The sequence below is a fragment of the Sturnus vulgaris genome, chromosome 3, assembly GCF_052056855.1.
Source record: "Sturnus vulgaris isolate bStuVul1 chromosome 3, bStuVul1.hap1, whole genome shotgun sequence".
NCBI lineage: Eukaryota > Metazoa > Chordata > Aves > Passeriformes > Sturnidae > Sturnus > Sturnus vulgaris.
In genome coordinates, this window is record NC_142245.1 from 96,291,645 (window position 1) to 96,532,402 (window position 240,758).

Below are 240,758 nucleotides of genomic sequence, written 5' to 3' on the forward strand. Positions count from 1 at the left end.
AAGGATTCTCAGGTAAGGATGCCCAGGAAAGTGGTTGAGTCTTCATCCCCGGAGATAATTCAAAGACATGTGGATATAGCATTTAGGAAAGTGGTTTAATGGTGGACCTGAAAGTGTTAGGTTTACTGTTGGATTCAATAACATGAAAGGTCTTTTCCAATCTAAATGATTGTATGTTTCTAGTCTATGACCTCACATTCTGCATTGCAGTAGATGAGTTTTCTTTGACGAATGTTGCCAACAGCAGGCAGGACTCCTGCTGAAGTTTTTCCTCAGATCTATGCACCTGCAGAACATATTTCCAGCATAGAGGATACCTTAATATATTAGAAACTTAGGAAAAATGGGCAAAGTAAATCTATTATATATACCCAACGTGTGATTTGTGAACTCACAACTTGGTCAATTTAAAACAAATGTTTATTAGAGCATGCAGATGCACTTTTCCACAGAAAGAGGTCTTCCATGCCAGGTTTCATCACTTGATGCCAGCAGCACTGGGAGTGTTTCTGTTAAAAAATAAATAAATAAATAAAAAGGTAGCAACTGGGTTTTTTTGCTTTGCTTTCTTCTTTTAGTGTGAGAGAAACATATTTCACTCTTTATCACAGTGCTCTAAAAATTGGTTAATTTAGGTTTAAAGATAAACAACAAGCCTGTGGGATGAGATCAGATCTAGAAAACTGTTTGTTAAAGTTTGAAGTTTAGGAAAGGGAAGGGCAAGTGAAATATGTGCTTTGAGGTGTCATTGCAGTTACTGCTTTCTGCAATGAAAAAGAGATTTTCAGCAGACCCTTTTGAAACACACTAAAAATTTTGAAAATGTAAGGAAAGCCACAGATTTCACTTCTTTTATTTAATTTTCAAATCCTCAGAATTTATTTAAATATTTTGATTCTGATTGAATTACAGCATATCCCTGCACTTTAAGGGATCAAAATACAAAGGGGTTGGATGGTTTTGTGCACACTAGGGAATGTGTGCACAGAAGGTCAGATATTACAGATGTTCCTTACTTGAGTCTCTGTGTACCAAAGGGGAAAAGCAAACTCCCTGCAAATCTTCTCACACACACAAATATTTATATTGGAGAGCAGACTGAAAGAAGAGAAAAACAGAAATGATTTTTAGCTAGGTGACCACAAGATTTTAACAATTTTAAATCCATCAAATGAGATAGATTTAAAAAGACAGCAGTCTATAAATATAGAGGCTTGAAATTCTTGTCACTAATGGATACTGTGTTTATCATTAAGTATCTCCACTTGTAATAACACTGAGAAAAATGCTATTATGCTGCCAAAAAGATGAAATACTATCAGCAGCAGCAGAAGCAGAGGTAATATCCCATGTAAAAGGGAAACAAAAAAAGAGAAACTACAAACCCCTTGGTATTTTCTACTTTCTATCTCCCCTAAAAAAAAAAAAAAAAAAAAAAGAGGGTTTTTTTTTTTAACAAGTATTCTGCCACGGCAACAGACTGTGAGGCTTAAGAGATTGCACATACATTCTCTTTTTAGTACCAGTTTTACCTATAGATAAAATTATAGTTATTATTCCACGTGCATATATCAAGGTGCCATGCGTTCACAGAGGATGAAGAGGACAAAGTCCTTGGAGGGGCTGCAATTCTCTTTGTGTACTACCCTGGCCAGGAAATGGGAGCTAGATGGGATAGTATGTCCACAGAAAATACCTGCTTAAATCACAGAAGCAATCTTGCTTGGGGTGATTACTCAACTGTGATAACCAATATGATGACAGCTCATGGTGGTTTTTTTAATATCCAGATTGTTTTAAATCTACATAGATTAGTGGACTATTTTTAAATTTCTGTATCACACATTATTTTAGTTTATTCAGATTAATACACCATGTCAGCAGCAGCAGAATGTGGAAAACGGAATAATGACAACTGATTATTACAGTTTAAATCTAAATTGTAATTCCCACCGAACTGTGATTATGTCAGTAAATGAACACAGAAGACCAAAAATATTTTTCAAAAATAACATTGGAATTTCAAGAGAAGCCAACTGTTCATACTTTTTTAACCATGAAAGGCCTATTTCAAGATAAACAGAAGAGAAATTGTAAGAAATGTTAACATTACATTAATTACCTGTAACATTATACCACACCTTGTTCCCAAACACAGGTCCTGGAAGGTTTTTTTATGACCAATACTATGACCACTTACTCAAGAGAAGGGGACCTGTGTGTCCTGGGGATACAGGCTCAGTGTGAGTGAGTGGTGCTGCTGGGGCACAGAGAGCCAGCAGGCGCTGGGCTGCAACAACAAGGGATCACCACAGAGACACAGAAGTCACTGTGCCACTCAGTGCTTGTCAGGACACACCTGGAACACGGTTTAGGCTCACACTATGCAAAAGGATGTGGACCCAGAGAAGGGCCAAAAAGGTGATCCAAGGACTGCAATTTTGTCAAAGAAGGTGTAAATAGATCATACTCAAGGTCTCTTCCAACCTGGTATTCTATGAGTCTATGAAAAGAGTAATAGCACAAATTAGACACAAGCCTTGCAATTCAAACTATAATCTGCAGATTCAAACAGACATACTATCAATGGTACACACAAAACTGGGCTTGCAAATTAGAAACTTCTTTTGGAAAATAAGGCCCACTTTAAAATGTATTCATAATGTTCTAGCTTGATGAATTTTAGTAGAATGGTCTAATACTATTTGTTTTAATATTGAAGGAAAATACCAGTTCTCTCCAAAACTTTTTGAGAAAAAAAGAGAGTAGCAGCTGATCACTGGCTTCAGATTTTAGTTTTTATTTTTTGTGATCTCAGTGAGGTAGAAGATGGATCCTTTAACAGATGAGAACAGCTTCAAATACAAAGAAGTGCAGGGAAACAAATCTTGACAATTTTAGTTGTAGTTTGCTTTTAAGTTCTTAGATTTAAGTGACCCTGAAACACAAGCAGGGAAAAAAATCATGAACCAGGTTACCACACATTGGAACTATGGTTGAGCTTCCATTCTGTGATACAATGGAGAAATATGCTTGACTATGATAGATATCTTTGCATTAGAGAAAAAGCTGGGGCTGTGGGTTTTGGTTTTGTTCTGTTTTGTTTTAAAAAAAGCATCTGACCTTTCTATAAGAAGACAGTCTTTGTGTCTTGAACTTTATGGATACACTGAGGCTATTGTTAAGCTATAAATAATATACTTTTGAGAACAAGTTTTACTTAGTTTAAAGCTAAAACTTTTTTCTGAGTACATCAAAGCACTTGGCATATGTTGATATCAACTCTTTCAGGTAAAATATTTACCTAATAGATTAATTATGAAAGCACTAATTATTCTATATTTCTGTAAGGCAAACTGTTTCTGTCTGGAATAGCTTTATAATTCTGACCTAGTGAGGCATTTCTGTCAGGAACTAAAAATTAACATACAAATTCACTGAACCATTAGTGAACTTTGATGTTTAAATTCTTTCTGCTATGAAATGGGATCATCTTTTATTTCATGAGTAATCTTTGATGTTGGCAGTTACACAAATAAATTAGGAAAATCCCAGTGACAGGAATAGTGTTGATGAATTATCATATTGTACGAATAATTTCTTAGAAGTGCAGAAAAGACTGACTCACCACAAATAAATTTATGGTTCATGCAAATTCTTGCTAAATTAACCTGGGCATGTACGTTGCCTAAGCAGTACCCTATAGCTACTGCACAGATATATGGGGAAGTAGTTTTACAGACATAGCTTTTTAGGAGGTGACTTACCATTTCTTTGAGATGATGACCTCTGTTTCATTCAGTGTGCTATCATACTTTTAAACTCGAATGCAGGTTGCAGACAATACAGAGCAGAGCAGCAAGCTTGTTCAACATCTTTTTCTGCTGTGCAGTTTAAAGTCAGAGCCCAAAACCTTGACTTTGCCTCAAATATTTTTATTAAATTGTCTAATATTTATAAACCTTAAGTAACAGAATCAATTAATCTCATACTTCCTATGAAACACTGCAAAATTGCACATGGCCTATGGTCAAATGCTATACTGGCAAGAGGATAGAAAACATGCCCCTCTTTTCTGGAATTTTCTTCCTAATAAAGAGGAGGGCACAGTTTTGGCTTTTAGGTCATCATAAATTTCAGAAAAGCTTATAGCTTTAGTAATCAAAAGTCTTTGCACTGAGATGATATTAAGCATGAACTGTTCTCACTCATGTCTTCCCCACGCTGGGTTGTTCTTGTGGATCTTTGTTCCTACCACAGAAGGAAGCAATAAGCAAATTTTAGGATCTTTTCACTTTCTGAAGAGAGCTGGAAGGAAAAAAATTACATCTACATTAGAGTTTTAGTTTGGATTCACTTTTGAAGTGCATCTCCTGACTTACCATGCTTGAGTTGGCACCATGGAGTGAACTCTCAGTGTTTAAACTACCTTTGGGTATTCTTCCAGGATAATGATGATGCGTTGTCTGGAAATAAATTGAAAGTTTGGAGTATTCAGCTCAGGAGGCCAGACAAAAATTACTCTCCTTGAAACATGCATTGTGCAGGCATAAGGTCCTCGCACCTGTTCTCTTTTTCTACATCATATTTTTGAACCATACTAATTACATTATTGCTTGGGTAGTCATAGCTGATAAATTCAAGGAGTGATGAAATATTAGGGGATATATTGGGTTGGTTGGTTGGCTTTTATTTTCAGTATTTCAAGTCTTTTGTTTCCTGGGACATATGCAAATAATTTGTCTCAAGTTTTGATTTATGAGGGATTTACAAGCAATACTAGTTTTGGATATTCTGTTATATCTGCTACTGTAGCAGCTCCTTCCCTTATTTGGTAATTTTTAACATTGATTTGCTCATGTATGTGGTCTACAGCACAGGTCAAGGGGTAGTACACATAGGAGGGATGTGAAAATTTCTTAATCAACTGCCAAAATAAATACATTCCTCCTTCAGTTTTGAATGAATCATATGACTTTATCGGGTGATTCCTCCTATTTAACATTATTTTTTTACTCCTAAATTTTAAACAGCCTAAGATAATGCCTCTTCTCTTTATATAATCTATTATTGATTTTTTCCCATTCTCCCCAAATGTAAAATCACAGGCACTGCCTCAGACCAGATTAATTTCTGTACTAGTAGTGTCTTGACCTAATTCTGCTGATTATGTCCTGAAGTTAGTTTTATTTCTCAGTATTTCTAATTTGTTTGTCCCAAAACACTCCTGTTATAAAATCTAGGCCTAATTATATGAGGGAAAATAGCGGAAATAGAGACAATAAGCTATTTGCCCACTGACACTTAAGAAGTCAATGACACTTTTCTAAGTGAGTTTCCTTTGTTTTTCTTCTTCAGCTCTCCTTGCACTGCAATGTTATTTCCTCAACCCTCTCTTACACATCAGACAAAAATTCCAATTCAAATTTGATTCTGTTTCATTACTCTATATCAATATCTGAATTGTAGCCTCCTTTTTTGTTCTTTGTGAGAGCCCAGATCTGAACTTTACTTTGGCACTTTGAAATGGCACTTTGGCTGGAGTCTCTGGATCTTCCTGAACTATTCAGTAACCTAGATTGTTTCTCGAGTTCTACATGCTATATTAAAGCATAATATTAAAATACTCTGTACTGAAAATAATATTAAAATAGTTCATTTTTAAGTTCAGATTCCTTTTTCTTGATGCTGTTTTTCTCTGGTCGTAATTAACAGAGGTATCTTCAGGGTCAAAAATATATTTGAGTTTTTGAAAAACACTTTCTAATTCCATTACAAAAATAATGCAGGTACACAAATCATTGCATTCCTTTTAAATATTGCAATAGAAAACGAAATCAGTTCCTTAATTTATAGAACCTAAAATAGAATAGTTCACTTTCAAAGGAGAAGAAACAAAAATAAATAGAATGAAGCAAGTAAACCAACAAACAAAAAAGACCCATCAACACTTTTACAGGAATACTTTTTCTGCTTACTATACAAATAGCAACCCATACAATTCTCTTTCATTCTTCAGTTGATAAATTCTAAGTTAAAGAAAAAACCTATTTATATTAATTATCTTTTGCCCAAATGATCCCATTGCATAAAAAATTAAAAATTTACTTTGCAATACAACCTTGGTGAGTGGAGAACTCTTCAGCTGATTTCTCTACAGTGTATAGCCTATCCATATATATATATAATTGGATTTAATTTCAGATCCACCTAAAACCAAAAATGCCAACTGGTATCAAAAATAGAAGGAGGCTAACAATTGGTAAGAAGCCACAAAAGTTAATGATGATTAGAAGAAAAATTAAAATAATTCAAAGTCATGACTGATCAGTTAAAGTATGCATAAAACATGACATAATAGTTATATGCAGATTATTTTAACTAAGTGATTGTCCATGTTTAATAAAAACTAGATCTGAGCATATGGAGAAGACGCTGTTGACCTGATCAGAATATATCTGATACAGATCAGAAAACAGCATTTTTACACGAAGTATGACATTTACAGCTGGACCTGCATCTCCGTGAAGCTCATTGTAAACTCCTCTGGACATAGATGTTAATAAATATTTAGAGCAAACAGTTCACATTTGACAAAAAGAGTAGCAACTGAATCAGTGGCTAGTTTTTCTTTCTTTCAGTACACTAAAACAAAACTGTTAAGAAAATCTGAAGGAAATGAATGGAACAAGTCTCTTATTGAATAGGCCAGCTCATAAAAGAAATCACAGAAATATGTGTGCGTTGGGAAACAGGTATTAGGATTATAGACACGCTTCTATATATTGATTAAATTTAGAACTTCTGCTGTGATATGCACTTGAAATTGTATCTAATCCCTACCCCTGCTACATAAATCCTACCTGGGATTTAGAAAACTCACATAATTTTGCATTCCTCATACAGGGTATCTATAGCATATTAGATACAGGTCTCGCACTTGAACTGGTAAAAGTCTGAGAACATAAGCTCACTTAAAATACTCTAAATTTGAGCAGGCCCTTTCTTCCTGGCAGTATATCAAAATTATTTATGCTTTACATAGTTTTGGTTGAATAACTACCTTCACTGAGGTGCTAAGGTCATTTGAGACATACTGGACCTACATTATTTTTAATGCATCTAAACCAAATGCATTTTGTTTGCATGCATTTTATTTTGGTAGCTCCATACATGCACCCCCAATTACTACTAGTCCAAGATATTTTAGTGTCTTCAATTGGCCTATAGTTTTTTTTGGTCTTTGCTTTAGAGAAAAAGCCTGTTCTACTAATCAGAGCCCCCCATTCCCCCCCCAAACCAGGACCAAACTGGGACATCCAAGTGTGCCTGGGTAAATGTGGATGTGAGCCAGAGTGAATCTCCTAGAAACTTCTTCAGAAATCCTGATCCAGTAGGGTTTTATTTCCTTTTCCCTTCCCCCTTTTTATATTTTATCCCCTCTATAGGGCTACAGAGTTTCATTCCTTATCTCTTTGAGCTTTCATGTCTACCCTATAAATTCATAACCGCTTTAGGAAAGAAGCAGAAGACTGCTCCTTGGCCAAGGACATTTAGAAGGAGTTCTTCAGATTACTCCTTCTCATGAACAGCACAAACTTCCCACAGCTCACTCGGCTGCCTCTCCCTCTCAGATTTTCATCAAGTCCTCTCAGCAATTTTTGCCCACATTGTCTTCATACGCCACCACTTTATTGCATTAACCACAAGCAATTTATTTTGGCTTAACAGAAGACGCATCATATGCAGAGCCATGATTTTATTAGTAGTCTAATTAGTGTTTTGGCAGCATAATACAACAAAGACATATATTAATCCAGTTATAACAATACTAACACATGTATTCCAAATGATACAATTATTGTTAATCCCCATTAATTTGATTCTTTCAGTTGTATGCTGATTTTCTGCAATCTAATCCTGTCTTGTGTTGTGCTTACCCTTCCCATAAAATTGCCACTGTAAGCCTCAGTCCAGAAGAGGAAGGGTTTGCACTGAGTCACGAGTGACCTGAGTTCTTTGCTGGGAAATTTGGTCTTGCTGTTGTCTCTGCTCTTGGTCTTATGGTTATTTTATACAGGTTTGTTTGATTGGCCTGCCCCTTCCTATTCCCCTCAGATTAGTTACACAACAACCATTCTTCCATTGCTACATTTCCTGAGGCCACCCACACAACTGCAGTCAGTGCTAAGCTAATGCAAAACCTATTGCAGTGGGGCAATAGTCTCCCATGGCACTTTGCTGTTACAAACTCACAGTTGCCCAAGACACCAATGAAAATTCCTGAAGTCAGTTGTTAAGTTTATTAGAAAGTCTGTGGTCAAGGGTGTATAAAAAACACGTGTTATTTTTGTTTAGTTTCACTTAACACTTGCATTTCATTCCTCTGTAAAGAGAGGAAATTAGCTTAATCAGCACTTTGTCCAACCTATGACTATGAGCAAACATGTAGAAATAAAATAAGTTTAAAAATAAATTAGTGGCTAAATGTCTTTGAAAAATTGTTTTGGTATGAAGATTTGGTATATTTTTCCTATATCTTATAATACACAAGTATGACTCTAAACCTTAGGACATTAAAAGCTAGAGAAAAACCTGTTTAAAACAATTAATATTTTGTGGTGCCAGTATATAGAGCAAACTTTTGCACTGACTGTTACAGAAAGATGAGAGAAAAGGGATATTACCACTGCAGTGAACATTTTCTTGTATTTCCTGTTCTACTTTGCACGGGGACTATTAAGTATAGACTCTCCGAGCATTTTCCAGGCAATAAAACTAGCAATAAAATTCTTATTTTCTTCTAATTGCCCACTTTACATTTTTTCTTAACAAAGAATGTCTGTCTCAAATGAAACCTTTTGAAAATTAGCTATAAATTGATTCAAAATGGTATGAGGATGGGATGGGATGGGATGGGATGGGATGGGATGGGATGGGATGGGATGGGATGGGATGGGAATGCAATTATTTGAACAATTCAAGAACTATATTGTACCCTTGCTTTCGCTAATGAATTACTCACAAATGAAGCAACAAATCCATAAAAATCACGACCATTCGTAATGAAATTATTGATAGACAAGGCTATGGAGTTTTTGATAGAAGAACATGAATTATGTACTCATACATTCCTATCTGATTTATTTATTTGTGACACAAACCACATACTATTGCCTTGGTTCATTGTTTATAACTTACCAGTGCTTTGAATTACTATCAAGGTTACTTTCTTTGTGAAACACATTTTCTTTCTTAGTTAAATGAGGTCTTGTATATATTTACTTGCATATATTTATTGTATAAGAGACATTTTGATCAAGTAATGTTGAAGCACAAATAAAGAATCTATGCAAACAAACTATGTGATATGATAAATAGCTCACAATGAGGCTTATACATTGGTTACTAAATGTAACGAGCAGAAACCAGTGCGAAATGGAAAGCTGAAAAGAACATCACATCCTATCTCAATGAGACAGGCACTTCCCAAGAAGGAGGGATTTCTATATTTTACTGTCTCTTCCCAGAACTGGCAACTATTTTGGTGCCAAGCAATTTCTGGATAAAACTGAGTAATGACAGTAGGTTTCCAGAACTTAATTCCTCCCCCTCTCACAAGCTGAATACTTGTTTGCATTTCCTTTGGCAATGAAATACCATATTCCCTTTTGCATATTGGCAGAGCTTCCACGGAATGTCTTGGCACACTGCTGTCTGCAAAGAACTAGCATACACAAAATACTCAAGTTTACAGAACATCAGCTCCTCCGCTTGGTAATACAAGGCAGATTTCAAGGACAGGCAAGAATGAATATTTTATCAGCAGCTTCAAGAAGCAGCATTAAAATCCTACTTGGTTCTCCAGTGCCATTTAGCCAATTATTTGTCATTTGCTACGTACTCCTTTTCCTCATCTGGTGATAAGCAGTGGAAGTCTACACTGATGTTTTCAGCGTTATCAAAACTGTCTGATTTTGAACATTACATATTGATCAGTTCAATATTCCTCTATAAACACCCACTGGGAATACATCTTTTAGATGTCCAGTTGCTCAGTTACCCATTTTTTATCATCTTTCATAATAACTTGCTCAGGGCAGCAGTGATGAGTTGCTCCTATGAATAGCCTGGGATGCCAAATTCCTGACTGATGCAGTCAATACTCACTCCTGTGATAGTGACAGCCAAAATAGTACTGGCTTGCCCTAGCCAACCCTTAACTTTGGCAGCAGGCTGCCCTGGTAATGTGCACCTATGCCTCAATAAGGGGTGCAGAAAGACAGTTCAACAAACTTTTACAGTCTCTTCCATATGCTGCTCAAACCACCTGCCCCAAAGGATGAGACGCTTATTTCAATCACCTTTTCTCCATGAACAGTTGTTCGAGGAAAGTTTTTGTTTGTTTCTCTGAAATACAGCAGTCTCTTCCTTTCCTTTAATGTTACAGACAATTTTACCCTTTCAAGTTTGCTACTGTCATATGTACAGTTACAGGTTTTTTGCCCTACTCAATGAACTGAATAAATTTCTGGGACAACTCATGGGGTATTTGATGCACATTACAGTTTTGGGAGAGCAAGAGAATGTTGGTCTTTTGAAGCAAAAGAACACATCTGTGAAATTTTAGTGATTTACTAAATCACTATACTAGGGTATATTTTAAGAAGACTTAAACATTACTGTCCTCTGATAGGCTGTTTGGTTGTTATTTCCTGTAATTTGTCCCTTATTCCTGAGTTTGACACAATAAAAGTGGCCAATGGATTGTAGACTGAGATCGGGATCTAAGGATGATTGTCAGGATACTATTGCCTTCCTTACTCCTCCTAAATTGGAAAATACTAGTGACTAAATGGCAACATCCTCATCAGAATAGGCAGCAATTTCCTTGGGACATCTGGCATTTTTACAATGTCTTACCTAAGATTTCCAAGACAAAAAACTTATTTTTGTAGTTGGTTGACTCTGGCTGAATTCCAGGCACCCACCAAAGCTGCTCTCTCATTCTCCTTTGCAGCTGGACAGGGGAGAGAAAGTATAACAAAGAGTTCATAGGTTGAGATAAGGACCGGGAGAGATCACTCACCAAATACTGTCACAGGCAAAGCAGATGACAACTAGAGATGTTCAATTTATTACTAAAAAAATCAGAGCAGGACAATGCTAAGTAAGACCTTAAAAACACCTTCCTCTGACCCCTCCCTTCTTCCCAGCTCCTCCCTAGCAGTGCAGGGATATGGGAATGGGGATTACAGTCCGGAGAGGTTGTTTCTCCTCTCCATGGGTTTGCAGGTCCCTGCCAGGACCCTGCTCCAGCACAAGTCTCCCACAGGGTCACAGCCTCCTCTTAGGCATTCTCCTGCTCCAGTATGGCCTCCTCCATGGGCTGCAGGTGGATCTCTGCATCCCTGTGGTTCTCCATGGGCTGCAGGGGCACAGCTGCCTCACCATGGTCTCACCATGGGCTGCAGGGGAATCTCAGCTCTGGTGCCTGGAGCACCTCCTGCCCCTCCTGCACTGACCTTGGTGTCTGCAGAGCTGTTCCTCTCATGTTCTTATCCCGTCCTGCTCTGGCCACAATTACACCTGCACAATCAGTTTTCTTTTTCTTCTTCTTAACTCTGTGATCTCATAGTTGTTACCACCATTTCTAATTGGCCCAGCCTTGACCAGGGGCACGTCCATCCTGGAGCTGTCTGGCATTGCTGGACATGGAGGAAGCTTCTGGCAGCTGCTCCCAGAAGCCAACCCATAGCCCTCCACTACCAAAGCTTGGCCATGAAACCCAATACACTTTAAGTATTCTTTGTTTCCCCATACCTTTGATCTCTTCCCACAACACAAAATTAAATGGTGGGGCATTTATTTTGGTAGTAAAATATTAGGTATAATGAAGTTCACAAAGCAATTGCATATTTTTACAAAAGGCCTTCCTGATTAATACAGGAAATATTAACATCTAAAAACTAAAATGGCATCTTCAAATTTTGGAGTTTGTGTTAAGACAACAAATTGACTTCAGTAGCTTTGTGAAGGTTTTTGTATAGACAGAACTACATTTTAATGTCTGCATACCTACATTTCCTGGAAAACCAAATTATACTGTTTCATCTGCTTCTCTGGAAAAAGTCTTTATCCTTGACATCTTAGTAAAAGAAACTATTTATTTGTTGTTTTAGTGTTAATAGTCTTCTGTTTCCATTTTCTAAGCCAGGTATCATCTGCAGGCGTGTGTTCTTGTATGTACAAAGGTAAAGCATGCAATATGAAAACAGAAGGAAATAAAGACAGGTCTGTAATATGATACTTTCCAGATTCAGGAGTTTGCATCTCTTTTCATGCATGCTGATTGTATTCAAGTATTTTGCACAATTTTCTATTTTCCTGTTGTCAGATCTGAATGAAACTTCTTGGCAATTATCTAACATAACACCTCAAATTAATGAGTTTGGCTTAAAGTCATCTTATTGAAAACATTCCACACTGTCGTGAACTGCTGTCTCTTTGCATGATTATTTTCATGATATTTTGTAGATTTTTATTAAATTTTCAAATAATTGCCTTATTTCAAATTATAGGATTTAATGTAAGCCAGAAAAACAAAAAACTGTCATCACTAAAATAGCAATGTGACAGCTAGCTTCTATTTGCTTTATTTCAGAAATGGCAAAAGCAAAAGAATTTGCAGGATCAGAGATGCAGTAAAACTGAAAAAAAAAAAAAAGGGAAAAATGCATGTATGCTTTCAGCTAATAACAACTGGAGAAGACATCAACTCCTAAAGAAGCTCATGGGTTTCTTAAGTTATTAAACCTGATCACCCATTGAAATAAAACATTAAATGAGGCTATCACAAATTGGCTTAGCTCAACTTAAGTAAAAAAATATTTATTTTTTCCTAATCCTTCCCCAAATTATATGTATTCATGTTCGGTACAGCAATACCACAGGAAAACATAATTCAGTGAAGGGCATTTGTTAATTCCAAAAATAAATTAACACTAATAGTTCCTTGGCTGTCTGATTCTATCCAGTTTCTGACAAATTCCAGGAATTACTTATGTAATTGTCAGTGTTAATATACACCACTAAGGAAGGCATATATTGTGTACAAGGCTTAATTATATCAACTGACAAAGATTTTTAAGTTTAAAAAGCACAGCTTGAAGGAAAAGATGAATATTTGAAAAAGTAAATTATTTCTATTTTACTTATCTCTGTTAGCAATTTCCCATATATATTTCCTGTACATTATCATACAGCTATGCCATTTATTTTATATTTACACTAACTTGCATCCCCACTTTTTAATCCCCACTTAAGTGCCATATTTATGAAGAATCACCATGAGAAGCAATGCTGGATGAGGTAGCAAGTTTGTAGCCACAACTATTATCCATGCTAACAAACACCTGCCAGGACTGCTGCTGTTATTTGCTGGTTCCTGGCAATTCCCATGGAGTCTGGAGCAGTCCACCTCCAAAGCGAGTGCAGCTCACCTGGCTGGCTTTGCTTTCTTTGATTGTCTTTAGCCTGAAGCAGACTCGTACCTCTCACAGTGTCTACATGAAGCTCCGTTTGGATGGTCGTGTAAGCCCAGTCTCATCTCCTCCAACATTTCACACTCTGGTCTACAGGCACAGAGTGAGATAAATGCCTTTTTACACACAGGATGGATTGGGGCAGATTGGCTTGAGTACAAACTCCAGCTCTTTAGCAGAATGGCATCGACTCTTTGCTGCATGTTGAACCCCACACTTCTGTGCATGGTAAAGAAAACAACTCAGGCACAAGTGGAGGGCCCCGAGCAGCACTGGAGAACAAATGAAATCCCATAATCCCACAGAGCAAACTGCCTTCTTGTCCATCCCTCCATATCTCCAGAGCTCTGGTACTTATGAAGATCAAACAGTAGACAGGGATAATGCCAGGTATTTTTTGACCAGAGAAACCTAGGAAAAGAGGAATTAATTCTAGGGTAAAATATGGCAGTGACAACCAATATTTCGTATGGATTTACCTCCACAAAAAAGACGATGCATGTTTCTTTCCTGCTTTACTTACAAACTTTAGCAGGGGAAAAAAACCCCAAAACTTTAAAAGTAACTTTATAAAAAGTCTAGCCAACCTCAGTCATACTTTATTATCTATTTGTGCATGACAAAGGTAGAGGCATCAAAAGGGAGCAGAGATGCCTGTTCAAATTATTTAGGTATGAAGACAGAAAGGTATGTGCATGAAGCACATATTTTTAAATCAACTGATAAGAAAAATTAAAAGCTTTTCCTTCTCTCCTTGAGAGCAGAAATAAATGTCTACTAATAAAATAGTATGTTAAGGACCAGAATGAACTTCTTTGCCTTAGGATCAGCTTCACCACTGGACTTTAAGGAGCTCTCCCAAAACTGATTGTCATGGTCAGGAATCGGATGGAAACTAAAGATACACGGAAGAGCAAAATCTCATGACAGTGTTTAGCGACTGGGGACTTTTCTTGGCCAGGGGCTACACAATGCCAAGTGTGCCAAGAATACTCAAGGCATGTCAAACTACTGTTGGTTTTGACTCGGAGATCAGCGAGCGAGCGCCACGTGCGGCTGTCGCTTACTGTGACCCAACACGAGGCGCAACTGCCCGCTACGGGCGGGGACAAGGCGAGGGGGGCTGCGCTCGGAGTGGCAGCACCCTCACCCCCACAGCCCCGACACATCGGCCACCTTCCCCAGCAGCAGCAGCCCCCCTGCCCCGCCGGAGCGGCGCGGGAGGCCGGAGCCCCCGCCCGCCTTTGCCCCGCGGGGCGGCGCGGGCGGGCCGAGCGGGGCCGTGCGGTGCCGGGGAGGAGCGCGGCAGCGCTCGCAGGAGCACCCAGAGCTCGGCTGTCGGGATGCGCCGCGGAGGGGAGGGGAGCGGGAGCGGCGGCACCTTCCCCCGGCGAAGAGCCAAGTTAAATAGCCAGCGCCACGCCACCGCTTTCCTCTCCCCTCCCGGCTCCGAGCCCTCGGCGAACGCCCCCCGTCCCACCCCGCCCCGCCCGGGCCGCGGGCGGCGGAGGGCTGCGCGGAGCCAGCCTGCCCCGCGGAGCCGGGACGCCGGCGCTGCCGGGAGGGGCAGGCGCTTGGGAGTCGGTGCCGGAGGCGCCGCGTCCCGCCGAACCGCCCGACTGCCAGGACTACGCCAGCTGCATGGGAGGAGATGAGCGTGGCGGGGAAGCAGCCTGCTCCAGCAGCGCTCGAGCGGCCCGGCAGCCTCCTCGTCCCTACCTGGGCAAGTACCGCTCCCCCTCAGCCCGTGCCGGTGCCAGCTCCCGCGGCGGGGCGGGGGTGGGGAGGGTCCCGCCGGCGGCGCTGCCCGGAGGGCGGGAGGGAGGCGCCTGCGGGAGGGACCGAGCGGGGCGGCGCGGCTCGGGCTGCCCGCGGGGCTCGCACGGAGCAGGCGGCAGCTGCCGCCGCTCCCGGCCCCGTCCCGCCTCCCTCCCGCCGCCGGGCGGGATGTCCCGGCTGGTCCTGGGCGCGACTGCCACCGCGCCGTGACAGCCTGCAGCACGAGGGTCGAGTTTCCCGGGGATCGCGTTGAATCGCTCAGTTTGAAACCCAGCTGCAAGCCTGCAATGAGAAATTAAAACAAACAAAAACCAAGTCAGCTACTTGGATGTATTTAGCACCTCATGCACTTTTAGGAGAAGCCCGTGAGGGAGTTAGAAAATAACTTGCTACTTCACGGCAGCGTATTTGGCAGATCACTCATGAATGATGCCCTCTGACGGCGGTTCTCCGCTGTCCTGGTTTATATAGAATGCAGTAGGTCTGCCCTGCGGACCTTTTAAAATCATTACAGACTCTGTGGTTTAACATGCTGCTCTTTCTGGCATATAAAGATGTTTTGTTGAAGCGTCATCGTAATCGTTTTCGATCACCAGCTAAAAAATTATTAATTGTATTTATATAAAGTATATACTAGTGCTAAAATAAACAACAACAAAAAAAATTTCCCTGTCCTTCGAGCTGTTTTGGTGACCACAGCCTTGCAATTTTTAAAAGAAAAATTGTTTTTATCTGCCTGACGTTTTATCCAGAGTGTTGTTTAGAAGGTGCCTCAGCTGCATGAAAGCTGACTTAGAGACACGTTCTCCCTCACGGTGAATTTGTAACTACTTCAAGCTTCTGTAATCATAAAAATGAAAGTAAAATTTGGAAATTCAAGTGTAGAAAAAAAGGGTAGAGGATACCTGACATCATAAGCATGTATGACAGTTGCAGATAAATCTGTGGAAACAAGCTGTTGTCTAGTCTGAGAAGCTTTCACAGCCTGTATTTGCATCTATCTTTTGACTCTGTGTGAGGAGATGCATAAATTTAACCTTTGGGCTTTTAGAATTCCTATAATTCAAAAAGAAAAAGTGGAATTAAGCCTACTGTGGAATCCTCTGTGTTTTAAAATTGTTTCACAGTTCTTAATTTGTAAGACCTGTTCAGGAACTGCAAAAATAATCTGTGCAGCAATTATCTAAAATGTTAACAGCTGAGTAGGTTGTATGGCAGTTCAGGATGTTTCAGCATAAAAGGTGAGGGATAATCGCTATCATTAGGAGAAATTTATGACTGTTATTCTTGTAGTTGTGTCAAATATGTATGTTTAAGACCAATAGGACATGCCATTTTTTGCTGTTACTCGTGGGAGTTCTGCCTGGGACCAAACTAGACGCTTCATGAATGGTGAACTGACCTTTGGGATAAGAGCTGTAGGAACTAAAGAAATATGAATACACAATTTACCTTGAGCCTAAATGAGAAATAGTGCTATGAATCTAAGGCTTTGGCAAGCTGTCTGTTTCCAACAGACAAATTTAGCCTCAGTTTCCTGGCTATTTCAAATAGAGGTATGTGATTGAAAGAAGGAATGAATATATAATCTTAGTAACAAAACCATTTAGACTCAAAGTCAACAGGGACATCTTATGGCAGATATTTATTTAGGTGAATTCATAATTGCTTGGGTCCCCAGATATGACACATATTAAACTTCTGAAGAATACCATGCTCAAAAGGTATTGAAAAATAAGAACCTGATTTATAATTCACAGTGTGACAATTGCTTGACTTGCATCTTCTTGAGTTATTTAACAGTATTGGAATCTAGATCTGTTTACCTTGTTAAAAGAAAAATGTGTATTTTAGTACCTGTGTATTGACTGCATGCACATTTTTCTCAGAAATAAGATATAATAACAGTAGTTAGTGTTTACTGAATATTGCTTGCTGAGTTAAATTAATTGCTTGGGATTCTGGTAGCTAGACAATACTAAAAGATTGATGGGTTGTCTTTGTGGGTTTTTTTCTCTTCAGAAGAATAACAGTTAAATACTACTCCCTGGAACATAACTCAGCACTTTTAAATTAAGGACAATGCTACATTTGAAATACAATACTAATTTGCTTTTCATGCATGTATTCTTAACATTAATTCTCTTTTAAGAATGTTTCTCACAGTGTATCTATAAACTTGTTGAAGTGCAGTTGTTTATGTTCAGTTCTATAGAACTGAAGTTTCAGTCAGACCTTGTTTCTAGTGCTTTGCCAATCTCAGTGTAATTCCTGACACCTGTTTCTTTCAGTATCAGACATGGATTCTTATACAACTGATTTCAAAAATGCTTCAAATATGTTTCCTCTATCTGTAGTGAACTTTTTGTTCTAATTTCTCATATAATCTTTTCCCCTCTTTGCCCTTGGAAATACTCAAGGGGCAATATCTCTTAGTAATTTTTACTATGTTAGAGTGCTTGTGCCATGTTCTTACATGGATTTTATGGTCTCATTGATCTAGTATGCATTAGTTACTGTGGTTTTCATTGTGCTGCTAGAAGTTTGGAAGGGAAGGATAATGTAACAGGCACTTGTACTGTTGATACACCACGATTTTAAATGAAGAAATAAATGTACAGTTCATTGCTATGTATAAATAAACCTTTTTTATGTTTTTTTTTTAATACAGACTCTTAAACTTGTACATATTATATGTAGTAGACCAGTTTTCTATTAAATTCCATACACAACCAGAAAAAGAGCAATAGGTGGATGGTTTCTTTTTGCAGCAGAAACCCAAATAAAAAAACCAAGCAACATGAAACTTGTTTGGATAGCAGTCTTTTCTGCAGTTACCCAAATTGTGTACTCGATAGGAAGGGCAAGTGCAGCACAAGCAGATTTTCTGTTCCTTTCCTCCTCTCGGTTTTCACTGTGTCTGTGATTTAGGCACTTGCTTAGAAATGCTAGTATAAATATCTACCTTTTTTTTTTTTTTTTTTTGAAAGAGGTCCTGGGACATTGATGTTTCTTCAGCATTTGGCACCCACCAATACTGAAGCTTCCTGAAAGTGAACACTAGGTGTCATGTTACCACAAGCATCAGTGTCTCGTCTTCTCCCTGTCTTTTCAGGGTCAACAGTTATACGTTGACGTTTTTATAAAACAGATGACCACCATTATATTCCACACCAGTAAGTTTGGAATCCATTCAGTCATACTGTGTGACTGTCAGAAGCTTCAATTTTCCTGTGATTTTTATGAGAAGTTATCAGTACTGAGATGGTATGGATTTCAAGATTATTTCCAAGTTCTGTCTATGCCACAATACAAATCAACAGGGTATACTTATTAATTGAAGCTTTTTCTCCCAGCTACTCATTTTCTAATAAAATTCCTTGCTTATCAGAGGCTGATTGAGGAAACTTTTGCTGGAAAGTGAACAGAATTTGCTTTCTGATTTGGGGATGGCAAACACAAGAAAACAGATGGTGGAGCTTCTATGAGGGTGAAGGTGTCCACATACTCTGTTGTGTGAAGGCTAATAATTACTTTCTAGTGTAAATTTTGTTGTCATCCCACTTATTTGGGAAGATGTTTTTCCCCCTAAAAAAAATCTGTGAAATTGAAGTTTCAAGGTCCTATTAAAGAACTTTACCAAATAGTTACTAAATATCAGAGATCAAATATTACTTTTTTCTTCACTTGTCTTCCTTGCTTTCACAAACCAAATCTGAATATGGCTTTTATCTGCACATATCTCCATGAAAACATGTATCAAAATGATAAAAAACCAAAACAAAAACCAACCCCAAACATATTCAAGCTTATGGCTTTAACCTCTGAATGGAAATAACACTTGTGCCCACCTGCCGCTCAGAAAAAGAAGAGCATTGGTATTCCTTTTATACCTCAGATCTACGTTTCATATTGTAAGCAGGGTTTTTTTTCTGATGTTTTAAACATTTTATGAGATGAATATAAATAGAATCACTTTCACCTGAGAGTTCAGAGACTGCTTAGAATAGAAATGGTAGTAGAGCTCAGCAGAAAGGAACAGAGCATGACTGACCACGTTCCTACAAAAGTGGCACCTAAAATTGCTTGTCAGTGGCATCACAATAATGGAAACAGCAAACACAAGTCAGATTCATTCAGGTTGAAAGGGGTCTTGGGAGGTCCACAAGTGTAACCTTCCCTTGAAAGCAGTGACAGTTTGGAATTCAGATTGAGTTGCTCAGGTCTTTCCTAGTGCATCTTCAAAAACCTCTAAGGATGGAGACTGCTCAGCCTCTCTGTGCAAGCTGCTGTCTGCTGGGTTGTTTTCCTGGTGAGTTAGATGTGCTGTTAGCTGCTCCCCTACTTTCTTAGGTTCAGGCAGGCCCCGCTTACACAGCCACTTCTCACAAGGGAAGTGCTCCAGCCCCTGGCCCATTTCAGTGGGTTTGATGGGACTTGCTCTCATTTGTCAGAGTGTTTCTTGTGTTGCAATGCCCAAACCTGGGTGCATGTAATGTGTGCCAAGTAAAGGGAGATGATTACATGGATTGCTCTCTGTTGTGGCTAATGCTGTCAGCCTTTGTGGCTGGCATTATGCACTGGTGACTCCTGCCCATCAAGACAGAAGGACCCCTGGTTCTTTTCAGTACATATTCTTCCTCACACCTCGCACATATCCACCTGACCCCCCTCTCCCTGCCATATCTCAGGGAGAAATTTGAAGTTTTTAAAAAGCAGATGGCCAGTTTAAGTGTCTCTTCTTGTCCTCCTTTAGTTGAGAGTGAATGCAAGACTCCAGGAGAATTTAGCAGATTATTGCACTTGCTTTTTGGTATGCTCCTTGACATTTTTTGGATTTTTTTCACCACCAAAAGCAAGAAGAGGCTCATGCTGACTTTCAGCTGAAATTAAGATTAATTTACTATAAGAACTACATATTAAATTAGTTGGAACAATTTAGTGGACTTACTCATTCTTCACATTACAGATGAAGCTGACAGTTCCAGCCAACTGAGGCCCACTATTGTGTTTCACTACAGATACTCTGTCAGTAATACTCTCACAGAGTTATGATCTAAATTTTATTGGTCTGTTTTCTTTGAAAAAGGGGGGCTGATTCTACTATTCTGAGCTCTTCTGTACCTGCTTGTCTGAACTTTCTGTCTGAAGAACAGCATGACTCCAGTGAGAGCTATCATGCTGGAACCCTTCTGCCACTCTTTATTTATGTATATCAACAGGCAGATTTCTGTAATGAGATTTACAAATGCTCTAAAGGATATAACCTTGAAGAGCTGGAACCCTTCAGCACAATCTAATCAATATTATCTCATTTATCATCTCCTTGTGAAGTTCAAATTGTTATAGGGACAAAATGCATTTCTAGTATTTAGGGAAGTTGTAGGCAGAAAAATCAATGCAAAGTATCAGGGTTTTTTGTACTGTGTTTAAAGAGGCATTGTACATGCTTGTGCCGTATGATACTCTAAAATCATTACCATTATAATGCTTCCCTCTACCATACCAAACTTGCATAACTGTTCCATGCCTGTTGTTTGTGATTTTCACCTTTGCAGATCTTATCTTAGAATTTTAAGTCACCAGGTAAGTAAAAGCTGAGGAGAAACCTTTTCCCTAAACAGGCAAGTTCTGTGTATAATGCCATCTGCTGTGCAAAGTGCATCTGGAGTAGCTTTTTTTCATAGGTGCTTGACATCTGCACTGTAAACACAGTGACTTCCCAGAGTCTGAGTGGCTGAATCCTATAGCACTTCCTTGAGTGAAATCAGTAGTTACAGCGAGGTGCAGCAGACAGGCTTAATTGGTTTATTGAAGACCATAGAAGTAGTCTTCCAGGGCTGGAATCAAAATTTTTTGGTGTCAAGTCTGTGTCATCAGTTCTTGATGATCTTTCCTTGCCACAAAACAGCAGGTTGTTGGTTTTACCTTTTGGTGGGAATTCTCATTTATGCCCAGGTTTGGCAGGAGGCCTGACTACAATGGAATGAGTTGAAATGGGGCTCAGAGTAGCTCAGCCTCTGTTTTGTGATGGTCTGTTCTCACACAGACAGTAAAAAAAACAGTGCAAAAAAAAAAAATTCCCCAAAAAAACAAAAACAAAAGAAACAACAAAAAAAAACCCAAAAAAAACCCCAAACCAAACCAAACCAAACCAAACCAATAAAACCCCAAAAAACAACCAAAAAACCTCCCAAAACAACAAACAAAAAAACAAAAAACAAAACAAAACAAAACAAAACAAAACCCACAGTTGGCTGCACTATGTGTGCTGGCAGACAGCGTTTCCACAGTGATAGAGCACTGTTTCTTACTAACTGATGTTAATATCTATCTGTACACCTGAGAAAATGTATATAGTAACATGGTAAGTTTCAGAGCACACTGTGAAGTGGGTGAGCATTATTGTTCCTACTTTTACCAGTGGAAAAACTGAAGGAAAGGGATTTCAGTTAAGTTTGTGTTGGTTTGGGGGTTTTCTTTGTAAATTTGGATTGAGGAAATTGTCTTTCAGTACTTTATATTTTGTGAATACCTAATAAAACTTCCCCATATATTATGTAGAAAATGTTTTTCAAAGTTTTCTTTTGCATCTCAATTTTTTCCCCCTCACTATATCATGCACTATACTATGCTGTCCCATCCAGTAATGGATGTAGACTTTGGAGAAATCTCATTCATTTAACTTACTGGCTGCTGCTACTTGTCTAACTAAGGGCTAGTGTGTTTAGGATTACCATGAACATGGATATATTATGTAGCTTATATAATGCTAATATGTAACATGAAAAATAGAGAAGAAAAAAAATACACACTCAAAACAGTGCTAAACAAAATGGGAGATAGTAAGGAATGTTATTTTGTTTCCTCTATAGAAGCTGTGTTTTTCCACTAGGTATATGTGCAAATAATAAGTTTATTGGAGGAAAGTGTCAAAATAATTGATCTCATATGGGATAGCATGAGAACACATGCATATTTGAAAGCTGTTTGTCACAAGTCTGCTGCTGTCTTCCTCTCTAGAAAGCCTGTTAAATCAACAGGCAAAGAGATAGATTTTTCATTTGTTTCACTGGCTGCAGCTAAGACATAGACACTGCAAAGAAATTCATGGGCACATCTTTCCATACAAATCCTATCTTAACAGTATTAAGTCACATTTTTAGAAAGGCTTTAGGAATTACTCATAGATGTTGTTGTGTTAATAAAATGCTAGTGTCTTCTATACCAGTAAAATACTCACTTCAAGCAGGCATTACAATCTTATTTTATGTCATGTGTCTTGCCCTCTTTCTCAACCTATCCTGCTGTCTTAGGCATTGTAAATGCAGCATTTAGACATTCTTCTGCCACCCTTCACGAGCCCTGATGGAGCTGCAATATAAGGATATGCAGTAATCTGTGCTGTATTCTCATTTCCAGAATACAGTTGAAGCATAATTAAGCATATGTTGGCAGTTCAGTCTGACAGTATTGTTTTGTGATATAGCTATTGCTCTTTATTAAATCTCCTCTTTTTCTAGTTTTGAAAGGGTAGTTATCAGTTGCATTGTCGCACAGTTTTATGCAACTATTTATTGTACTTTTCATTAAGAGATGAATTATTTACTAAGGCATCTGGTGCATCATATGGTGCATATGCTGGGTGTGCTAAACAGAATGCTCTTTTTTGAATAATAAGGGAAAAAATACACTACATAAAAGGATTAGACTTCTTAGTGTGCTTTGAAGAGTAACTTTACTGTTCTAAAATCTCCAAGCCTGTTTTACAGGATTTTGTGATCATTAATCTTTGATTCTAGTAGAACATGTGTGCATAACTGTATGTCTGTATTCATAATATCTAAAAAGTAGAGGGGTAAAAAAGACATTATTCTCTGGCAAAAACTGTATTATACATGGGCTGGCTGTATCATACTTCTTCCACTTCTGTGACTGATAATCATAGAATAAATTATGGTAGTACCATTTACAATTTGTAAGGCAAGAAATTTTTATTCTTACAGTCTATATAAATTATATGTTCTCCAAAATTATCAAACATTAAACAAATATCTTTTCAGTCTTCGGATAACCTGTAGGCAATAGATATAATTCGGCCCTTGTATCTAACTCTGCACAAACCTGCAATTTCTTTCTTATATTTAAGACAAACTTCATACTCATTTTACATTAGAAAATTACTGAAATGTGCTGTAGATTAAATCATTGACATTAGTTTAAGGCTGATTTACCACTTCATTCCATAGTGTCAAGGGAAGGATGGCAGCAATTTTATATTGGCTAATTTATTCACTGTTTAGTTACACATCTTTGTTCCCAATCAAATAAAATTTGGTACAAAACTTTCTACTTATAAAGTTTCAGAAGGTGAGACTTAAATCTATTCAGTGTACCTTCCATTTAGAAAAAATTAGTTTCTTCATTGAAATTAGACATTCAGGAGTTTTAACAGCTGTAGTTTTTGTTAAATGGGACATTAACAAAAGCATGGCAGTGTCACAACTCTGTTTAAAGAATAAAAGTTGGAGATACAGCAGGATATGTTTTTCTCAAAGGACTCTGGAAAACAACATTTTCTTTTCAGAAAACATGCTTAATCCAATAAGAAAGCTGTCTGCTTTAAGCATATTTGGCTTTGAAATACGTGGCCACTCCTAAAGGCAGATGGTTTAGGAAGATGGCCCAGGAAGAAAGTATGAAGTCTGAGTTGTAAAAATCACAAAATCACAGAATTAACTAGGGTGGAAAAAACCTTTGAGGTCATGGAGGCCACCTACCACCACCTTGTCAACTATACCATGGCACTGAGTGCCATATCCAGTCTTTTCTTCAATATCTTCAGGGATGGTGACTCCATCACCTTCCTGGGCAGCCCATTCCAATGCCCAATCACTCCTTCTGTGAACAATTTCTTCCTAATCTCCAACCTAAAGCTCCCCTGGTGCAGATTAAGACTGTGTCCTCTTATCCTTAAAATGCTAGCACAACAACCTAGCGGTTCAACTTACACTGAATTACTTTAGATCTGATTTGCATGCATAATCCCAAGGAGCTCTCTGTTATTTATGCCACAGTCAGATAATATAAATTGTAGCTTGAAGGAATGGTTTGTTCTTCTTACTTTTACTACCTGTAATTGAACCTTTTGAATAAGAAAACAAAAATTAGATTTGTAATTCCTACTGAGGGCACTTTTGTAGCAGTTGGAACCATCTGTGACTAAATCCTCAAGAATATTCGTTTCAAATGTCAGGAAAGAGGAAAAAATGTGTAATATTTTACTGTCAGTAGGAAAAAACCCAAACCAACCACAGCTGACAGGCTGACTTGATGTAGGGATTTTTTATCATCTCTTCAATTTTTAGTTTATTGTGACTAATTGTCTATGTGCTATTGTGCTTATTTACCCCTCTTATTCTGTACTTCATTAGTTTGTGCACTTTCTTCATAATCTTTGCTGTAGATGTAATAAAAATAATTCATATTTTCTCATTAGCTGAACATGTATTCTTGTAGGTCCTCCATTTCAGTTAACAAAAAAATGAAGAGAGGATTTTTTTTTTCCTACAACCAGAAACATTATAGGGTACTTACAAAAAGAGACTGGATGTGAAAGGGGTGAGTAGGCAGACACGTGTTGCCATGACCTCAGGGAGTACTGGGTTGTTTTTAATGGATTGTTTGTATTTTCATGTAATAGAGAAAGTCCATACTTACATCTCTGCTATCTCTGTTTCTTCTTTCCATCTTCTAGCAGTTTGACAGACTTTTACAATTGTCGCTGAGTTTAACTCAGGGTCAGTTGGCTGTAGTTTTCATAGCAAAAAATACCTATACGTAGTAAACCTGCTTCAGTTGACTCTCTAATTCTCATAATACCAGTGTCATTTTAATCTGACCAGGGTCAACCTAATTCTGTTTTGTAAAAAACCTCTTGCTTCATAAATTCTTAGCATAAAACAAGACTTCATCTTTTAAAATATATAAAATTTGCCCTCTATTAGTCCAATATGTGATTCACTGCCAAGTGCCAGAAAGAAGTACAGAGTGTACTTCATGTATAATTTTAAGCAATTAGTGTTAAGGTTGTCTGCTCTGGGAGAACTATAAAAATGATTTTTTGTAAGGCAGACTATTCTGCCTTAAAAAAATTATGTCTTAGCCCAGCATATTTAGCAGAACTAAGAAATAAAACTAAAACAAATCTGCCAACTTGTTGCCACAGTTTATGGCACTGAGGTGTGAGATTAACATAATGGCATTCTATAAATTCCCTTTAGATGGAACTTATAACTGGTAAAAAGTAGATTATTTTGCAGAGCACCATTATTTTTCAAGTATTTCTGTGAAACTTTGGTAAATAGAGGCCAGAGAAGAGAGTATTATCAATATAAACTGAAAAACTCTTGTCCTTTGGAGAAGGGATCTTTTCCATTTAAATTAAGTAATTGAAACATTCTCTAAAATGAAAAATGAGTAAACGTTATTTAGGTCTAAGAATACTATTTCTCTGTAACTGGCTAGTCTGACTATAATCTCGGGTTTTATCTGTGGTATTGATGTTTCATTAGGAGGGCTTCTGCTGACTGAGAACTAATTCTCTGTCTTACATTTAATTGGATGTGACTTGAAAGAACAATCAAAGCAGTATTCTATGTTTTATATATATAATCTGCAAGAAATACTGAAAAGTATGTTCTTGCTTAAATATAATGGAAACTTGTCATCTTGAACGTTATTGCACAGAAGAAAAGATTAGATACACTAGTTATAAATTGCAGTCTAAACAGTCTTTCATCAGTTTGCTTGTGGAACTATTTCATGTTCGTATGTGTAATTAAGGTGCTTTCACTAATGAGTTCTCCAGATACTTTTTATGACTGTTTAAGTTAATTGGAACATAACACCTTGCCTTAGTTTTTCAAGACCTAATAGTTTTCAACTTTTCCACTGGTGGGTGGTACAGGGTAACCTATGACTTAAAGGTACAGCCTGCTTTGGGATCTGGGAGTTTTGTTGGATATTGAGTAATTGCTGTATAAGCAGAATAATGTTCTATTTAAATTATACCCTTCTGTGGGTGGGAATTAATACTGCCTACACTACAGAGATGCAGTCAGTAGGTGTACAGAAAGGTAGCCATGGCAGAGTTCCAAGCACTAAAATGCATTTGATAATAACTGTTAAAATGTTAGCATTTTCCTTTGCATAGTTTTGTCCTATCCTCGTTAGCAGTCTTCTAGATCATATCCAAAATGTGACTTGGTACCAACCATTCCTATGAGAAATGTGATTGTGGTCCATGTCTTCAGGGAGGGCAAAAGCATTTAGATTCACTCATACAAGTTTTGCCATCTGACCTTCAGGCCCTCAGCTGCTTGCTGTAGCTGCCTGTTTGTTCTTGTACTAACCTGATGTGCTCCGAAGTCTTTGAGATTTGTTGACCATTTTACTCAGGGAAATTTACCATCAGTGATTTGAGTAAAGGACTTTTTTCCCAAACTAGTGTTTAGATCATATGTGATTTGCAGAATGAGGCAGAAAGTGATGGAAAAGAATCCATTCCAAAACGTCTGTTTTATCCTAGGACATGTGCACTAATATTTTACCTTGGATAGGGTCATGGCTTTGGTGAACATCAAAATTATATCCTGTGTTGGCAAGTAGCACATCTGAATACAGGTAGATTTGTGGAATAAGGCAGAGGGACTGAACATTCCCAATTCAGTTTGATTTCAGATTAGCTCTGTCTTGATCTTGTGAACTGTTAGTGGTTGGTCTGTCTCTAGGTTTGCCCCTGGAACACCTCCAGCTCATGTGCTCTGGGACTATGCTATGATGGAGACAGTGGTATGAGAAGTAGGAATAACTGGAGGAGACTTGCTTCAAAAATCTGCTTCTAGTGTGAACTAAAATGCTGACAGGGAAGTATCCAGGCTTTCAGATGGAGCTAAACTGAAAGGTGCTTCATAGATGCATCTGCTTAGTTGCAGACTCCAGTGAGGGTTCAGTCTGTATGACCATGCCATAACAAATCCAAATTAAAATCTCTCCAAAACGCCCATGGTAGGAGTGTAGCATCCCTGACAAAAGCAGTTTTACTCTCTGCAGGTCGACTTCTTTTGTACTGTAGTACTAGTCTTTGCAGATACAGGCTCAGTACATTTGATTCTGTTTTTATATTCACAATATGATTAAAAGATGCAGTCCCTTTACTATCCACTCTCTTTCTCTTTCCCTCCCACCCCCGACAAATGTACAAACGAGGAAAGTACCTGTGTCTTCCTTGCCTACCCTGCTAAATCCCCACTTTCATTAGATATTGGTGTATAGCACAGGAGGTCAGGCTAAAACCATAAATACTGACATCTCTTTCTCTTCCTCCTCCTAACTATTCCTTCCTAATTTTTCTTTTTATTTGATAGAGTCGGATTTTGAGAATTATTATCAGGTGTGCTATGAGAAGTAAGATGGAAAATATTCCCTCAATTTGCAAATTTCCTTAATTATACAAATTGAGGAACTCTAGAGAAAAGAACTTCTGCTGTATGTTTTGTTCCTCTTCTTCATGGACTGCAGAATACTCATCATTACTTGATTCTTTTAAGAAATGAGGTACAGCAGATTAGTGAAGAATACTTCAAATAGTAGACGTGAGTAATCTTTTAGGCATGCAAAACACCCTCTTGTTTTGCTAGAGGAAATTGTTCTTCCAATTAATTAATCAGGAAAAATTGGGAAATATACTAAAGATTGCAGGGAAGATTAGAATTTTTTTAAAATCTTTCAGAAAGAGTATTTTAGGTGCTTTAATCCTAGTTCAAAGTATCCTTGAATATGAGATTACACCCATGTCCTGAGAGTAACACTGCCTTTGAAAAGCAGTACATAAATGTGACTGTAGTGCCCACTACCCTAATACTTAATTCCTAGTTTTTCTCAATTCCTGTTGCATATTGCAAACTACTGCTAATATCTTGACTCTTAGTCTGTCAACAATTTCATTAGTGAAAAAAATAAATATATGACACAAAGTCTTCTCATTATGGATCAACTGAATAGCAGAAGAATGTTTCTAATCTGATCATGGGTAAAAAAAGTATACATGTCTGTTCATGCATTAACTGTGCCTGTTTGTAAACTCTCCTCACTATTTCTAATGTTTGATATTGTACTTTGGCTGTCACTTTGTTCTGCTTTTCTGGGACCATGCTTCTGGTAGGTCTAGACACTGTCCCTGTCTGCCTCTCAGCCACCCAGAACTCCTTGCTTGCCTTCCCTGGTGGAAAAGCCGCTTCCTGGCTCCTGGAGTCCCAAGTTGATTTTGCAGGAGGATATTTGCTCTTTGCAGCAGCTCTTTCAGTTGGCTCACATCTGTTTGTAAAAATTGTTTGAAGGAATCCAGCTGCGGTCTGGTCAGTATCTGATACTCTAGATGTCTCTCATGAAGTACTCATAAATACATATCTTGGAGCATGAACTAGATGACTGATTTGTGTTCAGCTTGTAATTTTCCCTATTTTTTTACAGAAAAAAAAAGGTTCATATGTTTTTGTAGCGGTTTATTTCTGTAAAAATATTTTTTATGCCTGACTGGTTTATTTTTAGCTTGCAGATTTCCAGCCATTTTGATAGAAGACTCCCTTCATATGATTGCAAAGTGAACACTGCTGTGGGGATAATCACCATATTCTGGACATTAGCAGGTTCACAACTGAATTGATCACGACAAAATTTAAACTTTTAAAATTCTTTTTATAGCAGCGTGTTGAGGATTAGGTTTCTTTCCTTTTGCTCCTTTTACTTAGGGAATTTTTTCCCCTGTAAGTTGCTAGGAAACACTAATAACTAGGTACTTGAGAAAAACAGAAGAAGTGACCAAGCTCAGAGGAGGAGGGCATCTGGCTGCACTTCTCTTATCTAGGAGTTTCTCTCCGAGGGTCAGAGATAGGCAAGAACTGGGCAGGTAAAGGACAGGGCTGGGGCAGCTGCTGGCATCTCGCTGTCTCTCTCTCTCTGCTTTGGAGGAGGTCAGTCAGAGCTGCTGCTTGGGGAAGGGAATTCGCTGCTGCGACTCGGCCAGAGCCGAGTCCAGAGCTGTTTCTTCTGCTGTGGGGTGAACCTCTGCTTGTGAGAGCAGCCACTGAACTGGGACCTTATTATCACCTACCTCACTAGAGGGACCCATCACCATCTGCTGGGCTGTTGGGGATCCTGGGCTCGCCTCTCCCTGCCCTGCTGGGAGCCGGGCTGCCTCTACCCCACCCCACTGCTTCTTCAGCACTGCTCCGAGCTTTCTCTGCACGGTAGCCCCGCAACCCCTGCCTGCCGATACATCCTGCCATCCCAGCTTGCTGCTTCCGAGAGTCCTGCAGGGACACCGGGACCGACACTGCCCCAGGGTTTGTGAACCAAAGCGTCTCCTCTATCCCTTCCCATCTGGGCACTGGGATCAGCTGCCCCAGGGTTTATAAACCAAAGCGTCTCTGCCATCCCTTCCTGTCTGGGCACTGAGACCGACACTGCCCCAGGGTTTATAAACCAAGGCCTCCCTCCCATCCCTTCCTGCCTGGGCACTGGGATCAGCTGCCCCAGGGTTTATGAACCAAAGCCTCTCTCCCATCCCTTCCCGTCTGGGCCCGGCCGCCATCACCGCGTGCTGCCCGAGCCCTGCCCACAACGCCCCCTGCAGGCGCGGGGGATTCACCGCCCCCGCCCTGCTGGGCTGGGAGCCAGCAGCGCTCCCTGCTGGCCGTGCCCGGAACTGCACCAAGTGTCTTGAAACTGCATCTGTGTCTTGAAAGTAAGATGTCTAAAATATCTGGGTGATATGTCAGATATCATGATTCCCAGATCCAAGGTTCAAATTTAGATTTTGTGGGATCACCATCCTTAAAGATGAACAAAGTTATTTCAGCCATCTATTCCTTTGCAGTTTCATGGTGAAGGTGCTCTTCATGCATTCCAATTTTAATTCTAAAAATTATTTCTAAAAATAAGAAAATGAAGAAGCATAAGCAGATGAAGGCCGTCTTTCTAAAGTATGTCTTTTACCACTTACTATCTATTATTTTAAGGAGAAAAATCAATCGAGGACTACAATTTTGAGGATTATTAAATGTTCTTCATTGTCTGTATTCTTATCCAAAGTATTTTGACTATCAGAGTCCTTTTATGACAGAGAATAAAGGAAGGCTCAATTACAGACATTGTTTTAGTATGTTTTAGTATGTTAAGATTTGGCCATAGCATTTATCTTCTTGATCAAGGAAACTTCTGGATCTAAAGGATATAAGATTTTAGTACAACTTCATACTAACAAACATCGATAATTACAGTCTGTCTTGCTGTGATTTGACTTATCTGTGTGAGATTACTTTTGTCATGGTGACATTTGTAGGTAATTAGCGTCAACCATCTCTCCAGCCAGAGTGGAGCAACAGACTAGAAATCTCATAAAGAGACCTCCTCCATGAGCAAGAATGTCTGTCACAATAATCAGGATGTCAGATAGAATTGTCAGGATAGGAGCTTTGATAAACTCATGGCTATAATTTGATGCAAAAATGGAGCAAAGATGGACTACAAAGGAGGAATTTAGAAATATTGCATGGTTATGTGCGGATGGCATCAAGTCAATCAAAGCTCAGATGGAGTTAAGACTTGCAAGGGACACTGAGGGCAACAAGAAGAGCTTCCACCACTATATTAGTAGTAAAAGGCTGGATAAGTGAAATGTGAAACTGTTGCTAAATGAGACAGGTGAAAGCAGACACAAAGCTGAGATACTTTGGAATGAGAAAAATAAGCCTCAAGTTGGTATGAGAGGAAATGGCCTCAGGTTCTACATGGGGAAGTTTGCATTGGATATTAGGAAAATGCTCTTCACTGAAAGGTCTGTCAAGCACTGAAATAGACTGACAAGAGAAGTGGTTGAGTCACAATCTCTGAAGTTATTTAAATGACACGTTCATGTGGCACTTATGGACATGGTTTAGTGGTGGACTTGGCAATGTTAGGTTTACAGTTGGTCTTGACCTTAAAGGCCTTTTCCAGCCAAAATGATTCTATGGTTCTGCTTAGTACTTTCTTTTTCTCAGTCTTCAGCTATCAGGTGTCCCAAGCCTCTGATTTTTAGGGCAGTCTGAAAAGAACTGCCATCAGTGGGTGAGGATCAGAACACAATTTCCTTGCAAGAACTCCATGGAACCTGATATAGTTGCATCCAGGAGAGCTGCATCTGAGAGCACGGGGTGACGTCCTTGCAAGGCCACTTTCTATCATCTTTTAGAGATCACAGGCTTTAGGGGAGATTCTGGATAAACAGAGAAAGGCATACCTTGCACCAGTCTTCATAACAGACCTATAGCTAGATATGGGGAAATACAGGCTGGCACCCTCAGCTTGGACCCTCACAATATTGTAGAGTTGGATCCTTTTAGAATGTGACAGAGATTTCATGAGTGCATGAAGGAGAAGGTGATTATGAACAGTCAGTGTGGACTTCACAAGGGTAGATCATGCCTGACCAACCTGGTTGCCTTTTATAATAAAATGATGGGATTTGTGTACAAGGAGAGAGTAGAAGATTTTGTTTACCTGTACTTTAGTATAGCTTTTGAAACTGTCTTCTATAGTATTCTTATAGTAAGGATGCAGGTACTTTATGATCTGGATAGGTGACATGAGTTAAACGTCTGGACTCTGGAGGGAGTGGCTGTGGGTCTATTTGTCACAGCAGATCTTGCTTCAAGCAGAAGCCTGCACTAGACATCTCCGGGGGTGGATCATGTCATACTGATGTGTTTCTGTGGTACTACAAGAAGTGAAATATAAGTAAGGTAACCTGGGTGGAATTAAGGAATCAGTATTTCTTTTCAGATAATGTACTAATTAGTAAAATAAAGTTTGAATTTTGTCAGGGAAAAAAAAAAAAGGTTACATTAAAGCTCTTGTTCCTTTGAAGATGCTAAATATAAAATTAATTAAGGCAGAAGGAGATCTATTACCTGGTCAAAATATAGGAAAGCCACATGGTAAAATGGCCATGGCACACTGTGTTACTAAACAACAACTAGGAATAATCCGTTTTCTAACAGGAAGATTTAGCTTAATGGATATATAGCAGTGTGACGGAGAATGCATTTTTAGGAGACATTTGAAAGCTAATGTTATACTTTTATTTCTTCTTTCTATAATGTGACATGTATAATGCCTTTGTGCAACAATTGATTTATTAAAAGCTTAAAAATTCCAGCATTCAGTAATGGATTTTATTTTCATGTCATAGAATGGTTTGGAAGCCTTGCCTTGAACACTTCCAGGAAAAGGACATCCACAATCTCTCTGAGCAAATTCTCACCACCCTCATAATGATGAATTTTTTCCTAATCTGATCTAAATCTACCCTCTTTCACTTGAAGTCCATTCCCCCTTGTCCTCTCATGCTGTCTTGGTTTGAGAGACAGGTGTCTGCCAAGGAAGGCAAGAACCTCCCTTGGAATGCAGAGTATGACTGCCTTTCCTATGAATTATTATAACTTTGAAATTAAACGGCTTTCAGCCAAAGATATGGGAAAAGGAATAACAGTTCTTTACCAGTATGTATAACAAGGTAAAAAAATGACAGCAACAGCAGGAGCACCAAACAGAACCACAGACCCAGCCTTCTCTCAGCGGTGGGTGCGTCCCTTGGTGCAGTTCCGGGCACGGCCAGCAGGGGCGCTGCTGGCTCCCAGCCGGGCAGGGCGGGGGCGGTGATTCCCCCGCGCCTGCAGGGGGCGCTGTGGCGCGGGTTGTGGCCGTCTCTCCACACGGTAATGGCGGGTGCAGCCAGCAGGAAGAAGGAGAAAGGATTTCCTTTAGAGCTGATCCTGGTGCCCCTCTGGATAGCAAAAGGAGCTGTAGCAGGAACCTGAGAAGCAGCAAGCTGGAGCAGCAGGGGCCAGAGTGGTAGACGAGATGTATCAGAGCCTCCAAAGCTGCAGCAGGAGCTGGTCCAAGCAGGCAGGGGTGCATGGCTACAGTGTAGCAAAAAAACATCCAGATCAGTAGCAGAAGCATGGCGGGGCAGAGCAGCAGCAGTGCAGCTCCCGAACACAACAAGGCACTGAAAGGCTCTCTTGAAGGGGAAAGGGCTTGGGGTCCCAGGGTTTCCCCTGAGGCACCCCAGCAGATGGCAAAAGTCCCTTTTTTAGTGAGGTAGAGGGTTAATAAGGTTCCAGTTCACTGGCTGCTCTCATGAGCAAAGCAGAAGTGGCTGCTCTCACACCCATGGCAGAAGAAGCAGGACAGGGTTGGGCTCCGGTGGCAACAGCAAATTCCCACCCAGAAGCAGCAACTCAACCATCTTCCTCCAAAGCTGATAGCAAAAAGAGGGATGAGAGCTGTGCCCAGCCCCTTCCCCCAGCCCAAATCTCTCGCTATCCCTGCTCTTCCCAGCAGAATGTCCCTCGGCTAGGATGGTAAAGCCAGCTGCAGTCCTCCCCCTTCTCTGTGGTTACTTCTTTTGTCTCTCTTAAGTACCAGTAATACTGTTTCTTAGCAACAAAAAGGGAGAAAATTCCCTAAGAGAAAGAAACAAATGGAAAAATCCTAAACCCCAACATATGCTAACCCTCATCAAAAGTCTGACTTTCTTGTAGGACCCTTTTAGGGAGTGGGTTTGGGGTGAGATGCTCAAAGTTTCCCCATTGTCTTCTGTGGGGAGCCCAATGCTCACATTCATGATTCTCTCCTGGACTCATTCCAGCAGATCCACGACCTTCTTTGTTGGACACCCAAGAGCTGGATGCAGGACTCCAGGTGGGGTTTCACCAGCAGAATAGAGGGGCAGAATCCCCTCTCTTGAGCTGCTGGCCGTGCCCCTTTGGATGCAGTCCAGGATTGTTTGGATTTCTGGGCTGCAAGTACACATGGATGGATGACATCGAGCTTCTCTTCAACACCCCAAGTCTTCTCCTTAGGGCTTCTCTTCACATTTTTCACCCAGCCTTTATTTTTGCTTGGGATTGCCCCAGTCTAGGTGCAGGACCTTGCACTTGGCCTTGTTGAACTTCATGAGGCCTGCATGGGCCCACCTCTCAAGTCTGTGTGGATGACATTGCTTCTCTCCAGCATGCTGACTGCGCTACACAGCTTGGTGTTGTTGGCAAATGATGGCAAATTACCAATTTAAAGTAGGCAAAATATTGGAGTTGTATTACTGGGTCAGATGCAACTACATTTCAAATTCAAACTTAGCTTTACTGTTACAGTTTTTAATTACTTAATATCAGATCTTTTTAAAAAGTAGCTGAAACTAAATGAATAGTAACTGATAAAAATGTGTCGTGCTGTTCAGGATTTTCATTAAAATAGAGGTGCTCAGATCATGACCCAGCTGAATAGAAATTGGAATCTCAACCAGGACAGAGAATCAACAAATCTGGTTTGTAACCATGGAGAAAAATTATGTATATATATTTAAAAAGATGAAATAAAACATCTGCCTAAAACATGGAGAGGTGTAAAAAGAAAGACGTGTACCAAACAAAATATAAGGGGATATATCAGAAAAAAAAAAAAAAAAAGTGAAACATACTATTTATTTTCAGTAATTTTTTTTTTCTTCCACAGCTGTGGTTGTCACCATTTTCTAGATGTAACTGAAATATTTTACTTGTCTCAAACACTAAACCAGATCTCTTTTCTATATGAAATTCCATGTAGAAATACAAATAAATGACATCTGCAGTTATTTCAGAACTTATATTAATGCTGTAGCTTAATTTTTTTTTTTCATTTTCGTTCCACATGAGTCGTTACACTTTTATGACAATAACTTTAGATCCACTGGATCTCATTAGTACAAGTACAATTTCTGTGGGATGGGTTGAGTGAGGGTGCACAATTTATAAATCAGTATGAACTTTTGTAATTAATCTGTCAGAGTTGGGTTTGAGTCTTATTTTACCTTGTGCATGAGGGTGTCTGTTAATTTTTTTTTTCTTGCCTGCATTATTTCTTGGTAGTTCTGGAGATTTACAGAGCCAGACTCTGCTTTAAACTTAGGAAGAATTTCAGAGAATATGCTTTCATGTTCCATGAAAGAGATTTCATTTGAGATGGAAATTTCGTTTGTGATACATATGAAAGCTAAATACCTTAAAGAAATGTATGGAAACAGATTTTTTTCTGGGCTATTTAGTCCAGAGCAATAGAAGAACACACCAACAGTTTCTGAAAAGCTACTTTTTGAAAAGCTTCAGATTTTTGCCTGATTTTTTAAATAAAAATTTCAAAAACGAAAACAATTGTTTTTCTGTTGCAAGTGATAATTAATGCTTAGTTTGTTTGGAGGTTTTCTTTCATTGGATATGGATTTTACAAAACTTGTTAGTTACATATAGTGAAATATGTAGAGAAAAATTATTTGTGTGATCATTACATTCCAATTATCTGCAAAATTACCCCCCCCATGCTTTCTGTTTCAAAGGACTGTTTTAAATGTTTTGTAATGTGTTTCTCTTCTGTAAATACAAGCAAAGATAGAAATTGGGAATGGTCTTAACTTTTTTTAGGATAATTCTAATATGTTTTTCTGTAGCATGATGAAAGATAGTGCTGTGTAGCTCTGGGTGGGGGCACTGGCTTGTACTGATTCTAGTTGTAGATGTGAGCCATCAGGCCATAGAACCCAGCTGGCTGTGAACATCAGTGACAGTATGTTTCCATCAGGCTTGGTGACCTGCTCATTCAAATGTTGCATCCTCATAAACTGGAGTGTAAAACAGGATAAATACAAATGTTGTTTCTTACTGTTCAACGTTTCTCTAACTTTGCGTAACAGCTCATGCTTTTTTTTAAACTTGCTGTTTTGTGAGGTGGGCTTATATTCCAAAGCAGCATTTTCACTATCTAGTTTAGTGGAGATTAAATTTACATTTACAGTTTTAATTGGAAATGTTTGGAAAATGAAACAATTTTGATACACTCCCCATTTACCCTTTCAGTCAAACCTTTTGCAACCTTGAACTCTTCAGATTGTATCATCTTTTCTCCCTTAACATGTGTGGTTTTGGCTGTGATGCCTGAGCTGACACTGAAATGCCAGATTTTTATCAGGCATTTTGGCAAGACTCTAGCCAAAATAAAGTATTTCTTGTGTTTATAAACATAAGATAAATATTTATATATGTTTAAAAGCTCTAAACTGAAAACAGATTTTTAAACCACTGGAAATTGACCATGAATGCCACTATTTATTAAATATCCCTTCTTCTGAGAACTTTTTCCTTCCATGCAAATCTTGAATCTCAGTGGCTCCATACTTTTGAATATGAGATGAAACCCTTTTGTGTCAGGCACCAGAAGATGAAACTTTACATGGATGAGTATGTTTTTCCTATATTTTAGGGTGATTGTTTGATCAGCATCCAAGAGTGCCTGTTTACTGATATCAAACAGCACCTTCCAAACTGCATTGAAAGCAAACGTTAATATTACATTCTAGATTAAATATACATTTTGACTATTGCATTTGAAAATGTATATATGTTCATTTCTGTTCTGTTTTGAGTGTTCTGTTCTGCTGGAAGACTTTCAGACGTAGTATTGTGGGAAGTCTGTTTTCTTCGGTCTGTTTTACGTAATAAGTTTATTTTGGTCAATTAATGTTGTGCAGACAATGTCACAACTCTTTTCCATTTTGGCTATTGCATAGACCTACTTCTGCAATGTAATTTATAGTAATTGGATTATTGAATGACTATAATAGTTACCAAGAATTGAAGTTATAGATATAGGCAGAGCTATTTCATGCTTTTCAGATGAGATTATATTACATTTAGGATAAGCCACAAATGACTTGATGACTTCACCAATTTTAATTAACTTTAATATCTAAGAAGAAAAAAAGAACCTTGCTAAATTGTCAATCATTTTAACTTTGGTTGCTATTTCACAGCTACCATTTTTCTATGCTCAAGATTCTGTTTAATTTTTTTTTGACGTATTTGCTTTGCATGGTCTTTCCAAAATGTTATTCTGGGCTGTCCTTGAAAGTGAAGTGCATGACTTTCTGGACCAAGATCAATTCTTCGTCTGCCTGACAATGACTTTTTGTTTGGAAGAGGACTTGTGTTTAAGCTTCGGTGCATGTGTTTTGATGTTTTATCTGTGAAAGCCATTTAATGTGTAGCTTGAGATGTCTGTAAGAAAATTTATGAGTGTTTGGGTTAAACCCCATATTCCCTCTCCTAAGCTGTGGAAACTTGTTCAAAGACAGTGCTTGCAACTCAGGCAGTGTGGTGTTTGTCACTGCTGTAGTGCTTTTTACTGCCCTTGCTAATTTCATTCCCTCTTAGTTAATGTATGCATGCTACCGAGCTTAATGTTTTCACAGTTCTCACGTTTAGACTTCTGTGTCATTTACTGAAGTCACTAAAGCTGGGAGGAAGCCTCCTCCCTGCGTGGCAGATGTCTGCAGATATGCTCATTTTAAGCATGGCCTGTCTCTGTACAGTAATAGCTGCATCATGCTGACAGAGGTTACCCTGCCTGGACTGAAATGGTTTAATTTTCACAATTAGCTGGCCATTGTAAATAAAACTTCCTTTAAAGCTGAAAAACAAACCAGAATGTAAAATCTAAATTACAGCATAGTATTTTTACAAAGCCCTTGTGCTTTGTAAAACCAGAACCAATGCATTTTGATGGTGGAGGTCGATTGTCTGAACCCTGAGAGCACCACTGGGCTGCAGCCTCCCTGCTCAATGGGATGCCCCATTTCAGCCCAGCCTGACACCTTTTCCCCACATTGACCCACACTGGCACCGGCTTTCCTCAAAACTTGTTTGGACTTCCTAGCTTGGGCTTGTCTGGCCCCTTTGCCTGGTGCTCAGAGTCTGGTGCCCAAACCACCTTTGCTGCTGGCTCACTGTCCCTTCTGGAGCACCCCTTGCTCCTGCTGCTCCTGGACACCAAGTGCCCTCTGTGCAGAGCTGACTGTGACAGCCAGGCCCCTGCCACTGCCACAGTGGTTGCCTGAGGTTGTGTTTAGTCTCATACCTCATGTGTTTAGTCTCCTCACATAAGATATAGAGTGACAAGCAGGTGGCATTGTTTTTATGTGTACAGAAAATACATGCAAACGTATTTTCTGAAGGGATTTTATTTTCTGCCCAAAACTGCATTATGCAAAGTTATGAATTTTGAAAGAGTAGGAAAAGAAGTGAAGGTTTATAACAAAAAGCTTCATTAAATACACTGCCAGTCAAGTAATATTTCAAGAGGCTGTTTGCTGTAGCACTTCTCATGTTCTTTCTTACTGACTAAACAAAATGATGCACACTATAATAACAAGTAATTTTTGTAATGTAATCAAGCCATTTTAGTTTTAGAATGTGTTTCATCTGGAATTTATGAACAGCCCATTACCATTTTGGCAAGGCAAATTTATTATTTCTGGCTTCTCTGATAGGTGTCATGTTTCAAATGATAACGAGTCTGTAACTTCACTTGGCAGTTTGTTTAATGATCTAGGGAGTGTAATTTTTTCCTCTCGTGGGGCGGCTAATGTACCCTACTGCAGCTTGAAGAGTTGCCTCTTGTTCTGTCATTAAGAACAAATGAAATTAATTGATTCTGATTTTCTTTCAAATCTGTAATGGTACATTACAAAATAGTTATCATCTCTACCACCAGAATTTTCTTTCTAATGTGTCTGTGGTGTCCAGTAAAGGGTCTGGTAAAATGACAACAGTAGTTGGAGATAAAGAGTCAAATAAGGAGCATTTAATCTGTGTGTTTCCATGAAGATGTGATTTTTTTTATTGCAAATTTTCTGTGTTCTGGAGGAAGCTTGACCAAAATCCAAGAGAAAGCAACACATATGGGGGTTTTAAATAGTGGAAACTGGTATTCACTGAAATTTGAAAATAATACAGCATATCTCTTTCAGTAATTTCAAATTGTTTCCATACGTAGTAACAATGAAAATTCACAGGTACATCACGAAATAGGTTGTGAGGTGGAAAATGCAGATGAGAAAGGTTAGGGCAAATATAGGGCAGTATTTGTTTCTCATGGGAGCCCAAAGTTAGCTGAAGACAACACTAGAATGTGTAATCTCACTATTTTTAGCAGAAAATTCATTCTGAAACCTAGTAATGTCTGTGACAATATTGTCTTACCAACTCCTCTCCCACCAAGAAGATCAGTGATTACAGTACATGCTTCCTCGTTATTTTGAAACTTCTTTTTTAAGACTGTCTGTGATCCAGAGAACATCTGTGTTTGCAGTGGTCTGACAGATGTTCCTTACCACTGTGGCATGTAGCACAGAAATCTTGAATCTGAGGCCACAGCTACTCCATGGGATTGCAGTGCTTGGCTGTCTGCTAGAAGTCTAGAGATCCTAAAAATGTCTCACAGGTTAGCAAATGAATTAGTTATTATATTCTGTGTGGAGAAGCTATATAGTTCTCACTTCTAAGTTTGTTAATATGTTGAAATCTGTTACGTGTATGTATGAATAATGTTTCATGGACTTGATAATACAACTTTATTTTATGCTGTGCATGCAAGTTTTTTCATAACCTCCTGTTGTCAATGGAACTTGGTTGAATAATCAATTGGAGCATTTATTTTATGTCCCTCTATCAAACTCATAAGCCTTTAATATTAAAATAAAGAGCAAAAAGTAGAAAACTAGCTATAATAGATGAAAACTTGAAGCAACTCCTTAGGGCTTTTGCAATAAATGACAAATTAAGGGATTATATCTAATTTTGAAGGCTACACTTTCTATTAGCATGGTTCTGCAGTCATGGTATGATTAAAAGCTGAAGACTACAGCTGGTGCTGAGCATGTAAGGCATTTGTAGCACACGTAAGTGTCAGCTGCTGGCTCTGTGCTGACACTAAGTTGAGGATTTCAGGATTACTGTCCCATGTTGCATGTAAGAACAAGCAGCATTTGCTCACAGCGAGGAATATGATTTAGTAGGTGCAGGTTTATTACATGCATCTGATAGAAGTCCTGTGACGTTTCTCCAAGTGAAGATGAAAGACTCAAAAGCATTCAGAGATGGATGTTTTCACAGACCCCCTACTCTCCCTTCTTCCAAACTATTTACTTTTTGTTTTAGCATCACAGGATCTTAGTATAAACATTCATTAAGATGAATGTTTTTGTAATTTTCCTGTTGTTCAGTATGGGGCAATAAACATGATCTTCTCATATGGTGGAGTAGAGAGACTTTGCTTAAGTTCTGGGCTCTGGGAGAGAGCCAGAACATCTGCAGTTTTAGCTGGGTGGCTGGGTGGGTGTGGGGGCTTCGTTTGCAGCTACCTGGCAAAGTCTAACATATTTGTCTCCTTCTTATACTGATTAGAGACTGGGGTCCCCAACCTTCAAGATTTGAGTCATAGCAGGACACTTTTAGGCTCCCCTTTCTTGGACTAAGATTTTTTTTCAGACTTAACCACAGTCTCTTTGTAAACCCAAATATTTCTGTGTCCTTTTTTGAGACTACCAAGCACAATTTTAACTAGACTAGGACAGCTGTTCTAAGTGTGTTGTCTTTTTAAAGCAAGAGTGTTATGTGATGTTACTAAAACATCAGGAATTACTGTACTAGTGTTCTTTTCATCTTTCTTCAAACCTACATTTTGCTGATGTAATAATTTTAAAAAGGTGTGTGTCTGTATGATTGTGCTGGGAGTGCAGCTGGGATGTAATTATGGAAGTGAAAGGGGAATGATGTGAACAAATGCCTTTCCTTTTGGAAAGAATGTGGAGAAAATCAAACCACCATTATACAAAGAAAAAAAAAACACCTAGTATTACATTTCACTCTGGTTATTGTAGAATTTTCTACATTGGTGTGAAATGCAGTGAAGTAATTTTGAAATACTACCTTCTTTTAGCTGTGCTCTGAGAGCAAACTGAAATTGTTAAATCTTTCTATCATGTGAATAGTTGAGTACAGTGTCTATTGACTTCAAGAAGAATGGAAATTTTTTCTCTATGCATGTATTACACATTGAGTGAGGTCTTCATATCAGAATGTTACCAATAAAAATTACAGGGTAAATGTTTCTTAGGATTTATTTCTCTATAAGAATGACATATTTCAGGCACTAATCAGTTAGCCACTGTCATCTTAAGATGTCTGATTAATTTGAAATGTGAATCAGTCCCTCATTTTGAGTCTTAATTCAGATTAACCGCAAGTTTGAGGATATACGCTTGAGTCTCTCACTTAAGCTTTTAAAGATCAAAGAGTTGCTGTCTAGCTTCAAAGTGTGTTACTAAAACTCTACATAAACAATTAAAGCTGACTCAGTGTCCTTGGAGAGAGACTTCTTAACATATGTACTACATAGTAGCTAACACAGAATCAGAAATATAAGGGATGGTTTTTTGTTTATATTTTGTAGTTATTTGGAGAATTCTTGCAAGTAATACTAACAAAGGCAACAACTACGTAAAGAGACAAAGGCTGATAAGTGAAAATAATTTCTCAGGAAAAAATAATTTCTTAAGCAACTGAACCAAGAATGTTTCAAACCTTTTCTATTTGTTTTCTGTCCCCAGTGAGTTATTGGGTAATTGCATATTCTGAAGGCTATTGAAAGAAGCAGAGTATGTTTTTAAGCTGTGTTTCTTGGGAGCCATTTTATTTCCATAAGACACATCTTAGGAGAATTCAGCTAGTTTTAACTGAATAAATGTATATCCATAGATTAACTTTATTATTCAGGCACTGAAATAAGAATGGTTGATATTCACATAATCATTTGGGTACTGTACTTTTGTGAGGAGCAGGGGAAGTAAGACAATTAGAGTAATTTTGATGAAAATTATAACATCTGATAAAGTGACATTTATACAAGCCCTGAATACAATTTCTATTTAAATGTCTTGAGGCACAATTAGGGCACTTCATTATTTTCTGTCTTAGTCATATAATCCCAATTTCAATACAATTATAGCTGATTTAAGATGATTTGCAATGAGCTTCTTCTCTTTCACCATCAGTTATTTCTCTTTTAATAGTGCATGTTTAAAATATCCCTGGTCAACTACATCCTCATATCTTTGCAGGACTCCTCACATGCCAAAAATTTTCTCACCAATACCTCCCATCTTGGCCATGTACAGCTGCAGATTTTTCATCTGTCGTTTTCAAGAAATGATCTGTAGGCTGTGGTGGCATTGTGTCTGAGGGTGTTTCTGTGAGATACAGAAGTTCATTGCCAGGGAGGTCCTATTGATGGCTGTATGAACTGCCTGCATTCTCACTGTCTTCTATGCTTCTTCTGTGCATAGACATTCATAGGCAATTAAATTCCTAGATACTGTTAGCATCCTTTAGAATTTGTCTCTCAGCAGTGCTATTAACATTAAAGACTTTGAAAGAATTTTTGTTTTGAAGAAAATTAAATATAGAATAAGCCTTAAATGTCATATCTTTTACTTAAGAAATCTCTACTGGTATAATTGGATTTAATGCCCTCTGGAACTTGTGATCAAAATTAATGTGGAAAATAAATTTTCAGCTGCCACTGCAAACATCAGATAAAATTATATGGTTAACCATTGTTGCCTTCCTCTCAAGATTTTTTGTATGTCTTACCAGAACATGTAACTGAGATACAGTAGCCGTGAACATCTGATTGGCAGAGATGAACAGTGGGAAAAATGTTTGCACGATCTTAATTTAAGTGCAATTGAGTGTACTGATTTTGTGAAAGGAGCATCAAAACATGCAAATCTTTGTCTCTTGCACAACTGAAAATTCCAGTATTCCTTGCATATGATTTCTGTCAAATCATTTGGAGTTTTTCATACTGAACAGTTATATCAGTCTTGCCAGTTGTATGTGTCTGAAAATCATTGACAAGAACTTTAGAAATCAAATCTGGTAATAGTTGTGCAGGGGTCTTGAGTCTTTCTACTTAAAAGGAAGTGAGAATGTTGCTCCCTTGGTGAAGGTATAGCCTGGGTACTTCGTAGACTCCAATTTAAACCTACTGTCTTTCATCCTAAGCCATTCCCCCTTGTCCTATCACTTCATACCCACCTAGAACTCCCTCTCCAGCTTTTCTTGGATGCAGTTAGGTCTTCCTGGAGCCTTTGTTTCTGCAGACTGAACAATCGTAGCTCACTCAGTGTATCTTCAGAGAAACTGTGAGTTAACTGCTTTATTTATCACAGTTTTGTTTTGGTTTTTTGTTTGTTTGGGTTTTTTTGTAGGCATAGAGTTTGTGGTGATTGGGAATGGGGCTGTGGCCAAGCTTTATCCCTAATGGGCTACAACTGTGTAGGACAGGTGAACAGTATTGAAATCTATGGGACATGGAGTGCCAGGTATACTGACCAGTCACAAAAGGTGATAGAGGGCACACAGGTGTAAAGTGTGTAAAATGAATGGCATAAAAGGTTGTACTGAAGGACAATAAGGTGCTGATGCTTGAAGCTTTTTTTGGTGTCAGTTATACCTCCTCTTGTTTTATTCCTTTACAAAAAATTTTATGTGGGGCTATGTTAGTTCTTGCACTAAAATCATCGTTATTTTAAATTTTGGGAATGGCTCCGAAGTTAATAATATCTCTATCGTCTTCTGCTTGGAACTTGCTTGTTACAGAGCGAGGCAGAGGAAGCTCCTGTCTGACTGCTTGGCAGCCTGCAGTCATGCCCTTCCTTATCTGGTATCTACAGAGTCAGCAAACAGTGCTCTGCCTCATGAGCCTGTTGTGAGTAATGCTTTCAAGACTATAAAACAACTAGATGTTGTGTGAAAGAGGATTATAAAGGGCTTTACATGAGAGATTGCTGACATGTACTGTGTTTGGACTTTTTTCACATACTTAGGAAGTATCTTCCTTACTGACTTCTCTATCTTCTTCATCCTTTTAATTAGATTTGGTTTTGATTAGTGAACTGTCCTTTTGATATTGCATAGACAGAAAAATAACTGACTGCTCCACGTATGAGTCTTAATCAGCTTAAAATAGAATAATTTGAATTAATTTTTAATGGGTCAGTCTTACTTTTCCAAGAAGATGAAAAATGTGAATGTTTCAATTTCTTTAATGCTGTACTATTTTGGCTGTCACTCAGGCTTTTCCTGCAAATCCAATGAAAGACTTCATTTGTTATGATTATATACAATACTTCTGGCAATCCTTTAAGGCCATATTGTGACCAAAAGTAAATTAGTTATGAAAGTATTCTTATTTTGTATTAATAGCAATTTTTTTTCATTTAGAAACAAATAACAAATCTCTGTAGTGAATAATGCTTTAAAGATACTTCCTTTTATATTTAAATTACTTTTTGAAAGAGAACATCATAGTACTTTTTGGGAGAACAGAGGAATAAAGTCTTGGCAAAACTTGTTAGTATGCATCTCAAGGCTTACAAGTTATACTCTAGATGCTTGTAATAAACAGCACTTTTGTAATGTTCAGTAGTGATAAAGTAGTAGGATGTACATGTTATACAAGAAAATACATATTCATACTATTAATATTTTTCATAAAGAAATACTTTGGAAAATTTTAATAACAGCTTGCTTTTCACAAAACAGTCCAATAAAAAGATGCATAGCATAATTCATTACTTTTCTAGTCTTCCATCTAGTCTGCAGTTCTTGCAGAGATGGAAGAAAGGCACAGTGTATGAAATCATTCTCTGTTCCTTATTGGCAGAGATCCTGGGTTGGTGTTTAAGAGCACAAAACAGAAAAAAATATGCAGAGATTAACATGTTACAAAGAAAAGCCAGAGGTGGCTTCTGTGAGAAGCTTCCAGAAGCTTCCACCATGTCTGGCAGAGCCAATCCCTGATGGCTCTGAAGATGGATATGCTGCTGGCCAAGGATGGGTCAATTAGAGATGGCAGAAGCCCCTCTATTGATAGCATATTTAGGAAGAAATAAAAAAAAATCTTGTAGATGCAGCTTTAATTCCAGCCAGAGAAAAGCACAGTAAGAACATGTGAGAACAGCTCTGCAGACACCAAGGTCAGTGCAGAAGGAGGAGGAGGAGCTGCTCCAGGCTCCAAAGCTGAGATTCCCCTGCAGCCCATAGAACAGCCCACGGTGGGGCAGCTGTGCCCCTGCAGCCCATGGGGATCCACCTGCAGTCCATGGAGGAGCCCCACACCAGAGCAGCTGATGTCTGACCCTGTGGCCTGTGGAGAGAGGAGCCCTGCTCCCAGGCTGGAGCAGCCTGTCCTTGAAGGATTGCACTCTGTGGAAGAGTGACCCATGCCACAGCAGTTTGAGGAAAGCTGTTGCCCATGGAATGGATTCACACTGCAGCAGTTCAGAGAGGTGTTGGTCATGGGATGGACTCACACTGGAGAAGTTAATGGAAAACTGGTTTTGCTCAAGGTTGGACTCTAGGCTTTTGGGGGCCTTTTACAACCTTACTGTTTCTATAATTCTATGATTAATACACACCAAAATACTGCCTTACAGCATATTCTGTCAGGAATAACTTCTCTTGGTATTTTTGGTGTAGAAACCAGTGCTTTCACATTTATTTCACAAATACTCTGTTTCTAAACCTATGTTAGTTCATGCCAGCAAAAAGATTTTAAAGTTTTTTCAAGCTTTTAAAAACTAAGCTTTTTCTCAAAAATACACTTTTTTTTTTTTCTTTCTTTCTATTGCGGTGAATAACACATGAAACAACGGCATTCTGTCACTTCTTGTCAGTTTTGTTTCTTTTTCTTCCTGGAAAGGCAAGCCTTTGTCAGTTTGGGAAGGGTGGTTGTCAATTTTTCTTTCTTTAATGGTGAATTAAAATAAGCCAAGATAACTCCTCTGTTATGTTGATGAAAATATTAAACTATGAGCTAAAAAGAGAAGGCATGGAGGGTTTTTTGTTTGTTCTATATGACTAGTCTATAACTTTGACAACTCAATGTCTGTAATGAAAAGAAATTTCAGGAGTATGGGTTTTTTTTCACACTTTTCTTTCAGCTTGGACAACTCCAAAAGCACTTACATTAAATGGTATCTAAAGAGTAGAGTTTAGTTTTATTTATGTAGCTTCTACTAAACTTTCATTTTTTAGAAGAAAGGGAAAACATGTTTAGCAATATTCTGCAACTTAAATACTTCCATTTTTTAAGTCTACAGCTTTATGTGAAAACCAGTTTTTTGTTACTATGCTTGCAGACACCACTGAATTTGATTTCAGAATGGAAGTCTGGATGTTCTGAGTTGTAGTTAAAATAATTTAAATATGTAAAATGATATTGTTGGATGAACATGGGACAAATATTTTATTATTCAGTCACTTTTAAAAGAAGATGCTTCTTTTAAATTAAAGTCAGTTAAGACATAGCATTGGTCCACATTCTACTCTGGTGTTTGTATATTTAGATTAAGTGTTTCAGAAATTTTATGTTTCTACCTGGCAACTTAAAAGAATGACTATTACAAAAATTAGCATTTTTAAAATAGAATTTATTTTATTTTTTCACTTGCAATATATGCTTATTTTGTCTGCTTCCTCTTGACCAGTAGTTCTCTTACTACAACATAAATACAAAGGCAAAAACAAGATGGAACTCTAAATGTTCCAGTATTCACAAGTAATTATGTTTAATGTTAAGATTAGATATCTGAAACTGCTGATGCTTAATACACTTAACGTTGCAGATTTTGTTTAAAGCCAGTTGAATATCAGTATAAATCTTAGCGTTGGCTCAAATAACTGTTGATTTTCAGAAAGCAGAGGTGTATACAGATGTTTTCAAAATGGTTTTTGGCTTTGTGAAAAGGGAGGAACATTGGCCATCTTGCTAGACAAGGAAGCTTCAGATATGAAAATTTTAATTATTATCTGGAAGTATAAAAGGGTAACAGACAACTGCTATTTGGTGGGATGCTGCATAATTGGAAAATAAAATGGAACAATGTAAATTTTGCTCCAGTGAAATGTGAAGTTCAACATGCAGGTGCCGCAAACACTGATAATACCTGGAGATGGCAGAGACTTGGGGATTATGGAACCCTGGGAACTGAGGGGATTGCTGCTCACAGGGAGAGGCACAATGAGAAACTATGGAGCATTAAACCATTCAATGTATTTTTGTGTAATAATTGTCAGGAAGAATTAATTAATGCTTACTGCTATGAAATCTCTGGAGGCCTCTGTAAACCACTAATGTATCATTACATGTTATATGTAAATGCCCTTGTGACGTTATCAAAATCTCTAAAAATAATTGTTTGGGATTTTTGTCAAGATTATATGGAACTAATATGCAGTCAAGCAACTGATAGGCTAAATTTTATTTACTTTAAAGTTTACAATGCTAGTTTAGCATCTATAAAATTCACCTAGACGTAAAATGCAACCAGGAAAACAGTCTCTCTTGAATGTTGAGGAAAAGAGGATGTGGGCTCTGTTTAGTTTGCTAAATAATAAAGTACATGTATATGGAAGAAAGTTGCTAGTTTACATTTTTCATGTGACCACTCTATTAATAAACACAAAATTCACATTTTCATTCTTCCTAAGAAAATATTTCACAATAGTACTTTGCTTTTAGGTCTTCTGTTATTGACTTTTCAGGACTTTTAAGATAGATCATCACCTATATGTGACTGCAGAATGTAATCATAAGTAATTAGAGCTAAGAAAAATGTTCTCACATTGCTCTGCAACTTTTTGCAAACTTCTAAATCAATCTGCAACTATTTTAGATTACTTTGTGAAGTTTAAATATAAGGCACTGAAATGTATGCACAGTACACAAATTGTTCTAAAAATGAAAGTAGGTCAGATTTCTGGAAACTCCATGCTTGAGTTAGAGTGACTTCTGATTAAAAGACTTTCTGCATCCAGATACGTAATGAATGTTTATTCCTAGCTGTTTATTTGCTTGTATTACTTGAGTTATACAAGCAGCATCTTCATGTTGCTTATTTAGCACTAGTTTTGTTTACATTTTGTGTTATTACTTTTTAAATTTTTACATGTTGTTTCTTTAAATGCAAACTCCATCAAAATCTGATCTTCACTACCAAGTGATACATTCACAGATGAAAATTTAAGTTGTAGTATACATACGAAAATTGCTCATTATATGGTCTTGGGAGTAATTTTTTAATCTTAGTGGCCTGTAAACAAAACTTTTTAAGAAGACAAAGGACAAAAGGAGAGTGTAAAGATTCAGGATTTAGAAGTGTTGTAGAAAGAAAAGGTGTCTAAGGAGCTCATTGTAGACATTTGAATTAAAGACCATTGGAGGCCATTGAAGAGACATTCCAGTGAATGTTTTCAAGCAGCTGTGTCAGTTCTTGGAGTCACAGAACCACTGGGCTGGAAAGGCACTTCTAGAGTTTGTCCAGTCCAACCCCCTGTTAAGAATGGACTCACCAGGACGAGGTTGCTCAGGGGGATGTCCAGTCAGGTCTTGAATATCTGTAAGGCTGAACACCCCACAGTTTCTTAACTTCTTCTAGTGCTTGACTCACCCTCATGGTAAATCTCTCAATGGTACAGCTCAGTATGACCCAGAGTAGAGCCAGAGCAATTTATGACTCTACTTTCTACTCCTCTTGATAAAGGATAAGCCTTCCCCTTACTATATTCAGTTGAAGTTTAGGTAGTGTCTAAGGTGTGGCTTGTCACACTGCTCCATATGTTTTGTCCTTTTCTCCTAAACAAAATAACAGCTTCTCTTCCGTGTTCCGGTTGAATTCACTTGGTCTGAGTGCAGTGTTTTGTAAATCCTCATGGGGATTACACGTTGTTTTTTAGATTAGCTCAAGATCTCATGCTTAATTTATGTCCACAAAGTGGATTCAGTAATGTGAAACTAGTCAAATATTCTTGGTCATCGATAGGGAATAACAGTTTTGCTCAGAAAGGCCTTGTTGTGAATCAGATAGGAAAATATGTGATACTACTTTGTGTTCATGGATGCAAACAATGTCTTGTTGCTACTGCTCTGTCAGAGCAGACCAGGGAGAGGCTGCACAGAAGTCTGAGTGGCTGATTGTGAAGGTAAAAAAGTAGGACTGTAAAGAATAAGAACAAAATGTTTATTCTTTTCTGAGGACAAAGGAATTTGGAAATCTTTAATGTTACTTGGAAGTCATAATGAAAGGAAACCAAAAACCTTTAAAGACAATGTTTCCAACATGCTTGAGGGTGCCAAGAACCTCAAAAAGAAAGAGAGCTGCAATAACCAAACTATATAATTGCGATGGTGTCTACGAAAGAGGAAAAGATAGAAACTTGCATGCTATCTTTTTATATTTTCAATTATTCTTCATATTTGTGAGGCCTCCTATAAAATCTTACACTTCTCTTCAAGAGGAAGGATAATGCAAACCTCTGTCAGGATAGTGTTTCTTTATATTTTTTTTCAGAAAAAATATTTTATATTTTTTATTATTTATTTATATTTATTATTATTTATATTTTTTCACACTCCTAGAAGCCTTCCAAAAATATCAGTGTTTGAAGCTCTGTTATTTTTAAAGAGCAGCTAATCACAAAGGCAAATTGTGTCAGAAAAAGCATACCTGTTATGTACCTACTTGTAAACCTGCAGCCTCAACAATCAGGAGGCTGAAATACAGCTTAGAGTGAAGCTCAGCTGGCCTTGTTCATGCAGCTATTTTGCCTATGTTCAGAGTCTGAAGTATACAGAGATTTTTTTTTAAAACCAGAATAAGCAAACCACTTTTACTTTTTTCTCCACCTTTCAGTATGGGAAAATCTTTGTGTTAAAAGGATTGCAGTGGTGTTGCCTTTTAATTGCCATTGTCATGTGGGACAGTTGTGAGTGAATGAAGTATTGAAGTGTCTGAGAGAGCAGCCTCGAAGTGACACTGAGCATGACAAAAGACAAATACATTCTTGATCTGTTCTTGAGATTTGACTATGAATCCCCAAGTATTGTCTGTCAGTGTTAAAAATGTAATTTCAGCATGACTTTAAAAGAATGAGATCACCGAAATTTAGAAATATTTGTGTTGGTTGTTGAATGATATTGCTGAAAATAATTACAGTGTAATGTAAAATATGTTCCTACCAAGAAAATCTGTTTGCTGTTTTTTTCCCATGACTTTTATCCCAGGTGAAAATTGCATTGAATATGCCTAAGGTCTGGGTTCTTGATTCTGTGCCCAGTCTTTTCAAGAAATGAAGAATGTCTTATTCAATGTATGAATTTTATTTTTATCTTCATGTTTCTTCTGAAAACAGTCAAACCTCCAGAGGGAAAAGAAAATTAGTCTATTAATTGCCTAGGACTTCTAAATGTAATAATGAGGTACAGCAGTGTGCCATTCCTTCAGCTGTTCTTGGCTGCAAAAATGTTCTGCTTAATAAGATATGTTTAACTATGTATTATATTACCTAAAAGAAAACAAGGGCTAATAGAAGAGAGAGTATACAGAGAGCAATATTACCAATAAATACATAGAATAAATAATATGTTAGAAAAAAATTAAGCTGTTACACTGTACCTTTCATTTCTAAACAAAGAATTTTTTTCTCTTGCATTGCACAGAACTCCTTCAAAGATTGAAGATACATAAGAAGAGTAATACACATTATAAAATAAATTCTAAATGAGAAATTAAATATGTGAAAATATCAAATTATATACCACACTAAATCAATAGAATAGTTATTATTGTTGATTCACTAGGATTGTCAGAAATTAACTTAATCATACAGATAACTGAAAACAAAGAGGATGGCTGTGCCAGATGAATGATTTTGTAATGAGTGAATAAAGTTCTTATTCAGTATTGCAGTTTTAAACAACAACCAAATATGTATGGTTTTCCATGACGTGGTTGGGAGTAGATAAAAATAAAGAAATTGGTGACCTCGGGACATGTTTCTTTCCATCTGGAATATATTATGATAGATTAATCCTAATTAAATATTTTATTTGGGTACACCAGATTTCAGCCAAGTGTTCTAAGTGAAAAACTTTTCTCTAGTTTGAATTGGTTTGTTTGAGCAAATGATTAAAAATCAGTGTACTGCCAAGTGATTACTAACACACAACTTTACACACAGAAGGCGAGGAAATTCTTGTCAGTGAATGAAAAGATAGTAATTCAGTGAATAAGATTGTTATCACTGATTTTGAGAAGTTATTTGAATTTTCATCTGGATTACTGATAAAAATATAAGATAAGCAGGGTGGAAATAAAGAAAAACAACAGGGAAAAGTGATAAGAGAAGTGACTGGGATGAGATAAAACTATCAGTTGTTAAGTAAAAAGGTGTACAAAAATTTTTTAAATCTAAATAATTTTTAGTTTGAGTCTGTGTGAGCATATTTTACACATCCATGTATTTAAGGTTCAGATTCTTATTTCCAACAAATTTAGAACTGTGTGTTCAATGAACTAGAAGACCAAAGCCTTCTGTTTCTTTGGGAACAAAATAATCAGTGTAATTGAAGGTAGAGAAGAAATTTTGAAGGTTAAAAATTATCCAGCTTTAGAGACAGCATTTATTTGCAAATGTTGACATACCAACAGTCTCTAGCATCTTGGTATAGCTGAGAAAAGCTGGTCTGGACTCTACTTCTGAAGAATTTTTTAAGGAAGGGAAGACAATTTGCTGAAGAGCTCCTTGGCCTAGATGAATCTGGTATTTTAACCCCCCAAAGCAATACAGATACATTAGTGTCCTTTAACCAATTACCTACTGAGAAATGAAGTAGGCTCCAGCCATTTTGGAGCCACTCTAATATTATGGTGCTTCTCAGAGCCAACCTGCCTCAAGTAGCTCTCTCCTGTTTCACTGAGAGCACAAGTATTGGCTTTTACTCATTCCAAGGCAGCATTTTTGGCTAGAATGCTAGAATACCAAATACATGTTTTGAAGGGGCTTATATTCAAAATCATGCTTTGAGTGCTGAAAATACATATTTTGGAAATCTTTTCTCAGTTAAGCACTTACATTACTCTCCATAATTATGAAATTAAAATGATTCCCTAGGATATATTTCAACAGAACAGATCCTGCTGGACTGGCATGTACAGTTTTGACTGTTTTCTGATCTTTATGAAGATGCTCAGCAGCTTGCCTTTTGAGCCAGTTTGCAATAATACCTCATTCTGCAGAGCTTTAAGTGGGTTTTGCTGTCACTGCACCTCAGTGATTTCTGTATATAGCAGGATTAGATACAAAGTGTTTTTCTGAATTCATTTCAAAACCGAAAAAATAAGAAATAAAAAATGTCAAGAAAACACATTTATTGGATTATTTAGTTTGTCACCTGCTCCTTACATTCCAATACTAGTGTGAATTGTTTTGTTGTTTTTGTGTAGACTTCCAAATGCCTTCTCTTGTGTCAGACGGACACATTTTTTGTGGAGTTCAAACTTTGGTGGGATTTACTGATGGTTTTAAAAGGGATGAAGAATGCATATCTGCTTGGGTGTTGATGAAGGTATGGCCATATTTGTTTTCATGGTATGTTTTAATTGGTAGAATGTGTCACTATGTAAGACTGTCAAGGGGTGCATATTGTCTTTTATGCTAGAGATTGAATTTTTTAAAATGACTAGTCATTATGATATTAGTCTAAAAAACATTCTGCAATAATGGACACAATTTTTAAATTATTTATAGCTAAAATATGAACAAATTATTCTATTTGTTAATTTGGATTTTTTTCCCCAATTTTGCTTATTCCAAAGCAATGGACATAATTCAGGATCATTACACCATTTCTGTGCCTGCATTTGTGACATTGTCCCTGCCTGGAGTGCCCCTGGAATCAGAACCAGCCTGGTGAAGTGTCTTGGGAATGGTCCCATGAATGTGTTCACCCACCTGCTCTGGGGCTGGCCATTCTCAAGGCTGATTCTGTTGTTTATTAGATCTTGGTTGTAAACACCCATACCAAGTTAACCTGGAAAAATGGGACAGTATTCACCTGAATGGTAGATGACAGTAAGCACAGCTAAAACAAGTCCAGATCCTTAGAAGTGCAGAGACTAAACACAATCAGTTAGTGTAGACCCTCTCTGTGACCTTTTAAAGGAAAGGCAAAAGCCCATTTCCTGGACTGTCTCAGAAAACTGGAGCATTTTGAAATTTTCCTAGATCCAGGAGACTGAAGAGTGGTTAATGGGTCTCAGACAGTGAGTGTCTCATTTTGTCTTTTTACAACTCTCAGTGTAGAAGGTTTGGGCCAGAGAACAAAGTTGTTCAGCTAGTGATGCCACTATACCTGGATGCAGACTATCCTCCTTTTCAAAGCCCTGTGACTTTCAAGCCTTATATGGCCTTGAAAAGTGCTGCCTTTTTGCATATTTACTTTTATTTTTAACACTGGCTCAGTAATAAAAGTGTTATAAAAAAAGAGCCAAACAGAATGGCAGTGAAGGTGAAAACTGTAAGCCAGCAACATTTTCAGGCAAGGTCCATTTAGTTTTTTGCTTTGTTTAGTATAATAGTGAGTGCGGAGGCAGTGTCTTGATATCTTGCCAAGTCATACACACCTTACTCCTTGCGTGGGTACAAGGTACAGCATTGTGCTGCAGTGATAACTATTCAAGGACATTGCACCTTGGTGGTCCACCCTGAGATATTGTCACCATGAAGCCCAGGATTGCTGATCCAAAAGAACTACAACTGACTCAAAGCCTCCTCAGGCAGAATCACAGGTTAGCAAGAACCAGAGGAATTGAGTGAGGCCTCTTTGACTGGGATGGAGAGGGAAAGGTTAACAGTCATGACATGGGCTCTCAGGAGGTCTCCAGGCCAGAAAACAGTTTTGGCACATTAAATTCATGAGTCTAGACATAGTTTTTGGACTCAAGCCATACTCAAGCAGCAGCCAGCAAAGTAGATATGTTATGCACAGACTTCTGCAGTGTCACTCCAGCTTTGGCTGAGAGCTGACTGCACTCTTGACCTTGCAAAGTACTTGGCTGGCGAACTGGAGCCAGTGAGCTTCTACTTGCCAAACAGAATCTGCTCACTGGGCAGTGGTGTGCTGCAGTCAGAAAGCTGGGAAGCCAATCATCTTTTCTGGCACAGCTAATTTCTCTGTAACATGTCCTGAGGGTTTGCTCATCACTGATTAAACTTCCTTGCTTCCTCCCATGAGGGGGTAAAGGTGCACAGGCACCCACCTGCCCACCTCACCTCTGTTTGATGGCATCCCTCTGAAGAAGCAAGGATACTGAGAGTGTGAGCTGGTAATTTAATGTCAGCTGTTGGTTGTTCCTGCTAAAGCTGGAAAAGCATTGGGCAAGATAGATATATATGGTTTGAATATGGAAAGGCTTAGTTTTTAATCTATAGTTTGCAGATTACTTTTTTGCAGGTTGGGGGTTCAGGCCTTACAAGAAAATAGTTGCTGATGAGGTAGTGGAGTGAGGAAGGATGATGGAGCAAAACTTAAGCAGGGACCAGGATGGACTGAGAGGAGAAGCTGGAAAAAATGGCTCCAAGGTGATCAGTTCTGACTGTGCTGGATTGTTCTTCAGGTCACTTGGCCCAGCCACCATGACAGGTGTCATGTGTTAACAGGGAGTACTCTGTCTTGAGATATGCATGTTTCTCTTTGTTTTAGTTTGAAGGCAAACCAACAGGAGGAATTAACTCCACACAAATATATTGCAAGATATTCCAAGTCAGAATTACAATTTAATAGGAAAATAAAAATAAAGGCAATAGCACAGAAACACTGGCTTAAACTGACAGAGTCAGAATATAACTTGACAACCTGTTGGTCAGGGTGGTGGTAGCAGTCCATTCAAAGGGTGGCTACAGTCGCATTGGGGTGATGGATGTGGTTTTGTCAGGTGATCCTGTAGCAAGGCCTGGTCGTTCTCTGGAGGTCCAGTGGTTATTACTGAGCTCTTGTCCTCTGGGAATCCAGTGGTACTGCTGTGCTTGTGTTCCCAGTCTCAGATTACATACAGGTAGGAATGCTTGGTTCCTTCCCCAAAGGCAGAGCATCTCACAGTGGGATGATGTGATTGTGTGAGTCACCTTGATGGCCCATTAGCAGAGATGGTCTCCTCAGGGGAGCTGCTGCTTCCCCAGAGGGCGTTATCAGGACTGAGTCATGGAGAAGATAGAGAACACTGCCACAGCTATTTTAACAGCTTATGCACATGGTAATAGAATACATACTTTTGTTTATAACTTCCATTTTAACCTAAGACACTCTTGTACTTACTCAGCCACTCGTGATAAAACTACACTGTGCCTGGCTTGTTTCTTCACTAATTGGTTCTTTGGGTAACACACTCTTTTCTTTAAGATCATGTAGACTAAAGGTATTTGTAGGATACTTTGAGCAGTCCTTATGAATGTGCGTGCAAACTATTTCCTGAGCCTTGTACTAGCAATAAAAAAACCATATTTCTGGGTTTCATAATCCCTTCAGCAATATATTAAGGCTTTTTCTATCTTCTAGACTTACAGTGTAGGTTTAAGATATTCAAAGGGCTTTTTGAAGTGCCATTCTGTTCACAGAGCTGATAATTAAAGCAGGTGTTAATAGGAAAGGGAGGAGTCCTATAGAATTAGATAACAGGCTATAGTTAGGTAGTGTAACATAGTGATGAGAGAATCATGTTAGAACAGCATCTGTAATATATGGAAACATGTGGTGCTAATTAGGAGTGGCATTATATTAAATGTAAAAGATTAAATATATATTGTTGTAATGAATGCTTCATTATACTAGAATTAAACTTGAAATGGTAATGCCTGTGCCATATGTTGTGTTGTGTTGCTAGTATAGAGACAAGAAAGACTTGTATATTGTGCTTCGGAATGCAAGTTCCACATTGGTTTGGGTTTTTTTGTTTGTAGTGGGTTTTTTGTTTTGGTGGTGGAGGGGTTTTTGGTTTTTTTGGGGTTTTTTTATTATTATTATTTGAAGAGATGGGTTTGGAAGCATAAGACTGATAGGGGAATTTGTATCTGGGCACAGGAGTGGAATTTTTAATTTCTTTGAGCTAATAACTCTGAAAGAAGTATTTGGCCTAATTAAGATATATTAATAAATATTTTGTAAGGACTGCCTGAAAATGTCTGCAAGCAGACTAAAGGATGAGAGGTATTTTGACTTTAATTAGCAAAGGGACACTGCAGATGAACTTTTGCACAGCTATTTGGTAAACTGAATTCCCTTCCTGTCAAAATATGTACATCTCACTTTATTTGAGAACTAAAAAGTGATTCTTGCTTACAAACTCCTCTTAAAATGAAGTAGAACATAGGGGTTGGCATTTTCCTCAATAAAACATTAATTGCAAATGAAGCCAATGCATTCTCCTAGCCCAATTCTTAGTTGCAGTTTTGAGGAATGCATTTGCTAAATGAATATGTAAACTGTGTAGCAGTCCAGATCTGTAGTGATTTTGGAACATTTGGCATACATTAATTGAGACTGGAGTTTTGAAGAAAACTCTGTGAGATGTTAAAAATGTAAGTGGATTCTGTTTTGACTAGCATTCTATGTTTGTTGTGATAAGTTTTTTTTTAGCTTTGGGTCTTGCTAGATTTCGTCAGTGTGAATTGTCATGCTGATACTTGAAAATTGTTTGGTTCATTTTTATAATCATTAAGCATGATATACTTTCTTAATATGTTGCAATTAGATCTTATATTCTCTGATGTAATTGTTTTTTAACAAGGGCTTTTTATACACAGGGAGCATAATGTTTGTTAACACTTAATCTAAATGATAACATGCAAACATTCATTGAGCTATATACCGTATTAGAGATTATATTTTCAGTTTATTACCTTTACTGTTTCACAGAAGGGCAATGTAAATGTCTGATAGGTACTGTGAACTCTCTCATTTTGGTAGCACAAATGCAATTCTCAAGTCTTTTCTGTCACAAATTGTTTTGAAACTGAAGAAAGAATTTATGCCTCATGGGAGAGAATAATCTTTCCTTCACTTTACATACTTGTTTGCCCCTTAATAACCAGTTATTTCACTGACCACTAATACAAGTTCCTTTAATTACATGACAACTACTTCTGTTTTAGGGGGAAAAGTCCTGGAGTCCTGAATTGTGTTAGGTTAGGAAGTGAGGTTCTGCTGTTACTGTGACCAATTAAAATGAAAAAAACATTAAAGATCTTCTTTCAGACTAGTAATGTTCTGTGTTCCACATGGTATTTTTAAAGTAATTTGAATTAAGTTTCTTCACTTATGATTTGGTTTACTCTTTGTTAAGATAATGGTATTATCGTAGCCTTTTCCTTTCTGACATTTTTGGTGCCTCTTGAAGAAATCTGCATTTCTATAGGCATCTTTTCTTGAACAGAAAAAGGAACAGGTAGAAGGGTACTGTCTTCTATGTCTATGCCTCATATGACCTGAAAAGTGAAAAGTAGTTTAAATATTTTTTTACTTTTCCTTACCACTTTTTGTTTAAATATCGAGACTACTTACACGCATTAGAAGCACAATTAACACAGATCATTTAGTAGGATGAAAGAGCATGTGGTAGGTGATCTACGACACATTAGATGATATTCTATGGCACTATGTCATGCAGTTCAATGTTGATGTGTGGCTCTTTTACCCTGTAATATCTCTTAGGTGAGCATATCAAAACAAACAAAATGTGAGACGTGAAAAACTAAATTTCTGTAGAAATCCTTGCTGAACATTTTTCTATTTGATGTTTCTTGAGTAAAATTATGAAGACAATGCCCGTGGGCTTCACTTCCCCTTTGAGGTCTTATAGTCAATAGATTGAGGAGCATGGATGAAAATAAAGTCAAGCCATGGTTTTTTTCTATCAGAGAATGGATTCAAAAAGATTCAGTGGTGTTTTATTGGTCATATCTCAGGTAATGAACGTGATTTAATAGATGTTAATACATGGAAGTAACTAGTGTGAAACACTAGTAGAGTTGTACTTGGTCAGCTAAGAGAATTTATCTAAAATGATTCTATGATTTCTTGTGCACGGCAAGAGTAGATCCACATTAATTTTATGTTGCTAGTGGAAAAGATTATAACTTACTACAGTCTTAGAACTCAGGATCTTTTTGGCATATTCTTTTCAGTTCATATCATTGCTTGTAATTGTGCCCAGATAATTCTTTCCACTCTTGCCCCTAAGCAGACCAGTTAGGCCCCTCTTTCTTGTATTTTAAAAGATAATGGGAATACATAGACTTAGTTAACAATAAATTCTTTTAAAGGCAATTAAATTCTATCCAGTAATCTTCACTGCAGCATTTTTAGGAGGAAGTGGTCTGTATGTATTAACTAATTGTAAATTTTCTTGCATCTTCTTCTAGAGTATTTGGTTAACTTTTAGAGTATGGATGCTAATGTAGGGTGTCTTGTAAATCATGTTCTTGCACTTAGATACACAGTGTGTTAGCATTATTTCTGGTTGTTTTTAGAGATGACAAAGTTTTGTATGAACATTTACATTTTCTGAGCTGTTTTTGTGCTGCTAAAATGACTAAAAACAGACAGTGACATTTCTCAAATGAAACCTGACTTTAGCTGAATGGCAACATCTTTTTGAGTCAGTTTCTCAGAGAAAGATAATATTCTTTTACATCAGTTAAATCCTACTTTGTTCTTACAAAGGTTAGCTTATACTACTGGTGATGCTCAGATAAAGCATCAGGAATTAAATAAGATATTCCTACATTACAAAATCTGATATCAGGAAGATGTCTTATCTAGTACTGCTGATACTACATTTTGATACTTGGCATCATCTAATTTGTGTCTTTATAACAGTGAGGAGCTTGAGGCAGCCACTGAACTCATTCCAAAGTGAGTTCAGTGTATATAAGCATCTTCATAAAATCTTCTCTTGCTTCAAACATCCTTTTGAAACATAGGCATCAATGAATTAGATCTAAGATCTGCTTCAGAAAACCCTTGATAATTTTCAAGGAGAGACATAGAACTTCTCTGAAAGATCGGATTTCAGTGTTTATATCAAATGTTTTAGCATTCAAATTTACTTATGAAAGTAAGAAAACAATTTAAAGTATCCTGGGAATACAGATGAAGTTCTTGTACCACCTGGCATATTTTCTAAACAGCTTTCCTCCAAACAGATTAAAACAATGGACAATTTCCACCCAAAAGGTAATAGATGGGATTCATCCAAGAATATTCAAAGTTCTGGCTGATGTTCTTGTGAGGCCTCTCTTAATAATTTTTGAATGGTCTTGTGAATCCGGAGAGGCTCCAACTGGAAGCTGGCCAGCCTTGTCCCAATTTTTAAGAAAGGCAAGAAATACGACCCTGGAAACTACAGGCCTATCAGTCTCACTTCAGGGGCTGGTAACATTATGAAGAGGATTATTCTGGGAGATACTGAAATATGTTTCGAGACAATGTAGCCAGTGGTCACAGCTAGCAGGGCTTCATGAGTGGAGTGTTGCTTCTCAAACCTATTGTCCTTATATGAAAGGTAACCCATGTAGTAGATCAAGAGAAGCCACTTGATATCATCATATGGATTTAAAATTCCCTTCCTCAGGAGTTACATGTGGGTTATATAACATGGTAGAAAAGAAATGGATTAACAAATACAAAGAAGCTATTGCTATGGTAAAGGAAAAATGTATAAATTATGCATGTTGTTTGTAACAACTGCGAAACAAAGTGCTTGAATATCATATGATTTCTGCCAGTGTGTCACCTCTGTACACTATTGACAACATCTGCTACAGGAAGGTGAGATGGCCCAGGAGATACTTCTGGTTAGATAGATCAGCCCTCTCCTCTCAAGGGTTTCTTGGGCTTGGTTTTGGTGTGGACTATGCAGCTTTCTCCATCTGTCATCCTGTAGAATTTCACTGGGACAGAGGCCATCTCCAATACACAGGTGTATTTGCCTCCTCTTCTGAGCAGTAAAATGGATCATTGGGCTGGACCTGAGCTGGTCCTGCCACTGGCCTCAGTGAGGAGGATGATCATGGCTCCATGAATTCTTTTGAGTTTTATCCCATCGTGCCTGTTAGCTTGTTGTGAGAATAGTGGGAAGGTCCCTGAGAGCTTTTGCTCTGTATGCTCTCATGAAATGTCAGTACTGTAGTATTTATATTTAACCTGATATAGAATTTGTATGATACCACTAATGAGTATAACAAATCTTATTAGTATGGCAGAAATAGAATTTTCCCATCATTACATAGTTTGTGCTCCTGAACAGAAGAGGTGTGTTATATTGAAGGGTATGTGAAAGTAATACAAATGCACATTATTGACTTCTGACAGCCTTTGTATTCAACTAAAAAATTTAATTACACTGTTAAAATAATATTTATTTTCCCATTAGGTTCTGAATTGATCTTTAGTAATATTGTTTATTGAAAATATTTGCAGAATGTTGAAGGCCTATTTCTGTGCTAAGCAGATTTTGTTGATACACAAGGGTGATGTTTTTCTGATCATATTAAAATTCTCAATTTAATAGCCAGAAGCCTAGGAAGTGGATTTGCAGTGCTGATGCATTTGTTTTCAGAAGAAAACAATTAGGAAAAATATATCCCACCCTGAGAGGGCTGCTGGCTATTTGACACTAGCCTTTTTCTCCAGGGTAGTTTAGTTGTCCAAAATGTTTAGATTGGTTTATTGACTGGTAGAGGACTATTGGGTTCAAATAGAAAATATCTGGATGCTTACATTTTCTCCAATCTTAATCTTTACCATGGCATCCCACAGCCCAGCAGCAGGGGAAAGGTGTGCCTCTTTTGCCTTTAGAGGCATGCACCTGGTGTGTGCAGGGGATTCTGTATTCATGCTAGAATCCCTGGTCCTGGGGCTGCCTCATATTTCTGGAGAAGCAGTAACATCTCTTGGATTTGAGTTATTTCTCTTTCTCCACAAGACATACAGTGGAATAGAAACCACAGGAGAATTATGCTATTCAGGAAATAATAGTATTGGAATCTCAAATATCCTTAACTCAATATAAACATTTTATATTCTGAATTCCATAAATGACTGAATGAATGCATTTAAGAATCTAAAAAAGCTAAATTCAAGTACCTAGAACATGTTTTTTATGTGTTTTTTGTGATCTTAAGGAAAAGTGATATCCAAGAGGTTTTGATTGAATAACTGCATCAGTTAATTACTCTGATTAATGCAGTAATTGCTGTTGTTGATATTTGCAAGCTTTATGTAAAACTTTGTAGTAAACTATACAATGCTAAAAAAACCCCTCGAAATAGTTCTTTTAGAGGGGAAGGGTAGCACCTCTTATCTACAACAATTGTTTTGCCTATCCAGTGTCCCTTAATGATGCTCTAAAAATCTCATCACATGAATATTGTTCTTTTTTGGCAACAAGAGTCAGGCAGTGAATTAAAATGAGTAATATGTTTGAGGATTTATCCAATTTATGTTTTCTGATAAATGTAATTTCATGTCTCTCTACTTTTCTTCATTGATATCATATTTTATGATGTTAGTGACCCAAAATTTTATTTCTGCATTGTAATGAAGCCGGTAAAAATACAGTAATACAAAAGAATAAAAAATATTTTTACTATATTTCTAATTGTAAACTAAAAGTAATGCATTGTGATTATGTAAGTCTTAATCTATTTTGTTCTTTACAAATTAATGGGACTAGTTTCAGTAGAATATCTGAATCTTACTTCTTATGAATTTCAGCTAAGTTAAGTTGCTATAATTTAAAAATGTCTGGTCAGCAAGAAGGATGTGAAATAATACTAATTTAATAAATCTCCTCTAATTCTGTGTAGGGAAATTGACTGGTGGGGATGTAAAAGATAAGAACAAGTAGAGCTAATTGCCAACTAACCTTTATTCCCTACTCCTTCAGAAAATTTCTTAACATGGAATAGATGACTGAGGGATCACCTCCCTCCTACTAGGAGTGGCAAAATGTCCTAGAATAACAAATACCAGAGTCTGTGCTGTAAAGATTCCAATTTTATCGATGTAGAAACAGATCTAGCTACAAACCATTCTTTGCCATGCAAACAACCTTCACAGGAAAAAGAGAACATCAAATAATACTTAAGGAAAATACTTTTCTCAAACTTGTTAGTACATGCTACATAGTTAATCCTATATTAATTTTAATTATATAAAGTCAGCTGAGATATGGAATTTTTAATCTCTCATTAAATAGTGTTTTCAACAGAAATTATCATTTGGTCCTGAATTTATAGGTTGTTAATTATGTTACAGTAATTAATTTTACCTCGCTTTGTGACAAAGACCCTGAATTATGTGCCAGCATGGCAACACATGTGCTGAGTCTTTTGTTTATGCCTTGGCAGAAGTGTCCTCTCCCTCCCAAAAAGATAAATTATAGCTGTGCTTTAGATACATCTGCTACAGCTACCAGTTAAACTGTGTGCTTTTATACCCTTTCGTAAGCTTTTCTGCAAAGTTTATAGTTAGAATTTTTTAATAGAAAGTCTGTTTATTTCAAACAATTTTTTAAATATGTTTATTTGCTCATTTTTACTTCAGAAACTCTACCAATGACTGCAGGAGAAAAGATTTCCTGAAGGCTTTGCAGTTTGTTAGGTACAACCTTACTCCAGCTGCAGTGCAGAGCTGCATCTCTGCAGGGCATCTCAGGGGGAGACTTTGCAAGGTATCAGGAATCAGCAAAAGCTTCTGCAGGGTGGAGAAGGGTGATCACCACGGCCACACAGCCTGTGTGGCTGGAGAAAATTGTTGTGGTAATTTGTTCAACTGTCCAGTAATTAAAACCATCTGCTGTCAGTTACTCTGCCGTTTGCTCTGATGCTTTTACATGGCTCTGGTGTGAATCTCTTCCAAGACTGTGCAGCCTTTACTGTGAGAGATACATACCTTCCCGTTTTTGGGTTTTTTCGGTAACTTTGGGTACTAGACTTGGTGTAGAAATTTCCAAACTCTTTTAAATAACTTACAAGTTCCTAGGTTCTGTAGCAGGCAGGTTTTGAAGGGTCTAAATTCATGTTCCTGAAAAACGTCAGTTGTGTTGCTGTTGTATGTCTAAACATTGGTGAAGATGAAGCAAAAAGGTGATCTAGTAGCTGCCTCCAGGTATTTGAGGGAAAATTGCAAAGTTGGTGGAGACAAAATCACCTTCATACTAGGTATAACAAGCGTGCAAGCTTGGGTTTTTTGGCTTAGGAGTAGGGAAGAAAATTCCCTTTTGGAGGATGGGGTACTGCAGCATGAGAGCAGGTTTTCTGAAGGCTATAAAACCCCTCTCCTGAGATGATTTTCAAGACTTAGCAAGACAGAGCAACATCTGAATTGGTGACTTGATGCTGGATACTCTCCCACTTAAAGCTCAACATCATACAGGGCACCTCCAGAGGTTTTTATTGACACATTCCTGTGTCTAAACTCTGGAGTGGGTCAGGCAGACTCCAGCCATGTGGTCACTCTGCTCAGCCTATTGCTCAAGGGCTTCCCATGGGAAGGCGTGGGCCAGCATGGTCATTCTCCTTCTAAGCCATGTACTCCCAGATGCTCCTTTATCAGACCTGACTTACAGAGGCTTACAATGCTTCCAGTAGAAAACAACTGCATTTTACTATTTTTTTCAATTTGCTAGTGGCCTGGTCTGACCTTCCCTTAGTTGCCACTGCCTGAGCAGTAACAGGAATTTATGGGTAATGCACTACTGGGCTTATAGTTTCAGAAAGGCCATCTGTGGAAACGTGATGCAATTACTTGTGGGGAGGGGTGAATAAATATCATTCTTAAATATAATTTGCTTGGTCTCTTGGTTGCTGACAATTTATATTTTGAGCAAAATATCCTTTACTTGCTTAGCAAACTGCAAATACTGAAGAATCCATTTACCAAACCAATAATATGTAGACTAAAGAGCAGACAGGTAAAGAGAAGGCATCAGGAAGAGAGTCATGTTTATTTTATGGTTGAGTGTGTATGGGCCAGGCAGTCAAGCTATGGCTTGTGTTTGCATCAGCAAAATCCCTGAACTAGAATAGAAAAAAATTAAAAAGTAAACATAATTGGGTGGGAAAAAAAAGTCTTTTAATAGGAAATAGGTTTTGCAGTTCTAAATGTTAGTTTAAAGTTCTGAATAATCTTGAAATCTCAAAGAACTATCTGTATGTGCTTTTATCTACTGGTGTTGCAGTACTTTTTTCTAATGTTTGGCATGGGAACTGAGAGCAGGAAGGTCTCCTGTGCTATTGCAGAGGGTTATGATGTCATTTGATCACCTGGAGGATTACATTTCCAATAGTGAAAACTTTTGCTTCTCAGAAGAATGTAACTTTTTTCATCCATTCTGCTATTTCTTATCCAAATTAATGGACTTTGCACCCTCTCAGAGCCCACTTTTTGACTTACATATGCAATAGTGTATACCACTGACTACTGAGCAATAACTCCTCTGAATAACAGATAAATATAGAAAGGCTTCAGGCATTCAGTAAAATACATTTCATTTTATGCTGAAGGAGAAAACTTAATCCTTGGCAACTTGCATGGTTCTAACAGATAAAATTACTGAAACATGAAAACCTGTGTATTAAGAGTAGCCTTTAAAAATTATTTTCTTGAACAGTATTTTCATGTGGAAAATGATTCATTTAGCACCGGCTTATGCATGTGATTTCTGATCTAGTAATTGATTGCTTGAACTATAAGTTTATAAACAGATATCTGGTTTTGTTTCACAAATATATTAGCTGGCTCTCTGAAGTATTAAAAAATTATTCATGTATATGGTACTAGATATTTTTGTTACTTTGCCTTTCTTAGAAGACAAAATGTAACTACTTTAAAAGTGAAGTGTACATATTTAAATGATTGAGAACAATACTCTCTCTAGAAAATATTATTTTTCTTTAATTGCAGACATACCTCTCAGTGAATTAATGAGATTTTGTCAGATTTTCTCTGTGTAGAACTAAGTTTCTGATGAATCCCTACTTCCTGGTTCAAATGAGTACTCTATTTATTTATTTTTTATTTTAAATAAGGGGTTACATTGCTCCTTTAATTAAATAATTAAAAAATCATGAGGGCCAAAATCCATGCAGAAAATACTGTATATATTCAGCAGAAACAGTGCAGAGAAATTAAGTTCTGGATAATTTTGGATTTAGAGGAATATGCAGGTGTCCATCTTCACTTGAAATTTGCCATTCTACTTGTCAACTTCTGGTTACAAAATATGTATTTGATAATTTTTCCCATATAAGTGGTTAAAAGCAAAGAAATATATTCTTATATTACTTTATTTCAAAGGAATAGCAGAGATGTTAATCTCCCATTACTGATTTCTTTATTCCAGGAGTCTTGACTGTTGTCAGACCTTTTCAATAGGATTTTGGAATGAATTAGTGTTATTAGTGAGGAAATGTGATGTCCTGTCTCTTTGTCAAGAAGTACTTTTTCATATTTTATGTGGCTGATTCACTCACAATAGATACCTGGCTAAAAGGTGAATTAGCTCAGAAGACACAGATGGTAAAGAAGCTGTAGGAAGAGAACCTTGATTATGGTAGTATTCCCACTCTAAGCAATACAAACCAAAAGTGGACCTGATGTGTAAATCTGGTTGTTAGTGGAGATTCAAGCTGGAAGTAGTTGCTGGAAGTGCTCTGGTGTTTGTGTTGCAGGCAGAATAGCTGCTGAGCCTTGAACATTGCCTGAAAAAAATAATCAGATCTGCACCCAGTGGCCAGGGGTTGAATGGATCCAGCTAAGTACAGCTATGGGACATCTTATAGAGCTCCAGTGTTAAAAGTGGGTAGGATAGATTTTGGCCCAGTAGGATTGTTGAGTCTCTGGTGTCATTTTCTGTGTTTCTGGCGGCATTTACAGCTATTTGCAGTCCCACAGCTGCTGGTTCCAAACTAGGAGCCCTATTGAGGTAGCAGACTCATACCTATATCACAAGAAATATTTTCATTGTCTATCACTGACTACAGACTTGTCTTACCTTATTTAGCTTCCTGACAAGGCTTTTCAGGCATACTTTACACTTTTCTTAGGCTTACCTGTGACTCTGTTACAGCTTCTTCAGCTGTAATAGCAATTGCCAGTGACCAAGAAATTGTTCCCTTATCTGTTTTGGTTGTAGTTTAGTATTGTAGGATTGCATACTGAAAAACCATTCTTTTCCCCACAGACTCTCATGCACTTCCATGACTAATAGTGTAATAAGTTTGAAACTCCATGTAAGATGAGCTATGACCACAGGAGAAAGGTATAGCTCAGAGAACCAGGGGCGTAGAGTGACAGCAAAGCAATTAAGTTGCAAGCACAGAAGATGACACACACATATCCCAGAGCTATAAACAGCTCAGAAATGTTCAGTTACCGATCAAAGAGGGATTGAATTCTTTGGGATGAAGTAAAATTGGCTTTAGGAATTCAAAATAGAAAAACATCCAAGATATAAAATATAATAAAGCATACCATTATTATAAAGTTGAATAGTATGTGGAATTGCAGACCAAGGAAGTAAAAAGAATTTTTTTTCCTCATCTCTAAGTACTTCATGATCTCAATTTTCTTCTGTTTGGGTTGGTTGTAGTTAATTTCTTGCTCTATGGAAAAAGACAGCAGGAAAATTGGCTGTGCAATGAGATGTTTGAAAAAATTCCAAGGCAGCAGCTCAGACTTTGGCTTAACTTTGGCACAGCTATGGAGGAATGTACGTAGATGTAAAAATTAAGGATAATCTGAGCATGACAGTGTAGTTTCTCATTGTTTTATTTGGAACAAAGATGAAATTAAGTTTTGCTGACCACTTCCTTTAATGAAGCTAATTTACAGCCCAGCTCCATAGTTTCATTGAAATAACTGAAGAGGTTGTAAATTGGGGGATCACAGAGTCGGTTTGGATTTTTACACTGCCTTTGCTGAAAACCAAGTTTTAATTAAATCTTGAAGTCTTGTTTACCCAAGTGTCCCGTTGCAGTGCTTGGAAAGAGTGCTTTTGAAATGCATTAGTATTCATGTTACTGCTTCACCATCCTGCATTTGCATAGGACTCAACACTACCGTACTCTTTCCAAGTGTTTTTTGTTAATAATCTATAAGTTTTGATTTTTTTCTGCCTTGTGTGCTAACATTAAAATACTTAATTAATTATGAATGGTATGCTCATAATTTCAGGATATATTTGTAAATTGTAACTTATTTATCTATTGGTAAAACCTTATGGAAAGACTTGTTATAAAAAAAGTTCTCGCAATATTCCATCTAGTGTCTCTTTTTTTTCTTCAGATTCCTTTAGGCACTTCTATTAAAAACTGAGAAACAAAATATTTTTAGCAAATGAGAAGGCATTTATGATGAAAGAAACATGATGGGAAAATGTTCAGCTTAAGGGTAATTTATGGGCCAAGTCCTTGTAAAAGTCAGTGTGTTAGGGAAGCCCAAATAATTTGTGCAGCAGTTATGCATAGTTAACTTTAATAATTGCATTGCAATCATTTTTAAATTTGCATCATGTGCTTTCTGCCATAGAGCAACTGACTTAAAAGTAGTGTAGGTTTAGTGTGCTATGACATGTCTAAACAGATTTGAAGTTGGATATAGTCATAGTATATTTTTTCTCAAAAATCAAGGGTTGGAGTACTAGAAAAAAATCTGATAATTCTAATAATAAAATTCTGAACTTGATATTGTGCAGTCAAATTTGTGTTCTCTAAAGTCACTAAAATATTGATATGTATTTATATATGGCCATGGGTTTATGCAAATCTGGATGACTGGCAGGGCTAGCCATCATGGGCTTAATTTACGAGCATCTTCTCTATTGCTACCTACAGTTATTAAGAATAGAGCAAGCGTTTGTGATAATTCCTCTGTAAGGCAGGTGGATGTGGACACAGATAGAAGGACTATACAGAGATAATATGTTGCAAATAGTCAGTCATGAAAAAGCTGTGCTGTGGAGATAGTGCAGGGTATGGGGGAGAAATGGAAAATACAGTGAGGAGGGAGAGTATTTGAGAAAAAGAGACAAAATGGTTATAATATATTTTAAAAACTAGGAGTTTACCTAAAGGAGCTTGTTTAGACCAGAGGTTATATGTACAGACTTGTATGCCTTAGTAGCATCCTAGATAATTGCTTTGCATGCAATGTGGGCTGAGTATTGGGAAAAAAAATAACAAAACAAACAACTTGTGTGAGATTATTTAAGTTTTGTTTTGTAGCATTCTCTATTAGAAGGATAGCAGATATGTGCTCACACCTGTGTTCCATGTATCTCCTAACAGCTACATGGTGCATTGTTGTGATGTTATTTACTGTAGGATGTTTTATACCATGAATGACATGTAGGATTTTTTAAACTTGTTTGTAGTTTTGATCATATCTGAGTATTTTTGGCTGATGTTGTGCATGGTAAAGACTGGAAAAGAGGTACAATCACATAAGTTTCAAGTGAAGATGGATCAAGTGGAAATAGTTTGCTTACTAATTGCTTACTTGCAAGAGGGATGGAAATCCTTGCAGGCAATTTCTACATGGTATAATTAGTATATGATGTCAAATGTTCCAGAAAATGTTTGTTATGCAGTATGATACAAGGATCTTCCTTATAGGCATGCTGGTATCATCTGGTGTATTCATTATGAAATTATATTATTAAGCCCGAGTAGGTATCTGCAGAAACATCTCTGGAATATTGTTGAGTTTTGCATTAAGAACTATGGGGATCTTGGCAATCCGTTTTCTGCTCAACGTTTTTGCTTCATCTTGATGTTTAATCTCTGTTTCATGCCTAGCGGCCTTTATTTTAGCTGTTAGTTCAATAAGGGAATATAGTATCTCTTCTTGGTAATACAGATTGAATGCTAGTGTGAGTAAAACTTATTGTAGCATAAGTATTTTATAGCTACATTTATTATACATGTTGCACATAGTGTGCTTTGCAGTAATCAAAAAAGAGTAATGGATTTGGTATGTTACTCAGAGTTAATGATATCATAAATACACTTTTAGGAGGATAATATACATAATATGGGGGGCACACAGAATGCAACATGTCAATGCAAATTTTGGGGAGAATAAAATGATCGTGTAAAATGTTTATTGTTTCAGTGGAACAAGTGAAAATGTGAACAGTATCCTGCAGGGCTGGAATATTTGCTGTGGAAGGAAATGTAATCTGTGCTCTGAATATTCTCAGAATTCTGAGAAAACGAAAAGATAATCGATCTTCCCAGTTACTGAATTGCTACAAACTGGATTTACTGTGGAGACTTTTGTACTACAAATAGGAACAAAAATTATGTAATCATCTTACCTCTGGCTGAAAAACATTACACTGTATGCCATAAACACAGACTAAAAAAAAAAATTAGAGGGATAGACTATTGAAAGGTAGTGAATTCATATTCATTGGCTCTGTCACGCAGCAAAAATTATCTTTAATAAAAATCTTTGTTATTGACTCTGTTCTGCTGTCATGCAGCAGTTCAGAACCCTTTCACATATAAAGTCTTCTTCGATCTGCAGAAATATTTCTTCCACAAAGGGACTATTATAGAAAATTGAATATCTCACAAATTTTCTATAACATATTGATAATGGCTTGAAAAATTATGTTCTTCACTGTGGAGGACACTTTTGAATGTTTCTATTTCTCTTGCATTACTGGTTAGAGTGGGACTTTTGTTTGGTTGGTTTTTTTGGGTTTTTTTGGTTGTTGTTTTTGGGGTTTTTTTGGATGAGTTTTTTTGTCCTCTTCAAAGGCATCTTTGAAACTTTTTCAGTTTAGTTAGCTTTCATGGAGTTGTATTTGGCATTTTCAGAATAATAATCAATATGAAATCATATGTTTTTAATTGAACCATTTCCCATACTAAATAGTTGGGAGTACAGGGAATAATTTATATAATTTCTTCCAAATATTTTACTTTCTTGCTTTATCTTTGTTGTGTCAATCCAATCAGCATTTAATTCTGTCTATCCTGCAGCAATGAAACTGTCACTTTTTGCTCCTTCCCACTGTCAGAAGGCTCTTAGATGTCATAAACTTGCATTTTTCTGGGAGGAATTAGGATTATAGTGGCTACATGAGCTTTCTCAAGCCTTTGTCTTTGCAAAGTTTTCAATGAGAAGCAGGCTTCCTGTCTTCTTTTGCAGTAATGCCCTCACATAAAACCCCAGATGGAATACTTTCCTGAGACTAAAAAGTAATCTGATAAAGCAGCCTGGAGAACAGATTGAGGATCAAGATTTGATACATAGGTCTCTGTGTGAGGTAACATAAGCAGTAGATGATACGAATGTGTGTACAAGCAGATCTGTTTTGTACAGATTTTAACCTCTGCTATGCAATCCTGTGAAAATTGTTTGTAGGAGTTGACATAACAACTCTGACAATTGAAGTTAGCTGTGCCTAAATTCAAGTTAGAAAATGATTTGTCTGGATGTCACAAAGAGCATTTCTGCAGTACTGTGGTGATGTTTTAAGGCTCAGCAAAGGTTGATGCAGATAAGCTGCCAGTTTCTCTGTTTTGAGTTGCATTATAGAATAAAGCCTTTCATATAGTGCTGCTCACTTCTTAAACATTGTAATAAAATTAATCTTATTAGGCTTTTCTAGCAGTCTTCCTGCAAAGAAGTCAAGGATCGAAAACTGATCTTTGTGGGGTCAGGATCTGCAGTACCTCTAAGTACACTTCAAATGCAAGATAAGAAAATAGAAGTTAAGAATTCAAACAGAAGCAGGTTGTTCTTACTGAGGTCAGAGCTGCAGTCTGACCCCACCAGTCTGCTTCTGATAGTGACAACACAAGATGCTAAACCATACATATTCTAACTTTGGAAATTGTTTTCCTTTATTGTATCTAATTTCTCTTTTCAATAGTACAGTAATACAGATAATGCTGTCAGCCTGGAGAACCTTTGTGATGACAGATTTCCAAAGTTCACTACCTGCTGTCTAAATGAGATATTTCTTTTGGTTTCTGAGTTGATGCTGTGTTCTGGTGTTGCACAGAGCTTGGTGAAAAGCTCTTCGGTATTCACTTTAACCCACTGTTACAATCTTATAAAACTTGCTCATATTCTCTACAGACTTTTACTTCTGAGAGTTCCAAATTGCTTTATTTATGGGCAGGGCAGCTGCTCCACTCCTTGTCTGCACACTTCTAATTCTGCCGTGTCTTCCCTGAGATATAGAGACTAGAACTACATGCAGAAATTGTGCTATGTTAAATGGATGCTCTGAATTTTATCATTGGAAGTTGGATAGAGATTCCAGAGTAAGACTGGTGCAGTTTGTTGTGTGGTGTTTGTTGTGGATGATCTTAAGTTTGATATTTGGAACTGTTGTTTCTTCAATTGAGTAATACACTTCACCTTCAGGAGCAGAGACTGTTCTCACATGTATTTATTTCATAACAAGCCCAGAACAGGAGAAAATGGTGCAACATTTCATTACCAGCTCAACAGCCATGACATGAAAGAGTGATTTTAGAACCTAATACATTTTTTTTGTAAAACTTCATTAATTTCTGTTCTGAATTGATTCAGGAACTTCTTTTAAGTCAGTCATGCAAGTCTGGGAGTCACCGTATTTGTTACTTTCAATGTTTTTTGCAGAGAAAATCAATGTAAAGATAAATACACTTTTCATTGTTATGGGGTGAAATTGTTACAGTACTAAGTAAAAGTTATTTCAGTGACAGTTTATGTGTTAAAGGTTTTGAGGCAGTATGCATGTAAGGTTTACTTAAATTATTTTGGAGTCACATATAATTGAAAACATTTCTTCAGAAAAATTGATATATTCAAGAAAGATTAAATGCTAAATATATAAGTAAGCATATGGGTTGTCTAATTTTATCCAAATACATTTATCAGACTAAATGTGGTTTGAAACTGTCAGGCAGACTATTTCTCTTTTCTATTTCAATTGCAGCCTAAAATGTATTGATCTTTACCATAGAACTTTTTGGGTTGGAAGGGACCTTAAAGATCATTTAGTTCCAAACCCCTCTACCATGGGCAGGGACACCTTCCAGTACACCAGGCTGTTCATCCGACCTGGCCTTGAACACCTCCAGGGATGGGGCAGCCACAGCTTTCCTGGGTAACCTGCTCCAGGGCCTCATCACCCTCTCAGTAAAATATTTCTTCCTGATACCTAATCTGAACTTGACTCCTTTCAGTTTAAAGCCATTCCCTCCTCTCCAATCACTTCATGCCTTTGTAAAATGTCCCTTTCCTGCTCTCTTTTATGTCCCATTTGGGTAATGGAAGGCTTCTGTAAGGTCTGCCTGGAGCCTTCTCTTCTCCAGGCTGAACAGCTCCAGCTTTGTCAGCTTGTCTTCATAGGAGAGGTCCTCCAGCCTACTGACCTTATTTCGAATTTATTGGGGTTTTTTTTGTTTGTTTATTTGCTTTGGTTTGGTTTTTGGGGAGTTTTTGGGGAGTTTTTGGGGTTTTTTTGTGGTTTTTTTTTTTGTTTGTTTGTTTGTTTTTTTGTTTGTTTGTTTGTTTTTTTGTTTGTTTGTTTGGTTGGTTGGTTTTGGGGGTTTTTTGTCTTTTTAGGGGCTTTAATATCGTACAGGAAATTAATTACATGAAGCTACGTTTGGGTTTTGGGGAATTTCCCCTTTCATCTCCAAAATATCCTAGCAAGAAAAACTTACTATGTGTGTTGGGGAATTTCCCCTTTTCTCTCAAAAATGTCCTAGTAATGGAAACTTGTAATGGTTGTTTTCATATGCATTTATTCACTTGAAAAGCTGAGGCTTTGTCTTGTACAGAGAAGTGATGTAGGCTCAGTAGACAGCAGTCCCAATGAAAGCACAGAAATTTCAATGTATTTATACCTCTGCATACTGTCTTCTTTCGTATCTTTGAGCAGCTATTTCATTTACACATCTCTGTCAACATCCCTGTAATTTCATTATGCATATTCATATGCCATAAGCAGATGTGCTGTGAATATTTAAAATATGTGTATATCTGTATGTATGAGTGCCTACAGATATTTCTGCTTATGACTGAGAAGAGGAGGAAAATATATACTAAATTGTTTCTTTTAAGTATCTGTTGCAATCATTTAAGTAACCAGATTTTTTATAATTAGCCTTTAAAGTACTTAGAAATTTATTTAATATTATCTTGTTAAAAAATTGTCTGAATTTATTTCTTGCCTTCCAAGTTAGCAAAGATTTTTGCACTTAGTGTCTTGTAGTATTGTATTCTATGAAGACAGAAATATTCAGAGATTTTATGTTCAAGTTGCACAGCATGTCACACACCACAGAATCACAGCATGGTTGGAAGGGACCATGGTGAGGTCATCTGGCAATCTGTTCCACTGCTCAGTCACCCACAAAGTAAAGAAGTTCTTCCTTATGTCCAGGTGGAACTTCCTGTGCATCAGTTTCTGACCATTTCCTCTTGTCCTATTGCTTGGCACCATCAAGATCAAGCCTGGAAACATCCTCTGACACCCTCCCTTCATTGGGAGGCTTTGAGGAGGTCCCCTCTCAGTCGTGTTTTCTCAGGGCTTCACAAGCCCAACTCTCTCAGCCTTTCCTTGTAAAAGAAGTCCTTTTAATTCAGAGTTTTTGTGTCGTCTTTTCTTAGTGAAAATGGTTTAATCTGTAAACAAACATTTGTCAGTAATAAGGGTCAGTGAATGAGTTTTAATTTTCCCAGAAAAATGGGAGTTGAAATTGAGTTTTAATTACTATGATACAAAACTTCCAAAGAGAAGTTATAATGAGTAAACTCCTTTGTTGTTGAACAAAATGAAACTTTGACAGAATAGGAAAATTTGCTATTGCAAAATGGTCTTTATGGTTTTTATTACCTTTGACTTCTCTGGGCAATTCTTTGACACAAAGAAAAGTCTTTTACCATTGTTTATATCTCCACTTGATAAGCCACTTTCTGTCACTTCTTCTTGTTCCACCCAAGGGGGTTCTGGAATCAGTGTCTAGTTTAAATCTGGATGAGATCTTAAAGATTGGTAAGGGAGGGAGAATAAAGTTGATCATCTCTTGCTGTGAATGCAAGAAGACTTTAAGACATTTGTCATGCAGCTTGAGAGAAGCTGGCAGAGTAATTATGTATTTTTTTCAGACTATCTCTTCTCTTGAGTAGAACGATAGATGTTGAAATGAAGTTGAGAAGTGGTAAGGTAAAGAAGAATAATCTGAGTTTATGGGAAGAAAATAAAGTGAGGTATTGAAGAAGGATCTGGTCTGCTTTCATGAAGATCAAATCCTTTTTTGTGTTTAGTGACCTGTTTGTTATGTCATGAACTGATTCATCCCATGGGATGCTGTTCCTGGAGGAAAGAAGGATCCAGGACAGCTGGGTTTTCAGAGATCACCAATAGCATGTATAGAATTAGCAAATGGTGTTTCAGGTATTGTATCCACAAATGAGAAGAGTTCTTGTTATCATCATGTCAAAAGTGTGTGTGATGTTACACAGGATCTCTACAAAAACTGCATCCCGATTCTGGAAAATCATTGAAGAAGTGCTTGAGAACCAGTGTGGACAGAGCAGTGCAATCAGAGGCTTTTGTCAACAAGTGACTGACAAATGTGCTACAGATGAGTGAATATCATCCCTTATGTTTGCCTGCCACTCAACATTGCAACCAAAAGAGAAGATTGAGTGTTATAGTGAGGTAAGTTATTAAGTGAAAGAAAAGATGAAACTTTATGTTTAGAAACTACAATGACAATTATATAGTCACTATATTACTTGGCAAGTTTTTGGTTTGCTCTGTGTAGATTTAGAGTGTAATTTCTAGTTTCTCTTCTTAAAAGAAATAATAAAAATGTTGAGGGCTGAAACTAAATGATCTTTGAAATCCCTTCCAAGTAAAACTATTCTATTATATTTTATTAACTAAATTTAAGTATTCGTGATTAGGAAATACTTGAAAAATCCTGGAGTAAAGCTTGGAGTTTCTCTTTTACTTTGCCAATCTAGCATCCATGAGTATTTATTTAAATTTTATCTGTATTTTTTTTAAGCTCAAAATAAAGGCTAATGAATTATACTTGGTTTCTAACCCATGGGAAATATTTTCCAGCTATTCTGTGTATCTGTGTAATGTTTTGTTCTTTTTAGGTAATGGTATATTCAGCGTTGACTACTGTTACATCTGTTCAGTGTCCTCACATACTAGTTCATTAAGATGTCACTATCAAATATTTTGTATCCAAAAATGAAACCTCTATTTATTAGATGTTGCTTCTTCGAGTTAAATAACAACTTTTTCAAAATATATGACTGTGATTGTATTTAGGTCATAGAAGATGGTGAAAGTAAAAATATGTATTTGTTCACTTGAAATTGGTTCTTGTTCTTTGTTAAAAAGAGCTCTGAGTACAATTTTTCTTAGAATAAAAGCCTCAAGAAATCCCTTGAAGTCCTCAGTGGCACACATTGCTCTGCCCAGCTCACAGACATTTACTGGAATTAGTGAGAGGTTTCTGTTGTACTAGAGACAGTTATGTTCCTGCCAGGGATTATGAACACTGCAAGGAAGCTGACAGTCACAGCGATGTTTGTATTTGAATAAGTAGGAACTTTGATCAGAAAAAAACTTTCTAGTCAGTGGGTCTTTTCTGTTGCTGCTACTTACACATTAAACAGTTTTGATATGTTTATTTAGATATAGGCTTAATTCTGGCTGCTTAATTTTGCTTTTTTTTGTGTCACTTTTTCTGACGAATATGCTGCCTTCAGATTGACTAGATCTTGCCTCTCACATGTTCCCTCAACCTGAGCCATGTTTGAGCAACTGTTTTCTTTTCCTTTCCTCTCTTGCTTTGCAAAGCCAACTATTTCCTTGTAATGTTCTTATCTTTAATTCAGTCCCTCTTGAAGAGAACTCATTAGAATTAAGCACAATTTTAAATATCATGCTCTGGTTTGCAATCACCTTGTGACATTTGTTTGTGCTGTGAGTGTACTACATAAATAGTTCAGACTAATACTGCAGCATTTCTTCTCTTCCAGCCATGGAGATGCTAATATTTCTAGTCATGACATTTGTAGTCTCTTAACATGGTACCAAATCTTAACAATTTTATTGAACAAGTGCAATTCTTGCCCTGCATATTTTAAACTTCCTTTTTTTTTCTTTTTTTTTGTGATGCTGTCTCCTATCCTTCTGCCATTACCAATTTTCTTTGAAAGAAACCTTATAATAAATTATAAATGCAGCCTTGGGAGCATTTGGACAGAAGAGTATCCTTTGAGGAATTCCCCAAGCATACTCCCTGTTTTATACCTTTCCCCTGGAGTAAACTGTGCCATGTTTTCTAAAACTTGTCTCTTGCTTCCTATTTTCTTGTTTTACTGACATCTCTGATAGGTTAGCTCTATCTAACTTCTCATCTATAAGGACAGGGTCGATACCAAATTAAGTTCCACAAGGCAATTGTTGTTATAATGATAATGTGTTTTATCGTGTTTTGTATTTACACTGTCCCTTAATTACTGCTTTTGTAAATTGTACTGTCTCTTTGCATGATCAGTAAAGTCAGAGTAGATCATCCTTGCCAATTACCTTCCTCTGGAAAGTAATACAAGTACTTTACATACACAGTAGACCCTCCAAACCTTTATACAGGAAATAAATAATTGCTTGCAATAAGCAGAGTGGCGTATAAAAGATTATATGTAGGGTAGCATAATTTGTCTTGATTGTAATGATTTCATTACTTTAGTTTTTATAACTTAAATATCCCATAGCAATGCAAGCTTGCATGTCAAAAGAGCTTTTAATTATCAATTATATAGCCTTGCAAAAGTGCAAGTGGATTACAGTTGGTTTAACAGACTTGAATACTCATTGCAAATTTCTTAACATGGTACTTATCACAGTAAACTGACTGAGTAAATATACTAGAAAAATCTTGGGCCTTCTGCTTTATTTATGGCATATATATGTGTGTGTGTGTGTGTGTGTGTGTGTGTGTGTATAGGCACACAAACATGTATTTGTGTGGATGTGTAAATACTGGTATATACATGTACAGAAACATGAGTACAATAATGGGAATGCAATTGCCTTATTTTGGTTTTTTAATTTACCTTACCCCCTCATAAGATTATTATGAAAAAAAATAGGTCTTATACTGATCTGGAGAAAAATACTCTCCAGAATCATGTTTTTAGTATATTAAAGAGATTTGTAAAGACCTACTGCAAGACTCTGAAAGCCACATTCTGTTACACTAACTAGAAACAGAAACCTTGTTTGTCAGCATTTCCCAACTTCTTGATCCACTGCCAGTTCATCACCCTTAAGGGTAAGACTCTCACTGCAGTATGGAACACATGGAAAATGAAGCACATGTAGGTGGAACATTGAATAAACTTGATAAGAAACAAGTTTTTATCTATGAGTACAAGGCAGGAAGCATTAGCAAAAAGAAGTCAGATTTGTGTCCAAAGGGGTTTATCTCTTCATCTTACTGTTTGTGCCTTGATGATGAGTAGGTACTGTGAAATTTGAAGTACTGGGACAAAAAAAATTAATGCCTTTTTTAATCAACGCTTTGTGTGGCTACTTCAGCAGGCTACAGTATTGAACTAAGCTATGAGTTTTGTTTACTGTCTGCTCAATATCTGATTCTTCTTCCTCGTTCAGAACATTGGTATCAAAGATGGAGCTGGGAAGGAGTTTGCATATTAGGATCAGTTAGAGTGCAGGAAGAATACAAAAAAGAAATTGAAAACTGACAGAAGTTAAAATCAAGATGTCCAAATTACTTTGTGAAGGCAAGCCAATGATTTTTTGAAGTTCTATTTAGCAAATGGGAATAAATACCTGTTGCTATTATCTTTAGTCTGTGCCAGCAAGACAGTCTAACTTCATTGGACAAGTAGTATAACTTTGTTAGCTATCTGGGTTGAGGGTGGTCCCTGACAACCCTTTTCAGGGTTCTCAGATATTCAGGGTATAAATGGCAAAATAAAAGAAGAGCTGTGTGACAACCACGGCTTAGTAACATAAAACACTTTAATAACAGTGAAAGTAAAAGTGGGATGAGGCCCAAAAATCCGAATACAACAACCAAGGGAATGAGGTTTCTTTAGGAGCCGGTGGTCGAAGATGAGGGTGAAGGGAGGAGGATTGTTTAAGTTAGCACAGAAAACTTGCACAGTTACATTAATTTGTTGTTTAGAGCAGTAACAACAGTTTGGTAGCTGAAGGGAGGTCCAGGGTTTAAATATGGGGTAGGAGGGGAGGTGGAGTTGAGGTAGGGTCCAATGGGTATAGGGGAAAGTGGTGCAGAGGTGGGACAAGGGGAAGCAGGATCCAATGGGGTAGGTGGGGTGGAACATTGCACCAACTGAAAGCCAATGGGAACACAAGGAAGGGAGAACATTCTGGATATGGGAGTGGTGATAATTGACTAGTAAATTAGATATAACATGGGTAATCCCATAACTCTTTGGGAACTTTTCTCTGGGGTCACCATAAATTAAACAAATGCTTCCCACGGTCTAGGCTTGGGATACAATCCTTCTTCAGTGATGGTTGCCTGATCTGGGATCCTGGTCAGGCTGACTCCCACAGTTAGCAAAGAACAGTTTCCGGTGTGATGAAAGATTTTGAGTACAGCACTTTAGCAAGGGCAGCCAAATGCCCCTTTCAGTAAAGGTGGGTTACTGTCTGGCAGTCTTGGCAAACAAGCAGAAAAATAACCCTCTGTGCATGTAGATCTTAATTGTCTTGAGCACAATTGCAGAGAATAAGTTTAGAAGAATAAAGGCTTCATCAGTTATGAGGAGGTTCTTGTAATGAAGACCATTTCTTTTATCGTTTCTATAGCAATAAGATAGTAATTTGCATTGATTCAGGAGCACAGGTAATGAGTCCTTAATATGAAATACTAGATTCCTCTAAGAGAAGTTTGATTTTCGTTCACTGGCAGGACATAGCCAAGACTGCTGGACTGCCAGCCACTATAATTCCTGTGCCAAGTAATTTAAAGGTATATCATGGATTGATCTACTGAGTGACTCTTGCCTAAGGACATGATATGGCTGATATATAATCAGGATTATCAGTGATCAGTCAATAGTAGGTGGACATCCTTACAATAATATTTAAGAACTACATTGTAAATTATTACATGTGACAATGTGAGTGAAAGCTGAATGTGATACTTCATGTAAGGAAATCTGTAAGATGTAGTAGGAGTACTAAGAGAAAAATAACAGATAAGAGTACTTTAAAACAACATGATGTTTATATGAAGTGAACTGTAAATCAAATTAAAGATCAAAGCAGATTGAAGATGTAAGTTGATTGTGGAGATCTGGTTCAGTTTTATTGGTAATCTGTACCTGAACTGAAGTACTGAGCAGAATCTGAATGTTGAAGTATCTGAGGCCTTTTAGGTGAGGGAATAAGTGATATTTCTCTTCAGGTCTAACTACATGTGGTGTTTTAAGAGTGTAGGGCTAATTCTGTACTGAATTAGGAATTGTGGAAAGGTTCAAAGCTTTCATGGTCAGAGGTACTTTTCTTGACATTTTAAGGTGTTATCTTGCAGGTGTTTTTATAGAACACTAATGTGTATGTTTATTTACAGGACAGGTAGATGTCAAATCACTCTATATACTCTGATGTTTCATTCATTCATTCATTCATTCATAGGATCTCTGTGTAAGTATACTTAAGGAGAAGGCTGCTTAGGACAAAGTGTATTTTAAATTAGGTTATGTATAGTAAGTAATTCCTGCCAAAAGTGAGCATTTAATAAAGAAGTGTTGTGGGTCTGACAGTAACCAATAATGAGAATTGCTGGTGATACTTCATTACATTTGAGAATTATTTACACAAGTTTCATGTTCTGGGCAATTATATCTATTTATTTACTTAGGTAGCAGAACTTGTAGATAAATGTTACTGAACCTGAAAATTTTTATTTTAAAAACCAGGGAAAGACCATTTTTATATTTTGGTCAGTACTCTGATGGAACAGAATTACACAATCACAGCATCAACTAAGTTGGAAAAGACCTTGGAGATCTTCAAGTCCAGCCTATGACCTAACACTACCTTATCAACTAAACCATGGCACTGAGTGCCACATCCAGTCTTTTTTCAAATACCTTCAGGGACAGTGACTCCACCACCTTTCTGGGTGAATCATGGTTTTAAAAAGTTAAGATTTTTGCTAAGGGTAGAAGTAGTTTCCATGATCAAGATGCAAGTTAGGTAGGTAAATGGTAGGTTAATAATTACTAGAGGCTTAGGCTGGAGCTAATTTGTATAATTATCTGCTATTATAAATTTACGTACAGAAGAACGTAAAATAAGTAAACTGTTAACCATGAAGCACGGGGCCTTGGATCGTGCCAGAGGGTCACAGAGACCTGATGAAGACTCTCCTGACTTCATCCTTCGAGACCACTGACCCATTTCGAGACCACTGGCCCAAATTCAAAAGAAGAACTGCACACGTGTGAAGGACTATGGGCCCATTTTAATATGGGGTGGGGATGGGAGGTGTTGGGGTTATGCATATGTATTGTATGTAAGATCTTGGGCAATAAATAGAGGGCAAAGAACCTTGTTCACACCTTTCGGAGGTGACTCCCGTGCCACGCACCAGGGAATAAACATACCACTTTCTAACTTTAATTAGTTAGAGGGTCTTTGTCCATGATTATACCGTTTTTTTTAACGATTCATGGGCACCCCATTCCAATGCCCAACCACTCTTTCTGTAAAATTTTTTATTCTTGTGTATAGCCTAAACTTCTGGCACAGCTTAAGACTGTGTCCTCTCATCCTGTCCCTGGTTGTCTGGGAAAAGAGACAGACTCCCACCCAGCTACAACCTCCTTTCAAGGAGTTGTAAAGAGTGAAGAAACCATGGGAGGAAAGTCCTGCTTATCAAACCTAATTTCCTTTTATGACAAGGTAAGCCACTTATTTGATCAAGGGAAGCCAACTGATGTAATCTTTTGAGATTTCAGTAAAACTCACAATACTATCTCTCACAGTATCCTCTGGACTAAATGTCCAGCACACAGCTGGATAAACATCCACAACATGTAGTGGGTGAGCAACTGCCTCATGGGTCAGACATAAAGGGTTATTGTGAATGGGTTGACATTAAACTGGGGACATGTCACTAGTGGGGTTCTACAGGGCTCCATCCTCAGCCCTGTGCTCTTCAACGTCTTCATAAACAACTTGGATGTGAGACTGGAAGGGATACTGGGCAAGTTTGCAGATTATACAAAACTGGGGGAGCTGTTGACTCCCTTGAGGACAGGGAGGCCCTGAAGAGAGACCTCAACAGCTTGGAAGACTGGGAAATCACCAGCTATAGGAAATTCAACAAGGGAAAGTGACAGATTCTGCACTGGCAGAATGCAAGCCTGGTTGTACACACAGACTGGAGAATGAGATTATATAGAAAGGAGTGCCATGGAAAGGGACAAGTTGAACATGAGCCAGCAGTGCCCTGGCAGCCAGGAGGGCCAACCCTGTTCTGGGGGGCATCAGGCACAGCATTGTCAGCCAGGCAAGGCTGAGAACATCATATCTTAGGCAATGAAACTATTTTCAGGGATCACTACTGCAGTCAAGTTGTAAAACATTTTGGTGGTCCAGTCCAAAGCATTCCTCTTGCTGAAAATTAGATGTAGAAAAGCTTTTGAGTGATCTTCCATCAGTCTGATGTGAAATAAGAGGTGGAAGGTGGAAGTGAAAAAAGAAAGATACCTCTTGTTTTAGATACATTTAAGCTGTTGTAGAGATGCAATTGGCTATTTTGTCATGTAACTTCTAAATAAAGCAGTCAAAAGCCTAATATTAAAGAAGTTCTTTGTTTCTAGAACATTGAGGAACTAGAAGAGGCCAGCTAAATACAGTTAGTTCAAATTGAGAGGAAGAATTCTTCTTCTGTAGCAAGTGACCAGGGTGGACGAGAAGGGCATCTTGAACTGCTGCCTTCTGCTGCTGGGGAGAAACTCTGGTTTCTTACCTAAGTGTTGACTGGGGTGTCCTAAGCTGTGCTGTATGGTGTTAATTGGTTAAGAACCTAATTTATAAAACATGTTTAGTATGACTCATGGTTAAGGCTTTCATACCTTGTCTGCCACCTCTTCATTGCACTGTGGTTGTTGTGTCTCCCTAAGAAGCCTTTGAAAACTTTGAGACTTCAGCATTAGTGGAAGTTAGCCAAAAACATACTTTGTATGAAAGAGTTCTTTATTCATCATATATTTAAAAGCAAAACAATAAACTGCATGTCATTTGAATATTTATAGTTCATGCTCTTGCCTCTTTTGCCATAGTCGAGCAGTTGCCATGGTTCCCATAATATTATCTGCTTTAGAGGCAAACTTCATAGCCGTGCTAAATGGAGCTGAGTTTCTGAAGTATACTACACTTGTAGTGCCCTCAGCTGCATCTTGAATTGATCTGTGTTTTCCACTGTCTCCCCTTAATAGCACAGAACCAGAGATTGGGGCTCACAAGAAATACAAATATTAATACACAAAATTAATTTTCTTCATCTGTCTCACCAATAAATAACAAAAAATTAAGTGTATTAAGTGTATAAAGAAGAAATTAATTTTTTAAAAAATAAGATTCTGTTAAATGTGGTGACACCATAATCTGTAGGCTTCTTTGACTGGCATAAACTTTGCTTTGTGCAGGGTTTCTGAAAGGATGTAAATGGGGATAGAGAGTTAATATAATTATGTTTTGTAAGGATGAAAAGACTGGGGCGATTTGTCAGATACCAACTTCAAGGAGAGATGTTGAAAACTTGATTTTGATACTTTTGACATCACAGCTTCCCGAAGATTTAGCTTGCTAAACCTGCCTTTTCCAAGGGTTTCCATTTCATTTCTCTGGTGTATCTTTATTTGGGTTCAACATGTTCTGAACCTCAAAAGGAAAAGAGGTCTCCCACACCTAAGCATTTAGAAAGACCACATTCTGGTCTAAATTTTTCTCTAAGATGCTTTGATTTCTATAGGAAAGATACTCTATTAGGAATATGCATTTATTTAATTACATGAATATATGTAATTAAATTATATATATATATATATATAATCACTAGATGATCTTGTAAAAATTCAAGTACTTGCTGGTTCATTCAAATATGCCTTAACAGACATATGCTATGTCAGATGGCTCCATCTAGAATCAGGTTTTTTTTTTTCAATAGAGTATAGCCTGTGACTTTACAAGCCTTTGCATATTCACCTTTGCAGTATCTTCAATATTGATTTTTATCTGATAGGGATTTGCAATTTACTAAAATTTAGAGCCTAACTGGGAAAGGGAGGGAGAGCAGATGACACACACAGCTCAATAGGTACTTTTTAGGTGTCTCCTGTAAAATAAGCATCAAAACAAACTGATCCATTTATAGCAAATAAACCTAAAATCAAAGCGCTTTCCCCACTCCCAATCCCTCATTCGCAAAATACTAAGTCCAGCATAAATTCATACTCAAAGCAAGATTGTGACTCAATAAGTATATTGTTGTTGACAGTAGTGGTACCAATATTACACAGCAAAAGTGAAATAAAAATTCAAAAGATTCGATATTTCGATAAATTTAAACAGATAAACTGCTTGCCACATGCAGGATCCTTAGCCCTCAATGTACACTCAACAAAATTTTACGTGTTGTATCTTTTAAGGATTATTAAGACATATTGATTGGCTGGTGAAATACAAGGCATTTTAAGATTGTTCTTTGAAGTTAAACTTCATGTTTGTATTACAGGGTTTTTCCTTAATGCGGCTCTGCAATAATCAGTTACCAGAAATGAAATTAAAACTGCTTCTTAGTTTATTTGGACATGCAAAGGCAGAGTTATTCAGAAGAACCTCTGCATGTTTTATGCTGTTATTGCAAAACCAAAAATAATTTTTAAAGTTTTACATTTAGACATGCTTTTTATAAATTACTTGTGCGGAACCTCTTTACAACTTCATTGTGTGTAGGAGATGTTCCCATACAGGCTTGAGCTGCTCTCTTGACCTTGAAATGTGCTCATTTCCCCCATCCATCAGGCTGCTCTGCTTCTGCTTTTATTCTCTTCTGTCAATCAGCTTCTCACTGATGCTAATTAGTGTGTTAGAGCCTCACATTATTAGGTCTAAATTAGATAACTTGTTGGTGAATCCAGCAAATTCTGAATAATGCATTTCTGTCTAGGTTACGTAGGTTCCTGAAGGCTCTATGAACATGTATGTTCATGTTGCTGGAGAGGTGCTTCATGGGGTGTACCTGTCTGCATTCACACCTATGTCAAAAATAGGACTGTTAATTATGGTTCGTGGAGATGCCAAATATATAAAAAGAGCGGTTTTGTAAATAAATTATTTTAAAATAGTGCCCAGTATAGCATTGTGTCTTTCACAAAGGGTAGTTAGATCTAGAATGATAAAAGAATGAAATAATATTTGAGAACAGCAGCATTGTTTGTTTCTGCTGTGCTGTGTAAAGGTCTGAATACTGCTTTCCCTATTATTTCCTCGTGAAAGTATTAACTCTTATTATGCAACCAGCTGTTTACCACTGAATGCACTTCTTTTTTTTATCTCAAAGTGCAAAGAGTATGTGCATTTAAAATGGATCATTTATTCCCAAGTAACTGTCTCATCATCAGTCTGCAGTGTGATGAATGTCTGTTGGCTTATCTCTTTTCATAATATAACTCTGTTTACTTGAGGAAAACAGTAGACCACAGGAAGCAAACTGCTGTGGAGGAGCTGTTAAACTGCACACTCCTATCTAGACTTATGTTTTCACATGCTGGGAATAGCAGCACTCAGGCTGTGACTGGGTAGGGGCAATTTTAAAGTAATTTTTTACTATTTAAATAAAATCGGTGGAGATGAAGGGGGTATTTAATGTAGAAGTACAGTGTGAGACTTTACAAGGAGTTTTAAGGTTTAGTCCTTTGTTCCTGTGGAATAAGACATTTAAAGACTATGGCTGAACTTTCTCTGTTGCTTTCCAGACTCTCTATTGCCATTTTGACCCAATATTGTTTTGGTAGGAGTACAGTATGCTTAAGTCATGCTTTCTGATTCAGGAAGCTTTAATTTGGTAAATCAATGAATAAATTAAAGGCTTTCCCTGTCCTCATTCGAGTAATGACGAAGTTGATGTGGGAGAGGTAGTATAATTTAGATGTTCTTGTTAATTTATTCATTATTTGTTGATATTTTTCTTCCTTGCAGCTTTCATGGTGTTGCAGGAGTATGTTTTCCAGAATAGAAACTGTTATATTTGCATTTCTGTGAACTGTGATACAGTATAATACGGAAATTTCTTCAGGCATTACTGTAAAACATAAACAGAGAATGATATTGCTTTTTGGCAGGGCATACAGTGAGTACACTATACTGTTTTTTTCTGTATGTGCAGCAGTATATTACTGTGTTTATGTACTATTAGTGCTGGTGCTAGATTTTTAACTTTAGATAGTACAACATTAGAAATGCAAAGTTTGTGATACAGTCCCACATAATAATTATTTCTTGCCTTAATTGGAAGAATGCAGCATTAATTATACATTAGATCATTGAAAATGTGAAACTCAGTTTGTCTATTGTATTGTGACATAGCACATAATTGTATGCAGATTTAACTTTTTTTCATATTTTTTGAATACTGTCTCTTAGATCCTTAGCGATGGGTTTTTGTAGAAGAGTGATTTGGTTGGATTTAGTACACTTTACAAAGAAGTACACTATACTCTTTTCAGTCTATACATAACTTTTTCTTACCATTTCTTTCTATATTGCCAACAAAAAAAAACTCCTATGAAAATACCTTAGTTTTTGAATGTTTATTTACTTGTGGAGGCACTCAGGCTCAGTGTATTTGACTAATTTAGTGAGCTCTTCCATATGTATGACAAAATAATTCCTTTTCAGTATAGAATGTAATTTTAAATGATGTAGATAATGCCATCTTGTTGGGCTATCACTGGAGTGTAATTTGTGCAGAATTTGGTGTAATTTTGTAATTTGGTGTCCTGTTGTAGAGTGGCGCTGAAAGGAGAGCTCTGACTGTGGTGCTTGCAGTAGTAGTTTCCAGACTTTGATCTCTGGTCAGATGGGGGATGATGAAAGGATGTTGCCCTTTAAAGTGCTTTCAACTGAATGTTGGATTATACAAATACCATGAGGCTAATTAATGTTGATCCAAGAAAAATCTTAATGGGTAAGAGATTCCTTTGGTGTCAGTTGGTTCTGTTCCTGGGAACGTTCCTGGATTCCCAACTGAGGATTTACAATAGGAAAAGGCAATAAAAGAAGCACAGGAGGTTGATATGACAATGTCATGTGTCCAAATGATATGACAACTAGCTAATAATAATATTTTATTGAATAAGTCAATTGCAAATTTCTAATAGAGCTTTTTGAACAAAAGCAAATGGTAGTGTAAATACAGGCAGCCAGGCACAAGGCCTTTACAGAGCTGTCACCATGCATGGATCTAAGATAGGGGAATCCAAGTGTTTTGTTCAAGAAGGAGGAATATTAATGAAGGGAAAAGTGAGAGTGCTGATAATGATAGTGCAGCAAGTGGCAGTGAAATACTGACAGTTCTCTTTTTCCCTGCTCTAATGTCTTCATTATATTTTGTGGATGACTTTTTGATTCAGTTGGATCTTTTACAAATTGATCAAGTGACAGAAATATGAAATCCAGTTATGTTCAACTGCATTATATTCCAAGAGTTCTTTCTGGACTATGTTATTATTCTTGAATTATTCTCATACTCAGATATTGTACTATGCTATTACTGTCTTTTTGTGTGTAAAGGTAAAGCATAACTGAAAACTGCCACAATGTTCATTGGATTTGTGTCTTCTTTTTTAAATGGCTCATTATAAATGTGGGAAACTACTTCTTGAAAATGCAGTTTTAAATCAAGCAAATAATGCAAATTCTTCCAGACTAAATTCATTCTATGCAATAAACTCACTATTTTTTTTTTGTAACAGCTGCATTTATCTAATCTACCTCTTCTGAATGTGTTTATTATACTTACTTTGCTAACCCAGTAAATATCATGTAAATTTAAAAACCAAAACCAAAACGTGAATGTAGAAAGACAAATTATACAAATGCAGTCCAAAGACTTTTCTCTGTTTTTTCTTTTTTTTTTTCTTTTTTTTCCTACATCTTACTGGCCAGTAACAGGTTTCAGATTATGCTTGACTATGATGTTTGTTGATGAAAAAGACTTTATCACTAAAGGGCTGAAGGTCTGTGAAGGTAATGAGTGTTATCTGGGAACATATGCACGTGAACCCGGGTTGCCATGCCTTCTCTCCTTATGCAGACTCTAAAAAATGGAGTGGTGATACATTTCCTTGGCTTGCCTGCTGTTGTTCCTTCCACAATTCGAGGATCCCTGTGTCCCTGAGAGAACCCAGGTGTTTTGAAGGCGAACGACTGTGGCAGCAGCCAGCAGCCAGCTGAAGCACAGACAAGTTACAGCTTCCCTCAGTATTGCAGACAAGTGGGAGTTTCACACGGGTTTTCAGGGAATTTGAGGGGTGAGAAAGGAGCTCTTTCCTTGTTTTTTGTTCTTTCACAGGGAATTGCTTATTTTGGCCTCAGGTAATGGACTCTTGCCAACTCCCCTCTTTATATCCATTATCAAAAATCACACTATTAAATTACAACTCCCCAATGAAGGTTTTTTCTTCATTAATCATTCAATTAAGTTTTGTTTCTTACAAGCCATTTTGGTAGTCTTTATTTTTAACCTAAATATTAGCCATGTATGCCAATTTTGAATCTATTTTCTAATTGTCCTTTAGTCCACTTACTCTTTTCTTTGTTTTCCCTTGGTGACTGTTTAATTGTTACTATCAAAAAAGTGAAGCCTGTGTAAAAATTTAACTTGTTAGAGAAATCTGAGCTAGTTTCTTCAGTAGGGGCAGTAGAGTGCCTTTGCAAGACTTATGGCTGTGGTGTGGTGTGGCTGTTAGCACTTTCCCTCATGGATGCCCTGGTGCATCTACCTGTGTCCAGCTGCTTGCCCAGCATGTGGAACCCAAGGAATGCTGGGAGACATTTAGAAAAGGGAACGTGGTGAAATGGGGACATAAAAAAAAGGCATTTTATGAGGATATGGGACGGAAATTTGTAAAACCAAGAAAGATCATTTAGCTGCTCATGGAACCGCTTGATTCACCAGGTCACAGCAGATTTTTCAAATTTATCAATATGTATAGAATAAATAAATTCCATTATGTACTCACTTTTCCAAACTGACTTGTGAATTTCTCCAAGAAATACAGGCCATTTCAAGAAGCTGGTTTTCCTTTAACTTTGGTGACTTTGTTTCCAATGTGTTAATATCAGAGCATGATGATTATTTTACTTGTATATAATAGCTGCTAATCTGTTTGTAGTTACCTAGGATGTCCTATTTTCTTATCGAAGGGCAACACTGTGTTTTTAAATTCATTTGGAATTTTCCTGCTACTCCATGATTTGTTAATTAACATCAGTGGCTTGAAGTGTTGTGAATTGCACTCTACTGCTCTCTGATGACAACTGTCATAATTTTAAAAGCCAATCTTCATTCTGGTTTTATTTTACTTTTTCAGATTTTTGCAATTTATGAAGTCTGATTTTTGCTGATTTCTAATGATTTTCCTATCTTTCAGGATTTTTATTTTTTTCTATCTTGAATGGCTACTTTGCCAAGATATGCTTTAATCTTACTTTATCACTTATTCTGTTATTTTTTAGTTCGTTTGTTCTCTTGACCTTTCACATCTGTGCTTGTTAGGCTGGTAATCTGCCATTTATTTGCATTTTTCATTGATGTTCTTTTCCCCTTTTCTATTCATTTATTCTCTCTGTTAGACCTTAGCTTTGTGAATAGTCCATCAAGTGGAGTGCAAAATTACAGAACAGGGGCTCTGAACACTCTGAAGTATTTTACAGCCAATTAATTCACTCATGTATTTTTAGAGGGTATATTCTCTAGCATGAAGCTTGTTCTTCCATAAGTACAGTTTGGTTCTGAGATTTGCTTATTTTTGTCTGTCCTTATCCTTTCAATGCTGCTATGACTGACAAATGTCTAAACAATCCCTGTTGACACACACCACATTTCCATCCCTGGCTGGAGGTGTGGTTGTTCCCACTCTGCATGTGCCCCTGCCACTTCCCACAGTCTGCTGGGGCTTGTCATGGTCCAAAAGCCCACCTGAGATCCTGCAGGTGGAGCGAGGTGGGGTCCCCATGTGTGGCACACCTGGCTAGGCACTGTGGCCTGTGCTAAACTGTTGATTTCAGGAGTAGAACTGGATTTCAGTGGTGCTCTTGTTAAATCCTGGGTATGTACTAAAGTGGTTTGCTGAGTTCAATCTTGAGCAAATTTTGAATCACTGACAGGTCACCTATTTTGTTAGATCACCTATTTTTTACAGAGAGCCCTATTTTCCCATTTGATGTAAATACATTCAATTTGTTGTATTTTTTTAGGACAGTGACAGCTCTTCATTCTAGCCATTATGTGTATCCACATAAGAACTAAAATAATTGTAGTGATTTTACAAATTTGCTTATGTGTGAGTATGGAAAGATTTCTACTTGACTGTAAAACCTGACTTTACTATGGTTAGTGTTATTTAAAATTTATGATGCTCACTTTGTTTTTAACTTAATCCCCTAAAACGCTTTAAAATACATTTGTTGACACACACTCAGTCTGACCTCCTGTCTGACCCACCCCAGGAAGCTACTGTTATGTTATAATTAAGCTACTGAAATAAATCCATGAGACTGCTTTGCAAAATTCAGATATTCATGCAGCATTTATGCCATGTCTTTATATTATTTTTGTGAGATGATGACCAAGGACTTGGGCAAGGGCTAAGGCTTTCTGTCTGCACCATACACTGCATTTTACATCATCTTTATGTATGGAAATGTGCACAGTTGATGTTAAGAAAGACTGACTTGGCTGAAGGATGAGGTCCTGTGGAGACAGGATGCACCTGAGAGAGGATGAAAAGCTGGACAGGAACTGACAGTGTGCACTTGCAGCCCAGAAAGCCAACCACAACCTGGGCTGCATCCAAAGCAGTGTGGCCAGGAGGGCAAGGGAGGGGATTCTGCCCCTTAGCATGAATGTAGAGAGAAATCACTCAAAACTTACTTCTTTATTCTCCAGTAAATAACTAGGACACACTATCATATTTTGGAATAGGATAGTGATGTTTTAAGTCCTGAGGAATGTGCAGTGCCTTTTAGTAATGAAATAATTTCTTTAAAAGTTTTAGAATAATTTAAAATACTTACAGTAATTTCTCTGTTGGTGACTGAGAGCAATTTATAATGGAAAGCAATGTTTTCCTAGAAAATAACAAAAATATAGAGGGGCAAGTCCTATTGCTGGTCTTCCCTCTAATTTGAGAACAGGTTGCAGAGCACTGAATTTTTTCAGTAGTCTAAATCTGTATTCTTTCCAGTCTCTGGTGTAAGAATTGTTTTGACTATTGAAATTCACAATGGAAATCATGTAGTGTAGGAGAACACTATTTGTGTCTATATATATGTTGCTTACTGCAATCTCATTTTTCCCAGTCACATAAGCTTCTTTAAAATAATCAGCTTAAACTCACTAATTCCACTAAAGATCTAGATATGATCTTTACTTCCCTTTGGCTGTGTTGCTAGGGTGGATTTGCCATCTTAAGGAAGGTTACCCCCATTGAAGTGTTATCAATATCTTCCAAAATAATTCTGTCAGTTTCTTCTCCGTGAAAAAGTGACAATCCCTGGCTGTAGGCTATGTTATTGTTTCAGTAGGGATGATGTTCTTTTCTTTGTCTCATTTTGCTCAGTTTTTTCTCTCCATACTACTCCTATCTCAAGATGTATGAAAACAATAGGAGGATATCAAATAAACACACAAAAACATTGTTTTCTCTGGGAGAAACCTGTAGGAAAATATCAATCTTGAGGCTGTCTAAGTACTGCAGAGTAAAAAGTTCAGCATTATAGTGGGGAAAAAATAATTAGGAGTATGCCTGCTTGTATTGTGAATTGGCTGCCCTGTTTTGGAATTCTGTGCCAATGATATGAATAACGCAGACTATAAAAGGAAAACTTATTTCTGTATTCATGTGGGACAAATTTAAATATTCAGAAGAATGCTCACACTTTTATTTCTGCCTACTTAATAATTTGGGATGCTTTTCACATGTAAACCTAACGTGATTCCCCAGAATAATGTTCCAATTAAAAAAAAAAAAAAGCTTTTTGTACATGAAATATTAATTATCCCTAATTTAACTTGGAGAGGACTGAGTCAGAAATGTTGAAAGACCTTTCCTGGGAGTATGCCCAAAGGAAAATCTACTTTATGCAAAAAAAGGCAGTGACATTTTGTGGTAACTATAAAGGAGAAAAAACCAAACAAGCAAGCAAACAAGACCAGAGGCAACTTATGTTGGAGTAGGTGTAGGTGACTATGCAGACATCTGCAGAAATGCTTTGGTAGAGAGAAGTTAGGAAAAGCAGGAGAGAAGATATTAGGAGAGAGAGTCAAGGTGGAAACTTGCTGCATTAAACAGACTTTTTAATTTAAGGGATAATTTATCTTTCAGGGAATGGTCATTTTTACTTAGGACATCTGACTCCATCATTTTTGCGTCTTTGGATATATTAAGTTGGGAAGTTAAACAAGTAAATTCAGGATCAAAATTAGAATTATGTAGTTATATAATTGTATAATGCTATGATATGCATTTCTTGAAAAACTCTGGGAACAGACCCTTTAAATGTCAGCAAGCCTTTATAGCTAAAAATATCAGCCACACTTATGGTAGCCACTGGTTATTTGTATTTATGGGTAACAGTTGCATACACATTAGGTATGCCTATTTGCTAATTTTGATAGTTTTAAAAATTAGACTTTTGTGTGCACTAGGATTGTATGTTTATGATGCTGGTGATGGCATGACACAGCTGGGACAGTACTGAGACTTCAAGTTTTTACTTGTATTTCATTGCCTCCAGCTAAAGTTTTTCAGGGATATATTTCTGAATTATGATAAGGTTATCACTGAATACATACGCTTGGAGAAAATGCACTGCTGGAACCAGCAGTGGTTCTGGTTGTTTAACTGGGGTTGATAACTGGGTTCACAGCTCGTCTTTTGCCCTGGGAAGATGTCCCTATAAAGTATATATGACTTGAACATGTGTGAAGAAAGTGAAAACTATTTGTTGTCCTCTTTACCTGATCTTCACAATTAGGAATGTTCAGCTGTGACAAACCTAAGTTAGATGGATACCATGTGCAGAGAACATAAAGTAGTTGAGCTAGGGACGCCTGTGACTTATGAACAGTCTGTGAGACATCATTGTTTTCTTCTTCATTTTTCCATTCATTGCTCTTTCTGCCCTTTTTCACCTTTTCAAACAAAGGCTAGTTTTGTCTATGTTTTGTGCGTCTTTCTGTCTTATTCATTTCCTCTTGTTTGGTGGTGAGGCTGGCCTTTGTTTATCATCTGATCATAATGCCAACTTCTGATTTCGTCATAACTTGTTTTATTTCAAATTATGTTTTCGTAAGTTTTGTCTCTGAATGGATTAATTTTTTTAAAAAAGCTTCCCTATAGTTCAGCTCTAATATATGGGAAGTGTTTACCCAAAATTGATATTTCATGATTTCTCTTTCGTGATACTGCTTTAGGACATATCTTGCATGAGAGGCACCTTCAAAGGGAGGTTAATCTCTGAGTTCTTTGGGGATCATTATTTTTGTTCACTGAAACCTCAGGGAGGTTAGTATAAATATGTTCTTATCTTAGGGATTTCATTAAAGTACCTAGAATTTGGTGTGATTAATCTGGGCTATGTTATCTCTGTACCTCTGAACTGACAGAACAAGGGATTTTTGGCCCATAATTAAGGTTCTAGTTATTGTGTACAATGTGCAATCAGTAAATCCACTTAGCAGGAGGATTAGTAATCCCTTTTCTATCTCCATAACTTTTAAACGATTTGTTCATATTGCTTTTGACTGTAAAAGGCACTGAAACTGTTCAAAATCAATTAACTGTTCCAGTTCTATGTTGAACACATATAATAGAAAATGAAAAATCAATTTCTTAACTGCAATTCAATAATTTCTTATTTAACTAAAAATTGCATTTTATAAGATATATGCTAGCAAAAAGTATTCCTATTGTTTTTATTGATGTTTTGAAATATTTTAAAATTTTTTTTTACTTTTATGATTGTTTTTCCAACCCTTTATTAACTGCCCAATTATGCTGAAAACTTTTTTTTAAAAATATGTAAATAAACGTCTGTCAGAAAGGCAAGTAGTTCATCAGGTAGATGCCACTGACATGGATGCCCTGGAACCTGAAATTTTATCCCTCATCTGTTTTAACATTACTGCCTAATACTAAATAAGCTGTTCTAAGTTCTCCCTCAAGCCAGAGTTTCCAAAACCAAGTTTTTAAAGTGTGAGAGAATATGCTTACAACACCAGGCTTGTTTCCATATGTTCTATGCTCATATTTTATGTAGAGACACCTGGCTGAAAAAATGAGAATACACTTGCCTTTTTGTGCTATGTTAAAGCAACTAGGCAATCTGCGTCTCCTTGCAGGTTTATTTCAGAATTTTACTGTAAGTTAACTTGAACAGGTTTCTGTTATCTGACTCCCAAATTTCCTCATTTATTCACTGCTGATGAAGTAGAGAAATGGTCAGTAGGAGTTGTTGGGCCCCAGGTACGTCTAATTGAGAAATATCTTGTTCTTGACTGCTGTATCCTTCATTTTACATTACAGTCTTAAATATCTTTGAGAAGGGCAATAAACGTGGATCCTTGGAGAGGTAATAGAGCAAATTTACCTGGAATCCACTCCCAAACATGTGATAAGCAAGAAGGTGTTTGGAAGTACTCTGCATTGATCTATAATGGGGAAATGTCACCTGACCAACATCACAGTCATCCATAATGAAGTAATTGGATTGGTAGATGGGAGTCTAAGAGTGGAGTTTATCTTGCATATAACAATTTTTTTTGATACTGGCTCCCATCATACCCTCATAGACAAATGATGGAGTATATACTTGATGAATGGGGAGGTGCAATTTAAAACTGGCCATAGTCAAAAGAGTTGTGATCTGTGGCATGAAGTCCAAGTTGAGGGTGGTCACTAGGGCATTGGTGAAGAAATCAATAATGGATCCAGTGCTGTTTACTATTTCATGACTGTGAAGTCATCACCCATCGGATGTTGGGATGGAGAAAGCCCTCAGAAAGTTTGCAGGTGGTACAAAACTCAGAGGACTGGCTGATAATATCAGATGGCTGTGCTACCTTTCAGGGCGACTGCCACTGGCTGGAGAATAGGCTGACATGAAGTTCAAGAAAGGCTAGTGCAGCATCCTGCACCTGTGATGGAATAACTCCAGACACCAGTAGAGGCTGGAGGCTGACAGGGTGGAAAGCAACTTTACAGAAAAGGACCAGATCCTAGTGGTCACCAAATAGAACTGAGCCAGCAATGCAGCCTTGTGGCTAAAGACAGCAGCTCTCTCAGCTGTATTAGCCAGAGCATTGCCAGCAGGTGGAGGGAGGTGATCCTGCCCCTCTGCTCAGCATTGCCCTGTGAGGCAGCATCTGGAGTCCTGTGTCCAGTTCTGTGCTCCCCATTGCAGGAAAGATATGGACATGCTGGAGCAAGTCCAGCAAAGACCCAAACAGATTAAGGAGATGGAGCATCTGGCATATGAGAAGAGGTTGAGAGAGCTGTGACTGTAGAGCTGAAGGAGAGATGGTTTGGAGCAGTCTTACCAATGTGGAAAAATTCCCAACTTCCAGGTGGCAGTGAAGACTGAGCCAGAGGGTTCTCAGAAGTGCCCACTGAAAGATGCAATGAACACAAATTGGAACACAGGAAATTCTGTAGAATGAGGATGGTCAGACACTGGAAAAGGTCCCACATTGGTTTATCCAAGATTTCCATCATTGGCAGTACTCAAAACCTGATTGCACATGATCCTGAGCAGAGCAGCCTGGTCTAGTGGAGGTGTTCCTGCCCATGGAGGGAGGAGTTGGGATTAGAAGACCTTTAAGGTCCATTCCAACCCCTTAACATTCTATGATTCTATGATTTGGACAGGGCTTTGAATTAGATGATCTCCAGAAGCCCCTTCCATCTTTAGCCCTAAAATGTTTCTGTCCTAATGTTTTCCTGTAAGTTTGAGAATTTTTTTTAAGTGTACAGTCTCAAACAAACAAAAAACTCCTCAATTTGTGAGAGCAGAAAAATGAATATGATTAACATTTCCATGCTTATAATAACAATCAGATTTTAGAAAAAGAGGTCCAAATTTCTTTTTGTTTTAATAATTGATCATTCTTAAATAAATAAAGCAAATCCCAGCACAATCAGGAAAACAAGCAATAAAGAGGGCTACTAATATGGATTTTTTTTGCATATCTTAAAGTAGATTATTCAGTATAATTGTGATCGGGTTTTTGTTGTTTTCTTTTTTTCCTTTTTTCTCTTTCATAATTTTTTGAAACATCTCCATAGAAATATATTTTGTTGTTTAATGATAATTTTTTGAAAGGTTCCTCTACTATCTGATTATGTTTTCATTTTTATATTCAGTTTTCACTGTTTTTTTTAAAAACACAATTACTAAGGCTTCATTTGTGTGTTTCTTCATTCTTTATTAACAAATATTTTCATCCTATTAACTTGAAGCGTTTAGTAGATAATTTGGTCCTTGTTATTCTGAAATTGCCTTGGAAATAGTCAAATTTAAAATGATACTACTTATATATATTTTTAAGTGTAATTTTCATTTCTAAATGACGACACTGCATATGTTTATAATTTGTTAATGTACCCTTTGCTTGTTCAGAAACTTGAAGGAATTTTTAATACGTATGAAAATCAGCACAGTTTGGAGAGTCTTGATAGCAGTTGAAAAAATGGTTCAGATGGATTTTATGTAAGAAAACTGAAGAATCCTGAAATATGTCCTTCTACATCAATTTTTATAGTTATGGTAATAACCATGCTATGAATGTTACAACTTGAAAAGCTGTCAACATTTGTGACAAAATTTAAACTAATTATTTTTACAATGAAAGCCTGACTTGACTGAGAATTTTCAATTGACTTCAGCTTCATAGGGACTAAAATTAAATCCCTAGGATTTTTTTGAGCATTTGTGCTAGAATGCTGTTCCTCTTTCATAAAAAGAAAGTAATAGCTCAGTTTCAGGTACAAGCAATGGAGGGACATTATCTAAGATTACTCCCAGGATTTTTAATGGCCCATGAACACCAGTGAGAATCACCTGAATACAAAAAATGTATCCCTGTAGTGCAGAAATCAAAGGAGGATAACAAAGGCTAAAGTAAGCCTTTGACATTCATATAACCAAGAGACTCTAAGAGTAGAGGAGGTGCCCAGTATTTCCCCTTCCAATCAAAAAATATTTACCTGCAAAACAGAAAATCCTGACATGTGTTGCTTTATGTGTGCTATGGCGTTGCAAAAAAAAAAAAAAAAAAAAAAAACAAAAAAGAAAGCGCAGTAAAATTTCAGCTGTAGGAATAATTAAGTCTGAAACCAGTATGTTGCAGAAAGACCGAAACAGTAATATTCTCACTATTTATCCCTGTAACACTTCCATAGAAAAACAGTTTTCTTGTTTTCCACTGTGCAGAAAAGGGCTAATAGAAAGTATGGCAGTATGTAAAAGGGATACAAAACACACATAAGTATAGGTGTGGCAGTGAAAATGGGATTAGGTAAACAATGATCAGTGACCATTAAGTTGGCTCATCCATTTTTGGGCTGGCACAAGATGAGAAGGAAGTAATAGAATTCCAAAGCACAGTTTCCATTAATGGTCATCCCTGAGCGCTGTGGGAGAAGCACTGGTAAACTTCAGGCAGGATCCTGTTTATCACCACTATGTTTTATGGCTTCTTGTTTAGCTGCACTTTCAAATGTTGGATACCACAGTTGCTGTACACAGATTTTGTAAATTTTATTTACATTTTTAACACATATTTTTAGTACTCTGAGTAGAGCTAATATGTCAGATTCTGCTATGATTAGTAACCTCTGGAAATCATTCCTGCAAAAGATAGATATGTTTGTCAGCGGGCAGCTACTCTTAAGCGTACAATTTATAGAAATTTCTTTTAATATCAATTTTCTTTAAATTTTATCTTTCCCCTTTATTACTGTTAATTCCTCTTACTGTTTTCTCTTCTTATTTTAAATTTCCTCTTCTTTTTCCCTAACTAAGCTTTGTTATACCAAGAACTATTCTCCTATCTTTTCACATCCATACCTCTATTCCTGCTTTTCGTCACAAATTGCAATCATGTTTCTTACCCTGCAAATTTGACCTGTATATTTGCATAAAACTGTGAAACTGTTAATAGTGTATTTAAGGTCACGTACCTTTTCTGAACACAGGTCTTTCATAAGTATGCTTCAAATATAGGTAACAAAGGAATTTGTATTCTCAGTGTCTCATCACCAAGATGCACTCACTTGTGCACTCATGGACATTACTTCCTTCGGCCTTTCCACTGTGGAATACCACTAGGATAACCTGACAGTAGTTTTGCCATGGTACTGGTATGACTTCATGATGCTGTTGTTGTTGTCTGGAACGGAACAATTAAAATTTCTACTTTCTCTTCCTTTAACTGTCAGGGGTTTTGTCTGTTTCTGAGTCTGTTTTAGTTCTTTGGTTCCATGTTGTGAACTTAAAGATCCCCTCAGTCCCATCCTTTTCTCCTGCCATTGCTCAGTGATAGGAGTTTGCTTGTATTGTTCTGGTGAATACCTTTCTGGCACAGGAGGGTTATCATAAGATTTCCCGAACCCTTGGGTTAAAAATTCTGGTGTCACTTTGCCAGCTGACCTATGTTTGATGCTCTGCCTTGCTGAGCACTGGTTGCTGCTTATTTTATGCAGGAGCTCTCTTTTCCTAACTCTCTGCTGTTGCAACATGTGCTGAGAGAAGCTGGTGCTGCTGTGCCTCGCTTGCCTGCTGCCCCACGCTGGCAGAGGCAGCCGAGGCAGAGCCCAGAGCTTCCCTGTGCCCTGCTGACCCGTGAGTGCAGTCAGAGCTCATTCCCTGACCTTTGCCATGGTCTGCAGCCCATGACACAGATCAGCTTCACCCCCAGTCTGTGGGAATGACACTTTCCATGTGGCGCCAGTCAAATTCTGTGCCAGTCTAGTGCTCTGTGACTAGCAGCATCGAGATGACACTGGGCAGATGGCTGTGGATCAAATTAAATTCTGCTGCACATTTATCACTCTGAAATACAGATTTTTTGGCAACATTTTATCAAAACCCTTAAAATGTCCAGCTCTTTTTTCAAGCATCTTACTTTTGTATCCTTTTTACTCAGAAATGTTTGATTGTTTCCTACCTATTTTCCTCTCCTAGTTTTTTTTTTTCATTCTGTGATACATACATCCAAATGTGTAAATGCACCTCCATAGGCGTAAGTCAAATAGTTACAGGGCCTGTGTATCAGTCAGTTGCATCTACTGGTTGTCAATCAGAAAATTATTGAGCTTGAGAAAGAGATGAAACAAGTTTTATATGCAGCTGCCAAAATCAGAGTTAGCTCCAGTTCCAGCTTTGTTTTCTTAGCACTGATCTTGTTTGTCTTGATGCTAATCAGACTAGACTGTATATGCTTTAAAAACAGGAGCTTCTTTGAATTCTTTGAATTCTTTTCTTTGCAAAAATATTTCATCCCAGACCATGTATTTTTAAAAAAAATTAGAGTTGAATCTGTATTTCCCCTTGCTAGTTCTGATTACAAGTTTTCTCACTTTCAAAATGTGGTTTAGAATACACATTATCCATTTTAAGAAATCTTTGTCTGAAGTCTGAATTCAAATAAATAATTGAATTTTCAATACTTATATTACCTGCAGTTTTTCTTCAGATACTGGGTATTGCAAAAGTTCTTCATTTGTTCCTAGGTTTCCTGTTTTTCTGTGCTATTTTCTTTATATACTTCTGATTTGTGAAGGATAACTGCTGAAGATCTTGAAACTGGTTATTTATTATTATTTTTTGTTATTGTTTGTTTGCTTTGCTTTTGTTTTCTGAAGAAAGCTTTAGTACTTTTCTTCCTAGTTGGACCTGTTTTATTTTCCACCTTATTCAGGAATTAAACACTTAGATATAGCTTTCTTCTTGGTTTTGTCAGAGTAACACGAGAGTTTAACAGGACAAAAACCAAACAAACAACAATGTTAAGCAAAAGCTTGAAAAAAAATGAACGTGGTGGACCTGTATCAGTCAAAAGGGGAAGGATAGCAAGAGCAGGATGAATCAAAATCTGGTATTCCAAAAAAAAAAAAAAAGTGATGCCTTTATATTGTTCTTACTTGGCTATTGTAGGTTAAGAAAATGCGTGAGGTTTTTTTTTTATTATGCTCTTCGTTTTTTGTTTGCATTTTGATATAACAACAAGAATATTTATTAATCAGCTGAAGCCCCACCAGGGTAAGATACATGGTCTCAGCAATAGAAATAATCACATTAATTTTCTGATAATCTGTTTCTTAAATAATCTCCAAAGGGAATGTTGTAGGGTTTTTCCAGCTATTGCTAAGTGGTTTAGTTTGAAGTGTGAAATTTTTGCTTTCTTGTTTGACTGGTAGGAAATTGCTGTAAGCATAAGAGCATCTTTATATTCTGAAGTTTTATTCTTAAGCCATTTACTTAAAGGTACTATCTAAATCAAAATAAAACTAGGCATTTTTTCTAATAATTTGAGCCTTGGAAATTTTCTGGGCTAGAATTTATATTAGAACATATTTAACCATGTGTCCCTATTAGCATTTGTTAGAGTTTTTAAGAAGGCAGTTTTTATTCTGACATGACATTCAGGAAGTTCATTTTTCAAATGTGCAATACAGAATTCAAATATTTGTGTCTGATGTTTTGAGAGGTGTATGAGAATGACAACAATCAATCATATCTAATTAGCTCATGATGTATTGATCTTGCATTAATTAAACAAAATATTAGTGCTTACTGATTAGGATCACAGATATTGTGAGCCAGCTGTTAATCACTTCTCTTGCAAGGCTAATGTCATTAGCAGATATGTATCCCTAAGGCTATTTTTGACCATTGAAGAGATTATGATGTAAGCAACAAGATATGCTTTTATATTTTATATATTGAGAACATCTTTTCAAACTTCTGTTACCTTGACTATCGCCCTTGAAAATGTAGGAAAAACTGCTCTGAGTTATTAGAAAGTGATATTGTCATGCTGCAGTTAAAATCTTCTAAAAACTTGTAATGCTAATACACCTTTTTCAACTGTGTATATTAAAATGTCAATCCATAACATTGTTATTAAAAAATGCAGATGTAAAAAAAAACAAAGAAAAAGAAAAATCTTTGTCAAAATAGTACTATTGAAGGTGCATATTTCAGATGCAATCAATGCTTTTGGGAAAAATTCACTCAAAGGTTTTCTAAATATCTAATTTCGACCATCTTTATTTCTAGTGCTGATTCTTATCAAGGTGTGTATTTAAAATTTACAGTGCATTTTAATTCAGTATCTTTAGTCTTAATGGACTTACACAAGAATCAATGGTGTCCATCCAATAATATTCCACTGGCCTTGATGTGAATATGGATCACCTTTTTGAAAGGAGATATCAGAAATTTGTGATTTTCTTCACTGAAAACGATTGTGAACATTACGAAACTATGAAATTGGTTACAGCTCTAATAAAAATGCATGATCTGATATCAGTCTTGAAAAACAGTATGATAAAAATAAGTACTCTTACTAGTTTCTTACTGAGGCTATAAAGCAGTTGTGTTTTTTTTCCTGTAATTTCCTGTGCTTTTGGCTTATGGGTATGCTTATTTTGAATAGGAGCTGAAAGAAGCTGTGTATATTCCAAGTACATCATAAAAGTTGGGTAGCTATTAGGTCAGTTTGATTGTATATTATTCTAGTTTAAGAGGTGGGGGTTTCATTGATTTTGTGATACTAAAAATAATTAAGTATTAAAAATTAACATTGACATTCTTTCCAGCTGGAGTGAAATTCATACTTAACTTGGTTTTACCTTAATTTGAAATATTTCCCTTCAAGCTACTTTGAAATATTTCCCTTTGGACACGAGCAGTAGTGTAGGAGCTGGACCACTGGGCAGGCACAAGTTTCATCACCTGCAGAAGTGCTGCTGTTGGTGCTGTTTCCCAGCTGCAGGGCTTCTCCTTAGGGAAGGGAGGCAGGAGCAGCTGCTGGTGGACTACGAGTGGGGCTTCATGGGGAGGGGAAAGGGGAGTTGTGAGATGAGATGGAGTGGGCAGGACTGCTGGGCCTAATGGATGTAAGGGCATTGCTGCATCCTTCTGTATTGGATGTATTGGAATTGGATGGTTGTGATACTGCTGAGAGTGGGAAGTAGTACTTTAGAGAAGAAAGATACCTGATACTGCTCTCATCCAGATATTTTCTATATCATCTTCTGATATTTTTACCTGCAGTGGTAATAAGCATGATAATTTTATAATGAATTTTTAAAATTAACATCATTTTTCTGCATTTATGTCTTAAAACAAAGAATCAGTCTGTTATTTACATTGTTATTTGTATTGGCAGTATTTTTGTGTAAAGAAATAAATGTTTGTTTGCTATTTTGTTGCCATAGCCTCCATCTAGATGGGTAGATAGACAACTGTTTTGATGCTCAGACTGGGGGTAGTGGTTAATGGGGTATCCTCTCTCTGGATTCCTGTGGCAAGTGGTATTCTTCAGATGTCTATCCTGTGACCCATCTTCTTTAACATTTTAGAAGAGGGCCAGAGGGCTTAGTTTTCAGGTTTGCTGATGACACCAAACTGGAGGGTGCCTAGGCAGGCTAACAGACAGCTAAGAAATTAAATAAATTAACAAACTAAACTCATAAAATTCAACAAGTGCCACATCCTATACCTGGGAAGGAAGAGCCCCTGACAATGATACAGACTGGGGCCTGCCTGTCTGGGGAGCAGCTCATATGAAGATTCTTGGGGCTCCTGATGAGTAGTGAGTTATACCTAGGCCAGCAGCAGAGAAGTGAACATTATCCTGAGCTGTATTAGGAAGATTAGGAGACCAAGGGGAGGCATTTTCCCTCTCTCCCCAGTGCTCATTAGAATGTATGTAGAATACTGTATGCAGTTTAGATTCCCCCAGTACACAAAAGGCATCGATAATACAGAGAAAGTTTATTGTGGAGCCACCAAGCTTTTGGGGGCTGGAAGCACTTTCCCTGTGAGGGATCTGGGCTTGTTCAGCCAGGAGATGGTTTCATCAGAATCTAAACACAGCCTTTCCATGTCAACAAGGAGATCAAGAAGATGGAGCCAGGCCCTTTGTAATAGTGTCTGAGTGGTCAAGAGACAAACAGAACTTGAAATGAGACACTTGAAATGAAAAGCCTTTCCTCATGAGGATGGACAGGCAGTAGAGTTGCTTGGCCAGCAGTGGGGAACAGCCTCCATCCTTAGAGGCTTTCAGCTGGGCTGGTCACAGAATTGCCTTGCTTTGAGGCTGGGCTTCACACCTTTCCAGATCCCTTCCTACATGTGATGGTAAAATGATGTTTTCTCTCCTAATACAGGAGTCTTGAACTACTTTTCTGAGATATGGGACAAATCCATACCATTTATTCTCCACAACATTTTTCAAGATAGTTCTTCTGATTTGTTCACAGAACCCTTCACCCTCATAGTATCAGAGAATCATAACCTATCTTTCAAATAGTCTAATGTTTACAGTTTAATGGCTTCATTGTCATTAAAATCAGAATTTCTTAAAGGAAGGAGTACTGAGGTTAAGTATTTTTGTCTCTGCATTTGTGAAACAGTTTCATTAGATGTAAAAGTTGTAATATGTTAAAGTTGAGAATAAGGACAACTCCATATGTAATTACAGGAAAAAAACATCCTCTGTGAGGGAGCTCTGTATGACTGATTTCAGCAAGTTATAATTGATTTCTGTCTGCTTTTCGTTTTACTGAATGGTTCTTTGTGTGTTTATGGTGCTAATGGAATCACTGATTGATTCTCTGTGTTCCACAGTTGTGGCACCTCTCTCACTGTCTACTGCCTTATCCATTTGTTGGTTCATTGAAAAGTGTTTATTTGTGTTCTTACTCAAGGCACCTTAAGACTGGAGTTATCTTTTCATCATGAAAGACATGGGCACATTTTTTATTAAGATACAGTCATCTTTCAGACTAAGTGCTGTGAAAATCATTATTATTTTCGAAGTTTGTTGTAAATGTCACTCATCCATTAGCAAGGCCCCTAAGTGATAAACTGCTTCAGACCTTAATAGTTATTTTTCACCCATCCTATAGCAGTTGCAAGTTGATCAGTCCAGGTGTCCTTGTAAAGCCAAACAGGTTTTCTCCTGGATTCAGAAGTCCATTCATATGCAAGAAGTCACATAATTTTGAATATTAGTGTGAAATAGATCTAAATGAGATTTTCTTTTCTGGGATTTTGCCCTGAGAGAGGATTACCAGTACCATTTGGGCAGATGTTTGTTCAGTTTTCTCTCAGAATCCCTTAGCAGTGGATGTCCATAATTTATCCAAGCAATTTGTTCAAGGACTTCCATTTCCTCGTAACCGGAATATATTCAAAGGAGGAGATTTCTGAATTATTTTTTTCCTGATTGCTGTATTTGTAATAAATTTTGAAGTATGTAAAACTGTCACTATGTTCTCATATATGCTGTCTTGAAATTAAATAAATAACCTGAATTTATCTTGAATCACTTACACATCCTATTTTACATATCTCTGACCACTTCTAATTTTTTTTGTTTCTCTCATGACCCTTTTCAGCTCATTACCTCTTTGATGTAGTGTAACCATGAAACAACACTGACATAATACTATATAAAAGGAAACAATATGCTAAGATGTATTAAATGCAACACTGGTGATGGATTACTTCATGGCCATGAAATTTTGTTCCCTCACCTTCAGCACATTTAAGGAACCTTCTCTACTACCCAACTAAAGAACTGTACTTTTATTTTTACTTTTAGGTACTGTCTTGTAAGACTGAGAAAAAATCACTGGGAAAGAATATGAAGAAAGAGTGTGTTTTCCTTTATTGCAACAACAAAATATTGATGCTCATATTTTTCTGCCAATCTTCAGTGTTACATACCTGTTTCCATTCTTTGAGACATGGTGAAGAAGAGCTTTTTTCTTCCATACAGATGACTGTTCTTCCTATAGTGTAACACCTTGTGCTTATTTTTCCCTTTATATTTCATCCCATTTTAAATCTCTTTATGTTAGTAAAAGATATTTTAAATTTGAATTTCTCAAATAAATAAATAAATTTGAAGTAGATGTGAGCCAACTGTAATTTAGTGCTCAGGGCACTATGTAAGACTACCTGAAGCTCTCTTTCTTCCTAATCTTAAATGATGTTGGATAAAAATCAGTGACTCTAGTTCTTCAGCAAGTGTCTTCAGCAAGTATCCCAACTATAAGTATAATACAGATATGTAGTTTCAACAGAGTTAATTTCATTTTAAAAAGTGAAATTGGATCAGAAAATTTTATCACTAGACCTGTGAGGTAAAAATGTTGCTGATAAAATAATATTCTGGAAATATAATGTGGTGTTGTTTCAATGGGAAAAGTTCAAATATCATGCTAAAAGAATTTTATTTACAAATAAGAAAAGGTTATTTATGAGTTAATTTTAGCAGATAAAATTGAACTTCAGTGCCCTGAAAGACAGGCATGTATTTATTAAGGACTAAGATCAGCAAATGGTGTTTTCTGCTGGAGAACAAATGTATCTCAATGCAGAGGAATTTTTTTGCAAGCTATTTTAAAATAAAACAATGGTGAAGAGAAGTATTTTATGCCAGTAGGACTGAAGTTTATTGTAGGGATACCTACCTTGAAACACAATTTGCAGCTGTGAGCTTTAGACTGCAGATGCAGCACATTGAAAGAGTCATGTTACTTTGAGTAGGGTCCCAAAACACTATACTGAATAGGGAGTGCTTTAAAGCAAGAACATTGGCTAGGGACCTTCTTAAGTAGTCAGCAATAAAACTGATAAAAGGATTCATCTGTCGTTCTAGCTCCCTCTAGAGAGGAATGTTTTCTGTGGTATTGACAGTTTTGAGATGGTTTGAGAAAGTAGGTTTCAGTCTTTTTTCTTTTTTTCAAAAAGAGAGCAGTGTTTATGCTTTCTTAAAAGTCACAGCTACTGTGATGCTTGTATTACTGATCTTTGCTTCCAACCACATAGTAAACATGCACATGAACACCCACACACTCCTTTTCCTGAAGCCAGTGTCTAGAAAACTGTCAGAGATATAAAAATCAACATTTAATTTCTTCTTCTGCCCAAGTGAATTTAAATTTGTATTCCTCTAGCTCTCAATGTATGCACTGAAATCCTATTGAGATGCAACTCCCTATGAACTTCCTGCATGCTTTTTATTACAAAACATATGATGTCTATATAATTTTGGAGAGTTATTTTGACTTTTCAGTCCTCAGTATTTGATATCAATTACTTAGAATGACTACTATATAGACAGTTTTTAAATGAGAAATCAAGATGAACATAGCTAGTTAAAATGTGAGATATACATATACATGCAAAGACTAAGTTCTCATTTAAAGGTCCTTGTTTGAAGAAACCTTTTGTCTGGAGTGGATTTGCCCACTGGAGTTATGTATCCCATCTCTTTAACACAAAGAGAGAACAAGGGAATGTGCTGAACTTTGATTCAAAGCCATTTATAATGGTCTAAAAAAAGCTGACTTGAAAGGCTGAGAGAAATCCAAATGAATCTTATTGATTCTGAAAGAAAATAAGGTATTGCTGCATGTCATCTTGGATCACATCAGGAGTTAGATGAAGTGTAATGCAGGTGTTGGATTTTAACAGTAATAGATGAGCTTCAGTCGGACTTCAGTTGAAATAGCATGATGGAAAATGCTAAACTATTTAATAGGTCACTCTGCATATTTCACTTTTTACCTGATCATCTGTTACAAATGATAGTTCAGAGTTTTTTTCATTGTGTTTCTTCTAAACATATGTAATAATTTATAGCCAGAGAATTGTTCTGGGTGTAAGATGTATGCAGAGTGCTCCAGAGCTCTGTTCTTCCAGTGTTTCTGTAAAGCATGCTCTGGTACACAGCAAAAGTAACAGTGGTCACCAGTCCAGGTGGGACAGTGATGCACAACATCTGAACAGCAGCAAAATTCGGGAACAGTGGTTTTTCAAGGCTGTAGTTCTACTGTTTGGAAATACTTCCTGCTGGCAGCATGGTTTTTAGGCAGATGGTACTGGCATAGTTTTCGTATGTTGTCATTCACAAAAACGTATTGAGAAGGCATTCACACATGCTGAAAAGGTGGAAAGACTCAAAATCTTGGAAAAATAAAGAAATGTTGGATTCCAAACAAGTGAGAATGATTAAGGCTTTATACCATGACTGAACTTTCTTTCTCTTAGACTTACCCAGCAAATACTGAATAGATTTTTCTGCCCACAATTAGACACTTATATTTGAGTTGTTATTTATATTTACCTTGTAACTCAAAGTAGAGAGTTATGATTCACTTGTTCCCTTCTAGATAGATGGATAAAAGAGATCAGAAAAGCTCTGAATTTATGTTTCAGAGGTGTCTGTTGCTCATCGCTGCCTGGACAGATTCTAAACAGCTGTCTTAGATGAGGGAATAGAGTTTTTCAGTCTGAGAAAGAGAAGGCTTCAGAAAGACCTCAGAGCAGCCTGCCATTATCTGAAGGGCAGAGATGCAAAAAAGCCAGAGATGGGCTTTGTACAAGGGTATGCAGTAATGGGACAAGGCAGGATAGCTTTAAATGGAAAAAGCGTAGGTTTAAGTTACATATGAGAAAGAAATTCTTCACTGTGAGGATAGTGAGACACTTGAACAGATTCCTCAGAGAAGATGTGGGTGTCCCATTCCTGGAAGTATTCAAGGCCAAGTTGGAAAGGACTTTGAGCAACCTGTTTAGTGGAAGGTGTTTAGTCCAAGGTGTTGAAAGTAGATTATTTTAAGGACCTTCCCAGCCCAAACTGTTCTGTGATTTCTGCACTGTAAATTTTTGTGACATCCATTACAGGCTGAAGATACCTACATCTGGATGTCTGCTGACATGACTAATGTTTGTATCTCATTATGAACATGGAAATCTGATCTTGCCTCCAGCTAGAAAAAGACCTGGATATTCTAAAAAGCCTGTGTCAGCTTTGCATGTTCAGAGGTCTTAGGATAGCTCAGTGTCTTAAATGGCAGAAGTGACCTACATGGGGACAATTGCTTTGAGTCCAGGGAAAGCCCAACTACATGAAAAATTCACCTGAGCAACTGCTGTGTATATAATTCAGAATAAATTTAATTGTTTTCTAGGCTGCATTTTCTATTTCTCCTATAAGGGAGGTTTTGACACTCAGTTGCAGCATAGAGCTATCCCAAATTTAACTGTCTTAAGCTTAAGCAGATCCTGTTTTTAAAGACTGAAAAGTTTTATTGACAATCACCACAGAACTTTTAATTTCATAGAAATGGAAATATTATGAAGCTAATTTTTCATGTTTAATTTTAAAATCCCTCAAGTACACGACATGTTTCTTTAATTCCATTACTGTTTTTTATACAGTCTACCATTTAAGAAAACATGGATTAACAATTTTATTTTAAATCTTTTAAAAACAAATATTGCAGCTAAAACTTAAATCATTCTTGATTTTTCTTCACTTGCATAAAGTGCAATGCTGTGATGATTCTGTAATATGCATTACAAATTAATAAACAAATAGTACTTCTAAATATGATCACTAATTTCAGAACAGGTGTTTTTGTCTTCTGTGCAGTGAATGAAAAGATCTGAAATTTCATTTGTCTGCATACTTTAACAAATAGCTGTAAGAAGTCCTAATACCACAGTTTTTGTTTAAGAAAATATCTGACTGAATGTTAGTGGGAGATTTAAGTGAATAAACCAGAAATTAAAATAAAGTTTCTTTTCTACTACTCATGGAGAAAACATTGTTTATACCCAATAGTTGACCATCCTATAGAGTTTGCTAGTTATTAGTCCAGTCATGATGTAACTTACGAAATGTATGTTCATTTATCCTAAACAAAATAAATTCTGTAACAACTGGGTTTAATTCTGTGTTTTACAATGTGAAAACATAGTTTTCTACTGTAACAGAACTCTGTATCTTAATGGCAACTTTTATGTAGGGTACAGTTCTTTTTCTGACAGAGTGGAACGAACATCTTTAAGACAGAAACAATATTTCACTTCCCCACACCTTGCTAAAAATGGAAAATGTGTTCACATACATTTATACTTACCTATCTGTTTATAGAACATTTTCATAAGTCTTTGTATAAATAAAGTCAAATAACACATCATTAATTGGCAGCATTTCTTTGTGGAACAGTACAGTGGAGAAATATTTTAATGGGTTATTTTTTACACTTTGCATATTAATGTCTATTTCAAAGTCCACTTAGCCTGTATTTTCCAGTACAAAAGAGGCTTTTTAGGTCTAATCCATTTTAAGACTGAAAAGTAAACCAGTTTTCTGCTTTCTGTAAATAATGCTCGTTTGTACGCTTTTTGTTTATTGAACGGGATAGAGCTTGTTATTCAAAATTATGAAATGTCCATATTCGTAATTTTTTTGTGTGTGCCTCTTTTTTTGCAGACTAAAACTGGTATTGCATTGTTATATGATGAAGTATCTGAAAATGCTTATGACATCCGGCTGAAGCTTACAAAAGAGGTATTAACAATTCAAAAACAAGATGTCGTCTGTGTTAGTGGAAGTGATCACAGTGCAAATGTAAGTGCTTCTATATCTCTGTGCTTTTGACTGTGCACTTTAATGTCTTTTGCAGAGGTCACCTTATTGTATTGGAGTGGAAGAGATTTTATTGGGTAATGGAAATACGAGTAATTATAATAATACAAGTTGTTGGGTCTTCTGTGCTTTCTTACATTCATAAGTTTAAAAACTGCATTTTTGACCAGTGCCATACATATTTTATTATGATATTTATAATCTTAATAGAAGCAAAAACGTCTATAAATACCAAAATTAAAGCATTCTTCCATCAAATATTGCTGGGCCATTAAACTAATAGAGAAATGGGAAAAGTATTTCCTAGTGGAAGCATTTGAAGAGTAAACAGATACGCCAAAGTTTTCTTCATTTGTGTATCAGACAGGATGTCTGTTCAAGGGCATTGAGCTGACTGAGAGAACACTTGACAGGCACTTATTTCACTGTAATTCTCTTTCAGGCACAGATGGAGCTTAATCAGTGCCAGCACGTATGTGGTACTTTTTTTAACCAAAATTCAGTTATGCTGCATTTCAAAGCCTGGGGTGACTCTAAGCTATAGAGGAATCTTCTGTGTGACCATTTGGTAATGTCACTAGGTAAATAGGTGGCATTTTGCATGAGCAAAAGGGTGTCTAGGTTTTCAACATCCCTAAGTAATGTATTTCATTTCCTCGTATAGATAGTGTTCTTCTTGAATTTGGAATACATATACTTTAACTGAGTAAAATCAATTTCATTAACCTTTGTGGTGTTTCTTAGAGTGCACAATTCATGGCAGGCCCTCAGAGGGGGCCAAGGGAGAGTGTTTCTGTCTGCTTGCTATATTGTATGTGTCATGCAAACTTAAAATCTGGCACTATTAGGTGTGTTTATGATACTCTGCTAAGAATTAGAAGCAAAAAAGCATATATTGGGTGTCTGTGTGTGCATATATGAGTATGTTAGACAGTTTGTCTCTATAATATGTAAATATTTCATTCCTGCTGCAGTAAGTATTTACATAAATTTTAAATATCACACATAAAATAATTTGAAATCACTTTTAGCAATTCGAAACATTCTGTACTTGTCCATGGAATTCTGTGGAACATGACCTGCTCTTTAAAATGTTCAGAAAGGTTGATTAGTGACAGGCATGTCCACTTCTGGTTGGTTTGCTGAGATAAGTATAAGCCTCGTTCATCAGCTTTGCATATACTTTCTGCTTCACTGAGAAGCATGAGAAAACACAGCTTGCTATTTTTTTTTTTTTTTTTTCACCAGGCATTGCTGGTAATGCTGATAAGTTTTATGCAAAGTAGTTGCAGGAGTCATAGTAAAATACAATGAGACTTCAGTATATAGTGTCTATGCATATAATTATACATGATTGCTATGGACTCAACGGTGTTTAAATGCCTTGTGTATGAATCTCATACACAAAACCCCAAAATTCTATCCTACATAGTCCTAGGTTACTTCTTGATTGAATCAACACAAGCTCGTTGCATCTGACAAAACACTCTATCAAATCAGTGTATGTATTGATCAACACCAAAAATACAGCAGTACACCTCCCACCCAACATTCTCAAACTCCAACCAAAAGCAATACAAAATGTCACCCCAACAACCCAAGTCTGCCTCATAGTAGCAAGATTTGGGTTGATTTTCATGCCTTTTCCTCCTACATTTTATGGGTACCCTAAATAGTATTTCCTGATGGAAAACAGGGCAGGGAGATAAGCTATGAAAATATTTAAGGAATTGAATTTTGAAATAAATTCTGGAAAGTAACAGACATTGCAGAGGAGGCATAGCTGGGATGTGCAGCCACTGCATACAAAATGATCACAGTAATGGGTAGAGCCTAGAAAGAAGTGATTACCAACACTGTGGCAAAGAGAGACAGTTTTTTCTGGTTGTAGATGTAGTGTTAATGTGTGAAAGCAAGTGAATTTCAAGTACAATTCAGATGGTAATTTAGGTTGCAAAGTATTTAGGTTGCAAAGTTGCAAATTATTACGTGGCTCTAGGTATGACACTTCTGCCTCATAATATTCAGAAATAAGAATGGGCAGTCCTGCCAAGCTGGCCTTTCCTGGAAAACATTGTTAACATTATCCTTATTTTCCCTAAGTTTTCTTACTGAAGACTATGAAAACTAAATTTTTAAGGTCTGATCTGGTTTTGTGTCCCTTAAAAAAACCTCCCGAAGGTCCCTTTCTGAAAGTGTTATCTGCAGTCCTCACAGGATTCTGTTGTCAAACTCTAATGAGAAAAATGGATTAGACTGTCTTCATGGCCATAATTCACTTTTTCTGCATTATACTTTGAACCAAATAAAAGCTTCTGGACAACTAGCATTTCATATGAACTCAAATTGAGTGTAACATGATACAGTGTTACACTTAATTGGTGTAACTGTTGTTAACATTGTTAAAAACACTGTTAACATTGTTGTTTTTTACTGTGTGTAAATTTCTAGTGCATAGGAGGTCAAAAGCAGAATTTGAAATCAGGCTGAAATAGCTGGTAGTTCTCTTGCACTGAGTTTGGTAAGTTTTACAATTACAGTTGCATGACAGAAATTCCAGAGATAAATGCTTTATATTTCAAGTGGTTAAAGAGAATAATTTTTATCCCTGATCTATATGATTCAAAATATTAATAGAAAATTGTAACCTGAAAGTCAATGCTATAGAAGTCGTAAAAGATCACATTGTCTTACTGATTTATTCTCCTTTCTCTGTACTTTTTCATTCTCAGATACTCATAGTTAATCTTTATTTTACACATGGCCATTCATCAAAGTAGATCATTTGCAACAAAAATAGAAATAGCTTTTGCCTTCTTTTTGTACTCACCTCAAACACATGGGAGGAGAAAAAAAAACTGTGTGTAGAATGACTTTTCCTCTTAGGTGGGATGTTTGAATGGAAAATTATTGTAAAGGAAAGTTCTGTTTCTGCGTGAGTTAATACTTTTTTCTCCAGCCACTTACATGGGACAGCATTTGTGGGATGTATTTGCTACCAGCCTCCCTTTTTCTGACAGATTCATTAATCCTGAGGAACACTGAGGATGGGATTTGCAGCTGTGCATATTTAGCTACACTGAGGAATGGCAAAGACATCAGTGATCACTAGAGCTACTGTGACGAGTTGGACTGTCAGCAATAGAGATTATTCCCAAGGATAAAAGACTCTTACTTAAAAAATACCTTTTACTACCATCATCTAGGTCTATTCCTGTTTCATGTTTTGTCATCTGCCATTCATTTAAGTGCTACTTTTAAGCACTGAGAAAGCTTCACCTTCGATGAGAAATTTTATACCTGGCTTACTGCAATTTAATGGCAGTTCAGCCCATTTCACTTCTTCATGCAATCTTAGACTTGATGAGAGAGTAATGAGAGGAAAACATGATTTTTTAAATTCAAGGTGTATATAGAAAAATAGTGTAAAATCAGCTGGTTTTTTGGTATTCAATTTTTTCACAGTAGACAAGTTACTTTTAAGTATCTCTAGAAATCCTTCTGGATTTGGAGCTAATTAGGGAAGTAATATTTTCCAGTGCTTTTAAATATAATGTTACATTTATAAAAATAATTTTCTATATAACTGTTTATAAATATTTATATAATTTATATTTATGTGCTAAACATGCAATAATTCCATCATGGCACATTTCAGATCTTCAGACTTGGCAAATTCTTGTGTTCTAAGCAAGTCTTCATTGACTTCGTGTTACGTTTGGGGTGTTCAGATTTTAAGGATAGAGGAGAATGTATGAGTGCATCAGAATCACAGTGGTAGAGTTGCCCTCTATGTGAGGCAACATTTGGAATGTATCAGGCTCAGTCTTGGAGTGGATGATGAGATATTGAGTGTTTATGAGTTGGGATAAAAGGGCAGAGGAGGATAAAAGGGCAGAGTGGCAAGGGTGGCACTGCTGTGGGTGTTTGCTGCAGGCTCCTGGTCAGGAGGAGGGAGGGCTCAGACCTTGCACAGGCAGCTCAGAGCAGCCTCACAGTCACAGGCTCTGGTTCTTGTGGGGCATTTCAACCAGCCTGACACTGCTGGAGAGGCAGCACAGCCAACAGCCCAGGAGCATCCTGGAAAGCCTTGGTGGCAGCTCCCTGACACAGGTAGTGGGGGTTCCCACAAGGAATGGTGTTCTCCTCAACCCTTCACTAAAACACAGGGAGAGCCTTGTTGGAGCTGTGAAGGCTGGGGGCAGCTTTGGCTGCAGAGACCATGAGATTGTGAAGTTCAGTACAGAGCAAGAAGAAGCAGGGCAGCAAGTAAATTGTAACCTTCCACCTCTAAATGCTGGAAGGCAGACTTTCTCTTGGTCAAGGAGGATTGTTTTAGAGAACACCTAGGCAATCCTGACATCCACAAGTCCAGGGGCCCAGACAGGATGCATTCACAAGTGCTGAGAGGGATGCTAAAATTAATTACTTCCATACAGTACCTCATCCTTAATATTCTTTGATTTTCATCCATGTATATTGCTTCATCCTTCTGTTGACAGTCCACAGTTTTATGTCTCTCATCTTTTCATAAGCATTTTCTTTCCTTTATTTTGTATTTTATTTTTATAAGAAGAAGAACAGAAATCCATCTGGTTTTTCATCAAAATTGGTCCTTCTCACAGGCCTGATTTGTCTCTGAATTGGTCAAGGGTCAGGCAAAGAGGTTTTGAAGGCAGGTGTATGACATCTTGATTGGAAGAGGACTCCTCAGAGGCTTATTTAAGTCTAATAGAATTAGTATAACAAAAGTCTTTGCATGCTGGGTACTCAGTGTTCCAGCTTTGCAAGCTGTGTCTTAGAATGAAGCAAAGTAGTTGAATAAAGAAGAAAAGCAGCAAGATGGGTTTTGTTGATTAAAAAAAATAGTGTCTGAAAATACTGTTTAAATCCCTGATGAGATTTCTATGGCTTTTCCTTTATAACTCAGATGCTAATAAGGACACAGAAGAATGTTATTTTAGAAAACCTCTAAAGAACAGATCTGTTAAAAATCTAAAAGGTTTTTTTTTTTTCTGTTTTTTTTTTTTTTAACCCAAGGAAATTTCTTTCTAAAGAGCTGCTAATATTACAGTTTTCCCAGTGACTGTTCTACCATTGCTGGTGTGGTATTTTAGTTCAAAATGTTGTTTTTGGGTTTTTTTAAAAAAAAAAGCTAATAATGAGCAATCTCTGGTTTTTTTCTATCTTTTTTGAAGCATCAAGTGAATGATTAAGAGTCTTCCTTTTGAAACTAAGATCACTTGTACGGAGAAAATGCATTATTTAACTGTTTGTTGTTTGTTTTCCATTCTCTGGAAAGCTGACCTAGATACTTAGAAGATAGCTATCAAGTAATTCCTTAGGAACTTTATTATGATAGATCATATGCTTGTCTTGCTGCCAACCTGAGAACAGTTACAAGTTTGCATCACAAAATAAATATGAGTATTTCTCAGCACGATAGAAAAAAATTTATTATTAACGATAGGAAGAATAAGTAGCTTAAAAAAAAATGTTGATAATTATAACAGAACAGAAGAATGCAAAAGACACTTTAAATATCCCTGAAAAAAAATCTCTCCCAGAAATGTGGAAAGAGTCCAGCTAAGTGTGAGTACTCATACCAAGATAAAAGAAAGGCATCACATATAAGCCACACATATACATAAATATGTGTCCTTTAATATTGTACATACTGTGTAATTTTTTTTAAATGTCGCTTTATATCAATGATTTTGAAGTGCTTCAAGCAGAATCTCCTGAAATCCTCATAGTACATTATTCAGAAAGATAGATAGACAGATATATATAATATTTTTTTTCTAATGAGAGATTCCTTACCACAAGTACCAGTCCTGGATGTTAAGGATGTGTTAATAGTGACATATTAGGTAGGCATTGGCAGGTAGATACAAATTCTTCCTAAAACACAGCAACAGAAATAAACACTGCCATTGCCTTCTCATGTTGCCCATTAAGCTTTAGTCATATCACTTCATATGATGAAATACCAAGACATAAAAGACCTTCCCAGAGATAAACTATTCTACTAAGTCATTGTTTTTCAACAGAATCTAGTAAGACTTATGTGTAGAGCTATCTCATACCTAAAAGATGGGTATTTGACCATTTAGTTCTCTCCATTACTTTTGAAAGTGTCATTCAGTTCACAACTAATGAAAGTATAGAATTTTTTTCAGCTACATTATTCATTTTAGCTATTTAGCTATAAGTACCTGCTACCAAGTATCTCTTCTCTATACAGTTGTTGACATAGTGCTCTTTTAAATGGTGTCTTTGTCTTATATGGGTTTTATAAAATTTTCTGTTGTATCTGTTTTTCAATATATTCCTTGTCTGACATCATTCTCGGAGTTCCTGAAATTTTCTGCCCGTTGACAGCTTGCAACAATAAAAGGTCTCAAAAAGATAGGAGTATTTCATATTGGTATCCTGCCAACTACCGTTTTATTACTTACATTCTGTCTGTTCAAATACACTGTGAGATTTTATGTGGAGTACTACTTTGTCTTCCAATCTCCTGGAAATAGGAAACAAAACAGGCTGTTGTGCCATGGGGGGTCCATAATTGTTTCTGTATGGTAGCACACCTGTACTGAGTGATTGTTATAGAGTACACATCAAGTGCTTTGGAGCCCATGAGAATAAAGCGTTTCAAGAAACTGTAGGTACTACTGAACAAAACAAAACAAAGTTCTAGTTAAAAAGCAAAAAAGATTAATTTTTAAAAAATTAATTTCAACTTTGTATTCAGATTGATACTTAGTAAGACTGACTGAAGAGTTTTTCTTGGCTGTAATTAAATAAAATTGCACAGTCAACTATAGCATTGTGTTTTGGTTTTTTTAAACACTGATACAAATATCTGTCTCACTTTACTCTAAAACCCTAAATAAATTCGTCTGGAAAGAAAAAATTATATCTAGCCTGCAGGCAACCAAAAAGTGAAATAAGTTGTTTGTGTGTTTGACTGAGCCATACACATTGGGTTTTCAGCTCCATAAGTGCATGATATTAATGTCACAAAAATATAGGTTTCTTTATTTCTCCACAAATATTGCTGTTCAGTCTTGGCAAGATGTTTTGGAGTAGAATTTTCTTCCACAATTACTTGCAAAGCTTCTGTCCAAGTTTCAGAGTCATGGAAATTTTGTGCTTACATAACAAATTCAGGACTGATTCAGACCTAAAGTCTACTGAGCCAACTGTCCTTTTTCTGGCAACAGCTGTTAATGTTTCCTTGGGAAAGCCCAACAGGGCACGAAAGTTACACTTTTCTAGTAATAGCAAATCATATATGATCATAGAATTGAAATAAATTTGTGTAAATGATCTTGATCACGATACTTAATCATGCTGAACTTTTAGCATTTTCCTTTGCAATTTGAACAACTTGAAAAGAAGAAAGTTTTTGCATTTTTAAACATAGCATTTATAAGCTGTTATGTAGGAATCATTTAGGTATGAGTTTAATACCTTCTTTTAATAGGAATATTTTAATCTCTGCAATAAGCAATACTGTACCCTATTAAAATAAAAATATCAAGATTATACCAATGTTATGCAATTAGATTGCTTCATAGGGCTATCTATCAATGATATAAAAATGCATGTTCACTCTATTTGAAAGTATAAGATGCCAATAAGTAGTACCCTTCTTGTCTTTTTAATAAAATAGCTGAAGCTATCCACGTAGCAGCTTTCTATTTGTTTCTATTCTATATTTGTATTTCTATTTCTATTTGTACGTATGCTAAAGCAACCTAAATGTGGAAATATTTATTCCATTGTCTCCTCATGACGAGATATATTAGGATAATATGTTTTCAAGGTGTAAGTATAGGTGGAGTAAAACAAGAATTAAGTAAGCAGACAGCCATTAGTTCCTGTAAAGCATCTCTTGGGAACGAGTCACTGAATTCAAAGTTAGGGATTTGTTCTGATTCAGATCGGATCTGAACTTTGTCAGCAAGTGTGATCATTTTGATTAAAAGTTTTGATACAGTTCCAAATGAAGAAAAAACCTATGAAAAAATTTACATTAACACGGATTTCAAGGAAACTGAATTATATCAGCTGAAATTGAATCATATAAACCTTTTGATATTTAAGGCACTATGTTTATAATGCAGCAGTTTTCCATTTTTAGCACAGACTAGTGTAGTACAGTATACATGGGAGCAGAAGCAATTTTGAAAATGTATTAAATTATTCTTATTTTTTTTTACCATATGGATAATTTTTCTTCACCTAAAATGAAACTGAAATTCCAGATTTATTTTGTTATGCTTTCCCCTGAGTCAATATGAACATATGTCTAGCATGATGAGTGTGACCAAAAAAAAAAAAAAAAAAGCTATATATATATTAAAATAACTAGTTATTATAAGATTATGGTCTTGGCTACTGAAATAAAAAAATATATTTATCTGGATCAGTGAAACTGTAAAACACCCAGACAGAAAGTATGCAGATAAGAGTAATCTTATATACAAATTCTAATGTACAGAAAAAGAAAAAAAATATATTATCTTATATGTTTAGGAATTACTTTAAAGATGGCATTTTATCCACTAGTGTTCAGCATGTTCCAAAAAAAGTTCCCATCAACTGTATAATTATTTTCAACAGATGAAGTGCTATTATTATGTTGTCAGACACCATGAGCTACACATTATTGAAACGTCAAATTCAGCATACTGTTAAACATATGATAGATTTCTCTAGAAAAATATTGACAAAGGTTTATCTTCCTTATGCACTTAGATCTGAAATGAAAAAAATTAAACATTTGGAACAGACAATCACTAGAAGTTTTTCAGCATATGCTGCTAAAAAAATAAAAAGCCCAACAAAAAAATCCTATAGAGATCTGAAGATGTGGACTAGAAAACATTGGGTTTTTTGGTTGAAAAATTAGAACTAATATGCATGCATGATAGCTATGAAAATGCACATATCTGAGCTCTTCATATAGTTTTCCCTTGTCAAAGTATGTACAAATTTCTGTTCAGGAAGAATATCACTTCAGAGATGGAAAAGCATACTAAAATCTGAATACACAACTCACTAGTTCTGCTCTTTGTGATGAGGAATTAATTAAGGGCCTATAAATCAGTGTTGAAAGATACTTCAGAACTGATTCGTCAGATTCTAGACTACTTTTAAAAATTATTTTTTTAAGTAAATGAGAGCCTAGGAACATCTTTTATGCTGATTCAGATATTGTATTTTCACCTAAATTTATTTTTTCTACAATTTTCTAAAGCACAGAACTGTTACACTTCGTAGACAACCAGTTGGTGGCTTGGGCTTAAGCATAAAGGTATGGGTAATGTCTCTTTTCTTCTTTTAAATTTCAGTATGACCAGTTCAGTGTTGAGATCTCATGGTCAATATGTTTCTCTTACAGGGTGGTGCTGAGCACAAAGTGCCTGTCGTCATATCAAAAATATTTAAAGACCAAGCAGGTAATTTATGCTATTTACTTATATAGTACTGTAGTTATTCATAGTTTCAGGAATCAGTTTTTACTTAAGTAAGCCAGTTATGTTATAAACAAAATATTTAAAGTTACTTGCAAAAACGTAAGTATGACAGAGGGAATCTATTGATGTACTTAACTTTTATGATGCAGAGGATAGAAAAGCAATTTTTTTCCCCCACATCATAATTCACTGCTGTATGGTCTGACTGACAGTGCCTAGGTGCTTGCAGAGAGTGATTTGTAATGTTTGTTATGGTGAAGGTAACGAAGTACTAAACCTACTTATACTGCAAATCTTTTTTTTTAAGATATATGATCTCACCAATCTGGGAGCAGTGCTGTTACTCAGTACAAAAGGAAGATAATAGCAAAGCCTATTTGCAGTATTGCTCTTCTAGTATCAATATAACTGGAAATTAAGTAAGAGAACATGTCTAAATTTATCTCACAGGAGACATGTAGGCAACATTTCTTGGCTTAGATTCTAGCGTTTAATGCAAGAGAAAACATCTGGTAATATTATTTAAGGGAAAATAAGAAGTGTTCTACAAATATGTGCATTCTTTCTCCATTTATATAATATATATATTGATACACAGACATGCATACCAAAATACAGATGTGTTTACATATAATAGAATATCTGTAAAAGGTTTAATATAATGTGTGGAAATGTTATACATGACGGAGAGATGAGACTGATGCAAGTTTATCTAAAACTAAGTTTTGTACTAAAAATCTGTGTATTCATAATGTAGATAAATCATCAGTGGACTTTCATTATACAAGGTACTAATAACAGTGAAACTGATTGGCTGGCTTTAAGAGTGGCTTTTAGTTAAGCAGTGAGATTTGTTGCTGCTTCAAACAAATATACTGAATTTTAAAAAATAAAAAAAGCTTTATTATCCAGTAATGTTAGGAAATAAATAATTTACCTGATAAAAAAGCAATTTCTTATCAGACTTTTTACTGTTTTCTGTACATGAATAAAATGCCTGAACGTACATGAGTAAAATTCTCCTTAGTAACTAAAGAGCTGATTTCCTAAAATGGTTGATAATTTGTGATACTTTTAATGAAATTTAATGCCTTTTATATAACAACACTATAAAGTCATGTTTACAACCTTACTCTGTTTAAATATAGTACTATATTTTAGTTCCAAAGCTAGAAGCATAATAGAATAAAACAGTTGCTTCTTTTTTAGATCTCTATAACATTAGTGCTGTCTAAATAAAATAATTAGTTGTCCATTTTCGTACTATTTTTTTCAAAAATTGGATAAGTGATTTTATTGGTACTTACCTAAGCATCAACTGACAACATTTTGTGCTACAGTTTTTGAAAAAGGATGAACATTTCAATAGGATTTCATTTCATTATTCCACAAAAGCACATCCATAGTAGCAGTGCTTATAAATACAATTCTTATAGTTTTCACCTCTCAGCTGGGATCATTGTGTTTATAAATTTCAAATTAAGTTATTCTAGATCACCCTTCTTTCCTGAACAAGTTCACTGAAACATACACAGAAACTCAGTTCAAGAGCATAACTTTACATTTCTGGAGTACAAGATTAAATGGTCACTCAGGGCTGGACACTGATGTCCAATGCATTGCAAATCACAGTAAAAAATATCCTGAGTTTTTCCTGAGCACGTCCTCCTCAACAGCAAGTTTTGCTAATTCCAATGACTCATCACCAAGTTTGGCCTTTTACATTTTTTCTATTGGTTGTGTCTTCCATTCTAGCAAAGGTTACTTTTTTTCCTTCTCCAAAGCTTTTGATGAAGTTAATTGCAGAGGAAAAAAAGTTCTGTGCCAGACAGAATGAGAAAAAGTAAACGCAAACTTTAAAAAACAATGTAGAGTTATGAATTCAAGAGTAAAGTGATATAATTAGCCACAGAGTAATTTTTATCTCATAGGAAATAATTTCACTTCCAAAACCAGGATTTTTTTCCTACCCATACATCAAATCATCAGTTGATTCAGAGTATTAGCAACATTGCTGATAATCTCCTAGACTATGAAAAGAATTATTGATGTTGAAACTTCTCAGTAATGTTATATAAGCCTGACTCAGGCTGGTTTGGTTGTTTTTTTTTTAACGTAATTCAATATAGTATTGTTTTTCTTGTGTTTTCCGTTTGAAACTGAATTAAGATGTAGTACCTTGTACACGTTGCACATTGACTGATGATTTGCTATTAGTTTCTAGGTGTGTAATATTTTTATATATGTGCTATAATCATATTGACAATTTATTTAGGGCAAATAGTGCTGTGGACTTACAGTCAAAAAAATGTAGAGTTTTATCCTTAGAGCTATGTAACTTAATGTCCTGAACTTGGAAACGAATCATATCAGTCAGGTTTATTTGTTTTACAGTGAATCCATCAGATCGGTTAAAAATACTTCAGATGCTTTATGTGGATAAAGTATGCAAGCTTTCATGCATTGACATCTTTCTCTGTGTATTCCCATTTTTGATTACTAAAGATTCTTTATGAGTTTGTGGAATCTAGATGGTGGAGGTTGTAAAAATGAATGGATTTTGAAATCTAATCTCATCCTATGTACAAGTGATTTACTGCATATAGTATTGGAAATTCTGGTTGTTTAACCATCAAACAATAAAGTACTGGTTTGTGTTGCAGAATTATCCAGTTAGGAATCACATTTTCATGTGATGCAACTTTTCATTTTTTGAGACCTTTTGCAATAATCTGACTACTGCTGCAAGTTCTGCTCATAAGTCATGTAATGTGTGGAGTCAGACAAGCAGCAATGATAAAACAGAGCAGTGGATTCAGCTCATGAGACATGATGAAAATAGATAAATAAAATTAAATAAAGCCCAGTGGAATAGAGTTAGTTTGCATCGTGCTAGTTTAAAAAAAACCACCTGCATTAAGAGCCAAAATTAATTAAAATCTTATTTTGAATGCATTTTCCCACCTTCTGTGACAAAAGTTGACTCATAACTCACATTCTGCTGTGTTGAAAAATCTTCTGTTTTATGTTAAGTCTGACTGATGCTGTATACCCTGGCAGGACTGGAATGAGCTCCAGACATTCAGCAACTGAAACATTCTTGCCTTAAAACTATGTGCTCTGCAAACACAGACTGTGTCCAAATATCACATCCTGGCTTCCTGCATCCAGGACCATCTGGAGGACATGGCATCAGTTTGATGAGGGCTTTTCACAGTTTCACTTACATGCCAAAGATGGTTTGTTGTGAAATTGTATGTGGTACCTCCTCCATGGGTATATTTCTGGGTTTTGGTGTTGACTCCAGTTACCAAAAGGGTCCAAGCACAGTAACCCAGCCTAGTCTGGGCAAGCTGGTGGGCACGATGTGAGATTGCACCAAGCTGCACAGCATGGTTCTATCCACAGCTGATGTTTTTCGTCCCTACAGCTGTATTCTGTATTCACCTTCGTTTCATCAGCCTTGGAGATTCATTCCACTGAGCTAGTCAGCTCAATATTAAGAATGAGTTAAGCGCAAACAGAGGTATTTGGGTTTATAAGGAAGCCAGAACGGATAAAAAATTTGTTACACCTTGTGCTAATGAAGATGAAGAGTGAATACAAGGCCGTCTTTGAACATATTGCCTCATTAGAACATAAGGCCTCATTAGAATATAAGACAATTGAAGATGAGTCGTGTTTAATTTTTGGACATTATTTCCTAATATCACTTAAAAATTTCTTCAGGATTTTTAGCATTAATCTTATTTTCTATCAATCTTTTATTATCTTTGACACTGTTATTTTTCTATATTATTAGAAAGCTATTCTTTCTCATGGATCTATGCCTCCATATCTAAACTTATTTTCAGAAGGCATGGAAGAACATTCTTAACATTTTGGATTTCTTTTAAACTGTTGCCTTCTCAAGACTAGACAGACCATGAAAAGCAGTACCTCTTAATAGAAGGAACATCTTAATCAACTGTTGAAGATCACTCAACAAGTAAAAGCAAGGTATTTTGAGCTCTGATTCAGGAATTTTTTTATATTCATACTAATAAGAATGTATTTAAGATCCAATGTCAGTCAATAATTGAATTAATATAGTTGTGTTTTAAATCACAGATTAAAGGTCTTGCTTGCTCTATCTTTGCAGTCATGAGTGTAGTTATGTCCAATTCACGGAAGAGAGGGGAAAAATATATCTGGATATGTTGAAGTTGTCTTTCTCATCCTTAATACTAATTTTTCCAGTCTTTTAATTTCATCCAGTTTCTTAACTATTCCTTTAGATTTTCTTCATACAGTTAAATACTTATGCATATATTTAATGTTAATCTTGTGAATTGAGAGGTTCATGAAGTCAGTGCAGCTACCTGTGTGCTTTAAGCAGCACTTTTTGTCATAAGACAAAAACATACCTTGTATGTTTCTCATGTTATTCAGGAATTCAACAAAATTTGAGTGAAAATATGTACTGTGACCAATCTTGAAAAATACAAAGACATCCGATTATCTACAGGCTTAAATCTGCATAGAGATGTACATCAATTAGCTAGTTGTAAGTAAATATTTCCAGAGACTCTGTTCAGTAAATTTACCATTTCATTAGCTTGGAAGTTTTGTAAAATTTGATACAGCCCTTCTTCAACCCTAGTGGATAGGAAAAGTAAGCAAACCTAGATTAACTGGTTCTTTTCCCTTCTAACTGAGTGCAAAAGAATTTTTAGTAGTTCATGTCTCTGTCTGAGGTTATTTTTTTTTTTCAAAGATTAGAATGATGGATCATTTACATTTGGGAAAGTTTTCCAAATCTAATATTCTCAAAAGTAAGGTTTTAGGATTTTTTAATGATTATTTGCATACCATTACTTCAGCATAAGCCCTTTTAGGTTTCTCTCCTGCTTTCTTTAGTTCAGTAGTGTTTTTGAATTTAATCAACGTACAGCATTTAATCAGCATCAAACCTCTTTAACGATAATTAAGATGAAGAGTAAAGGCGATGTAGCACTATTTATTGTAACACATGCCTCATTTTCTGTTACAGCCTGGTATGTCTCTGCTTATCAGTACTTTGTGCTTATTTTCTTTTTAGTCTTTTTTTCTGGGCATGTTCAATATACTTCTACTAAAATATTATTTCAAGTAAATCTTCAAGAGGCAAACTAGATTCTGAAAAAGTTGTGCTTATTGTTTCGGTGAAAAAGGTTATATGCTCTGTGGAGATCTTTTTGAAGTATTTTGGTTTTAGTATTACTTCATTTTACACATAGTGACTGATAATTTTAGAGCAGCCCTTCATAAGCACCTTTATATATGAGGATGTTGCCAGTGGGAAAAAGTTCCACAGTGTGGAAGATTTTACTTAATATGTAGAGAGAATGTGATTTCATGAAAACATCAATAGACGTATTGTCTTCAGGTTTAAAATATGCCTTAGAGAAACAGGACTGACTTTTTGGCTCCAAATAGTTTTTCCAGTCACTTTGTTTCTAATATATTTCTAAACTATATTGTAAATTCTGAATTGTAGTGACACATCCTCTACAATTTGATTTATGGAAAATGTATTTTTTAGTAATCGTCATTGATTTTAAATTATAGATCATTGGCTAAATCCAAAGTCTTTCATCACAGACATGCAAGCATAGCCAAGATGGCAACAGCAGGCGTCCAGCTTATTGACTTAGTGTGCAGCATAATGCAGTTCTAGAGAAAATTCTCTGGTTGTCCCAAATGCTATGCTTGTTTCAGTTCATAGAGGGTTTACACATAATGCTCCTTCTCTCATTTACTTATGTGGACAGCCTTGATTGTTTTTTGAGACTCTGCAAGCAGGATATAATTGCTTTGTTCTCTTAAACTATAAAATTTGTTGGCTAACACGGATGAGGTGGCTGGGGATATTGCAGTATATTCATCCCCCCTGTGGAATGTGCAATGGGTCTTTGCTGACCTGGCAGTCAGCAGTCCTGGGGGAAAGGTTCAGCCTCCACTGTTCCCTGGAAGGGAATTATATTCTGTGTTGCCAAGATACAACTCTCCATTTACCCAGCTTTCTTCCATGAGGTTTTATACCTTTTCATATCACTGCTTTTCGTTTTTAAGCCCTGAGCTGTTAAAAAGTGCTATTTCAATAATTTTAGCTTTGTCTAGAATTTAGATTTTTTTGCATGAATACTAGTCTATGTATTCTCAGAAGGCTTAGACAACTACTGTGCTGTTGTGTCATTATGCAGTGGATCTCAGATAGATGATCATCCAGGACGATGGTAATACCTACCTACCTGCCCACAGATCTTCATCATGCACTCTTTCATTAGGATGTCAGCTCTCACACAAACATTTGCTGGTTCAGTATGATTTGATTTCTTGCCCTACATTTTTCTGTTTTCACCTCTTACAGAAATTCTTTCCAAATTCATCTCTCACATTTCCACATCTCTTTCTTTACTGTGCTTTTTCCTATATTGCTGTTTCCAACCAATCTTCCCAAAAGCAGCAGCTGCTTTGACCACCCAACAGTTCCAGCAACAGGGCCTCAGGAGAGCATCACTGCTGCTGCCCACATGTGCTCTCCTTATCACATCTGTGGCCCACACATCAGCTACTGGTACTTGTTGAAGAGCAAACAAACACATCTGCCTTGCTGCTGTGGAACATGAATCCTACTGTGACCCCCACACAGACAGAGTAATATCTGAGGATTGGCTTACTACAGTTTGTCTCCTGGAGGAGGCTGAGGACACACTCTCCCTGTGTTTCACCTTGTTTGGTTGTTGTCCAGGTTCTACACTGATTCCAGTTTCAGGCACTATTGCAGTACTTGTAAGCAAGGTCTGTTTCTGCCTACTGGGGCTTCTAGCAGTTGTTACTGGCAGCAGGAGTTCATCATGGTGTGGCACTGGTGTCCCCTAGGATAGACTGCTTAGGGGTCCACAAAACAGAAAATTTTTTGTACTAATTTTCCTTGTGCAGCTTCTCTTCACTTGAGAGTATTTAGACTGGAGGACCAGCCTGATCTCATTTAAAATCCCTGACATTTACAGTATGGATATAAGGAGCCTCAGCATCAACTGCTTTGATTCATGATCTCCTTCTGTTCTGCCTCTTCACACGTGCCTTTTGCATCCTGGTTTTCAGGCGGGATAAGATTAATTTTTCTTCTTAGTAGATGGTACAGTGCTATGTTTTCAATTGAGTATGGGAATGATGTTGATAACACACTCTTAAATTTAGTTGTAACTAAACAGTGCTTTCCCTACATGAAGGACTTTTCACTGTCCCATGCTCATCCTGCAAACAGGGGCAAAAGAAGCTGGGAGCAAGCATGGCCAGGAGAGGTGACCCAAACTGGCCAAAAATATATTCCACGGCAAAGAAATATTCCATACCATAGAGCATCATCCTTGGAATATGGACTGTGGGGAATTGTTTGGGAGCTGCCAGTTGCTGCTTAGGGATGGGCTGGGCATCAGTCAGCTGGGGATAAGGAATTGTACTGTGCAACAGTTGTTTCTCTTGGGTTTTATCACACACTGACTTCTTTCCATTCCTATTATTATATTATAGTTCAATTATTCAGCTGTTCTTATCTCAACTCATGAGGTTTTTTTGGTTTTTTGTTTTGTATTTTTTTCTTTTCCAAGTCTTCTCCCCATCCCTGCCGGCTGGTGTGGGGTCAAAGAATGGGGTTGGAAAGGAGGGTTTAGCAAGTGACTGCATGGGAAATAGTTGCCAGCTGAGGTTAAACCATAGCAAGTTGCTGATACAAATATGCTTAAAATTTCTCCACACACTTCTGAGTCAATCAGACACAGTGGACAAGACATGCATCCTTTGAATTCATCCTTTTCTGCTTTGCCACAACTGGAATTTCAAACTCACCCTCTTCCTTCTATGTCCAATTCAAGGATGCTTGCACATTTTTAAAACAGCCCAATGGCCCTAACAAAAGCACTGAATTTAAAATTGTTCACATTTTTCATTATTGGTGTATGTATTACTAACATCTCAAATAAAAGTTCAGTATTGAGATGCCCAAGCTAGTGTTCAGCACTTCTACCAGTGTATGTACCCAGAATAGACGACTTCAGTTTGCTTTGTTATGGCTTTGAACTGCTTTAATTCCATTAAATTTCTCCATGTAAATGTCTTTTCTATACCAGCTATTACAAATTATATCCATATTTTTAAATACAAAGTAGGATGAGAAGTGAGGTAAACACCTACAATGCGACTTGTATCATGATTTTTAAAATAAAGAGTGAAATATTTCCTAAGTACTGACTAATGAACTATCATCTTTTAACTGCCAAAAGAGTGATGAACAATTTCTTTTTTAAAAAAGTACTATTTTGTAACAAAGGTACATTTGCTATAGCAACAGCTAAATTGAAGAAATCAGCAATACTCTATGCAGTCTTTTCTTTCTTTTTTCACTTCTATTTTCATTTCTCATAATACTATCTTCATTAACATTGATGACATTCTTCTAAGCCTCAAGCTGTGACCTTAAAGGTCATGTATAAGACTGATAGACCTTCTTTAACACTATCAGTCTTTTCAGGATAAGAGCCTTACTTTTAATTAATTAATGCATTTCATGAGATAAACCTCCTCAAATTCCAATTAAAAAAAATAAAATTTAAAAGTTAGAGAATATACTTCAAAAATGTCATTGTTTTTATCTGTGGAGAATTGTTTGAATTTTCATGACATTATTCCCATTAACTCTGTAAGGCAGGAAACATGCAAATTGTAGATTGAAATAATGTTGTTCCTAGGGAAAAAACTAACTCAAACTTCATGTTATAAATGGTATTATATTCTAGTCACAACCTCTTTAATTACAGCAGTCCCTGTAAATTTGTTCAGGAGGAAAGGAATTGCTAAGTAGTTTCAGAAACTCCTGTTTCCCTTTTGTGGAAGAATAATGAAAAGTGTGAATCATATTTTCCACATAATTTAATGAAATCCTTCATTAGTGGGAATTGACATTTGTATTCCATACTAAACAAGTTCTTTATGCTTGGAAAGTAGCTCTCTTAATTTGTTTAAAATTGCTAGTTATCTATTACCTCTTTTGGATGAATACTGATTTCTGTGCCATTGGTATTTTCACAACCAAATCAGTTTCAAATAGGATTACAAAGAGTGCATTAAACTAATTGCTGGAAGAGAATATAGCATTTTTTTCAGTACTACTGTCAATTAAAATCTACTCCTTCTGTAATCCCACAGCTGAACAGACAGGAATGTTATTTATAGGAGATGCAATAATACAGGTCAGTAAACATTCGTTTTCTTCCACAGACATTTGTTTCATACTTGATTTTATTTCAGTAACTAACTTTGCATTACAAATCATTTTCTCCCTATCGTATCTGTTTTTAGGTTAATGGTATAAATGTAGAAAGTGCTACCCATGAAGAAGTGGTAAGTCATTCCACTTTGATTTTTTTATTGGTCTACAGAATATCTTATGTCTAAACTGTTCTGTCTCTGGCTTTGTTTCAAATGAATTTGCTCCTTTTTGCTATAAAGACAGTGCTATCATCAGGTTTGTCATGTGTTTGATTATTAAGACTTTTCCAGTTATTTAATTCTGCTTTGAAATACAATTTACCACAATGTTTGGTCTAACCTGAAACAACAATTTATGGAATAGTGGTCAGGTTTTACTGATTTGCTTCAGTTATCAGATGGACTATATGAGGACAAAGCCAGTTCACATTGACTTGATGCAGTGCTTTTCTGGTCTGCAGTGCACGGCCATAGAGATAAAAATTGTTACCCCCTGTTGCCAGTTTATTGGCAGTTATCAGCTGATTCACTGAAAACAGCATCTCAGAATAACATCTGTAGCAACCATAAATGACATGGGCTTTGACAGTCTTATCAGCAAGGCAGAAATTATGTGGGGAAAGGAACTAAACTTGCTTTTATTACTTGAAGGAGATCTCTCTAGGTCAAGATGAAGTGCAGCTGCCTGATCTTGCAGTCCTTTTCTTGGTGTTGATTAATACTATCAAGCTGACTCTCTTACAGACAGTCTCAATAAAGCATAGTTAAATCTATTGTGTATTGGGGAACTGCCCTCCTGCTGCTTCTATTGTTATTGCACAGAAAAAAATTTAAACTTCCAGAAAGTTACTCCTCACACAATGGTAAGTTACTTCCCTTAAGGATTGTTTGTGAAAACCAAGAAGTGCTCCAGAACTGTCAGTGTAACACAGCAGAGATGAGGAATGAAAGAGAAAGGCATAGTGCTGCTCCTTGCCCTGTACATAGGAATTCAGTAGAAGCTTTAAGCAAAATTGCTACTACCACAGCCTGTTAATATGATCAGAATGGGGTTAAAATAATGTGTCAGGCAGTAGAGGAAAGAACTGGTTCTATGAGATAAGGTGGGCTGTTGCCAAAGTTCCTGAGAGAATGGAAGATTTATTATTTCTTCTTTTATCTAAATTATGTCTCTGCATTTTTATGAAATAATGGTTGAGATAAAGTCCTCTTTATTTGAATATGGTGTGTTTGCAATTTGAAGGAAATTATTTGAAAAAGAAGGTCTGGGAACCAGAAACACCACTGAAGAAGGTATATAACATATTAAGTATGTTACAATATATTAAGCTAGTAATATAGTAATATAGTGGTTGTGAGTAGTTGTCCTGAAAGCAGGACATTAAGGATGGAGAACTCATCTAACTTTTAGAAAATCATGACTGCATCTTCTGTGTCTGTAAAGGATGCCCTTTTTTATAAATGTCAGTCAGGGTAAATGAGAGGTGCTCCAGCATTTCCATTCAAAAGATACTCATCAATGAGGCTTGGGTATTCTTAATGCACTCTGGGTTCAAGTTTACACAACCTTGTTAACATAATGCAATGTACTTAATGGAAGTCTGACAAAGGTTATTGAGTAATTCTTTTGGCATCTGGAGCCATGGTCTTTTATATATTCAGTCATCTGCTTCAAAGTGGGACCCCTGAAACACCATCCTGCAGTACAGTTTGAAGGCATTTCTTGCTGCTTGCATTCTGGATGCAGAAGTTCTCTTTTGCAAACAGCTAACTCAAGGTTATGAATTGTACTGTGTGATCCAAGGGACTGTGTACTAGGTCTAGACTGAGACTACATTGGTTTTCTTTGTAGCAGTCAGTATGGTGGTGTATTCTTGTTCATGACTAAAACAACTTTAGTAACACCCTGGTGTGTCTGTTATTGCTGAGCACTGCTTGTAGGCCACCAACACTTCTCTTTTCCTCAGTTTTTCCCCTCTCAATGAGTAGGCTGAGAGTGGCCCAAAAGCTGGAAGGGAATACAGCCAGGAAAGCCTATCTGAACTGAGCAAAGAGATATTCCATACCATATAACATCATGTTCAGCAGTAAAAATTGTGGGAAGTGTTTTTGGGAGGAAGCAGCCATTGCTCGGAGACTGGATGGGCATCAGGAGGTTGTGACTGATTTCCTTTGCATCATTTGTTCTTTTTTTTACCTTTGTCTCTATTTAAGTTACCAAATTGTCTTTATCGGGAAACTGTCATTATCATGAAGATTTTCTTCCTTTGTTGTTCCTGTTCTCCCATCGTGTGAGTGGGGGGAAATAGGAGTCAACCCACCACAGACTGCTAAAAGTGATGCTGCTGGCAAAGGTGGACATTCTGAATTACTCCTCTACTCTAACCATAGTGATAAACCATTATGGAGCAGAAGCAAATATGCTTTTTACTTTCTTTTGGTGTTGAACTGATGGGTTTTTTCTGTTTGTTTGTGGCTTGATTATTTTTTAAATTCTAACTCTAAGAAATGTTTTCAAAAATCTTCTTTCATTTTTTTATTTTGTTTGTTTCATAATGTCATTCCTTGCTGTTCAGACTTTTCCTCCTGTTTGCTCTTACTTTCTGCCATTTTATAATGTCTGTTGATTCACCCTTGCAGGATGTAAGGAAGAGCACTTAGTAGGCACAAACTCAGAAAACCTTTATTTCACAAAACTGAAGCTTAAGTGTAATTGTAGGTCCGTATGGCTCACGGGTGTTAAAGACTTAAAACCCATTGGGGTTAATACATGGAAGAGAAGGCTACAAAATCTGAGAACTTTAGGAAAGGAGGCCATTTTGTTCTGTCTGCCACCTACCATCTTCCCTCCTGGGATGTTTATGTAGTTAGCTGCTCCTGATTGTACCAAATAGGCAGTGACCCTTTAACTTCAGCGGTAATAAAAGGTGATTACTTCTAGGCAAGCCAAACAATTAGATACTCTGTCAGCAACAATTTAACAACAAGCTGGCTCACCTGTTTTTAACTTCTGATACTAAATTTCTTTTTCTCCACAATTATTCAAGCTGCAACTATCGCACATTAGTTCTGGCTAAGGGTATGGATAGAATAAATAATTCAAAATCAGAATGCCAAGAAAAATTCTGTTTTGTAGTAGGTAATACAATAGTGTGGAAAATTGAAAATAATTTCTTTTCCTTGAAACTTAAGCTTATTTTTAGAAATATTCTGCTGGTGTGGAGAGACTGTGAATGCAGAAAATGTTAATTCAGAGATGAATATAGTTTTGATATTGTGTATCAGAGACACAATTTAATTTTCTTTCCCTGATGGCTAATCAGATTGTCACTGTGCAGAACACGAAAGGAGCAATCAGATCTCCTGAGCAGAGAGAAAGAGGGAAGCAAAGATAAAGAGGAAATTCACAAAGGTGTACTACTTGGTGTTCTTCTGACTTTCCATTTTCAAGATATTCACAATAAACTGTGAAGAGGAATGAAACCCGAGGTGGCAATTTTCTGATTCAACAGAGTTTGTTAGATTCATAGAATCACAGAATCATAAAATGCCATGTTTGGAAGGAACCGTGAAGATATCTACTTCCAACACCCCTGCCATGGGCAGGGACACTGTCCCTGTAGACCAGGTCGCTCAGCCTGGCCTTGAACACTTCAGGGATGAGACAGCCTCAGTTTCTCTGGCAACCTGCTCCAGTGCCTCACCACTTTCACATTAAAAATTTGTTCCTAAAATCTAATCCAAACCTCCCCTTCTTGTGTTTAAAACTGTTCTCCCTTGTCCTATCACTATCATTATCCTGTCATTATCTTGTAAAAAGTCCCTCTTCAACTCTCTTGTAGCCCCTTTAGGGTCTGGAAGGTCTCCCCCGAGTTTTCTCTCCTCCAGGCTGAGCACCCCCAGCTCCCACAGCCTGTCAGCACAGGAGAGGTGCTCCAGCCCTCTGAGCATCTTCAGCCCCTGGTAATCACAGGGCTGAACACACTTCTTGGCATTTTGGGTACTTTTCTCTCCCTGTTCGTAGTGAAAGAGGAAAATAAGATTCAGGAAGATTTTTGTGAGTCCCCAAGGTACGCTGCCCTCTGCTGAAATGCACTAGAAGTACCTGCTTGTTTCCACCATAAGCAAATTGTGGATGTGATGAAAAACCATCACTGTTGCCTTTCAAAGGGGAATTGGACAGGGTTCTCTCATGTAGACTTCTCATGTTTTATATGAATCCATGATTAGTTCAAATGTAAGTTTGTATGAAATTGATCCTATTTCAAGGATTAATAAACAGATTATTTCCATTAACTAGAAAATGCAGGAGAGGAAGTTTAGTTATACAAAAATGGAAAATTAGGTTTTGCATGCTATTTTTTTCTTACTGTATCTTATTCATGTATTTTATAGTAAATTAATATGTTTCATACATTTTTAGTATTCCACACAAATGTTAATCTCTTTGGAATTTTGTTCAATGATCCAGGAAAGTACTTGGAAACATTTATTTATTTTTATTTACAAATATTCTCACAGAAGGACATTGCTAAATAAACAGTATCCATAAAAACAGAAAATCCATTCAGTGGGAATAATTTTAGATTTTCAGAATTTGAGCAGTTTATAGTCAATAGTAATTTTTAAATTATTATTTAGTACTTCAGATGTTTACTGTAACACTAGTTAATGTGTCATTGGTATGTCTGGCTGGCAGTGATGAGCTTGTTCTTCATTAGGCTGATTGAGGTACAAGGATTGAACCTGAAAAATGTTTATCTTCATTGAGATACTGAGATTTTATTTTCATTTGTCCTTTAATCCATCATCTATTGTGCATTAGCTATTTTGGAATTGAAGTTCTCTGCGTGGTCTTCTGGAATTCAGTTCCAAATGGTGGAACATAGATTATGAATTTTATCCGTATAGTATCAGAAAAAACTGAGATCAAATAGAAAAAAATATCAGAGAATATATAGCTAGAATAGGCACATAATGCTAAACTACTCAACAAATATATCAAAACTAATAACATAATTAAAAACATAGGGCTAGAGTGATGAATTAATAAAATAAAGTCATAAAAAAATATAAAATATCATGTCAAATAGATACTTTACAAGTAGGAAAAATATTTTTTTATTTACAAATTTTAGTGTAGTAATCTCTTATAGTCATATTAATGAGTAGATTTTTTTTAATTTATGCTGCTATTAAAATCATTAATCTTCAAACAAATTAAGATATATATTTACAATGTGAAAATTGCAGTTTTATGTTCTGTTGGTTAAACCACATGTTAATATTTGAATATACAATTCATTAATATTTGAGGCAATAACATTATGATATTTAGAGTAATTTAAAATAAAGTTTTTATTTGATATACACAGAAGGTTTAAAAACTTAAGATTACTGCTAGAAATAGTCAACAATAGAGACCAAAGTTAAAGGAAATTTTGTTTAGCTAGATTTCCCAGGTAGTTGCTACACTAACATGTATAGATACCCTTACAGACCTACATGTATTTCTGACCCAAGACTGTCTATTAATTTCAAATTACTCCTTGATTTTCTGCAGTTTTTCCTGTGGGAAGCTTTTTGGTATGAACGTACTTTTTCACACAACAAAAATGATGTTAAGAAGCAAAAATGAATAGTGTAATTCAAGTACTACAAGTAAAAATGAGAGTTTGATCACTTAAATGAAGGGAAAAGTGAATATTTTTCTATGCAGACAAACTGTATGCTTCATTTCTTGGAGGTCTACCTTAATGGTGCCAAGATGAAGCTTTACAGTACTTTTAGCAATGCTCTGCATGATTTACTTGAATAATTCATCCTTTGGACTGCAAATCTTTTTTTTTTCTCAACACAGAAGAAATATTCTCTTTATACTGGAAGGGCAATTATACCATAGCCAGAAGAACCAGTAACTAAGCTTTTCTCATATCCTGTGAAGATTGTGTCTCTGCATGTCATGAAACCATTTGATTTCTTTCTTCAACAGCATGGCTCTCCCATTTTCTCAGTAATTTCCAGAGTTTGCCTTTAGATTGTTTAGATTGCTTTTGTTTGTTTAAATTGTTTAGATTATAGTAAACTATTTCTGTTTAGAGTTTAAGCCAAAACTTTTAGCATCTTTTAGTTTTCTTACTTTAGCTAATTTCCAACACTGACCTACATTGTCATTAGATATTCAAAAAGAAATGTAGAGGGTTTTACATATCAATTTTTCTATTACTAATTTCTGTGTAAGAAACTTTCACTAGTTTTTGATTACACATATTGTCTTCCCAATATGGTGCCATTATGATTTTCTTTAAATGGACAATTTGGGCAGTGGAGTAAGGGTATCTTGAGTGACATAAGGTTTTGATGTGCTCTAGACTGAGTGTCTCCACTTACAGAAAGATGTGTGAACAGAAACAGCATAGGTAGAATCCATCACCCAGAAATATTACTGAAAGGGAGCTTGCTGAAGTGATCTCAGACTGACCCCTTGCTTTTTTTATTATTCGGAGATTTATATTTGGGCTCAGCCAAAGTGAACATATAGATTTGGAATCATTTGTAGGTTACTTTCAAGTACAATGCATTTTTGACACACAGCTGTTCAAGAAACTGCATAATTTCTGTAAATTGGTTTTCATTGAAAATCTCTACACATGAAAAATTAATTAAGTTTCTGTTTAGTTAATGTGTTGTAATATATTTATAGAACTACAGATACACCAAAGAAAATATATGAATCTTTTGAAGATTTTACTTTCTTAACTTTATCTTGGTAGTAGTTCTCAGTGTTCCCATGTCATTGCCTCAGTCAGTTCTAAAATAATGTTTTAGTCATCTATTATGTGGACAGTAAATACCTTTTAATGCTGAATGTATATCTGCAGGACAGCTGCATGCATCAGACCTGAGGCAGGAACTGGGAGAAGGGAACAAACTCTTTTATTGAACAGCATTTTTTAATGAGTTTAGTGTACTGTCATTAAGACTTACTGTGTACTTCAGAAAATTTGCTGCTGCTATGTTGGTAGGCAGAAATAAACATCAATAGCAAGAATGTTAATATGTGACATTTGCTGCACATAGTTTTTTTTTGTTACCCTACAGAATTTTCCTGAACTACGTTAATGGAGATTTAGTTACAGCAGAACAGAACTTAACATGACAGTGAGATAAATTATTAAAAAATGTTTTTCACCTAGTTTGAATGAAAACTATCTAATTTCATTTCTCCAGGTGCTAATTTGCCATAAGTATTCTGTATCCCAGCAGTGCATAAAAATAAAGCTACATAAAATCATCAAATTATAATATAACTTTAAAACTTTGTGGAATGTACAATTCATCCTTATTGTTTCCAGATGCTCTCAGAACTGTGATTATTTCCTCACTGAATGCATCTGGCAACATTTCTCAGGAAGAAACAAGTTGTAGGATACTTTTGGTCTCCAAAGTCTTTCACATGCAAATGATAAAACTCGCATGCTTTAAAACATGATTTTGACATTTGAATTTGCATCCATTTGCACCTTTACTGTGCTTTTGTAGGAGATAGCAAAATTTCAGAGAAAGATTTTTAAAAAAATGCAGTAACATCAATATCTGTATAAAATGTACACCTCAAAATATTACAGAACTTTTGTAATGTAATTGTGGAAATCAACTTTATTTCAAGCTCCAAATATGTTAAGAAAGTATTCACAATTAAGTAGCTCATATTTCAGCACTACTGTTTACCTCAATCATTTTACAGGAACTTCATTCTCTGCATTAGAGAAGCAGAAAGTACCGTGGCATTATGAGCATTTCCAATGTACATAATCTTTGAGCACAAAAGCAGAATTACTATAATTAAAATGGATGGAAGAATTCAGGTACCTCGCAGTAAGGAGCTCTGGGAAGAATCAAAATCTCTTTTGAGCTATGGACACAAAATGTTGCACTTAGGTAAAGTACAGCAGAGTGTGGCTGGGCAGCTGCAATTTTATGAAGTAATTACTAAGGGGACAAGGACTTAAAATATTTAATTTTTTTTAAAAAAAGGTGTTTCTTTTAACCCTTTTAATTTCAATTTATTTCATTAATAAATGTTGATTTATGAGAAATTATACCAAACACTAGTCATAAATAGAGGGGCACTTTCTTCCATCTCCTTCTCCACCTCCCTCCTGTACAAAACAGTACTGTAGAGGTAGGTTAAGTACGTGAGCAGAAAAGGGAGTAAGAACAAAATGATGTAATCTATCTGTGGATAAATCAGTGGGAAGGGTGTGGGGGATGAGGGGAGTTGTCTTTGACAGGGCTGGTTGGAAAAGAAAAAGCTACTTTATAGCTTCAGGAACAATATTGTATTATGTCCCTTGTTATTCTTGATGATCAGTATGAAGACCTATCCACACCTGGTTCCTTTGATCCTTATATGCTGTGCCCAAAGTAGTCTGTCTCTTCATTTTTAGTCACAGGAAATTTTTAGTATTGAATAAAATAATATGCTTTATGGTGATCTGTGCTGAATAAATATTAGCCTGTACAGTAGCAAAATTAAAAGGAATCATGGATTATGGTCCTGAGACAGTATGCAGAAGTTTCAGGTATGGATTTTGCCTAAAAAAGATTTCTCTCTGATGTGTGCAAAATACTGCAGATGATGTGATGGCTTATGATGATATTAGCACATTTATGTCTGCAGAATTGGGGAAACAAAAGCATTAAGGACTAACACAGAGGGGTATTACTACTATGAAATAGTGCTGAACTTTATCCATAGGTGTTCCTATTATGCTTTTATGTTCATCTACATGCTGTAAGGAGTTTAGTAAAGGAGAAATGTTTCTGTATTCTAGGTGCCCCAGTTCTGAAAGGATGAACATATGAGTGATTATAAATAAATTCTATGGCTGATTTAAACTTCATTGAACTGATCACTCCATGGGTCTTCTAGCTTGTACTTCAGCAGTTAATGTGTAGGCAACAAGAATCCTTCTTGGTGCTTCCTATCTTTAATCCTAGATTAGGCTAGAAGGCATAGATCAAAGAGATCATTGTGGTAAAGTTGGTTGTGAGAAAAGGAAGAAATGTCCAAATTGTTAACAATTTCTAAATCAGAGAACGCAGCATATAACCTGATGGGTTTAAAAACTTCAAAACCTTCTGGTTTTGTTTTTACATTTGGTAGCATAAGACAGCCTTCATTAAATATTGCCCATCCTTCAGCTGAAGTTACTTCATCATCATTTTATACCATTGCCATTAAATGATGGCAGGGGTTTTTGGCTGATCTCTCTCCTCAGAAACTTCAGGTCAGATAAAATCTGTTTCTAAGAGCTGTGGAGGTATATTACAGATACAAGCAAACAACAAAGAAAATTGGAATGTATTGGCTACATGAAAACCTGCATTTAGTCTCTTTAGCTCAATCTGTGCTCATTCGAGTTTGTATAAACTCAACCACTTAACTATCATCTAGAAAGATTTACAGGTATAGTTGAAGATTATGAACATGCAGGGTTAGGCTGCTCCAATTTCTTTGCTTGAAAAGGACTGCATTTGCTACAGAAATGTTTGCAATTCTATGGATACTGATTCCACTTTACCATATGGGTTTCCAATCACATGTAGTCAGATGTGTGTATCTGTCTGTTGTGAGATTTTGATACTGAGACAATTCTTTCTTTTTCCGAGTAATGCATGCAGTAGCTTAACAATAAAACATACTATTTGTTCTTTAATTTTGGGTTCTGGGTTTGAACCCTTTTTATTTATAGCATACTTATCACAATTGAGACTGACCTGCATTTCCAGAAAGAAGTCCCCATAATGCTCCTGTACTCTTGGGATTTTTTGAAAATGGCAAAGTTACTTTCTCAGGAATGGGTCTTCATGCTTCAGTAATAGTTATCCTTAAGCAAACTTATTTAAACTTTAATTGCTTCAGGGAACAACTGAGTTGACTCAAAATTTCTTTTCCAACGCACAGTATGTAACAGCATCTTTCATATTCCAGACAGTTGTGCAAGCATTGTTTACACAATGATAATTACACACTGGAGTGTGTAATTAAATAGAAAACATAATCGACACAATAATGAAAAAAATTAAATAATTTCTTTTTTTGTTAATAATGCCTGGTATTTAGATCATACAGAAGCAGCATTATTTGTTTAAATTGATACTGAAGTTATCTGTAAAAATGTCTCTTACTGTAATTATAGGCAGAAATTAGAGAAAAGTGAGAATTGAGTAAACTAAGAAAAGTTGCAGTTTAGTTTAAATCTGTGAAAGTTTTCAAAGGCTGCATTGAGTGTCACTTTCCCTAGCATTGTATAAATTGTTCAGACACAAAGGACTGTCTTGTATTAGCCAGCTAAGCATTTAGAAAGATATTATTGCTCATTGAATAGTGCAATGCTAAGGAGGAGAAGACTCAAAAGTATTTATTTGAAACCGCTCCATATTTTACAATTGAAAAGAGAAAAGTATCAAGAAATCATTGTTTCTTGAACTAACTTAATTCTGCTTCATGGTCTTCCAATATGAATTGCAAGATATTAGCAAATACTTTAGAGTTGAATCTTTTAAATGGCCACGGTGAAATGATTTGACTTCTGCACTCAGAATAGATATTGGCTAAAGGGGCATATGGGTGAATTAATTCATCAAAACCATTCTCCTTTTCGATTTTAATTGCTGTTCTTAATAAGACAGAACCTTTTTCAAACAGCCAAAACCTTGTCTAAATCTCTGAACAATGTGAATATTATTTTTCAGGTATGTTTGAAGATTTAGAACAATCACAGTAAACACAAGGAAACAGAATTTTAAAAGAATGCACGGCAGCTAAGCATTGTGCCATTTGCTTGTCTGCATAGAGGTATTTAGCATGTCCCTAAACTGGGTGTTGATAGTAAAAATGAGATGACAAAGGTCATTAGTTTTCTTAAAATATGAGTCATATTTTTCTCTGCAAACTCTACTGTAGCTAGTTTAGATATAGAATCTCCTACTTATATTTTTAACATTGTCTCTGTTTTGTTCTTAAGAAATGCATGTGAGAAAGAGAAGTGTAATAAACCCTGGCTTGATAAATGTCCTTAGAGATACTCAAAACCTGGAAACTGGAGCCAGCATGAAAAGCAAGCATTTCAGCTGAAGCCTTTTTTCCTTTATACATATGAACACAAGTGCATAAACACATACACACACACAGAGTTAGCTGCACTAAATGCATTTAATCAACCTTTGAAAAACAACAAAACCCACTCACTTCTGCAATTCTCATTTTATATTATTACAACAACAGCCTAACAGTGAATGTTGCCCCAAAGATACTTGATTTGTCTTTTTTGGACTTAGTGGACTTCAGCATCCCAGAGCAGTGCATTATTTAGTGACCTCTGACTGTTAAGATCTTCTTGTGATCACCGAAATTGATTTAGTTTTGTTAGTATGTGTTCAACACTTTGACCTCTTCAGGCACTACCTGAAGGATCTAAGCAGCTTCAGAAGAATATGATACAGTGTGAATATCTTTCAAGGTACTACCGATGCTTGGAAATTTTAAACCAAATCATTAATATTAGAGTTATTTCCTTTTCAAAACATAACTTGAAATAAAAAATGAAGTGAATAGTCTGTAACAGTGTCTAGTCTACTGTTTTGTTTTGTTCCAACAATTTTTGGATTTATCTTTGTAAAATTTGATAGATGTCTTCCAAAAGTACATTAGACAATATATGTCATGCTGTCTCCTCTCATTGCTTGAATAAATGTTTGTGTGCAAACATTCTTTGCGTAATTAAGAGAAAACATAATTGTTCTTCTTTGTTTGCAGAAGATTAATTTCTATTAAAAATTAAAATTATTTCTTGTTATTCCGAAGTTAAAATTAAAGTACTTGACTTTTTTTTCTAATTTGAAAAGGCAGTTGTGAATAAGAATGTGAGTTCTCAGTATTAATTTTATTTGGTTTATATTTCTTCCCATTAGATACATCAGGACAATATTATGACTACATTGTAAATTTGTTGGTTTTGAAATTTTTTATTAATTTTGCAAAACACTATTTTTTCTATACTGATTATAAACTAAAGTTGGCATTTTTAATAGATTTACCATGCAATGATAAGTAAAATGGTACTACAAGTACTGCAGCACTTGGTAACAGGATCTTGTATTTTTTTCTGGCTGTGACTTCTCCCTGCCCTGATACTTTCTGACATTTTAATTTGGAAGGGAATATATAGGGTATCCTGTCTTTGTAACAGTAGAGTGAGACTAGCAAAGCTACCAGTCATCCTCAGTGTTTATTGAGTAATAAATAATGTCTAAACTAGGAAATAGGAGATTTCCTTCAGGAAATAAGGGGCAGAGGATTTCAGGAGACAGTTTTCTTGCACCTTAAAATTTAAGACACAATGGTCTGCTTTGCAGCCCAGACATGCTTTTGTATAACCTTAAAGAAGCCTGCAAAGTTTGCTACACTGTCATTCTTGATTACTCCTGTTGTGACCACCTTCAAATATTTTAGTCAGAAATCAGTGATCATATCATTTTTCTCCATGGTGTTTTCTCTCACAATGAGACCTCAGGTTCTGTTATAGTCAGCTGTTAATAAACACACAAGACTCAGATTTCTGGGGTTGAATAGGTAGCACTGGCTGTTGTATTTTCATAGTAAATAATTTAAAAGCAGGTTGAACTGCGGGGGAGATGGGATGGAAGAAAAAATGAAAGAAAGTTCTTAGTTTCTATCAGACATAAGCTTGATGGTTTCATATAAGCGAATACATCAATCTCTAGTGTAAGCATTATTTTAGATACACAAGTGGAAAACAAAATGTTTGAGGTAATCCTGTGTCTCATGATGTTGGCCAGTGTGGCATGTGCTAAAACAGTGGTTTGGAACAGCACAACCACCAACTTCCTTCCAGTATATTAAAGCATCAAATGCATCTGTATAAGTCAGTTTGCTGCAGTTGGTTACTTTTCTGCTTGATGGATGAATTATCTGGTTGTGTGCAGATTAGAGGCCACAAGCTGTAGCATCCATTTCTGACAAACTGGATCAGGAATGTGCAGACCCTGTGTGTACAGGCCATATGCAAACCAAATACAATACCTGTTTCCTGAGTCATAGGTATGAAACTGGGGAATACCTCTGTGCTGTAGTAGGAACTGAGTTCCATCAGAGATATTATTTGTAGTTCTGCGTGTAAAAAAACTTTATGTGGTAATATGCTATTCCTCAAAGTGAGTTCTGATGGTTTAAAACATTTCTATACATGTGTGTGTGTATGTTCCCTTTTGGTTAACAAATGCATATAGACAATAAAGACACAGAAATCGAGACTATATTTGAAACACAAAAGTGTGCTTAATTTGTTACCAGAATCAATCAAACCAGATAGTTAAGATCAAGATGTATGTGATGTATTAATATATTTCCATGTGTCATTCTGTTTGTATACAGACAAAATTAATGCATTTCATCTACATAAGCACATATTTCCCTTCTACCCTAAGTCAGTTTTTTAAAATCAGTTAGTGGAAGTTGTGTTCAGCTAGTATGTAACGTCAGGTTGCCCAGCAAATTATTTATTCAGGTTGTTCCACTGGTCTTGCCTGCTCTTTTCTGTTGTTGGTGTGGCTTGATCCTCAAGCTATTCTACATTCTAAGCCAGAAATGCTTACACTGAGTTTATTATAGATCAACAGGAATGTTATTTTCATTGTCAGTAATGTGCTTTCCATGAGTGATGGTTCTTTGGTTTAAAGTAGTTGTTATTTGTCACACTGACAGGTACACCTACTGCGAAATGCTGGCGATGAAGTTACCATCACAGTTCAATACCTCAGGGAAGCTCCATCATTTTTAAAGCTCCCATTAGGTAAGAGGAAATTACTGAAAAGGAGTAATTTGTTTTCCTCTTTGCAGTATTCTTGTAATAAGCTGACAGAAGTAGAAATTCAATCCTTAAGTGCTTTACAGGAAGAAATAGAAAATTGTCTGTCTACTGTTTAACATATAAGAATTAAACGCATACTGCCTTGCTGCTTATGTATAATTTATTCAAAATAAAACTGAAAAGAATCATTAAAATGCAGTCATGGGTGATAGCTGAAAGTTTTTCAATAGAAGCTTTGCCTGAATACAATAAAATAGTGTTTGCAAACATTTGAATCATGCATTTACACTGAAAGGTACTTTGAGGACACTTACCAAACAAATTGATAACATTAATTATGTATATTTCATAAATTATTTTGCTATTTTGATTGGTTTTGTCAGCAGAATTATGTTGAGATAATAACTGAGTAGTTTAGCAGTAGCAATACTAAAAAGTGTATGAACAATACAGATCAGGGAATTTGAGGCTCTTTGAGTTAGCAGATATATTCAAGTTGCACAGTTGTGATCAGTGTTGCAAGTAGAAAAGTGTTCATAAGAAATAATTTTATTTAATCAGATTAAATAATTTTGCACCAGTTTATTTTAACAGATTATTTTCTTTCCAAAACAAACAAAAAGTTTTGAAAAGTGTCTCCTGATTGATTGATTTAGATTTTATTTATTTAAGTTGGGCTCAACTATGTACTTGTTTTTTCTTAATTTCAACAGATTCATACGTGCCATAGTTTAGATGCATTAATTAAAGAAGTGTCAATCATTTAATCTAGATCTTTATACCTGTCATAAATCAACTTGACAGGCCTCTACTAAGCTGAACTCTACATTTCATGCTAAAACCTTTCTTTCAGTGCTTACTGCCTATCATTTTCACTGGAAAATACATGGTCGGTGTTTCTTATAATGAATCTTCAGGTTTGGTCTTCCTACTTTTCCTACTAGATCATCAGACAACTCTAAAAATTATGTTGACAGTGCCTTGGATAACTGTGTCCAAATCCAACATGATTTTGGCAAGCTGGCAGCAGTACACCAGTAGTGTCTGTGTTGTTGCAGATATTCATTTGTGATTATGACAGTCCTATTAGAACTTGTATCCCATCTTGTAGACTGGTATCACATACTTGAACTGCATTGCCTGTCATTGGTTAACTTTAGCTAAGAGCCAAACTACCACTCAGGCACTCTCTCACTCCTGTTCTCAAATAGAACATGGTGGGAAAATAGAACAAAAAAGCTCTGAGGTCAAAAGAGATCAGCTATTAATTACCGTCATGATGAAAGCAGAGGCAACATGGGGAAACTTAGAAAAATGCATTGCCTATTAAAATAGATTCAGGCAAGGAGAAACAAAGACAAATATGTTGTCCATCACCTTCTTCACTGACATTGAGGTTCATTTGATTTTTGTGTCACACTTTGCCTTACTATTGTCTCTGTTCCTCTGCATTTTACCCTTTGTTAAATAGCTTCCCAGAAGTGCTACCAGCTCAGCTGCACGGCTCAGTAATGTGGGATCTGGCTGGAACTGTCTGTGTCTAGCACAGGGCAGCCCCAAACATTTCCCACTTCTGGAGATATCCCACCCTGCAAATGCTTGCCACTAACCTAGTGCACCCTCTACACGAGCTGGCTGACACATTCACCAATAGTTCTCATAGGTGCAGGAATGCTAGAACCCTCTCTGTACATCATAGGGGACATGGCTTTCTCACCAGGAGATACTGCAGCATTCCCATCTGGGGGGCTGAGATCATGGCACTGCTTCCATAAAGTGCTGTTTTGGAAAGAGAAAGCAGTGATCATCAGGGAGGCCATCTCCCCTCTCAATGTGACCAGCTAGCAGTATTTGGGGTCTGCCCCTGATTACTGTTGTTGAAAGAAAACGTTTTCTGGAAAAGGGAAGACAGTGCATTTTAGACAAGCTACCAGGCTATCAAGCAGTGCTTCTGAAATGAGACATCTTGTGTACAAACTGCTTATTTTGAGCAGCCTATAAGACTTGCTTCCTTTATGAAGATCATGAGGAAATTTTTGGCAAGCATTATACTACCCTGCCCAGTCCCATGCATGATCCCAGCCTTATACCACATGGTCAAAAAAAAGAACTTGCTAGGTATGATCAAACATGCAAGGAAGTTAAGAAATGACCCTTCTCCTGAACTGAAACTGGACCTCCACAAGAGCCTCTCTAGAATGTTCTCTGTAGCCATTCAATAGAGGCTGAAACCAAGGTCTGTGAGTCGAGCAATCTTTAGTAAATGGCTTGCTATAAACATTCATTCTTGTGGTGAGAAAATAAGGCGGATAAAATTATGGAAAATAGTTCTGGTTGAAGACAATAAATAAACTGGAGTTACAGAGAGCAGCTCCCTGTTTCAAGAAGAGCTTTTTGCAAGTCCATGTGCAAAAGGGAATTCCAGTCATGAAGCATCAATGGCACATTTAAAAAGCTAAGTAGCAATTCCATTATGCAATAATGAAATTTCCGAATCACACTGCAGGCAGGGTTTAAGTGCATACATGCATAATTCTGAAGTGTTTTGGCCTCTCCTGGCATCCCAGAAGACTCAGGCACTTGGTCCCCTACCTTCCAGCATTTGGTCAGACCAGCTGCTGTGCTGGCAGTTTTAGTGCTGTGGTATGTTCACTTTAACTGCAATCATACTGTCTCTTCCCATTAACCCATAGCATCACTGTGAGCACATCCTCAGGAGTAGCACCTGCCTCCACTTCTTCCTTCTCATACATCTCTCTTCCCTGCACTGTCTCATGTCATGGCAAAAGCACAGGATGTCATAACTTGGAAATATCTACCTACAGTTCTCACGACATTTTTCTATCTGTTTCACTCCTTCATTATTGCCAACAACAAAAAAAATACAGAATTTGGCATGGGTTTATTCATGGATACTGACTAACTATCACTTAAGGATGGGACAAGGACTGCTTGTTTTTGTGTTTGGAGGTGGCCCCGACCAAGGGCGATCCTTGTCAGTATTGATCCTTGTCTCTTTCACAGCTGTCCACTTACTAGACTACTAAAAGATTGTCCATACTAGTACATTAAATAATTCCAACAAATATTCTCTGCCACAATTATTTCTTTGATCAGCAATTTTATAAAATATTGCAGAATGCTTGGAAGAATTTTGCATAGGGCAAATAGTTATTTCTCAAAAAACTTATAGGCCTGGATCAGAATTGTTATGGGCCAATAAGCTGCTTCATTGGGTCATGTAGCTCCATGGCAAGGATAATTCCTCACCCCATGGCTGTGGCTTTCTCTAAGGTCTCTGTCAGCTAGAGAGAAGATAGGTTTGTCTTTCTTGATACTAAGAGGAGGAATTTTGGATTTTTGAGCTGGGTCAGAAAGTTGAAATTTACTATGAGGGTATTTTTTAGACTGTTACAGAATAATTATGACATCCACTCTTGGGTATTGTCCATAAGGATTCTCTGGATCTAAGTTCATTCCCCATTCTAGAGTTAAGCCGGGCTTGCAGGACCCATTTAAGTAAGATTCACTGCTGCCAGGAAAACTCAGGACATTTTCTGGGAAAACAGACTCTTTTCAAAATTTTGCTATTTGATAGTTATACCAGATTATCAGAATATTCTGAATTTGCAAAGCTTGCTCCATAATTAAAAATCATCAAGAGTGTTTTCTTTGATTTTAATTTTGTGGCTGTCATGGAAAGGACTTTTTTGTCTTTTAGAGGTTACCTATGCCATAATCAGCAAGGTCAACACACAACTTTTCATTTGTGTGCAAGAGGTCTCCAGTATCATTCAGCAATGTCAGTAATAAGACTGACAACATTAACAACATAAATTGTTGTTAATAATAAAGTCTTGCTGACTGTTTGCTGTACAATGCTCTGCTGTTATGCTTTTTGAGGGTTGTTGGTTATTTAAAGATTTAGTGTAATTCACTGACTGAAATAAACAATGTTTATTTCCATTAAGTCACTATAGTTGTCTATGACTATGAACATAATTTTTTGTAGCTGCTGTACATATACAGGAGTTACAAAGCATTGTAGTTAACAGAGTCAGTGCTTGGTTTAGACCCATAGGAACAAAGCATGAATCCTTCTGCTGACATGACCTAGCACTGTACAGAAAGGACTCCAAACAAAAACATGCTGAAACTCCAGAATCCAGGCTATAATTCTGAGACCTCAGCATTGAACTGACAGGTCTGTAATGGAGAAAATGGCTTCTCTTGAATTAAATTCCATTCTTCTAAGTCCTCCAGATTTATGCAGAAAAGATATACAAAAATATATGACTAAGAATGGCTTTTTGACTTCTGTGATATTAGACTTGACAGACCTATTAATGTGAGATGATTTACAGGCAATTTCAGGTGAATTCTTCAGATGGATAAATGAATTTTCAGTGATGATTAATATAATGATGTACAATTAATTTGATGTGCATTATTGATAAGACCAAGTGCTGACAGTAATTGTATATTATTGGTGCTATTTGTTAACGTCTTTCATTTAAGCAGAAATTCCACAATGATGTGATTTTGTGCTGTTTCCTTTATTATATGTTGCAAAAGTATTAAACTTTCCTGGAGTCTCTTTTAACTACTAAAGTAGGATCATGGTGCATAATTGCTAAAAGGAGAGATATTTGAAGACTACAACTGTGTAGTCTTAGCATATTGACATAGTATCCATAGTTCAAGGTGATTACTTGTTTTCAGTTTCTGAATTTGAGAAGGAACATCTTTCTTAAAAATAATTGGCATTCTAAGGAAAAGATATATCCAATAATAAAGTGTATGATGTGTCCAGTTAGTACTTGCCTGAGATTTTCCTATTGTCTTTGTTTATAAAAACAATCCATGGTTGTACTCTAAGGAGAGACGTCCAAAACATGACAGAAAATTTGTCCTTAAATTATTAAATGCATTTTGTGTAACTGAGCTTGTTACTTGGTTTTGAATATCTCATTCTTGGTGAAGAAAGGCTTAATCTTGCAAACACTATCCATACAAATAGATCCCATGAACACAGCCCCTCTCAGGTGAATCTAGGTACCTTTTTTCTTTCTGGACATTAAGTATAGCATATGGATATTTAATTGTCTGTCTTTCTAAAATACAAGTAGTATGTTTCTGTCTTGGTTTGGTGAATTATATTAAAATTTCTTCCTATGTTTCACAGCTGCAATAGATATTTTCTGATATATACATATATTTTTTAACATCAGCAGTTATTTTACTTGGCCTGATTTCCAGGTTCCCCTGGACCACCCAGTGATCACAGCAGTGGAACTTCATCACCTCTCTTTGACAGTGGCTTACATTTAAATGGAAACTCAACCAACACGGTATGCAAATGAATAATAAAAGCATGGTGGGTGTAATCTCTGTAAGTTCTTTTCCCATTTAGAGCTTCAAACTGCTGGAATAAGACTACACTAGTTTTGTTTTTTGCTGCGATTGATTTTAAGTGCTTATACTATAAAATTCTGTACTTACAAAGTCCTCAACACATGGCCCTGAACTGCTAAGTTTTTACTCTGACACAACTGAGAAATTTGAAAGAATGAACACAGTAAGATTTAATCATAATTTAGATGTGAATTCATGTGAACTTTTGCCATACTTTGTTGAACTGTAGCATTATAATGTTGAATTTAATCCAGCGGGAGATGCTGAAATGCAGGTGGAATTAAGAAAATAATGTAAAGTTGAATTCTTGGAGCAAACTTTTTTAATAGGAAAGATAGGGAGAAAAAGAGAAAGAAATAAACAAGGAACAAAAGTCTCCTTCTTTAACCCAGAGGATATTCAGGTTTTTTTTCTGCAGTGAACAAATGTGATTAAATTAATTGCAGCATTGTGTGGAAAGAAGTTCCTTTCTCCAGGAAAAATGGTAGTCGCCAAAGAAGATAGGATGTCTTAGTAAGCAACAGTGCTGTCCTTTTAGTAATGAAGATTGAAGACGTAAATACTAGCTGTGCAAGGATGTGGACCTTTATGCTCAAAACCTGCTTGACACCTAACAAATCTCAGCTCTAGTCTTTCAGTTGGATATTAAATTATACAGAAAGAATACCCACTGAATGGACAGAAGGCTTCTCCTCTGTTTTTACTTTTCTTCTCAGGCACTGATATAATTGTCTGATTCTTACTGTACTTGTCTCAAACCTTGCACTTCTTTGAGCACTGTCTCTCTATGCTACTTCTTAAAGCTTAACACCTTAAAGTTTTCATCTTTGAAAAATATATTTATATATGATAATATAAAGGCATTATGTACAATTAATTAATTAATTAATTAATTTCTGTGATGTGATGATACCTGTACCTTAGTATTTGGCATGGATACAAAAGGTTTCATGTTTATTTGTTTACAGTTATCCAGATGATTATTACCTTTAACTGCCCTGTACTGTTGTCTTACTAAAGAATCCAAACATGAGGGTCCAGAATTCTGCAATGTCTGTCGACTAGGTTCTCTGCAGGCAAAGAAAGTCTTTTCTGCAAAGAGTTTAGATTATAAGAAAAGGGCTATAGCCAGTGATAGCATTAGACATTTTAGCAAATTAGTGCCTACTTAATGCTAGAATAAGTGTGTTGTGACAGTTTTTAATAATCATTATGACTACTGTGGGAATTGCACACTTTGAACTTCTCATATTATAAAAATATAAATAAGTGGCTGGAGTTTTATAGAGTTGTAATAGAGTAATTTAGAGTTAGTTGCCAAGATAGCACACAAAAGACTGGGTATTGGCTTGAAATATAAGCAGAAAAACAGAAATTAAAAAAGGTGCAATAGTAAGGTACTAGGTTGATTTTATATAACACTTAATTTTTCTGAAGCCTGACATAAATTCACATGGAGAGCTATGCATACAATGGACACCATGACCTAGAAGTGGAATAAACAGAACAATCTACATCATAGATGGTAGCAGTCATGATCTCCCTTCACAGAAAACAAAATTAAAAATTGCTAGAATCTTACTGTGAAATTCAAAAGCAAGGCTCTAAGTATTTTGAGCAGGACTGACTGGATTTTGAGATGATGCACTGTATGCTCAAACTCTTCTTGAATTAAACTGAGAGTATAACTGAGCTGTTATCTTGAAAAGTGGTTACAAATGTGTTTCAACTACCATCTAGTGAGCACTTCTATTTTATTCAATTAAATATTTTCAGTTTCCTGCAAAGTAAAAGAATTGACATTTCCTGTAATGCTATTGCCTAATAAGGCTAATGAGATTGGAATCCTGTTTTTACATCACCCTGGTAGGGGAGATCTGACTCACTTTGAACACTGCATCTTGCAAGTGTGTGTTGCAGTTTTATGTCCCTTCCTAACCATACTCAGGCCCATGCCATAATAGACAATGTGTCTATAAGTGAAAATTCTACTCCAAAAAGCATACCATGCAAAGGAAAAGACCGGAATGAGAGCTAAGGAATTACTCTTACACCAGTTTTACCAAGCTGTCATTTTGGATGTCTTCTCAAACACAATACCGAGGCACTACAGCTGGCTTGTATCAGAGGCAGTAGTTTAGCCATCTTAGCAGCAAGCTCTTTCTGCCTAATATGATTATACCATTTTCAGTTCTGGTGCTGTCTTGCCTCGGTTTGATCCATCTCTGTCACCTCTGCTGTGAAGCATCTGTTGTATGTGATGTGATGCCATCTTCAGGATTTATATACATCTTTTATAATATCAGAGCAGTTTGCAGTACAGCACTTTAACACAATTCTCCAAAACCCAGAGAAATGAGCTGAAGTGCTCTCTTCACACCTAATTATTGGGCACTGTGATAAATGTTACAAGGATTGACAGTGGCAGTTGCATTCATCTTTATCTTATAAGTGGTTTATTGAGCACAATGTAAATTTCCAGAGGGGAACATTAAACGTAGAAAGGAGGTGGTTTCAAGGCTAGTGAGTACAAGTTGTTTACCTGGAGAGTTCTAACTCTAAAACAACGAATAAAGTGCTGTAGAGTTATCCTACTAGATGTCCAAATATCCTAGACATCCAGACCAGCTCCCTGGAGAAATTAGTGGTGGAAAAAAATATTGTAAATAAAAAAAATTACTGTTTAAGATACCATGGGATAATATGATGATTTCAATGCAAAGGCAGAATATACTAAGTTTTCATTTTTTGAGAATCCAGCTTCCTGGAATTGTCAAAAAGTGATATTCTAACAAGTGAAGTGAGACCCGAGTAAATTGTTATTTTCTGTGTGTTCGTGTAATTTAAGAACTTAGTTTAATTTTGATAGTATATGCTAAGTTTAGCTGGTTAGGTGAAGCTAAACAGGCACTTACATTTTTCTAAATGGCTTTAAAATATTTTTTTCCTTGATGTCTTTTTTTCATCTGCTAAATTAAACAGTTTTGCTTTAAAAAAAGACAAAAAGAAAAAAATACAAATGCTCAGCTCTTGATAGGACCAGTAGAAAACTACATCTTTAATGTCTATGGTAGTTCCAGTTCAAGAGTGAGAGAATGATACAACTTAATCCCAACATTATTCAGCAAAAACAGGAATAGGATTCAAGACAGGGAGGTGGACACCCTTGTTCTGAGAGTAAAATCCATTCTGATGGATACTTTAGGGGAATATATGACCAGATCATTGAATTGAGATTGAATGGATGCCCTACATATGAAAGCTTCAATACTTTTGCTTTTTTTAAATATTCCTGTAGTGTCTTCCATTTTAGGATAAACACTCTACTGACCATTCTTAAAGTTTATTTTATTCGTTAGTTTTTGTTGTAGCTCGCTTTAAGAAGTGAAACTTCAGTATTTCAGTTCAATATCATTTCTATTAGAATGATTTCACATGTGATACCGATTGCCTCTGCCAACTCTTGATCTGAAAATCCATTATTTTCTCATGGAATATAAAAACAAGGTAACTTTGGATTGACTATCAGTTCACAGTGTGGCATTTGACAATGCAAATTCGTAAAATTGTTAACATAATAAATACAAAAAGTATCTCACTTAGATGTACACAGTGGTTACTCTCATGAAAGTAATCATCACCATGTCTTCCATTTTTTGCTAAAGAGAAAGGTAAAAGAGATTAACATAGCCAGCTGCACTTAAATAGTTTGGGCTGCTGCTATGCTGAAGACCATTATGAATGAGATAAACACAATGCAAAAAAGTTTTCCTCAATTAATAAAATATGAAGTGACTATATTCCTTTTCCACCTCAGTGAAAAATAATCCAGATTTCTGTTTCTGACTATACCTCTCAGAAATCATAGCAATAGAAGCTGGAAGAAAACTTATATAACACCTTCCTACTTCACTACAACAGAATTGTAAGGAAAATATTTTGGATTGAAATGTTTGTTTAAATTTAGCTGTACAGAACTGCTGTGTTTTTCTAATTGTGATTAGAGTTGATTGGTATATTTGGTTTAAGTTCTTAATTATACATATTTTCCCCATACACAACCCTTGCATGTAAATACAATGTTTTTTACAGTTTTTCTGAATTTGCTCATTTTGAATTTGCAACAGCAGCAGCAAAAAGAAAAATGTTTCTAAATTTGATGATAGCATAGATGAACCCTGGTAGTTCAGGTACAGGTATATGTGGCTTATAGAGAAAACTGATAGTAAAATTGAGGTAACAAGGTAAGTTGCATCCAGTGTCTTTCCGCAACTCTGGCAACAAATTGTCACTGATCTCAGAGGGAGACACAAGAGTCAAGGCTCAGATTTATCCTGAAGGGTGTGCAGATTCTATGAAGTTCAAAGAGTTTCCCTAACCTTGAGCTAATTTTTCTAAGCAAGGACAGCATGCACCATTTGGGGATATAAAAGGCTGCCAAAAGCTGTGTCTAACAGCTGAAGTTTGGGTACCCTTGCATTTATAGTGTAAAACTATAATGATCTCAACATTGTATCTTTACTTTTCCTTATATATATTTAGTATTGGGTTTTGATTTCTGACTACTGTTGTAGTTTTTGAGGTGTCATAATTACTTTCTACTTTTTGTGCTGAGATTTAGTATAAACTGCTCTGGCCACTGTCCCCTTCCCTCAAAGGAAGAATATATTTGGAAAGGTGTTCCAGGCAAGGTTGTTGATGTTACTCAGAAACCAATTACATAATAGCTCAAGGGAAACAAATTAAAGAAAAAGGTGAAAGATTCTGACAAATAGTCCATATGTATTCTCTAAAAATATCTTGCTCAGTCTTGTACCCCATTGGTTCATTAAAAAAATACTGTATTAGCACCTACCAGCACAGATGTAATGAAATATTCATTAATATTTCCATTGTAAATCACCTCTAGAGAAATTTATATAACTGAAAGGATTTTAATTTGTTCCTCACTGGTGCAATAGTAATCCAATTGATTTTAATGCATAACTATTGCAGTGAGTAAGGCAGTGTAAGTCCCTAACATGTGCTGCTCTACAGGCTCTATGTAAACATCATATACAGTGCTCAGTGTCTGTAAACTCATATATTACTCAAAAAGAATTAAATGTCTTACAGAGCAATCATTATATTTGAAAAACATGTAGTAATGCTGCAAAAGATGCAGCATTAGAATTAAAAGTGCTTCTTTTCTGTTATAGGAAAGAAGGAGTTGTTCACATGCTTTTTCACCTTCCTCCCATTTAATTATACGTCTGTCATTTAAAATATTGTAGATAGAGCTGTGTAACTAAAAGGTGCTGCTTTCAGAGAATTTTGAAGACATCATATTACATCTCCAAGTTGTTACTTCACCTGAAAAAGCGTGTTTCCTCTATAGAAGCCTTTATCTATTAAATGATTCGGTGATGCATACTTTACCAGATAATTACTGTATTTTTAAAACTGTCACCGAATTTTGTATCTGCATCTAAGAATTCCATTAAAAATAAATAAATACAGACCCTCTCCTGAATTCGTGCTGCATCAAAGGAATGCACAGGTATTTTGATATCATAATTAAATCCCTCTGAATTCTGAGACAAGTTGAAAGCTCTGACTCCTATTTACAGTAGATAGCATCATAATTTGTTTTGTTGGCTGGGCATCACAAGAGTTTCATTCATGTCTCTATTCCTGGCTAAATATTTTGTATATGTGTTGTTCAACAATTAAAGTAAGCTAATGTGAAGCACTTTCACTGCTAAATGGAGCAGTCATGTTTTCTTCTCCAATCAACATAAAGCCCCTGCTTTCTGTTTTTCCCTCTAATAATATTAGCAAATGCTCAGCCATACACAGGGCAGATTGGTTTATTGATATACTGAAAATCAACCTACCTATGTATGTATATACACATACATTTTAATCACAGACCAGACAAAAAAACTGTTGAGAGAGCACATCCAATTCACTCTGAGTTAAATGTTACCAGGTGTTGTTGCAAGAAATCATTCAACTCTAATCCTCTTTTTTCAGAATAAGTGTAAGACAAACCTGCCTGTTTGAAAAGTGTATTATATTGAAGGGTTGGTTTTTTTTTTGAGTATGCTGAAACATTTTTAGTAATGGAGCTTTGACAAAAGACATTCCAGTTGGCATCAAAAAGATGCATAAAAGCTAGTATTTTCTAATCTAAGAGATTGTAATGAAATCCACTGAAACCTAATGGCCAATGTTTTCAGTTTTGGCTTAAGGCAATGAAGCTATGCCAAGCTATTTTACCATTTCAGAGTTTAAGGCATTTCTGGAAGATACTCTTAGTCATATGATTTAGTTTTAGGTAGTCCTGTGAACAGCAGGGATTTGGCCTCAGTGATCATGATGGATCCCTTTCAACTTGAGATACTCTATGGTTTTATGTTTCTATACTTTTAACCATAGAGTTGTTTTTACAAGGAAAATATATCAATATATAAATATAAAATATATTAATGTTGCTGCAATTTCAATATACATATTTTACAGAGATATTTTATATTCTTTTCAGAAATTCTCAGCAATGCTAGCTAAAATGGAAACAGCAAAAATTACTTTGAGAAATAATAACAGCATCATCATTACCATCTCTTTTTGAGCCAATGTCAACAAAGACAGTAATCAAGATTAGTCATACCTCTTATATGAGCTTTGTAGAAATATATGTTTACAGAAGAGGATCAAGGCTTTAATGATGCACTTTGAAATATTAAATCCTCTAAAGCAGAAAATGGATAAATTCCAAATTATCAGTGAAAGGTTGTATTTTTTCCTAATGGATATCACACTTGACTCTTATTTCATAAAATGGTACAATCATAGAGACATTAGGTTAGAAAAGATCACTAAGATCATCAAATCCAACCTGAGCTTTACCAAGAATAGCCAAGTCCAGCACCAAACCACCTCTCTAGGTGTTCTGTTTACATATCTATAAATATCTCCAAGGACAGTGACTCAACCATTTACCTAGGAAGTTTCAATGCTTATCAACCCTTTCTGTAAAAAGTTTTCCCTAATATCCAACCTAAACTTCTCCTGGTGCAACTGAGGCCATTTCCCCTTGTTCTGTCACTTGTTATTTCTGAGAGGAGACCAACCCCTACTTGGCTACAACCTCCTTTCAGGTAGTTGTCGAGAACAATAAGGAGCCCCAGAGCTGCCTTTTCTCCAGTTATTGGCCTTCTTAGCCACCTGGGCACACTCTGGCTCATGTACAGCTGTCAACCAGCACACCCTGCTCCTCTTCCACCTTTGCAGTTACTCTACCCCAGCCTGTGGCACTGCAGGGGATCATCATGACCCACGTGGAGGTCCTGGCACTCGGCATTGTTGAACCTCATACAATGGATGGAGTCTGTCCAGATCCCTCTGCAGAGCCTTCTACCCTTCAATAGATCAACAGATCTATTAGATCTGCTAGAGTCCTTGGTGTCCTCTGCAAACTTGCAGAGGTGCATTTGGTCCCCTCCTTCAGATCACCGATAAAGGTGCTAAACAGGGCTGGCCCAAATACTGAGCCATTTGGATCACAACTTGTGATGGATGTAGCTCCATTCACCAGCACTCTCTGGGCCCAGCCATCAAGACAGATTTTACCCAGTGATGGGTGCACTCGTCCAAGCCATGAGCTGCCAGCTTTTCCAAGAGAATGCTGTGGGAGGCAGTAACAAACCTTTATTGAATTCCAGGTAGATAACATGCACAGCCTTTCCCTCATCCACGAAGTCTTGTAATAAAAGATCAGGCTGGTCAAGCAGGACCTGCTGTTCCTAATCTCATCTTGGCTGTACCTCATCAGCTGGCTGTCCTGCATGTGCCACATGGTGCCACTCAGGATGATTGCTGGTCAAAGCCCCATCCAGCCTGGCCTTGAATACTTCCAAAGATGGGGTATCATTTACCTTTCTGCAAAGCAGACACTGTAATATTAGATTAAAAATACATTTAGAACCAAGCTTAATCATTCTGAGTAATGTGACCTTGATTATTTCTGATTCCAAGTGAATTAAACCAGTTTCAGCTTTCCTAAAGCCTTCCTATTTAATGAAAAAGCTGTATCAGCCTAAAATAACACTGTGGCTGCTTTCAAGGTAGGGCCCTAGCAGCAATTAAATTACTAGAGAGGGTTCAGAAAGACTTTATTCTGATGACATGATATTTTTCTTGCAGAGATTTAAAATCAATGACAGTTTAAAAGAAAGTAAGGTTAAACAACCAAATTTCCCAAACCCTGCAAATTATATGTCACAAAAAAGAAAAAAAAATTGACAGTCCCAGCCAGCTGGGATCTTTTCCTTCTTATGTTCTTAATGGAAACTTAATTATAGAGACATGTCTGATTATATCTCCCAGTTAGTGGAGGACTTCCTGGACTTATTCTACTTCTTGGAAGACTTTTTGGTTGCACCATAATGGGTTGTTATATAGTTTAAGAAAGCACAAAGCACTTGCCTACAGTGTCATTCTTAGGTCAGTGATTGCTAATGGGATACAGAGTCAGACCCTCCTCCAGGTCAGCAGTACACAGCTGTCTGAGGTAGCTAGTGATTATGTGTCATTAAAGCTTGATTTTTGTTCACTACTCTGTCAAAAATGAGATTTTTGTGTTTAATCCATTTCTTATTGGGCAGGTGTTCCAAGCAAATTGACATTAATTGGCAACATTGTTGGTGACCTCAGCAGAAAACTGAAGGTATAAAATGATCGAGAGCATAAGAGCTGCAATTACAGAGATGATCTCAATTTTAGTGCTTTGGAGGAATGATGTGAAGGGTTTTCAAGTTGAGCAGCAGCATCTGTTTAGTGGAGAAATGCCTTGAAGGTCATCCAGGTCACATCACTGGGTCAGAACAAAGAACCATCCAAGCCAAAAAGCTTGTTCCCCAGCAGATGGCCTCAAGAGAATGCAAGAACACATGAAATATGTGCATTATTTCTAGGGAATATTTCTTGTGCCTCTGGTGACTTCTGACATAGGTGCTTCCTGAACCAGTTTGTTATATAGACTAACACATTCATTCTCTGTTTTTATCATACAGTCTTTTATTTCTAATCAATACCCCTGCTTCTTATGTGGAAATGGCAAGTGAACCACTGTTTCTTTCTCTGTTATTTATATTTTTACATACCTCAGTCGTGCAATTCCCTCTGCAATTTCTTTTCCAGACCAATGAATCTTTTTTAACCTAATTATTCAAAAACAATTATGTTCAACATCTAAATTTCAAGATCCAAATTTTGAGTGGTAATCACATATTCATATCCCATTACAGTATGGAGAAAGTTAATATTGTCTTTCTTCATGTGCACTGCTATACATTTTTTTGCTGTATTTTAGTAGTTCTTTTCTCTCCCATTCAGTATAATGAGCTTTTTCTAAAGCTATTTTTTAAATTTTTTTTTTAATTGTTCTTTACTGCTTGTTATTCATAGGAAACTTGGTCAGTTTGATGTTCACCATCTTGTCCAAATCATTAATCAGTATTCTGAACAACCCATGTAACTGTGAGAATCCACTGATAATGGATACCCCTCTGCTATGTTTTCCTTACTACAATTTAGATTATTATTATTTTGATGGTTTCATCATATTTCACAGCAAATTCATTAAGAATCTTTTGTGAGGGATAGATGGTTTTCTGAAACCCAAGTATGCCTTAACAATAACTTCTCTCCTATTAACTAGCAGTTTGGACAACTCTAAAAGGAACGTGTGAGGCACATCTTCTGTTGCAAAAGTCGGACTTACTTCCTCCTCAGTTTCTTATTTTTATCCATGTGTTTTGAAGAGGATACATCAAGGAATCTCATTATGAATTGTTAATAGATTATAGGTTAAATAGAACAAAATGAGCTGCTAGTCTTATGATTGTATTTTGTTTCTATGCAACAGTCTTACACATCTATGTATGCCCTGTTTTGTTCTTAAGATGAAGAGGGGTAATTCCAACTTTATGCTCTATCATAAACTGGTTAGTCGAATATGACTTCGTAAAAAATACATAATTGAAATTTAGACTAGTTTCACTAGTATCAAACTATGTCCTTTTGCTGTTCTTGGAGGATTTCTGCAGGTATAAGTAGTTTGGAACTGTGGGAAAAAAATTACTCCTTATAGTGTATTTTTCAAATATCAAATCTTTGATATTGTCTGGGGAAGACCCATTTGCTTTAGGAGTTTACAGCAGGTTTAACACTTTAGCATTTTGACATGAATATTTCTATGCTGCAGTTTCATAGCTTTGGGGTTAATAAATTTTTGACCAAGTGATCTTGGCCATTTCTTCCCCTTCAATTAATTAACCTAATGAATAGCTGTGATGTACATTTTTTAAAATTCTAACTTTTACTTACATTGAGATACTTTTTCTTTATGCTGATACACTGCTTAAGTATTTGATTGAAGTGTAAGGGACACAAATGGAAACATTAAACTACATATGTGAGCTGTTCATTATTTTCTTTTGCTGCCAAATGCTCTTAAATTACATTGAATATTACAGACTATTTATCAGGTAGTTCAATAACCTGATAAAAGAAATACAACTAATAGTTCAAAAGAAAAAGATAGATTTTTATGTTTAAATTGTCTAGATGTTTTCTGCATCTTGAGTGTTTAGAGGGTTGGAACAATAGATGATGTTGTTTCAGGAATTTTTATGTTCCTTTATTTTCTCATTCTTGGGTTGAAATTCAGTGATCATAATCAAGTACTTGTATTTGACTGCAATAAGCTTCCTTCTGTTTTATTCCCAGACATTTTAATTTCCAGATAGACAATGTTAGATTATGTTGATCCTTTTCAACTTCAGTTTGCATGGGGTTCTGTCAATTTTTTTAGTTTGTGCAGAATTCTGTAATAAGTATCAGATTCTTCATTGTTATACTAATAAATTTATTCTAGATTTTAAAGACAACTTAGCCTTTTGTGTCTAATTTTAGATTAGTTAGTTAATAAGCCAAAATTAGTCTGTGGACCTGATTATAAAATACTCTTATTGCAAGAACACCAGGAGATCTCAGTCAAATGAAAGCTGTATGGTTTTAGGGATAGCTCTAAATTAAAATCCTGTCCCCAAAAAGATTGCTGTCTAAAACATTCTTTAGTGCTACCAACTCCAGCAATTTAATTACAAATTTTTCGTTTACTAGGAGACTATACTTCAGTCATTATGTCTCAGTCATCCTATTAGAATATGAAACTCACATTTTGATTTATTCAAAGAAGTAAATAGAAAGATCAGCCCTTGTTGACTGAAAGAAGGAGTTTTAGGGGGAAAAAATAGTCCTAAGCCCTTATGAGCAAGAAAAAGAAATAGAAAATTCCCAAAATGCTTTTTATTTTGAATAAGTTTTATGGCTTTTGAACACCTGGGAAGAACAGAACTGAATTTGGGTCATTCTGTGATTTCTTTGCTTTCATAAATACTACGCAGTGCTTATTTACAGCTCATATAAAAATAACTAACTTTCAACTCTATTCTCTACTGGAAAGTTCTCTGTGCAGTGTAAGATAAAAATTTTTGGCTCAGAAACAGCACAAATGCCTAACTTTGATCTAAATATGTATGTCTCTGAATCTTTCTTGGCCACCTTTGTGTAAATTTTACTGCTATCTTCATAAAAGACTGAAATGCTCAACTCTTGCCTTTCTAGTAGAGGCATTTGAAGAAAGATTTCAAAGATAAAATTTCAAAAGTCATCCATCTATTGTATGATAACACAGGAATCAAAATTTTAAATCCACTGTTAAATGATATAATAGCCAAAAGTCACAATGCAGAAATGAATTTTCTAGTGTAATATTTAATTAGAATATTATGTCCTTTTCTCTGACAATGGAAAAATGTAGAAGAGTTGTACAGAACAAATTAATTTCCAGTGAAAATGTATGTGATGTTGCATTTAGAAAAAAAATCATGGCATTTTTGACAGAAAACTTTCTTTTCTAATATCAGTTATTAATATTAACAAAAATTAAATATTCTTAGTGTTAAAGTGATACAGAAATTGCATCAAGAGCAAAATATCAAGATGGATATCATATGGGTTTTCATTTCTCTACCCCATCCTGAGTTTCTTGAATACTTTTATTGCGATGATTATTCAGTTCTGAGACAAACAGAGCCAGAGATGCATATTCATGGGTTTTTCACTATATTGTCTTATAAGCTCTCCTACTGTTTCTCATTTATTCTGCACAGGCTCCATCATCACCTTCTTCACCCATAGCTAATGAACCAAAATACGAGAAGCGCTGGCTAGACACCCTGTCAGTTCCTCTGTCGATGGCTCGAATCTCGAGGTACAAAACCGGAACAGATAAATTAAGGTTTGTAATCTGAAAGGGGAGGCACTGGGTTAGTTAGCTGTACATAGTGTTTGGCTGTGGATTGCTGGCTTTATAAAAATTGAGTGGAGATATTACTTTCTTCTTATTAAAAACTGTGCAGTTCATCTTTTCCTAAGATTAATGGTATGCATGATGATTACCAAAGATAAGGTAAAGCTCCTACAAATATGTTTCTATAATCTGTTGTATTTTAGGAATTCAGTTAGCATCAGCAGTTAGTAGAAAGGTTAATCCTGGTGTTACATGAATTAATTTTGAAGCTACTACATTTCCTTCTATATCTCGTCTAGATTCCCCAATACTAATATTGTCAATTAACTTTCCTTTTTCGTTATAAATGATAACATGCCTGTGCTACCATGTCATATAGATATACTTGTATCACTGTCATATTGAAACTCACATTGACGAGATTTTGGCAGAGTACATGGTACAAAATATTCTATTTTTGATCATAGAATTATTTTTGCATCTCAGAGACATAACTAATGGTTCATAAAGTAACTGTGGAATAGGATGTCAGAGGCTATTTTACTGGGCTTCAGGAAATATGAAAGCAAAAGTGAAGTTTAACAAAGCTCCCATAAATAATATGCTTGAGAAAGTTTAACACATTGCAGCATACAATGCAAACCATTCTGTGATACAAATGCCTCAAATCTACCAGTAGTTGTAGGCCAAGCAGTCCACAGTTCTCCATATGTATCAGAACAGGAGTTCATTCACTGTCATTTTCCGTAGTCTTGCCCTATATTTTTTGCCTTTAATACATATTAATGAGATATTTTGAATCTCTATTGAAGAATCAATACATAGATCACCTGCTATGGGGAGGTACCAGAAATTCATGTGATTAACTTTATTGATGTATGCCAATTTTTTTTCCTGTTTCTTAAAAATTACCTGAAAAGCATTATTTTTCTAGTAGGACACTTTAACTTACAGCAATTCATCTTCTAAGGCAGTTGGCAGGTCCTCTCCCAGACTTTGTGTTAAAGCATCACAGGTGAATAATAATAAATTGTCTAAAAAGGTTTTAGCTTCTTTCACAGACTTTGTCTGAACTCTTAATTCTCTTTTGCTTATTGTCTCATCACTTTCTCCACCACTTTTTTCCTCCCTACTTCAACTGACAAGTTCACGCTTTCCAGCCTTGTCCAATATATCACAGACCTCCAAACATTCAAGGCTTAGACATTCAGTGAATTAGGAAAACAAATCTCAGTGCTCGCATTTAGGCATCAAGTTATCATCAGTATTCTGATGAGAACACTGAGAATCTAAAAGATAAATGGAAGAGGATATAACATTTAAACCTCTGACTTCAGAGGTTCAAACTTATCACCCTGATAGTTTGAAGCACTTTCACTCCTATGCTGTGCACCTTACACATTAGATGGAGAAATCCCAAGGGATTCTAGTTCCCAAGAGAGTAGCATGTCCATTTTGAGAATTGTTTGAAGTAAAATGCCTTCAGATATTGTACTGGGTCTGGCTGAGATGAAGGTTATCTTCTTTATAGTAGTCCAAATGGTGCTGTGTTTTGGTTTGTAACTAAAGCAATATTAATAGCACACCAGTATTTTTGTTCTTGCTGACCAGGGCTTATACAACATCAAGGCTTTCTCTTTTTCTTGGTCTGCTCCTAAACAATAAACAGGCCCAGGGTAGATAAGAATTTAAGAAAACGTGCAAGCAGGACAAGTGACCCAAAGAGACCAAAGGGATATTCCATGCTGTGTAACATCTTTGCTCAGCAATAAAAACTGAGCAGAGAGGGCTTGGGGAGAGCAAGCCATTTCTTGGGGACTGACAAGACATCACTCTGCTTGTGAGAGATAGTGAGTGGTTGCCTTTGTACCACTTATTTTGTTGTAATTTCTTTAGTTGCATTTTTTCCTTCTTCCATTTTCTTATTAAACTGCCTTTATTTCAGTTCATGAAGTTTTTTATTCTTTGTACTCTCTCTGCTGTGCCTCTGGAGAGGGCTGGGGGAGTGAATGGCAGCGTGGATGCTTGGGTGCTGGCCCAAGATCAACCCATCACAGATATATTTTTCTTGTAAGATTTGAGGAACTTAGTGCTCTCTGTTTTAGTCTTGGAGAGACATATTCTCTCGTGATGTATCTCACTCCCATATATATTTAGTATGTATTCCACTCCTTAGTTACTAGTGGGTTTTTTATTATTCCTGTATACACTGAAGAAAGATGAAATAATTCCATAAAGCCGACCACCATGCTACAATACTTTAGTTCTAAAGTAAGTTCTCCTTGCTTGTTTTGGGGAACCAACAAAAACAGCTATATGAGCATTAAAGGGATACAGCCTTGAGGTCAACTGTTGATGAGGCATTTCTCATATTCTTACTAAAGGTCTTTATTTTTGACCTGAGGGACACCAGACTGCTCTTACCATATACTGTGAAATGTGTGTGTGTATTTTTAGTATTATCCAACTTGCATTCTTTTTTTTCAGTTCATATATGCATAGTGTCCAAGATTTGTCTTCTGTAATTGCTCTGTAGTATCTGCCTTGCCTGAAATAAAACCTCTGATCAGTCTAGATAAAAATCCCACATTCAACTATACCTACACTTCTCTGTTCCCTTTTACACTGCAGCTATCAGTCTAAAGCCATTGGAATGAGCCCAAATTAATTCTCCTGAATGGATCACAGATCCTTATGACCAATTTCCTAATTTTACCATACCCTGAATATTTACTTGGAGCTTATTTGCATAGATAGGTTGACAGGATGCCTGTTTTTCCTGTACTGCATGAGTCCATGAGTGTGTCTACTTGTAATTTTTGGTCTCCTGCATGTTCTTTTTCATAACTATGTTTTGTTGCAACACTTCATTATGTTTTATCCAGTAAGTTACTTCCGTTGGTCTTGCAAAGGTGCTCTGGCATCAGAACAGACAGATAGCTTTTAAAGTCAGTTTTGAAGTATTGGAACTATCATCTATAGTGTCACATACACAGCTTTGTGCCTTCTCCTCAGCTAGATGGGCTGTATGAAAGTTTGTTCCCCCTACTTCCCGGCTGAATTAAATTCAGAGAGGTCTATACAATTCTTTCTATCAAAAAGTACCTATAGTCCATTGGCTTTTGACATAACTTTTTAACTATGCAAAGCATTATGGCTTTTGAAAGGTTATTAAAGATTGTCCATCTACTCACAAGAAATGCACACTCTGCTTTCTTCAATCCTTCATCTTCCTGATGTAAAAACATCTTTTTCACCTGTGGAATTCTTGCAGCTGGCTATGGCAGAATGTATCATACTTTTGTTAGTACACTCTGATTTTTAAAAATATATAGTGTTGTTTAGCCTATGTATAGTACCTGTAAACTACTACAGCAAGAGTAACTACGCTTGCTGTTCTGATGAACAGGGGTAAAATGTCATCTGCCAGTGCAGATAATTCCTGTGACCTCATTCACTTCTCCCTGATATTCAAGATTACTTCATATTTTCAGCATTCTTTTTCTGGTAATGTAAATAACATTCATATAATCTTGTCTTTCATAAGGTTGGGCAGAGTCAGATATTTTACTAAAGGCCTATTTTTGTTGCCTTTATTTAAAAAAAAAAAATTACAAAAAATTACAAAGTATGGCATGTCAGCATTTTGCTCAAAATAATTTTTTATTTAGAAATGCCTTACATAGATAGAGTTTTCTGTTAGACTGTAGTATACTTTTACAATGCCTTAAATCAAATCTGGTCTAATCTAATCAGATTAGGCTGTATTATTTCCTTTGTGGTTAAACTGTGCAGTTTAAATTCTTCTGTACTTCAGCTGAGTTTTCTGGTGGCTTTGCCAAAAAAAAGGGCATGCTTCCAGCATACTCCTGTGTGATGAGATAGCCAAGATCACATATATCTGTTTGATTCTTATTCATTGTTCATGTGAAGAGAAAGGACTTGCCTTTGGCTTTTCATTTCACTTGACTTTTTATTGTATTTTTAACAGGAAGTCTTTAGACTATGACTTAATGACACAAGAATATTGTTTTTCATATATTTTAAATTCTGTTAACACTATAGGTATTAACAGAAAAAAGAGAGGATGGAATAGATATTTTTCTTCCATATAATGGAATGGAATGGATAAAAATACTGCACACTGACATGCGAAATGTGTTTATCAATACCACAAAACAAAAGCAAAAAAATTTCCTCAGAACGTTTTAAAGGAAAGATAAGAAACATAGTGTCATTCCTGTTCTCAGTGAAAGATCAAACATTGTATTAACTACTGAAATCACCTTAAATTAGTGTATTTCATATTGTTGATAGGATTGGAATCTATCTGAATATATTTATATATGCAGCATGCTAATTAGTCTTTTTGATTACTTAGCAATTCAATAACTGTTTTATTCAATTGCCTTTTTTATAGCACTACTATTTCTATTATTTTAGACATCTCACCAAATCTTTAATGTAATTTTTTATCTGTAAGAAGGTAATATAAATGTAGTAAGAATTCTATTGCTGTGAATACACTTAATTGTTAGTTGGCAATGAAAACTTTTTTTGACTGTTGAGGATTGAATTGGTCAATAAATGTGATGTAAGTTTAACAGAGAAATATCATTATTTTTCTCACCCAAAGGCATTTGTGGTTCATATTATAGTTTGGGGTGGGCTTTTATTTAAGATAGAAAAGTAAAGATTGGTAGTCTTTTAGAAGGTGGAGAACATAGTTCACGCTCTGTAGTCTCTCATTTCTGTTATGGAATTGTTATTTGGGATAATGCAAATAACTATTTTTAGCCCTTACAGCTGATACTGGTAGTAATGTATAATAATTTTTATACAGTGTATTGACTGGAGCTTTGAGTAAATGTACAATAGCTATAACATCTTGAACATGATGAGTTTAGAGACTGAAGAAAAAATGCTTATTTAGAATATGGAAGACTGAAATAGTGAGTGGAATGAAAGTAATTCAGGCCCAGTAGCTTTGAGCCCATGTTATCTATGATGCCAATTACAAAACAAGCTAATTAGATTTAGGTGCTATGTTCTATTTCTTGGTATTCTGGCCATTGCAATTACTCCAAAATATTGTGTATTTTTTTTTAATGCCTCCACTGGTTTCTTAACAGATTCTTTCTGAAGAATGATATTTTCCATTTGTCATTTCAGTAAGTTAACAAAATGCCTTTAATTAGCTAAATAAATCGAAAATAAGAAATTGAATAAGCCATTTTTGAAAAACATCTAGGAATTTAGCACAATCTCACTGAGTTACAAAACCTGAATGAGCTTGCTCATAGGTTTCTGACATACCAGTTAAAAAATATCTGTAGAAGCATAAATGTCTGTGTTACTTCAGTTATCCTTTTTGGTTGATGTAAGTTTAACAAAAATAAAAGTTACAATACTTGAAGCAAAATTCTCCCAAAAAATACAAACATAAAATGCAATCCAATCCAAGTTTATGTTTAATGCTTTGATATCTTCTGAGCTATGTAGTATCTGTTAATAGTCCAGTTATATGTGCACATTTAAACGTTCTGTAAGATACAAGGTTCTGTGACATTTACAATACAAAATCTCATGACATTTCAAAGACGTTAAGTAATTCAGATCCTTCTTTTCGAGAATTTCCACTCAGATCTAACTATAGTCCTTAAAACTTCAGTTTAAGTAAACATTCTAGTAAGAGGACCGTGTAGTATTATAAGCAAGCCACAAAAAAAAAGTTGTAAGAAAATCAATAAAAACTAACTTAAACATCAAAAAATCATACAAACAGGAGGGAATACTTATTCAGGATGTGGTAAGATGCAAAGCTGATCAAATCTGTCTGTCTGTATCAGCATGGTAGTAAAGATAAAGGAGATGCTGTCAAACCTACATCTAGATATTTGTAGAAATATCTATATAAGTCTAAGACGGATGGTTTCACATGCCACAGATACTTAAAAATATAAAAATATGCTTTGCTGGACTTCTTAGCCTCCAGTACAGTAAAAATTCAGCTTTTTCCTTTTAAGCTGGCACTGAAAATACTTTTTATCTTAGGAAACTCTTTGGATTTAATACCTCTATAGTGGCAAACTGCTTGTATGGAAAAATTTCTTTATTAATATTAATTAATAGTATTTGTTTAAAGGTGTAAATTTCAAGATGAGAACCTAAAGTCTACCAGTGCTCATCTGTTATTCTGACTGGCATACTCACAAAGATAGTGTTTATTTTATTACAAGACATTAATGCCATTAACAAACTCCAGAAGAGACCAGGAATGCAGATCTATTCATCATTTCACCATGAAAGTGAGATAGAAAGACATGGAGTATGGAAAATGGTACCTCATGCTCCTTAGCAGAAATGCTTGAAGGAAGCAAAGTTACAGATAAGGAGACAAATCTCAAAGTAAGAAATGTGATTGCAGTGCAACACAAATTTTGAGAATTTAGGAAATGCAAATATTAATTTCTTGTTCTAGTTGCAGTAATCAGTAGCATAAGTGCCGTAATAGATGTAGCAATTTACTCTGTGTTTTAAAATGATCCTAGGGCCTCAGGAAAAAAGAAAACCAAACCAACAGAGAAAATAAAAATCCTAAAGCAACTTTGTAGCATCTTGAAACCTTTCAAACTTACTATTTGAAATTAAACGTAAAGCTCCTCCTTGACAGCTAACAGGATAGGGGCTTTGTTGTGTCCCTTTTTTTCTTTTCTCTGTTTTGAGGAAATGGCAGAGAGAAATGCATGTCATTTAAGCCTGTAGGATTTATTTTCTTGTGAATCCATTGCCATCTTGGTGTTTGCTTTGATTGTTTCACTTAAAACAAAAGCCTCAGGATTTATTTTGTTAAGCTTTTCTTTTTAGTTTGGATATAATTTTTAACTTGTAGCCTTCTGTACACTATGCTTTTCAGAACACAGCGTGGTACACGGAATAATATCAATATATTATGGGACCTTCAAAGAGAAACTTTGTAACTGAAAGTAAGAAATAGTCATAGTAAAGCTGATTAAGATTCAGGAAAAAACACTGTGTTACTACCATAGACTTCATGACTGGCATATGTAAACTTAGGAAAGCACTGGAAGTTTCTAACCTGTGTCATTTACACTGAACTGCTTTGTGGTAAAACCCCCTTCCTGCCAAGTCAGCACAGTGGGGACAGCAGTGCCCCAAAGGTCTCAGTCTCCTGTGCCAGGTAATGTGACACCACTGGCACAGGAGAAGCCTTGAACCAGCCTGAGCTCTGGGAAAGGATGTGCAGGTGTCAGGGTGCTGGAGCAAGGGAACAAGCTCTGCAGGAAGGGCTTGGGGATCTTGGCAGATTCCCCACTGAGCAGGAGCCAGCTGAGCACAGGTTCAGTGATGAAGTCCCCTATACGGGGCTGTGTTAGCATTAACATAGCAAGAGAAGGGAAATGGTTGTTCTCATATATTCTCATCTTCTCATCTGCTTGCATTCCTGTGGCCACGCTTGAGATAGCTCCCTCTGTGTCTAGTTTTAGTCTTCCTGTGGAAAAGATTTGTATTTTAAGAAAGTTAGTGAGGAGGCTGGACTAGAGGACTTGCAGGATCCCTCACACCTTATTTGATTCTGTGCAAAGATCCTGTTAGTGAAGTGTTAGATCTTTAGATGAATATTGAATATTATTAACTGTCTGAAATTGATAAAATAATCATAATTTAAAAATATAAAGAACAACAGGAGTTTTAGTGTAATCCACTCTATCACCAGCACCATGTTTCAAATGATAAAATATTTGGTAATTTTTATAATAAAAGTAGTTTTCTAAATTTTGATTGTTTGTTTTGGTTGCATCAATTGTTAACTGAGGAGTTCCCTTCTGATCTTTCATCAGCCACTTATGTAACTTCATTCCACTGTGATAAGGCATGCAGGTCTTTGTCTGCTGAAGCTGAGCTGGTATCTAGACACCCTGTGGTTCCATGGAGAGCACATACTATGGCTTGGCTCTCTTAAATGCTCTGGACAGTCCACTTGCTGTGTAGGGATCCTAGCATCTTAGCTTTGATATTTGAATGAGATATCTAAGCTGGGTATTGTGAATAGCTTCTCCTCACAGCATTAAGTCTGTTTCCAGGTTCCAATGTGTATCAATGCATAAGGGCTGACAGATTCTCAATCTCTCAGTGGGATGCTGGAGAGTTCATACCATAAGTCATTTCATTACAGCACTGTTGGGATCTTTGTCAGAACCTTAGATAAAAAGAACAATATGCTTGGGAGGTGATTATTTCACTCAGTTTACTTGAAGGCAATAAAGGGATTTTTTAAAACTCTTTTCTTTCTTTCTGAAGACGTGAAAGAGATTACTGAAATGAAAATGACACAGAATTGTGCCCTTGCCATCAAGTTTTAGTAGTTACTGGATTATTCAATGATGACAGAAAAACAGGCAATCAGCTGATACATATCTAAGTCTTCAGGCCAAGCATGTAATTTCTGCAAACAGAAGATATAATGCTTTACAACTCCTTTAAAAGCAAAGGATTGCATATATATCTATTTAGATACTTTGTCTTATTTATATTGTGTATTATGTGTAGTTTATATTACCTTTTCTGGCAAGTATATAGGTTTCAGTATTCATGTTCACCATCAAACTCCCAACAAATGGCAAAGGTTAGGTTAATAACTTTTTCAGTAAGTCAGGAATTAATAACTGCCCATTAACCTCTATAGGTCATTTTGAATGTTGACATATATCATCAATTAAGCAGCAAAGGACTTCACCTTAGATCAGAAAACCCCAGGAAGACTCAGCAACTTCATAGAGCAGTATTCTGACTCAGTGGTTAGCTTTCTTCTAGGTTGGTCTCAGAAATTGAGCAATATAGCATATAAGTATAAATATCTAATTTATAAATGTAGAAGATAGTGGTGATATTCTCTGTATTATACACAAAACAAACATATGCACAATCATTGAGATAATTATAATTGTCTTTCACAATAGCATATAACTAAAATCTAATTCTCCTGGGAATCATAGGCATTTAAATAATCTGATAATCTTTCTGAAGTTTAGTTACTGCAACTATTGTGTGTGACTTTTTAAAAATTTGGACCAGTGTACTGTGCCACTACTTAATGAGCTTCTGTTGTTCCTACTGGAAAATCTTAAGAGTTAAAAAAGCATATTCACATGCAGAGGATTTCAGAGGTAGATACAAACTGCCTAACTTACTGCAGATAGTAAGGAAAAGAAAATATTGGCATTTGCAGAATAAAGTTGCTATAAGCACATAAAAGTTGCATTAAAAGTTAATAAACTGCAATTGCCCATTAGCCTGTGCCAATGCTGTTTTGAGAAGACTATTTAGGAAAAATTTTTGAAGGGACTTCCAAAAACATTTTTCAAATTCTTATGACATAAAAGTGCTTGAAGTAAGCATTGGTTTGAGTGTTACATAGAAAAGGTTAGGAATCAAAGGAATTAAAACTGGGGAAGACAGTGCTTTGAATGTTCATTCATTCCTAGTACATGAAGCCAAAATGCAATAAATAAGTAAAATTGGCATTTTGGTTTAAAAAAACGCAAATTTTTTTCCCAAAAAGACCCAATGCGTATTTCCTGAATACACTACCTTAAGTTCAATAATTATTAATATAATATGTATACCGGGGAAATAAATTATCATCAGCACATGTATATATTGGTACAGAGAAAGTACTTATTGTATCTCTTGCTCTTGGTACTGCCCTAATATCCTTGGTTTTGTTGCCTTTCTATTGATTGGTAAATTGAACACTCAAAAACTTGTCAAAAGGCATAAAAATAACTTGAACACGCATAAATATTGGGCAGTTTCAGAAAACTGACATATCTTCCTTTACGGATATATTTCTTCTTACTGCAGATCTAATGCATTTGAAGTGCTGGCACTCGATGGAGTTAGTACTGGGATACTTCAGTTTTATACAGCCCAGGAGAGTGCTGACTGGCTGAGAGCAATGTCAACTAACATCAGTGATTTGACACTTCAAAATGTATGTTACTTTCTGCATATTTTCTTGTTTATGCTATTGTAAAATTATTTCTAGTTTTCAAAGGGTAAAAAACAATTCACCTTTAAGTAAAATATATAAAATGCTTGTGTATGGGGAGGAAAAGGACAAAGGAAAAAGCAGGGAGAGGTTGCCTGATCAAAAGTGTCAAGAAGTTTTCAAGGCTTGCAGTGCTAGCATAGAACAGAAACCAGCAGAAAATTAGATTATGTTTATAATTTTAAAGATTTTAAGGGAAAATATTTATCCATACTGGTCATTTCACAGAGGTTTAGATGTAACAAAATATTTCATTTTTACATTTTTGTAATTAAACTGTGCTTGAAATTAGCATTTGTTGATTTTAAAACAAGCATGTGAAAATTCTGTAGCTAGTGAAGTATGATTTACTGAGGCTTACTGAAGATAGTAATTTTACATCTCTAAGTTGTCTAAGAGTTGATTTATTTAAGATCACATTATTTCATCACATTTCCTTGAAGTTTAAAGTTGCTTATGCTATTTTAAGTTACTCCTGTAAATTAATAAGTAACAATTGCCTTTGCAAGCAGAAGTATTAAATAATCCCCAGAGAAAGAAAAAAATTACTATTTGGACAACAGATTTATTATTCCAACAAAGAGCAGCTAAAACTACTGATAATTATGGAATTAACCATAAAGTTAAATATGGAACTCAATCATGTACAATTTTGAAAATATATTTGTCTTTAAGAAATTATAAAATTCAGTGATGAAATTATAATAGCACAGCTGTCCCTGAAAGAGTTGCCTGCACAAGTTCTAATCTTTTTTTTCCTCTACATGTGTAGTCTGTAACTTCTTTCATAAATCATGATATAGTAGCCTGACTTTTATTTGTGATTTGTACCCTAAACAAACTTTTCCTTAGGTCTACAGATTATATTATGGAGAATTTGTATTCGATTTCAACATAAATCTTTAAGTCTGTTGGTTAAAACAGACTTAAAATTTAATTGGTTTTCCTAGTCATCAAAAGCTACATGAATCACATTTGATCATAATAGTTCATTTAATCTATTAATTATTTTAAAGTATTCAATGGCTTAAGCAATCTCTTTGTCAAAATCAGACATTTTTGCTTATGACGCATTCTTTTAAAATACTTTAGTGACTCATATAATATAAAGGATTATGAATTACAGGAATAATAATAGTATATTATTCTTTGATAATTCTAAGAAAGTGCAAGGTAATATTTCTAGATCAATTCCAATTCATAGTGAAATAAGCCTTTTTTTTTTGCCTTTCTAGAGAAATTCACTGAGTAAAAGCCACTCCAAGAATAAAAGTGAATAAGAATAGAAATAAATGCAGGCAGCTTTTGTTCGTCATATGATGCTAGTCTGTTTTTTTCAAAGGATTGTGTGAAGTAGCTATGTGCCCTGACACAGTATCTTCACTATGCTGCAACCTGTCTACAGCAATATTTTATTACAAACTGAGTACTTTCATAGTCTATTCCACTATCTATTAATAGTGAATTCTGTCAACAAAGTAGTCCATCTGGTTTTCATATAACTGGGCTGTTCCCAGGAAGAAACAACAGTCATGATGAATGTCCATGTTTTGTGTTCTTTGTGAGTTACAAAGAAAACTCTATGCAGCTCACATAAGAACCATGTAAACTTTCTTGCTTAGACAGGTTTACAGGGTTTGTCAGGCATGCAGCCTGTGATACAACTGGAAAGGTCTGGCCAGAGCATTTATTTAATTTTTGATCATCAGAAGGGGAAATGCAGTAGTCAGTGAGAATCCCTTTTGTTGCAAACTTCTTTTAAGACGAGGATTGAGAGGCTGGAGTACAGTAGAAGGCTGGACAATTATCCGCCTCTGGGCAGCCAGGAAACACAAATCACCATCCACAGTGCTTAGGACAGAGCCTTTGAATTAGGCTTCTTGGGAGTCCTTTTTATTACCTTAGTCTTATAATTTCAAAATATGATTATTTTCTTATCATACCTCTGATACTGACATTAGGGAGTGAATCTGTAATTCTTTCCGAGCTTCTTTCTGTTTCTGCACTTCTCCACTTCTGTAGAGTGCCTCCCCATTCCCCAGGACCAAAGATAATCACTACTCATTCAGAAATTGTTTTAGAGACTTCCTTATCTGGTTATGGGTTATTTTCATGACCTCTGGCTGACTCGAAGTTCAGTTGCTTTTACAAATAATTGAACTATTGATTTCCTATTCTGTCCCACGCCATCATCTCAGTATGGAAATTAATTACTAGATATATGGTCATGATGGACTTTTCTGCTAATAATGTTGGCATATTGTCAGCATCCTTACCTGAGCTATTACTAGGTTTTTAAGCAATACTTACTATTATTCATGTTTTACTTCCACACATTTTGCATTTTGTTTTGATGGTTTCATGACTTTAGCAACTTTTCTCATACCTTAGTCATTCTTAAACTGCACCTATTTGTGTTACTCTTATATACATTTTTTTGTCTTAAATATTTGCATGACATTTTGAATAATTTCTTTCAGCATTTTAGTTCTTAAAGAGCTCCCAGTCGGGATTAATTATTTTCGGACAGGATACCGAGTCTTTCCTGTATCACTTTACCCTAATATAATTCATTTTTTTATTTTACCCTAATGCAGTCATGTTCAGCAGCTCTTTGTCAGATCTCCTGCTGATGCCAGGAGACAGTCCTAGTATAGGCAGTGCAAAAATAGCTCTGCCACAATGTGACACTTCTGCTAATGTCAGACTACTCTTTTGAAGTACTGAAACATCTAACTTCTATACAAAGACAAGCTCTCTGGGGATCAAGTGTATAGGAGGAGTCATACTTCAACAGTGGAGATGTGAGAAGTTGTTACTGCATAGGAGTGCTGCCCCTGTACATTAGCATATTTAGAGAGTGTTACTTGGTAGGTGAAAAATAATGACTCTGGTACCAGCCTAGACTCAGTTCTTAAATGACAGAGGAGTACAGGGAATGCTGCAACACGGACAAAAATGTAGGGGTGTCTTTTCAGCCCTCATGCTTTGTATGCTTAGCTCAGAAAATCTCCTAGTCACAGTAAGCTTTACAAGCAACATTCATTTACTTTTATTTCTGAGGACCCTTGCCCCAAATTATTCATATCTCTGTTCGTATTCAGTTTTTTCACATACTTTTCTACCAGCATGAATCTACCCTGTCATCTTCCTTTGTGATTCAATCCTCATTTTCGATGTTCTCAAAGCTTTTTACATTTACCTTTGGCAGAAATAAGTACAAATGAATCAGCACTTCAGATTCATTTCTTCATGCATCTCTTTTCTTGCAGAAGGAGGTGAAGTTAAAGAAACTGAGGGAAGAGGGGTAACAGAAACTGGCAGTGAATCTTCCATGATGAAACAAGAAGCAAAGGATATGAGTTAATCTCTATGTGCTTCTCACTGTTCCTGTTCTTAATTTCTTCAGCTGGAGTGTTCTTTGTAGGCTGAAGTGACAATGGCTATTATTTTTTATGAGAAAGGTCTTTGGGATAATTGATATTTCTTTCTCTGTTTTTCACCATTTGAATTGACAGCTATTAGATGTATGCAGATTTTCTCATGGATCTTAATTATTTTCTTTGAAATACAGTACTGAACATAACTTTAGTCATAATCAGTAGAAGCACCTAAAGGTAATGCTTTCAGTTCTTCAGTTCATTTGCAATATAGAGATTAGTTTCTTGTATTTAAAACTTTCTCAATGTTTTGTGTTTTTCCCAGTATAATGGTGTTATGTTAAAAAAAAAATCGTAAATAAACAAGTAGGTCATAAGCAGGTCAGAGAACAAGTTATGATGCTCTTGTTCCACTTTAAAAGTTATTTATAATTTTTTTAAATCATGCCAGCAGTTTCCTTGGAGGATGGTAGAAGCTTAAAATTTGCTATTAAAGTAGGTTTGTTAATTCAGATCACATTTATGCTCATGACAGCTTTTTTAATTGCATATGTCACAGTCGTAAACCTTCTCTTTTATTTCTTCTTGTAAACATGTATCTGGGTGATATTCTGTATTGCAGTTGTGTGAAATTTCTGATGTAATAAGGAAAGACTTATGAGCTTTGAACATACATTTAAAAAAGAAAAGAACAAAGATTGAGAAGATCTTGCTTTCTTTACACAGCAGAATGTGGGGTACATGTAGATGGAAACAAAATCGTTCTGTATAGAAAGCCGTATACAAATTCGACTGCTTCAATGATTACACAAACAATTCTATTCCCAGGGTGAGAATGCATATTTCTTCACTGCTGCTTTTTGTTGTTTTAAATGCAAAATTTCCTGTTGAAAATACCATAGTCAAACTGTAGAGGTTGTAAAGGGAAGTCAGTAAGGGTAGGACTCACATCCCCTAAACATTAGCCAAGCAGTCAGAAGTCACTTAGGATACTAATACAGCTAGGAAAAAAATAGATGCCTGTCAAGATCCTTTATTCTCACTGTTTTCTTGGAAGAGAATAAAAGTATGTTATATGTTCGATAAATCCCAGCCTGGGAGATATTTAGATTTAGGTAAATGGTTCTGAATCATTTCAGTTCCTGTCCCGTATGTATCCATTTAGAATAGAGGATAGGAATTACAATTTGCTTAATAGTTCCTTTTCCAAGTTGCCTGCAGTCTTTGCAGACCTGAGATTTTTTATTTTAGCTCCCCTGCTGTGTCCAGCTCACATTTCTATACTGCAGTGCTGAGAGCTCCTGCACTGCCAGCAAGGTAAATATATCCCATTTGTATTCCTGTCTGTCTGCACCAGCTGTGGAGACTTGTGAAGGGCACATGTGGTGTTTGTACTTCTCAGCCCCATGACACTGGTTTGTAAAATGATATAGAAGCAGTTCTTTTCCTCTCCCACAGCTACATCAGGGCTGCAGCCATCCTGCTTTGAATGGAGAATGAGTTGTCTGTGCATTGAAGAGATGTGGAGTCCAAAGCATTCTTCCCTATTATCCTTACCAATGGGAATCTGAGCTGATTATGAGGATGCTCCTCACAATATTCTAGGCACTTGTGCAGAAAACCTGCATTGCCAGTCTGACACACTTTTTTCCAGGCACATCTGAGCCCATTTACTTGCACTGGTTTGTGCTATAGTAATAATCTTATTATTGAGTACGGTTTTGGACACTTGAAAGGAAATTATATTTTCTATGTGTATAACATGGCTTTTGTATAGTTATTTTGTGTATGTATTTGTTGTGTGTGAGGCACAGGAGAAAGATTGGACCTGATTATGGGCAGGGTGTATCATCATTTCCACTGACATTGAAGTATTCCAGGTGTCATTTCATTATGTCCTGTACAACTGCTCTTAGCAGGATTAAGCCCACCACTGGTGGCTTAAATCAGGCTGGTGACTGCTTCATTCTGCAACACTGGGCATGTCACCAATTTGTTTGAACCAAGTTACAGAATGAGGTTCTTGAGTTCTGGCTGGATTGTCACTGATGGGGCCCCATGGTCACCAAGAAGCTCAGGCACTTCTTCTCCCAGCCAGCACTCCAGGCCAGCTCCAGCACAGTGCAGCCCTGCAGCCGTGCCAGGCTGAGGAAGGCACACCTGTGTGCATGAGCTGCCAGGAGCCTTGCTGGGCCCCTCTGTCCACCCAGCAGCTGAATTTCACTTCTATTCTCATCGTTGCTCCCTGCCTGTGCTAAGCTGTGGGTGCCAGCACCTGCAGCCTGTGACCTGCTGCTGTTGTGGTAGTCCCTGCTCCTCCCCTAGGGTGGCAGGGAGCTGGTAGAGCCACTCCAAGAGCCTGACCGGATCTCCCAACACAGAGCCCAAGGTGACAGCCAGGCCTGGCAGACGCCCCAGGCTCCCAGTAGCTTGGCCACCTCTACCTCACACCCTCAGTCACTCTCAGCTGTCTGACCCACCAGCACACCTGCACTGTTCAACTGCACAATTCAATCCCAAAGGGCTGCAGAAGTGAGGGTGTGAGGGAGAAGAAACCCTGATGGCCCATGATGTGTTAGCATTGACTAGAGAGCTCCTATAGGCCTGAACATCTCTATCACCCTGTGTCAATACAGAAAAGATTCCTGTTGTCATCCTATTCCTCCACACTGCCTTTTGTCCTAAGGTCATTTTGGTTTTGATCATAGATACCTCACTTTGTGGAGGACAATGACTTGTTATTGTCATCTGTTAAGTGCAGGTGTGTATGTATGCATAAATCCTGACACTTTTTGTGGCCTGTGTCATTACCATAACACAGGCCCATACAGGTGTACTGAGTCTGGCTGGCATGGGGGTAGCTTTCTTCTTAGCAGCAGGTGCTGCGTTTTGTATTTGTGGCTAGTACAGTGTTAATAACACACCAGTGTTTTGTTTGAACGGTTATTGCACAGGATGAAGGCTTCGACTTTTTCTCACTCTGACACACCCCACCCACCTCAGCAAAGGATGGAACAAGGAATTAAGAAAGGACAAGGATGAGACAGCTGACCAAAAGTGGGCAAAGAGATGTTCCACACCATTGTGCTCAGCAATTGAAATGACATAGTGGAAAAGGAGGTGTGGGTTTGTCTTCCAGGATGGATGTTACTTGGAGCCTGCTTGTGGGAGGCAGAGAGTGATTGCATTTATATCACTTGAAGTTTTCGTGTTTCCTTCACTTAAGCTCTATTCATCTTGACTCAGAACTCTTCTTGCTTCTGCTTCTCCTATTCTCTCACCCTTCCTGCTGGTAGGGAGAAGGGAGTGAGCAGCTTTGCAAGTGCTTAACTACTGGCCAGAGTCAACTCACCATAGCAGTCAATGGCATCACCATATTAACTGAGTTACATCCACAGATTTTATCTTACAAATCTGCTATGTCCAGGATGCAAGCAATAGCCCTGGATTTCTTCTGCAATAGCCCTGGATTTCTTCTGCTCATTTCCTATCGCAGTTGTAGATTTCCTTGTTTGTAGGTGACCTGGTTTTGGTCTTCCATCACAAGCCTTTCATTTCTAATAAAACAGGCTTTTTTGACAGCAAGGTCCTTTGGAAGTACTCATCAACTCTAGGACAGTTTTCAGCTTACTCCTAGCATGTAGGGAAGTCTGGTTTCCCACTCTAATATATTTCTTTCTAGATTCTTATATACACTTAATAAAATTGCACTTAAAAAAATGTTACACTTTAAAGCAGGGAATATATGTCAGTATTTGTTCACCAATTATCTGTACAAACTATGACTTAAAGAGAAAAGTCAAAATTATCAAAACTCTTCATTATCTAAACAAAGAGGAAAAACCTTTGTCTTGAAGAGTAAACGAAGGAAAAAGCCTATACAATTTTCATTTCATCTTTAAATACATCTTATACTCTGTGGTCATCATTTCATAAGGACTTAATTATAGATGTCATATAAGAATCTGCTTAAGCAATTGTTTAACTGAGACCTAAGTAAGATGTCTACAGTACAGTATATTCTTTTCACTCTGACACTGTTAAAGTCATAAATGCAAATCTTTATGAGGTATTTAAGGAAAACTCTGATAAAAGGCTTTTGTTTTTCAAGTCCTTGGTTTTGCAAATTTACTATAATAGTAAAAATCTAGTATTTCAACGCTGAATGATAAAATTTCTTACAAATATAATTTGGGAGTATTAATATCGTATTCAATAGCTAAGTTAATCAATGCTAATTGCATCACAATAACTCTTCAATATATTAAGAATTCTGTGTGTTCTTCCATCTCTCTTTCATAGATGAAAATGGCAAATAAATGCTGTTCTTCCTCTGACCAGGTAAGATTTCCATTATATTATCCAACTTTTTAAATTTGTGTGAAGACATTGTTGGAGAATTTAAGCTTGTATATACACATCTAGTCAGTTTTAAAACTGACTAGTGGATGGACTGCAGGATCAGTGATGGGAGAGCAAAGTATCTCCCACTGTAAGTAAACACCAGATTTGTGACCACTTCAGGAACCTGAACATGCTTAAGTCTATGGGTCCTGATGAGATGCATCTCAGAGTCCTAAGAGGATTTGCTGATGTAGTTGCCAAGTCACTCTCCATGCTATTTGGAAAGTCATAGAAGTCAGGTAAAGCCCCTGGTGAGAATTAGAAAGGAAACATTGAACCTATTTTTAAAATAAATAGAAAGGAAGAACCCAGAAACTACCAACCTCTCAGCCTCATCCATGTTCCTGGGAAGATGTCTGAACAGATCCTCCTAGAAGTTGTGACAAGAAACTTGAAGGGCAGAAGGAACTTGGGGAACAGAAAGCCAACTGTGTACTGGGCTGCATCAAAACTACTTTTGATGGTGAGCAGGTCAGAACAGGTGATTCTGCCCCTCTACTCTGCTCTTGTGAGACCACTCTACCTCTGCATCCAGCCCTGGGGCTCCCAAAATAAGAACATGGACCAGCTCTAACAGATCCAGAGAGGGGCCACAAGGATAGTCAGATGGGTGGAACACCACTCCTATGAGCAGAGACTGGGGGAGCTGGGGCTGTTCAGCCTGGAGAAGGGAAGTCTCCAGGGTGACCTTATTGCAGCCTTTCATTATCTAAAGGGGGCCTATGAGAATGACTGGAACAAACTTTTAGCAGAACATATCGTGATAGAACAAGAGGTACTAGTTTTAAACTGAAAGAGTGTTGATTTAGTTTAGCCATAAAGAAGATTTTCCTTACATTAAGGGTGGTAAAGCACTGGCAAAGGTTGCTCAGAGATGTGATGCATGCCCCATCCCTGGAAACATTCAAGGTCAAGTTAGTGGAGTTCTGAGCAATCTGATCTACTTGAAGATGTGCCTGCTTTTTTGCAGTGGGGTTCACCTCCATTACATTAAAAGCTCCCTTCCAACCCAACCTTTTCTATAATTCTGTGATTTAATTACTACCTTTGCCATGGCTTTTAATTGTTAATTAAACCAATATGAAAATCAGGCAATTATCAATACCAGGGGAAAAGATATTTGATTTGGTGATCTTTTGTTGGATGAACTGTCTACTGCAAGTACTTTAGTAACTATTCAAAGTTTTTTCCTTTTCGGTTTGGGCACACATAATGAGTTCAGTTGAAAAAAGGAAGACGTACCTTCCCTCAATTTTAAAAAAATTTTGGAGACAGTCATGCAACTATATACATATCACTAGATACATAATTTGATTTCCTAAATAAACATGCTAGTCTCCATAAACTGCCTAAATAATCAGTGCAGAAACTTATTCTGTTCCAGAGAGCTGTTCAAATGTGAAACTTGGTATCAGTGCTCTAAATCATCCCTTAGAGGAGCCACTTCTTCTATATTGACTTGCCTCAGCCTACCATCTAAAGTAGGTGCCTAAAGCTGTGTAGTACAAATCTATCCCACTGTTTCCATTCCAAGTATGAAAAAAGGACAATTAAGACCATAATTTCAGAAGTTGAAAATTTGAGGTACAACTGACAGCAACAAACATTGGATTGTTTTCTGCCAAAAAGTGAGGGGGGAAAAAAGTTTATCATGAATTTGGGCATATCAAGTAAACAAAACTAAAAAATATAAAAATATTAAAGGAGCAGTTGTGAACAATTCAGACTTTATATGTTCTGTGAAAATTTGCTTTAAAAGCAATCAAAATATGAATTCTCGGGTATATATATATATATCACAAAGGCAACATATGAAACTTGGTAATGATAACTGAAAGCAGAAGAGGGCTTGTTCTGGCCTAGATTAATGGAGCCTATTAATGTCAGTTACATAATGTTTATACAGACCTGAATAGCTCTTATTAAGGCAATTGATTTAAAATTTAGAGAAAGGATAACCTTAACAGATTGAAGGTTACTTGAAGAACTGCCTTGAAGTAAAATTGGTGATAGCTGCAAATTTATCTTTCCCTTTGAGCATGGACATTTCTGAAGAATTAAACGGGTCCTTAGAGTTTCATTACTGTGTTGCCTGCGGTGAGTTTTCTTCATTGCTTTTAGAGTCCAACTTAATCTTTCATAAAGGGAGAAGGTTGGATGTGGCTAGGTTTCATTCAGATTCTGTTTTTCACAGGCCATTAAAAAACTAGGATTCTGGGTCATCAAGAATGTAAAAAATTACTTTGTTAAACCTTTCTTTCTTCTTTGTCTTTTATATTGCTGCTGACTGGTTTTACTGCAAGCTGAATCTCCAGAACATAATGAATTCTGTACACATTTAAATAAAGAAATGGAAAAGGACTAAGATATTGGTTCTTGGGCCTAAACCAGCTTTATTTATGAGTCTCTTTGCCAAAAGATGGTGTGATTCTTGAGGTGTGCAGGGCCATAATTTAGACTTTGATGATCCTTGTGGATCCCTTCCAACTCAGAATATTCTATGATTCTCTGATTCTATGACCATACTCTGTGTCTATGACCCAAAGTTAGAGGTATTAGGCAAGGTAGTAGAAGTTGTAGTTATTCTTGTTATGTTTATACTGTTAAAATAGAAAGTAACAGGTCATGAAGTTAATTGGTGCAGCTACTTCCACACTTTTAAATTCCTTTTTCCCACCAAAGCAATGTGTTTGCATTTAAACTGCCCATTGGAAATCACTTCATCAAAGCTAAAATCCCAGACTGTCTGTGGAAATTGTTTGGCGAGTTCTGCTTATACCAGGACATGTCGTAATGGTTACTCTAAGTCAAAGACTTCAAGATTTTAAGAAATATTCAGAGGTTACACAAATTTGAAAGATATTAAATAAGTAGCACAGCTGAAGCTCTGGTTCTAAGTATCTATGTAACCTGTGTCAGTCATGAAACAGACAGCATCTAAGCATCATAACTTTTGATTTTGCTTCATATAATTTATTGTAATAGTCTAGAGATTTGAAAGCACTTGATTCTTTGTTAGATTTGGGACTCAATTTTCAAAAAATACATAGTGCTGGATTGAATTTTATTTTTTATGAAAGTAAATTAGCCAATTCTCTCTCTGTACATATAAAAATACTTGAAATGTTTTTTGGTCCATTTTCTGGATAGTTTTTTATGTTTTTAAGGCTTTAATTTTTATAATGGTTATTTCAGGGGATTTGTGTCTGCCAAGTGACATATCAAAACGTTAGGAAAGGGCAAACATTATGGATGCTGAATAAAGAAGGAGAAATTGGACAAAGACTAGTCAATTTGACTTCAACCTATGTGAAGAAATTTGAAATAAACAAAATACCTGTGTGGAGCAGAAAGAAGAAAAATAAGTGTCCTGAAGGATTTGTCAATAACAAATAGTGACAACCAATCTAATTTTCTCTTGTGAATGTGAAACATATGTGTGACAGGAGGTTGCTGCAACATATCTTGATTCCAGCATGGTTTTTGACAACTTCTGACATTAAAATATTTTAAACAAGTATTATACAGATTTTGTTGTATGGATTTTGTTGGATAATCCAATATTAGGTATAAGTGATTCACTTTCAAAACTGACATATTGACTAGAAGTGGTGAAGAGGTCTGACTTGGATCTAGTTCCTTTGAATACTGCCTTTATGGTGTATTAGCAAATTAAGCCCACTAATTTTGCAAACATTAAGATTTGAAATACCGTGTTAAACTTATGAATGATCTTGCCATATTGAAGAATGAGTCTGAAAACCAGAGTTGAAGCCAATTAGGATAAAGCATATATACAAGAATAATTAAGTAGATGTAAAAGACGGGAAAAACTGAAGAGGTTGTTACTGGAAAATGCTTGATGGTTATCTGGGGGGGTAAATTCTTATAGAAATGTTTGGTTCATCCACCATTGTCTTGCTAGAACTCCATATCTACAGAAGCCAGTCAGATAGAGATAATATGAAAAACAACAGGTTCATTTTTAGGAATTATTATTGTGATTTAATATTACGATTTATTATTACATTAGCATGTTGTAATCAGGTACAGGATTGACCAACAGAGACCCCAAAACTTGCATTCCTTTGGTTTACTGGCATTCCTTTTTTTGCCCTTTTCTGCCTCCCAAATAAGAAATTCATCCACACTTTACTGCTTCTTCATTGGCCCTTATTTTTTTCTGAATTTTACATGCTCTTTTGGTTATTTCAGCCGTAATCTGTAATACCACCACAACAGTCTGCAGGTCAGTCCCCTTCTACATTATTTTTTTACATTCTTCACCCATTCATTTTCTTTTAGTGTATTTCACCTTCTGGTTTACCCCCTTATAGGTGTTTGCCCCCTTGCTGGCCTCAGCTACCAGCCAGCTTCTCCCTTCACATCGTGAGCCATGTCCAGCAGTTTCTCACACTGTTACCTTGTCAGTTTAACACCAGGTCAGGCTGACTCTTACGTGCATGCCAGAGCAACCATGTCTGCTCGGTGGCTTTGGAGAAAGGCAGTATTTTGGGCTGTGCCTAAGCCAGCTACTGCAAGACATCCCGTGTTCCTGTAAGGCCTTGGCAGGAATACTGCCTCTGGTTTTGTGCAGTGTTTCTGAAAAGGTATTGACCAGAGGTTTCCTGTGGCCTCTGTGGACAGTTGAAATAAATACAGATGTTTGAAAGAAATATTCAATAATAACTTTGTTCTCAGAGAATAACACGTGTAAAGCAGCAAAAAGTGATGCCACACAACCTACATATCCTTGTTCATGGATTTTTTTGCTCCATTTGTGAACTGAGTAAGCTTTTTTAGTTCTTCCACTCTGAGGTGAAAATCATTTGAGTCTTTAGTGGCAAAAAAAAAGTCTGTAATCGTGGTTACAGCAAGACTGATTCATGCTTGACATGAGAAATTAAGTGCTAGAATAGATTATTGAGAGAAAATAAGAAGCCTCAACTAGCAGAGGTCCTGAGAACATTAAGGGAGTATTTTTTAGAAATAAAATAGGTATCATGGAGAGGGTAGGTTACTAAGTTTTTCAGAAGACCCTTTTCTACTCTCTGTTTGATAATTATAAGATCATAATTCTAAATAAAATACTTTTCAAATACAAAGGGTTTTCTCATTGTTCCTCATAGCAGAACTGCTGCTGCAGGCATGCCATGAGCATGTTTGCCTGGCTTCATCCTGCAGCATGCAAGAAACCCTGCACCTATTCTTGAAAGACCATTTTTTCTTCCTTTCTCTTTATCTTTTTTCTTTTTTTTGTTCCCTCAAAACAGAAAAAAATGTTTTTTAAAATATAACATATAGCAATAAAATTACTTTGTCCTGATGGTTAGTCTGGAAAAGTTAGGTTCTTGAAGACTATAATTTTACAACTTATACCTGTAGAAAGGGAGCAGGTCTTAATTCCTCTGAGCATAAAGAGACCACATGGAGATAGAATTGAGATCATCTTTGGTTTTTTGACTTTATTTATGTGGGAGGACAGTTTTTCATTTCCTAGTGAAATTGCCATGATTTGCTTCAGAGACTTTTTCTGGAACCTCAGATCCTCAACTGAAAAACTTACTCTAACAAAAGAAATACCACTTTAAAACACTAAACCTTTTAACCTCTAGTCACTTAATATGCAGTGCTGTAAGTATGCTCTGTGAGATAAAGAGCTTTAGTTTGAAATGGTTTCTTCTTTATTTTTCCACTTATTATTGTTGTAATATTGCTAAAATACAAAGTAGACATATAAGAAAAACAAAGTTGTGAAGGATATGAGTTTTCCATTTTTCTTTAGTTTGGTTAGTTCCTGTTGCATAAATAGTGCTACTGGTCTACTATACTATAAGAATGAACAACTAGTAAGGCAAGGGTGTCTGTAGATGTCTTCAAGAGAGTTTTGTGCTTTGGATCCTAACTTGAACAAGAAGGCTGTAACAAGTAAAAGTGAGAGACATCAGGTCCAATTTATCAGCCTCCTTATTAAAACAAGGAAGCAAAGAGTAGAAGCTGTTATTGCTACCTAAAAGGACTTGTAATCTAAATTTTGCCCAGGCAGACAATGCCTGGGAAGATGCATGAATTCAGATACATACCTATCTTTGTAGTTCCCTTCAGCATAGTGTGGATATGTTGCAATTTGTGGTTTTCAAACTGTGCCTAGCTTGGAGTTACAAATTTCACTCTTGAACTAAAGCACATGAAACACTTGAGTGTCATAATTTCTAAGTTTCTCTATACTTTGCTCTATAGAACCTTTCCTTTTGAATAGTAGCCATTCAGACATAACCGAATGCAACTGAGGTACAATAGAAACCATTAATGTAATATATAAAAATTTACAGCATTCCAATCCTATTTTTTATTTTTATTTTATTTGTAGTTAAACTTTTTGTATATGTAAGGAATGCTTGCCCTGCTCCCAGTCCTGCCCCATTAGCTGTTTTCTTCAAAATATGACATCTACCACTTGTTTTGGAAAAGACCTCCCCAAAATTATTTAAGGTGCCTCAAGATGTAGTTCTCATTGCTTTCTTAATTTGTTATAGTTCCATTGTGCCTCATAGTATGACACTAACTTGCAGGTTGGTCTGGCATCTCTTGTAGATTCTTATCCCACTTTATTTACAAAAGTGTATCTGTCTGTTCTGACATGTCATACATAGAGATCTACTTCATTTTCTCTCTTCAATTCCCTCCTGAGTGTTTTACATCATTTACTATTCATAAGTATTTAACTAAAAGTACTATATATAAAATATACTGACTGTTTTATTACATTTAACACATTAAATTTCAAGTCATTGCAGCATCTAGATGCTTTATTGCTGTAGGAAAACAATAAGTGCAAATAAGAACTTTCATTTATCTACTACGTTTGGATTACATTTTGTTAGTGACTTGTTTTATCTCCTTGTAATGAGTGCTATTGCTCATTTCCTTCTTACAGGAACTTTTGGAAAATGTATTAGAGCATGTTAGAAACTTAATAATATATCAATGATGTATGGGTAATTTTCAAATAGTAGTGAAAGCAGTGCTGAGAAGCGACAGTTTCTAGTATAATGCCTTATGAGCACTCCTGAAAACTTCAAATGGCAGTTTTCAATAAAAAAAATGGAATATTTTTTATCCCAGACTAACATTCCTACCTACCCACGTACTAAGATCCAATTAAAATCTCAGTAACCCAGTAAATCACAGACAACTTCTTATTGAGTACCAACACTTGTTTGCTTTTGTTCCATACAGGCTTTTTTTTAACTGAATAATTATTCTTTCTCCATTTCTGAGGTCTAAAAGACCATTAAATAAACCAGTCAATAGGAAAGATATATAGAAAGAAAGTAAAAACCCCCTAAAATTATATTAGATATAATTCTTTTTGTCTGTTATTTGATATTAAGACCCTGATAAATTGAATATATAATAGCATTGTAGTAGAGTATAGCGGTGTCTAAATATGCTGTTTATACATTTTTGCTGGCTACTATAGAATCAATGTTTTGGTGAGAGTTATTCAATTTACAGAATAGCAGATCAAGAACTGGAAGGGCTACTGTATTTGTTTTGCTGTTTCTTAGATGTCCTTAAAATGTTAGTGCTGGAGCTCAGTATGGAGAAGGATTGTCTGGCTCAACATACTGATTTATTGATAAACTGATTGACAAAAGACATAACTGATACATTAAATACCAACATTAGGAAACAATTTGTGAGGTTTTCATAATATAAATATGAACATTCATCCATACTATTAGCTAGTGCTTTGGCATTTCTAGCCCATGTAACTCATTACTGTCTGTAAGTGTAGCTTTAGTTGAAAATGAGCAAGCTGCTCAGCAATACTTGTACATTCAGATTGGTGATTCAATCTAGACTTAAGTACCTGTTTCAAGAGCAATATATTCCTCTTAATGTATGCAAAATGAAGCCTGGAATAATTTTTTTTTGCTTTGTTATTTTTCAGTAAAGACATTCATGATATTCTGCTACCACACTATGACATTATGTTTAAAGCATTCCTTTATAAATTTGTATTTACCTCAAAAATGAAGCATGCAATTTTACATCTTCATTTCATTTTTTCTTAGCATTAATATATCTGGAAAATAAAGGCATGCACTGTAACACTGCTAACATTTTGTAACCACTGAATTTGATATCTAATTCTTCAAAAACATAAATGTGATAAAGTGTATATGAAAAAAATGTATACATTTTGAAAGACAAGTATGACAAAGACTTTGTTAACAGTTGCAAACATGAGCCTGGTGAAAGCTTTTTGATTTCAGATAAATCTAATGATTTGATTAGAGGTATGTGTAATAGAAATGTCAGTATTTCCAAGTTTTGACACTGCTATAGATAAGGTATTATGTTTTTTATAAAATGCTGAACTACTTTGGTTCATGTAGGTTTTCTGCTGGCTCAAATTAGAGTCTGCTTTGACCTGCATAGGTGGCTTTTAAAACAGAATTATTTCAGATAAGATTCAGACTACCTGTACTATAAATTTAAATCTCTTAAAGGACTTCTGACACACTGGCATGAAACTGTATGCTTCAAGGGTATGGAAATGGTTGGAAGGCATTCTACTGAAACAACTCTTATGATTCACTGAGAAGAAGAACTTTAATTTTCAATAATTTTCTTTTACAGGTCATACATATGGGATGGGTAAATGAGAGACTTGAAGGAACTGATTCATCTCAGCTCTACAAATTCAAGTTTCTAGCCCTGAAGGGTTCATCCTTCTACATTTTCAGCACTCCACCGGTAAAAAAATTGATATTTTCGTGTCAGTTTCTTTGTAAATGGAAACTTATTTGTTACACCTGGGTTTGTTTTCCTTTATCAAGTGAAGTATTTAGCTGATATTTCAATGTAAGTTAAAGCCACAGATGCCACTGAATTTCAATAAACTGCAGATATTTACCCTCTTTCAAGGTCCTCTGAAAAGCTTGCTGTGTCTGGATAGTGTAAAGAATTCCTTATGGGACATTTTGTTTTTTTGAAATTGTCAGGGTCAGGTTTTATTTTGGTTGATTAGGCCTAATATTTCTTCCCTTATTTATTCTAGGGTGTTATTTAGATGTAATGAGATAGTAGTTACTCTGCTTTCTGAAAGACAAGATGCATCATGAAATAAACCATCCATACTATTGGATGATACTTGTGAATTTTTCACACAAGCAAGGGATCGAGGTGCTGAGTGTACAGTTTGACCAAGTGTTGCTTTGATAATTTATATACCTCATAACAAGAATTCTGTTTCACAACAGATGTCTTATCTAATATTTTTCTAAAGATTAATTCAGAAAGGTGAAATGGAAATGAGCTGTAGAATTCTAAACTGTTTTAAAAAATTACATATACTTACTGCATGGCAATATTTAATGCTTTTATTTTTCTCCAGAAAACCTTTGCCTTAAACAAATCATAGAAGAATAAAATGTGGACTTAGAATGAAATTTCAGTTATACAACTTGCTTACAGTTTTGCTCAGAAGGTGTTCAGTCTCCCAATTTTATCTGCTGATCCAAAGAAAATCTGATCCTTTATATGTGTACTCCCTGGAGTACCTTTGTGAAGCACTGGGGTGGAGGTCACTACAGCCCTTGTGGCACTGGTTTCTTACTGGGGCCAAAGCAGAGCTAACACAGCTGTGTTTGGGCTGATGCTGGGCAGGGCTGGTGCAGCTTTTCCATTCTCACTGCTCACCCAGCAAAGAGCCTGGGGCTGGGACAGGCTGTGGGGACACAGCTGATTTAAATGGGCCAAAAGGGATTTCACGTATCATGAAACATCATGCTCAGCAATAAAAAATGGGGATTTGTTCTTCAAAAGTAACCATTGCTTGGAGTCTGGCTGGACATTGGTCTGCTTGGGGTGAGCAGTGTGCAATCACCTTTGCATTAATTGATTTCTTCCCCTTTCCTTCACTTATTAAATTGTCCTCTTCTTGTCCCATGCATTTTCTCAATTTTGCTCTTCCTATTGTCTCTCCCATCCCTTGGCAGGGGGATGGGTAGTTGGTGAGGGGCTCTTGGGTGTTTGGCTGTGTGACAAGGTCAGTCCACTGCAGGGCCATGAGCTGGGACCCTGCCCTGCCACACCCGCAGAGCTCCCGTGGCCCTGGCTCTGTGTCATTTGTCCCAGCCCTGTAGCTGGAAACACAAGTCCCCACACAAAACTGTGTAAAGAGCTCTTCCACTGTTTCTGGAGATACTTGATGCCACTGCTCTTACCATTGCTCCTACGGAGGTTTGGCTTTTTTACTGTCTTAAGAAAAAAAAAAATATTGTCCAATCACAAAAATACATATCTTTCAACTTGCTAGTTAGAAGATACATTTAACATGTTTTATTTCAGAGATGTTGCTATTGCTGTTTGTATTCTGAATCAACATTGCATGTCAGTGTATCAATATAGTGTGCACAGAGCAGATGACCTGTAAGTTCTACACTTATCTTTATCCATAAGTTTGCATCTACATGTAAAAGGGTGTAGTGCAATTTCAACTTTTTCTATTTCATTATGTGGAAAAGATGATGTGAATGTAAATACAGCTGCTAATTTTCATAAGAATGGAAAAACGTAGTTATCTATGAGCAAAAATTAAGAAAATTATGGAAAAATGTGGATATTATATTTTGAAATCACTATGAGAAGTAATATTCTATTTATACACCATTTCTGAGATATACACAATATCTCAGATGGTGATTCCAGAAATGTAGAGGCTTCACCATAGAAGTAAATATCAAGAATGGTGTGTGATCTTTTTGCATCCCTGAAGTGGCTTATCTAATTGTATTTAAGAAATTTATAGATTTCATTTACAGACTGCTATATTAGAAGATGACACATTTCTGAAAACTGCATATCTGAAAAAGACCATTGAACCAATAGAAATTATTCTTGTGTCAATTTTAATATGCAAGCAGTACTTTATTATGTTCTTAAAACCTCTAAAAAATCCCTACCAATTTTCAGATATTGGAAAAGTTCTAAATTAATATCCCAGAAGAAATTGAGGGAAAAGTATTCTAAATTGTTATTCAAAATCAAACTTTGAAATTTTTCAGATATATTTATTGTTTTTATGGAATATAGGCTAGATGTAGGGGACATTTCTACTGTTTCATTTTTTATGTTTTCCTCATAGTTCATTATAGTTTTACATTAAAGTCTTCAAGTAGCCATATCCTTACATCTACTGTGTTACCCTAACATAACTAGTTAATAATTAATAATTAATTGCAAAACTATATTTTTCAATGTGATTAAATAAATAACAATGAAGTGATTTAACATGAAGGCAGCTAGACCATCCCTGCATGTGCTTTTTATAATTTTAATAAAAGAATCAATAGAAGAGTATTGTGAAAGTAACAGAAATAGTTCCACGTTTGACAATATAGGGAAACTTGCACAATGTAATTAAGACAAACGGTGTTTTTAATGCTGCCATGTGTGTTCTAAATACTTCTGCTGGTAATTTGCATCACACAAGATGTCAATGTAACATATTAGGAGAGAGGTGGAAATAAGTTGGAGAACTTGACCATGAACAGTTTTGGTGAACTTTCTAACTCTACACAGAAGTCTGTAAATTTGTCATTACAGGATTTGCTGGGATCTAACTGTTTTAGTGTGTTTTGTACCACCCAATTTGAGTTGTTTGGGGCATTTTTAGACTTCTTAAGATGCCATATCATAGTTCATCTCAGGAACAGGCCTTGATTTCTTGTTTTCCTTTTTAATACCTTACAATAATTTTTAAAAAATTATTCTTGGTTTATTTTTTTTCAGTTAAGTAGTGACGAGACCAGTGAAATTACCTAGAAGTATTTAATCTTCTCCTTAGAACTTTTTAGTTCTTCTAGGCAGATTGGATGCTTCTGCTTAATTCTCAGATAATGCAGCATTTGCTGTATTCCAGTAATAAATACTATAGATGCTTTGATTTTTTTCCCTTACATTTTACTCTTCAAATTTATTCAAATGTTTTTAATATCTTAGGGGGCTCTGAAGACTTCTAGAATCTGATTCTGTGTTCAGAGAAAGTCCAAGAGTATGTTATGTTAGTTTGTTTTTAGTGAGTTTTGAAGTATGATTCCCTTTTACATCCACCCTATATTTCTTTATTTAGTGGTGATCTCTGAGCAGGCATAAAAGTCTTCTATGTCTGTTTTATAAATTGAGTTCTCTTCTAGGGAGTAACTTTGTGAGCTAATTGCTTAAAGCATGTATGTGTCAAAATGAGTTTAACGTTATTGTTTTCTCTCTATTTTAAATCATAACTTTTTAAAGAAAAGCCAATGATTAGCACACATATTCAAAGGCAAGTATATTTGGAATATGAGTTTGAACTGATGCTGAGCTTACCGGGTCTATGTAAAGCTAGATTTTACCAGTTTACTTACTTTCAGAACTCCAATGTAATGGACTTTTTAAACCATGTTTTTAAACCATGAGGAAATTGCAGAAACTCATCCTCAATTAAAAAGGACTTGGGACTTTTGTAACTCTTTGTACCTATTTCACTCTTTCATTATAGACTTAGAACTGGAATTCCAGGTTCCTATTTTTGTAACTCTGTTTGGTTTATTATCTTTCTGATCAGCTCAGTGTTAGCTGTGAGTTTACAAATGTCTTAGTTTTGCAATATTCCTGGAAGGATTAATGTAGCTAAATGTCTACAGAACCAAGTATTCAATACACACTGCACTGCATTAGCTGAGGAGTTGGTTTGCCAATAATATAAATAACATCATTCAGCTCTTCTTGGTCATAAATTCACATAGTAGACAAACACGAATTAAAGTTGAAGCTTATTGAATGCAAATTGCAACTCTCATGTATTTTGAGACTATTTCTGAAACTGCCTGAACTAAATTCACATGAATGCAAGCATGTTTCAGTAAGTCATCTATTCTGAATATAGCTGTTTGAAATGTTTTGTCAAATGCTTCATAAAAAATAATAATACTGCCATGCCAAGAAATTGCAATGTATAGAATACCTGCAGGATCTATTCCAAGGGGAAACAATGAGAAAAACTATTTCATTGCCTGAGATATATACTTGAGTATCTCATTTATCTCAGTTACTTATTACCCAGTTATTACATGTGTGGTGATGGATAACCTGCAATAAATTGGAATATTCTTTAAATCAAATGAAGGATATTGCAATTTTCATGAACTTTCCTGATTATTTCCAACTTTTCTCCTTGACTGAGAGTATATGGTTATTTGTGGGTTTTTAAAAAGTAAAGCAGTCTATAACAGTAACATTTTAAACTTCAACATACTGTGATACTTCTGATAAAACTATAAATAATGTCACCTGTCTGTTTAGATTCTAGTAGTCCTTTGTAATATGTTTATTTTGCCTCCTTAAAATTCCTCTCAACATGTCATTTGTGTTCTGAGCACCTTGCAAACAGTGGTATTCAGACTGTTTCACTCTGTAAGTATAGTAGCCTTTCTCTGACATACACAGGTAAAGAAAACTTTGGCTTATATAGGTGCCAGCAGTTGTCACTGTCACTGCTTGCCTCTGCTGAAAAAGGCATATTAGGTCACACAGCATCAAAAGATGAAAGAGATGCATGAATTAATGGGAAGAAGTCTGAAGTATTCAGAGTTAGTTTAATGGCACAGCAGTGTCACCTTTGTCCATCATTAATAGTGCAAAGAACCCCAACAGTTAAAATTAATCTTCAGGACTCAAAACAAATGATATGAGCAAATGAAAGTCCATTCATATCTCAACAGCTTTCAGGTCAGCCCATGTCACCAAAGTGAGTTTCATAAACAGCAAATGAATCAGCTTATGCTTCTATGCCTATCCACTTACAGCAATAAAGTGTTCTCCTGCTGTTAACTGAGATGGAAAAGATCCTTTCCCTTCGAGAAATTCAAGACCAAACAAAGAACTAGCCCCCATTCTACTCTAAACCTTCTTTTGCAAGAAGCATGAATATCCCTTAGGAGGATCAACAGTAATGGGGCAAAACATGTATTATTTAATTATTTTCTTTTCAAAATAGCCATCAAAGTACAAAATATCTCTCTGGAAATAAGATTAAGCAAAGACCTGCAGTATTCACTCTATTGTGAGCCTTTTTTAAATGTATATTTCTTTATGAATTAGCTTTATAATTCCTCTGTTTCAGTTCTTTCAAAACTTTTGTTATTTCTTATTTGTACAATAATTAAATTGCAAAAACTCAAATAAAATATTGAATGGACTTACAAGATGAAAGATAGAAATGTAAACCTAAAAGATAGAAAAGTATGTCTTTAAAAATTGCTGCCATTTATAAAGTGATGGGAGGACAAGTTAATACCTAAAATTTCTTTAAATTTCTTTTCTAAACCAGCTGGCATTAGATTTAAATTTGAAAAAATTTAATTAATACTATGTGTTTTTATCACGTCAGTTTAAAATTAACTGTCTGTAACTGAGCTTTGATTTTTGAGACATTGCTCATAGTAAAACAAAGTGTGTAACCTGTTTTACATATTCTAGTGGATGTATTGTATTCAAGTGATGTTTTCCATTTGATTGTTAAGATATAGAAACTGTGAAATGGAGAATCCTAGTATGTGAGTCCCTCTATATCCTGAAAAGATGTGGTGCTAGAACTTCTTTTAGTCCCATTTCTGTAGGTGATTCATAATATCTAAGTTCAATCATATCAAAAACCTAATCTAAACCTAAGAGAAACTGGGAGAAGACTAGATTGTTAAGAATTAATTCAGATTGTTAAGATTAGAAAGAAACTAACACCAAGTTTACATTACTCCTCCAAAGGACTCTGAAGTAACATTTCATAACCAACAGAAGTCCTCTCAGAGGCCTGTAAGTGTTGTTGTGGTTTGGGTTCTCATCAAGTTATTACAATTCTGTTTAATAGCTTGGAAGTTAAAGAGACTTGAAAATTAAACATTAAAATAAAATTTAAAAGAACCAGAACATGTTGATATCTCCATGAAAATCATCAAGAGAAATACTAAAGTTTTTAAAAGGCTAGTTATGTGCTACTGTGAACACAGAGAAAAAAGAATCTATTACTGAATTTCAAAGTTTTTCTAGTTAATTTTCATCCACATAAACCAGTTGTTTGACAAACAAGTTTTTCTTTATGTTAATAGTTTTAACTTATTTTTTCTGCTTTCTTCCTTTTGGGTGGGATGTGGGAATAGGACAAAGCTGTATCAGCCCTAGAATTTTAAATTATCCAAGTTACTATTAAAGTTACGAAAATCTTTATTTCTATATACCAAAAGCCACAGAGTTACAACCTAGTCAAATCCTTCATCTATGTATGCAGCCATTCTTGTGCATTCCCCAAGAGCTAGGATTTTGCTCTAAAACATATAAACAAAAATAATGCATATTCCCATTGAATTTTTCCTGTAAATTTTTTTTTTTTTTTCTTGAGCTATATAGGATAGGTATTGTTTTTAAAAGAAAATGAGTTATCACATCATATCATTAAGTAGAATTTTGGTAAAAACTTCAAACATCATTCTTGCTGTTTAGATTTTAACAGCCTGTCATGTCAACAGGATTAACTAATGAAATCAAAAGAAAAGAAAAAATAGGTGTTTTCATATTATTGAGCACACAGTTGATATTATTCTTGATTTTAAATATTGCAGTCACATAGTCCTTTTCCATTTTTAGACTAAATATTGAGTTATTGCCTCCCTAGTGCATGTAAACTCAAAACTGAATTTAGGAATATATTTTGGTCTATTGATTGTAATATTTTTTTTAATATTGAGACGTGAAGCCGAATAACTCTGTGTTTGAGACTGAGTTCTCTACGTTAGCATCTTGAGAAATAAAAATGCTTATGTAGCTAACCACAGAGATTACAAAGAGTTTTCCATCATACTGGGTAAAGAAAAAATGAAATTATTTAACACTTTTTAATTCCTGTTTCTGTAAAATTTTAATAGTATTTGACAGTCTTTTCTAAATGTTGGACATTAAATGTAGTGATGTGCCTGTATTTAAATGATCCAGTAGAATAATTATCGGTGAAACCTTTTCAGTTTTTCTCATGTGACCATGATTTTCAAATAAAGAATGTGTTGATTTTTTTTTTTTTATATTATAGGTAAGCACACTAGACTGGGTACGAGCTGAAAAAATCTATAACCTCTGTGAGGTTCTATTTAAAATTCACAAGGTAGGTTTACCAACAGTTCCAATGATTTTATTTAGCAAAGAAATTTTACCTTTTCCTGTTGATGACAAACTCAAGTTAATCTTAACTAGGAACAACTGCATTCAAACAGTTCATCTGTTGTTTAAAAAATACTATTTGCAATTGCTAATGCATTAGCTGTGAAAGTATAAGAGAAAATGGAAAATTAGTTAAGCTCCAAGTGAGCAAGTTACTAAAATGTTTTCTTATTGAAGAAAGTTTTCAGTATCAGAGCTGCATGAAGTATCCATGAGGCACACTGCTAACCCTAATGATATTGGGCTTTTCTTAGTGGGTCAGATTTTCAAGCAAACCTAACGAAGAATGTTCTTGCTGTAATTCTTGATCCATATAAAGATATTTTCATTTTAGTAATTAAAAACATAAAATTATGTCCTTGTTGTACCATATGTATTGATTGCTGTATCAAGTATTGTAGTATGTTTTTCTTTACAAAGGACAACACGTTGGGTTTGTGTCCCCTAGAATTAATTTTCTTCCTCCGACTAAACAAGTCTTATTATCTGTCTAACTTGTCCCAGTCAAAGATTTGGGGCAAAATCTTAGCACTTTGTGTGAATAATTGACTTATAGAATATATTTTCTAATAAATTGCATCAGATAGATTAATTTTGTTCTCCAACAAAAACAAAACCTTTGCAGGTGAGATAAGGCTAATATGAGAGCCTATTTGTCTAGGAGAGTAAAGATTTTTCAGAAAAAAAAAAATCATCTTTTCAGATAAAATACTGTTTCAGTGAAAAATTAAAGCTCCTCTTTAGTTCTCACTAGCTGCTGCCCTTCGCTGCTGCTTCTCCTTTGACCATGCACTGATGCTTTGGAAAAGGCAGGTCATTGCTGTTACCTGTAAGAGATCCTGCACTGATGCAGAAGTGCTTAAGGTTTTTGGTTTGGCATTGGTGGAGTTTTTTTGTTTGTTTGTTTGGGTTTTTTGTTTTGTTTTTTTTTGTTTGGTTGGTTTTTTTTTGTTTGGTGGGGGTTTTTTGTTTGTTTTTTGTTGTTGTTGTTGTTGTTGTTGTTGTTTTTTGAGTGTTTCTCTTTTTTTTTGTTGTTTGGTTTGGTTTGGTTTGGTTTGGTTTGGTTTGGTTTGGTTTGGTTTGGTTTGGTTTGGTTTGGGGAGAGTGGGTTTTTGGGTTTTTTTTGTTGAGTTTTTTCCTGATACAACAGTTATTCAGGACATGGGAGGGAAGTGTTTTGGCACTGCCATGCCAGGAAAACAGCAGTCCTGGAGTTCAGGACTAGAGCTCAGCTCCAGAGGCATAGGAGGAGAGCTATGTTCTTGTAGGCATGGCATAATTTTTGTGTCACCATGTGTCCATCTGGAAAGATATGGGCAAATTCAGGTCCTGCCCATCACTAAGATACCGAGAAAAAGTAGATGTTATGTCACAGATAATTTATTTAGTCTCCTTCATATTTTATATAATTTTACTTTTAGCTCATAAATAAGTCAGGCACTAATGAAATATATACACATTAAGCCTTTTGAGAAGATTTTGCTATGGCTTGGTTTTGGTTTTTCTCTTGTGTTACTGTTAAAACTCAGTTCTTCCAGGAATATTATGGTAATTTCAGGAACAACTTCTGCAGTATTTTTCATTAAGAAAAAGAAGTAGAGGAAATAAACTACCCAAGATTCAACTCTCTAATGTTCTTGACATTTTAATAAATGAATGCTTAATTACCAGTCTTCATGAATACATAAGCTAAAGTGCAAAAGCTCAAATTGAACTCCTTAACATCTTTTCTGTTGATTCTTTAGTATGACAATGAGGCAAGCAGAACAAATCCAAAAAATTATAAGAGATTAAGGTTCCTGCATGACATATAATAGTTATGTTGTAAAAGCTGCCATTTGAGGAGGGTGTTCTTAAGGACTTTCAGAAGCTGGTTAGAACTAGTCAAAACTATGAGAAAGTGCGTTATTATATCTTGTCATGAAAGATGGATTTTAAGGAGAGGTCCTGTTGCACGTCTCATCTCATAAGCTTCTCATCTGTGTTTATTATGATGCAGGAGTTAAATATGGAAAATAGGAATCCAATGAGGAAATTAAATTTTAAAACAGAATGTTTGATATATTTTAAATTTGGGTATATGTATACATACATATAAATACACAAATATGTATATATATAATATGCCCTTCATATTTCTGGTCATCTGGTGGTAACAACCAGATGATTTGAAATGTAATGTCTTACATTGCAGGTGTTTATTCTTATAGCTTGCCTCATAATTCAAACTCTTACTGTAATTTTTAAAATTCATTTTTAAAAGTCATTGTCTTAAAAATATTTTATTTTCTTTTATTGCCTGATATTTGCACATGCAAATATTAAAAAGTGCTAATATAGTAGTCTACAAGCCAGAATATGCAGCACTGAGTCTTGAAGCAGATGTAATACCTGTCACTGCACAGCTGCTGAACACCAGAATATATGCATGAATTTTGTTCAACTTCCTTTTCAACCGTGCAAAGGAGTGTTGTAAAATAACTGAGCTTCATCAAGTCTCCTCAGGTAGCTTCAGGGTCAATTTTAACAATACAGTGCTGTGTACCCTGATGGGAATATGTGCTGCTCCCAAGATGCCCCATGAGTCATTGATAATTATTTTGGGGTTTCAGTCTTTTCTGCCCCATGATATCACAGAGAAATGGGGATAGGGAAAGCTTCTATCTTACAAATATAAAAATTAAAATATGGGTAATTTGGAAATTCTGGCTGTGAAAATACTTAGATGTATAAGTAGTAGCTTTTTTATTTAGTTTTCCTCTGTATTTATGTTAATGAACAAAGTCTTGAAATATTAGGGATGTTTCTTGTATTAATTTGTTGACATTTACAAAACATTCTATTGTTGGTATATTTTTATTATGAAAGTGTAATGCAAAGTTTCTCTTCTTTATCCTGAAGATAATAGCAGGATCTTGTTTCAGTCTCCTTGTAGTTAGAGAACAGCATTGACAGCTATCAGAGGGCATGCTCATGTTGTCATTTCCAGAACTAACCCTAGGAGTGCTTGATAAATAACTGCATTCCTTGGGGTTTAGCACATCGGAACCCAAGTAGAATGGAGTCATTATAGGCTCCTGCAGAGCTGGAACACAGCTCTCAAAATGTATTGAAACATTCAGGGATTTCCTTCTTTTTTCACTGTAAACAATTTAGCAGTACAAACTCGTTTTAAATATGTATTGCTTAGGTAATTTTGACAGTATTTTGAGACTGCAGTAGTAGCTTGGATTAAAAGATAGGGGATAAAGCAAATAAGAAGAAAAGAAAGCTCTCTTTGACAGAATTATTTAACTCCTAGACCATTTCTTCAACATAATTGTTGACATAATGCCATAGTACCCATCACTTAATGAAGACAGTGTTGCTTCAGTTGTTTGGTTTTGCCAGATGATGATCACATACTGAAACGTGTCTTTCAGCTCTGGCTTGCTGATGATTGCTGGCTACAAGCAAACTTGTATTTAGGTATTCACCAGGACTTTGATCTTGAAGACCAGAGGCCGTATTGTTTCAGTGTTATGGTTGGACATGGCAAGAGCCATTATTTCAACGTAGAGCTGGGCAGTGAATTGGCAATGTGGGAGAAATCATTTCAAAGAGCAATTTTCTTGGAAGTTCAAAGAACAGGGGTAAGTAGTGAACAATTTAAATCATTTAATCTGTAAAATAAGTATAACAAGAGTTCAAGTTCTTTATATGTTTAATAATTGCAATCAATTGATGTCCTTCATGACTAAAGATCTGAGTACATTGAATACACTGAAGACTTCTGAAAGCTTCATCATTGCATCAATATTTTTCTGGCAATGACTCTGTAATAACAGTCATTGAGCATGTTATGACAGATTGAAAATTGAAAATGGTAATTTGTAAGTTCACTTTGATTATTAAAAACTGAAAATTAATACATTTTACCACTGGAAAACTCTCAGGAGTTTATTTAGTCCAACTTGAACATTTTCTTCCAGAAAGCTAATTTTCCTCTTACATAAGGTAAATATGTTATGTTTTACATAAAGATTCTGTATTCAAAGAAGAAATATTTTGCTCTTATATTGTTAATTGTGAAATGAGCTTGTTAACATTGAAAGAGTTTGAAGATAGTATAAAAGTGAAAAGAAGTTTTTAATAGTCTTGAATTCTCAAAATTACACAGCAGATTATCACTTTCTGCTGGCTAGTAGATCTAGATCCATACTCTCAAATGAACTGGATGAAAGTTACGGAAGCATATACATTGATACTATAGGTCTTCTCCAATTAAAAATATATTTACACAGTTTAATACAAATGCAAACTTAATTTTGTATGCTCAGGTTTGCAGTACCCTGTGGACTTCCTAAAGACATTTGAAATACTGAGAACACTGGATCACAGCTTTGTAATAACACAATTTGCAAGGAGCAGGAGTCCTATCACAGGTGGTTAATCAGCTCATCTAAATTGTCAAATCTCAGGGATTCTAAACTGGTTTCTGGGTTCTAACAGGGTACTTATTTAGAACACTTCTATTTGTCTCTTTAGCCTGATGAAGGAACAGAAAAAGATTTTGTAACAGTTCCTAATCCTGAACATCTGAGAAGGAATGCAGTTCTTCAGGAAAAAAGTTATTTTTTCTGAATACTTCTTAGTCATCAGGGAGGGATTAATAATGCATATTGAACATGGATAAAGAATTTTCTCACATGAACTCTTCAAGAAATTATGATAGAACTGTTTGACCAGCCATTCAATCCTCATGTTTATTATTAATATAAAAAACAGATAACATATAATTAAGTCTAGCATACATGGAGATTAGCTGGCTCTTTATCTGATTAAATTTCTGAATATTTATTGTTAAATCTAAAATTTACTTTTCCTTTACATCCTTAAAATTAAGGAATAATTCTCTGCTTGTGGAATGATTTTTTTGTAATTTGAATCAAAGAGTCATCTAGACTCATTTCACACAAAAGACATTAAATTTCCTGCAGCTGTGGTTTAACCCATCTGAAACCTTCAGGAAAGGCATTCAAATAAAATCCTGATTACAGTGCTCGTCTCTATATGAGTTTTCGTATGTCTTAATTTTCTCTCACATACTTGGATACATCCAAATTTACTGTAGACCCCTATGTCAGTAGAGTTCAGAGTACTGTGGTCATTCTCCAGCAGTGAAAAGCCTTTTGACTGCACTATTTTCTTTCTTCCTTCAAAACATAAATGCGGTTGTGAGTGCCCTTCTTATCAGAATGATGTCAAGAGTGGCATGAATGAGGTGCAATTTAATATTACATAGAATATTTCAAGTCATAGAAAAAGAACTGGCATTCCAGTGTCCAGAAAATTCAAGCTTGTCACTGGTATGTCAGTCGGTAAAAGTTTTTTCTTCTGGGGAATTTTGGAAATTATTTTTTATTCATAAATGATTGAGCAAGATTCATGGCAGCTGTTGGATTTCATTTTGCCATTTCAGCCATTCTTATTTAAATGAGGCTTGGTCTTGTTTGCTATCAAGTGTAGTTAGAATCTTGCCTATGAGTTTGTTAACCTTATCCTGTACATACCCTTTGTATTTGGTGTTTCTATAATAAGAGATGTGTTTCTGAGAAGATTCTGTCTTTATACAGTTTATGAAAAGAAATGCTAAGGTGCAGTGGTCCTTTTGAGTTTAATCTGCCTGTGTTGTATGATGTTTCTATATTTCTTTTGAAAATGGTAGCAGCAGTAGATGACAAAAAGAATGCAATAAAGCAGGAAGAAACACCCCTGACAATACTGTTCCCCTTTCATCTATTTTAAAGCCATATTTCAAGCTGTAATTGTTTATAAAAAAGTTTACCAAGAAACTCTGAAATTCAGTGACCCTGGTGAAATTAATCTATTTGCAGACAATGATTACAAACAGATGTTCAATCCATGTACTAGAAATACACGTATTTTTTTCCTAGAAAAACACGTATTTTTTTCCTAGAAAAACTATTGTAGTTGCTGATGGCATAACTTGGATAGATGAGGGCAATAAAAATGCAGTAGAAGTAAGGCAGAAAGGCAATTGAAAAAGAGAGAATGTGCTGTTAAAAAGTATTTCTGTGAGGTTAGTAATAAAAGTCAGTATTGCAATGGTGGAAGATAGGCAATGAAATCCCCTCAGTCATATCTTGAAGTTAAATCATCACCCACAAATCCCATCAAGAATGTTTGTCTCACCTGAAACATCCTAAACAGTGCAAGATGAATAATTTATGCTCAGATTAAGTAATTTTTCTTCTGGGTTTTTTTTTCAAGATTTTTATGGTGCAGAAAATCTTACAAAATAAGAGACTAGCACATTTTCCAGAGCTCTTTCTAATTCTTTGACCCTTCAGGTTGGTATTGTCATTAGCATAGCATAGAGTATTATTCGACATTTTTTCAATGTTGTCTTTTAAAAATTTCTCAATCAGTATTCTTCCCTTGCCCCAGACTATTTTTTGCAAAGGAAATTATATTGACTCATCTGAGTCTTGGATATGATTATTAAATTAATGCAGAAACATCTCAAAGGATGATTTGGATCAGTTCTTCAGTGGGAAGATGGAGGAGAATATCAGAATAGTATTTGGTAGTGGACAGAGGAAAGACTGACAGTAAAATATTTCACTGTCAGCTGTAGAAAAATTGGACCAACAGTTTTGTCTTCTTGAAACCTTGTACACGTAAGTTTTGTTTGATGGCTGGAAGACGACAGAGAAGAATCTGCTTTACAAATGAAAGAATTCTCAGGAGACTGGAAAAAAACCATGCAGTGGGAAAATCATCTATCACAGTGTCTCCTGAGTACCTGCAGTTGGTATATAGTGACAAGGCATGGTTACACACTCTCCTCACTAGCAATTGTAACACAAAGGAAAGTTTTCCCTTTGTACTTCCATCTGTGATGAAGATGCTGCAAGTTATTTCCAATCCTCGTACAGCTGAATAACCTACTGTATTGAAACCATTTGCATTGCTTGGACAAAAAAAAAATGTTTAATATGAGTTACTCCAAGGATTAAAATAGGCTGGATTCTGTTCAATTTTAACAGAATAATCAGGAAGTTTTGCTGCCTCATTATTTTCCATGCTTAAAGGTAAGCACTTCTAGTTAATTTCTTTCAATTTTGTTCCATGATACACTTACTGACATGGACAGAGAAATAAATTCTTGAAATAAAATTATAATTATTTTTTCTTTCAAGTGGGGATATGAACGTATAGAGAAACATTAGGAGTAAAATTCATGTTCCTGGAATGATACAGTGTCCTCATGTGAAGAATATATATTACAAATAAAATCAAAGTAAACAAAGCAAGCAAACAAAGTAAACAAATGAAGATTAATGAATGTTGCAAATTATTTCACTTAACACTACTGGGATTCCAAAATCATTTTTTAATGAACATAAATGTGTGATACAATTATCCTGTGTTTTCCATCTTTCAAAATCAGTTAGCATAAATCCCGTATTCTGTGGATATTTTATGTTTTTGTATGCATTTTTAACATGTCTTTATTTTCCTAGGAATTAACACCAGACTGTTCCCTATAGTAAGATTCTTGATGCTACATATATGGCTCAGAATCATTCTGACTCAGACAGATTATGTCTGCTCCTGGATAAAGCAAAAATAATTATTGGGAATAATTGTGAATGCAGACCTGGACCTTCAACTCTGTAGGAGTCCTACATTAAACTTTTAATCTTCTTTCAAAAAATATTGTGCTGCTAAAATACCATGATGAAAATTCTTTAAAAATTAAATAATAGTTAAGTGCAATTGATAATTTTGGGTTTTTTTGTAAGCAACAATTGCTTCTTCACATTAGTTATTCCAGCTAGGCACTGTTTTCCTCTGCTAAGCTGAGTCTTCCATGCTTAAAAAAGATGACAGACATGAGAGTGACATACCTTACACGATGCTTAGTTCACCATCTTCCTCTTCCATTTTAACATTTCCCCCTATGCACTGTGTGTTCTTCAGGCTGATTCTGTTTGAAATACACAAGGAATCTGCAATCATGTTACTAATGATTAGAACCAACCAATCAACCAAAAAATCACATAACTATTTTGAAGACGTGGCTAATTCAATAACCTTTTTTTCAACTTTTCATGTCTTTGCCTTTTTGTTTGATGGACTATTTTTCATTAAGTGTCTTGTCCTGGCTACTTTTTGGTATCCTCTCTTCTATCCACCTTTTCAATATCTTTGTAATACCTTGTCATAGTTTTTACTAGTTCCTCAGTTTGAATTAATTTCTAGTGTATTCATAATATTTTCATCTGAGAAAATTAATTTTCTTTCCATGAAACATATATTATTCATCGTACAAATCCTTTCAGAATACTAGTGGTAGGTTTTGATTTTCACCTCTTGGTTTTCTACTAAAGATTTATGGGTTTAAAGTTTTCTTTATAAAACTTGTCCATGTACTGCTTCCCTCTCATCCTTACTTTGCAGCTCAGGAAATAATCTGTGCAACCTCCTCATTACAATTGCTTGTTGTTTCTTCTACACTTTTACTTAATTTTATTTGCATATCTTTATTAAAAATCATCTGAAAGGATTCACTGCAGCTAATTTAAGATATATAGAAGTGAATAAATTCTTTCCAACTGACCTCAATAATCTTTCAAGGAAGCCAGTATTTTTTCCCCATGATTTCCCTTTAAAAGCATTCAGTTGACTATATTGTATAAAATTGTATAAAAATAAAACACAATAATAGTGACTGTATCCATACATGCTACTTACTAACCAGTCACCAGCAATAATTGGTCCATAACATGAAAAGCAGTGTTTAAATTTATATCACCTACTTGTTTCTATGCAATGTAAAACCACATAGTGATGAAAGATCAAGAAGAAAGAGCTGCACAATATTGTGCTGACATTTTAAGACTTCAAGTTTTCACCAAATCAATGGATAAATAGGTCCCATATCCTGAGCAGCTCAAGAAAGAGCCAAAATTAATTTAGTTAGGCATTTATTCTTTGTCTATTGGAGATAACTATAAATTCCTCATGATTTCAAACTTAGGAGCCAGAAGGAGAAAATCTCTTGCATAGAAGTTCAAATGGCTTCTAATTTTTTTTTTTTTTGAATACTGAACTTCAGAGCATATTTTAACAACATGCCTTTATATTTGCTTAAAGTTGAGCATTCAACAAGTCACTAAGAATATAAATACTGATGTATGCTGGTCAGGGTTATGGAGTCCTTGCATTCCCAGTGTGTGGGATGGGAGCTAAGCTGCATGGAAGTGTGGATTTAGCCCCATCGGAAACTACTTTTTTAGCATGAAAGGTACAAGTTCAATTGAAGAGTTTAGATTTAGATAAAATAGAAAGGTTTGTTGTCTCTAGTGGGGTTTTTGGGGTCCCTTTGGGATCCTTAAGACTGCTTCAGCAGTCCTCAGCAATGGAGCAAGTTCCCAAGCCTTGCCCAGATACAATTTTGGCTCACGGCGAGCTCTCAGACCACCGAGGTGAAGAGACTGGAATTTGTAGAAAGGCACAAATCCATAATTTATTCTGTGAAGGCATCCAGTCTAGCACATACAACGGTTAGGGTTTTACAGGGGTTTTTATATCTTTTGAGGGTTTTGCAGTTTGCACCAATTACCAAGGGAACTCTACATTCTAAGCAATCCCCGAGGGATTTTACATTCAAAGCTAGCCTATTTAACAAGCCATTTCTTTTCTTTAAGCTATGTTTTTCCAAGGGGCCTGTTCTGAGGATGCAGAGGGACTTTCTTCTTTATGAATGTTTTCTGCTCCCTCCACAGTTTGTGATATTCATATCCAGACAGCCTACAAGAAGTTCAATTCCTATGTCTCCTTCCTGCAACATTATACAAAATGTGTTTTCTAGTCATTCTTTAGTGGCATTTTGAATTGATCTTTGAATTGAACTACAACTCAAGTAAGATGCTATCAGAATAAATTTTAGAGACTGTCCCCATCGGAACTTGCTCAGAGATTAGTTATCTTTTCACTTATCTATCACAGCTTACTTAACTCTTCCAACTACCTGACTCCTGAGATGCTCACAACTTTGGCTGTCTCAAAGCCATCTCTGCCATCAAAATAAACACACTCATTGTTTCTGGGCATCTTTGGGAATTAAGTCGTGCTGCAGAACTTGTAGTCTAAACCACCCTCAGAGACTGAGCCAAAGGAAGTCCACTTAAATAAACAAAATCTAGCAGAAATTAGACAATCTTAATAGGAAGTAATTGTCATTTCTATTATCCATTACTGGACATTTATGATTTTATTAATTCTTCATGGTGACCTGAGAGGTTGAATAAAACATGATTGGTTGATCACAGCATAAGTCTTGTAAGCTGCAAATAATGTATTGAATTGCAAAAAATATTAAATACAGTGGGCAATGCTTTTTTTTTCTGTGATGACTGCAAATCTTATATGAAACAGAGTTATATGTAGGAGTTCCTTTAAGAATGGAAATGCCACCATATGCTAATTTCAGAACTAATTTTTGAGACAAGCATTTAAGCAAAGGAAATATTCTTCTTAGTGAGATATTAAATAGAATTTAGATTAGGTTAGATTTATAGTGTCATTAAAAGATACTCACCAGTTTGTTACAAGAAGTACTCAGTTTAATTACACAATTAAGTTTTAGATTGTTTTCATTATGCACAGAAAGCTTATTACAATTACTATTCCAATTTAACAGGTCACGTTTAGAAATGGTGTTAGATTCTAACTCATTTTCACACTGATGAAAAAAACCCACCATTCTCTAACACAAAGAAAGGTTCTGAGAAGCATACAGAGAAATAATAAATACGTTTTCAATAATTATTAATAATTCAATAATTCATATACCAGATGAAAATCAAGCAATAGATTTATTAAAATTTTTAAAACAGAGAGAGAATGTACCAATCTACATGCCTATTGAACTCAAACTTGTTTTTATATTCTGTATTTTAAACCTGATTAATATAAAATGTTGATCATTATTTCTGAAAATAGAAGATATTCTTAAAATTACATTTATTTATATTGAAAGAATAAATCTAAATAATTTTACATTATATATATTGCATATATTTATTTATAAATCCAAATATTTAGATAAAAATTGTGTCATGGGAATCTGGTGTTATTATTTTCCTGAGGATCTTATAGACTTGAATAAGGAAGAAATAATGAGAGAGCTGGTGAGGGACTTTCAAGAGTATATAGTGATAGAACAAATGGGAATGACTTTAAATGAAAAGAGTGTGGGTTTAGATTACATGTTACATTCTGTTTGGGAATGTGGTGAGGCACTGAACAGGTTGCCCAGAGATGCTGTGGATGCCCCCTCCCTGAAGGAATTCAAGGCCAGGTTGGACTGGGCTCTGAGGAGCCTGGTCTAGTGGAAAGTGTCCCTGCCTATGGTGGGTGGGCCCATTTTGGAACCCTTCCAAACTAAACCATTCTGTGATCTCTCAAGAATTTACTGCCATGGAATTTCAAATTTGTACAGTAATATTACCTTAGAATTTTGATGTTGGATTTTATGGTTTTAATTTTTGTGTTCCCTATTATTCTCCACTCACGATTTACAAGAATCAGGCAGAAGAACAAAATCCCAGTCAAAGCATCATTGATTCACAACTGAATAGCATACTCAGGAATGTCTCGTCATGATATTTCTGATTAAATTCCCTTTTCAACTGAAATTCCAGAATTTATAGACCACTAGAGAAGAAATGCATCAGAATGAAGTAATTGTCTCCTGAAGTTTGCCACTAGTGGTCTACTAGTTCTACTAAAACAAGCGGTGTCAGCTGGAATGCTGTGGTTGCTACTGAAAATCTTCTTCACGTTTATGAAAATATGCTTGGGACAATCTACATGTAGGAAACTCTTAACATTGAAGTCACTGTTAATTCTTGCTTTTCTTTGTGGAAAAATAAGTTGCTGCATAACAATGAAGCCGTTGCTCAGACACAGAGATGAGAAAGCACAATCTCTTTCTGTTGTAAGCAAAGGCTAAAGAACACAATTTGAATTTTCCCTGCTAGAAGATAACCATTTCTAAGCTGCTGCCCTAAGAATTTTTCCTCCTGCATAAATTTTTCTCGCTGCCTTTTCCTAGAACCAATTTAAGTCACTGTCTGCCTGTTCAGCAAAGAGGGTAGCAAGTTTTTCTTCTGTCAGGTTTACTTTAGCCATAGGTTCGTATTACAGAGAGAACACCATGGCCAAGACTAGGCATCCACCACTGCATTATCTGTCTTGCCAAGGAATAGCTGAACCTTCAAGTTCACCTCAGTCTTCCTACAGGAATACAATTCCCTGTGGAGTAAAATTCACTTCATCCCACATGTAGATGTAATCCTAATATCTGAATGGTGGTTTAATGCCTAATCTCAGTGATGCTGAAAGTTTCTGAAAGGACAGTCTAGCCAATCAGTGCTCTACTAAGCAAACAATTTTTGCAGTTAGCTGCTATAATGTCATGAGTATTACAAATTAAGAATTACAAAAAAATCAGATAGTTGTTTCAATAGGTGACTTAAAGGGAAAAGTTTCAAGTCAAGCAGTATCCTGAGAAAGCCAACATTTAAAACATGGATGTATTAAACCTAGGTATTATTTTCTAAAGCACTGAGCTAGTCCCACTTCTACTGAAATAAATAGAAACTTTAATTGAAATTCAGTAAAAATATAATGAGCCATCATTTGAGTCCTTTGAAAAATCTTGCTTTTACTGCCAGAGTGTTTCTTGCATACATAAATGCTGAACCACAAATGTGCATAAATGTTTAAAAAAAACCAACTATAATGTCTTCTTGAAATCATCAGATTACAGTACCATATTTTATAAGAGAATGCACTTTTCATACTAATACCAGCAAGGTATGCAGAAAAAGAGTCATTTTAGGATATTAAGATGTAATTCCTTTGGCTGCAGCAACAGCAGATCTTGAAGGAATGTACAAGATTTTTAATCAGATCTGGTTTGTTTCAATGCAGTGGTTTCATTTGTATCAATCCATGGTTATCAAAGTTCTGTAAACTTTTAATTGTGACATGACGAATTCCTTAAAGGTATGGGCAAATGAGTGGATCTGCCACAGTTTTTAAGTGAAGATGATCTTCATTTGGTCACTCTCACTGAAATTATTTCACTGATCCTTTTTTAGTGATATCTGGAACAGGAATACACCTGAGCTTTGGGAGTCTGTTCCAGATGAAATTTCTGAAAACTCTCATTCTTTTGATGAATGACAGATTTCATTCTTGCTTCATTTCCTCATATATGATTATGAATTCAGAATGACAATGCTTTTGGTGTACTTTATAAGCATGTCCTGAAAGTTCTGCTTTTTTAAAAAAAAGATTGTATATAAAATATTTTGCATTAACATAACATTTATTTTAAATATAAGAAAGCTAAAGCATCTGCATTTTTAATTCAACAATTCTGCTGTTTCAAAGAGTTTCAAAAGCCTTTCTCTTTCACACTAGTAATTCTATGCAAAAAGACTTGAACATTTTGCAGCCTGTGTTCAGAATTAAGGGGTTTAATTTTGTCTTCTAGTACTCTCCCTGTGTGTGAGCTGATATATATTTCTCAGTAAAACCACAACTCTGGTTGCTCTTATCTTCATTTTCACATCCTGCTTAGATTTTTTTAATGCTAAAAGTGGAATTTTCATAATGACTTTTTTTCACATAACTGGTCCCATATTGAGGCTTTTACCAAACTCTATGTTTTTGTGAATACATTGGATGCATTAAGACATCTTGCTCCTCTCACTCCTGTATGATTTAGAAGCTTGTAAAAAGCTGCTGTATAAAGTCTTAATGTAAGAATCTGTGTTCCAAACCATCTGCTTGCTGTTGGTGTAATTTTTTCCCTCCCTGTCACTGTATCTTAAATGCTGGTGCGCACTACTTTATTTCTAATGCAGAATAAAATAACACATCATTTAGGTCCTTCTCTCTTTCAGGGATTTAAGTTCCTCTGACAAGTCCTACAAAATTCCTCCGTTTTTACTGACATTGACTGAAAAATGAAGAAAAAATATTAAATGTAAAATGGAGAGGGATTTGGTCTCAGAAATGAAAAGAAACAAGTAGAAGTGATATTTGGAGGATGCTAACATTTTATCAGTTCAAATTGATAATGCTGGAGTCTTCTACTCCAAAAATATATTCTTTGGATTCATAGCACAGTTTAATTTTCATGTAAATGCTTTTTCTAAGAAAAAGCAAATTTTCAGAAATATTTTAGCATTTTTTACAGTGATGTAAAAATGATATTATTTCCAAACAGAGGCATAGCACGTATTTTAACTTAAGGTGAGTACGTGAATACAGTATGCAATATGTGCACTGCATGGATACGGCCATTGCCTAAATGCTACGCTGTCTGGTTATAATTTACTTTTAGAAAGTGTGTGTTAAATCCTGTATCATGAGTATAGTGAGAAATAATGTCTATGTTCTCATTTACATGTAATAAACCTTTAAAGCTCATCTTAGACCAAATGTGTATCTATATCTAGAAAGTAGTTAGCAGCATAGCAGGGAAAATATATAGTTCAAGCAGGAAAGTGTAATGGTATTGCCAACTTTCCAATTGCTTTTTGGAAAATAAACAAGCAAAATCATGTGCATGCCCAATTTGTATTCACTTAGACTAGAAGGTGGGTATTATTTCTGTATTTTGGCTGATTAAAAAACACTAAAATTCCTGTTCAATAGAACATGACTGCCTCCAAAATTAATGAATATATTGCATATTGGTACTGTAGTTAAGGCAAAATGAGGGTGTCCATCATGCAAGACGGTGATTAACTGCAAAGTAGCCAATCATCAGCTGAATTTTTGAAAGTGTAAATCTGATGAGACATAAGGACCAACAGCATTAAAGTTGTAAAAGTAATATCCTATAAAATGAATATACACTATGTCATTTTTCTGTGTTACACTTAGATGAGCAACATCATTGAGTCTCACTTATTCCTTAGAAAACTTACTTGCCATGAATTTAGGAAAAGGAGTACTGACTGAAAAGGCTAGTGCCTGATTCTTGAAAAAATTATGTAAAACGGTATTTTTTACTAAGAATCTTTGTTGATAATCTCAGAATGTGCTATCTCAACTGACAGTTATTAATCTTTATTTTAAAGAATTTTACTGATAAAACAAAAGCAAGTTGAACCCCTATTTCTTGGACAGAATACAACCCCACATCAGAGTAATATTAAAGACTCTATGTCTTCAAAAAGAATCCAGAGATACTGCACTGGATGCCTGTGGCAGAACTTGGGCAAATTTAAGCCCTCCATCTAAAGCATTGCAATAAATTCATATTCCAGCAATAACAAAAGTCTATTGCAAAAAATCTATTGCATGTCATGATTTATTTGGAAGCATTTGGACTGTCCAGTCCCAGAAAAAACCAAATGTCCTTACAGTTTTAGCCTACATGAGAGACCCATGTGTGTGGAGAAATCAGAAATCCTTTCTCAAATCCGGAGAGCCTGCACTCTTCCTTCTGCCATCGTACTACAGCTTAATGTGGACAAGGACACTGACACACAGAAGGAAACTGAAGAAGAGGAGGGTTCTTCTTTATCCTTGCCTTTCCTTCCCCAGACATGTGTGTTTGGGCTGCAGTGATGCTTGCTACCCACCCAGTCTGTGCTTCAGCCCCATCAGAGCCTTGTGACTCCCCATGAACTGGTCCCTCTTTCTCAGGCTTTGTCTCTCACACATATCTGAGCTATATTTGTGCTCTCCTCTCTGAGTGGAAATACGTCCCTCTTGTCTTTTCCCATGCATTCATTTTCCAGTTTGTTTACTCACGTCTTGTCTTGGGTACCTAACACCTGTGAACCGAGTTCAAAGCCCTTCTTTTTGTGTTAACTGATTTGTTTACAAACACATTGTCTCCCGTGAGGGAGTCACAGTAACTCGTAACCATAATTAATTCCAAAAAGCTAGTTTTGGAATGAATTGGCTCATCATTGTTTATATTTTTAATGTCTCTTTCTGTTAGACAGAACCCTACATCAGTCTCTTTTAGAGTACTGAAGCAAACTGTGCCTTGTCCTTGCCCTTTTGTAAAAATTGATGAAAAAGACCTGTGACATCATCAAGTTCAACCAGACTGATCACCACCTTGTTAACTAGAGCATGGTACTAAGTGCTACACCCAATTGTTTCTTGACCACCTAACAGTTCAAAGCTGAATTATTTCTGGGAAACCTGTGTCTACAGGAAAGAGAGTGAATGTATATGTGCAGTCATTGTAACTATTAAGCCCTCTCAGGGTCTTGGAGGACAAGTGCCAAAGCCAGAGATAGACAAGAATCATGCTTCTAATCACCAACAGGAGATCTGTCTGAGGAATTCTGTCATAAATGAGTCAGATACACTGACCTTTTGCTATTTGAACAGTGATATTATCAACTTAATGATCTTTTAATGAGTTAAAATAATATGCATTGAGATACTGAGGCCTGAACCTAACAGGTTTTACCTTACAGGTAAAAGTTTTGTAATTGTCTTTTATTACAAATATAATATTCTGTGGATCGTTACATTGGTCAGAAAACATTAGATGATTGATCTAGGTTGTATAGTACAATTTTCTTAGCTATTGCACTATGAGGCCTGTTCTTTTCTCTGTTGTCTAAACTGTGACTTAGCAAGCTGGCTAATATGCAGCACTTTTTTTTTTTTTTTTTGCAAAATTCACTTAGAGACAGCTGAACCTAGGCCTCTGATGTTAAGTTTCCATGTAAACCATTGTTAAGATATAAAGCTCAGTCCTTAAGAGTCAAGACATGGGTCCTAACCATAGGACTTTCTGATAACCCGTTCAAAGTCACTTAGGAGATGCCATGAGCAGACTTTTAAATTTTTATGGCAAAATGCAAACTAATTCTGTTACAAGGAAAATTCTGTGAATCTGTTTTGTAAGAACAAAACACATATCTATTTTTAATAACAGTGAAAATTAAGCATATTATTTTGGTCTCTAGTATTTGTGAATAATTTCCAAACAGTTTCCATTATTTCCTAATATTGAATATTTTTAAAGAACTCCAAGCTCATTATTTGTGCGTGGTTCATTTTAGTATTCACCATTTGTGGCTGAGCAATTAGATGCTTACCCATTACGGGAATGTAAATTTATTCTAGTTTTAAAAATTGCTTTGCTCAGTCAGAGCTCAGTTAGTATGACCTTTTTAATTGGAAAATAATGGAGAATAAGTTATGACTGGTGCTTAATATCACCTTTTAATTACTGAATGAAATGTAAGGATATATAAATGTCATTCTAATTGAAAATCAATCACTGAAATCTTTTTAAATGCCAAATAATATGATCTTCAACACCAATGAGCAAATTAATTTATTCAGAAATATTATACATGTCCATTATTGTGGAGATGATTATAATACTAATCTGCACTTATGAACTTATATTACTCCTAGCCCTTTCAAAATCATTTTTAAAATGTCATAACTGTAACTCAAAAATGCTTATCTTAGTATAGCTATTTTTATTAATACTGGAGTGAGGAAACCTTTACAATCATCCAGAAGTTTTTGACTAACTAATTTTTTTTTAAAAAACAATTCAACTTTCAGTTTGCATTTTAAGCAAGTTTTATTAATGCTTTCAGTCTCCCCTAGGGCATTCTTGTATGTAAAAGGGTTTTATTTTTAATTAAAAGAAACTATCCAGGTACAAAACTTTTGTGTAAACAAATGTCTAAGCATGAGGCAACATTGAGATTTATGATATATCAATGATGGTGAAGTAATGCTTCCTTGGAACTAACAAATTTCATAGGGCACAAGTGTATAATCTTAAAAACGGCTGGTAAGGTGTGGCAAGGAAAGCCTAGAGACAGGATCTGATCTCTACTGGTGGTGAAGGCAATGGGCTTTTTGCTATTTACTGTCTGTCAATGGTGAATATCATTGGGCTGCTCCATATCACAGCAAATCTTGTTCATATAATTTCTGAATCTGTCATATACCTAAGTTAGTGAGCCTTAAAAATGCCTGGAAAGAGTTAACTGACTTTTTACTGTAAGGCTTATTCATAAGTTTAACCAGAACTTCTGAATTTTGTTAATAAAACAGACTTTTCCCCTTTCTAATCTGAAAGGTTATAATGGAATTGGTGTATAGATCGCAGTGTCTACCAAGTGTCAGTATTAGTGCTAACTAAGACGTGATAATTACTAGGTCTTACTATTAAATTATATTAACTAACATTAACGTAGCGCTGCTCTGGCATGTCACCAGACCCAAATTAAAAAGTGTTGTAAAACAGAAAGATTCTCTACAAAGTTTAAATCCGATGGAGAGGTGAAGCAGACAGAATGCTTTTCTACAATTAGATTGCAATGACTAAACATTTAGGCATTGCCTGCACGTTTGCTGGAAGTGATACCAGAAGTCATTAGTAGCTCAGGCCCAAACAATCTTCCAAAAGTTTAGAGTAGTCAGATTTGATTTTGTTTGTTCTGTGCTGTGTTTTGCAAGGGTTGGTTTTCAAGAATATAATAATTTTGTAAAAGAGTGACTTGAAATATGAAAGCCCTCCAGTTATGTCTAGCTGACAGATGTGACACTGATTTACAGTCAGAAGTTTTGACCATTTTCAAACAAAGTAATATAAAGCAATGCTGCCAGCTGAGTGTCTTCCCAGTCAAAAATACCTGCATAAAATATTATTTTAATATGATAATTTACAGTGATGGTTGTCCTCTCAAAAACCATACCTTTTTTTTTCAGTCTAAAACATATATGTGCAGTTGGCAAGGGGATACCTTGTGTTTCACAGTCGACTTTGCTCTAGGATTTACCTGTTTTGACAGTAAAACAAAGGTAAGAGTAAAAGAAAAGGAAAACATAACTGTATTGTTTTATAGTTATTGAAGTTATCATCTATTGCATTTTCCCTATGTTTGTGTCCAGTATTTATTCCTCCAATGTACTGTACTATTTATTTGTTTAGCCCTACTGAAATGTATTGAGTATAGGACTTGAAAGGGGCAATTATAGTTGTACAGCATGTATAGACACATTTTGGAGAAAGATATTAAAAAAGTAACTTCCTTTCAAATAATAAAAGCAAAGGAAGTTTATATTTAGCAGATAACTTGGTTTGTTATCATGAAGAAACGTCAAGATTTATAAAAGATTACAAGTCATGGAAAAAATGAGATGTCACCTGATTCTCTTTGTTTTGAAGCTACTGATATAAAATAAGATTAATTATTCTTCCATCATAAGAAATTCAGGTCATGTCTAAAATAAACAGAATAAAGGCAAATGCTTTTCAAAGTCAGAATCTAAAAGATACATGCACTTATCTTGCAAACCATGGCTATATAGAAAGTGCCTACAGACAATTTATGGTTATAGTTAATGGTTAACAATACAAGCCAGCTTCCAAGCCCTGCCTATAATGCTACTATTTTCTGTATAATTTAGTGATACTTTAATGTATATTATTCTAAGTGGATTTTAAGATTTTTTTGACAGTAGAAGTAAACATATATAGAAAAAAAAGTTTATGCATTAATAGAACTGTGCAGTAGAAGGTATGTCTTCTCAAACTTTTTAGACTAATTAAGTTGTGTGCATCCCACGAAGCAGGATAAAATTTCAGAAAATACTTTTGTATACCCTTCTGTCCCTCAGATGATTCAGCATTCTGGAATCCTGTTTCTTGCACAATTATACACACTTGCATGTAACCACAAATTAACTGTAAGAAGTAATCTCTCTAGCCTATATAAAGGGTTTCTTTTAAATATGAAGAATGATTGCATGAACTCCCACCTTTAAAATTATAGCCTTACTCTATTAAATAAGACTTTGTGTCACAGTACCTACCTTCAGTATTGATGATGAGGAGGATTTAGATGACTCATTGTTGCTTACCTAAGGAGAAACACAGAATACCAGCAGATAGACTGATTCCATTGCTAAACAGTAAAAATTCTGGAGAGCTCTAATACATTTCTTCTTCATCTGTGTGAGAGATGGAGATGTTCTCTGAATCCTGAAGCCTGAGTGAGGCAGTAATGGGTGACTTCTGCAGTTCATCTTGCTTCCCATAATTGTCACCTGAAGTTTCCTGTGCTTTCCCATATGCATAGCTATTTCAGAATATTTTCTATTAATGCGAAAAAGATTCTTAAAGTGGTCAAACAATTAACAGTTCAGTAAGAACATAGCAATTTTACTGAAGAATCTATTTGTTCTTTGCGTTAATGAAAAAATTAAGGTCTTCTACTGATGCAAAAAATGCTCTTACACCCCAGCAAGTGTTCAAAGACGATTATTAAAATAAAGGCCAGTTCCCTGCCTGATCTATGATTCTAAATTTAGATCTCAAATTTTGGGCAACGAGCTCATTCTTTTTTACACTCTGAAAAAAAAAAAAATTTAAAGGGCCTTCCAATTACAAATTCTGAAATAAAAAGCACAAGAATGTTTGTTTTGGAGTGTGGGGGGTTGACCCTGGCTTCCTCCTGAGTTGGGCAAATGAGAGGAAATACAACAAAAGCTTGTGGGTCAAGATAAAGGCAGGGAGAGGTCATTCACCAGTGACCATCGTGGGCAAAACAGACTCCACTTGGGCAAATTAGTTTAATTTACTGCCAATCAAATCAGAGTATGCTAATGAGAAATAAAAACCAGATCTTAAAACACCCTCCCCCTACCCCTCTCTGCATCCCAATTTTCTTTATCTCCTCCTCTCCAGCAGCACAGGCAGGTGAAAATGAGGGCTGTAGTCAGTTCACCACATGTTGTCTCTGCCCCTCCTTCCTTATCAGGAGGAGAACTCCTCACACTCTTCTCCTACTCCAGCATGGAGTCCCTTCCACAGGAGACAGCCCTTCAGAATCCAGCATGAGTCCTTTCCATGGGCTGCAGCTCTTTGAACTGCTCCAGCGTGGGTGCAGTCCTTCAGGAGCAGAACCTCCTCTGCCTTCTTCACTGACCATGTTGTCTGCAGGGTATTGCTCTCCCATATTCTCACTTGTCTCTCTAGCCCAAGAAATATATCTTTAAAGAATTTTTCCAGAACAGTTTATTTTCCTGCATATTCTATTCCAGGCTCTTGATGGGCTTAATTCATTCAGCTTTTATCTTTTTTGAGCCCATCACTGAGATATTTCTTTAGCCTGCAACTGCTTTATATCTCATTGTAGAGATTCTTTTTATTTTGTCAGCTTGGTTGGTTCATCTTCCCCATCCTGTGCCTCCAGCCACTCCTCCAGTATAAAGGGATCCCAAAGTGTGCATTTTCTTCCATCTTCCAGCACTCTCTACTTCTCATCTTTCCCACTCGGTGTCAACTGCTGTGAGAGATGATGACTCCAGCAATGCTTATTATTACTGAATTGTTCCTAAGTTCTTGATTCATCTCCACCATAGCAGTTATATTACACAGCAAACATTCATCTATCCTGTTTAGAGCCAAACTCATTTAAGCTTTGAACACTTTTCAGGTGGTCTAATTAGGCCCTCTGGACCCAGTTAAAATCTGTTTGTGATTGTAAAGTTTAAGCACCATCACAGTGCTGTAGCATACTTCAGTTTTTCTTCATCTGTTACATCTCTCTAAGAAGTCAATGACATTTATGTCTGCAGAGAACCAGGAGCAGGATTTTTATTTATAGAACATTCAATTTTAAACAATGAGTAGGGTTCTGAAGACCACTGGTAGCACTGGTCTACTTAAAAAAAAAAAGTTTTGAGAAGAGGCATGTTGGCAAATGGAAAACAGCAAGCTTTTTCCCATGTATGCTTTTAAAATAACCTCCCGAGTATTTAAATTGTGTTTCTTCAGCAGTGTCCAGGGACTGAAGCACATTTCAACACGTGCAGAGAATTTTCATTAAGATTATAGGCATTAAAGGAAACATCAGCAGGAAGTCTGGGTTGTTACTCAGACCAAGTTGTTACCTTGTGGGGTTTTTAATTACACATTTTCAGCTGATGAATAGAAAACATTAAAATAAATACAGAAAATTGTCTTGATTTCAAAAATAATTTCCAAATTTTGTTTTTACAAAATATCTCCATAAATATTAAAGCATGTCTGTCAATCTAGAATTTGCCAACACTAGTGAGATGCCATGCATAAACCTGAGGGAGACCAAGAAGCTTAGAAGTCATATATTTTACAAACCATTATGTAATGTAGAAGACAGTTTTGTGTGAGACTTTGTTCAATAATAATATTTTTGCAGTTTTATAGCTTTTTTGAGAATTTCAAATCACATTTCACACATCAGTAAGTTCAGCTTTTCATTATCTCTCTAAGTCACAATTATCTATGTTATGCAAATGAGCCTGCTGAAATATGAAAGATCAAGATATGGCATGGAATTGTGTTCATACTGAAACTGATACAAATACCCTCATGGATCTTTATGGAATTAAGCTTTTGCCATCTTCATGCTACGTAGGCAATTGAAACATTTATATCTCAGAGAATTTCAAAATAGTTTAATTAGTGAATTTTAATATTGCAACTTTTGCTTTCAAAAAAGGGTATAGAAATGTTAATTTTAATTGCTCTTCAAAGAGCCTGATACCATGCACTGCATTACTGCTGTTGTGCTTCATTTTAGTCCATGAACAATGATCATCATTCTACAGTTCTAGGTAAAAACATGTAGCAGGGTCCTTAATCAAATTTCTTTTTCTTTAGAATGTGTTGTGGAGGTTTAAATTCTCTCAGCTCAAAGGCTCATCAGATGATGGGAAAACAAGAGTTAAGCTGCTTTTTCAAAATCTAGACACCAAACAAATTGAGACAAAGGTAAGCAACATCCTCTTTTTCAATTTTGTTAAACATGACATAAAATTATTGTCAAGGCATCAGAAATCCCATTTACTGGGACATACATATGGTGAACACATCACAGCTTATCCTTTTTTGCTGGTTCTTCAGAAACTCCATAATGAATGGAAGCAATGTAATAAATACAGATTTATCATGCTATTTCTACAAGCCTGTTGTTGTGTTATGATGGTATTTTACTCTTTCAGAAAGATAATTTCTCTGAAGTTATTCTGTCAACCTGCAGTAGATATAATGTCTAAAAACTGCATTTAAAAAGATAAAGTTAAAACAAAATTTGATCCCAAGCTTGCTGTTGAATAAAAAAATAGACAGTTTTTCAGTTATGTGGTTTTAAAAAGAATGAGGAGAACTTTGGTGTGATGTGACGTAGAAGGGAAAAGTAAGAATGTGGTTCAACTGAGTTTTGGTTGACAAAAGCCAATGAAAAAAGTATCTAAAGACCTATGAAAGATTTTAAATATGCTTGCCTGGAACTGTACAGGTTAAAGTCACTTATAAAGCAATATTTTTCTATACTGACCATACACAAAAGATATATGTTATCTATCCTTCTAATGTTTAAAATAATTGTATGGAAGAAGTCCATAACCTTCCCTATTTATCATAAAGTTACAATACAGGCAATATATCTTCCTTTCTACCTCCGTATTAGTAAATTATTCAGTATTTCATCAGCAAGCTTGACTTGAGTTGCCTCTTGGCTCTACTGTAAAAGATATTATAATATCTGTTACAAAAGGTACAACATATAATAATTTGTCTAGTAGCAGGCCATTTCCACTTAATTTGTCACAGTAGTCCTTGGAGACAGGAAAGGACTAATCTTCATTTTATATGTGATCATCTGTCACAATGAGCTTACATAACTTGTTTCAGGTCAGACAGGGAGGTTGTACTCATGCATAAACGACTTTGTGTATCTCTGTGCATTAAATCTTTAGATAGTCCCTGTGTGTGATTAGCCAAGGGCTAAAATTCCATTGCTTGTAATGGAATTCTATTACTTTAATACTGTATCGTTCCTCTCTCTGTTGTGGTAAACCATCTGATTTTTTAAATTTTATTATTATTTTTATGCAAATTAGATGATTTTTAATTGGTTTTACCCGATTTTACTCTTTAGACAGAAAAATTGTAAATTTTAGAATTTTTATGAAATTTTGATTTAAAATTATTATAAGTGAGTCCTCATTATATTTTTACAGTAAATTTTGTTCAGGAAACAGATTTGTTAAAACATTAAAAATTATTCTTTTACATAGTTCTAAACATCTTGTAATTGGCAAAATTCACATGAATGTTTGTGAGGTACCTTGAAAGTATCAGATGGAAGTTGATATGGGATTCATTCATACAGAATTCTTAATATCTATGTACTTAAAAGTACCTATGTGTTGTAAATGTTGGAAGATCCAGAAAAAGCTCATTAAAAAACCAGAGGAAAGGCTGACACTAAGTAGCTGAGGATTTATCAGCATTTCAGTGATTACACCTTTTACAACTGCCTCTGCAAAGTGCAGTGTACACACTAGGATTTCACATGAAATGGGAGTGGGACACAGCTGTGCAGCCTCTCCACTTCAGATAGCTGATATATATCATCAATCAACTGTGTGCCTACCACCTAAATGGTTTGATTTCTCAGACTTGAGGGTTACAGGCTGGCTGGAAAATGCCCAGGACCAATACCCATGGTACAATCCAGTATTGGCTCTGCTTATTGCACTGAAAGCGATTTCATAGAGCCCAATGGTGCTATACAGTGAAATGCAGCCAGTAACGAGAAACAAAAAATGTTATCAAATAACAGAAGTTTCATTTTGCCTGCGTAAATGAGCCACTATGCGCTAAAGAAAGGTTGATGCAGATGACTTACATTCCATTGGCGGAAAACAGTCAAGGTTGCAAAAGAATTTTCCAGACTATGTCTAATTTTATATTATTATGAATTCTTGGGGGTAAAAAAAATCATATTTGGAAATTCTATATTTGTGTCTTATTTACTAGCTAGATGTGATGTTTCTTCTATTTTGGCTTCTAAATTTTAAGCAAAGTATTTCTTCCTGTGCATTTTAGTTTTAGGTGAACAATACATTTCTCCATTAAAAAGTTGTCTTTTTAAAGGAGATAATAAGAAAAAGATTCCTGGCAGTTATTTTTCATTCAGGTTCTTCATATTCCCTAAAACTTCTTATAGTTTCCCACTTCAGTACTTCCCTGAACCTACCCCGCCTTTAGTATAGAGAAATTACAAGTAATCTTAATAATAGTAGATATTTTTTACCCAAATTTTCAAGATTGCGCTAAAAAAAAGAAAAAAAAAATAAGTTTAATATTTTCAGGTTTGTGTTGATGCTTTATTTCCCTTTGCTAAACTGTAGCTATACATCTGGAAGATAAAACTTTTTTCCTATGCATATATTCATTGGACATTTCCCTTTTCATCTTACTTAGTTTCAAATATTTATTGAAGGAAGATAAGAAATCATTGTGTCAATACTTTGAGCCATACTGAAGTTTCAAGTAATGTTGCTGGTCTCATAAATTTCTTGTCTATTACAAGAAGATAACTTTAGAGCCCTGCATATTCTTCTCATCCGCGATATGGCGGCCAAGTCCTTTTTACTTGCTGAGACATAGAACCAAATTTAGAACTTTGATTTCCATTTTTACTTCAGTGATGTCTGGAGCTAAAACCTGAATATTTTTATTTGGGCTTTTAACCTGAAAAAACCCAAAAAACAACAAAATGAAGAAAACCCAAACCAAACCAACAAAAAAAAAGACTGAAAAAAAAAAGCCACCAAAAAACACTCCAAAAAACCCCAGCCAAAACCAAAACTGAACAAAAATAACCCCACAACAACTGAAAATAAATCAGTCTGATTGGAAAATATATCTTTAACAATACAATGTTAATAGTTCTGTCCTGGTCAACAAATAACATACCCTAAGTTTTACCAGTGTCCTTAAAGTCATGAAATGCCCAGGACACAATAACATTATCTGTCAGCATCTCCATTTTTTGCCTTTTATGTGATACAGGCTCATGTCTTGTTCAAATAGTGATTCAACAGCTCTCAGAAGCTCTCAATAAAATTGCATGAGTGGTAATAATGCAACAGACCTTTTTGCAAAAGCTCTTTTTATGTAATAAATACTACTGTCCTAGTGGGTGGATGAAATAAGAACATATATTTTTCTTCCTTGGCTGTGTACATACAGTGAAAGAGGTCAGTGCAGTGTGCTCATTTTTTATATTTTCAGTACCAGCAGGAAGTTTTACAGTCTTGTCCTCCCACTGCTTTAATCCAATCTTTTGTGTTCCTCTCTCAGTATCTTCCTTCTAGTGCCTTTGTTGTACTTAATCTACTTATTACAGTACATACAGTAAACTGAAATAGCTTTGGTTATTGAAATATTAGACATGCCCAGATTCTCCTTAAAAAATGACAATCTCAATTAAAGAAAAAAGCAGCAAACTCAGATAAGGAAAGCAAACACAAGGGTGCTGCTAGATGGCATAGTGCAAATAAAATGATCAGTTACTCATCTGCCTGACTGAGTACAGAAAAATGTTACTTAAAAAAAAAAACTATCAGAGTAATGCATTTTTTTGAAAGAAGTGTCATTGGCGTTATTTTCTAGGAAGAATTCATACTATATTCCAAAGCTAAAGAGGCTACCTTTCCACCTATAAAACTTTATTCAAGGTAGCAAATATTGTGTCCCAGTCTTCAGACTATGAATCATCTACATTTTCCTAAGTCAGAAAGCCATCCTTATCTTTTACTAAATCCATCTTTTCAAACTAACCCCCAGTCCTCTTCCCCTTTCCCTCCTGTAATCTACATGCAAGCAAATCCCCATCCCAGTTTATCCTTATATGTGTGACTATTCCTCACCACCGACTAGCCGGCTGCAGGATTGCAAAGGCAGCAAGCTCAGGCACCAAACATCCTCCAGACACAAATCTGCACAGCCTTACCCCATTAGTGGCATTCTGGATCAAATACTACTGTGATAAGCTGCATTCCTGGAAGCTTCTGGTGCTCAAGGCCTCAGATGAGCCCCACTTTTCTGATGCCACCAGAGGTGGCCACATCTAATGGAGGCCTGCAAGACAACACCTCCAGAGCTCTGCTCCTGTTTTATTATCCCAGAGGATTGCTCATCCCTGCACTAAACTAACATAATATAGTGAAGATGTGAGAGACAAGAGGAGTGGACAAGCAGGTAAACTGCATGAGGAGTGCTTATATGCCACACATTTTGCTTTTCAGCTGTGTAATAAATTGCAAAATTGGCACTACTCTTGAAAATAATCCAAAAATTAGGGACTTGCAGTACAAACTGCAGAAAATAGTGTTGTTGTCACATAAAACACAGGTTCAGTGTTACTGCTAGTCTTCCACCTCTATGCAGATTATATCATACAGAAACAAGAGCATATTAGTATTCAAAAGGTTATTCACAACAGATTAGATGACTTCTCTCAGATACAGAGGAGTATCTGCAGTTTGATCCATGCTCTGAGCTGTGATGGAAACAGAAAGGACTCTGCAGTTGGGACATTGGGAAAGACTGACTCAGTGATGAGACATTCTTGTCTTTGCCCTTTTCTAAACCCAAAGCTCTCCCAGTAATGTCGTTAGAGCAGTCTGGAATCCTGTCTACAGTCTGTGTTAGGTTACTTCAATTTGCTTATCTCCATAAACATTTACAGACTGGAAGTGCCTAAAGCTGGAGTAGAGAAATGGGAACTCTGGGAAGGGCTCCCTTCTCTGTTTGTTTGGCTGTGTTTGGTCAGTGTGCTGAATGTCAGAACCTAAGGTGAAATTGCTGGATGATTTCAGTTGATTTTGGAGCAAATCTAAAATTAATGGGAATGGTCATATTTTTTAATTTCTTGGTTTATAAAATGGAATTTCAAAATATAAAACGTGTGATTGAGCCGAAACTTATGTATTTAGGCCTGAATTTTTTCATATTTCACATTTCACATTCCATATTTCATAAATTATCATGATTGTATATATAATTTTAGTTTTATAAAACTTAGATAATGAAATTTAAATAGTGGCATTGTAGGGTTTTTTTCTTGAAGTGTTTATATAAATTTATATTAGTATTTAAAGTCAACATCTGCTGTCAAAAAAATGTATTTTAAGAAACCTCCTCCCATATTTGCTTCTCAAATGTCAGTTAAATTTCATTTAAAATGGTAAAACCAGGAACTTTTTGTCCCCAAAATTTATGACAAAGGTGACATGGGCTTAAATACACTCATGCTTTCCTCTGCTCCGCTATGGCTTCTCCAGCAGTTTCAGTTCCCTCAGGGGTGTTACCTGCTCTGCCATGGAGCATCAACTACTTCACTGGCCTTGTTCCCTATCTGGGGAATGTTCTGCCTTCTCTTATAAATGTTTACCCTGATGCAGCCCTGCCTCCCTGTGGGGCTCAGCCATGCCCGGTGCTGCATTAGTTGGACCTGGCCAGAACCTGCTGTATCTGGCACAGGGCAGCCCTGGCCTCTCCTTGAAGGGGCTGTGCCTGCAGGTCCCTTCACTCCCAAAAATTTCCCAGTTGTTCCCCAAACAGGGTCATAAAATCATGCACCTCAAATACTAGTGAATAATTCATTAGCAGTAAGACCACTTGTGCCTAGTAAATACCTGGCCTTGGATAGCAAAATGGAGTGATGGTGAGCTTTTCTGGGACAGTACACTTGAATTCCAAATATTCTGTTTGGGCCAATTTTGTTCAGAGCATACTATAAAATTCTGTTACAGAAAAAGCTTGTTTTTTCTTAAAAACAAGCATATGGAGTATACCTCAACAAACAACAAGTTAGCCAACAGATTGTTGAAAATAGTCTTCTGCTCAAACCAAAAACTGTCTCAAGTGTCCCCACAATATATTTACCAATTGTAGACTTTACACATAGTCTCATCACTTAAATTGAACATGGTTTTTACATCATACTTGCTTTTTATATTATATTTATATGTAATTATGTCAGACTATCACTCTATTACTGTATGGGCTCACAGGGAAAAAGAAAGTTAACTTGTGCACAGAAGATTAAATATGTTGTAAAAAGTCAAGTGAATCTGAGAACTGTTTAGCAATAATTCTGCCTTTCTTTGTGAATCAGGGCATATGAATTTCATACTCAGCCGTGTTTATTTCTATCATTAGGGTGTGGTGTGACTTCACCTTATCTTTTACCCTGCGTTTAACTTCTCATCTCTCCTTCAGAGGCTGATAAAACAAATGATCTCCTCACCCTACCCTCCTTGATACCACATCATCCTCGAACAGCCCTGATTTGTCAGATACTTTAATAATGTTCAACAAGGCCAAGTGCTGAGTCCTGCCCTTGGGTCACAACAATTTCTGGAAGTGCTACAGGCTGGGAGCAGAGTGGCTGGAAAGCTGCCTGTTAAAAAAGGACCTGGGGGTGCTGGTGACAGCAGCTGAACATGAGCCAGTGTGTGCCCAGGTGGCCAAGAAGGCCAGTGGCATCCTGGCCTGTATCAGCAATGGTGTGGCCAGCAGGAGCAGGGCAGGGATTGTCCCCTGTACTCAGCACTGCTGAGGTCACACCAGTGACCTGTTCTGGGCCCTTCACTTCAAGAAGGGCAACAGAGCTGGTGAAGGATCGGATGAGCGTGACATTTGAGGAGTGGCTAAAGGAGCTGGGGACGTTTAGCCTGGAGAAAAGGAGTCTCAGGGGAGGTCTTAGAACTCTCTATAACTGCATGAAACAAGTTACAAGTGATAGGATAAAAGGAAATGGCCTCAGCTTGTGCCAGTTTAGACTGGATATTAGGAAAAATTTCTTCACCAAAATGATTGTCAAGCATTGATTGGAAAAGGCTATGTAGGGAAGTGGTTGAGTCACCATCCTAGGAGATATGTCAAATGTAGATGTGGCACTTAGTGGCATGGTTTACTGGTAGACTTGGCAGTGCTGGGTTAATAGTTGGACTCAGTGATCTTCAAGATCTTTTACAACCTGAATTGCAATATTTAAATGTTTCATTGCACGAGCTGAGTACAATGTAAACAATAAAGTAGCACAGAGTGAAAACTAAATTGATATGGCACTGCCAGTGAACAAGGAATGGATATAGAGCTTTTATTCTTAACGATTTTGACTTCATAGTTTCCTATAAAGATTCAATTTTCATGTTAAGGCCATTATTGTTTTCTAACTAGTCTGTTCTGTATTCATGTAAAATGTTTATAAACCTGAATTGAATTCACATTTTTCCTTTTTTTTTCTCTTACTTCTTTCAGGAACTTGAATTTCAGGATCTGACGGCAGTTTTACACTGTATTCACTCCTTTATAGCAGCAAAAGTGGCATCTGTGGATCCAGTATTCATAGACAGTCAGAGTATTGCAAGAAGATACATGTACAGTAACTGATACTAGATTATATGTCGTGACTATGGAAAATAAATTATTTTCTTAACAAAAGTAGTTATTTCATTCACAATATTGCAACTTTGTGATTTTATAAGAAGTCTATAGTTGTGTTATCTGTAATGTTAAGAGTTATCACAATATGATTATTTTTAATCTGAGTTAAAAACTACTAAGTCAAACAGTTTGTTATCTCCTGTATTAATTTAAAATTCTAAGTGAATATTCATTCAGCAATATTTGTAGAGTCATTTTGATTTCTGCACTTGTGATGATACATTCTTCCCCTTATTAGATAGTACTGTGAAGTCAAATTTGAAAAGTGTATGTCCAAAATTTGGCCTCTAAGTCTGTTTAGAAAACTATTGGGCATACAGACAATTACTACAGTCTTCACCTTAGAAAATAAGTAATTATTGAAGACAACTGCTTCTGTAGGAATTGAACTTTCATCTTCCTTCTATATGTTTGAAAAATTGTAATTCTATCGTTGGGCTCTTTCAAGACCTGAGATTTTAGCTCTTGCAAAACACTAAATACTCTATTTCAGATCTAGGAACATAGTTAAGCACACACTTGGCTCTAAGATTGCTCAGTAGCCCCAGTGTATGTGCAAGGTAATGTTAAGTGTGTATTTAAGTATCATGGCAGATCAACTGTGAGGAGCTTTAGACTCAGCTAAGAAGCCTGGCTATAGACACTTAGTTTTAGGAAACTTGCCACAGGGTTTTCTTATCTTTTAATAAAGCTTCCATGACCCGTTCATTTACTCATTCATAGATTGACTTGAGACCTATCCTTTGATGTAACAGTCTGTATGCTTGGGAACAGTTTTATTTGGAGGAACACTTTTCCAAGATATGGTGAACATAACAAAACATAAATATTTTTCTGGGACATCTGCCTTTCTTTTTCCTATAGCTTTAACCTTGACTTATATTCAAGCAAAGTAGATTTTGTCCTTGCTGAGGAAACAATATCATTCTACTTTTGACATATGCCTAACCTTCCTTCTGAAATCATAATCTTAAATGCAGAGATAATTCTTCCTGCTATTGAAAAAATGACCTTCCACAGTCACCCCTCAGGAATCACAGGCTGAGGCAGAGGACACCTGCTTTAGGCATTTCAAATGTCAAATATTTAATTTCTAATGAGATCATAAAACTAATTTTAATATTCTTTGCTACATACTTGTGATATATTAAGCTTTAGTCTTACTACCTCATTATGCAATTGTGTATAGTTTTCCTTTATTTTCTCCTAGGAAGACAAAGGTGTACCAGAATTGAATATGGACAAGGAAAAGACAAGCATTTGCTAAAGCAGCACCATACACAGGAGGCTGGGGAAGGAAGCATACAAACATAGAGTTATAAAATTGGGCCCCATCGCAAAACCAAGATAACTGCTTGTGATTAGAAATGAGTAAAAAGAGGACAGTCTCTGTGTGTCCAAATTATCTTTATGCCTTTATTTAAACTCAGGACTTGGTTAAAAGGCTAAAAATCATCCCTACCGATGTGATTTTGAGCAAATGGGTAGTACTGTTGATTTAAATTAGAACAAGGCTCATCCATGACTTATAAATTGAGTGGTACAGCCTGGACTTAGGCACTGGACTTGAATCGTACTGATGATTTGTTTCGGGCATTTTTCATTCTAACATGAATAAAATCAGCTGAAAAAATCCTATTCATAATCAAGCTAAAGTCAGCTCAGCTCTATTCTCAGTGCAGGACTTGGTTGTGCTATCCTGTTGAAAACACCACAGCATTTAATTGGGGGTCGAGGGCAGGCTGTGCCAGATGGCCTCAGGGATAAAAAACAAGCCCCAACAATTGTATTCATAAATTTAGATGTTACTGGAGCATTTCAGTGACTTAATCTGACCTATTTTTTTTTTTTTTGCCTGTAATCATAAAGCCTGGGAGGTTGAGGCTGTGCTGATCTAAAGCTCAAGTTGTGGGAATCTGACTGAATTCTTCTTAGGTTAGGATCTTAGAAAAAGTATTCCAAAATTATTCTCAACCTTGAGCCAGTAGGCCTGAAGCTTAAAAAATAATTTTCTGAGGGAGGAAGACTAAGCTCTGCCAAATTTTGCAACCATTAATCTAAAATCCTATGCTATATCTGTACTACATTAATTCATAAGTAATTTCAGACAAAGCATGCCTTTTCCACAAAACTTTTAATGTGTACTCTGATCTTTATAGTGGCCTAAGCAGAGGTTAAAACTGTCTGATTTTCTTTTTAAGTATATTGCTATAAATGCTTCTATCAAAATACTGTCAGTATTTTATAAGTTTCCTGCCCACCTGAGTATCTCCTCTGTCCCAGTGCTCAAAGTGAGGTGTGTATAATGGCAATGCAATTTTTCTGCTTTTTGTTTACTTCTGTGGTTGATTTTCTTCTAATATAGTTTGCCTGTGTCCTCCAGTAAGCTTTTCCAGAGCAGAGAGGGTGAATGTTAGAAGGAAGAACTTTTCTCCGTGCTCTCAGGAGAGGTAAAGTGGTGATTTCTGTCCCTCTTTCCTGTGCACTAAAAATGGGACAAAGCACAGAGCAAAAATTGAAGCAGGGGAGGAATGGACAGACAGACAGACTATGAAATATTTAAAAACTCCTTCACTTAGGTATGCAAGCTAAAAATACCTCTTGGAACGAATTTGTTTCAATTTTGGAACTTCATCGGGAAATTCATCTTTCAGTGTAGTTCTCTGAATTGCTATTCATTGAGTTATGGATGCTAAAGAGTTAAAGACTGCAAAGAAAAAATGTAAAATGTAGAATTTAATCATGTTTTGTTTGGTTTTTTTTAACCTCTGCTTCAAAAATGTCTAAGTACTTTTGTGTTGAAGCATGTGGAGAAGCAATTATCTTATGTGAGCTAAAGACCTTGTAGTAAATTTATTAAGTGCAAAACAGATTTGTGTAGCATGCAAGATGAAATCAAATATGTATTCTAATATGATTCAACCACAAAAAAATTCTTAAGTAAAATATTTTTATGAAATTTGAAGTTATCAAATTCCATGGACATGAACCAAAATCCACTGCTGCTTAAAGTCCCAGTAAATTATACAGGACTTAGCCTGAAACAAAGATACACAATTTTAAATAATAAACAGAGGAAAAAAATTGCTTTTCTTTTCTAATATTCCCTTGGTGCACAGCTGCCTACATGTTCACTTAAAGGATCCATTTCTACTGAAAAAAAGCTGCTGACTTTTCAGCAGGGAATCAAATTCAGAACTATCTGGGCTGAAAGCTGTAATCTTTTTCTTTGAACAGCTGTCATGGTGCCCTGTACAAGTTGCACTTATGCAGGTATTCCAACCTCTAGTTTAAATGGATCACAGACTTTTTTTTAAGTGCAAAGACATGATCTATTGTACAAGTCTACAAACCAGGAATTGTGAGTGGCAGAAGCATCTCAGCTGCATAGATCTCTAGGACTGCAAGACAACAAAGCAGGGAAAGGAACTTAAAAGTAAGAACTTCATTTTTCTTTCCTCACTACCAATTATTCTTGGAACACTATTTCTGTTATGTTTCTAGGCTAACTGACTGCTTTTTACAAGTCTCTAAATTCCCAACTATGATAGAAATGTCATACTTGATACTTAAAAATTAATCAGTGTAGAAATTAGGTGTCTGATCTGTATTAGTCATATGGTCTCAAACCCATAATCAGTGGATAGAAACCCTGAAATCCAAGGAGTGCTTTATTCCTTCCTGCAATAGATGCCTAAAACCATTGGATTGAATAATATTCTGAGAAGGCATCTTTCTCCATCAACAAGCTATATTACCACACAGATTTTTGACAGCTCAATTTCCTATAGATAGGTTCAATATCAGATTTATGTACCAATACAATAAAAAGTACCAATCATGAGCAATGTTACAGGATTATGAGAATAAAATAAAACAATCCTGAAGTAAGTGAAATTTAAATTAGAAGTTTGTCATCCTGTTTAACTGGCAGAGGGGAGGGAAGAAAAGGTCTTAGCCTGTTTTTCCAGCTAGCAGTTACTACCTGGGGCTTAGTAGAAAATATTTCTAAACTAAGACAGTAGAAATTGTATTAATTCATAGATGAGTTCTATGTCTCAGGGGATGCACTGACTCTTGAAACACAAAGCAACTCATAAAAAAAATATTAGAGACATTCTACTGTGTCTTTAAGCACTTTGTTCAATTAACATTCAGAACGGAGCTAAATTACTACTCTACAACATCCATAAGCAGAGTACATAATCAGCTCACTGTTTTCTTTTTGCACAGAAGATAGACAAGTATTCCCTGGTGGAGTGAATATGAATATTAAATTGGTTTTAAGGATAAAACTTTTTCTGTGTTTTAAAGTAGAAGTCCTTTACTGAACCAGTATGTTTTGTTCCTGAATAGAACTGGAAAAAGCTGCTTCTTAAATTGCTCACACTACACTTGGAGAAGTGCTATGATTTGCATCTGTCTTGTACTCTATGTTTATGGCTTCCACAAAAGGCCCAGGAGTTAATAGCACGTATCACATCATGGTGCTTGAGATATAGTGATGCTTTCACAGAACTCAGACGGGGAAATGTGTGCAGCTAGAGAGAAGTAGGCAACAGCAACATCCAAATGACTGCAGAGCTGAATGTCACAGACAATTCTGCACTTCAGTTCTTCATTCTAGTCAATTATTTTTATCAGCATTTGTAGTATTATTAGAGATTTATTTCTCCCCATTACTGAGATATTCATAGCAGGATGGAAGGAAAAGTAACCAGATTCTTAACTAAACTTATATTTAATTTGTCCTTTACCTTCCTTTGCACCAAGGCACTGTGGAATTTCAGTTAATTCACTCCATACATTAGGTAAAAATGCACTTATGACAGCATCAGATTCTGTGTTCCTGGTCACTTACATAGAGTTCATTTCATCCCAGTTCTTCAAATAATCTTAGTTTATTTGCTTATAGTGTTTTTTGCACTTTAGAGTTTTAGAGTTTTTCTAATATCTCAAAATACTCTTAACATTATTTTGTTTCATTACAATATTTGTCACCCTAATTCTATAAAGCCAAGTGCTTCTAATGCCTTTTGTTGCCATATTAACCATTTCTATTCCCTCGATATTTTTGCATTTCTTTTTAATTTCTTAATAAGTTTCTTACTCAGTGTTTTATATCCTGTAGAGCAATATATGCAATTGCAACAGGAAATTATCCCTAAAAAGAAGGTTTCTGAATGCTCATATGAACAGGATGTAAACAAGGTTTTTCTGCTTTAATCGTGAAGATCTTTTACTGATTTCTTATTGGAAAAACTTGTACCGTACTTCAGTTTGTTTCTGGTGTGTCATAGTAAACACAGCAGTGTAGTTGGTCTTTGCCATGCTAATTATTATACAGCCTTCAACAATATATGCCTTTCATCAGTAGTAAATCCATTTATATGGCATGCTCTCATGATTTTACTTAATCTTAAAAATACATAGGTTTTCTGATTGTTTTTATTTCTCTTTATTTAAATTGCATGGCCAGTCACAAAGTGGTTCTTTTCATTCAGAACTGCTTAGCTCCTCTACCTTCAAAGAAAATGTTCTCCTAGTTTGACATGACTGATATTTTGTTTTGCAACAATACAGGCGAGTAGGTAAGGTACTGATGTTATTTTTTTCAATTATTTTCAGTAACAGTCTCCTCTCTACCATCCAAAGCTGCACTACTTTTCCAATAGGCTGAAAATGCCTGTGTGGTAAACTGTGTCTAAGAGAGTCCCATTTTTGCCTAATGTTTGCTAATCAGTTTCTTCATTTTTATTGGTGCATTTTAATCTGCAATAAACACTATCCTTAGGTTTATCATACCACTTCCATTTTATCAAGGTCATTTTTCTGAAAGATTATATGTTGTGTTCATTTGTCACAACTCTTTCAAAAACAATCAATCAAACTTTTTTCTTTTACAGGTATATTCTCATCTCATGGTCTGAAAAAATTAAATTGCCAGAAAAAAAAATCTCTGTAGTTGTTCTCCAGCAATTTGCTTCATTGATGTTATTTTTTTCTCTCCATTTTATTTTATTTTCTTTTAACAAAAAATGAGAAGAAAGTTATATTTGGAATTTAGTTGCATGCTCCATCTTATTTTTCTTTTTCCTACGTTCCTTTTTAATTCTGACACTCAAAACACATCCAGAGTTATGTCACTGTGTCAGGAAATCATGCCACTCAAAATCAAAAATTAGAATCCAAACTGTGTGAAATAACCTTACAAATACATACATGGGCAGGTTACTGTACACTATTGTTTGGCACCAGAATTTGGAAATTGCCAGAACTGTGTGCATCTCTGCTTTAATTATCTGAACTGGAAACCAAATTGCAACTGAGGAAATGGGTGTTTCATTAAACATTGCAAAAACTAGGAACATTTCTATAGCATAAGGAAGAGGGGACATTTTGATATCAGACATGTGGGGGTTTTTTTTATATTAAAATGTTTTGCAAACCATGTGGACATAACTACCAATTTGTGTCTGGCTGTTTTTTATCACCTAGAAAAGCCAGGGACCAGTAAAAAATACATAGGAAGGAATTTTCCAGACTAATTCAACTATTCTAAAAATTTCTTGTGTAGACAGACATCTTGTCTCTGTCATTTTAAAGCATCATATACTAGACTTTAAAGGTGAACTCTAGTACCTGGTACTATAACCCAGCAGCATTTACTGTGTGCTACTTGGAATTTGCAGACTGTATGATTTTCCATCAGAGAACAACTTCCATCTAACAAAAAACAAGTAGATGATGTATTTTTAACACCCACAGAAAGGATACAGAGTTTTAACCCAGGTAAGGTAGAGTCATAGTCATCAGGGTAGGCAGAGATCCCCAGGATCATCAAGTCCAGCTGCCCACCCAGCACTAGCACTGTAACCACTAAACCACATCACCCAGCTCCAGGTCCAGATGCCTCTCATAAACACCTCTAGGGATGGTGACTCCACCACCTCCCTGGGCAAGCTATTCCAGTACCTGGCCACCCTTACAGTGACAAGTCCCTTTCTGCTGAACAGCTCTCAAGCCACTCGTCCCCCAGCTTGTAGCACTCCAGGGTGTGGTTGTGACCCAAGTGCAGGACTCTTCACCTTATTGAACCTCCCATAGTTGTCCTCAGCCCATTGATGGAGTCTGTCCAGGTCTCTCTGTAGAGCCTTCCTGCCTTTCTCAGTCAGATCAATGCTCCCTCCCACCCAGCTTGGTGATCATCTACAAATTTACTGAGGGTGCACTCTAGCCCGATGTCCAGGACTTCAATAAAGATATTAAACAGGACCAGCCCCAGTACTGAGCCCTGAGGAACATTGCTAGTGACAGCTGCCAGCTGGATTTAGCTCCACTCACCACAGCTCTGGGCAGAGCCAGCCAGACAGTTTTTACTCTTTGAAGAGCCTACCCATCCAAGCTACCAGCAAGCAGCAGTTTTTCTAAGAGGATGCTCTGGGAGATGGTGTCAAACACTTCCCTGAAGTCTAGATAGACTACATCCACAGCCTTTCCCTCATCAATTAAACAGGTCACTTTGTCACAGGAGGACATCAGGTTGGTCAAGCAAGACCTTCCTTAGGTGTTGATAAAACTGTAGTTCCTCTGTGCACTCTAGATAGCGAGAACGGTGAGAATCCAAAATATTAAATGTCCTTTGGGATTTCTTCACAGGAAGCTCAAGAAACGGCATTCCATAATTGACTTCCCCCTCGCTGAGCAGATCTTGCAGTGGAAAATAGATCTAACTGTTCTAGTATTATGTATAAGTGATTATTTAGATCACCCTAAATGAAAATTGCTAACATCTACTCACACTAGGCATTAATTTTTAATCCCTAGACCTTCACAGTTGTTTACTGAGCATATTTCAGTTAATAACTGCAGCCAGCTGGGAGTGTGCATATAAATGATTGCTGTGCCTCAGTTGATGAGTGGAAGTCGTCATTAAGCTGTAATAGCTTGATTACCTATGGTTGCTTATCTGTGAATCTATCCTTGGACTTCTCAGGTCAAATAGATTAGCCCCACTAGAAGTGTGCTTCAGTGGTGAGTTTGTTATTAAATTAAAAATATAAGAAATAATTCTTAGTGTGGTGAGAGCAAGCAAGTAGTTGCATTAAGAGTAGAAGAAAATAAGCACACTTGATGTGCTTGAAAAGTCTATTGAAATACATCTTTATGTTTTTAAACTCTAAGGATTTCTAATCATATCAAAATGAGCCATTTATTTTGTACTCATGACAACATAATTATGCAGTGTAGGAAAGTCATACTTTAAGTTCTAGTATTGTCACATTTTCAAATGTGAGAGGTCACTCAGAGCATCTGCCTGTTCAGCTGCATCATTGCTTGTGTTTCTTTAAATGCATGCCAGACTCATTTGTGATGTTATCCAGAGCTGTTGTCGCTTCTCCTGGAGGGCCTTCATCCTGCACATTCCTTGTGATCCTATGTCAGAAAGCAAAGAGCCGCCATTTCTTATATGTGTTTTGTCTCAGACTTTTGAAAGTGAGGATGCTTTTTGTTTAGACCTAGAATAAAAATGCTTTCCTTCTTTGAATCAAAATGGAAAAAAAAATTTAAAAAAAAAGGCAAATATTATTTTCCAACCAAAATTATTCCCATGTTTCTAAAAGCTATTTAAAGGGGGAATAAACCCTTTGATTTAGCAGTGTTCCTAAATATTTTCTGTGCTCCCACAAGCCTCCATGTATTAGTCAAATAGGATTACAAGCAATTTAAAAGTTCTAGCAAGTGTGGCCTCAGCCTGTCTTCTACACACACAAGGTGAAATAAAGGTATGATTCTCAACTCTTACTAGGAGAATGAAGATTAATATTTTTGGAGAAACATATACTAAATAGAATTTTTTTTCTTATACTTTTTTTGGTCGTCTATTCTTAACTTCTCTTATTGGCTTCTTTTCCTAGTTGAACTATTCTGCCTCCACAAAAAAAAAAAATTCTTATACTTTAACAGCAATTATAAACTGAATTTGGAGGAGTACTTACTGGGATGAATTAACAAAGTAGATTTCCGTGCATCCCAGAACAACTGTTGTGCATCTGGCAATACCTCCCAACCAGCAATCAATCTGCCCAAGTCCAGACGCCAGAGACTTGAGGCTCTGGACTCCAGCACTTGGGGAATTCTCAGCCTGTCAGTTTTCCTACCACCACGCTTCATTTCAGAAAACAGGCCCTGGATTATAAAGATGTTTCCAAGTTCTTTTCTTTTAATAACAGCAGAGCTTTAGGGGCAACCAGTCAGAAATGGAGAAATATACTTTTTTCATTAAAAATTCCTTTACTGCAGATCAGGGCAGAAGCAAATCACTGCTATGAAGTACTGAAAATGAGCAGCGCCTGAATCTCCTCTTTCTCCTTGTGTTCCCTGATCTTCTTGGTTCCATATGATTCCATGATTTTAGCTGAGTGTCCTCAGTTTTTTCATCACCATGATGATCACAGCACCCACCACTGTTGGAAATTGTGCCTGTTCATGCCAAAGACATAGAGCTGGGTTAATTCACTGCCTAAAACCTGTGCAGTTGTCTCTTGTTCACTTGTAAAGCCAACAATGGGCTAATTTAAGTATATAAATAGAGACCAGTCTACTGGAGCAACTTGTCATTTAGTTTCATACATTTAATATTTACATAATTTTTTGTGAGAAAAGAGTAGTTGTGATGCAATATGTGATTACAGTCATAAAGGTAAAACTTACGTAAAAACCATCTTGTAAATGAGATAGCTGTATTCACAAAGCTCTTCTCTGTAGAACACAAAGCTCTGCAAAAGCACATATAAGTGCTTCTAACCACCTTTTATGCACAGCTAACTTACTGCTCTTGAATCATTTTCTTTATGCTATAGCTGTGGCAGTGTTTGAAATAAAGAGCAGGACCACATGCTCTGCTCTATAAACAGTTAGGTACAACACTGATACTTAAAAGTCGTTTTAAATAATAATTCAGTCATGGGGGAAAATAGATTTAAGCAGTAAAAGCACTCTCTCAAATAAAAAACTTGGGATGTGAACAGAAAACAAATGAAAAAAGCAAGCTAGTAAACTCGACTGGAACAGCATGGAACCAGGTGCTTGGGAATATGCTGAGTCCTGAGAAGCTGTTATGCAGACCAGAGTAGGCAGCATACACTGTTACAAACATGGAAAGCAGGAAAAGAGAATTATTCAACAATTACTTGCACAGTGTGAGCAGAAATACTGCTCAATTGTTATGGAAGAGTGGTCCTATCAGAGAAAGTGAAATCTTCGGGTTCCAGTTTCCTTTTTGTGCTTGTGAGTGATTTTGCAAGTGCAAGTACTTTCTGTATCTCTTCTTGAAGTGTGTAAATATATAACTCACTGCCCTCTTCCTCAGATTATAATATTAATTATGCCTTTTGAAGAAAATTATAAACATTCTCTCAGAGGATGCAGTTCCATTCTCCAAGAGGTCAAATCACTGGTGGGCATTGAAAATGTTCTCATGTCATTCCTCTGCATTCACTGTTCCCACTGCAGGTGTCTGTTCACTAGATGTATTTCTGCTATTTATTGTATTTTATCACTGAGCATCCTTGAGTTTTTGGATTTTTTTTCATATCTGATCTAGTGCCTCTGGAAGTCAATTTAATCTTAATCAATTTAATCAAGACTTCTCATTTGCAACCAATATTTCAGAATACTTAAATCTTTCAAAAATCTTTCAAAAACAGATGGAGTTTTAGCCCTACTTGGAATTTTCTGATAGCTTACTATTCTGACAATACAAAATGTCAGTTATTTTAAAATTTTACACTGACATGATATTATCAAGTGCACGTAAATGATTAATTATTCATTCTTGTTGCATTATCGCTATTCCATTACATGAAAAAATTGAATATTTGTTATATAAGCCATGATTTTTTTTTAAGGGAATAACAATCTATTATGATAGATGATCAGGTCCGTATTTATCTTTGTGTCCACTGGAAAGCAAATTAAAAAAAAAAAAAAAGAAACATTTTGCAATTACATTGAGGAGGTTAATTTTAATTTAAGTATTTTGGCATGTTTTGTATATTAGTTGAGTATTGGTCCTGTTTCAATAGAAACATGGCCAATGACTTATGTTGATAGAGATAACAATGTATAAATAACTTATGATTTTAAGTAAGGAATTTAAGGTTCTTGGGATGGTCTCAGGTTATACTTATCTGTAAAAAATGGAGATGACTTTATTGTTACTGAAAGTGCTAAGTGAAAAGAAGGGAAAGCTACTTGACTTTTTATTTGAAAAACATAGTTGTTATGTGCCCTTGAAATTTGTATTCCCACATGTACTTTTGTATCAATATTCCCAGGAATTATTATCTTAAATATCGCAGTTTGGCCAGTGTGGGTGGCAAGCATCATCAGTAGCTGAGCCACACAGAACATCTGTGGGAATTTCCATCCCAAAATAAGCAGTTTGAAATATGCAGCTGTTGCTTCTCCACCCCTCCATCACGCAATCTTGTTTGCAAAGTGAAAGGCAATTGCCACTTCTTGGTGAAAACCTGCAAAAATATGTGATGGAGGAGAAGTGTGGAGATTTTTAATGAAATCGGTGTTTTTCTCCAGTGTACGAGAATCATTGACAATGATGCCCAGAGCTGGTTCAAATTCTCATCAGTAACCCTCAATGGGGCATAAGTCTGACTTGGCTATTGTTGTTCATGAAAAAAAGGTGTATATTTCAGATATTCCTTTTAATGTTTTTTTACACCCAAAGAAGAAAAAAGGTATGTAGACACTTTATAGGAAAAGCTTCAAACCACTTCCAGACATGCCTTTGAAAGTCAGTGGGCATTGGCAGAATTCTTTAAGAACTCAGGGCTTTAAGATTAAATAGTCAGTGGTGACATTAATACTCAGGTATTCCCCTCTAATTGCCATTTGTTCTTATTTGTACACGTAAATCTTTATTGAAAGGGAAAGATCATCTTTTCTTCACTAACCGACAAAAGTTCTGAACTATCAAGTATATTGCAGTCTATGAAACAGGGAAAAAAGTGATCTACAGCAGGTAATTGGCACAAGATTTTCAGTTTTAAAACATTACACAGCATGATCTCAGAAGTTCTTTTTGAAGAACATTTAAATTAGTATACTCTACTGCAGCCAGTAACCATACCTTGTTAAATGTTTCCTGACAGTTCACTACCTCTGTCCTAAAAATGCATTAGTTCAGCAGTTTATAATTGAGTCAAACCTAAATAGGTGTCAAAATTATATATAGATGAATAAAAACTGAATATTGTTCATCTTTGCCATGTGATAATTAAATGTTTGATGGAGCTCTTTGTGGTTTTGCATATTGCAGGCTTCTTTTCTTTTTGGAGGAAGGTGTTACTGAGGGCAATGCAACAAAATGAGCCCATATATGTGATCATCTTAGTATAGGGAACTACTTGCAGTTAATCTTGTAATGATCAAAATAAAATTAACAAAAATTTTTCATACTCATAATGTTTCAAATTTAAATGGTATTCATTATATGTTTTACTATATATTTTACGTGTTTCAGCTGGAAAATTAAAAAAGACATCTGAAACGCAGCATTTTTGGGTGTGTGAAGCTTTGCTTTTGTTCCTTTTTTTATTGGAAATGCAGCCTCTCAACATGTGCATGATTATAGATTTGCATAGTGTAAAATTACTGTAATTTTATCTGTTCAGGAAGACAGAAAGGGATTTAATAAGTAGTAAAAATTAAACTAGGGAGTAATATAAAGGCAGAGTGTATATATTTTGCACTTTTAAATAACCTTTTATAAGAAGAATCTATTATCGTACAGTATACTGTAATTCCACTTTGTAGTGATACTCTTGCTATTGTCACAGTATTGTCTTTAAATCTGGATATGAATGGTTTGTATATGTACACACTTCAAAAGTGATTTCTACAATGGAATATGTGCTCCCTTTCACTGTTATTAGCATCCAACTGGAGAAATATTCACTAATTATTTTTTTTATAAATTATGAATGTACAGTGTAAATTAGCAAATCAAATATTGTAGCAATGAAGAGATGCACTTTAAAAATATGAAAGTGTCTATCTCCAAGAGTGTTATTTTGTATAGATGTTTTTGAATAAATAATTTATTGCTCATTAGTGGGTTTTTTTGTCATTTGTGAAATAAATATAAGGTATTTGATAGCAGTTATTTGAGTTTTATATTTTGTGATCAGTGATTTTAGTGAGTTTCTTACTTCTTAAAATTAAGGTTTTGTAATTAGAACAGTAAAGGACTTACACACACATTTTCCTTTTCATTCAATAAATCATTGTTGACTTAATCTAGCTGCTGTGAGGAAGCCAAGGTGCAACCCATGATCAGCCCCTAGTCCTTTCACTAATCAACCAGCAAAAGGTCATTGCCACAGCATCTTCCTTCAGTCATCAAGACTAATTTGGCCATGGAAATCAAGGTATGGAGAGAGGGGAACATGGCAAGGAATTGGAAGCACTTCCATTTTCCATGGTTTAAATGCAGCCGGTTGATAAATATCAACTGGAAGGCTTAATGACCACAATATACATTTGCTTCAGTGAGAGATCAGAGCTGAAATTCTGAACTGGAAAGTACTAAACAGCAAAATGACTGCAGCCTTCAAATTTGGGCATAATTCAAATTTTTAATCTAATATTTATTCTAGATTTGTTCCTTGCTTTGCTAACAGAGAAAAAAATATGGCACATTAGGACCAAGTCACCTCTACCAGGCAGATGTTTGGAAAAAGACACTTCAGAAAAGTTTTATAAACAGGTTTTTTTTCTTTTTTAATGTCTTCTAGTATATCTAGCTTGTAAAAAAACCCCCACATTTATATTCTGAAGGAAAAGTATAAATCCTGAATTTAAACCTAAAATGAAAACAATGCTTGCTTGTAATGGATCTGAGCATGCTATCTTATATAATCACAGTAGCAGTGTCATCAAAGACAACCTATAAGTTGTTTTTAAGTTAACACATTTCAGTCATCCCTGCTCTTAGTCTTTGAACCCAGAGGTATCCTAGTATCCCAAAACTGAATCTGAAGTAAGATTTAGACAACTAAACTGAAAGTACAGGATGAAAAAGCAATCACAGAAAAAGCCTTTTGTCCATAGAGGTTATAAATCTTTGCACATCCTTAATACCCTAAATTTCCCACATATTCTTATGTGTGCTCATGTCGGCAGAGGCCAGCTGGGAGGAAGGCTGCTTGGTCCACAGAAAGGCTTGATGCTACAGTACATTTTTAGAGTGCAGTCAGTCTCCCTGGAAGATGACATGGCAGCTGCAATTTCTATTAAAATATGTAGTGACAGATGGGGAAAGGCAGAGTAACATCAACATTTAATGCCCATTGATTACAGCGCTGGGAAAATGTTCTTCTAGCAAGTGAGCTCCTAGAGCAGACAAATTTTTAGATGCCTGCCTGTCCCTCTTCTCTGCTCAGGGCTTCCCCTGAGAAGAGAGAACACAGGAGAGTGTGTACCTGCATTGTGGGTGGCAGCCTGGCACTTTACATCCAGCAGTCCCTGCAGAGATCAAGTTCAGTGTCCAGCCTGGGGGGACCAGCAGTGCAGGAAGGACAGGCGGACAGGGCAGGCAGCTGGGGGGCTGTGTACTCCTTAAGCTTCAGAGAATTAAATAGGTAAGAATGAAGTGGCAAAGAGCAGTTATTCTGAAGGCCTTGGATGTACTTAGATACAATACTTTTGCAAAAATGAAGTTCTGTTCTGTAATTTAAACTTGCTTTATAAGTCAGTGTTAACCTGGCCCATGTGTGTAAGCAAATAGCTGTCTGTATCCTTAACAAACTGCTCTGACTTCGCTTTTCCTCACTAGTTTCTGTTGAAACCTTCAGTAACTTGCTCCTCTTTTCTTTCCAGCTGTATTTTACCTTGGTCTCATTTATCTCCCGAAGTTTCATCTTTCTGTGTTCCCTACATTGGTCAAAGCCTTGAGATATAACTGTGCTGTGCTTCCCTTAAGGTGAATGCACCTAATGTCTAAGTGAGTTGGATAAGAGCACAAATTACAACAAAATAACTCTGAAAATGGATAAGATTTAAATATTCTGGGCAAGAAATTAAAATATGAGACCACACACTTTTAAAGTCCTTCTTTCTAGCTTTGATATTTTTTCTATTAATTTTGAGTAATTTTAATGATTGTTACAAACTGTATCAACTTACTTGCATCACCAGGAAATGTCTTACCTGACAACATCTTTTGCCCCAGTTCTATTCAGAGTTTCCATCCTACTTCTTGCCCCTGCAAATGCTCAGTATTAATGTTTGAGAGGGCGTACCTCTCTAATTCTCAACCAAAGGTACAGGCATTGACCAGTTTTCCAGGCAGGGAGACCCTCCCTCCCTTAGCTCTCCAACCTTTACATCCCTCAGTGTCATCATGTATGCCCCTCTTTCAGATCTCACATTCTATTTTCAGTTTCCAGCCCTTTCCTATATCCCCACCTTCCATTTGCTCAGGCTTTCTACCTCCATCTCTCCCTCTCTCTCCTCCTCTGTCCCTATTTTGCTTAATATTCTTTGTCCTTACCCTAGTTCTTCTGTTGTGGGTCTCTTTTAATTGTTACTTAACAATTCTTTTGAATTTCATCACAATTTTGTATAGAACGAGGAAGGATTTATATGCTTTAAAATTCTCTGTGCTGGGTAGGCAAAAAGTATTTTATACAATGGGAGTTTCACAGATGGCAGAGATACAGAACAAGTACTCTTAAGCTCTTCTTGCTCTCCTTTTGACACCATCAAGTAAAGTTCCCCCTTTGGATGCACAAAAGCTGCACCTGAATCATTAAACAGGGCTGCATATGCACAAAAAAGTCCAGCTCTCAGAAGAGAGAAAAGGAAAACAACTTCTTCTCTTTGGGTACTTAAAAATTAACCCACTCATTTCTCTGTCAGGTGCAATGCTGCTAGCACCATTTCACAGGCTGCAGTGCAGACTGAGTACAACCTAGTTTAATAAAAACGAACTGTGAAGAACAGCTTCTTTCATTTGCAAAAATCACTAAGCTTGCAACTAACCCAAATCAGTATTAAAAATAATAAGAAAATACTAAATGCTAATATTTTAACATTTGCCCCTGTCTAAACATTTTTTCTGCAGTTGAAAAAACCCCACTTTTTTTTCCCCCTCAAAAACTAGGAATTTTCTTCTCTTTTGAGCTCCATACTGCAGAAAGTAATTCAGCTGTGTCATTCCAAGCATGAAGTAGAACAAACCACCTGATATAGTTAATATAATTTAGTGCAAAGCAATTACAACTATTGCCATGAGAAACACAATTTACTACTCCAGGGAAGTGAAAAAGTCCGATATGTCATAGTAAAATGCACTTTAAACTGCACATAAATGAGACCTTCCTCCCATCTCTGCATATTTCTCTTTGGCACCAGAGCTCAGGATTGCACCTCCCCAGATGACCGCCCTGCCTGCTGGGTTACCAAAGCTTGCACCTTCATCTGT

The 240,758-nt window shown here is 36.1% G+C and overlaps 1 protein-coding gene and 1 long non-coding RNA gene across 12 annotated transcripts; one reads left to right on the plus strand and one right to left on the minus strand.

Annotated features, from left to right (window-relative positions):
- Positions 1-402: 402 nt before the first annotated feature.
- On the minus strand, positions 403-15,336 carry LOC106849118 (uncharacterized). Of its 9 annotated transcripts, XR_015802713.1 has the most exons (7): positions 15,264-15,328; positions 13,503-13,955; positions 10,924-11,020; positions 4,383-4,466; positions 2,360-4,251; positions 1,017-1,098; positions 403-509 (listed from the first exon to the last, which is right to left on the minus strand). It is a non-coding gene; the product is annotated as an uncharacterized LOC106849118 (long non-coding RNA). The 9 variants fall into 9 exon arrangements; XR_015802707.1 differs by having other exon boundaries at positions 1,017-4,251; XR_015802709.1 differs by lacking the exon at positions 403-509 and having other exon boundaries at positions 517-2,938; positions 3,768-4,251.
- Positions 15,160-237,382, plus strand: SNTG2 (syntrophin gamma 2). Of its 3 annotated transcripts, none has more exons than XM_088162358.1 (17): positions 15,160-15,267; positions 109,130-109,267; positions 118,562-118,613; positions 118,701-118,758; positions 128,005-128,048; positions 128,158-128,199; positions 141,860-141,947; positions 147,225-147,316; positions 159,602-159,729; positions 169,627-169,756; positions 177,496-177,534; positions 186,247-186,363; positions 193,730-193,801; positions 197,280-197,489; positions 212,665-212,757; positions 216,605-216,715; positions 224,066-237,382. In XM_088162358.1, the coding sequence occupies exons 2-17, from the start codon at positions 109,230-109,232 to the stop codon at positions 224,195-224,197; spliced, it is 1,446 nt and encodes a 481-aa protein (XP_088018484.1). In that variant the 5' UTR covers positions 15,160-15,267; positions 109,130-109,229; the 3' UTR covers positions 224,198-237,382. The 3 variants fall into 3 exon arrangements, with proteins under 3 accessions (XP_088018484.1, XP_088018482.1, XP_088018483.1); XM_088162356.1 differs by having other exon boundaries at positions 15,166-15,267; positions 118,557-118,613; XM_088162357.1 differs by lacking the exon at positions 118,562-118,613 and having other exon boundaries at positions 15,166-15,267.
- Positions 237,383-240,758: the final 3,376 nt, after the last annotated feature.

Excerpts from the sequence above, each read along its gene's own strand:
- SNTG2 (XM_088162356.1), top strand. The coding sequence starts at position 15,196 with ATGAGCGTGGCGGGGAAGCAGCCTGCTCCAGCAGCGCTCGAGCGGCCC. Across the intron at positions 15,268-109,129 it reads GCCTCCTCGTCCCTACCTGG|ACTAAAACTGGTATTGCATT; the intron begins GCAAGTACCGCT and ends CTTTTTTTGCAG. Across the intron at positions 118,614-118,700 it reads GCTTGGGCTTAAGCATAAAG|GGTGGTGCTGAGCACAAAGT; the intron begins GTATGGGTAATG and ends TTTCTCTTACAG.